General features: G+C 32.7%; 5 protein-coding genes and 1 non-coding gene across 10 annotated transcripts; 4 read left to right on the top strand and 2 right to left on the bottom strand.

The window, feature by feature from the left end:
• Positions 1-63966: 63966 nt before the first annotated feature.
• On the bottom strand, positions 63967-74846 carry LOC110992628. The gene is made up of 6 exons (XM_045629607.1): positions 74557-74846; positions 69715-69875; positions 69416-69511; positions 65648-65812; positions 65069-65242; positions 63967-64858 (listed from the first exon to the last, which is right to left on the bottom strand). The coding sequence occupies exons 1-6, from the start codon at positions 74795-74797 to the stop codon at positions 64679-64681; spliced, it is 1017 nt and encodes a 338-aa protein (XP_045485563.1). The 5' UTR covers positions 74798-74846; the 3' UTR covers positions 63967-64678.
• Positions 74847-121374: 46528 nt separating this feature from the next.
• On the top strand, positions 121375-129627 carry LOC110992614 (gustatory and odorant receptor 22). Its single transcript, XM_022258497.2, has 9 exons — positions 121375-121471; positions 121815-121964; positions 123374-123472; positions 123608-123780; positions 124082-124281; positions 125561-125706; positions 126810-127006; positions 129009-129170; positions 129478-129627. The coding sequence occupies exons 1-9, from the start codon at positions 121375-121377 to the stop codon at positions 129625-129627; spliced, it is 1374 nt and encodes a 457-aa protein (XP_022114189.2).
• A 10538-nt stretch (positions 129628-140165) lies between these two features.
• On the top strand, positions 140166-287320 carry LOC110992585 (Kv channel-interacting protein 4). Of its 4 annotated transcripts, none has more exons than XM_045629357.1 (6): positions 140166-140312; positions 187394-187429; positions 276036-276230; positions 283385-283458; positions 284071-284283; positions 285228-287320. In XM_045629357.1, the coding sequence occupies exons 1-6, from the start codon at positions 140294-140296 to the stop codon at positions 285336-285338; spliced, it is 648 nt and encodes a 215-aa protein (XP_045485313.1). In that variant the 5' UTR covers positions 140166-140293; the 3' UTR covers positions 285339-287320. The 4 variants fall into 4 exon arrangements, with proteins under 4 accessions (XP_045485313.1, XP_045485314.1, XP_045485311.1 ...); XM_045629358.1 differs by lacking the exon at positions 140166-140312 and adding an exon at positions 167518-167597; XM_045629355.1 differs by lacking the exons at positions 140166-140312; positions 187394-187429 and adding an exon at positions 196285-196680.
• Positions 157366-157438, bottom strand: Trnav-aac. Its single transcript has one exon. It is a non-coding gene; the product is annotated as a tRNA-Val (tRNA).
• On the top strand, positions 261107-265716 carry LOC123689429. Of its 2 annotated transcripts, none has more exons than XM_045629354.1 (2): positions 261107-262919; positions 265390-265716. In XM_045629354.1, exon 1 carries the CDS (start codon positions 261160-261162, stop codon positions 262483-262485), a length of 1326 nt encoding a protein of 441 aa, XP_045485310.1. In that variant the 5' UTR covers positions 261107-261159; the 3' UTR covers positions 262486-262919; positions 265390-265716. The 2 variants fall into 2 exon arrangements, with proteins under 2 accessions (XP_045485310.1, XP_045485309.1); XM_045629353.1 differs by lacking the exon at positions 265390-265716 and adding an exon at positions 265067-265349.
• On the top strand, positions 281415-283151 carry LOC110992608 (small ubiquitin-related modifier 3). The gene is made up of 3 exons (XM_022258490.1): positions 281415-281576; positions 281722-281838; positions 282605-283151. Exons 1-3 carry the CDS (start codon positions 281559-281561, stop codon positions 282740-282742), a joined length of 273 nt encoding a protein of 90 aa, XP_022114182.1. The 5' UTR covers positions 281415-281558; the 3' UTR covers positions 282743-283151.
• Positions 287321-288358: the final 1038 nt, after the last annotated feature.

The following is a 288358-nucleotide window of genomic DNA, read 5'->3' as shown; positions in this document are numbered from 1 at the left end:
GGCTGGACCTATGCCCACGCTTATTTACTCATACAGGTTCCCCAATAATTATGCTTATGTAGGTGTAGATGTGCGCATATAATAATATGTGGCTATAGCAAAAATAATTGACAATCCCATGGCCATCCATGGCAATGGCGCCGCGTGGTATTACGATCTAGGTAAGCCCACTAATTATATATATGTATGTATATATATATGTGTGTGTGTAGTATATACCAATGAGGTTACAACCTTTCAGGTTTCTTTATCTGTTTCGTGATCATATCTTATAGGCTAGTAGCAGCCTTCTGTGCCTAACAGACCGTCGACGTTTTGGGTCTAACGATGTTTTCTTTTACCATATCCAGTGTTAAATACGCTGATAGAAAGTAGCCGGGAATCTAGTCTATAACCCCATGAGAATCGCATGAAGCCACTTGACCGACACTGCTCAATACCACGAATTAAGTTTTTGATAAAAAAACGTCAGTTTATATTTCTGACATCGACAGGATGACAATAAAAAACACAAGAATAAGGATAATTAGACATTTCATAGTACATAAAAATAGTCAGTCTTAAATGTTCATTTATTTTACAATAAAGATAATAATTATGTACTTTATAGCATCGTAATACATAATTAACTTTAATTAATTGACCTATTCCGTTAAGTGCTTGTTCCTATTCGTATATAACACCATTTATATACTTTAATGGCCAGAAAGCTCTATAAACATATAAGCTCTCGTCTATGTATATTTTCTGTTAATGCGTAAGCGAAGACAGGTTCTAGTTTTTGGTTTTAAGTGCTGTTATTTGATGACAAACTAAAATCTAGAAGTCAGTCAAAGGGTAGTAAAAAATGATGATTGAATAATAATTTTAAAAAATACCGTCATCAATATCACTAACCGAGGATAAAGGTACAATTTTCTCATTTCTCTTAATTTATTATTATACTCCGTTTTTAAATGTAAGCATAAATAAAATAAAGAATGCCATATCTCTATCATTCTGCACATAAAAAACTACTTAAAATATACTTACTGTGAATATACTAACATAGTATTATGGTTTAAAGCTTCGGTATGTAGTATCTTATCTTACGTAAATAAGATATGCAACCGCCAAAGTATGAATAATGATTTCATATAACCACACGGTGACGTTTATAATGACGTTATGAAATACCGCCAACCCCACGCCATGAATCAGAAATAGGCGCCAAAAATAGTTTGTCTATGGTTCACACACGGATATGACGTACAAGGATTAGTTTAAATTAGTAGAATGTCTTTCTACTAATGTTAATACTCGGTGGAAGTCTTGCCAGTGACATACGACCTCCAATTGTTTAAAGAAAGTAGTCCTCAAAGGCAGGTAACGCACCCAATAAATTGGGAGTCCATTGGCTGCAATTACTGCTCTTTTTGGGCGTAGGTCCATAGGCTCGTTAGTCCTCCTATACAATAAGAAAACCAGTGTTTGTACTTATATACACGCGTCAGAATTTATATTGTTTGGCGTAACTAGATATATATATTTTTTATTTTTATCTTTCGACCAACTAAACCAACAATAGAAAAAGGTATTTAATACTTTAAAAGTTTTATTATAACCCATTATCTAGTTTAATAATATTTATTTAAATATCACTAAAAATATGACTACATAATTAAAGAAATTGACATTTTTTATTTTAAAATGTTGACTATGCTATTCAGGGTGTCGGTTTTTTTGTGATCTTTTGCGCGCGCATCGCAAAAATTTACTCATATCATTTTTCCCTAACACAAAAACAAGTATAACATCAAAAATAAGTAAATAAAAATGTGTTGGTTTTTGCTTCTTCAAATAGATGTCGGAATGTGTTTCAACTCTACTGTATGTAGTTATCACAAAACATGTTGTGATGCTCTGGAAACGGATGTAGAAGTCAATTGATAACTTCTTTCAATAAAATAAATTAATGAAATATGAAATATTGTAAATTAAAATAGTCTTGTAATTTATCTGCTGCAAAAAATTAAAACTCAAATATTGTATCAATAGTTTTGTTTTAGTTTGATCGTTACGAACAGATTCATACACTACACATAATCTCATAAATTGGAAACGTGTCAGACATTGTGCACCTCCTAGTACAAAAATTGTAATCAAAACTCTTTGGTCATTTGGTCTTTGGTCAGTTTTTCATTCTGAGCATAGTTATTTTTTATACAGAAAGTTTAATTCGTAATTCAAATGAGAATAAATTGTATTAATTAATACGTATTTCATAATGGTGTGTCATAATATATCGGCAACTGCTTGCGATAGTGTCGACTTACGCCTTGCAGCTTCCGTTTAAAGGTGCCAGACGTCGCCCACGTCGATGCCTGACCTGCATCGCTGCTACGCAGACTACTGGGCGACTATTTGTTTTATAGTGTTTATTGTGTCCTTAAAATCCCTTGTGTGGTTAGTAAAAAATACTTCGAGCTTTTAACAGTGAAATACTTTATCGTCCTATTTATTTAATTCACCTAAAATCAATGCATTTGAATCCGGGATAACTGAATTCTCTTCGAGAATTCTATATCCGCAGTTCACGATTGTTCGCTTAAAGTGAATATTTTGTATGCGCATGAATGAGGGGACGGTCTGTGCTTTCGATTTGTCCGCGAGATGAATGGACCATAACCTCGCCATAACTACATATACGGGTTATTACTTATTGCGGAAACGAGCAAACGACTGCGAGGGTGCTAAAATCTAAATAGATTTTATAAAAAGAGGTGCAATGAGATGTCATATTAGAAAAATGGGTTTCACATATATATTGGATGTGAGAAACAAATTGAAAAAAGTCGACAATTCTATCGTCTGCAGCTCTTCTTCGTAGTCTTCATTACCTTAGTGTTGCCTGTGCCGGTCTTGCTTTAACAATATTCTATCAGCTTGTCTCAGGCCATGAGCGATGTTGAGAATTATCTCATCATCGCTATCAATCCTCCTGCTATCACTTCTCCCTACCATTTTGTCGAGACTATTCGGTTCTCTGGCAAAATGGCACTAGTAGGAAACCGTTTGGGTTTTGGCCTGTACTTTTAAAATTCGAATATCTTCCCATTGAGATTGAAAGTGATTTGGAAGCTGATTGTTTTAATGTATTTTAATACTGTACTATTAACATGCATTTAAGCAATTAAATAAAAAAAATATTTAAAAATTTAATTTAAAATGTACAGTTGATATGTTTTGGCACTTCCAAGCTGCTTTTAAGCAAATTTTTATAATCTTTGTTGTTTTGTCTTCCTGTATGTACTCCAAATTTTCTTGACAATTGTTTTCTTCTTTTTAGTTGTATTATAGTTTTATAAAAAAGTCTTGGCCGTGGACCAATTTAAGGACTTATACTTCCTAATTAATGAAAAAAATAATTATAATCACTATTAAGTTAATGATTTAAGAATTAATTATTATATTTTATTTTAAATAAGATGATTAGATAACAAATTAGATGTGGGTTTTAAATTTAATGGCGGTACAAAAAAGACTTTTTTAAAGAAGTCTAAAAATCTTAAAGCATTTTGTGCAGTAAGAAAATATCATTCATTAATAAATAAATAAGATCAATTATAAGCCCTATTGTTTATTTTCATTGAAAACCTTGGCCTACTGGATTTTCCATCGTGCAAATATTCTGATAATGACATAGATTTTTGATGCAGGAAAAACATGGACTTTGGTACAACACTATATATTTCATATTCCTTAGACTTTAAATGTTGATAGGGTGTCAAATGTTAACTTACTTGCTCAACGAAACAAAAACAAAATGCAAATGAGAAATCTGTGGTCCGTATAGGGTTTTATAAGAAGAATTAAGTAGATATTTTTAGTGACTGATACGAATGTATGGTATATACTTGACAACGACAATTTCCTCCGGGTTCGTGAATAACCCAACCCGTACGTAGGCCGATGCAGTCAGCCTACGAGCGATGCCAATCTCTGGCCCCCGCTGTGTTGAGCAAGAGCCCTCTGTATTTCAATACTATCACTGGGTATTGTCACTGTTCGATCTTAATTTTACCTACTCCTTCCGCTTTGAAATACAAAATTGCGGGTATAACTTGAAATCATAGTTTACAATTACCAGATGCGTATTATTTTTATTAAGTATTATTTAATTGAAATTGTAAAAATGATTTTTTTATTTCAATTTGCCTCATTTTTAACGACGCGTTCTTTGTAGTTTATAGACTAATATCAAAGAAATTAAGGAATTTGGAGTCTAAACGAACTGTTTTTGATCTTTGGGGTTGATGAATCATTTATTTTATTTTCTATATGCCCTTAGCCAAGCCAAGTTTTATTTACTATAAATGCATTTGAAAGGGTAGAATACAATAGCGAAAATCTTAAGGCTCAAGTTTAAGAAATATAAAAGTAAATAATGTGTAATATATACATAACTGAAGAGTCACAATTCTATTAACGCCATATAAGGTAATCATCGCTATCAAATATTTGGTTTGATTCGCAAATCGTCGCACGCGATGCGCGGCATGCTTCCATTTGCGTCATACTTTTGACGCTACAAGGTGTGAACCCGCCGCGCCGGCCGGTTTCAAGCCACCAATTTTTTACTTCTAGGAATTTTCAGTCTCGAAGTGATATGGGTGGGGTAATGTTGATAAATATTGTACGTCAGCAAGGCGGATACCGAATTTTTCTTAGTAATATTGTAAATAGATTGAACACTTAATATAATAATTGCGAAGGTTGGTTGGCTTTGTACTTTATACTTTTACTAAAATATAGTTTAGCGATTGAAACAATGTTGGACTAGTGGCTTCAGCGACTGTTACTGAGGTCATAGCTTCAATCCCCGGCTATGCTCTAATGGTCTTTCTTATATGTGCGCATTTAAGGCCCTATTCCATCACGCATTGTTTAATCTTGTGTCAGTGTCTCGGGGTGGACTGCGTTGCGTAGAGAAGAGGAGCACTGCGGCGCGTTAGCTCGTAATAACAATTAGTTCTGTAAAACATTAAATTAATGTAATTTTGTATATTTTTTTTCTAAAATGGATTATATATCGTTTTAAATTCAAAATCATGTTTTATATAAATTTTCGTCATAAAATGAATTCAAAGTGTCAAAAATAGGCTATGTTTGGATTTTTTTCTATTGAGCGAAATTATTTAAATCGTGTATCGATCCTCAATACATGAACTACTCAACTCCACCATATATTTTTTCCATTTGCCATACTTTAAGAAAAGATGACCAAAATGGAAAAGAACAATGCACTTTCTTGGATTTTGGCGACGGGATAGGTAAGGACCGGGAATAGGACCTTAATCGTCCAAAAAGGAAAACAGCGTGAGGAAGGCTGCATAAACCAGACTCAAAAATCTGAGGACCAAATAAAAGCGCCACTGATTTATTTTTCACAGAAGAGTAAAATCACAGTAATAATTTTGATACAATTCGTCTACTTTATTTTGCTTAACAAGAATTCATTCACCAACTTAAACACTATTTGCAGAACGTGAATAACATATTGATTATCGCATTGATATGAACTGCATACAACTACTCATCATTGACGTGTGTTTACACTGAATTTGTTAAGGGGATTTACTACCGACGTAATAGATAGCTAGACGTATAGATGATAAATCTAAACATTTTCTATTCAATCACTTTAACCCATCATTTGTTGTTGGATCCAGGATTTTCGCAATATCTTGTATTCCACCAGTTGCTTCTGCTACTCTTTCATGGTTAGCCTGCAGCAGGCATACAGTAAAACTAGTTGTATAACAGTATTATATATACGAATTGTTGTTTTTCTAATTAGAAGTTTAAAATATTAAGATTTTGTTAAGGGCTGCTCTATATGGTATTCTAGTTAATTAATTTATTATTATTATTGATTCCTTCCCTATTTATATAAAATGTACATATTTAGTTTTGTTTTAATGCGAATAATTATTTTACCAAATAAATTATATTACCAAAGTCGTAATTAATGAACGATGAACATTGACACAGGTGATCGACATCCTGTTTTGCATGTTAAGATTTGCCGATGTTTGCCTCCAGCATTCGAGCATATGTTTTAATGCACGTTGAATGAAAATCCTTAAATATTAAAATCCATATGCCTTATATATATTAAAGTAATCTCAGTGTAGTAGCTTTTTTAAGCGAATCAATTATTAGATAGAAATATTCGATTTTAGAATCATATTGTGCGATGTTGGTTTTATGTCTCCTAAGGCATATAAGGTAATATTGATATAGTTTGTATCACATAAAATATTATAAAACCAGTAATAGGTTATGTAGTAAATTACGTTGGGTGAGGTCAGTTATTTAAAAAAAATTAACTAGAAGGAGACACTGTTATATTATACCATGGAAGTCGTAAATTAGATAAGAATAGCATATCGTGATAAAATGCTTTCTGCTGAATCATTGTTTATTGCGAAGTATATCGCGACTTGGAACGTTATAGTTTTTAATTAAGTCAATAGTTTTTTGATGATTGATTAACTTTTCTATAAAAAGCAATCCTCTACGGCGATTCGTATGCGAGCCGTATTTCGACTCGAATTTAGTGCAGACGGCTGTATGATTTGCAATCGCTACTTACATCGCATGTGTATTCGACACAGGCGTTATACGAAAATTTAAAAAGTAACTTTCTTATATAACAACGTTTTAGGACGTGTAGTATGTATTACAATGCCATTTCAGTGATCAATCGTCTAGCCGACGAAACTTAGCACGCTCCAGCTTACTTATATGGCGATGTTTTAAGTTCATTGACTTGAATCCAAAGTGGAGTCCGTGAGCATTATGTCACCGAAGCTTATATCTAGCCATATTGTTTATCAGTCGCCAAAACCAGTAACAATGTGTATTGAGAAACTTTGTTAACGAATAGTATTAAGAACTGGATTTGGAGCTTAATAACCATTAACTTAATACCTAGCCTAAATTATCTAGAAAATATTACAAAAAAAAAACTAGTGGACCCGGTAGACGTTGTTCTTGGTAGCTAGTAGCTGGCATGATGCTTTCGATATTTTAAAAATATTGTGTTTTAAGTTAAATCTTTTTGACATTGTCACATTCGAAACATTCACATTTTGAGTCAATTAATTTTGGCCTACAAAAGTATTCAATTAATTCTACTTAAAATTGACAGGACACAATGTGACAGTCAATAAAAAACTCAACGACTTTTATAAATCTAAATATTATCTATAATAAGCTGTAAAAAGTCAAGTGACGTGTAGCAGTGGGGTATACTGGACTAAACTGGTTTTCAGGCTATATAAGCACGGCGCGCTGTATGGTCGGGCGCACTTCTTCGACGCTCGCACTAGATATAGGACGTTACTATTGTTGTTGAAATTGTGGTTAATTTCGTGTAATTTAATTTGGTTATTTTTAGTAATTTTATTTGTTAATTTCTAACTTCAGTAGTGGGATTCGTTCTCATTTCTGATTAGTTTAAATTAACGCCCACGTGGTTTTATTTTAGTCAGTTTGAAACGCGAGTGTTATACGTTTAATAAAAATAATGGAGGGTAGGCGGTGAACACGTAAAAAAATGACGGTGTGCCCGTCTCTGGGCTTGAAGAAACGTTACAGTCGATATTAAACCGTCAACCGACGCAAGCGACTGAGCTATGTCCACCAGTGGTGTCACCACAACAGTGCTCAGCAACACCACCGCGAGGGGATCGGCCCTTTGCACCGACATGCGCAACACCATCGGATTTGCTGCTTTCTTCCTTAAGTGACACTCGTTACCACCTGGTACTGACGGTTCGCACAATGGTACTGAGAACGCTCCGGTGCCAAGTTCAAGCAGCGCATGCGAGTCAAGCACTGATCTGGTACTTAATCAGGTGACCGACAAACTAGTAAGTGCGTTGAGCACAATTCTGGTAAGATCTAACTCCATTTATATTTCTAATTTTGATCCGTCTTTCAAATATTTCGATATATGGTGTGAGCAGGAAGACTGCGCGGTTGTCTAATTATTGGGATGACCGTGAGTGTGTATCTCTGATTGGATACTGTTTGAAAGGGGATGCTAAAGTGTGGCTAAATGAGTGGCTTAGTAATGATCATACTTGAGAGAATTTAAATAGCTTTTTCCGTAGCGAGTAGACTTAGCAAATATTTTATTCGACGTAATGACAACAGACTCTGATAGTTATCTCACGTATTGCGTGTTGTACGAGGAATGAGTGAAGAGTTAATTGTCGCAGTAGTTATTTGGGGTATTAAGGACCCACAAGTTCGCGCCGCCGCGACTAGTGCTAATTTATCATCGGTAGGCTTAGTTAAAATCCTCTCATTTTATACCAAGGCCCTAGAACCGCGCTCTATAATACAAAATCACGTTAAAAGGCCAAATTTGCGAGATAATTCCCGAAAACGAGATAATTTTCAGTCTAATATTAACTGTTTTTCATCTGGGGAAATTGGTCATATACAAATTTTGTGTCCTAAAAAAAAAACTAAGTATGGAACCGCACCAGAGACCCAATCTACAAACAATTCAAGTTTAGATAAAAGGCAGTTTTCTAATATCAAAATTATTTGCACATTTTGAAAGAATGTAGGACATAAAACGGAGGACTGTTTTGTTCGACAGCGTTCCGAGTCGAGCGGTAGGCTAAATTAGTTATAGTTTACCGCCCTTATAAAATGTCGTATGATGAAAAATTACGCGTTAGAGATATCATAAAAGATGTGTTGAATCAATAAATAATTAGAGATAGAGATTTGTAAAGAAAAAAAAGCGATTCAGATAGGCTTTGTGTCGACTTTAAACTTAAAACTCAAAGGCAGTTGGAATACCCGCTTCCGTTAATTGAGGACCATATTGATTGGCTAGATAAAGCTACCTATTATATTTGCCTTGATATGGCTACTGGCTTTCACCAGATAAAATTAAATAAAAAACATCGACACCACTCCGAGATTCGTAACACCTGAGGGTCACTATGAGTACATAAAGATGCCATAAGAATTAGGCAATGCACAGGTTGTATATCAACGAATTATATCAAATACGTTACGATTTTACATAGATTCAGGCAGAGCCCTTGTGTGTTGTAATTGTGTATATGACGTATTATTACCTAGTAAAACAATAGAAGAGGGTTTAGGTACATTACATGATGTGTCAGAGATGGGGGTAAGGGTAAGGGACCCAGACAGGCTTTTCCATTAATTTAAAAAAAAATGTAACTTTCAGACTACGGAGATCGAGTATCTATGCCGAGTCATTAGCAATGGTCAAGATATGAAGACATCGTGCATTGCGAGGTTGACTCGCAAGGGTGTGCATTTCAACGGCGGCGATTTTGTATTTGTGCCAAGCTGTTGGTAAGCTAGACTCCTGTATGCGCGGACCATATGTGGTTTTAGCGACGTTGTCGCAGGACAGATATGAACTAAAATTAGTCGCTGGTTCTTATGGTAAAGCTGCCGCGGAATACATGTTGCCCTGGCGCGGGGAATGGACCCCTGATGTGTGTGCCGCATTCTTTGAGAGTAAGTAATTTTTACTTGCCTTTTCAAAACTTATGTATGTTGATAAATGTTTGTGAGAACTGTAATTTTATTAGGACTGCTTATCATATAGGTAGTACCTATTTTGGTAAAGACCTGCGGGAGTCTTGTGTGATAGTAATGGAGTCGCTCTTACTATCAAAAGCAATGGAGTCGCTCTTGCTTAGTGTGATGTACAGTAATGGAGTCACTCTTACTGTTAAAGCAATGGAGTCGCTCTTGCTTAGTGTGATGTACAGTAATGGAGTCACTCTTACTGTTGATAGCAATGGAGACGCTCTTGCTATGTAAAAAAAAAAAAGAACTAATGTTGTGTCGAGAGTAATGGATGCGCTCTTACTTTCGATGAAGTTATGTTAATTTAACGTTATAATAACAAAAATGATGTAATTTTTAGGTGGCGCTGATGATGACGATAGTCCTTCACCACAACCACAGCACGTGATACAAGAGTCATCAGCAGGTCAAGTTTCAACATGCCAACCTGCCTATCATCACACGGGCGAGGACGCACCGTCGTCAGGAGAGGCCGAATAAGCTGTAAAAAGTCAAGTGACGTGTAGCAGTGGGGTATACTGGACTAAACTGGTTTTCAGGCTATATAAGCACGGCGCGCTGTATGGTCGGGCGCACTTCTTCGACGCTCGCACTAGATATAGGACGTTACTATTGTTGTTGAAATTGTGGTTAATTTCGTGTAATTTAATTTGGTTATTTTTAGTAATTTTATTTGTTAATTTCTAACTCTATAATATATTTGACAGCAATACATTTATATTAATATGCCTATATTTTACCTGTAAACCTTCCCTGAACTTCCTCAAATATCCAGATCAAAATTAGTCCAGCCATCCTTGAGTTTTAGCGGGATAAACAAACAGAAATTCATTTTTACAACATGAGAAAGAATACTTGAAGATGTGTAAGCCTCCAATATGGATGGATCTCATGTCTCTATCACCTTCACAGATTATTTATACAAACATTAATTGATAACACTGCTTTGCGAACCCTAGACTTCAAGTTGAACTCACATAAGAGACTTGAACTAAGGCGCAGACATATCTAAACCTTTTTTTTTTCAATTGCATAATTTTAATATTTTCATCTGTAATTCTCACATTTTTAGTATTGAACAATATTAAATAAAATTATCAACACAACGAATATTGACTCGGAACAAACAAGCTGTTAAAAATACGCAATTTAATATTTCCTGAATTTGTTTAACCCAGTTTAGTAACAACTTAAACCATGTAACAAAACAATATATTAAAATATTAAGTTTGAATTTATAAATTCTACTTCTTAGAAGTTTATTTCGTATATCGTTTGTTCGGTATGACGCTTTACGCATAATGCTACCAACATCTTCTTCAGTCACACTCTTAATTTCTGAAGGTTGTGTTAGTGGCCAACTTCCTCCACACTCCCCTGTCGTCGACAAGCCTCTTCATCTGGGTGATGGTAAGACGTGCGAGGGACTTTACTTGAACGGTCCAGTCAGTAGGGGTTCGGCCTCGGTCTGGTTCCTTCCATTCTGCTTAATGAGTTTTTTAAAACTTTATGGATCTCCAAATCTTTTTATATGCATTTGTCGCGCTCCTAAACAAGACTGCCATGGTTACATTGATACAAACCACAGCGATTTTCTAATATAACAGTTTGTGATATATTATAATTTTATAAAATAAAAAAAATCTCTGGTGTTACATGTCCAAAAAACATGTCAGGATGCGTTGGTAACAAAGTGTAGAAAGACGAGACGAATCGATCTAACACTGCTCTTATGTTTTACATTATACTTTAATTGATAAAACCTAAACAATATAAACTTTTTTTACTTTTATTATATTTGTATGTCTAGTAAATTGTTGCTTCTATATAAAGCTACGCCTGTTATTACCGAAACCAATTACAAAACAATTTCCAAACACAGTTATTCTATATTCAAAATTAATTTATCAAACAATCTCCCTATTCTCACGCTTAACCACAATTTATTACAATATTTGCATGGTGACATTTCTAGTATTGCTGACATAAATACATGATGCTTTCGGAATTCTAGCAATAGGTTATCTATATACAAAGGTACTGTTTGTACATTGGTATTCCTAATGTAAAATTAACTAATTAAAATATTATTTCTTATTCATTTTCTGGTGCCACTTGATTGCTGTTTACGACTTGAATTGAAAAGTTCTTCTTAACCACGTCTTCTTCTTTCTACCTGCTCGTCTCTTCCTATGAATTCTGCCCATCATTATAAGCGTATTTAACAGTCTGCAAAAATTTGAAAGAGATCCACGTAATAGGAAACGTGCGACGGTATCACATTTCAAAATCTTCGATATTTCGGTTCGTACGTTCTTTAAATGAAATATTAAAAAATATTTTTTTAAATTAAAAACTTATAAAGTTAGTTGTTTATACTTCACTTTGGGGTTTTATAAAAGTCATGAAGATTCATATTCACTCAAAACGTTTTAATAATTAACTGAAACCTGAAATACTATTTAAGATTTAAGAAAGAAGAATATTGTATTTTAATAGCAATGTGTTGCGAAAACAAAGCCGGGGCCGCAGATAGTCTGTAATAAATTTCTCGAACCGTGTAAATTATTGAAAGATTTTATCAAATTGATCAACATAATTACTATTTAAATTAATAATAAACTATAATTCATAAATCTGTAATCATAAAACACACATCTACAACTAAAATGAGCATTTGTTAGCTTAGTGGTTAACCAAGCAATTGACGGTCATACGTTTGAACCCCGATAGTTTTCTCTTTATGTGCGCAATTAACACGTCGTGTGAAAAGATATTGAGAGGCAAGAACATTTTGCAGAAATCGTCGTAGGTCTGAATACTTACCTAAAGTAAAATACAAATGTATGTCTAAAGGGTACGACTTAATACGTTTACCCACTCCGTTGGCTCTGCAACTCATAATTTGTCTGGGTCTCCGAAACGAGATTCTTCCACCGTTCTCTTGCGCCACTCTTGTACACTTGTACCATCAGTTGACTTTGAGCTGCAGCAGGTCCTCCTCCACTGTGCCAAGTCAATAAATATAAAATACCTGTTGAAACTAAGATCAAATGAATGAAATAAATTTATATTTTTAACTGTTTTTATTTAGTTAAAACTAGTTTATTTTAAACCACATATGTAGAAATTTGGTTTCAATAGGACTTTTAGTATTATAGTTGAATTTATGATTACAGTATACAACTTGCTTTCTATACATAGCTATAGGTTATAATTCAAATTTAAAATTTAGTATAAATTTTAATTCAACTTCAATTGTAATTCATTCAAAATATTTATTGATTTATTAGTAATCTTACAGCTAACTTACATACTATAAAACAAAACTTAGACAATATTAAAACACAAAACAGATTACTTAAATAAACCGTGTTTATATGAAACAGAAAATAAGTAGATCAGTACATTAATAAATAAAAAAAAACAAAGAAAACTGAAATTGAACATTGAAAGCAACAAATAATAACATTAAACAAACAATAAACAAAACAAATAAAATTAAAATATATCCGCCTCCTCAAATGCTTCCTCACATCCTCCATCCTCTTTGGAGAATTGGAAAATATCAATATCCTCGTAATCATATACTTTTAAATATGTAAAATTGTACGTTTATAAATGAAGTGCACATAGTCTATGGTTTCCGTCAGGTTTTATTTTATCTGCGAGTCGTCAAGGCTATGTTTGACTTTAACTCAAACAGACATGTGACACCGGGCCAAAGGGCCGTCCTACGACCCTATGCACATTGACTGGTGCACTGACCCTAATTGGAAAATTGATTTTAGCTCAATTGCATTCTAGCTTACTAGGTAGTCTTGTACGATTTAGTCATATTGCTTTATAATTTCTAATTTCTACAATTATGTATCTCGCTTTCACGTCATTCTTCAGTTCGTCATTCTTCATTCGTCAGTTCTTAAATCGTATAAATTCAAATGGAAAAACGTTTCTTCGCGTCACATGGGGGGAGGGGGTTCAAAAATCTCCAAAAATTGCGTGACGTAGTACTTGAACGCTCCTAAAGCTAGAATATATTTATTATAGTACATAAAAATTATAATATAGAAAATATTTATTATTATTTATTTATAACAGCTTGCCATCGCTCGGCACACTGATATATTAGCAGAAGAAAAATAAAATATTTATTGTCAAGATTGCCAAGATATAAAAATATAAACCAAATAAATAAATTATAAAACCAGAAGAAAATCGATTTCAAAGTGTGATTTGTAGTTAAAATCTTAAAAGAAACCTCAAGTAAGTGCATCCGATTGGACTAGTGTGAACTTATTCGTATTTTGTATGCTTGTTTACGACTGTGAAACTTTATTTTATAACCATGAGTCCGGTTAATAAGAAATACCTCTTACCTAGGTGCTATTTAACAGATAGTTATAGAGAAAGATGACTATTGGCCATAGTGTGCCTTGTAATTTGTAAGACCCGTTGACTTGTGGCGAACGGCGTCGACAAAGATTTGTTGATGTCAGCCGATACTGTTTATATAAGAGAGTGGCTTTGTTAAGTATTCATAGACTGTATATGTGCATACAGCTTTAGTCGTTTACGTAATGTGTCTAAGACGTTGCAATTAATAACTGGTTGAAAATATTAGGCTGTGATTCTAATAAAATAAATGTGAATATTATTATAGACTCGAATAACAAATAATTCATCATATTAAAGTACACACGGCAGAGATTGGCACAATGCAGAGAAGAATGGCGGGATTAGAAGGAGGCTTTTGCCAAACAGGCGCACAGATTTTAAAATATCTAAAATAATTTATTATAATTGTAGGGCCACTCAAATTCTGGAATACTGTACATTTAGTATTACTGTAATTATATATATCATTAAGTTTTATGTTATGAATGATTCATAATATAAAACTAAATGATTTAAACACATTATTGGATGATCGACTTAAGGTCTAAGATATTTCCCGCTAACATTCATGGTGTATTCCAATAAAATTCGTGTTGCGAAACATGTCACTCATTGATAACTTCTATCCTTCCTTTAACGGGTTCCTATTTTATATAATATAAATAACTTTAATTCTTGTAGTGCATCCAATCAAAGTTATGCGATGGCTACTTGAATATTGGGTGCCGCGCTTCTGAAAAACGACTTGGTGCTTTGACCAAACCATTGCCTACGACGTTCGTTAAGGTCTCTTTCCCCTTTGTTTTGAATGATTAGTTAAAGGAGCTCGTTTCTTTTGGTGTTACGTAAGACGTGTCTGAAAAATCAAATTCCTTTTATTCGTCATAAGCACTTCTTAGTTCTTATGACGAAAAAACTTCCAGCACATTTGCAGTAGCAACATGCGTCTGTAAACTCTTGAATCCTCGACCACCAGATTTTTGATACATTGTCCGTCAGCATTCAAGATTCTATGCCAAGATCATAAATAACTGAATACATAATTCTCAACAAATAATATATTATTATTTTTGTCTGAGTCTCATCCATTAGCAATTAGATGAGTCAAATGTTCTTGATTCGATATCAGAAGTGTTGCTCGTTCAGAAAATATTTTATTAACCCTTTTGTACTGTATTGAAATTTTTGCACCGTGTTTTGTGAAAATATGGTTTTTATTGATCTCTTTTTTATAAAAACATTATCTTATTACATTGTACCACTTACTGCCATGTACCAATTTTTTTTCATAATCTGGACCATCCACCTTGAGCCAGTTTAATACTATGTTGCTACACATTTCGGGTCCTCTTGTCATGTACGCTGCCCATATTCACGTAAGTTTATTTATTTACATTTTAAATCTACTAACTTAGTTATTGTTCGTTGTGATTTAGTAAAGCTGAATCTATTCATATATATATATATATTTCGGATAAGTATCTGGTATATATAAATTAAACTAATATAATATACGATAGGAAGTGCTTCATTTGGTACAAATTAAATAATTTTGACAATGTTATTTATGAATGAAAATGATACCACCGAAATCATTTTTTGATGATGAGGAGATTTACTCCTTTTTTAGTAGCAAAAATGTTGGACTAATTCAAAATTATAAGCCGCAGCGAACTTTTTACTTTCGGATTCCATTCTATCATCATCCTTTGATCTCAATCGGTAGTTATAATTTCATTTCTTAAATTGCAAATTCTTCATCAATGTCTCATTCTTATTATACAATATCAAATTCTGATTTTAAAATTTACTTTAGGCATGTCACATTTTCTGTTGTAGAAGTTATTACAATACATTTAAAAACCGTTCTAACTTTTTACGTATTGAAAGACGGTGAATGTATGGTAGTAAAACACATTCTAAAAATGGCGCTTTAATCTTTTTTTAGGTCTGGGCCTCATATTTAGCAGTGGATGATCGGTGATCAGCCTGTAGTGCCAGACACAAAAGCGGCAACTTTTTGGCAAGTTGGTTTGCGATGCTTTCCTTCATCGTTCGAGCGAAAATTAATTGCTCACATAGACGCACACCATTGGTGTCCATTGGTGCACATCCGGACCTCAAACCCACAATGAGAGTCACACGTTGAAAGCCTCTAGGCCACCACTGCTCACACAATACCACAAACTTATTTGACTGGTAATTATTTTATTGATATCTTTTTATTAATGTTTATATTCATACTTTTTAGAGCTGCTTTTTAGAACTGCTTCAAGAAAAAGAAAGTATGGCCGTGCACCGTGCATTACAGTGCCCCCAGGTCAATCTTTATGTTTTAATTTCAAATTTAGGGTTACGTTGTGGACAGCTAATATTTGTACAATTTTCGAAAGCGAAAATTTATAATTAATTTTTACATTAAATAATTTACATTATTCGATTAAATTGCAGTACACGCTTTTGTCCTCATTATGATTAATAGTATCAACTTGAAATGGGTTCTACCGAAATCAAAGTTGCAGTGTATTTATTTAACATTTTTAATTTATTTGAAATGGCAACGCACTTGTGAACCTTCTGGTAATGTGAGTGTCCATGAGCGGCGGTACCACTTGCCAGGTGAGCCTCCTACCCGTTTGCCTACCATTACATTAAAAAAATGTTCCTTCACGTATGATAACTATAGAAAGGATAAACTTCGTAACGCTATTTTTTACTTAAACTAAAAATGCAAAAATATAAAAACATTTCGAAAGTATTCTGAAAGAAAATGACTACTTTCTTTACAAGTACCGCTCTCCTAATTAACCAATTAAACATAATAATCGTATTTATATAACCACTACGTAAATATAGCATCCCATAATAAGGCTGTGTTGCCAACATTAATAAATAGTAATTTTCAACGACAAGTCAATTACATGAGACATAAACACCTAGGCTTTGAAATTCAATTGAAATAGTAGTTTTATTTCTGGGCTTTACGTATTTGAGTTAGTTTTGATCTATTTTGAATCAGAATTTTTAAGACTTTAAACTTAAACAGAAATTAAGTTCTGTTTTTAATAAATATTTTTTTATTCACGGTCGGATTAAAATTAAATACATATGTGATAGCACCACCTGTGGAATACGAAATTCTCTAGGTTGGCAGACCCTGTGTTATACATTCAATCTACAGTAGAAATAAGGTCTATTAAGATAAAAATAAGTTTAGTTAACTTTATTCTTGGTCAGTCAGAGCTTACTATATAGTACTATATAGCATAGGATTCGTCTTTGAGCCCTCCCTCTCTCGTTCTGTCTCCTGTACTCCACTTATATTCCATATCTCGTCACTGCCGATATTTTTTTAATAATACAAGGATCACAGAGCAACGAGTACTGCGGATACTCCACCAATAGTAAGAAAAGTAAACGATGACCTATATAAATGTAAAAATCCACAAAAGTTAAGAAATATTAAGCAATTATTATTGCTCGTAAAAATATTTCGCCTAATAAAATTAATATTGCGACAGCCAGCGATAATTAGTAGAAAAATGTGCAAATTTCATAAAGCCAAGTCACCGATGCCTTATTAGCGATATATCAACACGCTTCGCCTTTGATAGATATGTAATTATGGATATTATTTAAATTGCTTGACAAATTATACGTCAGGACCCAATTGACTCGCTCACTTGTCGGTTATGTTTCCACTCGCGTTTCTGGTATCGTTGAAATACTGTAAATATCTCTTAACTAAATATATATACAGAGATGTTACTATGCAGCTTCCGATATATCTGATTTTACTGTTGAAAATATGCATTGAGATTAATGTTTTTATGAATATTCTGAAATCATGTGCATAATCAAAAGGAAGGAAGGCCTATTTATTTTTTATTTATTTATTTGGAAACAAAACAGATACATCTTTACAATAAAAATAAAACATAAAATAAACACATTGGATGTATCCACAATAGGTTTCACTAATATAACTATATGATACAAACAAAACAAAACATGACAACGACACATATACATGGAAGAGTTAGGACATTAACAGTTGTTTTATTTATTTTTTTAATAAAGCAGTAGAGGAGTGCGAAAAAGAAAACATGAAAGAAATCGGAAAACAGCCCACGAAATGGACAGTAAAAACTCAAGCTTTAAGTTGCAGCAGTTCTATATAAATAAATCTGCAGTGAGGTCCACGCCTTGGAAACACGGCTTGTCAATTAGTTGAATACCAAAGGAAAATATGGCCTTTAAGTAAAATTACAAACTTATTATACTTATTTTCTCATGTAGCCAGTTACTGTAATTTTTCATGATGTGAATAATTTTTTATCTCCTAATTATTATGTAAAATAAATTATTCAAAAATTTACTAATAAGACCGCATATTTAGGTTAGTTTCATAATAAAGCCCTCGTGGTTTTCCAAAAAGGGCTATTAATTAGTATTTTCATTCATAATAAACAAAAACTAATAATTTTTAAGTTAAAAATTATTACCGAACTAAAAACTAGTGATAGATGCATTCATAATATTCCTTTTACACATTTACTGTCCGCAAAGCGAGTTGTGAGCCTGCGGTAGGCTTTATCAAGGCGATAATTCGATTTATATTTACTGCTTCATCATTGCAAGTGATATATCTTGCTCTTGTTATGAATAAATAACTTATCTCGTGAGATATTTACTGTGGACTTGAATGTCAAGAACGTTTGATAAATCTTAGTTCAGAACTTGATGATATAACGTGAATGGATATTTTCTATAGGAAAATTTTTAGTCATGAATAACTTAAGGTAAATTACTTTCCACATATTAATAACTATTTTAGAAATTACAAATTTAATGTGAAAATTGAAGTAGTATTTAGCCTCGAAAATTAAAACTCAGTTTTGAAACCTTACACGGTTCTCAACTCAAATTCAAAAACAAAACATTTAACGTCAACAGAGAAATAGAGAAGTCAAGAAACTCTCCGCCAATTTTTTTTAATTACCAAGTTTTGAGTCATACAAATTGTTTGAACTGTAGCAAATCAATCCCAAGGATTAGGATCATTTAAATAACCATCAAATGTTAAATATAAAAAGGTTTATTGATTAGTTTACATTTAAGCAGAGTTTTGACGTTATTCAGTGATAATTCTCTAATTTCGCTTGGGAGTTTATTATAAAAACGAATACCATTGAATAATTAAATAGGCTGTTATTGCAAAATATTGGTTATATAATATATATTATATAATTGACTCCGTACATTATATAGGCGTGTGCCAAATATGCTAAAACAATTTTTTATTGGATAAATATATCTAATACTACTGCTCTATTTCCATTAGCATACAATCATGAACTGTCGGTTTCGATTGATGATATTACATCATAGCTGACGTCATCAGGTTGGCATTTCGATACATGATTGCTAACTTCAGGGCCCTTTATTAACTTAATAAATATAGGGTAATGATTTGTGAGTTATTTGGTTAATTTTTTATCGTTTTGGTTTAGTTCATGATTAATATGAATGTGTGGAATTTCCGTAACGAAATCGATTAAGAGGACTTAGAAGGAACGCCTTGTCTGCGTATTTTTGCTTGGTTTAAAGAACACAGACAGTTGTACAATACACTTGCTAGCCTTCTATAAGGGTCCGTAGGTTGTATCAATTAACCTCAGTGGAGCTTTCGGCTCGTTTTCTTTTCCGACAAATGCTGTAAATAATGTAAATAAAAAATGAATAATGAGAGGGAAACTTTATCTGCTAAGTATTTTACTCGCAATTTTATTGTTTTCTTTATATATACAACAAATTATATATCGTACAAATTCTTGAAAGGATTTCTGGCAATGTGAGTGTCCATGGGCGGCGGTATCATTTATCATCAGGTAAAACTCCTGCCCCTTTACCTCATATTTCATAAAAAAATATTTAAATACGTACTTTTAGAATACAAGTACGGAGAGATGTTTTGTCTTCGACTCTGTGGTTTGTTTCATCGTATTGATGATAATTCCAATGTTATTCAGAGGCTCGAAGTTTGATGCAAAACAATTATATCGATATGGACGGCGACGAAGACTACCTATGTCATTAAGTAAATTCAGTGCAAAAAATAAAATTGTATGAGATTGTTGGATTTTCCTACTAAAAATAAATCATAAACTAAAATAGAATTTCACCACTTTGGACTATTTTTATGATTATCGATAGGAAAGTGGCTGAATGATTTTTTTAACATAGGTTCCGAAAAAAAGTTATAAAAAAATATTTATTATAAAATATCTGTGTCATAGTTTTGTATTAAATTATGTTGTGACTAATGTTTATATTACTTAAACTTTACTTTACTTGTTTCTAATTAAGTTGTGTATTATTCATTACATAAACAGCAAAGCTTAGGAACAAACGAGACGAAATTGACATTGTTTAAATCAAAGACGTTTTACCTAAGGTATTAGTTTAATACTTAGCATTTAATAATTATAGTACAAAAGATCAAAATTATAATTAGAGATCAAATAAATAAATCTTTCACATAATACCTACTTGATCAATGATATGCTAATAACATTTAGTTTCTAAATTAAGTACTATTGACCTGGCGTTTGTTAAATAAATTATTGAATTAAATTTCGCTATCATTAATCAGAAGCACGACTTGTGACTTCATATTCAATTAATTAATACTCTGTGATAGAAATGGCTTTGTCTGTATAGACGAAAAAATATCTAAACTTCTGTCTAAACAGAACATACACATATTTGAAATTACTTTAAAGTATGAATATTATGTGAAAAATATAAATAAATCCTGTTCTATAAATAAAACAGTTAGATATAAAAATATATTTTGATCTCGTTTTTTATGTTACTTAACGTTAGGCTTTAGACCTAGTGTAGCAGTGTTGGCCTAGTGGCTTCAGCGTGCAACTGTCATCCCTAAGGCCGTAGGTTTGATCCCCGGCTGTCCACTAATAGACTTTCTATGTGCGCAATTAACATCAGCTCAAACTGTGAAGGAAAACAACATGAGGAAACCGATATGTCTTCGACCCGAAAAGTCGACGTTCACTCACGATGATCACTGAAGGCTGATCACCGCTTGCCTATTAGATTTAAAAATGTTCATGAAACATACTCAGAATCTGAGGTCAAGACCTAAAGAGGTTGACGTGCCACTGTTTTTTTATTAGACCTAATAGTGATGTAAAAATTAAATAAATCGCTATTATTATAGGAAGAACTGTAACAGGCTTCTAAGATCTTAATAAGGTCTAAGCTTTCGCCTTATTAATACAATTGCGACATTAAGTGTATTGATCCTTGTTGCTCTTATCAATTTCAGTTCAAGCTCGTAATTAAGCCAAACGTGTCTTAGACAATCAGCCATTAATTGTGTCGAAATGATTTATTTACGTAGCTGTTAAAATTGTCACTATGCGTGCAATTAATTAGGGATTTGCACACTTTATGTGATGAATATACAGGGCTTGGAGTCACCAGTGAATACGTTTATGCAATCGAAAGCCAAAGGTCAAGAAAGAAGAATTGCTTTCTGATTAGTTTAAATTTTAGCTATTTAAATTATACAAACCATATGAGTCAAATCTGCTTTTGTAATGTCACAGACAAATTATCTTTTAGTAATATCAAAGCTTTAGACGTAGAAACATTAATAGTATAATCTGTTAATATTTATGGTATACTAATTCATAGTTTACAGACGTAATAGTTACTTTTGAGAAATAAATAATTTTGGCTTCGTTATTGCAGTATTAAGCTTCTACGATATTTTGCATATGTATTCGATGCCATCGGAGATTTGAATCAAATGATATGTATCCAGTAAAATATAATTAAAGCGCGAAGTTTACTTATGTTTTACAAAGCTTTCCCTATTTAAAATAAGCCGAAAAATATAAGTGATAGATGCCTTAGATTATGTCCTAAAACAGAAGTGGCAATAGGCGGAGCAAGGTAAATGTGGACTATTTTATGTTTTAAAGAAGAATGTGAAATGTACCTAAGAAAAAAGGAGATGAGGGTGCCCTAAAAAGCTATGGGTAGCGTTGAAGAAAGCTAAAAGGGGCCTGTACACGTGAAGGGGTTCCGATCGCCGGTACTGAAGTAGCTAGATATATAGGATAACAAGAAAACATGTATGAAAGAAATAAAATTTTTAAATTTAAACGGGCTTTTATTATTAATCCAATTCTTATATACTTTCGTATTTTACATAGGATGTTATCATTTTAAATATTAGCAGCAAAAGAATTGTAAAAAATTATAAAACTGATAATATTACACGCATGATGACGTTAGGTTAGGTTTTTTTTTCACGTACCGTTTGTGATCAGGTTAGGTAAAGTTAAGTTAAAGCTGAAATAGTACCTCCTTTCATTCATATCACAAATCATTAAGTTATTTTAATTTATTTCAGTGGTATTAATGAGCACGCGCCACCACATGATTGCATACACCATTGCCGTGTGATGAAAATATGTAGAAAAAAAATTGGCGTTTTGAGATGCATCCGGGATTCGACAAATTCACCCAAAAAACTACGACTTAGCGTCATTCTTTTGTTTATTTGCTGCTTACGAATTTCTTTTGTTACAAGTAAACAAAGAAAGTACATAATTTTAAGGCTTCTAATTTGTGTAGGTTTATCGTAACGGGAAGTTATACATAATTGTTTGAACAAGACATTGTAAGTGTTTCAAGTGCGTATTGGCTTTCACTTCAAGATAATTGAAAAATACCAATTGATTATAAATTTTCGAATGTAAATATTACATGACATTTTGATTACCTTTTATGGCGATTATAGTTGTATTAATTTAGGTATGATAAAAATAACAAGCTTAAGTATGGAACTCGGATTTCTTTATCTGTTTCTTGATAATTTGTCAATCTAGTAGGCACGTAGATGATCAGCCTCCTGTACCTGATACACGTCGTCGACTCTTTCGATTTTTCCTTCACCGTTGGAGCTGAATGCATATAGAAAAAAAGTCCAATGGTGCATCTCCGTTGATTGAACCTACTACCTTAGCTGAACCTTGCCACAGTGCAGCTGACACGTGATAATCGTTGGTCACACCAGCGGGCCACCATGCCGATGACAACCAGCTGGTTTAGGTTTTAAGGTTACCAATGGGCTATAAAGTTATTACTGCGGTTCTCGTAGGATGCTTGCCAATAATGTTAACTTATCAGTGCAGTAGCATATTGCATAATAAATTTTATTTAGATGCTTAATGTCAAGCTAAATTTGCAGCTGTTGTGGTATTCTTACATATATCAACTACTACTGTATTGTATATGTTATAAGCGGGTTTATTTTTAAAATACGACGTGCGACGGAATCACTTAACACCAAGTGAGTCTTCTGCCCGTTCGCTTGTTCTAGAAAAAATATGTTAAAATGTGTATTTATTTATTGACACTTTTTTGCAGCAAAATCGAATCAAATCAAATCATAATCAATTACGTAACACAGTCTACACTTATGAACGTCAAAAATAAATACATTTTAAATGAATCCAATTTGTCAAGGCATAGCAAATTTAGTTATTACTAAATTGCCATAAGAATATTAAACTCTTTAAACTTATTAGTTTAAAGAGTTTAATATTCTTATATGTACAAACCCTTCCTGTTAACTTAGTACTCTTTATGCAAAGAAAATTTCTTCGTTATTTTATATTTTAATAGTTCTATTTTCTAGTAATGAGATCATTATTTGTTCAAAGCACATAACACAGTTAAGACCACCCATATCCGCTCACCTTATCAGCTCCAACTAGAGCTCTAACAAATACATCTCGTTTATTTGAAGAAATAAACAATTTCATTACAAAACAAAGCAATAGACTTTCTATGAATGAAAGCGCGTGGGACGTTATCCTGACATCGTCTTTCACACGCCTACAAATAAAATTCGACTCTAAATACTATACACTATAGTTCACATTTCACTGATGTCACATTAAGATTCAATCTTCAGACAAAAATAGGCTTTAGGATGAGTAAATAGAACATCAAATGGTCTATAAATACGCGTATGAAAGGAAATTATTAACAATATCATAGCAAACAGGTGGCAACGCTTTAGTGGGTTTTGCTCAATGTAATTGCTCACTACTGGGATATTGTCACGATATAGCAGAAGCTCTATGAGTTATTGAAGAAAACTATTCGCCTACGAATCTTAACTAGGTTAGATTAGATTTTCAGCTCTAAGGTTATGTGTGTAAGGTGTATTTTTAATAATTATATTTAATTAAAGAAATGTTGCAGGGATTATAGTATGAATGGAGCCATATTGGGACGTGGGATGATATTGTCGGATGTATTTTATAAAGTGACTTACTTTGCGAGCCAGTTATATTATGGTAATTGAAGTTAATTCGCGGTTCCAAAGATTTCAACGCGTGTGCACTTGGCCATTATTTCACTTTTATCTAATGATAATTATAAACCTCTGTAATATCTAAATAAAACTTAGGATTGGTAACTGACTGGACTTTCTTGTATTATAAACTAAGACTCTAAAGACGTTTAAAAGCGATCATGCATATACATAAACAAAAATTATCGTTGCAACTATGCAACTTACTAAAGAAAGACTTTATGTTTTAAAATAGGTAAATTTTTTCATTGAATTATTTGTAATAATAAATTGTGTATAGGTAATGTATTTATTTGGCTAATTTTCTTACTAAAACTAAAGTGAAATTAACATTTCATTGTAAGAGAGACTTTGTACTAAACAATTTTTTTTTAAATATAATTGTTTGAAAATAACATTAGAACAACTATTTACTCGATTAAGTTAAAAAAGCAAATGAACATCTGACCCTCAAATTCAAAACATCTATAAAATAATTATTAGTAGTGTTAATAGAAAGTTACTTTCTAATAATATAGAAAAAAATATTTATTTCCTTCGTGTAACAAACTACAGTAATTGGTTTAATAATTAACTCGTGAGTTTCGTGCTTAATAGCACTTTATCTCGCACATTTCGAAATGTCATCGGCTAAGGATTTGAACCTACTAATAGAAATATTTTATTTTAGTAGATAAGTTAACAGTACAGTAATGTATCACTCACATTGAAATTGTATTAAAATTCAATGTGATTCAGTGCGAAGTTTAGGGGTGGAACACGTAGAAAGATAGTAGCCGATTCTCAGACTTACTGAACATGCATAAAAATATTCATAAGAATCGGTTGAGCCGTTTCGGGGGTATGAATAAACATTGTGACACATGAATTTTATATATTAGATTATGGATGTATGTAGGTAATAAGCTATTTACAATTGACTAACTCCTCGTCAAACAAAATGTTTAATAGATTAATAATAGTCTGAACATTTAAAATGAATAAAATCAACACCCAGACATTTTATAACAGGAAGTCCTACATTTATCAAGTAAAGAAAAACTACTATAAACATCGATTACTCACAATATGTATTTATTGTCAATGCGTGCGAGGACCACCACTATTTGCAACAAAGAATACTATTGTATCATAAAATGTTGGGAAATAAAATTTTATGAGCTACAAAATCTGTCAGGACTAAATGTAACATTATCTGTTGCTATATTTATGTTAAAGCATTTAACCTGCCTAAGTTTTAATCTTTAAAATACCAACGAAATATCGCCTATGCCAAATTGTAAAATAAATAACATTTACCAATATTGTCCTGTCTTATGTTTTACGACTTGAGTTGTAATATATTAATAATGTAAAAAGAAATTTGTACAACTTTCCTTTGGCTAAATCAAACATTTTTAGTGTTAATCACCTATGGAAGAATTTAGTTGTACTATTGACATTCATTAGTCTCGCGACCTTATGCCTATGTTTGTCACGTGCCTAAAAATACATGTTTGTGGACAAGGAGATTGGCATAAGCAGTGTCATTAAGTAAATAAGCAGACTGCCACTGCTCATGCCGTTGCTTAGCAATTGTTGCGATTAAACCGGAAGCACTCACTGGTATAATTGTAGGTGTATTTAGGACAAAACTCTAGCGACATAAGCAAAAACTTTAACACCAAGGTTAAAGTGTTATTAGACTTTCCATTGAAAAAGCTTCTTCTCTTTTGTGGCCTTCATTACTAAAGGTATACTGTGAGTCTTATGAAACGAGTAGCACCTCTTCCACAATCACAATACTCGTCTAACGTTACGATGATTTTATTCAACTATCAACACGCCGAATACCCTGGATTTGGTGGTAATGGCGCCACGCTTGGCCGAGATACGCTTAGAAGGACCGTACTTGGCGTTATATAAACGTTTAAAATACACATTTGTGCATTCACTTAATAAAATATGTGAGAATCGATATTGTTACACAAAGAGATTACTCATTGTCGATAAAATAAATTACTGTTTTATGATAATTTACACTTCCCTATACTGTTTAAAGTGTTATATATTATTTTATGCATTGATAAAGGCTTTATTGGTTGACATTATTACTGCATTGCGTGCGATAACAATTTTTAGATTTACAGATAAGAATAAATATTACTTACGAAAATTATTAATACAATTTAATTGTTGTACTAATTCAGAGATTAGATAATCTATACAATGAGCGTAATACTATGTTTATATTCTAGAGATACAACTAGTTAAATTTATGTTATATATTTTAACCTTATTATTAAACAATAGGGTTATATAGACTTTATTTTAATTATTTCTAAATATGTAGCCTAGATTTACATAGTAGAAAAACTTTACATTGAAGCCAGGATCTTAATAATTCAGGGAGTTGCAAAGCACTGAGGCTGGCCTTTACAGACAATAACGGGCGTTAACTACATCTATAAATGGCCAGATTAAAGCCACGTACGAGAGCTAATCTACATAAGTATATGCAATCCAATTCTACTCGGCATTGCAAATTATATAAATATCAAATGTATGTGACACACAATTTCACGGTGAAGGGCGAATGCAATAAAATCGGAAATATGTTTATCGACGCACTATACTCTGGTGTATGTATATGTTTTTAGGAGGCTTATTGACTAAACGGTTAAACATTCTATTGGTGTAAATAAACACTTTCATTAACGGAGAAGAATACATGACTGTATATTTTTTAGCAGCTGTGTTGGCATCGCATTGAACGTGCGAAAGACCCCAAAAACGAACGCGTGTGTCAGGCACAGATAGGCTGTTCACCTACTTGCCTATTAATAAAAATAGAAGAATACAAAACTTATATAGAAATTTTAGGCTCAGATCTTCAAGATTGATTTATATAAACTCTTTAGTCGTTGTTAACAATGAAAGATATTACTTTTCTGTCTCATCGATTCAAAAATAACCTAATAAGTATACTATTAGTTATAGTTATATATTTTTATATTTAAGTTATTTATTATAGTTCTTAAGTTAGTTAAGTATTTATTTACCTTTAATATACACAATCCCCAGGGGATATATACCATATATAAGCGATTTCTTCAAGGCAACCCTAGTGCGGAATAATTAAAATGGAAAAATTAAATTAAACCAACTGGGGGTAAAGTACAAGATAATAATAAAAAATACATGTAACACTAGAAATACTAAGCATAACTAATAGCTTTTATTTAAAAAAGCTGTACTTAAAACGATAAAACGCCAGTTTCTAAACCGACTTAACGCTGTGGGAATCTTATGTTTCTCGTATTAGACAGTTATATTTGTTTATTAGTTTTTGAAATTGCGACGAACTTGCTTACCGGATAGACCACGTATGAATGTCTATTTTACAGACTGTATGAAAGGTGTTAAGTATTTAATAGTCATATAATGTTTACGTCTTTGTGGCAAAGGAAATTGTTGTAAATTCTATATAACATTTAAAATTTTGGCTCTGTCATTGCCATTACTCCTTTTACAAGTGAGCATTAGGTACTACTTATTTTATTACTGGAAATTGTGTCATGTCGAAATTTATAAAAATACTTATTAACTCTTATGAGTGGTATACATAATTTTATAGATTAGTATGTAATTAATTATTACAATATCAACAAGGATATTTTTTTTTAAACTGACTGTGTATCATTTGCACAATTAAAAAAACATATAACTGTATAAACACCAATATAAACGAAATGGTAACTTTTAAATTTATAATATTAGAATGAGGGTTGTCGTAATAAAATTATCGAGCACGACAATAAATTTATCATTTATGTTTACTAAATATTTTTACTGGCATTGTCGGAGCATTTAAACGTTCTGAAACCAATGTTGGTTAATGTTAACAAGATTCAAACACGTTAAACCCAAATACATGCATATCTTCGTAACTGGATTCCATTTAGGTACTTCTGAATATATTTGAGCTTTTCGTTTCGATTTTTTGCCACTGCACAATATCAGAACCCTCAAAATGCGAGAACGCATAAGATCATCTTTTAGGTATATAATTTTCGTTGGTACATAGAACAAAAAATAATTATCGATAGCAGTTGATGTTAGCCCCAGAAGTACTCTTCCAAACACTGTTCCCAAGATATGCTGTCCCAAATCGTTAAGCAGTATTTCAATGAAAATACAATGCACTAGCGGTTTCAGTCTCTGGTTTCAGTCAGAATCGTAGTAATTTAGAAAACATATGAGTGAACGATATTACCAGGCTATCAAACTCTTTAGCATTGATAAAGTCTTCCATGATCCGATTCACATGACACTTTCTTTTGGGAAATCATATAAAGAAGGAGTATGTTCCTCCCGCAAAGGCAGTCAATGCAGCCAAATATGGGTGTCCATGGTCAGCGATGATTTTTAATAAAAACTAATAAGTCGCTATTAAGAATTATTCACATATAAGTGAAAAAAAAATATTTCTGTAGAGAAGAATCAAAGTGTTATTTAATAGAAGGCATCTTAATTTATAACTAATAAATTTAGAAAAATTACTTTAATGTTATGCAAGTAAGATTTAATTGATTCATTTTAGTTCATTATAAGCCAATGCATTTCTGATCTCGATACAGCGATGCGTCATGAAAGTCTCGTGAGAGGGCACCGTTAGCGATTCGTAATAATTCGATAATTAACGGGAAATGTAACGGGTCGGAGGGCAGATAAGATGCATATTGTTCACATCTTAATATGGTGTCCGTGACCGAAATACATTTAATGTGAATTAGGCTTTATTTTTGTAATGATTTCACAAATGACACAATTATTTGAGTTCCTATGTCTCATTACAAGCTGAAGCAATTCCGACTTATACACAAATTGGACGCTTTTCCTCCACAGTTCGCTTTTCAAGTAATTTACGAATCGATAAGTTATAGATCTGTCTGCGTCTTTGTCTATGCTCACATATTTCTAAATCTACTAATGCAACCTACTATTCAGTGGTCCTCCATTCAACGCTGGGGAATCAAAAGTGTTTTCAGGTTGAAAACTATTTGTTGAACGAAAATAAAAAGTCGACGGAGATTTCATATTAAGTATTGTTACTTAAACAAGCTATTTTAATTTTTGTCAAAATGTCGCTGTTTTTTAACAATAATAAAAAAGAATGTGACATCAAAAATGTTTTTTTAATTGGAATGGCAAACTATCTATATATGTCTATGTCATAAGCTATGGTTTCGGTGTGGTTTCTAAATAAATACTAAGAATATTGTAATTATTTAATATAATTCGTTGCAATATTTGGCAAAGGCACTTAGCACTTTCCTGCTACCTATTTGAATATAGAATTTTGAATTTCGCTTTTACGTATGTATACTGTAGTCTGCAGGCGTTCTACACCCAATAAAACATCTACTTGCTGCGTGGGTGGAGTCATACGTGTCGCAACTTGTATTAGTACAGTCAGCAAGTTTGCTATTTAATAAATATATTCCACTATAATCTCTTGTTAGTTGCAATATAATTTTAGTATTAAATATGTTTATATTGTTAGATAAATTCATCACATTATACTAGAATTTTTAACACACATTTTATCTCATGAAGATCATATACCCTACTAGTGATATCTAAAATTGGTTCAGTCTATATCTTCCCCTAGCGCACCTGTTACAAGGAGAGTGTGAGTGATAGTAAGAATTATGACTAAGTGTCACCAGTGCGTTTGCGATCCGCTGCGAGGTTTTTTGCCTTCCTTGCCGACTACAACCAGCTTTTTCAGCTTATTGTTCATATGACAGTACAAAATATGAGCATTTTAATTATTTAAACAAATGTATACACAGTATTCGTGGATTAATATTTTAACATTTACGTTTAAGTTTAACCATACAAACGTTGTGTAAAAGAAAATACGTGGCGATTAAAAAGAGTGGCGGAGAGTTTATTGCCAGTTCTTCTCTTCCGTTCTACGCCCTTCATTCAGAACTGGCAGTTAATGTAAACTTAGAAGCATTCAATTTTTCATTCATTGGCTATTTAGAAGTTCCCTGGCCCTTAACTCTGATAAAACCAAATTCATAACCTTCGAAATTACGAAGCGTAAAATCCCTTCTAATCTTGAACTTGTGTCACATGCTGGATCATGTTTAACCAAAGTGCAATGCGGATGTCCAAAACTTACCTCCACAAGTACCTTGAAATACTTAGGTGTCATGCTAGATAGCAACCTGAATTTTCAAGCTCATATTGATCTATTGACCGGTAGAATTAGAAAATTGATTTATATATTCAAAATTTTGAGGCACATTGCTAATCACACATTAATAAAAACCGTCTACTTATCACTATGTCAATCCATTCTGGGCTATTGTATATCTTCATGGGGTGGCTCCGCAAAAACACAACTTCTGAAGGTAGAAAGAGCTCAAAGAGCTATTCTCAAGGTAAGCGCTTTCCTTCCGTTCATGTATCCCACGGCAGAGACTTACAAACATTGGAAGGTTCTCACTGTTCGTCAAATCTTCATTCTTGCCACAATACTACGCAAACACTCACTTCTCAAATATGACCCACACCTCAATGATAATAAGCGTAGAAAAAATGCACTGTGCCATACAAAACCCTTTCGCACAAGCTTTGCTCAAAAATTCTTCTGTTTTTTGGGTGATTACTTATATAACAAGGTAAACACTTCTCTCTCCATATATCCCCTAACAAAAAATGAGTGCAAGAAGACGGTTACACTGTGGCTATTAGACTTAAACTATGAGGTTACCGAGAAAATGCTTATCATAACTAAATAGTTGAGCATAAAGTTTGACACAAATTTTATGTAAATTTTAGTTAATAATTATTTGGAGTATAATTGTGCAATATTTTTACGTCAATTATTCAGAACACACACATACACAGACACACATACACAAACACACACGCATACACCATGTGGTTTCCTTATAATTAATATAATTGTCTATTCTTTACATATAATCATTTTGTCGATTCGAAGAAGTGGAGGCCTGATGACCTGTAACTCAGGTGCACAACCTTTAGCAGGCATCAGTCTCACTTAAGCAATAGCAGTGATCCAAATAAGAATGACAATTATTGTATATGTTTTTATATGTTTTTGTTTTTGTGAGAAAATAAATAAATATATTATTATTATTATTATTATTATTCAATTTATCTATTTTGACGTTCATAAGTGTACATTATGTTACCTACATGAGTAAATGATTTTTGAATTTGAACTTATATTTCGTTTTTTAATGCATGCATGAAGTGTAAGTCAATTCGTATTAAACATTAAATGATTCAAATAAACGATAAAACTTTGCAGTAGCAGCATAGTTGCTAATCGTACTCTGGGAATAATGTATTGAATAAGTTTTGCTCATAGTAACAGTTAGAACAGTATGCTAAAAGTTTCCATACTCTCACATATAAGCCAACAGAATTCTAATAGTTAATTCTCAGTTAATTAATCTAAGTGCACGCGAGAGAAAGGACAAAGCAAGCGAAGGTGACCTCAAGACCGAAAAGAAGTCTCACTCTACTCCATCAAAGTGACTTTAAGTCAGTCAAGTAAGGTAACTTAATGAGTATAAGTTACTTAATCGTATAAGTATATATTAAGTTCCATTACGACCAAGATCACTTTTAAATTTATGGGTTAGCGCCATAATAAGCGCCTTAGATCCTCCGTGTTGCAGTTTATTAGATTACATCGCCTAACGTTAAGCAACATAAAAATTAAGTTGAAGAACTATTTTTATATTCATTTGTCGCGCTTCTAAACCCTACTCCTTTAACACATACAAACCAATGTGGTTTTCAAATGGTAACAAATCATGATATAGATTATATTATAATTGCCACCGCGAACTTCTTTTCTCCTTAATGGCTAGCCTACTTTTTAATACCAACATGGAACATTTTGCTATACTACCCCGAAGACTGTTCGGTTTTCCGGAATGAAAATTTTTTTGGTTTTTCTCTGATTTTCCTCTTAGAGTTCAAGTAATAACTAATAAGTTTTTAACTAAGAAAGAAATATTGTATGCTGTACCATAATAAATAAATAAAAATTGTCTAAAAAATAAAAAAATATATATGTTTGGTGTGGCCTTATCACCTAGGGGTTTGAAAGATAGAGATAAGAAAGAGAGAGATAGTAAGTGAATTTCAGACATACTGATTATGCATTAAAAAATCATAAGAATCGATCGAGCCGTTTCGGAGGAGTATGGGAACGAACATTGTGACACGAGAATCTCATATATATATAGAGATAAATACTAAAGCTTTTTTCTCCACCTATATATAGTACTCAAGATATTTCTTGGAAACCGACGTCTAACATCCAAAATCGTCACCTTTCAAATGAGAAAATATCTAACTTAGAAATATCAAGACTTCTAGAAATATTAAGACAGGAGGTCGTTTATTAATAACAAACGCTAAGAAGTATTTAATTAATTAATATAAGAAAGTCGTAAACATAGACTTTCTATTTAATAACAATATCAATAGGATAAGTGTACAAATGACCACTTCTTTGCATCATTAAGTGTGCTAATTAGCTTTCGCTCGCGAGATGATGTCATGCGTCGGATCGGACTGTCGTTAACTCCTAATTCGAATCTATTTGTAATTAATTAATGACATCCGAAAAGCTTACAAGTTGATATTAGTTTGTATCGTAAATAAAAAATCGTCTACAGTATCTATAGTAGGAAATAAATATATATAAAAAAAGAATGTGTGCCGGATTGGAAAAATTTAATTTATATATTTTTGGTAGGTATTAGATGTCTCTACAGTAGTGGATCTTAGTATAAAAACTAAATTATATTTGAATTGGATTTATTGTTAAGACTAAACTATTGTAATACTATAAATCCAACAAATAATCGTTGCCATATGTTGGAACTATTAAGAGATAATAATATAAAATTGTTCCTCAACCGTATTAAAACCTGTGAGAGTAGTGTTGACCTAGTGGTTTCAGTGTGGGACTCTCATCCGTGAGGTTGTGGGTTCGATTCCCGGCTGTGCACCAATGGACTTTCTTTCGATGAACGAATATATAATTTTCTTAATCGGTGAAGGAAAATATTATGAGGAAACCGGCTCAAATTAAACCCAAAAAGACGACGACGTTGGTCAGTCACAGGATCACCTACTTGCCTATTTTAGATTGACAATCAGGAAACAAGTTCAAAAATTTGAGGCCCATACCAAAAAATGTAGTACTGATTATCATTTTTATTAAAAACTTGGCAATTTCAATTAGCGTAAATCCGGTATAAAATAATATTGAGTTGAACCGTTTAGGAGTGTCAAACCGTTACATTACAAAAAGGTAGCCTAAATATGCATCAATGATTTCGCATAACTCATTATCCAAATACAGACACAACGCTCCGTATTTCAAACGGAAAAATCTAAAGCTCCGATATAAATTTCGCACACAGGCAATAAATCGTTTTCGTTTTGTTTCTATATCAAAAATACTTCCCAAATATCTTAGGACTATACATATAATTAAGTAGAAGCCGACGGAATATTTATCCATGATTATCATCGTCTAAGAGCAGTATGGCCTATCTGTAGTATTCAAAACGAAATGGTTTACAGAATACAATATTTGCCTAAAAACTTTCAAAATAGTTAATATTATTAATGTAATAAATTGGTTGGTAGTTGCCGGCTTTTTAAGAATTGTTATACGATTTTCGTGATAATTTACCGTGGGTGAAGTCACTGGTAACAATTTAAATGCCAATAATATGCAAAATAATGAATGTTTGACTTTTGACGATTTCACTTCAAAGACACCGATGTTTTTGTTAGCTCGGGTTCCGAGGCTAGAATAGGGATTATGTCACATTTGAAGAAGGTTGTTGATGAATTAACATAATTAGGTTTTGTTACCTGGTACAGTTTTATCGATTAAGTTTTTGCTACCTAAAGGTATGAATATATTTTTTTCATTTTTATATTGTATTACAACTCGATTTTAATGGTAACACGATAAACAACATAGCATTTTTTTGAGGCTATAGAATAAAATTGCCCTATTAAATACAAATATAATACAAATTTGCTATTCAAAATCTATTTTGATGAACTCATCTTCTATTGAGTGTCTTATCTATAAAGCGGAGTGACAAATTATATACGAAGACTTATAGAATGTGTTTCACCTTTTATTTTTATTCACTGCTCTCTCTGTCTGCAGCAGAGTGCGTTGTACTGACAACCTGTGATATTCTATCAGTTCAAAATTGTAGACTGAAATACAATTCACACACAATACCTTTTTTGTTTTAAAGTAACCGGAGGCAAACGGGCATGATGATCATTTGATGTGATGTGATACCGCTCATGGACATTTTAATTCGCTCATGGACATTCAAGAAAAGAGCGTACACTTTAAGAATTGGTACGCTCTTTTCTTGAATTAATCTAAGTAATTTGTTTGGAAATACTTCAGTGAGGAGCTGGTTCCACATTCCACACAACTGTATTAAAAACGCTCAGTATGGTGGTCAATCTGGTACGATGGACGTAGAGGTCATACGGATGGTATTTTGTATTCTGCCTTGCCGTCCGATGATGAAACTCAGCTTCAGGTATCAGTCCAAACAACTCCTCTGACCCCTCCTCCCGCCTTTTTAGATAATGCTTGGAGAAACGTCAAGGCATTCGTGTATATATCATAAACAATTATGGCACAGATACTAATAATGTCGTCCACCACCCACATGTGACCTAATGACATTGTTCATTATTTTCGTTATTGCTCGTTACAATCTGCAAAACGTAATTAATTCCCACACTTACTTTCACATTTTGCAATAGTACCGGTCATTGACCTGGCTGCCTACTTTGATCGTTTGCTAGGACAAATATGATTTGAGGAAAATATGACATTGATTTGACATTGACCAAGTGGCTATTTTCGTACATTTATAAGCGAAATAATTCTATGAAAAAACTCCCTTGTTCGGTATATTAGTGCTTTTTCTAAAGTTTTAAAAGCTTCGTAATTTTTCGTACTTCCACAAATCCCACCTAACGTGCAGTGTCTGTAAACTATTTATAAACGTAGAATAAAGTATGGAGTTACATCTTCTTTACATTAATTACATTTGCTGTTACATTTATCACGCTGAAAAAGTTTCACCGGAGATTGTAGCTCGAACTTCCTAGTTTTCTGCTGCTTTTTTTTATAGAACAGGGGGCAAACGGGCAGGAGGCTCACCTGATGTTAAGTTATACTGCTTATATACTATGTTTATTACGACAAAGAAAATAAAGATATTTTAGAATAATAAACAGTTTTAATGTTTGAAAATACAAGTTAAAGTCAATGTTAAAGTTACATGTCTATATGTTTATTATTATTTTTAAATAAAGGGTAGACAGATACACGCTTTAACACCACAGTAAACAAATTAAAACTAAAAAGTAAGTTAATTTACATTCATATTAATTGTGCTAAAACATAATTCAGAAACGTATTGTATTACAAAATTTTCCCCTCGTCGACCTACTTCGGCCCTTAAAAAATAATAACCTGGCTGTACAGCAAAATAAGCATCGCCCACCTTATCCTGTAGGATGTGCCTAATTGCCCCAATTACGACTCCAATTTTACCCGCACCCCACGTCCCTTTGAATACAATACATCTTGACATTTCCATTTCAATGACAATTGTGACAATTCGATTGCATAATGTCAGACAGTACGGTACAGTACTTTGGAGCATAAATTAAAAATGTCAAACTGACATTTTTATTACAGAGTGACATAAGAGAGAGACAAAACATTTAGGTTAGGTTAGGTATTTAAGACTCGGAGTGTTAATAAGTTAGATATTATAAATCAACTTGATAAAACTGTATACACCATGTTCGTTCCTAAGTACATTGTGTATACATGTGTATACAGTATATTGTTTTAGTTTTTAATGTTATAAGAGGCTCAGCTGATGCTCAATAATACCAACGCCCATGGACACTCGCACTGCCCTTTCCTAAGTGGAATTGTTTCATTTGTAATTTTAAAATTTAGATGAACATTTGTTTCAGAAATTATGTTTTCTCCATCCAAGCAAAGAATGCATAAAACAATTATTTAAACGATCGCTATAGAATTCAAAAAAGGAATCCATAAACAAAAGACAAGACGAACAATCCTAACGCTTTAAAGTATCGAACTCTCATCATAAATTTAATATCATTATACATAATTTAGCACAGCCATCGCGATTGAATTCTTCATACATTTTTCAACCTTTCAAAATACTTCGGCATGCGATAGTCATTATACAGGCATGCATAAAATTAAACGTGTTTAACTTACCTACAGCACACTTAATAACGTATAAAAAGCGATCATGATCAAAATTGCGAACCTGGCACGACACATTCAGAGTCGTAAATGGAGAAATAATTGATTCTAATGATCGCGCAAGTCATTTTAAAGTGCATCCAATATGCATGCGTAAGATGTTGATGTGTCAGTAATAATGCAACAAAAAATGGGACCAAATAACATTTCATATGTTTTCCGTATGAGATTGCGAGAATAACGGACTTGTAATCTTAGCTTCATGTTTAATGGTATCGGTCCTTTAATACTCAAATGTTGCGTAGTTTAGTATAACTTGTTATACATTTCACCGAGGCATTTTTTATAGTACATATATTATACATGTGTTATTCAATAACACGATGATGATGATTATCAATATTTTTTTATGTAAAATATACAATACTCTTATTAACGTATTGAAGGAAAGTTAGATTATACATAAGTGGTAGTTGTATATAAGATTCTTTTTTCTTTTATTACTAAATCATTTTAATATTTTTATTTTTAAATATAAGGGACACGATAATCTCAATCCCAGAGGGCACACGATTACGCTGCCGGCGAAATATTTAATAAAACTTATAGAAATTTGGCAACTTACATAGTGATTAGTTAAAGTAAGTTATACCTGAATTCACCCTTTCCCACGACTTATTAACGCTTAATTTATCTGTAATTTGAAAGGTTCATTCATGGCGACCACAGATTATAATCTTCCATTCCTTGCGGTCGCTCGCATCATATCGTCTGTCAAAACGAAAAACATTTGTTTAACCTTTGAAGTAGGCGAACGTGCAGACACGTACTTTGACCACAAATCTCTGTTAGAATATAATAAAATATTCGGTAACCTTTTTGGAATTCAAACGCCGGTTTAAAATAACAATGCTTTTGATGAGTCGATTTCTGACTGAGCTTTTACAAAATAAGATGTATTAAGCGCAAATTTCGGGAGAAGTATTTTCATAAGAATCATTTTAATTATAACTCAGGAAAATCCAATAGGATGTGGCCTCACTGAATGTTAGTATCTAATTCCAGTTCGGGAGTACGTCGCCGGCTTTTTTTTACAGGCCAATTAGTTTATAAATGTTTTGATGGGGACCTGAATATTACGTGGCAAAAAATGCCTTTTAAGGTTAGTTATATAACTAAGACCTATTTATTTTCTGTAAAATGTACCTATCGTGAAACAATATATCTTTTTCAAAACTAAAGTAGGTACATAAATCTGTAATATATTTCATTCATAAAATTTGTCGATTAAATATCCATGGTTGTCACATGTATAACCAATAGAGTATTGTGTCGAAGTCAACGCTTATAAATTAGATGCGCAAGCGCCCACGGGCGACGATCAACAAAACCACACGGCAAATATCAGCCCTATAATCTAAATAAGCAATTTTGACTGTACGACTTTTGTCAGTCAGTTATAACAGTATTTCCACTGTTGAGTATTTATTGTTGTAAACTAATAATTTCATCTAGTTAGCTTTTCTGTGTGACTTTCAATGTATTAATTATTTGAATATGAAGTGCACAGAAGACTTCTGGAAAAAGCTAGCTCAGCTTAGTTAGCCAGGACTTTACTAAAAACTGACCTAATGAGAGTAGTGCGGAAACTAAGTTTCCAACTATTAAGTATTACGTATTTAAATAGATTCAACGTATATACTTTAATTTCTGCCTCTATTAAGAAATTGTTAATTCCTTTTGAACGAATCACTTGTTAAGTTCGTTTAGAGAAACAAACAAAGTCAAAACAACTTTACGATATAAAATACAAATATATAAGATATACTATGCTTAAACAAATTAACACCTTATAAAGGACTTATAATTTTAATGAATGTACGTAACAAATACGTTTATTCGTCAGAATTATAAGCTCTTAATAAAGGTTTAATTGTAGTATGATATTTTAATAACTGATACTATTAAAATAATCGATTTCAAAATCGTAAGCATGTATAAATATCGTAAGGTGTAAAGTACATTCACAGACGCCGCAGCACCCGCTAGGCGCCTTTCGGTAACCGAAATGTAGTCTTTTTGGGCTGATCTCGTCTTTTTACAGTCTTTTGGGGGTCTACAAGCGTTCTTTTTTAATGATTCGGTGTTAACCTTCGCGTGGAACGAGTAACAGGGTGCCGATTGAAGATAAGGGGTTTTTTTAGTTCACGGTTAGGTTGGCTAGAAATTCTGTGAATGTGCCGACATTAAGGAAGAGATGGCCTATATATAGGACGTATAGTAGAATATAAATGATTGAATGTTTATTACACTATTTATATTTTTTAAATATCTACTATATATATGACTTAGTTTACTTTCAATAGAGCTGATGAATAATGTTCAGACAACATTTGGTGATATCTTCAGAGACAATCTATGACAACCAATCAAAAACATTTTTGAACGCTTAGACGGCTTAACGTTATAGTAGTAGGATAATAATAATTTATTTGCAAAAATATAGTTTAATAATTAATAGAAAAGAAATAGTCATATCGTTGTAGTCAATTCTTATATTATTTTATCACTATATCATCACATTATTAGAATATATTATAACGTTATCAAATTAATATTTATTATAACAGAATTTTAGAATTTTTAAAATCTCTAGTTGGATGATCTTTGAATCTCTGAATATAAAAGATTAAGTAGAATTTAATGGCAGATTAATAAGAGGACTAAGTGTTCGTGCTTATTATTTCAATATACCATTGGTAAAATTTAAATATTACTGATTTATTATAGGAATTAACAAAAAACAACATCTTACACTAAACCATACAGATTAAAATTGACAAAGATTTTTATGAAACTGATGTTTTTCCTGACACATATATAAGTACTCATTTACCAAAAAAACTGTTGTTTTAAAATTAATTACGCAGGGTACGAAAAATGTGCTTTACGATTCTTAAGTACATTGATGTATGGTGATTGCAATTAGTTGACGGTTATGCTAGGTTTGTATCCCGAGTCGGATTGTTTTTGATATCCTGTTGGAAGGTACAGGCTTGTTTACATAATGAGTAATACTACAGACGCAAGCCCATTATTTTATCATGAACTTCATAAAGTGTCTAAATGTCTGTGATTCTGTGTTGTTACTAAATGTAGTTTTCAGATCCTAATGATAATAACATTTCTGATATAATCTATTCAATAGGTAGCTTGTATAATATATTATTATATAGTGACCAAAGTTTACTATGTTTTTAATACAAAATTAAAGGATATGATATATATAGATCTGAAATGTAATGTTTAAAAATAATTATCATTAAAGTCACAAAGTATAATTGTGTGGCGCCATCTATTTATAAATTTGAAAAACTAATTGATCCATTTGATTATAATATATACATAATGCACTAAAATTAATAAATAAGTCATATTATTAATAAAGAGATATGTATCTCAAAGACCATCCATGATAATAGTATAAAAAATATTGATTATTTATTTAGTTTTGCTACTTGCCGGTAGATGACACTATACTCTTTACCATTATAAATGATTAGTATGATCACAGGCTATAAGATCATCTATGGACGTTTTAAAACAATAATAAAGTCCCGAATAAAGCTATAGAAAAAAATCTGTAAAACAATTATGGCCGCTGGATATGTATGTATAACGAGCAACCATATACTTAAAAGTTTAAACAGACTTAAATTTATGACCCTTCATCGGTGCGAGAGCCTAATTTGACGGCCTCTTTTATCTCAAAGCATGGGATTATAAACGATTCGTTAGATTATGACGTTTGGAGGCTTATTATTGAAAGTGAGATTTTGTTATCGATTACATAGTTTTAATAGTTCATTAGAAATCGAATAACAATGTTAATATTATGATGTGGTTAAATTTATGTATGATTGCAACTGTTTTATTTTATCTTAAATTTAAAATAAAAAATAAAAGGCTTAAAATTAAAAGGGGAACGCGAATATAATAAGTACCTGCTTGTATAAACGGTAATATCAAACTAAAAAAAAATCCTATCGAGTTGGCTTTGAGTAACATATTTCTGCTTATTTGCAATGCGCTAAACAAACAAATAAAGTGTTAATTCGAATCGAATTAGTTCACAATTCGACAACGGTGTGTCACTTATTAGGATATTTAGCGCCACCAATTGTGGCTTTTAGGCGCCATTTAATTAAAACAAGGAAGGAAAATTGTGCTTCACCGCAACAAAACGTCTATCGACAGATAATTAAGTTTGGATATTAGACACGTTTTGATTGCGGTTTTACTTTGATCTCACGTTAAACTTTAAGTATTAAAAATGCTTTTTGAGTAAAATTACTGTCTCCAGTTTGTGTGTCCACCAATTATTTTAGATTTATATCTACGATAGAATAAATAAATAAAAATAACATAAACTGATAAAAGACTTTAGTTGGTAATTATAAAATTCATTCATTCATTCTCTTTACTAGAGGGTGAAAAAAGTTGGTTTTTTGATGTAAAGATAAAGCCCACGTTTAAGCGTGCGTCTTAAGGCTTAGATTTAAGCCTGGATCATTCATTTTTCATTCAGTCTGTGCAATGGATTTACCCGTATTGAGATGGACAACGATGTCATAAAACTAATATATACTTATGATAAAACAGACGCAGAAATGGGTCAGTCCAGTCTAGAATCTACTGTAAAATGACAAATTTTTCAATAATAAATTTTGGTACAAATTCGTTATATGGTAAGAGTAGCGTGGCGTTAAGTAAAAGGATATAGTAGTCAAACTATTTAGTAATCAAAACATTTATATATTCGTTCGACTAGACTAATATTTTAGTCTCCGAACTCATACAATGTTAACTAATGTATAAACAACTGACCAACGGAAGCTATGTTTAATATAACGCATCTTTCCTTTGTTAATGTCAAAATAAAAACATAAACTGTACGGTTATTACCGCAGTGTTATAAAATCTGGAAAAAGATCAAAAAGATAACATTACTTTCGCACAATATAACTTAATTCTTAATCACACCAGCGGTTCGTCAAAGCCACAAGATGAAGCGATAAAAACTATCAAAAAATAACAGTTTGCAAAACTAACCACTCTGTTATAGATAACCATCTGTACCAACCCTCAATGGTAGCAGTAACTGGACAGTTTCTGAACGTATCTACACAAAGGTGTTTAATCTGTTAAAGTAGCCGACTGCAAATAATCATTCTTAACAATTGTTGGAGCAAACAAAGTGTGGGCCTTATTATGTTCGTACAAAGGGGTTTTCGCTTGTGTATTTTGTTGGTAAATGGCATTTGCAACGCCTTGACGCTTCTGAGTCGCACACATAATGTGCGCACTGATGCAAATAAAACGTTAGATGATTCATTGAAGTCTTTCTTAATTTTTTGGGTTACCACGTCCGGTCTAGTTAGGTTGTTATATTTTATGTGCGATATGTTCGCTGGATTATAGTTTGACCTAATTTTATAAGAAAAGGGTAAATAGCAATAGGTAGGTGAAATACAAATTTATTTTTATTGTAATTTAGGTTTTCGATTACCGATCGTGTTAGTTAAGCATATACACACACAGATGAAATTATAGACAGTTTTATATTTCGACTATAGGAAGGTGAACTATCAGTATTAGTTCTGGTATAAACATAACTGAATCAAAGATTGCTTGTGCGTAGTCAAAGCAATGAGGTGGCTTAGCAAAAATAAATTGAAATCGTTTAATTCAAGTTGAAATATGAAAGCAAAATAATACATAACAATACAGGACCGACATTCCGCACGCAAAGTAACACCATATCCTTGGGAATGTTGCGCTCTCCCATCGAAATATTTCAAAACTCGATCACTATCTCGGCGACTACGCTGCGACTTATTGAATAAGACGTGAAAAATGATGAGCGCGACGCAAAGGCTCTGCCGACATCGAACCTCTCTTTTTTCAAGTGGGTTTTCAACCCGTGAAAAAGGATGGCGAATTTAGGGAACAAAGGCGGTGTGATGTGACAGAAGTTGGGTGCCTCCGCTCGGTGAGGTCTGGCCAGCAGGGGGCTATTCGCTTCACGATTTTTCGTCTCACCCGTGGTGCGATCTCTCACGGGTTTTGTTGTCACGTAATTATCTAATTTATTGCACACAGCAACTGTATAAGTTATCTAGTAACAGCACTCAGTGGGAATCCTTCAGAGGGCGGATTGTTTGCTTTACATGGAGGTCTATTCCCGAAATTGAGACATTAGCGGCATCTATTTCGCCCCATCGCTCAACAGCGGTATCTTTATTAGTCATTCCACATTTTTTCAAAATAAACTAGAATAACCCTTATTAGTTTCAACAGCTATTCAATTAGTAGGTTATTACGGAAGTCAAATTTATTGTAAAGGATTAAAATGGCATACATTAATTCTCATAAATGTGTTAACCTACAGATCATTAGGTTAAGCTCGTATGAGACAAAGCAAGGGTCTCCGTGAGATAGTTAATATCAGTGTGTCGGAACATCAAGCGAGACATTGTCGAAACCAGTCTGAAACGACGCCTAATTTACGACCAACCAGTCCTACAACGCGTTAACTATATTATGTTGTACGGCAGAAGTATTTTGTTAATAGTGCTATCCGTCATAAGCCATTTAAATTTATAAGGCCAGCTTTTATATCTCAGGCTGACTCATAGGCCACCTACTTTAGGTATTAAAACATTTAAATCAAAGTACGTAAATTAGAATTTTGTAACTCAAATTAACATTGTGCTAAACTTAATTTTATTTTGACACTTTTTATCACCGCATTCGGCAACGGCGAACAAAGTGGTAAAAACTTAAAAAGCTATAAAACGAACAGACGATTACAGTAGAATAATATATTATCATAAATATCTGACATCTTGACGGTACACAAAACACCCGCTCAAACTAAATCTCGAGTTATGTATTTCAATGATATGATGGTGCGATGTGAAAGGTTTACTAATGCGCAATTTCATACTTTAGTGGCAATAAAAGCGGGGAGCAGTATCGTAAACAAGCCAGCTCTTGTGGCGATAATGGAACGAATAATTGGGCGTAAAAGGAGAACTTGTGGGATGGGGTTAGATATTTAGGGAAGAGCTATTGGTCGTCCAAAAGAAGGGAAACATAAATAATGTTACCCTTTGTTTATACTCAAGTGTTTGTGTATTTGTGTTCTCCGTCATGATTTACAAATTTAATCGTATTTTAAAAGGGTTATTAAGATAAAACATTAAGGCCTTTTAAGCGTTAATATTGTAATAAGTACATTACAGAATAGTTAATTGAGTTAATAATTATAGCAACGACACAGAAATCCAAAATGAATTTCATCACAAAATAAAAATGCATATAAAACATTTCGTTAGTTAATTTACATTAAATAATCGACAGAATTAGGTGAACAAATCTTAAAAGAATGTCCGTCCCGTGCGCGAGCATTCTTACGATGATTATCGCCCGTGATAAATGGACAATGTCAAAATTTATTTGTGTGCTCTTGAACTCCACTATTGTCTCAATGAATACTTTTTTATTGTCATAATATTATAAAGACCGTCGTTTGACAAGTAGCGGTGGGATTACGAGCGTCGCTATATCGCGTACTCATAAATTGATTTTTATGTGTTTTTTATGGCTGTACCAAATCGATTTTAAATTTTTAGTAACCTAGCGTTTTCATATGTTAATATTCATATTATAGGCTAAAGATATTATGTTTTCTATTTCGTGAACCATTTGTGCATATTTCTGAAGGGAAACATAAAGGTTATAGCAGTGTTTTATTATAATTTATAGACGAACTTTTGCGTACGTGACGCGCGATCTGAACGAAGACAAGATTTTTAATTTCTCACAAAAGAAGTTAAAATGAACATAATCTTTTTATAACTTTTATCTTTGTCGAATACAAATGGTATGTTCCGATTGTGCTATAATATATTTAGTTTAAATTGGTTTTATGAGACCAAATGTTTGGACAAGGGTAATTTGATATTTTGAAACGATGCGCTTTTGTTTCGAATTTTATGATAAACGAAGTATGCGGAACGACTGCTAAGTGTTGATTAATTTAATGTAGGTATTAATTTGATAAATGTGTTTTTCACGATCGTAGATTTTATAACTTTATAACGTGGTTTAATGCATGTAGGATGTGATATATACATATATGTTGATACATTTTACAATATTTCCTTTGTTGTAAATTTCATTGAACGATACCCTTTGAATAGTTTAAAGTCAAAAATATTCAAAATATTCAAATAGTCATTTATATTAATCATGAAATGATATTATAATTATTATATGATAAATATTTTGATTTAATATGGATGTTGTCCCAAATAGGTAGGTCCCAATAAAGAATTTCCAAGACTGTGCATTTCCTACGCTCAGTGTTTCTTTAAACATCAAGAGAAAATAATTATACTAGTTATTTTCTTCTAAAAATGTAATAAACCACGCTGCATAAAAGATTTCGTTAACATAAAAACACCATATTAAAATAAGCACCTGTCTACGCGCATGCCCAACCACCTGGCCGCATCCCATGTGTCACCAACATCTGCAATTATACCTTGATTGTGCGATTAATATTGTGAATACAGTAATCATCATATTTTTGATCAAATCAAGCCAATCTATAGTTGATAGGTATACAATTGATAGTATACATTTATTTTATTTACTATAGAGATACTATGTGACTGAGAGGAAGTGTTTGATAATGTGTTTATAGGCATAAAAATCATATTAATTTAATCTAAAAAATCATGGTAATTGGATTCATAATTGATTTAATATCTCTATAGTACAGACAGATTTCTTCATTATTTTATTTATTAAAGGTGCGAATTGGGCTAAGACAATTATTGTAGCGGCAATATTTTTTTCTGTGCCTGTAAACTCAAACATATCTTTCTTAACTTATTAACCCTGATAGCATTATGTTATGGTGGAAGTAAGGTAACTTGAAAAAGTGATTTTTAAGCGAGCGTTGAAGTCTTTTACCTGCAAGCTACGCTCGTAGTAAGCTGCGCTACGAGATTACACATTATACTTATTTGTATTATAAATGCATTTAAAATTAAAACTAAATATATTGATCAATATGATGTTTTGACAAAAAGTTGATTTAATGAGTTTTGTATTTTCACTTAATTTTTATTTCGTAAAATTAATCATTTTAGAAAGAGATGCCAGATTAACAACAAGAATAAACGCTTAAAATTATAATAAATCATATTCAAGGACCTATAAAATCATTATATTTAAAAAACAATTATTATGCCACCAACGAGCCTCCGCAGCTATTCCAAAGCTACAGGCCTCCACACACAGCCCATAAACAATACCAGAATCACGCACATTTAACGCACACATAAGCACAATTTGACATCTAAATTATTGCTACGTTTGAGCCTACCCCCTGCACCAACAAATCGCCTCCGATGGGCAGATGAACAAGCGTAACAATGGAAACGCAAATAATGCATCAGATAAAAGAATTTTCAAAACAAACTCAAAATACTAAACCGTTTGACACGAGCATCCGCTCGGGCGCAAAAAAGACTAGCGAAACAAATCTCAAATTGGACTCTATGACAATATTTTGAGGGGCGATTTCGTGGTGGCGCCGGGTCCCTTTGATCCGGCGATAGATCTCAATAGCGGTGATTAAAGGCGCCTGTGATTTTCGTTGAATGCATTTTTTTCCACTGCCTTCATCGTACAAAATAAACGGCACACAACCTTAAGAATATACAATTATTGGGCTTTGAATGGCTTCAGAGGGGGTGAAGTGCTCATAAATTGTTATTTTTTTCCGATCGGACGTTGGACATGTCTTAAAAATCATGATTTCCGACGGTGGGCTTATTGAAAGGTGTCAAGGGAGGTGTTTCGTTGTGTCATGTTGTTGCTAACCATCCATTTGTTAATTACACGCTCCTTGCCCCATTGATGTTTGAAAGCCTGAAATTTGAAAAATGTGGCTAACGACTGGGGTTGGGATTTTATTTTGTTTTGACTAGAAATTTAACAGTGCACTACAGAAATGCCAAATCAAATATCCATATCATTACGGTTGTATTGAAATAAAAAATGTAATAATGTAATATTTTTCATAATTTATGAATGTTACACATTGTTATTTACTAAAAAGGCAGTTATTATATATTTGTTGATGATAAAAAAGCCGTGTTTTTTTATTTTATTTTATTTGGACATAGACATAACATTTACTAATAAAACAACACACATAATAATAATCATAGAAAAAAAAATAAAAAAAAGGATGAGCGATAACATTTTTTTTAAAGTACAAGTTATGTTTCAGATAAAGCTGAATCACTATACAAATTTTAAAATTCTTTTAAATTTAAGCTAAAAAAATATACAATTAAAGGAGAGCTGTAAAGTAAATCTAATAAAAGAAATCAAAAACTTAGACTACAAAGGACAATATAATTGTTTATAGATATTGAGTACACATAATTCATCAAACCTTTTGTTTCTCATAAACTGTCTAAAACTAAGTCCAAGTGAGCTGTTCATTGAGGCGTTAATAGAAGTGCTGACGCTCATTATGTTCTCGAGGATCGTAAATTTGTCCCTTCAAGGCCATCACTAACAAAAGACAAGCCAAGTGTCGTTCTAAAGTCGATTTTACAAGAGGCAGTCTCAAACCGCGTGTGGGCCAACGATGTCATAATGAGGACCTATCTTGACTCCTTTTTGTTCCACACTCGACCTTTTGATTCCGGTTTTCAAATATAGAACGTAAACCATAAAGGTCATGTCCAGAACGTTTAAAATCAAGGTTTGACCGCCATGACCTATGGTTAGGTAACTATGACTGACCTAGTCAACCTATAAAGGCATTATTTTTTATGTGAAAAGGAAGTCAGTTTTATAATAGCAAAAAATTTAATAACCGTATTTAATAACGCCTTGTTACGTTTCAATCGCTACAAGTACAAAATAGGTTGTTTAAATAATGTAATTATATTAAAAATAATTTTTTTTTGTTTTTTATAAGAGATTCAATAGTTCGATGCAGACAAAGTATTTATTTTTCGTGGCCCATATATAACTATTACTACTTTACATAATTTATAAGAAGTGAAAACAAGCCTGTTACACGCCCAAGAAGGGCTGAAATCGTAGTCTATGGACACTTATTCTAGTGGATGCGTTTCTGGCCTTTAAAACAGCAAAGGTAATGTCCATATAATTCTACCCCGATCATTCTCAATAGGTCACCACTGTATGAATGGGTGGTATCGTCCGCGTCGGGGGCTCTTTACAACACGCGTTTTGTCCGGAATGCTGTTACAAAAACCTCTCACCGATACACACAAAGATAGACCATTTATTTCTTATACGAAAAATTAAACAAGGGAAAATCAACCTAAGCATAACGCAATAAGGACTGTATATCAATTATTTGACTCTTTAAAACTTTGTCTTAGTGGTATAACAAATAAAATTATTGAAACTCGGTCAGGAGCCGAGTGAAGTTTGTTTTAAGGCTTTGTTAATTATGTCCGATTAATTCAGAAACGGCTCGTCTGACGCGATGCAAATATCCTTTTTTAGTTTTGTGCTTCAACTGATAATTATAAACCGCCTCTGACAGTTGGTTATATTCATTTATTCTTCACTTTGTTTAATATAAATATGTTGTTAACGAGTTAAGCAAAAATCTATAAATAAAAATAAAAAAAAATCGCAACTTTTTGTATTTTTTTTATTCTTGTCTTACTTATAATTGGGTGTGAGACATATAATATTCATTGGTTCATTGATCACTTTTGTTGGCAAGTAGACATTATATTTCCGACACTATTTTGGTTACGCGGACTAGACCAAAAGAAGGTTTACTTTTCATGCCTTAAGTTGTATTGAAATAATTTTCCATTGATCAACACTAGAAAAACTTATAAATTAGATCACAAGAATTCCCAAGAATTTAATTTTAACTATGAGTAAATAACATCGCAAAACAATAATTGAATATTAAAATAAGATCTTAAAATGCCTCATGTAAGCAATAGTATTTTTTACTATGCACAGTATAAATGAACAGTGACATACTGAAAGAGCTAGAGTTCCAACGGGCGAAATCTAGGATGTGAGTCACATAACCACTAACACTGTATATACTATATAAAGCACCTAATTTCATTATATTATATATATATGTGTGTGTGTGTGTATGTGTATATGTTTATTAATTCATCTATTTATATGTATTTATAAGTACTTCCGAATCAATTTGACTTGGGTTCGTCCAGAAGAGCACACCAAAAGCCCGGCAACGCACTTGCGAGGCTTCTGTCAATGTGAGTGTCCATATGCATGACTTAAAATCAAATGAGCCTCCTGTCCATTTACCCCTTGTAAAAAAAACAAAAATGGATATTATTAAAAATCTATCTAGTTATTCAACGGAATGAATTATCTAAATTTACTGAACCAAGATTGGTTGGTGGCGGTTCCTGTCATAAAACTAAGTGTGATTTATATTATTTCACCTTTTGTTGTCCCTCATTCACACGTAGAAAATTAATATCACCATTTGGAGATCCGTATCCGAGTGTTTAACTGTTATAATTTCATTAAAGTTACATTTGGTAATTATTTAATGCGATGGTTTATTGACTGAAAGCTTATATCCTAAAAATAAATTATATGGATGTATTGTTAATGTCCGTTAATTAGAAGAGACATTACGCTAGAAATTTTGCGTTGCTTAAAAAGCTCATCTGTAGCAAAACACGCGATATAAACCCGCATGACTCTAAAACATTTTCTAAGCAACATCGTCATATTAGTCATATATTAAGAATATTCTGCCTAAATAACCTGCATGTTGAGCATTAACTTGTACACGAGTATACAAAACAGCCGAATTAGGTATTACTTAGTTCTTTTTTTTTTTTTTTTCTTTTTTTTGCTTTCATAAATTTTAGATCCTTTTTGTTTTTATAATATTTTGTAATATTTATTCCATATTTAAATTAATTGTTTTTTGTAATATAATTTATCTTAGTGCGATGGTGATAAATAGATCAGTGAATAAGAAAGTGTTAGTTCTACAAAGACGGTGAGTAACTAACTAACCTAACCTAACTTAGGTAGCCCCCGTAACTGGAGCATTTTTCTTTTAATATCTTGTTCATCTACTTGATAAAATAAAAATCAAATTAAAATTAAACGAACAAAATATCAATAATACGGAATCTAACTTTCCGCCACGCGCTTAGCCAATCGATATAATATTTCTTATAGCTATTGTGAAGCGTTCGCCCAACCGGCGCCGGCGCATCCGATTATGTTATTGTTAAAGGACCAAATTCTTTTATTTGACCTACACGATGCCGTGAGGAATTTCGTGTTTTGCGGTGCGACGAATGTAAACTTTTATTTGTTCATATGTTATAGATCTAGCGATAACGCCATCTCTGACCAATTATCCGCTCAAGAGGATGTTGGACTTAATTTTTTTGTAACGACCCTAACAAGAACATTCGGAAATGTAAATTGTCATTAGTATAAACAAATGTTCATAATGTTTAGGACGTTAACAAGAACGTGTATTTAGTTATGAGAGAAATTGATTCATATATGAATTCGTGTTGAGAAGGAAACTGCTGTAAGGAAAATGCATGTCCGGGGCCGAAATATCGATGTTTTTCACTAGCAACAAAAGGCAGGTCTTATGTCTTTACTTTTTACGAACCTCTGCTTAGTTACAGCTTATGAACTCCCCTAAATATTCATATACAATGTAATATATATTTTTTTAACAGCAAAGAAACAAATGATGTACGTTTATGTATGTTTTGTAAATCTACTAATTTTACACTGCATTACCCAAGGGTTACTGTTTGTAACTCGATATACTTCTTACTGCAAATATAGTTCATTAAATTGTCGGTATTTATCTTCCCTAACAAAGAATACATCATATTAAAATATCAATTTACCTTCCGGTTCCATTTGTTACTTTATATCATTAGAAAATACGCAAGCTAAGTCAAAATTCGGCGGCAAAGCGATTTATGTTTTTGTAGTTTGATTATTAATTACTATAAGCAAAAATTTTAGGTTAGAAATTTTAGGAGAGAAAATGAGAGCGTTAAGAACATTTCGTGTTATATCGTATCCAACTGGTATAACATTTCATGTTGAATACTACTACATTAAGTCCCAAACTGCTATCGTAAGAAGAGGAAGTAATGACAAAGCTACAAAAGGAATGCTTAGAGGGTTGGACTATGTAGAACGGATGAAAGAGCAGCGGCTAACTAGTAGAATATAAAAGGCTAAGGATATAGCGTGAATGCTACCAACGGGGACCTGGGAGAGCAGAGAGTAGAGAGAGTAGAGCTCAGATGCATGAAGCGAGACAGATATGTCAAGACCGTAACAAGTGGAGATCCGTGGTTTCTCGTAGTCTGCCCTTTCGGGAAAAAGAGATATAATAAAAGAGATATAAATAAAATAAATATGTGAGGCTTTAATTTGGTATATTTTCCATAATAAATAAAATGAGCATTGTTTTTTTAAAACTTTAATTATGACGAAAAATTTTACGACAAAAAGTGCGATAATTGGACCACCGTGTCAAATGTGTGAAATGGACACAAACAAAAGATATGAAACGTAGAAATAGCACACGGCAGCCTAACAAAACAACTAACCGGCAATAAATAAATATGAAAGAGAAAACAAAAATGTTGTCATAAAACACACATTCACACGGCCACAGATTATCTTAAAATTAGCGCGGACAAAACAAACTTTAGTCTATGGGAAAGGGCATTCTGTAGCTTTTTTTCCTAAAAAAGATGCTGTCCATGACACTTTTAACGAACAAACGTCTATTGTTTGTGGATTGGAATATTTAAAAAAAGAACATCTAATCCTCAGCTTAAAATACTGATTTCAACTTCTGTGCCTTTCCTTATCTTTTAACAAGTGTTTTTGTGAAATACTTAACAAGTTTGTAGATAACAGGTATCATGTTGAAAGAAACCTCAATAAGGATTGCTAATATATTATCATTGACGCTTTTTTGTCGCATTTAAATGTTTTGTGTTCAAATAAGCATTTGATCAGCTGATAACGTTCTGTGTTTTACATACATTTTAAATTCGTAAAAACTTTAAGATAAATTTGACCCGATGGGTGTTTTAAATGTTTATATCTTTATTACTTTAATTATTTTAGTAAATGGGACCAGTGTTGGTCTAGTGGCTTCATCGTGTGATTTTCATCCATGAGGTCGTAGGCTCGATCCCCGGTTAAGCCCAAATAGATTTTCGTGCGCTAGAACGGTGAATAACATTGCGATAAAACTGGCTTGGCTTAGACTCAAAAAGTCGCATGCACCATTAAGTCTACAAATGATCATGAAACAGAAATGTGAGGTCCAGACCAAAAAGGTTATAGCGCCATTGACCTTTTTTAATTTAACACATTTAAATGGATCGCATCAGTCTGTATAGTAGGTGTGTATATATATACTACGCAGTGAAGAAAGTTTTTAAATTGATATTTCAATAACCTATGAGATTGTGTACAAACATTATTGGATTGTTGCTGGGTTAAATTTCTAGCGATACAATAAATTATTATGGAAATAAAAATTCTGTTTTTAATTTAGAAATATCAAATATATTCAAATATAAACTTTCCACAAACAACATTAAACAGGTTTTAACTAATTTGATTGTTATTGTAAAAGGAATGATTTTAAAGTAATTAAAACAACTTATATAAACAGAAAACTTAAGAAATAATTAGCAGCCTTATCAAAAACCATACTGTTTCAACCATAATAGGTATAATTCCTACAGAAATTTTGGAGAAATTAAAAAAAATCCTGTAGCCACACGATGATTTTAAGTTATTGAATGGAAAGCCTTTTATAAGGAAAATAGTTGGAGTAATTACGATTTATTTAGTGAGAGCAGCAGGTGAGCACAATGAATCAGCGTATGATTCATCGTGCGACGATTTCAATTGTAATCGCAATAATAGTATAGCATTATTTTAGCGATGCCGAATTTTTTCTCAAGGATATATGAACTTCCATTTCCAGCGTAGACTCAAAATGGAGTAGGTATGTTTTTGTTCCATCGATTATTTTACATTTTAGCAAATAGGTGATGTACTTGTCACCCCCTCCATAGAAAGAAAGATATTATCACTATTCATTTGGCTTAAATAATTAAAGTTGAAAAAAGTTTGGACTAGGCTTGAAATGACTGTATCTGTTCCATGATTTTGGAACTAAGCTAAGGTATATACTGTATCCTAGACAGTTTTACAGATATCAAATCTATATATATATACTATTTATTTTTCTAAATGGCAAGGTCATCTCTGTAACCTGGCACGCGCCTTTATTATCTCTGAGGCATGCTGGTTTTCTAGCCATGTTATATTACACTGAACGTGCGAGTACACATGGAACATAGAAATAAAAGTCCATTGGTGCCAGGCCGTGAACCGCAGGCCGTAGGAGTACGCAAGCTCAAAGACCAACAATGATCTCAAATGCAGTGTACATTAAGCACTATACAAACCACAAAATGAAAATGAGACCATAAGATACATGTCATATTTCTTATAGTAGGGGAGCCCAAGAGGGGATTTCGGGATTTACTCAAGCGCGGCAGATTAATATACAGGGGGATACCTTGTACCCGGTTAAGTACCTCCACCAAATATGAGGCTCATATATAAGGCCGCCCGTCAAGGATACAGGATCAGATTAGTAAAAAAAAATTGATCATCAGACATTCTCGAGCGCGTCAGATTAAGGTAGTGTGAGTTAATCACATCCTAAAAAGTGTATATTCCACTAATCTGACAATTTGAGAGTGACGTAAAGAGAGGGGAGGGCAGCAAAGTTGTAAAAAAAAAACGTCATCTTGACATTCTCGAGCGTAGCTAATTTTTTTTTTATTTTGAATGAAATAATTCAAGAATATTGAAAAATATATAATCTGACGATTTCCGCAAGCCGAAATAACAAAATTTCGTCGATAAAGTTCGTGCGATAAACGCGTGCAGCTGCGTGATGCCTACATTTCCTTCTCCGCGTTTCCCTCAAAATTAGATTTCATGTGAATTTGAACCGATTCGGACCGATAGATTTTGAGAAATTTTGAAAAATCTAAAAAAATAACAATTTGTTTTTTTGAAAGTGTTTTTTTGCAATAACTTTTAAACGGCTTTGTCCATCAACTTCAAAAAACTAATCCACCTTTAAGCTTGAAAAACGACGTCGATCGCCACCAAACTGGTCAAAATCGGTTGATTCGTTCGAGAGATATCGTGAACGAAAGAAAACCGAAAAAAGTGTTTCTATCGCATAACTTTGACATTTCATATAGGATTATCGTTTTTGATGAAATTAAATAATTAGAGCTTAAAAAATGCGTCGATCACCGTCAACCGCGGGAAAATTGCTTGATCCATTCAAAAGTTATTGGGGTTTGAAAATTTCAAAAATAGTGTTCTATGAAACTTCTATCAGACTTTCGAGCTGGGAGAACTCAAACGCATAGAAATATTATTTCTTTGAACTCAGCGAGCTCATAAGTACAATTTTAAGCGCCCAGGAATGGAATTGCAGGGATGGCCTTTAGGGTGAACCGTTTTTCTAATATTTTTTTTGTCAGATCAGGCAAATCCCTCTAGATAATCGTCAGATTATGAGACAGTACGTTTAGAATATAAATCTGAACCATATATATCTTAATCTGACGCGCTCGAGTATTTCAAAATGGCGATTTTTTTTTGCACATTATAATAATGGCTGCGAGTTTGCGTCTGATCGAAATCGTCAGATTATTGAATGAGAGCTTTTTTTTTGGTGCACTTAACACCCCCTTAGAAAACCTGACGCGCTCGATTAAATTTTTTTTTTTTTCATTTTTAACCCTTACGTACAACCACCCCCATCATGCAAATGATCAGATTAACATACGTACATTATTAAAAATACGTAGGACATTGATGCTATCAATATCTGACGCGCTCGAGTATGTCCATGCAACAGTTTTTTTTTACATATTTAAACATCTATAGCCGCTTTCCCCACCGATGAAAAGGTATATATCATATAACATTTTTTTCTTCTTATCATCTAAGCTTTGCAACCCAATAGGTCTCCACGACGCTCGAGTAAATCCCCATTTAGCATCGTGGGCTCCCCTACCATTACGACATTTTCGCTTTAAGATTAGAAGGCCAATCAATTTAATTAAGTCGATCGGGTCATTGATCAAACAACAAGTATATGTGTGCGGACATTACGTTGAAAGGAAAAGTTTAAAAACGACATTACCATAGTGTGTTCGATGTTAAGAGGCTTTTACATGGGTATTGGTTTTCTATGTTATCGGAAGATAACTACTATTTAAAAAACGATAGACAAAACTGTTAAGATATAAGCATATGGGCAACAATATGTTTAAGCGAACTCGCACACACTACGTACAATCAACACATAGGTATATTAATAACATAAGAAGAAACAGGTTAATAGTACTTTATATATTGTCCATTTAATTAGAGTTTTGCATTTTATGATTATTATAAATATAATTTGCGATAGTAAAATTTTATAAAATTTAACTCCCTTATTAAAGAGTATAAAGCATAATCACCCTCTTTTAACTAAACTATCTGTCAATGTCAATTAAATTTAGTTTAAGCTGTTAAAAAAATATTAAGTTAAAACGGTAGAACAAGATTTATGAACGGTTAGTGTACAGGGACCGTAATTCTTGTAATACAACGTAATTAAAATCAAGTTATCTAGACTTTTCTATCGCTTGTTTACATAAATCTTATTAACTTAAAATTAAGGTTATTAGTACAGTTTTAATTTACGTATAGAAAATATACGTAACAAAACATTATTAATAATACACACATTTTACTGTTATAGAACTTCATACACACACGTACAAACCCTCACTTTCACACCATCGTACAGTAAAGTCCACTGAGTTATTACGTATTTAATCATTTTCTTAAATCTTTAAACCTATAATTTATATGTATTCCATCTTAGGCTATATGTATAATTGTTTTTTGTTGTGTATAATTTATGTTATCGAAAAGTAGGTATACGGAATAAATAAATATATCAACAGAAAAGCGCTATATATAATGAAAGTTTATGAGTAGTCATTTAAGAATAATTATTAAATATCGTGAGGAAACCAGGATGGCTTAGACCTAAAAAAGTCGACGAAGTGTGTCAGGCACCGATGGATGAACACCTACTTGCCACAAAACAAATAAAAGAGAAACGTGAAGCCCAGACCTCATAGGTTGTAGCACCACTGTTATTTTGTTGTAATACAACGGGAATAGAAATCTGCCGAAAAAGACTTGGGGTTAAGTTTATTATGCCATAATCTGGAATTAAATAGAATACACTTTCTATTTGGAAATAATGGTTTATAATAATTTAGCAAAATCATTCAAAGCGATAACTAAGATTCATAAAATCAACTAAATATTTATTTAGGAAAAAAAAAATTCTATTACTACTAGATTTTTTGAGTGAAACGTAATAATTAATATTTATTTAATAATTTAATTTTAAAAGTGATCTAATATAATATAAGAATTAACTATGACGATATAATTGATAATATAATGCAATATGTAACGACTATGAAAATTCTACCTTTAGACATTATGTGTGGCAGAATATGCGCAGTTTACCACCATAATATTTTTGTACCATATTCTTGCAAATGAATAAATTATTATTATAATAATTAAACTAGACTACAATCTCTTAATTTAAAAACGTACTATAAGCCACAAATAGCTACATTACTACACAAATAGATACATTGTTTATCTTTATCATGCTCATGGCAGATAATTTGGAAATTATTATTTAAAAATGATTATTAATGAGTTATTTTTAATTTAATTTAATCTTACAAGTAATGCCTTGTTATTCGTCTCAAACAGCGGCGTTTAATTTAATTATAGCATGAGCGACAGATTAATATCGTGAAAAAAGTTGGACGTGTCTTCGGAAGTCAATCGCAGCGCCGGCGACGTGACACGCCTCGCCAATCGGCTGATGACGTGAAAGATTTTGAATGATGTATGTAGGGTTGACAGGATACACGAAAATGGAGACATCAAAAATCCAAATGGCTTTTATTTATAAAGGTAATAACACTGTACTTGCCTGTACAATATATAGAACGGAAGAGAAGAACTAAACTAAACTCTTATTATCAAATATAATTACAATATGATTCTCATCACGTCTTAAAAAAATTAATTATTATTATTAATAAGAATATTTTTCATTTATTCTCTGGATCTAGCGCATGCTACAAAATTGTGTAAGCAATCCTTAATTAATAATTTAAACATTACTTCGTTGATTTTGGGATTGGTAGAAAACATATACATATGTGCTTATAATGGTATGTTTATGCTTAATCTCTTTTACCGCAGCTATTATAAAGCTCTCTTTTTTTTGGCACTTCACCTGATTATGTATAATATGAAAAATGTATATAATGAAGAGAAATAATTTATTGAGCCATATATCAAGTTGAAACCAAATATAAGAGATGATTAAGCTTCTACTTGACAGCCCTATTTGTAGAGACAATGACTTTTTATTAGTATCGAAGTATTAATTATTATCCTCTTCATCATTTACTGTGTTGGTTTCCGCTTGTTCCGCCAACTCATTTATTATCTATACTTTTATTTAGGTATATAAACTGCTAAAAAGAAAAGTGTGAGGTGACAATTATTTATTGAACCCAAAATAACATATAAATCATACATTTTTATAATTACCTATTTCTTGAAGTTTACAGTTATAAAGTGAACAATAACTTAAATATGTAGAAAATTTTAAAACCATAAGGTTTTTTAAGCTAAATCAATTTTATGTCGTAAAGGTATTGTAACACACACACAAATATACATTATTCTTAACCTACTGTCAAATAAAATTTTAAAAGTATATTCCTGTGTACTTCTAACGCTGTCAATTTTCTCAGTGTATTACGATACTTATGGAATGTATGTATTTATGTAAAAAAATCTATTCCAAGTCTATTTTTAAGTTATGACTAAACTTGACTTGAGAGCAACGTTCAACACTAAAACGAACAGTATGTGTGTGACAGTTATATGCTTGGTGTTTACTGTAAGATTTGTGATCATATATGACAGTGACTCACTAGAGAAATTAGCGACACTTATGCAAGGGATATCAACCTTTTTACATGGAGTATGAAATGAATCATAACCCCTCATGTCATTAGGCCGTGAGAAGGTTGTATCAATAAGAATGCATCCACATCCGGTTGACCTGAAAATCTGGAAATAATGCATTTTGGGCAAGCCTAAGTTATGCGTGTTTTTACAATTATATATTATTTAATAATATTTAAATTACCCTAATTGGGCTACAATCTAATTCCTAATATACAATGATTTGGTGTTAATAACTACAAAACTATTCATTAAACTCTCAGATAATAATTATGAATTAAATTGACAGTTGACAGTTAACCGGAACATCATTCATCATTGACAGAAGCGGATAACATTTTTGTTTGAATAATGAAAAAACATTTTTTTTAATTTTCCACTTTATTGTTACATATACTGTTGTTCAATAAGGATTTAATGTTTTGGGTAATTATTTTAATAATTGAAAAGTAAAATATTATGTCAAATTTCGTGTAAATACAATATTTATATTAAAGCCATAATAATGAGAAATTTTGGTGTTAATTCTATAAATGGGGCTAAAAAAATGTTTTTCTTGGTTCTTTACTATATTATTTTAGTTGTTACTGATATAAATAATAAGGCTATCAATTATAATACATATTTGAAATCATTTTTTACTCTAGTTTTAATTAAAATTTACATATTTCATTAGTTCTAAACTCCTGAAGAAAGGCACGCGCCGAACTTCCTGTCATAGTTTTGAGAGCGTTCTCGCAATGATACGGCCTAAGTCAATAGAGATAAAACGGCGTATACGTCTTTTTACGCGAGTAACTACAAGGACTTACCTCTTACAGCTCGTGTACGACCTTACGAGACAATAAGGTAATTCCAAATTCACCACTCGGCTAATGCGTCACTTGCGCATTAAGTACAATAATTATTACACAGTAAAAATACTATAAGGAATTTAATAATTGATAGACACATGCAATGATAACGAAAGCTTTTGTTTTAAAATACTTAACGTATATCGTGACATATACATACATACACTTTTATTTTTTATTTTGACATATGAATCAAACTGTGTACAATTTCATCTGAAAACAGAAGATTATTAATACTATTATTGATTATTGATTGAATCTCTTTTTTCAAATTTGAAAGTATAGCTGGAAACAATTGTTACATGGCTTATGCCTACTGGGGCGCTGGGGCTACTTGGGGAGACCTCGATTCCGATTTCTACAAACTTTCAAAGGCCTATTCCAGCCGTTCTTTAAATTATTGATTTCGTTATACATTTATATATTTTTTTTATTTATTTAAATTTCGTTACCATAACACGTATATAGGTAACTTGCTGCAATTATTTACACGTAAGTAAATATGGGAATTAGATTATTTTTTTATTTATTCAGAGGGAAATCAGTCCTGGCTAAAGCACTGTTTTAGCAATGAAATCCAGGGACTAACCACCACTAAGCCACGGTGGAGGCGATGTATATTTTTTTACTAGTTTCAATTACATTTAACTTTTTTACAGGACCCAACCAGTTCCTGAACGAAAAATGCGTCGTCGCCGTTCTTGTTCGCTGCAAGATGTAACTGACCCTTCCGGTATTATTTAATTACAGGGAGAAAAACCTTAGCTAGACCACTCGTAATTAATGTTAAAGTAAAATTAAATTAAGTGAGAGTTAGTTGTAATTATAAGATAAACGTCTGTAATGTTCCTGTCGTTACGACGGTCGGCGACGGTTACAATGTTTATGGTCCTTGTTTTTATGTTTAACTAGGATTGGACACGACTCCTTAACATAGACGAGACTTACCGCTAAGTATGACTGCTTAAGAAAAAGAACTAAGGTAACATATGTTAACATTTCATGACGAATAGCGCTATCTGACAGTCGTGAAACGCAAAAATACAGAAATATAATTTCTTTGCCTATATTTTATTTTTGAATGAATATTACATTTACTATGTGAGAGAATAATCTGTTAAACTCAAGTAGTAAATATTTGTCTAAAGGGCTTGCAAAGCACACAGATAATGTCAAACAAGGATTGTTGTCAGTCGTTCTTCGTTTGTATGTTTGTCTGTTCGGTCACGGCAGACATGCGGTTTCACAGGTCAAGTACAGTCTTAATCACGATTCTATTTGATTTTAAATACGTAAGCGCCGCGGGATTTTTCATGACGCTTATTGTAAAAGTATTTATTGCAGATCCGTTTTAGCGAATATTATATTATGACTCTGCGGAATTTTAAAGTCCCGAAACATATGTAATTTTTCCATTTGTTTTGACCAATTTTCTTTATAGATTAAAGAACTATTAAAAAGAAAACGAGTATTGTTTCAGAGTTTTGTTGACCTACTGTTGTATGCACAAATGCATATTAAAGGAAAGATTATGGTATTAATTCTAACCTACATTCCAACCCCGGTTTTTCACAAATTTAGTCTCTATGTTCGCAATTAACACTTTATATGGTAACGAATATTGTCAGGCATGTTTTAGAACCGTTAATTGACGTGTTAGACATATATGACTGAAGGAAAAAATATTTAAAAAAAAATTGAAGTGTTGAAGAGCGGAAAAATTCCAGGCTGGTGGAAGGTTGTTGTGGAACGTACGGAAGTGGACCGGCATTACATGCGTCGAGGAAACATTTGGATTAGCGTAAGATACCTAGCAATTCAAGTTGTTAACAACCAACCTTTAGCAATATAGTGGCACTAACAGACGAAGAGTTTAAGCTTAAAATAACACTTTTTATTAATCAAATCTAATCAATTATATGAATAAGAACTCGACAGTTCAGTAAAATACATATAATATTTTTATTAAAGATACCAGGAAATAAATGGCATCCCGAACCGAATTAAATGCGATCGTCACGTGCGGTCATTACCATAACCTGTTTTTTTCGTGACACAACGTGTGTGAGCACTGCCCTGTAAATAATAAATCTAATAAATAAAACACAGGAACGTGAGCGAGATAAAGAGTTCATGAGCGCTGGAGCCCTAAACGTCATTGAGCTGCGCCGACGAGTCATTAAACGAATGTGAAAATATTTTAAGCGCTGTAAGGCTTTAGGGGTTGCTCGTAAATTAGTTAAGGAGAGATGATGGGCATAAAGATTTCTTAGACAGATACGTAAAAGTATTTGTTTTTATGATTTATGTAGATATTGCTTGCGTCATGACAGAAAAACGCTATTAAAAAGTACAGATGTAGGAAGTGACTAAATTTTATGTTCTATAAAGTGAAAAAAAAGCGCGCCTTAAATGTGGGCCTCAGATTTCTGTATCTGTTTTATGGTCATTTTTAAATCTAACAGGCAAGTAGTTGATCATCCGCCAGTGCCTGACAGACCCCGCCAGGTTTCCAGGTTTAAGGCAAGCCGATATCCTCACGCAGTTTTTCTTATCCGTTTGAGTGAATGTTAAATGCGCATATATAGAAAAAGAGTCCATTGCCTAGCCGGGGATCGAACATAAGATCTCAGGAATGACGATATGTACAAACTTATACTATTTATAGATTTAACTATCTACTGGATTGGCTCGCAATTCGAAATTCAAACATTTTTTAACCCTGCTTTAATTTCAAATCATTTGTTTTACTACTGACAGAACTCTCTGAAAAAGCTACTACGTTAAACTAAATGCAAGCGCATATTATATGATTGTAATTGTTTACAGCAAAGAATCAACAGTTAATCAAAAACACGTTCCCTTCTTACGACCATTGAAAATCATATAAACCCGCTATCATATCACTGAATTATTACTTCTCTCCTAAATACGTCAAATATATAGGTATGTTTATTATTGGCTCCCGGGTACCGGAAGGAAAAATAGACAATTCTATTTGTTTTCGTTCACACTCGCCTTGGAATAGATTTGTGTAGGCGTAATATCCTCTCTCTAACAACTACAATAAAGATATTAAAAATAAAATAATTAATTATCCATAACGATGTTTATTTATCTAAACTTGTCGTTGAATTGAGTAGCGGCAAATCATGACTAATTGTAATAACTAGCAAATTAAAAAGGCTTAAAACAACTAAGTATCGAATTTAGATATTGAATTTATATAATTAGAAATCATCATAATAAGAACTTTATTCATGGCAAATAGGTTGCGACAAAATGCTAATATCGCTAGTTACTACACTACGGAATCCCTGTTTTGGGTAACCAAATAACAATTAGTGAGTGGTACATGGTACATGTTCCTGTTTCTCGCCTGCTCATCATTTCCCCTCCCAATTTCATTGAAATATTGACAAATTTTGAGTGTTATTAGGAATACAGCCTGGAATTGAATGGGCAAACTATTGCAAGCTGTTCGGATATATATTGTTAGTTGTAAGATGTAGGAATTTAAGTTTAATTTTTTAATGTTTGTATGTAGGTTAGTTGGTGTGGGTAATATAATGGAATTATATCGCATTAGTTGTAACTGTTAAGATAGGAAAATTTACTGGAAATAAATAAATAAATATTTTAAAATTCGAATATATGGGTGGTAAGCTATTTTTTTTGTATACCAAGGAGGTCAACCATAATGGTATTTTTCGTGTGATCTAATTTACAAACCAAACTTTGCACCCCTCAAACTCCCGGCGACAACCTGCTACTACTAACTCATTAAATAAATACACGGCATCTTTTGATCATTAAGGCAATCATACATGAAATGTATACGTAGTTTTTTTATTTTATTTAATAACACTATAAGCTTATTACAGATTATGATATAAATACAGAAAAAACAATGAACAGTAGTTCACAATATTCACAAAAAGACTAACTCTTTCCTATAGTATACGAACTGACACAAAGCAGACCTTTTGTCATTTTAATCTTGCCTCATAAATTTGTTTTGTACCTGCTCCAGCATCACCCTATACTTTCTTTCATGAGGTGCCCTAATTAATTGTACAAGGGGAAAACTTGTGATGTGGACTGCCTTATAGGAGAATCCAACATTTCTAAATGGCTTACATATTTGAAATTTACATACAACATTTAAATTTAACTAAAAAATTTGTTTAACTTACCAAAAATAATTTAATATAATTACCCTTTAATATAAGCTATTTAGTTAAAAGGGATCATCAATATATCAAGTTAATAAAACGCAAAATAATTTCATAAAAAAAGTGTAAAAGATATATTTTTGCAAGTTGTAAACAGTAAAATTATTAATAAAATAAACCAAATTACCACAAAGGTTTTTAAGTTTTTAATGGAAGTTATTTTAAAAATCCTTACGATTTTTCCTTATTTCTGGGTGATTTGTGTATAGTAAGCTTTATGGTCACGTACGAACGATAATTATGAATGAACGACATTTCTTGGCTTTTTATTTTTGTTCGTTCGTTCGTTCAGAGGGACACAGGGAACGTAAATATTCATTGGCGTGTGAATATCTTGTGTAAATAATGAGACTCGCAGGAACACCCTATTGGAAGAAAAAAGGTTTTAAGATATTCAAATGGAATCTAGATTAAGAGAAAATTTGAAAAGTGTCGGTTGCGGCAATGAGATGAATTTTCACTGCCTTTGTAATTTGTTTTTGTTTAATTATAGTTAGGTACCACTGGAATAATTTTAGATTCTGTTAAACGATTTATAGCAATGATTTTGTATCTTTAAAATAACATTATTCTCTTGTACCTATTTTTATTTTTTGATTCATAAGACCTATTAAATGTTGTTCAATTTTGGCCTTGGATTTCGATATTAAAACACTTCGTTTTCACCACATGTTTGTATATAGGTTATAATAATATTTTTTAGGATCAAATAAAAAGAAATAATAAATGTAATAATTTAATATCACAAACATAGCCGTTTGCGCAGTCATAAATACTATTTGAACTATACAAATAATGATTAAGTCATAAATACACTGGCTCTATACTTTACAATATAATTAGCTGCATTAAAGCTAGTCATCGTTATGTAACAGCGATATAAATAGTTAACAAAGAATTCGAGTAAAACTAAAAGGAAACTAGAATTAAAAATGTACAAATTAAATTATTTCTGCTTCAATCGTTCCCTCGATAACATTCATATCAAAACACTCAGATGAAACAATCAAATAATAATTTACTAGCACGCAAGTTTGGTGGAATGAGAGTCTCTTATACTACAAAATTTCTAAATTGAAACTATGAATTGTACGAAATAAATAAACTTGACTAGCGGAAAATTTAGAATTAAGCTGCCTCCTTAATAAATAATTTAAACTCAACTATTTACATACAGGAACTGTTTCGCTGTTTCGCTCTGGACCGAAATGGCAATATAATGGCAAAATAATTCACTACTATTGATGGTGCAGAGATTCTCGGCTGAAATTGTTAACTACATTTAAAAGCACCATCGGTTAAGTAGACAGCCCGAGTATAATACAAAAATGGGGCAGACGTGAACGAGTTACACATACTGAGTACTTCTATACAGACATCGTAACACTTATCACCACGGAAATACTGTTATATGTAACTCATTCCGCTCTATTGTAAATCATCAATCAGTCTTCTGCGAGTCTACAACGTACATCTTCTTGAAGACATCAGAAAGGTAGTCTAAGTAGTTAAGTGTGTCCCTGTATACTAGAAATGCGTAGAGAACCTTGTCGTTCTTGAAATCGGGAAGTTCCGAGTCTAGGAGTGGAGCTACTTCGAGGCTACGAGACCTCATTACATCCTGGAACAAAAGAGAAAATTCATTAATAAAGTACGCGATAATAATAGCTATAACTTCAGCTATAAAGACGCAACTTGGGAAGTTGAACTTATTTTAATAAATGTTTTTATTACATTTATTATTATTATTTTATTGATGTCATTTACGTAATTGGCATATATTTTATACTGTAATGATAAAAGAAGATTCACAAAATCGTCTGATACTTACACTAAATAAGCATAGAACAGCCCGAGCATTGTGCATGGTCTTGGTGATGTTCTGTTTGAGTTCAGCATCAGACCTGATGTCATCATTCAAGCCTTCAGTGCTTACGAGATACAGTCCAGCGACTACCATCTTCAGACCCCTGTACATTGACGGCAGATGACTGTCAATATTATTCTGTAAGAAAACATATAATGTTAAACACGTTGACAAGAATTAATCATAATGAAGATGCTATATGGAATCGCGTCGATCACATTGCGCTCAATTCCCTCCGCGGTTTCAAAACCTTTATCAATCCAATTTCGAAGATTGTCGAACGATCCACATTGCGAAACCATTGTGTTCTCACGTAAACTATAGTCGGCTGACAACAATGAGTGCCACCGACGATGCCGGTTCTTTGAAATCGATTGAAAAACACATACGGATGCACGTTTTTGGCATCAGCGAATTCGCCGCCTTTCGTTTATAAAACAATCAAATCGTATTTGTTAAGTAACTACCAGTCATTATCTGAATTGCTTGATACTTTATTATACCAGTAATATTATAAAAGCATAGCTCATGAGTTATACATACCATTAGATTGTCCAGGTATTCATCACTGACACCCTTGTAACGGAGATTTCCTTGCGGGAGACCGTCTTTAACTTCTTGATTTAACCAGCTGTAGCCCTTGAGCCAATCGGTGCCACTCCAGGTGCTGAGTAAATCTTCATATGTTGAGAAACTATGAAGCTTTACCTAGAACAATAAATATATAATAATTAATACTTTGTTCTACGTACAGCGTTCTTAAAAACTATTGTCCTCCGCCCACAGATATATTAACTACAGAAATTACTCTACGTGGAATCATTATTCGTTTATAGTGTCCACAATCTTCCTTGTAAATGCTATTACGTATTTAGCAAGCGTTTAAACGCTACTACTCTTAAAGCCACCAATTTCACTTCTTCGTGTGTGACAGTAGTGTGTCCATACTTTATAACCTTAAATAGTCATGAATATGTTCAGAAAAGAGGTCCAAAATGATACTAAAAGTATGGTACCCTCGTGAATCAACATGGTTCTTTGAATGACAAAAATAGAGACTAGTTCGTACGCGTTGATTGACTTCAATGGAAAAGAAGATTGAGGGAACGATAAGATTTCCTCCAGTATATAAGGCACACAAATTGTCCTGGTTATTAGTACTTGAGGATATTTCGACGTGCCACGTAAGTCAATTATTTATCCTATTATTTAATATAATTAATACTACTATTTAGTTTTCTATCTCTCTTAAAACTGAAAAGAAACTTGTTTTGACTCAATCCTGAATGCATATTTACTGTATGTAATATGTAATATTCAGTAGCATATAAGGAAAATTTTGAACAAAATATTTTGATAAGTATTATCATGGGTCAGCCAAGGTCGTGTGAAAGATGAGATCGAAACAGGAGGTCTGTCCACTACCGCCGACATGTCACGTAATAAAACCGTTTCAACATTAAAATTTGACACTACGATCCCAATATACGTGACTAACAAATGTTTATCAAATTTAAACCATATACCAACTCGATAGAGTACAATTTGCGCCAGCGAGGGAAGCAGATGCAACATTTATTTTAAAGTGTCCCTTACAATATTTGGCGATTACGGTAAAATATTACATAACAATAACATTGATTAAGCGCATACAAATCGTTACTAAAATTATTATTGAGAAAGATTTTATCTATATTGAATATTTTGAAAGAGAATTTTAATTACAACACAGATATGCATTATGTGAATAGCCAAATATTAAATAAAAATGTTTTGTTCAATTAATTGCCGCGTACTGTATAATGAAAATAATTTAAAATTAAATTTCAAGTAATTATCATAAGAGGAATGTGTCGTGTTGACAATTATGTACCTACTTGAGCACTAAGTTTAGACGCAGGTGTTCGTCCGGTAGATATTAAAGCCTTGGACGATTGTTATATATCATATGTGTATACTGGAATAATTTTCATTTCGAAATGTCTAAAAATTTTTATTCATATATAATGATTTTGAAGATATTTAATCATATATTGACCTATTTATATTAATGTATGGTAAATAAAAGTAGTTCGTAATTTAAATATTGAAGTTCTCAATAAATTTTGTTATGTTTATTCAAAAGTAAATATCATTGAATACTCGGAGACGAAGAGGCACCTGCATGCAATAATGCAATCACAGGTCCCGTGGGTGGGATCTAAGAAATTCGACGACTTAGCATCCGGATAGCTAGCTCGAAACATCGGAAGCTTATCAAATAAACAAGCACTCACACAAGCGCACCACATCGCTTACACTCGTTCGCACACGTCTCCACCGCCGCAGACAGCCTGTCGCCTGTGTGAACAACGCTATCGCACTAAGTATGTACATATTGTATGTAATGTCATGTATAATTCAATGTTTATGTATCAAACGTAACGAGTCGATAAGCGTAAAAGAACGCGGCACTCGCCTCTATCATTTTTCATTACATTTTTAAAGCAAAGGTTTCGGCTATCTTGATGAATATCTGAGCAATTCAACCGTCAAAATATGATGCGATAATTTGACACCGGCGTAGTCTAAAAACACGAATGCTGTGGCACATTCACACGGTGGCCAGTGCGGAGTCACACAGTACCGGTAGGGTTCGTTGAATTTGTTATTGCGTTCTCGGTAAAGCACGGCCAGTTATTTATAAGGAATGAGCTGACGACGGATAACTCGAGTAATTTGGATATTGTGCTTTGTATCACACGGTATTTTTTTTCAACGCGTCTTTATTTACAATATGCTTACATTACTATTCAAAATTGCCATTATTAACCTAGATTAGTACTTAAAATACCTTAACCCGCAAGATACGATATACTAATAATGTCCAAATACTACATACTAACGTCCTTGTAGCACGACTATAGGTTCGCTATAGCGAAGTGTCAATACCAATAAATGATACATTACCAACGAATGACCGACATTATGGGGAGAGACAGAAAAAAATCGTCGAGCAGGTGTGTCGTGCAATACTAATGCGCAATCAGTATTCGGTGCGTATGCGCATCGTCCTGTAGTTCGTTCCGGCTACTGTGCGTCGATAATGTCATTTTACGATGGAGAGGCAGCAGTGAGCGGACAGGACGTCGCCGTCGTTACGACCGGCGAGCCTATTACAAATGCTACCATACCTCATACGCGAACGTCACTCAACACAGCTGGCCTACACGAATGGATATTCATTCATTGTTCCCTTTCCATTGACCGTCCGACACTCGATCATTCTCAGTTAATACCAATTGTTATCGAAATGTACACCGAACGTTGTGACAACGAATGCCACGCGTGTCGCCGTGGTAGAAGGTCATCCATAAATGATTCGTGGCGCGACGACATCACATTACCGCTCATTGCTCGGGCCACCTTACTTCCGATTCGGAAATATAATATTCTCGGGATTATAATGATTGAATTGTCCCATTGGGATTCTTATTACTCAACGTGCGGTCGTAAAAATTCCTGAATGCAAATTCGATCGGCATCGGGTCCGAGCGTGAATGTAATATGTAATTTTTTGGGTGTTAACGTAATTGGGGGGTTTAAAACGCGTTCAAAATTGAGGTCTGCCGATGTGGTGATTTGGCATAAAATAAACGCAGTACAAAATTATAATTAAAAGGGAGGAAGCGGCAGCGGACGTACAGAGGCGAAACCGGCGGCGCCCGCGCTGATGCAATCTCTTCCACGCCATCCGATGTGGTGAGAAAATGGCGCTAAAAACGTGCACGCCAAGGATGGCTAATGACTGAAATTTTGCGAGTAGCTTTTAGTACGAGATTTCCACTAACATCCACAGAATTATGTTATCGAATATGCAATATACACAAAGAAATAAATAATTGAGCCCTTAAGGTACGTGCGATGTCCTTAGTTCGGTTTTATAGGTATTGGCCGGTCGCAGGCTGCGTCCGTTGATTTAGCGCTACGCGGCGGGAATATCGATGCGATTACTACGCTGCAATTGTCTCTTTACTCGCCCAACACCGTCAATGAAAGCAATTATTTCAAATATTTTGCTCTATCCACAAATATTATCTATTTTTAATTCGTGGCAAATTTTGTTTCAAATTGTTTCTTATATGTAGCCTTTAATTTCATGTATACACTTGTGCGCATGAACGCGATAAACTATAAAAGTTATATACAGGTTTCACTAATAATATATGTAATTCTTACCATATATAAGTATTGTAGTATCTTAAATCAAAATACATGAAAACGGATAAAGATAGTTAATTTAATATGTTAGTCAAGTATGTAGGTACTTACAAATTTATCTTTGTACTCCGATGCCGCATTAAGGGCGTTCCTCGCTTGAATCTCTACTTCTTTAGCTAGTTTTGCTGAGTATTTTAACGATTTGCTCTGAAAATTAAAACGTATATCGTTATTTCCTAAATTAAGTATTCTTAATCATAAAAAAGCAATTCAAATATACTTAACACCAGATAATATATTAATCAATTATAACTTAATTTAAAATTCAATTCATTTGTTAATTCCAAAATAAAATGTATTAGTCAGGTTTATTAATTATGATAATAGAGCCTACGTTCAAGGGTACTTACATCAGAGCCATAATCACAAGGGTTTCCCCAAATGTGATTCTCCTGGGAGGATGACCTACGTTGTCTGTCCATAATTCGATAATGGGGTGCCGCTGTCGACTGCGGTGAGAGCCCTCCCACCAGAAGAACAAGGCAAACTGCTGCGCAGACGTTGACGTATCCTGCAAATGAATAACACGTTAATAAAAATGTTACTACAGACAAGACTAATGTTTCTGATTTTTAGCAGCCATAGAATGTCAGGCAAGAGGAGACTCCCAATATCAACATCAACAACTTAATAGGTAACGATATAATTCTACATATCAAGTACATTCATACATTAATTAGTAATATTCAGTTTTCTCCTAACAAAAATATATATGGACTAACAATTTTTAAAAGTATTAATTTTAAAATAGTAATAGCTCTTCAATAAATGCACCGAAATAATTTTCAGATAACCGAAGTAAATGTTATTTAGTCGTATCAAGTATCTAAGGGTCACTGAGAATTGAGGACACAGGGACAACTCCTCTGAACACTCTCCATGGTAAAGTCTACCCTATACCGTGGTAGGCACTATCACGTGACAGACGATGACATTAATTGATTACCCGAAATTCAGTTGCATCTTGTCAATGAAATTAAAAAGCTTGTTGTGTATGCGGCGCGCACACTACTGTATCGATTATGGTAATCGTTGAACATCCGATGAATAAATACATCGCGGCCCAGAGGTAGGCAGCCTTTGCTAATTGTCCGGTGAACTTGCGTGAATCATTAATACGGCAAATTTAACGGTGTCGTGGATATATTTACAGAACCCTTTTCAAAAGTATAACACAATATCAAATAAAACAATATAATTAACCTTCATGGGGGATAAATTATCGCAAAATACAATTACCTAGATCATAATCGTCCGTTTCGGCGTTACTCACTGATGGCCCCTTATTTACTCTTACTGTTTTGACTCAGTGTGTGAATCACATGTGTTATGTCTACTTTAGTGACTAACGTTATAGGATTTTACGCCATTTCATTGAAGCTACAATGTTTAGATTTAGACAATGAGATGTTAAAAACACATCTGATTTTACACACAAACTCCACCTAAAATGGCCAACGAATTGCCGATCGTGTAAAGTTGTGAGACTTTTTATTTTTACCTCTCGTTAGCGAGTTCTGTGGCGATTTTGTTGCTTAGCCCGCGGCTCCAGCGGCGGCCAAATAAAAGAAAATTATAGTTATAAGCTGCACCGCTTATTATTTAACTAAGCTCTGAACGGAACTCGATTATCACACGCCCCTTGGGACGAAAGGAAATCGCGATATGTTCCATTTCATTTCGCTTTTTTAATGATGGCGTAAATAAGGCTGTGAGAGCGCTAACTAGTTAGATGCGATTTAGTTGTAGACTATACTACTTAATTGATGCAATAACAAGGCTGGTACAAAAGACGACCGCAAAGGTGGAGCCGGGCAATAATGATCATGTCAAAAGGAAGGTCCGACACACAACACGCGTTAAACACACGATCATAACATTTTATTAGTGCGCCGGTCAAAAGCAAGCAACCGCAGCTCACCGACAAAAGTTCAACCAAAAAAACTAACAGGTCAGCTCGTAAAAAGATGTAGAGCCGCCGATCGTAACGTCATATAATTTTTTGGAGCCTTCAATCAACAAAATGTTAAAATAATTCACATCTAATCTCTTTTTAATAATCGCAATCTAAATGCAAACATCTTTAGTATGCGTCCTTCCGTCGATGCAATTTTTTCGCGTCAAAACATCGAAAAATTTTCGAGACCGAATTACAAGATTCCGAAAGTATCTCATTTAAAGGATCAGTAATTACTATGTTAAAAAATATAAATGGACAATGAGGAGACTCGATCGAATTCCTTAGCCCATTGACGATCTGACCGACCATAAACCGTGGATACCTACACGTAGGTAATACACAGGTTATAAGGGGGCATAAAAAAGTAGAGACCGCGTCGGAGGTCGGCTCGACTACCCGAGAAACAAAGAATTCGTTTATTTTTTAACAGCTCGCTCGTACACAAAAGGAGGCTGTGCGGCACGAAAAAGGACCCAAACGAGAGCACCTTGTTAACCTTTTTAAAAAGAAATCGCGCGCTGCTAACTAGAATTTCGACTCCAAAACCGAGAAAAGTACGCGCTATTCCGTTTGGCCAGGCTTCATGGTAGGCGCCTTCGAGTGATTATGTAAATAAAGAGGAGATATATGCGACAATCTATGTCTAACTCATTAGTTCTCCGATTGGGATCGATTTTACGGGCTATTAATAGAGACACGTTAGTTGAACAAAGAAAATCATTAAATGAACATTAAATTGGGTGTTTTAAATTGAGAACGTATACTTCATTTTGTTCGAAATGCTTAACAACCGAAGTGGTCGTAAAATTTGACTGCGCATAATAAGACAAATTATCGCAGAGTAGCGCGTGGCGCGATAACTTATCTTACGGTATTTGTATTCACAATTAACCGAACGAAACTCGACGACATATAACAAGAAATTCAATTATAAATCTGTTTAATTTAAGCTTACTAAAGCAAGTATTAATGTCGACCCTTATTTTGACAAACCCAGTAACCAAACCAAAACAGAAAAAGGTCATAAAACGTCATAAATTTACACCGCAATACTTCATTGTACTAACCATAAATCACTTAGATATTACAACTATCTTTTTTGTATTTACTTCGCAAAAAGAACAAAGCTACACTAAACAATAAAAAAAGGTAATAAAATATTAAGAAGCAGCCGATACTATGTTTCAAATAAAATCTGAAACTATGCAGAGGCTATATGACATTATCAACGATGATTGAAATGGCTTCCTCAGCAGCCTGAGCTAAGTTCGCCAATAGCGAAGTCCCATTAACAAATTAAATACCCAAACAAATGAAGTGTTCGACGAGAGCTTAAAAGCATAGTACAAGACTTGTTTCCCATGAAAGAAAGCGTAATAGTCTCTTGTATCTATGTCTCCAAGGTATGTGTGACGGGCAATTATAATCGTGATGATTCCAGCTCCCTGGAATAACTGTCTCTAATTGTGCGGGTAAATGAAGAGGGTTTAGTTTGAAAATGTTGTTAATGACGAAAAGGATTGCAGCTATAACGAGTTGGACATAATTCATGAAATTGAGCGGACCGCCATTAAACTATAAACATGGACTTTTTCCTGTCTTTACAGAGATTTTTCTTTTTATCGCCGCATTGTTACGTTTCAAATCATCCATCTTGTGACTTCATACCTTTAATTAAAAAGATTTACTTGGTGTGATTTATAGAAACATCTAACTAAAACTATTACTAATAAACTATTAATACTAAAAATTTTATTCATTTTCATTAAGGCTTTTAGCCGGTTCAATAATCGCTGAGTGCATTTTCTCAATTTACTTCATAATATATTAATTTCTGTAGTTTCTTCTGCAAAATTATCGGTATGGGTGCCGGCCTACTGTACAATGATTAGTGTTATGTTGTATAATAATAAAAATAATATTTTGTAGTATATACTTTACGTTTGTTTTACTAAAATTCTAGACAATATAATATTTCTAAAATAAATAAAGAAAAGTAAAGTCTACTTTTATAGATTAAAATAATTTAAGAACAAAACCTTAGGTGAATTACCTTAACATGATTCTTACGGATGTCTTGGGTTTTTTGTGTCTAGTCAGAGATATCGCAAAAATATACTTCCGGGAAAATGTATACTAATTACATATACTTATATAGCATAAGATGAAAATTTGTAATACATTAAATATCAGAAACGCGGATGTGACCCAAATACTACAATTAGAAGCGGATCTATGATAATGTTTATATATATTATATTGTCAAATCGATAAAACCATTTTCTTAATCAATTGTATTGTTTTTCTTTAATGATATATAGTCAGTCGCTAATATCCATATGATTTAAATGGACTGATAATAAAACTAATACAAATGCAAATTTATAAATATTTTAAATACCGAATGAGTTACGTACAAAATATTTAACATTCTGAATTTAAAAGATGTCTTTCTAAATTTCAAAATGACTTCGTCAAATATGCTCATGTATCGCAAATTACGCATTTTATAGCATGACACTTTATCATTTCTTGGCCCTATATAGAGTCGTGGACTGCAGTGGGTACTAATTACGAAACAGCCCCTCACTGCTCACATAACTGTACGGCTGCTAAAGGATTGAAACATTTAGACAGAAATGTTATTCCGGTAACAGTCCATTTAATTAGTTTAAGTCTAGTTCAATTAACATTGTAGAGCTAGATTTGTATGCCCAAACACCTGTTAGCCGGATATTTATGTCATAAATATAGCAATGATATCTAATACAATGTATAATTGCTGAGATAAGGATTGCTTCCGTGGGATGTCCCCATATTGTTTACATTATAGGATTAAATATCCTCACGTCAAGCCAAGGTCCAAATATGTTATATACCGATATATATATTTGATAACAATTAATTTAGCTTTCGTTTACTTAATATTTGATTAAAAATTAAATTTTATTTTAGATAAATTTAAATTCCCAAAAAGCTTTACGTATCGTAAATAAAACTTTATTCACATTGAAAACTTATTAATCCACATATACAATATGCGTTGATAATTAAGTGACTATATTTTTTTTTAATAAGACTTTGCTATGTACTTCAATCTTGACCATAATAAAAAAAATCCTACTAACACTGCGTTGCTATAGCAACGTATATGAGAAATGGGAAAATTCCAGATATTAAAAAGCTTTTCGAAATAAAATTCCCAACAGATATAAAGAAAGAAAAGGCTTACTGCTTTTGGCAACGCGCGATCTGTAGGTTCGACATCTGTCCACTAATTCACTATCACAGTCACTATATTGGTTTCTGGTCCTAAAACATCGTTCACAACTTGAGGGCCTATGTACATTGCCCAGGTACGCAGGGAGCTTAGGGCTGCCACAACAGCTGTCAGACACATCCATCTTTAATCTAATTATCACAGTGCCGGCTTGTCTGAATGTCGCGAAGTGCGGGATACTAATGTAATCCATAACAATTGATCGCCTTTGACATCCCCAAAATTGATGTCACGCGCGTCGTGTCAGGTGAGCGACTAAATGAAATGGTCTGATGGCGCGAATGATAAAGCCTAGCTGAGTGCTGAGCATGTGACTTTAGCAGTGGGGCGCGCGTGCGGGAGAGCGAATGGCGGCAAGGGAACCTCGAGTAGGCCCGCGACGACCAATGGTGGTTAAGGCGGGTCTCGATCCCACCCAGTCGATTACCTGTATGTAGTTTAGGGTCTGGGCCCTCGGAGGGTTGAAAATTTTCGCGCTATATTACTTTTCCGTTACACAAATATATAAACGTAATCGTTTTATCCGCGAAAGTAAAGACCTTGGTCGCTTTTTGGCGTGATTCATCTTAACTTGGTGTAATATTTATGAAATAAAAATTATGTTTTGAGGAAAATTATTACTGTAAAATATTCGAATCTATTATTGCATACGTAAAATATTTTTTTCATTAGATAGTTTTATTAAATTTAAGATGACCAAACTTCCGAATTGATTCATTGCCAATTATGAATCTCAATAATTTAGTGGCATCTGTTAAAACTTCAGTTATTTCACTTCAGTTTGAGTCATATTCCTTTTGAATTACTCATTCAAATTTTTCAGTTGAGTCAGAATCCCACGGATTTCATAATACATCTCTATAATACTTTCTCTGACAACATTTGTGAAACATTATTCAAGAAAAATTACACAACAATTAAACATCATTTTCAGATTGTTAAATACTTATTTCACAAAACTTTAATTCAAAAAATTACTATTCATCCAGTAGTTTTACTATTTAATTTTAGTTTTGTTTAATAATTTATAAAATTTTTAATTCTTTCTATAGTTCACTAATGCCCGAGATTTTCCGACGAAATGCTTTGATAAAACATATTTTCAATTAACTATATTTAAAAAACACGAGTATATTTTAAACAGAAAATATATTAAGTACTATTACTTGTTACTTTATAAGTGTCACAGTCACAGTACTTTTAGAAATGTCCTTTCCATCAAAGAAAAATACTGCCGGGTTAATAATAAAACCGCAACGCCTATAAACACATCATTTAACATTAATATACATCGTCATCTTAGACGCGATACAAACTATATCACGTTTCTGCATAAATTTACAAATACGTAGATAAATGAAACAAATAAATTTCCATCTTTAATCATTAGCAATGAATCGTTTAATTTTCCGTGGTCGATAGACCGCCGATAGCCGGATATGGCTTTATTTTTCCCCAGACCAGTCATTTCCCTTATAAAAATTAACCAAATCAATGAACTTGACTCATAGTTATAAAAAAACATAATTGTTCATGTAATTAACTCATTATACGCGCGTAGTCTAGACTTGTACATAATATATTTACTATATATACTTATTGTAAGATGTCTATATATGTGCATGTGCCTGTTTTTGTAGATTATTAACAATGTCAGTACTTTCGGGGTAAGAAATACCACAGTATAAAAAGTTAATGAATAAACCAGTGGTGCTAATAATAATTTGTAAATTTTTGAATGTGCCATACACCGTCTACGTTTTGGGTCAAAATTCAAGCCAATTTTCAAAAAAATACGCACATGGAAAGTCCATTGGTGCACAGCCAGATCTCGAACCTCTGGGATGCGAGTTGCACTCTATTTCAACATGACTCTTATTAAGAAAATCGTTTTCGAAAAAGAAAAGTAACTATGAAATTTCTATAAAAAGTTAGGAAGCGTTCTACAAGATTTTAGCATAGTTTAAATAGAACTCATAAACAAACTGCACGGAAATTCAAAAAACAGTTATTAATACAGTAAAAAAGTTGGATAATTGAACAGTTATAAATATTGAAAATTTAATAAATCAAATAACTCATTAGTTAATTAACAGATGACCCGGTGCAATTGGAAGATAATATTCTCTATGATCGTTACTAAATGGTCATTTAAGAAAGGTCTATTGAAATTACTACAGGTAGCACACCATTTGTTAATTATTACAAGATTACACTTGACATTAGACACTTGTTCCGTTAAGTTGATTGTTATTAATGGTACTTAGTCAAATAAGTGCAAATATGAAATATTAATAGCATTGTTGTTGCTTAGCCGTAATTCAGACCACCAAGCCTCAATTTTGTGTAAACCCTATTCTTAAATTACATTAGACAAGGTAAGTTAGTTCCTAATAAAAAAAATCAAAACATTTGAATCCCGGATGCTTACGTCACTTTTCAGTTCCATGAACCCGTCACGCCATTACACCTGTGTCTATATCAGCGTGGAGTTTCCTGTCGATAATACTTCATTCACAATTATAAGTAGCTTACTAATTTTATCCAGAAGGATGAATTACTATATTCTTATCAGGTTACTGAGAATTAAGGTGATAAGAATCACACATCGTAGTGATTTAGTGCACCTTGGTTTTATGGAAAATGTGGAATACACAGTTCTATTAGAATAACAGTATTCGGTCTTTCCCGAATCAATTTAACAAAGGGCCTTTCAAAGAGCGTACAAATTCTTAAAAGGCCGGCAACACGAGCGCTCTAGTGCTGAGAGTATCACTTAACATTAGGTGAGCCTCCAAACAGTTTGCTTTGACTAACGAAACATTTTATATTTTCATTCCTTACATTTGCATGCATATTTAATTAAAATTAAGTTATGAATCTAATCCCGGTCTTATCAACGTAATTAAAATAAAGCAATACCTAAACTACCGGTGCCACAGACTTTGCATTATCAGCAAAATTAGTGGCTACTTAGTTGAAACTAAATTGATAACGATATCCTATTTCCGTCGACACGCTGTCTAGCTAAAGAATAAACTATATAATGCTTAGGTCTATAAAATTTGTAATATTTGTCGATATGAAATTTGTCATGTGATAACAACATTAAAAACATACCTTTTATAAATTGATAAACGACTCAACCATGATCGCTTCAGTAACCATGGAGGTTTACATAATTAGACGCGTATTTTTTGACAGATAATTTTATGCAACATATGGAATTTTACCATAAATAAAAACAAATATTAATTTAATCTTCGTTTTGTTTTGATGCCGAAATACGTTAATATTAAGATATTATACAATCGTATGAAAAAAACCTATATCAATATACATCAATATTTATTTAGTTATAATCTATTAACACTTTGTGAAATTAGCACTTTGCGAAAATATAAAATCTGTTACCCAAGACGTCATAGTAGTTTCCTTCATACACCCAAATATTTGTATATCTTACGAGGCAGACCAGGCCAAATAGATTGCGACTCTAAAAAAACTTTACTAAGTATGAATGAATTGACGTAATGGTCAATAATACTAACTCGAAGTAAACTGTAATGTGTGACGTAGGCTAAAGGCTTTTCCTTAGAAGGCTCTATTTATAGAAACGTTTCCATTACAGGATGTTTAAAATGACGTCAGAGGGGGCGGATACTATACATTTAATTTTCATTTATAAATAAAATATAACGGAATCTTTTTAGTTAAACTAATCTCACTAAATTAAAAAAAGCACAAATAATAACACAATCTTTAAGTTATTGATATTTAACCTTTGATTAAAAAGTTGCCATAAAACTTTCAAATCAGGAAAAATCAAAATATAAAACATCCATCGGCCAAATCAAGTATTTCCAAACCAATCCGACTTAGGGTCCTTCAAGAAACAGACTACTAATTCTTAAAATGCCAGCGACGCATTTGCGAGCCTTCTGTCAATGGGCGGCACTTAACATCAGGTGAGTCTCCCATCTGCCTCATGTTACATAAAAACAATCAGGTTGACGTACGAAATAAAAGCTGTTCCCCAAAAGACAAGACAAGAGTTCACCAGATTGACACTGTGCAGACAGTTCATGACTGATATTAATTAGCCCGTTCGCACGACACGAGTCATACAATGTTTTAATGATGATTATTCATGTCTTACAATCATTTATTTGATTGTTAAGCAATTGTGGTATCATCGTGACCATAACGTAAAATTATGAATTTGTCACTCGTTAACTATACGAGTTTTATAAAGTACACTGCGATCTGGAACGAAATAATGAACAACGCGAACAGTTGAATCAATATACTCGTGTTTCCTATCTATCTCTTTAATCGGCAGCTCATGTCTGAGCATCGTGATTAGCAACGATGCTATTTTTTGCACCGGTATTTGTCCAGCAGTGTATAGGTTTGATGATGATGAACCTTTCACTTTCTTTTTTCTTCTGTATTACCATACGTTCAGTTACCATACGATCAGTTTCTCCCAATTCTCATCACATGTGCGCATTGTATGGCTGAAAACGATTCGCTGTATACGTAATTATAAACAATTTCATATGAATCGCCTGCTGTCGAATCAGCTCTAGAAATCAATATTTATTGCTACATATGGGTAATTTAATAAGGTTCTTGATGGATATTGGCCTTCTTCTTTAAAGATTCGTGAGAAGTGTAAAATTAGGAGAAGAGACTTCTCGTTTGTTAACGAACTAAATTAACTATTAAGGACGATTTAACAATAGCTGCGTTTATCATCTTAACGTAAAATGTGTAATAGAAGGAAAACATTTAAAGATGCTTTTGGATTACTAATTTTCGAATTGTAATGGTGATAATGCAACTACGTAGTGATTCCCTGTATGGGGTGACAATTATGGTGTAAATATTAAAAGAAAATTTTCCTTATACTCGTATTCGAAACATCTTGCTATTATAGGGAATAAAAGTTAGTACAAAAACATCGTCCTTATTATTAACGCATAGTATACGTATTGTATAAATTTTAATTAACAAACATAAAATTGTTAATCTATTTTAAATACTGGTTATATAAAGGATCGGGGTGGGTCTGCTGCCAAATGAAATCGTATTTTTCCTAAGATTAAAAGATCACTCTCTATTTAAACAAGTCTTTAAACTTTCAAACAAGTACAAATCATGTCCGAAAAAGTCCCGTGGGAAAACAAAGGCGACGATTACTTAATTACATTTTGCCGATATAATCCTCTTATTACATCGCTGTCCCACTAATATATCTATTATCTCAAGATGACTCACAATTTTAAAATGTTTTACAGTCCATAAATTTTACAAAAAGCAAGGACTGTTTTTACGTATATTATATTTATATGACGATACACAGTTAACGCAGTTTGAGCCTTGTGATAATCCAGAAGTGTTTTTAAATGTTCGTCAGAGCTCAACTGTATACTCTATATATCCTACTTGCTATATGAACATACCGAGAGTACTGACTACAAATTAAAAATCAACGTAGTTATTTGACACAGAATAGATAAAATTTTGGGAAAGATTATTACTGTTTATTGAATTGGTATTAAACTAATGTAAGCAAGATTAAACGACCAATCAACACGAATAAATTAAATTATTATACTGTAAACCGCTTTTGATATTAACCTCACATTTTGAATATCTTAGACTTTAATGTAATAAATTTAAAACAACAGAGATCATAAATAGTAATAAATCTTTTTATAACTCCAAGATTTGTCACAAGAAATAAATTGTTAACGAGATAGGTATCATTTGATATGCATAGGTAATTATTTTTTGTAAACAATTGGGTTTTTACCCGGATCAAAGTAGTGAATGTAATTAAAATAATTCGTTCAGCTATTGATAAAAACTGACCGGATTGAAGTTCAAAGTATACCTTTTTGTAATTTAACTTAGAGTAATATTGTTTATTTTTTTTAAGGAACTTCAGGACTTAAATACGAGTATATGATACTATTTAGGTTCTAATCTGTTATTTATTTAATTTATTTATTTACATTTAAGCAAAAACAAATAATACATAGAATGGTATGCACTGGGCGATCTTATCGCTAACAAGGGATCACTTCCAGGCAACCCGAGTATGGGAAAAATCTAAAAAAAGAAATATGACGAGGAAAGTGTATCATCAAATCTTATATAAAAAATAAGGATCCTTAATCTAAAACAATACAAAAAAATAATAACAAAAAAGTAAAACGCTAGCACCGCGGATTCATGAATGGAGATGCAATACAGAAGAAAAGGAAATAATAGAACTACAAGAGTCATGATTGAGTAGGATAGGATATGGTTCAGAAATGTTTATGCAGAGAAGTTTTAAAAGATATGAAGGAGACCCAGTGGGAAGAGAAGCCAATCTTTTATTTGTTACTCTAGAAAATTTTGTAGACATAATTAGATTATTTAAAGACAGTTCAATAAAGCCTTTACTGACAAGAATATTGTCTAACTTAAATTACTAATATTATCCTAAGCCTATTATCCTAAATCATTACTTAACGAACCTTGTAATCAAGTATTTGCATGAGAAATTATGAAAAGGTTGGTTAAAGGAATAATTATAATTTTAATAACATTTGCATATACGTTGTTGATGATCTCAACTATATAACGACTAAGAATATATGAATTAATTTAAATTGCAACAATTAGTTAATATTTTTTTATAAAAAAATCAGTGGCGCTACAACCATTTAAGATCTAGGCCTCAGATTTCTGTATCTGTTTCATGATCATTTGTCAATCTAATAGGCAAGTAGATGATCAGGCTCCTGTGCCTGACACACGCCGTCTACTTTTTGGGTCTAAGGCAAGCCAGTCTCCTCGCGATGTATTCTTCCACCGTTCGAGCGAATGTTAAATGCGCACAGAGACAGAAAGTCCATTGGTGTATAGCTGAGAATCGAACCTACTACGTCAGTGTGGCACACTGAAGCCACGAGCCTAAACCTGTTCTTTCAGATTTTTTATACTAGATTTATATAAATGTACAAAATTAATTTGACGTTTCACGTGTTTCGTAATTAGCTATAAAACTATAGCTTCTCATTTAGAGCCTATTTCACAATGTCCGGATAAGTTCCAAATAAGCTATTTGTTACTTATTGGTAGGATAAATAGTATTTTTGCGTTTCACGACTGTCAGATAGCGCTATACGTCATGAAATTCGAAGTATCTTATTTGGAACTTTTATCTTTCGAATAATTTATGTGTTGCATAGCTATTTGGCACTTTATCCATACATTGTGAAACAGGCCCTTAATGTTTTAGGTTGTATATGTGTGTATGTTTGAAAATCTGTGGTTTTTTAATTTCATAAACGGTTTATCGTGCTACCCAAAGAAAAGGGGGCCCTTATTACACGATGATTGTGGTGATGGTTATTATAATATACCTATATAAAATTATATTATTTATTTAAGCGCGTTATAATATTACCAGCTACAGTTCTTATTGCGCCAATTATTAGCGATGTTTTGTATTGTATTGTGTAATAATATCGTATGTGTAGGTATCCTTAATGGGCGGATTATTTGCTATCGTTAATTTCTTTAAGAATCCCTACACAGCACCGTTTGCGACAAGATACTCATAATTGTTCAATTTACCTCATACAAATACGAATTATCTACTTAAGTCGCCAATGTTTCGGTTTTTATATAGCCATCATACTAATTATGAGGATATTGATATTTTCCACATCACCAAAGAGGATGTGAGGAAATATTTGAAGAGTCGGCAGCAGTAATGATCTACTTTTGAAATATTATGTATTAATTGTCGTTTGTTCATATTTCAGTATTCTTTTATTTTGTCTATTATGTTTTCTGTTTCATACATATTGTTTATCTATATAATATATGTTGGATATGTATATTGGCTAAGTTTTTAATTTTATAATATGTATGTTAGCTGTCACTAAACAGTCAATGTCACTTAAAGCAATTAAACGAAAACGTATGAATCATAGTTAAGCGCAAATATTTGGGTTTATTTTCGTCACAAAAGGCCTGTTCATCGGTTAACAGTTCCAATTCTAGTATACATGGCAGCAATTTCGCTTGACATATAAATTTAAAAATCCATAAAAATCCCATTTAAGTTTCGCAAACTGTTTATTGGCGATTGTAAAACCCGACTTCTGTACGAGAGCGGCACCTTTGTCAGCGCCTTGTTTTGTTTACCGTAAACAAAACTAAAACAATTGAACAACTTTCACTACATTATATATGACGTAATAAATTGATATATCCTTTGTCCATATTGTCTTTTTTCAAAACTCAATTCTGTCCCATTGTCTTACTAACGGTAGTGCACCGCTTTGAGGAGGTCTATAAAAATCGGTACAAAAACTAGCGTGCGACTGAACGGGTCGTTTTCACTGTCGTATTGTTGGTTACCGGTCGGGCTCAATATTGTCCTTTCGTGAGCACAATTGAGTTTGAACAAGTCTGGACCGTGAAATTCGTTTTTTTATGTACCAATAGATCTATCATGGCCGTTTGTGATAAATTGCACGTCAACAATACGCCCCCGGGCGGTGCGCGGCTTTTGAATAAACATATTTAGTATTAGTTTGTTAAAATTTGATACGGTTTAGAGAACCAATCAATTAAATTAAAGCGTTTAATGGATTCGTAATATAGTATTTTTTATCACATTTTAATTTAAGTTAGAGGCGAAGATTGCTAAAGTTAAATAAAATATGAGAAATAAAATTTTAAAGAATCTTAAAAAATAATGAATTACAACGATATATAAAATGTGTTCTATTTTTAAACAAGGATACCGTAAATATATTGTTAAGATTAGTTCTGTAAGATGACATTACGTCTGCGATTTGGAAACTCCGCTATGACCATCTTCAAAATTTCAAAGAAACACAATGAATATTTAGTCACATATGAATGAATGTGTCATGTGTGGCTAAGAAACATATTCATATCGATTTTCTATATTTTAAAATTATTATGATACCTACAGTAAAATCCCAAATAAAAATTAAGTAAAAGAGGAATAATACTAAAATTGTGTTTTCAGTTGAAGAAAACACGTACACGTGGTATGAACAGTTGTCACGTGACCTTTGTCGCAAATAACTCTCGCTGATAAAGTGGAGGAATTATCAGCCTGATTACCATGACTGGCTGATACATTGGTATAAGAAAATAATTATGAAAAAAAAATGAGTCCAAAATTTTCGTGACGTCATAATATTTTTTTGCGATTAAAAACAAACATTAAGATTTACAATTGCTTACATGTTTTATCTACAGCTATTTTTTCGGACTTAATAATTATAAAACTTTTCAGATGCCTGACATGTTCGAAAAAATTAGCATGGCCATATATGGACAATTAACAGTGACTCATAATGAACACCAGACACAGGTTCCAGGAGCGTGAGTATGACGTATCTTGACTCACGTAAATTTAATGATGGTTTAGCCCTATATATATATAGCCCTCAACGTTACAGGAACCACCATGACGTCGGACAAATGATTAGGGAATCATTAAAATTCTAGTTAATCTTGATTTGTATGTTTGAGCAAGATATAAATTATTGAAGAACTGAATAATGTAATATATATTTTATTAAATGTTTATTTGTAGAATAAAACCATTATTTTTTAGAAGGCAAAGGGGCAGGAGACTCATCTGATGTTAATTGATACCACCGCCCATGGACACTAACATTGCCAGAGTGCAATGCTAACATTTTAAGAAGTGGTACGCTCTTTTGGAGGACCATGAGTCGAATTGGTTCGGAAATACTTCAGTGGGACGCCGGTTTCACATAGTGGTGGTACGCGGCTAAATCTGCATTAAGAAACGCTCATCTGTGGAACGACGGGCGTCGAGGTGGCAATAACTTTCGTTATTATAAGAGTACTAAATATTATATCTTTTTAATTCTAAAAATATAGTATTCTTCGTAACACGATATTTTTTATAATAAAAGCAAATTGTTAAGTTTTTGCTTGATAAACGTCTCTATTTCCCACTGCAACATTGTAGACTAGTTATTATAAATACACCAGTTGCATCTATATCATATACGTTAATATAAAAAGCTTTCTATACAAGTCTGATCAGGAGGTCTACTACGAGTTTTCATCGAATTTACGAAACTAGTTTATGGCACGACTACACGCTCTATATCTACATATAGATATAACATAATATTCGGGGGTCAAAAGGGGCCTTGAATACGATAGCAACTCAAGTATGTATAATGATGTTATTTTATTTATATTCATTGGTTTCATATACAACAAAATTATATGTATCAGCCCCAACTGTCACTACAGAGTGATCTGTCAGAACTACTGACTACAGAGATGCAGCCGATTTATAAAAATGTAATGTAAAAATACAATTAAGACTCTAACCTTTTTTTATTAACATAAAAAGCTGATATTATATTACAGCAAAATTACACATTAAAAAGCTTAAAACTGTCCACATTTAAAAATAAGTTAGATACAATATTATCAAAAAACCCACTGTATTGTTACTGTGTAAACTCAATTGCCGAGATAATTGATCACTGATGTAAATAAAAATTTACATAATATAAATAAGGGGCACATATTACTATAGAAAGACAAAAAACACGTGAAGTGAGCGCCTATACGATAACAACTCATACTATACGCGTAGAGAACGTGAAACAAGCTCATACGAGCACGTCTAGCGGGCGCTTTGTATCATGTAATTAAAGCTTTAAGTTAATTTATCTGACTCTTTTACAAGCATTTCCTTGTCCTCATAGATATTATTAACGTTTTTATAATATTATTGATCGGCTGAAGCGGGTACCGTTCGCTATTGAAGTACTGTTATCGAAATCGAAATCACTAAAGTCAGATTTTCCTTGCATTTATTAAAACTTTAGCTAAGTAAGTCTAATGTATGAATTACAAAAGTAGACCGTATTTAATTGTATTTGTATTACAATAATGTTTAGTGGTGGTAAATATTAATTTAAGGTCATAAATTATTATAAAAGTAATTTTTATTTAGGTTTTTATCATGAAATAGTGTTTGAAAATTTCCTAGAGATTTTTGCTTGAAAGTGTGAGACTCTGTCGTCAGATTTTAACCAAGACCTAAGTATCGGAGGCTATACAGGATTGATACAGGATATGTTATATAAATATACGTTTTTATATGCCATTTTTGTTTTATTCATCTGCGTATCATAGCTTCTTATCCATATGGAAGCTTTTGTTGGATAGCCGATGTCCATACAACTATACTAACAACTGCTTTAATTCCGACTAATAATTTTTTCAATAGGCGACAATTATAGAAAAAACAAGCAAATTTGGGTTTTAGGTCGTCGGAGCAATCCACATAAACCCAATAGTGACAGTTATACATACTAACATTTAAATTGCGGTTATTAAACAAGATATAACAGCATAATTTCTTGTGAAATGCCGAAACAATTTCATCATTATCTTGGAAAATTAGTGACATTAGCTCACTGGACTTCCGGCCTTAACACATTTGCAAAACGGTGTAGGTTTCTATACGTATGTCTGAGATTTACGGCCTTGCTTGATGGAAAAGCTTTGGGAAGGAATTGGCGGTATTCGCCAACGATGGCAAGGAAACGGCATTACAAGGTCTGCAGCGATCCAACTGGGTGGGCACTGTGCGGTTGGGCCCTACTGGCGTTTTTGTGTTCCATTTTCGAAATTAAAATAACTAACTTAATAAGCTCGTTACGGGAGTATCACGTGCCAAATTTCATACGATTTTTTTTTTAATATAAATTAATGTTTAAGTTTTAGTTCTTTGGTTGGGGAAAATAAGTTATTAAAACAAAATATCCAAAATCTAGCCATTTTTCATTTAATTTTTTAAACTATTGTTGTAACGAAAAAAATGTATTCATATAATAAATATATTAAAGATAATAGATTTTATTTGATTTTTAAATATATAATTCATTATTAAAATTAAGATTTCCACTTCTACCTGGCCTAAATTTATCTAGTCGCACCATGTGGCGTCTGCCTGGCCTGCTTGACCAATCAAAAGATGGAAAAATACTCTAGACGGCCTTTTACGTTTTATTTACTAATTTATAAGTACAAGTTTGATTTTGTATTCCGAATTCAGTGTTAATATAAAGATAAAATAGACGCTTTATGTTTAAATTATAATAAAATATTATTTACATAAATTACCTGAAATTTCTTTACTTTTACTTCTTTTCTTCGATGCGACCATTCGTTCAACATGATGACAATACAATCACTTCGTTTTCGATATGTTGAAGTGAAAAACCCGTACACAACTTTCCCAAAATAAATTTATAACACATGATAGATTACCATGACCTCGTTTAAATAAATTTCATCAAAAACACGAAAAATATTCAAAAAACCTATTCGAAATTTCACTCACTATACGATGACAAGGTCGTCAGTCAACTGTCAGTGCTAACGTTCACAGGTAATAAGAGCATAGCCAACGAGTTTGAAAATAAACAAAAGAGGTTTTAGTCCATACTTTAATGACTTATAATTATTGTAGGTATGTATAAACATAAAAAGGCAAACATTTTATTTCTGAAATTTTAAGATGAAACTTTTTAAGGCAATTTAGACCGTCTATGGGCCTTAATAAAAAAATGTTTTTTTTCTTTTCTATTTATTAAATAAATCCCGATCCTGATAGAAAATTATTTTGAAAATATATTGAAATTGTCACAAATATGTTTCTGCCTGGTAGCCACTTTTAAAATGTTATTAATAAAAAATAATTAGGTGTATTTAAAAACATAAGAACTGTCATTCAAAATCACTTACCAGTTTATGAAAATTCATTAAAATCGGTTTAACGGTTTTCAAAGCGTATAAACAAACTGAGTAAATTTCGGATGGTACGATTGGATCAAATTCGCTCACCTTAATCGCTGCAGCCAATCGGATCTGTAAAAAAAGAAAAAAATAATCAAAATGGAAGCAGTTTTTATTTGAGAAACGAAACTTATGATTAGTCTGGATTTGATAATTTAATATTAATTTCGATGCCTCGGGCGGGATGCAATTGTATTCGTGACCTAGATATTAACAAATACTAGTCAAAGGACTTTTCAATTTCTTGTATCCAAAATACATTTAGTAAGACTCCAATTCCTCTGAATTTAAACTGGCTAAACATTACGATGTCGAAATTACAACCTGTCATAACTCAGACGATTCCATGAGTACATGAGAAGGTCATGACAAATTTCTCGTTCGATTCCACTCAAAACGGCTGGCAGCCACCGACAACCTTTAAACGTATTAAGGGAATTATTGTTTTTCAATATTAACGAAGTCTGTCTATAAGATGGCGTGTGGGTAATCCACGTAAACATGGTTAAGATTTGCCAAGAACACGTCGTATATTCTAACAAACACGAACTTCTGAAACTTAACTTTACTATTTCCATAGAGATTTCTTTGCTATATTATATACTATATACTGGTACTTGAATTTACGTGTTTAAAAATACAATTATTTTAATTTTTTAAATTAATAGGCTTTATAGGCTATTATAATTAGTCTTTTTAATAATTCAAACAATTAGTATATAATTGTTTGAAATCAAGTGTTGAAAGAAGACTAAACTTTTGGTAGTGAATTAATTTTACTTCAAACACAGTTGTTTTTCATTTTATTTATAAAGTGTCTTCTTGATGAACCAATTTAAATCTGTTTTACATACTTTTAATAGTTGAACCCGGATATCCGGTTCATTGTAGCTGATAAATCATTGCAAAGTTATTAAGTCACCTACAGTTATTTCATTATTTCATAATATGATAAAAAGTCCAATCAAGAATAGCAAAATTGGTTCTATGTATTAATTTTTTCTTATGTTTGTTCGGAAATTCCCTTCATCTTAAAACTGTCAAAGTGAAAATAAGCCGCAAATCGGTCTTTTCAATAAGAAAGTTTATATTTATAGACAAATAAAAAACTTCGTAAAAAGTTAACAGCATTCTATCTGTAGGTAGGTACCAACTTACAGTTTATAGCGAGCATTATAAGGATCCGAAATATCGTTCATAATTTTATTTTTTATAGAACAGGGGGCAAACGCACAGGAGACCCAACTGATGTTAAGTAATAATATAGTGCCTATCGACACTCAATACCAGAGGGGACGTTAGGAATTTATACCCTCTCTTGAAGGACCCTAAGACGAATTGGTTCGGAAAAACTGCATTTATATGGAGTTACAATTAATTTAATTATATAAACTGATAACAATTTTACCAGATTTGGATATAACTGTGAACGTTGCAAGTAAGATTTGAAAAAATCTAAAACATTAATTTTAAATTAAGGCACTATCTCTGCACGAATTGCTGTGTCCAGTGTCTGGGGGTGGACTACGGTGCACAGTGGAGACCTTAGACCTGGAGCACTGAGGCGCGCCCTTAATAACAATTAGTTATGTTAAACAATAAATTTAAGTAATTGTGTCATTATTTTTTTTTGAAATACATTACTTGGCTTGCAAATTAATACATCGTGTATTAATTTGTAGCTATGTTTGGATGTTTTTCTGTTAATTGAATCGTGTATAGATCTTGCAAAATGGATATATAAACTACTCAATTCCACCATATATTTTTTCCTTTCGCCCTACTTTAAGCAACGATCACAAAAATGGAAACAAACAATGTAATTTTTAGGAGTTTGGCGATCAGTTAATAGTGTTCGCTCTTAATTCGCGCGTAGGTACCTTCTCGCCAAATGGTCACTGCTATTTTGTTTCCTATTCGATATTCATAATAAAAACAACTACAAAAGATGGATTGACGTCAAACAGAGCAATGATCCGAGGATAAAAAAGGGGCTAAGTGTTTTAATTTTTTTGAATTTTAAAGTTACGTTTAGTCTATTTATAGACGAAATATAAGTAACGCTATAATAATAGTTTAAAACTGTGTGAATGAAACGTTGATTTAGTTAAATACTAAAAATATAGATAAACTTCCCATTATTGAATTAAAATCTTTTTCAGTCATATTTTCGCAAAGATATGTAAATAATATTTTATGTAATAATATATGTTTTAATTATTAAAAATTGTGTAAATGAAACTTAATATTTTTACTAATACTAATTACCAAATCTTTTTCAGCATTCACAAAGTTTTATACCTATATGACTTTTGTATATGACTGTTTTAAATATAAAAAAAATGCAATAATTTCACACTGAACGTGCTCTTATTTTCGATTACGACTAACATTAAGAAAGTTGTTAGTGTTTTATTATGAAGTATTACATACTACCACTGGTGGTTGTATGTACAATGTCCATATTTACATTACGATAGAGAGTCGAAGAGGCTGAACAATTCAGACTATAATATATTAAGATAATGTGATTTATTTACGTGTTTTGATTTTCAAGTACAGATTGGACGAAATTATCTAATCTATTAATTTAATTACGAATATTACAACATAATGTAAGCATTTTGTGAATTAAGATCAGTGACCAAAAACTATTAAATTTAGGTAGATACCAATACATACAACCTTTAAAGTCTAGGCCTCAGATTTCTATTTCTGTTCTGTGATCATTTCTAATGAGTAATAAACCTTTTGTGCCTCACATACACCGACTTTATCTAAGACATACCGGTTTCCTCACGATGTTTTCCTTCACTGTACGACCGAGTGTTATTGCGCACATAGGCAGAATGTCTACTGTTGTACAGCCGGGGATCAAACCCGGGGATGTTAAAATGTTATGCTTAAACCACTAGGCCAACACTGGTTTTCTTACTTATTATATTTAACTGTAATTAGCAACTATCTACTTATAATGTCTACAAACAATCAAGAGCAAAAAAGTTGATTGACTATATCAGGCTGTTTGGGTGCTTGACACGGAACTGTATCTAGTGAACCATAGACATTGCTGTAGGCTTATTTATTTATAAGAATATTTACATGCCCTTCATACATGTGGAGATATACTATGGATGGATTTAGACATCAAAAGATGTGTCCTAAGGTATAATAAACAGTCGTCTGCTAGTTGCCATAGTTACCAAACCGTTTGAAAATGATATGTAAAATGAATAAAAGCTAATTTGGGGATAAGTAAGCCAAAGATGTTTGGTAAAAGTTATATTTGATTGTACGGAACTCCTCAGAAGAAGCAGCAGCCATTTTGCTGGTCACTTCCTATTCCGGCTATTGTTGTGCGTCCTGTCACAAATATGCACACGCGCATACTAATCGAACACTTTTACCCGCGACTTCGCACGTCATAAATGAGAGTAATTTGAAAAAGCAGAAAACTTTTCGATTAGGGAGACATTAAGGATTTAAGTTCGTTACTGCAGATCAGCTTACTGGTACAATGTTTTTAAAAGGTACCTGTGAGACTGGGACAAATAATTTAAAAATACTATATTAATATTTATATAAAGGAGAGAACGGAACTTACATCATACTAGGCCCATTGTCAACCTCACCTGCTGGCACGAAGGTGAATCCTAGTATCGTGGTTCTTACTCCTTGATAACGGACATTAAAACGGACATTGCTCTGGTGACCGACCAGTAGACCACACATCAAATCCGGCAACGGATCAATAGAGGCTACATTGACTTTGTGAGGAAATAATCCCTTAAATGTCTGGCTGAAGGCAACAGGAAACCAATGCTCAATGTTTGACTTTAGTAGTCAGTAATCATGAAAATGCCTCATGAACATGATTCAATAGACTGACGGCCAATCAAGTAATGGGAAGGCAACTTAGCCATTATTATTTGACGACTTACACTTCATTTATTTCAATGAAGACAAAAATAATGCGGGGATTAAGATGTTTCCTTTATACAAATTTTCCGTAATATACAAATTTTGGAGTTAATTTTAAAACCATCTTATAAGGCTGTGCGTTCAACTTCCAACTAATGATTAATTTGGTAAGATATTTAGTACTTAAGTTTTTTTTCTTTTTATTCTATATTTAGATTATTTATATGAATGAGCCTTTTAGTAGAAAAAATACCGTCAGATTCTTATACTACATACTATATTATATACAGTTCGTTTATTGTGCTTACTTTATACCGCAGTAGACATTTAACAGAAGTATTGGCCTAATGCTTGATTGTTCCCGAGTCCATAAGTTTGGACTACAGCTGTGTCGCAATAGACGTCTATGTGCGCTTTTAAAACTCAGTGGTACGAAAATGAAAAACGTCGTGAGGAATCTTTAGACCCAAATACGACGACGTGTGTCAGACTGTTCACCAACTTGTCTTTTAGAAAAACTAGTGATAATAAATAGATACATTAATCTGAAGCCCTGGCCAAGGCCTGATATTGCCATTACTAAATAAATATAAGTTTGTATAGTATTTTTCTAAAAATTACTAGAGTATCCTTAACTTACAAAGGCTATATTTATTTTTAGATATCAAAAAAAAACCAGCCGCACGATGACTGGACAGGAGGCTAATAATATACTTAGATAAAAAATCCAATATTAAACACAATTTATTCCACTATCAATGAATTACGTATCAATGAGTGACCTTGAACGAGATGTCTCTATACCTGCGCAGAGCAATGACCTCAGCGGGATAACGATCGTCGATTAATTATCAGTATTAGTTGTATGTATTGTTCAACTTTGCAAGGTGCTATTTTAGGCTAATTTGATAGAATATTACGCCCCTGATTAAGTTAAAAGTTTTAACATTTATACTTTCACCACAATTAACATGGAAAGTGTTAAAGGTAAAGAAAACCTTTCCTTGTTGTGTCATGCAATACATTAGTCACAAATAAAATTTCTATACTTTATTGACCTTTATCTTCTTATTTAGCGTCTATTTGTTATAGGCATTGAAGGATACTGTCATTGTCAAGTAACGCATCATATCTGTCATTAAAATGTGTAAAAATTATACTATTAAACGTGTTAAACTATTCAACTTTCGTCCTAATTAGCTTGATTAGGCGTCGGTGACATTCTAATTGGTAACATACAAGTGCGATCGGAAATGACGCAATGTCAAGATTCCGCGCAGATCCGCAATCGAAATCCGTTTAAAGTGCGTACTACTGAGCCTTCACCTAAATAATATTTTACAAGTATAAACTTGTAAGATACATATCAATATTATTTATTGAAACTTATATATAACAATCATAACAGTATTTATAATTTTCTTAACCTACATAGTAATAATAAAAATAAAAAACAAATTTAAAAAGTTTGCTACCTTTAACGCTAGCAATACATGTCACTAATATTCAAAATAAACATTTTGATTGTATTGTGTTTCATAAACTGTTTTATTTAATGTTAATTTATACAAATCACAAAAGTCTCAAAAATTGTTGAATTATTTTAAATAAGTGAATATTAGATATGCTTATTTAAACAAAAGTCAAGGTCATTACAGAGGGAAGGGGGCAGATAAATTATATAATAGCTTTCTTTTTTAATAATTAATTTGTCAGAATTAATTTTTATTCCTTAATATATCTTATTAATTATTATGCTATTTCTACTGAGTAACTACGTGAATCTGTGCCCTAAATAATTGATTATACCGTTGAGATAAAAGTCATCGGATGCCTAAATATTTTGCAATATATGACAAACATTTGTCATAACCATTTAGTCGTTGTGAACGTGACTTCGAGATCGTAAGAGCGTTTTCACATTATCCGATCCGATATCGGTGTAGGACCCAATAACCGATATCCGATTAGCCGACACCATATGCTATTTTCACATATTTCCGACAAAATCGTTCCGATACGGCCATTTGCTCTATAAGCTTAGTGCGGGCAGGTTATCATGTCGGACTATAATAGAAAACTTTATTTGCTGTATCTATTATATTTGAGACGCAAAAAAAGATCTGTTCACAGACAGTATTGGATACATCCCATCGTGGAAGCTAGATATTCAGAGGGAGCTTTTTATACTCTTTTTAGCAAGCTACAAAAAGCACCTAGCAAGTTTTTTAATTACTTTCGTATGAGTGAATCCACATTCAATTATTTGCTAATTCATCTCATTATATCGTATTTATATTATATATTATATCGTATTTAAATGAAGACGACGCCATGATGACTACCAAACTGTAAACAATGGCCGCCACGCATCGGGGTCTACGCACACAGAGACAATTTAGATACACGTATAGCACACATACAAACATTATCGCCCGACGGCTCACAGGTGTCCGATAGTGCCGCCAGCATATCGGTGTCGGCTCCGATATCCGATATCGGGCCGGACAATATGAAAGACAGGTACATATTTCATACATTTTACTTTCCCCGATATCGGATCGGCGTCCGACACCGATATCGGATCGGGTAATGTGAAAACGCTCTAAAGAGGTTTAGATGATGTAAAATTTTAACGAAATCTGTGATAAGTTTTACGTATTTAGTCATCGTATGAGTATTAACTTACACATTACATTTTTTTGCACAGAAGGCCGATCACTTCGTTATCCTTTTTTTTAAACAGGCAAGTGGCTGATGTTGAGAGACCATGGAGACTTTCAATGCGAGAAGACTCGCCAGTTTGTTGCAGGTCTTTTAAGAATTGGTAGGCTCTTTTCTTGAAAGTGCCTAAGTTGAATTGCAAAATACTTTATGGTTCTACATAGTGACGGTGCGTGGCTTAGTTTCTTATAAGAAAATAACCAAAAGTTTGAAATGTAGTAGTACTTCCGATTTAGGTATTAAGCATACCGATCCGCCAAGTTTTTGCTGTTGTTTGAATACTAAAATAACAGTAAATAGTAAATAATTTTACACGGCTTTCCTTGATGTATAAGTTTATGATTTCAATTATTAATAATAAAGTGTTTAATAACCGAACAATATATCCGTAAAAATCCTTACTTAATCCATTTTACTTACTAAAGAGCCCGCTGCTGTGTGGCACCAAAAGAAATCTCTCATAATATTTCAATAAAACACATAAATAATATTCAATTTAATTTAGAATTTTATTGCTATTAAAATTTCTGTTTACTAAATCAACTTACAGCATAAATAATGAACAGATAAACTTTATCTCGTGCCACAAATATACGCTAACATTGACATTAGAATTCTATGAAATAATTTGCATAAATTATAATCCAGATCATATCAACACTGAGTCACAATGTGTATTGTATCTCGCCAATTTTCGAAGCACTTTCTCTGTGATTCACCAGAATTTTGGGCATACCTGACAAATATCACACAGTTATGAAATGGTTATGCTCTACAGAATTTCCACAGGACCTTGTACCCAAAAAGAGAACGCGTATTAAGCGTAATCAAGACTTGTTTTAGAAAAAAACTTAACTGCTTGATATTTGACTTTTACCCACACACTCCTAGTGTTTGGCTCCCAGTGGATATAAAAAGCGAGTGCAAGGCATACTGGAGGAAAATGCATGAGGCCTACATCCAAATGGTAAAATTAAAGATGATGATGATGATAAAAAAATATTTCTCAACTGCATAAACTTTTAATCAAAGAACTTAAAATAAAATAAAAATAAAATACGTTTATTTTGGAACATAAGATCTTCTAGGTATCACTTATTCCACGTCAATCAATTCGAACTTGTAGGCATCCCTACACATCGGCAAAGACAGAGGGTGTAGGCCGAGAGAAAAAGCCGGCGTAAAAAACTCTCGGTACTCTTTTAAAAAAGCAAATCATCAAACAATATTTAAAACAAATATATCAAATTAATTAGAGGCAGCCTGCCCAGCACTAGTCCCAGGCCCTTTTATCAACTAGATAATCAATAACTTTATAGTAAGCCTTTTTACACAGCTTTTCTTTAATACATTTCTTAAATTTATTAAAAGGCAGAGATAAAAGAGCCTCTGGGATTTTATTAAAGAAGAGTATCCCTTGGATCGCACTATTGAATCGCCTTGTTAGAACTACCAAGAAGAACCGCAAAGGACTTTCAATATCTTCTATCTATATAATAAGCGGATAGCAATATAGTCCTACACATAATATGATTACAAAATACGATTAAAAAAGGCATAGATATATACATAATTACTAACAAAACAAACAGTACTTAACTACTTACTTTTTTGTAACTTACTTACTTTTTTTTCTTTTAAAGAACAAGGTACGTTGTAAAAAATAAAAAAAATGTAATTATATTAATACTTAGAAGAAAAATATTAATAATAAATATAATCTCAATACCTAAACATTAGCAGTGTATGTAAAGGAGTCTTGTGTAAAAGTATATACTAAGTAAATGAAAATTAAAAATAATTATAAACAAATAGGCAAATAAATATTTTTTGGGTGGATGAAAAACTAGATTTCGTTTGATTTTTGAATCTGATGCAAAGCGATTCTCATTGTGAACACTCAAGCCAGAGGCTTTTTTATTAAATACATACCTACATACTTTAAAAGCCACAGTTTTTTTTAAAAACCTATAGTAATCATGTAATTATTTTTTATATTCGTTTACAATCATAAAGCAATTAGTATGGATCCGGAATCGGGCTTTAATAAGTGCAATCATAACAAGTGTTCTGATTGACAGCTTATATTTGATGATTTCATCATCATGAGATCAGAGCATAGAATTTGACGATGGACTCCGTCATGGTATTATGAATAACTATTTAAAAAATACACGTAAAATCCTAGTATGTTCCTGGTAAACAATATATGTCAAAGGCTATAACAAGAATGTGGTACACCTATTTGGTGGTCGATAAAAAATCGGTATTACCACCGTGAGTCAGTCGAAGATTTTGCGGTCAGGGTCTTATCTCAAAGACAAACGTGATTCAATTGACGTCTGCAGCCGGAAAAGCATACTTTCACGCGTGCGTATTTGCATAAAGCTAATGTAATTCTCCAAACAACAAATTAAACTACACGAAAATTATTATACTACATACAATTGAAAACAAACTACAAAATTTAATATATGCATTTTATATTATATATAATTAATAAAGTTACTTACAATCTAGCCTATACTACATTACGGCTAATAAGTAATATTATGTTGTTGACTTAATTTTTTTACAAAACTAAGATAATATTCATTAGCATTGTCCTAGTTTTATTTATTATGTGTCCGAGAGTCTTGCAGTTATATTCGCTTCAGAGTTTATTAACACGAAAGTAGTTCTTAGGCGTATTAAAATTAAAATAAATCAATGGCGCTACAACCTCTTTAGATCTTGGCCTCAAATTTCTGAATCTGTTTCATGATCATTTTTAAATCTAATAGGTGATCAGCATCCAGTGCTTGACACACGTCATCGACTTTTGTGTCAAAGACATGCCGATTTTCTCACGATGTTTTCCTTCACCGTTCGAGCAAATACTAAATGCGCACATAGAAAGAAAGTCCATTGCACCGCCGGGATCGAATCTACGACCTCAGTTATGAGAGTCACACGCTGAAGCCACTAGGCCAACACTGCTCATCAAGCATCTTATTCCTGTTAATATAATATTTGCAGTTAATCCAATTTTTTTGTAAGGTATATACAATACACTGTATAAACTAATAATTTTCAGAACCCTGACAAAATACTACATAATATATATTTTATTGTTATATGTTTATATTCCAATATTAAATTAATTATCCTATTTTTTATACATAATTGTGTGTTGAATATAAATAGTTTACCTTAAGGAAAAGAGGGAGATGTTAATATTGATGACTGACTCGGCTGGATGATCTATTATTTATTAATATTACATCTCTTATTGTGATAAATTGTTTAAACCTAGTTTCCCGATATATTGTAATTCCTATTAATTATGATTAGGGTAAATTCAAATTTTTCAATAGTTTTCCTACTTTCGAGTTAATTAAGGATGAAAAGATGTTGAGACTGTTTTTAAACTAGAAACATGAGTGTTATACAACTCAAACAATGTTATAAGTATAGCTAATTGTATAAATATTGACACGTCTTACTCATGACCTCACCTGGTAGGTTCGCGTGGTATTTGTTGATAAGACTAATAATAGACTTGATCACTTGCTTCAGTTATCCGTTTATGTCACGCCTATTTGAAAACGGTCGCCTTCTAAATAGTTCTAATATAATTACTATTCTTTTGATATGGTAATTAAACTACTAGACTGTAGGTAATAATCCACTTATACTTCAAAATAATTCCAATTGACATGGATATTTTTTAGTTTAGAATAATAACTGCATCTGAGTTTCTTCGACATCCGAAATTCGATCCGTATCACCTCCACGTCCCTCATAGCAGAACAGAGCGTTTTTTGAAGCGGTTACCAATTCGATATAGTATTCTTCAAGAAAACAGCATACCAAAAAAGGTCCGGCAACGCACTCGCGCCCTTTGGCAATGTGAGTGCCTATGGGCAGTAGTATCATTTAGCAACCTACTGCCCTTTACAACTTATAAACATAAAAAAATATTTTCTTGATGTGTTAGCTGCTATGCTATTATGATTTGATATATCTTTTAACTTTTTGTATCAAACTGTTAATTTATTTAAAAAAAATTCTATTATATTTATATAAAAAGATTTTGTAAAACTTGAATCTTGAAAAACTATATTATAAATTAAATCAGTAATTTTGGTAAGAAACGGTAAATTATTTTCACATACTTTTTAAATTTTTACATACTTTTTAATTTTTTACACACTTTTTAAATTTTTTTACGTACACTTTAAATTTTTTCAATAATTTTTAAAATTTTACATACTGAACGATTTGATCTAACTGGAATAGTACCGGAGTAAGACCACATTACATTCAGAAAAAACGAACAATGATATCCGCTTTCAATTTCGCCCGTGAAGCGATTTTACGCTCATTCAGTGCTTCAGATGAATGAATGAATCATTATTGACTCAAAGTAAACGGACATAGAGTATCCGTAGTCTATGGGAGAAACCTGCGGCTAAATGGTCACGCCTGTACATTGTGGTACAATCAGCAAAATTTATTTCTTGTCGAATATTCCATTTTTAAATTTTTTTAAGTCTTTGTTTTCAACTGCCATCTGGATTATTAAATAACAGCAGTCATTAATTTTTGAATTTCGAATAATGAACAAACACTATACTTAGTTTTGGTAAACTACATTTTAATAGAAAAAAATGGTTTATTTTTAATTAATTCATATAAAATTGGTATTACATAATAATTCTTAGGTCCTTCTAACTATACGCTACGCTCTTCTAATAGATGTCTATTGGAAATTCCATCCCACAGCTCTTCCTTCTTAGGTAATTCATTTTGGATTTCCGCCATTAGGCTGTGGAATAAGCTGCCTGAGTCTATACGATTGGCTTCCTCCCTATCGTCTTTTAAAACCCTTCTATACAAATATTTCCTAACCTTATCCTATCCTGATCAATCGTGACCTGTGTAATTCTTGAATCTCCTGTTCGTTTTGTAAATTCTCTATTTTCTTAAATTTGTAAGATTAGTTTTAGTTAGTTATTATAATATATATAGTTGCTAATAGATTAAGGATCTATATTTTAATATAAATTTATTTTGTTTTTTATATTACTTCTGCACTTCTTGCACCCATCATTTTTCTTTATTTATTTCTATTCTTACTAGGGTTGCCTGGAAGAGATCGCTTGTTAGCGATAAGGCCGCCCGTTGCATCCCTTGTAATTTATATATACTGTGTTATTTGTATTTCTTTAGCAACGAAGTGTAAATAAATAAATAAATAAATAAATAAATAAGCCTGCCGGTTCGAACTAAGGAACTCTGCAAACAGATGACAACAAAACATTGAATTAGGTTAGGTAATAAGAGCAAAGATTCGTTTGTACTTGCTTTCTTATTTAGTTTTATGAAGCATTTGCTGATAGTACGTTCATCTGATGACTGAGCAGAATTCGAATTCATTGTTTAAATTTTGGTAAAACCATGCCCTATTTAGATGTACGGAATTTTCCGATCAAAGACCTGTCGTTTTGAAAATTTTACTTAATTATATACCTATATATTAGCATAATCGCATGAACAATGACAGATGGATAGAGGAGGAGGTGAAAAAGGCCACCAGAGAAAAGAAAACTACGTCAGCCCATCGTGCAAGAGGGCGATCTTAGAGGAGATAGATAGAGATGGAGCAAATTGTAGGAGGATACAATTTTTGTACATTGTATTTCGTAAAGATGGATGAATATTTCAAGGAATAAATGGGGCTTAGTGATTATTACTAATTATATACTTCATTGACAGTTTTTATATTTTTATTTTTATAAGAATTGTTAGTCATAGCACGTTAGAACCTTCTCACTTGTGTCTAAATGTTAAGAATTGGTTAAAGATACTGCGATCTTAAGTAAAAAGCAGTAACAATTATAATAATAAATAAATAAATATTGAATAAGTTATTTATTTTAATCACGAACGTAGTGTTTATTCAATTCGCTCCATAGAGAAGTCGGTAACTGTATACAGTAATGGAGCCTTAGTACAGAGTTGGAAAAATCCAGGTTTTCTGTTAACTGAGACACGTAAAACACAGTGGAAAATTGAAATACAGTCATTGAAAAATGATTCCATGACATATAATACGATTTTACGCTCATGACTAATTCATTCATAATTTCCATTCAACAACTGAAAGTGCACGGAAAAACCTCTCTTACAAAAGATTCCAGAGTACATTATGACCTTAATTATATCCGGTACTACGTTTTTAACAGTTTCCATTTATTAATTGAACATATCATAATATAGAGGAAAGTTTAAGATACAACCACGTCATAAAAATAATTGTTTCTCTCTGTTTATATAATTGATAACGTCATAAGGTAATCTAAAGTTCTTATCTACCAGAACGTACTTCTTAGGTCATTACAGTTTTAGCCTAGGGCCTTATCCCTGAGGTCGAAGGTTCGAACACCGGCTATTCAACCATGGACTTTCTATGTGCATTTAACAATCGCACGAACGGAGAAGAAAAACATCTTAAGGAAACCGGCTTGCTTTAGACCCAAAAAGTCGGCGTGTATGTACAGAATATGGTAAATTTAACACAGTGATTAATTACAAAATCAATATAAAAGTACAAACAAGTGTCATTAATTATTTTTTATGATTTATTTGAATATATTATGTTATAATTCATTCGTTATATAAGACCATATGTTAACATCATTATCATAATAATATGTAAATATATCTTAATAAATAATTGACAAGAACGGTTTCAGTTTTTCTTTACAATTTCTATCTCTAAACATTTTACTTCCATGAATTTATACGTTTTTGAAATCGTGTTGCCACGGTCATGGTAAATCCCAGTTTGCGATCACAACCTGACTTTCGTAATCAATGACGCCAATATGATATCACGATTCACAGTAAAGTAAAAAGTTTGTTCATATTTCCACTTAAGACCTTTTCCGTCCTTGAACTTTGATTGCGTTGACATTGTATCTTCCTTTCCCAACAGAATTTCCTTATAACAATCTATACCATTGTTATTTCATACACAGAGTCATTTCTGTAACTATAATTAATAAAGTAATTTGATTAAGTAACGACTGAGAATTACTTATTTGGTACCGATTAGATTTATAAAGATTAATATAGTTTTAGTACGGTTAATGTTTTTATTTACACACCGATTAGGGCCAAATTCGTATACGAGTCAACTATACGAATTTGAGCAAATATTTTAAAAAGTGTCTTGTAGCAATAACGATAGGTTTTTCAGGAGTATGTTGGTTTATTAAAGGCTATACTAATACTGGTTAGATTATGAAGAGTTTAAACCTTATGGATGCTGTTAATTGACATAAATATCAAAACTTAATAGTTTAACGTATTTTTTTTTAAATGAAGCAAGTTTCAGATTTCGTTCCGTATGACTAAAAACGAGCAAATAAAAATGACATAACCAATGTCATAATAGTATTTTATAATACGTTCGCACTGACCTTCGAGGCGTGACGTCAGACTACGTAAACGACGCGATGTTGCGACGTATCGCGACGCAACAGCCGCCACCTTTCATAGAATCATGAACGACGTCACTGTTATTACTTGTATGGGATTTTACCAGATTGCACGAAAATCGATAACGTCATTTGATACTTAGAACCTGACGATAGAACCTTAGGGTTCAGATCCTGGTTAATGGACGGAATTTACAGTTTAACTCTTGAAGTACTGTTTGAAACCGTACTTTAATTGGACCAGTACCTCAGAATCAAAGTCCATAAGTTAACAATAGCTAATGAAGTACAGTGTAGTGAAAGCTCATTAGTTATTATTTTAATTTTAATCATAATATATGTATTATGTATATAAAAACAAATTGTACTTAAAGTAAAAAAAAATAAAAACATGCTTAATTAACTTTTGTGAAGTGATACCAGATCTTAAAATCTATTAAAATAGTAAGTTACTGTTAAACGAAATAATGTATTATAACTGACCTCGGATACAGTAATTATCATGGTTATTTAAGCACTGGGCGACATCTATTGAGATTTTTTAGAATGGCCTATAACCGCCATCTAGTATTGGATAGATTCAACTACGCAACCCAATATTTCAAGGAACAGATAAATATGTTTTGATACTTTAATTTATAAATTTAATGCAAATACTACATTTAAGAAGAACTAATTATAGTGAAAACATTTAACATTTTCTATTTTTCCCCAATACATTCTAAAATTTGATTTTTCAAGCGACATCTTACGGCGAATAGAAGCAACAATTTAACTAAGATTTGCGCGATACTGTTACGATTTCACTAAATTTGGTATGCAGTTAGAAAAGTTATTACTCTTCTATTTTTATATTTTTTCTAAAAACAAATGTTTTTGTTGACATTCCATTTAAAAAGAATTTGAAAAAAATGGTACAATTGTAGTTCCTAAAACTAACTGCACGTTACCTCTGAACAATTTCACGGGAGTTGATCAAGGACTAGTAAAAACTTACCAGCAGGGTATTTCTCTGAAATCATTTATGCTCCGGTGTGATGAACTCTGTTACTTGCCTCAAATCTATGACGTAGTAATGCAATTTTGAAAGCAATTAAATATATTATTAAAAAAGAAATTATGATTTTTTTTAGTAACAGCGGATTTAAAAATAATTTAGGAACACATAAAAACACACATTATAAAAATAATTCGCAAAAATATTAAAGAGTGTAAGATACTCTATGCTTTCCAAATACATTTAATTGGTGAAAGAATAAAATAATTATTCAAAGACCCGTAGAGCACGGAGCACTGAAGGCATGTCTCGTGCGACGCATAGTACTGCGGTTCTTTTATGCCTATATTTTATATGTGATACAAAAATCTCAATTTTGTAGTTATCGCTATAGGTTACAGAACTTCTTTTTTAGCTGGCCTCTATAATGATAGGTGAGCAGACGAGTGCGTAGGATTAGGAATGCCGGTTTTTTCCAAGGTTCTAAGTTTTAAAAAACGTGAACATCAGAAAATATATTTATATTGACAATTATTTCTAATAAAAAAATAGTGGTATAATTAAAGAAAAAAACAATAATAGTGTAAGTAAAGGAGTCTAAGAAGATTTTCGTGTAAAGGTATATTGTAAAAAAAAAAACTTTCGCTGTCTCCGCTATTTTTCTAATTATTATAGTTCTTTCTACTACGGATCATGTAAGCTTGCACCTAATATGTAAAATATTGCATTGTCTAGGTACGTTTTAATGAAACATAACTTCTTTAGGGCAGTTTTTAGTTGCGAGCGTTTTGAAAGTGTGAGTGTCCACTTAGACCCCTGATATATTTATAAATATATACCAAGGGTACGATTAAAACAAAAAATTTGGCTTAGTTATTTAGAAAAGTTCAATATGGATAATTTGCCCTCCTCCTTCCAATAATGCAGAACATTTAATCTACTAACTTAACAATACTATATCGATCGATTTTACATCTATATTCATTAACATTATTATAGCATTAGAGGTTATTACACTTTTAACCTTGATACAGACATGCAACAGCGTTTGTCTCATAATATTTTACGCAATGTGGATCCGAGCATCGAGTGCGTTGCGCATGATTGCTTTCCGTGTATTTACCGTTACCGCCTCTGAAGCGCGGCAAACATGGTCTAGGTTCAAATCCCAGTAAGAAGTTTCTGGGTTATGGTGCGATTTTTTATTTTTATTCGTGTATAAACAGTTTAAAAATGTTTATATTATATATATAGGTTTCCGAGCCAATTACCTAAATCGTGGTGTTACGCACAGAGAGTATAGCTAGACGCAGGCACTCTCTGCAACTCTGATTAGCATAGCATGGCGTTTACTTAGCATAAATATGATTTATTTTTTTAGGATAAATTATTTTTAATTTAGGATAAAATTTAAGTTAAAGGTGAATGATAATAAAGAGTACACTATATTTTAACATTATTTAAAGAATCCGAGGAATCGTAAATATGCAATATGATGCCAATTATAATTGAATTTCTCATTGTGAGTGAGTCAAAATAAATCTATATGATATTATTCACAAATAACATCTGGGTAGTCCCAATATTGCTACCTATCTAACTACAAATCCATAATATTCCCACGATCTCGGTTTTTTAACACGCAATAATCAAAGTACTTTTAGAACAATTTACATAATCTGTATTTTCCGATATCGGTTGCAATTGTACGCGAATTAGGTATTGTTCTTATTAATATGAAAATATCCAGAATACTGCATAGATGTAAAACTATATTTATTCATTTATTTTATTAAAGTTCACAATGCTATACTAGTATGCTGCCAGCTATATTTTCTAAAAACATAATATTTAAATTAAACATTGTTGTTACAAAAAACTTTAACTACTAACCCAAAGACTTAAAGCCTTAATCTTATAGCCTTGCACCAAAGTTTCCAATCTCACAGCTGATGCGGTGATAATGTCCGACTACAGATCATTTGATACCGATAGGACCTAACTATTAGGTACAAGTTAGATAGAACTAAACTAAAAACTATTTTCCGTTCTCTTCTACTTTTAAAGCGAAAACAAATACGATAAATTTAATTTAATTGATCAATTTACCCATGAATTTATTTATTTATTACATTAATATATTTTGGTACAGAAACAGAAACACATTGATTAAATACATACAGTTATTACACAGTAAACAACATTTGAAATCCTAAAGTCCAATTACATCAGCACACAGCAATTTAGTGGCATTAAATACAGTAGACCGTATACAATATACATATATTAAACTAAATGACAAAAAAAATAATAATGACATTACATTTATATCGCGCTATACGATTTCTACTAGAAATTCAATAAATTTAAACGTTTGTTTCCTGCTAATGGGTGTAGTTCATCCGTAATGAAATTGTAACTGATAGTCTGATGATTGGAGCAATTATAAATTTGGTTCATCAAATTATTTCTTAATTTATACGATAAATTGTATTTTTTGTAAATGTTCATCACTCAACGAATAATATACAGTGGAAAATGGTGCTAACATTGGAGGTACACTGCCGGGAGTAAAATTTTAAATTTATTTTAGTTTTCTTACTATACATTTTTCATTATTATACTTATAACTATGATTTTTTTATATTTATAACCTTATATCAGAATACAAAATATATATATTATAGGTATTTTTTTTTGTTAATCTACGATATCTGATTCTGTGTGCCCACGGGTAAAGGCCTTCCCCATATTCCTCCATTTTTCCTTATTGTATATAAATCTCGTCCAGGTCTTTCCAGCCATTTCCATGATTTCGTCGACCCATCTTTTAAATTGCGTACCTCGGTTTCTTTTTATAGCCTCTTGGTTGCCATAGTGTTACAATTTTACTCCATTTATGTGCTCCTCTCATAGTATGTCCATGCAGTTTTAGAATGTTATAAATAATGTATAGTTGTGTGTTATTTATTTTTATTTATTATTAAAAAACACTCTCCAAAGATGTTTCAATCAAGACTAATGTTTTTCTTGAAAGTATTGGAGAGAAGTCATTAGATGTACATTTAAAAGAACTTCTAAAATTTTAATTGCTGTTCCTAATTGTACAAATTTATGTTTGTGATTGTTCCAGATTTTTACTATGTATGTGTGTCTCTTAAAGTATTTGCGAACCAATCCCATTTATTGTCCTACAAGAAAATAGCGTTTATATCAGTTGAGCCTTCTGCTCGTTTGCCCGCTTAAAAACCTTTTTTTTGCACATATTAACCAGTAGTTGTTTATTGGAACAGATGTTCAACAGCGTAGTCTAATATGAAAATCTATTCCTGAACTTGATACTAAGAAGTTGTCTGGAAAATCTGGCATTTGATAATTCATAGTCGGGAAATGTTTGTGGGCGGCGTATTGGCCTTTCTATGTAAATCTGTATCGGCGTCAATATAAAACGACCGTTATTACTTCTTCTTATAAAAGTGGTAAACATGGTAACAAATCTAAGCCTACATATGTCTATTTAGTTATTAAACTTGAATCACTATTTTTATATACAGTTTTCGAGTAAAATGTTTGGAAGTACATTGTCGCTAACAAGGAAAAAATAAGGATTATTAAGAATATTCATAACGCTAAATCACTTGCATGAACCACACACACACTCTCACAAACATTCACACTTTCACACCATCACACAGCCCAGTATTACGTATTTAATATTTTTTACAGTTGCAGCGGTGACAATCTAGTATTATAACTAACGGGTGACGTTAATAATAATGACTCAAGTGAAAGTACATTCGCATTGTTCTCTGTTTTCTTACTCTCAATAAATTCTCTGCATAAATTATACTTCACATTCCAGGCATACAAGTCAATCCTACAATAGCTCAAATGGTGTGTATCTTCGGTGTTGAGGTTATAAAAAAGTGTCTCTTACAATCATAATTGAGATGTCGTTAGTCTTTCTACAATTGTATGTAAATAGTGAGTAAGTTAGCCTTGAAGTCAGATTATGCATTTTATTTGAAAACGTGACCACGTGGAATTCACATGTGCACATAAAACCAGTATAAATAAGTCTATAACACTAAAAATATAACACACTGGTCATAAGTCGTCTTAAAATAAATCAAGGCTACTAACCTCTTCCGTAACGACGAACTTGTTGTCAAAACGTGGTCAACTCAAAAGTTCACGGGCCACTATTAAATGTCCGGTTTTCAGCACGTCATATACCTAGCGTTATCACAATAACACTAACATACACCACGAAATTTCACGTCTATCGTTATAGCTCGATAGGTAAATAATAAACGCGAAATGCAGAGCCTCCCAAACCGGTATTATCTGTATTATAGACACATTGTGTTATATTGCGTAATACGGGCGATGATTGAAACTTTCGATTCATCTGAACAACGGCGCTAGTTTGGTTTATTTTAGTCTGCCTATATTGTTTCTAGCACACCATAGCTCGCGCGAGCCGCTACTGAACGCTAAAACATGGTGTGTACTGTGATTGGATAGCCTTGATACTTTATTTAAGCCTTTGTTGCTGCTAAAACAAATCGATAATTTACCTACTATCACCGTGACTACAACATTATAATTGTATTCTTTGAAGTTTAAAATAATGTGTATTACTTTATAATTATCTTTGTTAGGATTGTTCATAATGTCTTCCAAATAATAATACAAAATTTGATATTGTATAATTACGTTACTTTAACATCCTCATAAAATATGGTTAAACAACGTGTGCGTGAGCCACACCCATTTGTCATTCGATGTTTAATTTCAAATTGTATTCTGCTTCCTGATTTGAATTCAATTATAGCGGTTCGTATTTCACAGCATCTTTTATTTGTATTTTTAGGTTTGTATCAAAACTTGAAGATCACAGTATTTGAAATCATGCCAGTGATTGGTTGTACATAATTCATATTTAAATAACATCGGAACACACTTGTTAAAACCATCAATTTAGTTCTATTTAATTTTTATTTAGAACTAAGAAAAATTTATTTATGTAAATGTATTAAGTAGTTAAAGGCACCCTATAGCAACGGAATGTTATCAAACAATAATGTCATTTATCATTAGCATCGTAAAAGTATCAAGTAATCTCGGTCGCATTATCTTCTTTGAAGATAGAGCAGATACCCTACAAGGCTACATACAAGGTTGAAATCATGTAAAATAGCTAATGTATACAAACAGTATTTGTGTGTTGTATTCACACTGTGTTGAGTCTAATTGACGTTCGAATCAACAATTGGAATGTCAATTAAAAAAGATGACATATTTTATTATGAGTGATCTAAGATTGCTATTTGGCGGGCTTAAAACTATTATCCGTAGCTTTATATTAATATAACGAATGCTATGTTTATTTAGGCTTGAAATAAAATTTATGTTAGTATAATTGATTCTCATAAAACACAAATATTTAAACACAAATTTGAAATTTATGTTCCTATTGTTTGTAAAAAAATCTATTTTAATAAATCATGAATATTGTATTCTTTGTGTTTTTGTGCTCATTGTTTAATAGTCCCTGTTAAGAGATTGCATCGGATTCATAATAAAATTGTGATGAATACACGGTGGACATTTTCTGTCGACTCGGTGAAAGATATCCTTGGAGGATATCTTTCACCGAGTCGTTTTAGAAACATTGGTATGTTATTTGCTTTGTTATTATATATGCGTATTTACAGTCTATATTCGATCCATGCGACTTCAACAAGGGACCGGCCGTGTGGTGTGCCGCGATATTTCTGTCTGCTGTGATTGTGAAGAGAGTGAGGAAGTTGCTAGTTGGTTAGCGTTGCGCCTTCTTAAGTTCTTATATTTTAACACTTGTATATCCTTGTAACGTGTGATTATTGAGGGCAAAAGTGAAAAAAAATCAACCTGCCTTGCAAAAAATTACAATTTAAATTTTCGTAGACCTAACACACAGTCGAGAATAGATTTGTTTTATTAGCTGATGTAAATTATAAACGGTAGAAAATTGTTGATCAGTGACTATATATTATCCCTGCCTATCCTACTGGTGTTATATGTATTTCCAATAAAAAAAATGTTTTTGATAATTTTAAATGGGTGGGTGCTGCTGCAGAGGTTCTATTCATATTTGTGCTGCAGACCCGGGCTGTTCTAGGTATTTTTTATTGTGTGTCTCCGAGAGAATCGGTACGAAATAAGTTTAAGGAACTAAGTATTATGACACTATCCGGTCAGTATATTCCTGAAGCCTTGTATACAACAAGGTACAAGTACAAAAAATGTAAACGATTTTAAAACAAATGGTAAAATTCACCAGCATAATACGCGAAATAGAACTAATTTGAGTGTACGACCAACAGGCTCCAGAAGATAAACCGCTCCTTATACGGAAATTGTATTCTTTTTACAACAAACTTCCAAGCGAAATTAGAGAATTATCACTAAATAAATTGAAAGCACTCGTTAAAAGTAAATTAATCAATAAAGCCTTTTATAAATTTGATGAATATTTACATGATCTTAATCGGTGGGATTGATTTGCTTCAATTCAAACAATTTGTATGACTGAAAACTTATCGATTAAAAAGAGTGGCGGGAAATTTCTTGCCAGTTCTTCTCTTCGCGTTCTGCCCGCTCTACGCCCTTGACTTGCGAACTATAATTAACTAATTAGTAAATGTAAATTTACAATTAATTTTGAAGACGTTCATAAGTGTACTGGTTTACCTATATGAAAAAAGATATTTTGAGTTTGAGTTGTAGAGCCACTGATTTTTTTTAAATTATAGTTTTATATTTGTAAAGATTAGTTAAATTGAATGTATATAGTACGAATATGTATTTTCAAACATTGAATAATAAACTAAATGAAACGATTTTGTTACTTTACTATTTTGTTATTTTTTATGTCATAGGATGCCCATGTACACAAAGACTAACAGAAGGATCGCGTGTGCGTTGACGGTCATTTAAGAATAAAATTAGAGTCATAACTTTCCACGTACATTCAGAGAAGGATAACGATGTATTCGATAACTAGATGTTATGTTGTAAGCACTTTTTAAAGATTGACAGAGAAAATCACGCAGTATAAAGCTATTTGATTCTAACACATCTAATGTAGGACAAAAGAAGTAAAAAACGTACATGGAGTTTGCCTTGAATCAACGTTTGAATTATGATGCAATAAATCAACTAATTCCAATATGATTTCACTACATTTGTTACTGTGTAGTTAAATACCGCAATCTAAATTCATTCAGTTAAGATTTTTTCATAGCTTCTAGAACTCCTTTCGAACAACTTAAACAAGTACCTAAAATAATACATGAAATATTAACGAAATTTTGTAGTAAGCTTTCATATTCTAGAGCTCGTTTGCCGCCCCCCAAGTACTTTGTTATAGTGTAAATTGCGTAATTTCAGAAAATTGAAATTGAATTGTTTGATTGAAAATATTCTAGGACATTACAATTGTCATGTGCGTGTAGATCTGTCGCTGCTTACAGGAAAACCTGACCGAAAGTGATTCCGAATTCATTAATATTTTTTTACGGCGCGAACTCACATTTTCCGTAGCACAACGAATATTTAAAGAATACAAAGATGTCAGGATTGGAAGCGCCTCGATATCCCACCTCGATATACCTCGATATCGATGATAGCTTTCTTATGTTTTTTTATGCAACAGTCTCACAATCAGTGCATTCATTTAGAAGCTACACAACAGATACGCTGACCGCTAAAATTGCATGAATACGGATAATCAATTACAATGAATGAATTACTTATTATGAAAGAAATTTTCTACATTGTTTTACAATAGTAAACTTCATTATTACTTAATACTGAATTTTTAATGAACTTTCTCGAGGAGATTTAATACTATTGACCGATTTCTTAATATCAATTTATATATTATTAATCATATACCTACTGACATAATTGATGTCACTTCTTAAGAATAAGTTCAAGACTAAGATAATTGTTTTATCATTTCTCCGCCTCATTAATTTAATGTACAATCTTTTATCTTTATGGATTCTAAAAATATGAAAAATAATGTAATATAGTTAGGCGTTAATCGATATAATAAGACGAAACCTTTACCCGCATTTTCTATAAAGAAACTACGAACTTACTGTATTTTCTTCGTGATTTCTGTGTTAGATAGGTTCACGGACGCACATAAGGGTTTTAATTTATAAAAATCTAAATAAAAGTAGTTAACGATAAATCGATTTCACATATTTCTCTTTAAAAACTATGACATTTACAAGCCTATAATTATTAGCACGGCAGGACGCTTATCTTCATGCGCGTGACCTAACTGAACTGGGTCATCTAATATTGCTTTAGGGTTATCGCCGAATACTATTACAACGCTATAAGGAGTGCCTTAAGAACTAGGTGGCTGGTTAAAAAAAATTGAGAGCCCTTTTATTTAGTAACACAATCCAAATGGAACCTATTGCCCACTGAAGTATTTCCGAACCAATTCGACTTAGCGTCCTTCAAGTAAAAAATCGGCACGGCAGTATCATCGTTTTTTCATAACAGTTTTTTAAACCCCTATAAGTTCGTTGTGGATATAACTGAATTTTAACCGTAAGTAGTTCTGAGATCCATGTCCATATCCATATATCCAAATCCAAGTTAGTTTATTCAGTTCCTACCGAAGAAGTCTTAAGTAATTTCCATACTAAAAGTTATGTGAGCTTTCTGTACTGTTTCAAACACAAACACAAATACACGACATACGGCAGCCCTAGCTTTAGTAAATAATATTTAATAGCTCAAACAGCTACAAGCATTTAAAATGCACAAGTGGCGAAGCACGTGCCCCAATTGTTAGACAAAATTTAATTTATATTATCATTTCGTCACGAAGGATTCGAAAGCGGGTGCGATGAAAGGAATTACGGGAATCGTAGAAATTAACTTCATACAAGGATAGGTTCCAGGGAATAAGGCTGCATCTGTGGTTCCAAGAAGCACCTTCGCTTTCAGCCAAGGCGTCACTCTGTCTGTGGTCTTTGTGAACTCCACGGCTATTAGTGAAAGTGAATTACCTTTTTAGATCACGTACAATTTGATTAATGATTCGAGTTTCAATTTAAATATAACAGTCAATTCCATGAAAGCAGGTTGTTGACTTGAGGCTAGCCACCTGTTTGGTTTTTTACTGTTAAACGATGGATCTTATGCTATTGAGATTGGGGTAGGTAATTAACCTTTTGTTTGTTTTTATAAATATACGTCACGTATGTCTGTTTATCATTTAAAATACAAATGAGACGTGTGTAATACACTATCGGTAATAGGAAGCGAATATATTTTTTATATTTAAGTCTATCACGCACAAGCAGTATAAACCTGTAAGATACCTATTACTGTGTGTGCCCTTTTTTGGCAGATGTCTCCACAAATCCCGCCATTCCTGTCTGCAGTGTGCCACTCTCTGTAATGTATGCTGTTTCCTTGGTTTGGTAAAGTGTCTAATAATATTAATAACATGTTCAAATTGTAATTGAGTCATCGTAGTACATTTTAACCTAAGATATACATAATAGGTTTTTTTATTTATTTTTGAAGCAAAATAGTATTTTGAACAATTTTAAATTATACAAAATATTGCAACATTAAATAAATATTCTCAACAAATGTTACATTCCTCTGATGCGTGATCGGGTAAATTATACAAAACAGATAATAAGGACAATTTTCAAAATAACATTCCTGGATCGTAGGTTGTCATTTGTGGACAAATTACTAAGTAATTTGCCGCCGGCTCCTGATTTAAGCCCTATAAGACAGGGTAAGGCTTTTATTCCCAGGAAAAAGTTCTGATGTTTTATATATTGCTAAATATTTTATGTGTAGTGAAAAATGTTTGGAAGGTATTGAAATGGTAAAGTTTTGGACTGGATTTCTCAATTTTCAATTGAGTTTTTGTCGGAGTCGTTCTCTGTCTTCATCCCGAGGTTCTAGTGTCAAAATACTTGCCTTTAAAATCATTCATGGATTACAAGTCTTTAAAACAAAACCATGATGTAATACATATATACGTGTGTGTTAGTGGTTGCCTGGAAGAGATCGCTCGAAAGCGATAAGGCCGCCAGTCTCCCTCCTTTTCATTTATTTATATCAATTGTATTATGTTTCTGCAACTCAGTGTTAATAAGTAGATAAATAAATATATATGTAGTGAGGTAAATATTTAAAAATTTTTCCATAAAAAACTTTATCTTAATATTTGTAACTGTTTTTAAATACGAAAATTTTGTTTAACGGATGACAAATTACGTACATAAAGGGACATATATAATGATTATGTGTTAAGCATATGAGGCAAATAAGTTAAATGAGGTATAATTTGACGAAACGCAGCGCTTGGGGGGATAATTTTGCATATTATTATGCGCGAGCGCATTGGTTGATGGAAAGGGGCGGCACTTTTAACTATGGCGTCGCCAGATGAAAATATTTAAATAAAATTCAGAGTAATGTAGTTTTTTTTGTCATTACGAATGTATTGTATTATTTTTAAATTAACAACGCCTAGGAGGTTCCAAATCAATGTAAATCAAATTCAAGTAATGTATTAAATACATTATATAAATTCGTCAAATATATTTTTTGTATAGTCTACGTTTAGAGAAGGATTGTAAATAAAATGTTGAAGTACCGTGTATTTTATCTAAGAGTAAGTAAGTACCTATAACCCTTACACACACTTAGACATAGCACAGTCCAACAAGTACTCAAATTATTAACACATTGTCTTTTTTAGTACATAATGTTCTCGTGTATAGTGTAATTTTCATATTTTTATTCAGTGCATTTTCAATAAATAAATATTAAAAACACTTGACGCAAAATTAATTAATTAATCAATTAATTATTCTAACTGCATTCTTATAAATTTGTTAATTTGTGTTTTCGCTGCGATTAATTATTATGAATAAGCATCAAAATGTATTTATGAATACAAAATAAAATGAATCAAGTGAATAAAATGATATCTAATAGAACTTGCTTGTCTGGTGCTTTAACTTTGCCTCCGAAACGATGTGAATATTATTAATACAAAAGTTGACCAACATCATATGAATAATAATGAATATCTTTATCTTTGAGATAAAGAAATTATATTTAGTAAATATACATTAATCCAATCTATGTGAGACTTAATATAAGTAACTAAAATAATTATCCTGGAAACTATTTCGAAGGCTTTAATAGCATTATTATATATGAATAACTAATTTTGTGATATCAAGCACTCTAGTGTTGAGTAGCCAGATCACTATAAAAAATTTCGTTTTGCTTTGAGGTGGTGTTATCTATGTAGATTAAAATTGTTGTAATAGTTCGTTTATAGTCCGATAGATGGCAGTTAAAACTGTTGTAATAGTTCGTTTATGGTTCGATAGATGGCGCTGTTTTAAATACAACGACAATTTCTATGACAGTTACCTAAAAAAAATTAGCTTTATTGTTGAGCTTGTCTTTATTTAGAGTTTTTATTAAAGAGGAATATACAAAAAATAATTTTCTACAGTAAAATATGTCTTCATTGCCACCGGTAACAGTTGAAGATTAAGACTTGTTGATTAATTTCGCGTTTGCTAAATATTATATTGGCTTATGATAGTCAATTACTGGAATTTTTGAGCCATATTATTCGCTATTAAAAGGAAGTGAGTTTAATTCTGTTCAATTTTAAGTTACGTATACTGCGCGACCAAATGCTGGAAAAATATTACGTTATAGTGCGTTTAAACCTTCAGAAAACCAACTTGTACTAACCACGAACCAACAGGAGTAGCTTTGTAATTTACTTAATCTATTTTCTTTTTAATTTTTTTTTCTGCTGCCCCTACTTTCTTAAATTTTCATTGTACCTGCGAGCCTAGTTATGTCAGAGCAAAAGTTCCAAGGAACAACAAAATACATACATCATTTTTTATGTTACTATACTTCCGGCCCTGTGGAGTAATTGAAAAACTAATTACTTATATTTTAAAACAAATTTATAATGTGGCATAAATGAAATTATGTTTACATTAGAGTTTAATTTTCCCGTTCTAGAAACTCCATCACCTAAATTTCTTCAAGCACTTAAACAACTCGTAACAACTTTGTTCAACTTTAATGCAGTGAACAATAAACGGTATCGAAACTTATAACTCACAATATGTGTTCCGAGCGTGAACTTTCCAAGTTATTATTTTGCAATTTTGTATTCTTACAATATTAATTTGTTGCAAAACTACCTCTTCCAATATTCAGTAACAGATATCGGTCACGCATGGCAAACACAAAACGACTTAAACGAGAAATGTGGCCTTGAGCGCATGGGGAAAGCTTACCTGCCGACCTAGGTACTGCTGGATTTACTGAGTGGTTGAGGACCTGCTGCGTCTTAAAGCCAGCATTTGGTGGAGGGGGCAGAGGACGAAGGGGACGAGAGGGAGCGCTGGAATTTTCTCAGTTTGCAGGGCAAGTAATGGTTGCAAGCGCCTTCAAACATTTTGAAAAAAAAAGATTTGCGCAATTACAAGAGTGACGGCTAGTTCTTCTATCTCTATTTACCTACTTACTAACAGCTTAATAAATTTCCAAGGTTAAATAATTATTCGACGGGCCAATACTAAAATAATTGGGCCTCCTTTGAAATTCCTCTCATAATACATTCATGAACTAGTATTGAATTAGTTCGTAAAGTGATTGAGAGTCACACGAATGAACAACTACGCCAGTACTTTGGTGCATTAATTCCACTGCACTATGGCTGCATTTGAAAAAAACTTAACAATTTAGCTTTAGATTAACAACATATTAAATTACCATCTAGCATAATTAAATTGATAGCGTAAATGCTCCAATCTAAGCATTATAATCTTAAGTTTTCGTTTTCTCTCGAAATCCCAGGCATCCAATAATTTTTTGTTTTGTGTATTATTATATCTTCGTGTGTGTTATGTTTTGTAGAAATGAGTATTATAATATTATAAACGCAAGTATTTTGCAATTAAACTTTTTTTTTAAACACCGGTACAAATCAGATTTATATCTCTCAATACGGATCAGGGCGGCAGTGTTGCCAACAAACAAAATCACAATAACCAAAATCTATTTACACTTAGAACAAGTATTACATTGTTTCCTAAATTGTACTTATTTTTTCTTGTATCAGTGTGACTTAGCTAGAAGCTGTTTTATTGTGAGTGGCATTAACCGCCGCCCATGGGTATTGGTTTAAGCGGGAGCGTTGCCGGCCTTAGAGAAAGTGTACACTCTTTCTTTAAACAGTTGGAGGTATTTCCCAGAGAAGACCCCCACCGTTAGTCAAGTTAATACGGCTTGATCGGTGTTGAAATAAGGCAGGAGAAATCAACTCGAAGAACTCTTCCGAACACATTTTGTACAATAAAAATATAGCGAATGAAACACAATACTACGCCTTTTTCAAAACTACATCTCTAGATAAAATTATATTCATGATTAAGTTCTACGAGATTTTCTACGCTATTTTTTGTTAACCTAAAATGTAAACCTACTTAAATTTATTATTTTAGCCACAAGCATGTTCGCGGTTCGTTACGTTATCCGCGTCTTTGTGCCACGTAAGGGACGTATGAATTATTCAAAACCTCTCAACAACCTTTTTTTTTGTCAAACTGGAAAAACAGTTCTCACAGAAAAATAATACGTAAAGTGCATTTTTATTCAAATTCTTAGCATATAAAGTTACTCAGTTTTTATTTTATCATCGGTTCGCCGTGCGTACTGCAACGCATTGCATCTGTCGATAACTGAGTTTCATGATATTGCATAGATTTTATTGCGGGGTTTGAGCGCGGCAACCAAATCAAGAAATTCCGCAACAAAAATAAACCTAACACATGATGACGTAATATAGGTACGGCCAATACGCTTCAGAACGAGACAAAACGCATACTGTATCTCACATCGGTCTGGCGTGATCGGTGACGTAGCGCAGGTAAGTTAAAGTGGGACAAAACACATATTGCGTATTCATATCTCTCTGATGAGATCGGTTACGTAGTGTAAGCGCGACCGGAGCAGCCGGTTCGCGTTAGAGTGAGACAGACTGAGCACTGACAGTTGAGTCTGATAGTGCTACCAGTGGTAGATTGAAATAGTATCAAAGAAAAAATAAATATTACATAAAAAAATTACATAAGTTGATAAATAAGCTTTAGCGCGAAAGTCCACGACGTTTAAAAAGTTAAAATAGTAAAGTACCTACTATGAAAAAAATTATATTCTCAAATAAATACAAATATCAGACTAACTAAAATATTTCAAAGGTAAACATTTGAACATGAAAATTATCATATTCTAAATAATATTCCAGCTCTCGAATGTTCCAAGCGATAATTACTAGCTTTGATAACATTCTGTGAATTTTCGTAGTAATTTGAGTCGTCGCTTGTAATTAAGGGTTCGTTATTAAAAACTAGTCTATAGTGCACAATTCTACTAATTAATGCTTCGTGTCTAGGAATAAGTAAATCTAAATAGACTACAAATCAACTAGAGATTCAGTAATTCTCAATTGTTAAGTGCACGTGATCGTTGTGCTTTAATATTGAATATTAATAAAATAACAATCCACTATCCATAGAAGTATCTCCTAATTTATTAGACTTAGGTTTCTTTAGCGTACCAATTCTTACAAGGCTAAGAACTCCCCATATAAAATTTATTACTTTGATTTTGTTCTTTGATATGGTTTCCTGTTTTAATAAAAAACTGCATCGGATTGAATTTCTAAATCAATACAGTACACAATAGTAATATTGGTTAGTATTGATAGTAAAATATTGTTCGGTTCGGTAAAAGATGTGAATTTCTCGATAAAAGTCCCCTGAGATTTCTTCTTACCTAATATGAGATATTTAGTCAGTTTTCCCGAGATAATTCGATACTTGGGAACGATCCCAACCAATCCGCATATAATAATAGGATAAGGTACTGTAAACATATATTAGTTATATAATTGTGAAAAAAATTATCAATGTCAAATATAGATTGCAGGTCTATATAAATATAGGATCATTAAAAAAATTGCGACTGGCATTCTGATAATGTGAATGTCCATGGGCAACATGAGCTTCCTGTTCATTTGCCTCCATTATCAAAAATAACAACATTTTGTTTGTTATCTATAAAAGTACCAAAGATAAGCGCAAAGTTTTATTTCTTAAATCCAGTTTTAATTATCCTAGAACTATTTAATTAAAGAATATGGAAAGTGAGGAGAGCGAAAGGAAAAATAATTTCATAAAACTAAGAAAAGCTCTATAAGAAACCAAGATGCCAGGCGCACTGCGCTCAGAGTCTGCTTATACTAATATCTGGGAAATTGAGTCTGGAATTTCATTACGTTTACGCAATTAATTAATATAATTTAATTGCTTGTATATAACTGAAATATACAATAAGATGTTTATATTTGTTATGAGCTGTTCTAGGCTTTGTTCGACTCTCGTGCATAAAAATTAAATATTATGTTATATACGCTGATTGGCTGTATTAGTTACCTATCAAGTTTCTTAACAGAGGAGCAATAGGTAAACTGTTTTTATGTAATTAATCAAAGTGTGTACCATTGATATATATACATTTGCCATGTTGTAGATAGTTCAATATCACATTAGTGTTGAACTTCTTACCTTGCAAGAATTTATCCAAGTTTCGAATAAATGGTAATATGGTAGCAGTCTGTTCTGCAGTTTATAAAGTTGTCGTAAAGCAGCAGTGGTCTAGAGCGATTAACCAACCTTGGTTGCTTAGCAGCTAGCTTTTCATCATGGTTTGCAGTTGCTGACAATATACATCTAACGTGGTCAGATTTAAGAAAGTTATAGTGAACGATCCCGACACTAGTCCACCAAACGCTCACAAGTAACTTTTTCGGACTCAATTTTCGCTAGGGGCACGATTTGGCTGGTTTAACTGGGTTTAGCCATTGCAAGGTGCGCTTGCGATTATCGTACAGGATTCACTTTTCATCAGAGGTAAATTCCAATCAAAGTTCCTTCATTAGTGTGCTGATTGGGTAATGTAACAAATTGTTGCTTGCCTTCAATTATTTGTGAGGTATTTACGAAAATTTGAATTTGGAATTTCTAACCATAGACGATATATTTGAGGTCAAAGTGGCCAGTACGACAAAATGACAATAAGTTCATATGTCCCTAATATTGTTCCTGTATGGGCCAAAAGTAGGTTTTATGTAATTCATGTTTTTGTGTAGCAAGGTTTTTCACCATATTGTATAATTTATTTTCTATAAATTATTATAAAGCGTAAAGCTTAACGTACACAGAGTACCATAAATAAACGAAATAAAGCTAAATCCGTAATAAAATATTTCCAGTTGGCTTAGCAACACATTGTGACGCCAGGTTGATCCGCTTACAAATTTGTTTTGCTGTACGAAGAACAAAAGGGTCTTAAATTAAAATCAGACGTTGATAATGTTATTTTAAATTAGAAAATAAAGAAAACATGTATGAGAAAATTGTTTTATATATATCAAGGAATATTGTACACTTCAAAATATACTCTTTAATTTACAAAACTATTTTACTTAGCCGATACTCAAAGAAAACAATGAGGATAATAATATCATTACTTTCTATTTTCACTTAGCTTTTTCAAGTTATAATAACCAAAGCCAGTGGTTAGTGTCTAACACGAAAGAAGACACTCTAGACTCCAATATTGCTTATTTAGAATGGATTCTGTTTTGACTACAAAGCCTCCTATTAAGCCAGAGAATACTTAATATAATATGTTTAGTAAAATTCGATTGGCACCATGACCAATTTTGTTTCTTTTTTTGTGATAGTAGGTACACGAGCACGACGCTGACCTGTTAAGTAATAACAGTGGGCAATGGACATGGATACTCACATTGCCTGAAGGTTCGCAAGGGTGTTGACGGCCTTTCGAGAATCAATACGCCATTTTTAAAGGACCCTAAGTCGAATTGGTTTGGAAATATCATATAAATGGTTCGGGTTCAGTGGGCAGTTGGTGATACATAGGTGTGGTGCGCGGAAAAAACTGCCTTAAAAACGCTCAGTTGTGAAACTACGGGTTTGTCTTCTGCCTTGACGTCCGATTATGAAACGCTGCTGTTGCTCAATACCAACTACCAACAATTATATACCGAATTACCGAACTAAAAACCAACCATTAAATGAAAAGATTAATCTAATTATATAGTAATAATGTAATTTTATATTTTGAATCGGCCATTCTCTTATATATGAGATATAACAATCACATAAATAGCCACAGCTGCAGTAGTACATAAATCACAAGGCTCACTCTGACACGTGTTAGCCCGCTTACATCTCAGTACATTCACGGAAATGACAGGGAATCTGGTAATATGTGTGTCCAATGTGAATTGAAGTGGTTTGTGTATTGTTTTGTATTTATAAAGATAAATATTACAAAATATACTTAAATTATAAAGGGGATCTAAAGAAGTTAAAAAGGCCTTGAAATCGAAAGAAAAGAAATTCACACAAGATAATAGTATCCAGTAGTTACATGGTTTACTCGGAAAGCGTGCAAAATAACATTTTTTTAGCTATTTATTCTGCTTAAGATAAACGTTGACAGCCCTTTCAGAGTAAATAATGTATGCTTTGGAATGTAGTCATTAATATTATAATATATAAATCATATTCTTGTGTAGTATCTATATGCTTAAATAGTCCTGTGACCGGTGACTGATTAAGCGCCCAAAGACCAGGATTTATCTGCGCCGACTTTATAGCTAAAAAATTACCGAAATTACAAAATATATTTTAATTAACATGGAACTCACAACTTAGATCTTCACAAGAAGATACATACATACATACGTTAGTCTTTTATACTAACAACGTGCTGGCGATATAAATAAATAACAAAGTAGGCGCCCGTCTTGCTAAAGCAATCCTCAATAATGTAGTAATATGGTTCAAGTCAACAACTCACTTAGGTCGCTATTAACTGTTTTAGAAACTCGTCATTAGTATGAAGTATGAATTAATGACCGGCGACTTGGTGGCGTCATTTGTTTCGTTAAGAGGTGTCGTAGCACAGGGAAAGTATTGGAGGTATATGTGTTGTGGACTTAAATGAACAACAATGCTTTGTTTCTTTATAGTATAAATAGCGTACGTCTGTTTTATTGTTCTTTCATGATGGTAATCAAACTTCCGTCTCTTTGAATTCGTAACAAATTTTCCCCAAATAGTGTCAAAGTATGGAAGCAGTAGAACATATTCATATAAATAATTTGTGCCCAGGCAGAATTCGCATGACATCAATAACAGCACTTTTCTTAAAGGATATAAAGCCATTTTCACTAATTAATTTGACGTGTAAATTAGCTTATTTAATGAAATCATTAACATTTAAATAATTGACAATTCTATTCAATACTTGCTGAATCTGTGAAAATATAATTACGCAAAGCATAATATGATCATTGTAGTCCACTACAAAAATATTATTAGGATTACTCTACAGTTTTTTTTAGCAAGACATAAGTAGCATTAGGGTGGAAAGGTTATGATTGATTATGCTATTTTGTTATTTGAGCTGCTATACCGTTATTCACATTTGAAGTGTGCGCTCGTAGCCATTTGAATTTCATATTGAAAAGTAATCGATTACAATATGAACGATTCACGGAACTTTAAAATGAATCCAATTCGTATCGAACAAATCAGAAAATTCGATGCATACAAAGAATTTAATGGAAAAGCTGTAAAAGGTAGATCAATCATGCGATATTTGTGGGACTATTGTTCATTAAAAACATTTTAATTTATATACTTTTATGTACCCTATTAGGGTAAGTTTATCGTCAGTAAATTGCCTAAGTAAATATCCAAAGATCGACAAATTGTAGGAACCGATAGTTAATCTCCCACTTGCTTAGGACGAAAAACCTATCATCGTAACTTTGATGAAGGAAGTGTATCTCACATTATTAAATGATAAGATGTAAAGTTTATGGCCAAAATACTAAGCAAAATAAAAAAAAGCAAAAATCAATAGCAATCTTTTAGTATACAAATTTTATTTAAAATAAATGTGTAATTATTTGAATTTAGAATACGATGCCAAGGAGGTGTATGGACCCCAAATTACAGATAAAGATGGCGAACTTTTGGACAAACATGACAGTTTCTATATAACCACTAAAAGCCTCTTGGTCTTGTTTCAAATAATGGGAGTTATGCCGATTATGAGAGTAGCTAAACGTAAGTGTATTGTTTAATCAAAAAGTAATTACCGTCAAAACGGTATAAAAATTAATCTATAACTATACAGATATACTAAAACTTTTCATGTTTTTCAACTTTTATTTTGAATTTGGAACACGAATATTATTTTAAATACATTTCACATATTTCTTCGTGTTCATTATCAAATTCGCTCAAATGGGGTGTTCGAATAAATCAGTGATCGCCTTGCACAAAGTGGGTGTGGAGCCATCATCAGCCGTCAAGCTCGACATCAGCCACACGTTGGTTACCTCAACCATTGAAGTCTAACTTCAAATTATGGTCAGTTTTAGAGGACATGGCCTGCTATAAGCAACACGACGATATGAGCCTCTTAAAAATCTTAAATCGAAATTTATTATGGAAAGAGTTCGTAAATCCATAGATTCGTGGCCAAACAGATTATAAGGTCTGTTTAATAGCCATTTTCCGAGACTTTAATAAATATGTAGGTATTAATTTTAATAATGTTATATTAATTGGTTAAAAAATGCATTTTCATTTGTAACAGAACTTTTGGCTGGACTAGGTATGAGCCGAAGGATTTGTATTGCATACAATCGATACTAATTGATTTTCAAAATTGTTACAAGCGAGTCTAGAACTAAAAAGTTGTCTAAAAGAATTCTTATTTAACAAAATTCGGGAAAATGGCATTACTTTAACCATCTGTTTCGCAAAAGGCCGTTTTCGAATCTTTAGACACCATTCAGAGGCTTAATGTTGAAACTTCGGGTCTAAAGCGCTTAAAACTTAGAAAATAACAACACAATATAGACTTAATATATTCCACGTATTGCTTAATGTCAGTCAAGATTAAAACTTTCTCATTTGAAAATTATTTAAGTTATATCAAAGCTTAGACTGAGCTTTTTACTTAATTTGGATATTAATTTGCATTAAATTTAATAAAGAGCAAGTGGGTTTTCTTTTTAATGAAGATAATCTACTCTTCTAAAATCTGTAAAGTTTTAAAACTAGTTAATTAGTTTTAAGTTATAATGTAGATTTACAATGTTTTTTCATGTGCGTTGAATCATAAAGCAAATTATAATATATTATACAATTATATATTATGTTTGTAATTAATATTATTTCTGATATCGTGTTTTAAATTAAAAAGTTCTGTACTTTGGTACAGTGAATCTCCTTCTAACACGGTTCAATAAGGCGTTATATGAGCTCATACAAGATCGTTATGCCAGTATACGCTTAAAACGCGTTTTCTATGACGCGAAACCACCGTGTTATAGAAGAAATTAGTTTATTTAGTTATTTAAGTTAAGAACTCCTTTAACAACAATAGTTGGTTCTATTAAACATTTATACGAACTAGATAAAATGTATGTAAAATTGAATTCAGTACATTGAACAAATATTTCCAGACGCGCAAACAACGAAGCGGACTACATTTAACTGGATATCAAAATCTACTCTCTGGGCTTACCTTGTTTGGTGTTTGGAAAGCATCATTGTGATAAGAGGTTTATATTTAACATTTGTATCTCAATGTATATAGTTACTGTTTACTAGTTACTTTGAAAAATGACAAGATTCTGTAGTGTTTTAAACCTCCTTCCTAATTGTAATTGGTATTTACAAATAAATATTTATTGCAGTGGGCAAAGACCGGTTTGCAAACTTCCAACAGAACTCCAATAAGAGATTCGATGAAGTGATATACAATATTATTTTCCTAAGTATTCTGATACCACATTTTCTGATACCAGTGGCTTCTTGGCGTCATGGACCTCAAGTGGCTATATTTAAGAATATGTGGACACATTATCAGGTCGTTTTGGGTCATTACGTAACTTTTCATATATTCTAAAGTACCACATACTCACTTTTTTATACACACAAGTTTTTAAGCTACCTTACTTTTTTTACAAAATTTGGATTATTTACATATTAAAAACTATTATATTTTTATAATAAAGCTTAATTATTTCAAATTTTAATTTAAGATATTTAATTAACATAAGACAGAGACAAGACATAAGAAAAATAAGACTTGTACACGAGAAATAGAATAGTAATTATGTAAAATACTTATAAAAAGAGATATTTGAATGTGCATCTATGAATTTCAGTTGAAGTATCTCAAAATAACTGGAACACCGATAATATTTCCGAACCTCCACTCTCTGACGTGGGGCTTGTGTGTTTTCTCTTGGGCCCTCAGTTTCGCCGTAATACTATCACAGCATTATTTACAAGACGACTTTGAATTGTGGCATTCGCTCGCTTACTATCATATTATTGCTATGCTGGATGGATTCTGTTCTCTATGGTTTGTATTTTCCTGTTTCTTTATAATTAGAATTTCATTTTCAACAAAAGTTGTCAACCACTCTTATTGTATCTTCGAGAAGCTTCTTAGTTTTATCCACTGAAGTTAGGAAATCATAGATTAAAATACAGAAGAAATGTTTGCATTGTTCATGAGTCTGTGTTGATGTGGCCCTTTAAGAATGCATACATAAAAAAATAGTTTTCTTTAAAAAAAAATCGCTGTATCGATGTTGACTTTTTAGATAAGGCAAGCCGATTTCCTAGCATTCCTTCTTAATCCTTCACCGTTCGAGCGAAGTTTAAATGCGTACATAGAAATTCTATTAGTGCACGGCCGGGGACACAAACCTATGATCTCAGAGATGAGAGTCGTACGCTGAAGCTGCTAGACCAACTATTTTTTTTATTAAAATAAATATCCTTTGTCATATTGTTTCAATTTTAACTAAATCATGCATACAAATAAAGCCTTATAAAAAACCTAATTGAATTTTAACTTCAATATCTTTTTATTTTATTTTAACAATATCAATCTACGCGTTATCAAAGTGTCCTTAGATTAAGGATCAGCAGCTGGCTCTAATCGATCTAAGCTTACGCCATCAGTGAAACAGGGCTCCTTAATGACCTATTTGTGTTAATCGCAATTTCGCAAGTTTTCCTGACAATTATTATTCTAAACTTTATTTTCTATGAATCAAAAATTTCTGTAGAAATGATTATTTTTCACAAGTAATCTTGTGGCTAAGTTACATGTTTTTTGCTTAATTTTCTTATTTAAGTTAGGATTCTTAGGCTACCAAAATGTTTTACACTTATACCCAAACTTCACTAACTCAAAAGATTAGCTTTGATCACATCCAATTCTCGAATCGTCTGCTTTGTTTTTTCGCATCGGCTTCCTTTAGCTTTGCGTAGAGAACCAAAATTTTCTAAGCATTGTGTACCACATATATCATAACCAGAAGAATTGTTTGGACTAATTACCTTATCGCCTGGTGTAGAACGATCTCGCACTAGCACCAGCTACCGAAGAGCTGCAGGTGATTCGGAACCAATACGACTTAGGAGTCTTTAAAAGAAGACCAACCTTTAACGGTTGACAACACACACGCACGCCTGGCGGTTGTACAATGAAATTTATTTAAAGTTTAAAGATAAAATAACGTTAAGTTTTAAGCGTCTTCTTCCCGTTGTATCAAGAACATAGCAAAATACAAATTTATAGTCATTTAACGTAATTTATTTATTGTTCATATATTGTTTCCTATTTTTAGGTATATAAACTGTAATGCATTTGGAACAGCGTCAAAAGGTTTAGCAACAAACTTGCATAAGGCGCTTGAGGCGGAAGATCCGGCCCTGAAACTTGCTCAGTACCGCCATCTGTGGGTGGATTTGTCACACATGATGCAACAGTTGGGTCAGTATTTAACTTATAACTATTTTATATAATTTCTTAACGATATTTGGTACTGTTCGCGCTAAATCGGTGTCAAAGTAGGATGACAATTGTCGATTTGAATTTGACGCACGAACCGGAGATGATGGTGGTGTTCCGGACTGAATATACCGTATGGTTTGGAGTGAGACACGCCACCGTTGATTGTGCTAGTTTTAGTATTATCGATTATTGGATACCTCTTTTTTATACTCTACCAGACTCAGGCTATATAGTATGTTTTACTCTAAGTGTTTATATAAGTAATAACTATTCTATTTATATTAATATAATATAATAGTTATAACATTATGCCAGTTTAACGTTAAATGTAGGAAAACTATATGCGAGAAAAAATAAAGAAACAGATCAAAAGATATCCTTTTGATGTGCTCATATTTTTTATTCCAAAACTGATGTCTTCCTCTCACAAAACTTATCTTATTACCCACCCACTTCACAAGAGCTTGGAAAACTATTAGTGTAGAGACGACTGGAATATTTTCAACTTGGCCGACTTATTTCTCTTCACCCGTGACATTTGTTTAAATATGGAATTTTTTCCAAATGAACAGGACACAGCCATAAAACATGTTTATGTTTATGACTTACGTGCTTTGATTTGATTAAAACCTTTTTGAACCCACTGAAAAAGATAATTATTTTAGACCAACACAGCATTTTATTGCTGTAATAAATACAGGGATACGATGAAATTGTATTTTGGAATCATGCCTTCATTTGTTAGCGATTTTGTTTGAAATTTATTTCAATTAAAACATTTTGAACAATGTATCTGTCCTTATATTTTATTAGTTTGTTAAGTTGGGTTTAGCGATTCAGTCATTATAATAAACACCACTATAACTTTAGCAGTGAGCTACAAAGGCGTGCATATCTAACAGCTGTTTTATAACCCAAGGTTTGGAACTTTTAGATGCGACAATTAGTACCTATAATAGGAGCATGAATACCATTTTGTCGCCCCAGAGGAATCGAACTTTTACCCATTAGTTTAATGTTGCCATATCCAAGACGAACATAAAGGAAATAGGCCTTCTAAAATATGACGCAATTGTCCCCAGGAAGGGCGTATTCCAACATGTACGGTATTTATTGCATGGTCATCTTCTTCACGACTACTATATCCTTATATGGCTCGCTCTCTGAAATATTAGAACATGGGCTTAGTTATAAAGAAATGGGCCTCTTCGTTATTGTTGGGTATTGCATGACCCTACTCTTTATCATATGTAACGAAGCTTATCATGCCACGAGAAAGGTAAGATAATTTATTTACTACAATTAAACCATAAAAAAACCTCGTTATATGTCTCTACCATTCCCCATTGGGCGATGAACATCACACAGATACAATTAAATCAAGAATGAATACTATAAAAAGTAGGTTTTTGTCTTGATGCAAGTTACTACTCGCAGATGCCATAATCATTATAAATTGATTTTATAGTCGTATTAATCAATGATTTCCTTAGTTAAAAGTTTTATGGATTAAGTTTCTACTATAAGGAAACCCATAGAACCATGGCCCATATTATAAAGTCTTATAAAAAGTAAGTATTCCTTCTTTAAAAATAAGAAACAAAATTTTTTAAATATTCTATCGTCAGGCTCAGTAATATGTCTGTGTGATGCAGATAAACTTTAAACAAGGAGTATGTTTTTCTTAGACGCAATTTATTCAATTTCAATTTGATTTAAAAAATGCTTTAATGCTTATCGTAAATGAATAGCTCTTTTCACAAAAAGGCAACCGCATGATGGGAATGTATATTGGAATGAACTTTTATAGTGATTGGAAAATGAAAATATTATTTTTCAATTTATTACTCGTGTTTCTTTAATGCTATTTACATGAATAGCTCTCAAGTATTTTATATATTGTTTGAAATAAAGTATTTTCAACATTGATACATATGTAATATACGTAATTGTTGTTTGACTGAATTTTAGAAACGTGTGTTTCATTAATATGTAATTTATATTATTTAAATCCTAGATGTTTTTTGTGCATAACGAAAACATCTCTACTGGGTTTCAAATGAAATACAATTAAATTGTTATACGCCGTAATGATAATAGGTATATGTAATTTAAGTCACTGTGACCACGCATGCTGTAAAGCACGCTAAACGTCGGTTAAATTTAAAATATTGTTTAAATAATTATAAGTTTATAATAATACATAACTTCAATCCGTTAAAAAAGTGTTTTTCTTTAAAGGACTATTTAATCTAGTTATTCAATCTACTTCAAAAATCTCAGAGGATATATTATATTCACAATAAGTGTAATTGTTTTAGTTTTTAAATCACTTTACGATCTTTAAAAACACTTACTCCATAGAAACTACAGCGCAAAATAAAATGTCAATACTTCTAAACCGAAGTGCACTAGCTTCGTGGAAATTATTTTCTACTAGCTGACCTGGCAAACGTCGTCTTGCCAAACTACTACCTTTAACTCAGCGCCATCTGTTAGAATTGTATCAAATAATAAACAAATGTTAATGTTATCGTAATTTTAGTAAGGATGCCTATTTTTTTGAAAATGAAATATAGCCTATGTCACTCAGGAATGATGTAGCTTTCCAACAGTGAAAGAATTTTTCAAATCTGCCAAGTAGTTTCGGAGCCTATTCAATTCATACAAACAAACAAACAAAAAATCAAACCTTTCCTCTTTATAATATTAGTATAGACAAAACAGAGATCAGGGATTAAGTAAGACATAAGAAAATCTATAGTCTTTGGTGACAGCTTTCCTAAATTAAACATTTTTAACAGTTTTACGCAATTTATATAAGTTGCACGTCATAGACTGGATCTTATATAAATAATAATCGCTTATAATAAATAAGCTTTTTTTGTATTTTTTTTACATTTTACGAAAAATAAAAAACACAAACATTTATAAAAACCGGGGACGGACGGGCAGGAGACTGAGGTAGTACTGCCGCCACCCATGGATACTTACATTGTCAGAAGGCTCACAAGTGCGTTGCCAACCTTTGAATTGGTACGGACTTTTTTAAAGGAAAAGACTTACCTGAATTACCATGAACGGCCTGTCCTTGTAAATTATAATTATTATAAATATTGGAGTGTCTGTGCGTATGTATGTTATAATGTGTGTTTGGGAGATGTGTAATTATTTACACAATAAATGTTTGTTTAATTTTTTATTTAAAAATTACTATAATTGTTATTGGTTATTATTATTAAACTACGTGCTGTGGTGAGGCATAATTACCTGTCCATTAGGTCGGTCTGGAATTCCAAGTTCGCTTGCTGAACGTAAATCTAGGTGCCATCGATCGAAACGCCCAACGCGAGGTTGAAATGTTCCTAGTCGCCATTGCCAAGAATCCTCCTATAATGAACTTGGATGGCTTCACTAATATTAACAGGGAGTTATTTACTGCGGTTAGTGTATTCATTATTATCGAAGTTCATAATAGATTACTTTGATTACTCTTTAAGAACGGACCACTTACGTTGCTCAATCAATTGGTTTTAATCGTTGAGCTTGAAGATTCTCAAACGAAAGTGTTTAGAAGATTTTAGCTATACTTATACTATAAAGGGGAATCTATTAATCTTGGTGTTTGCGGTGAAAAATTTACAATTACATTGTTACCATAAAAAACTAAGGGAAATCAATATTTAGCATCAGTTATTTATTATTAACTTGCAGTCATATTTCAATAATACAGTTTTTTTTTTATTTCAGAATATTTCTTTTATGTCGACATACTTGATAGTGTTGATGCAATTCAAGCTAACTCTTTTAAGACAGGGAACCAGGAAAATGCTAAAAGCTATTACCAGAGCGTTTTTCAACGCCACTACTCCTGGTACTGACATGGAAGATGACGAGTAAAAAAATTTTTTTGCCACAATAATACCACTTAACTAACTAATACTCACTCTATGTAAAAGTAATTTTTAACTAATAAAACTTAGTTAAAAAGTTATTTCGTTTTATTTATTAAAAATAACAACAAGGACTGCTATGATTCATGTGCATTTTTTCATTTTTCATGTGTTGTTTTTTTAAATCTTGCCCTGATCTGTGTTTGCATAAGTTTTCGTCGCTTTATTTTGTTTAATGACTATAATGTCTTATGCATTTTTGCACTTCTTATTAATTGCATTTCTTTGTCTCACAGTGTTTGCCTGGAAGGGATCACTCGAAAACGAAAGGAGTTGACCTCAAATAAATTTTGTTCCAATTAGACCACCTAAACTTACACTTTTGGATGTTAAATAAAATATAAAAATGATTCTCGTTGCCCCTTCTATAGTTTCGTGTGGAAAAAAATGGACAAAAAACACCACACTTACTCTTTTAAAATAGGTTACATAATATTTTTTTACATTTATTAAATAATTATATATGAAAACAACTGTACTCCTAGAAAAAAACTAAAATAGGCTCAAAGTATTACTTATAAATTAAACAATGCTGCCTCCATTTCATTTAATTACGTCAATTATATTAATGCAACCTAGTGTTAATAAAAAAAAAGATCCTTGCTTTAGTTCCCCTTTAATAAAGTAAAATTTCTAGGTGTGGGACGCTGACAGAATGATACACAAAAGAGAGGGAAGGTGAGAAGCTTCTCGAAGTAAAATTGTGCGTTTATCGGCTATTACTTATCGCTTATACCAGCTACTCAGTGACAATCCTTCCCAGAAATAATCTCATCATCATTGAAAATATATTGTTCACGATTATTTTCAGGCATATATAAGGAGGAAAAAACACGACCAGTTTCAGGTGCGATTGCAAGAGATTGACATTGAAGAGAAGTGCAAATAGTGAAGACAAGTGATTATGTACTGTGAAAGTGTAAATTGCTAGAATTGAACTATTTTGTGGAGTGTGTTTTTCCGCGTAACTTTTGTTCTTGATGCAATTATTTTAAAATTATAATTAAAAATAAACCTTTGAAGATATTTCCGGTGCTTATTATCCATTCTCATACCTAGTATGTTGACGATTAGGAACAAAGGAATACTAGATGATTACTCCGATATTGCTAGTTATAACATAATAAACCTGTATGCCTATGATTTTAACAATTTAAATGCCATTTCGGTCCAGCATAATGAAACAGCAAACTGGATGGCTATGTTTAATGTTTTAACAACACCACGTTGTAGTGCAAAACACTGTTGCAATAAATATATATGACTCGAGCAAACTCTTAGATATATAATTTTAATATCGAAGGCCGATAAACACGTAAGAAGAGACTAATTCCATAAAGGCTAAGTGATTTTCTAGTTCCTACTATTCGGAAAGTGAAATTACATTTAAATTAACAATTAACGGGCTAGGCAAGTAATGAAACGTCATCGATCCAAGTCATTTTCCTAGCTGTTTGATCAACTGGCTGAACATCTTTCAGGCCGCTAGTTAAACGGCGCCGTTTAGTTAAATGGCTAGGATTTTAATTGAAATTGTGGGCTGTGATATATTGTGTGATAATATTCAAAGATTCTTATATATGTATATAAGAATCTTTGAATAACAAGCCACGAATATTTTTTCTACAACCTGTTTAGAGGTGCGTTCTAACCAAAGTAGTAATAATATTATTAATAAAGGGTTTACTAGTTTTGGTAAAAACAACAGCTAAATTTTATATTGGAGAATGTTAAGCTTTTATTTTAATTGTTGAATATGCTTCCTACTAAAGGATTGATTTGAAACGCAGTCTATTGTAATGCAAGGTGGGTCGGCCTCTACGCTTGGCGTAGAAGTGCTACGCTAGCGAAGTGGATAAACTTTCGAGTTCTCTTTAATGGCTTAAAATAATTCTCTTACAAAAACTTTTGTTATTGCTAAATAATTTTTTACTCAAACTTACCTCTCCTTGCAAGAGTCAATTATAATCATAACCGGAGACTGTTAATATATTTTAAAAGATATTAAAAAAACTCTTCTTATACTTCGTTCTTAAGTTCATTATATGACTTTAGTACTAAGCAAAGCAGGAGGCTCATCTGATGTTAAGTGATACAGTCTCCCAAGGATGCTGGCAACCCTGTATATGTATTTTAAAATACCAGGTGAAACCTCCATGGCGATGGCACTTAGATTTTACGCGATGCTAGTGTTAATGCGTGTCGTACTTTAAGCACAAATCAGCGTTGGATAATATATAATATATAATACCGACTCAACCGAGCCAACCATAAAACTTTCGTATGCCAGATAAAATTAATCAATATATAGATATTTATATATTAACATCATGATGTTATTTAAAAACAGGTAGTTTAAATTTGGTAAACAAAATTTTGGAAATGTAGAAGTAAAGCGAAGAAAAATGCATTTTCATTCAAAATCCTAAAATTTATAGATTTGTTTGTCTTACTGGCAAAGGTAGTAAAATTTTATACGAATGAATATAGCATTGTCATAGAGGCACTTTGTCTAGGAATAATACTTATTTTTCTTCAAAAATACTTTGTTTATCGTGAAATAAAATAAATTTTGAATTTTCATCATCAGCATGAAGAAAAATGTTTGCCAATGTTTTAATATGCTGTATCTAAGTTCTATTGCCAATGATATGGAAAGCATAACTATCTTTAAATTAATCCTTATCAAGTTCTATTGCCAATGATAATGAAAGCATAACTATCTAAAATTAAATTTCAGCAGTATTGGCTTAGTGGCTTCAGCGTGCCATCCTTGAGGTCGTAGGTTCGATTCCCAGCTGTGCACCCATGGACTTACTATGTGCGAATTCGCTTGGTGTAGGAAAACATAGTGAGGATACCGACTTGCCTTAAACCCAAAAGTTGACACCGTATGGCAGGCAGAGGCCTACTTAGCCTATTAGACTGACAGTTGATCATGAAACAGATACAGAAATCTGAGGCCCAGACTTAATGTTGTAGTGCCATTGATTTATTTCATTTTAATCATATTACTCACCATTATACTAGTCAGTCAGTATTGAAGCAAAATTATATAAAAATATACACATTACACACTCATACCAGATGAGAAATAATGCACAGGTAAATTAAATACCAGCCAAAAAATTCTTTCGATATTTATAATTACTGCCAAGATTCAGAATTAGTTTTAAAAACATTTTACCTAAATATTTAATAACAAACTTACTACGTTTCATTGAAATGTTTCTCTCAAATAACTTAGGTCTTAGAGCAATATTTGAAATTATTTCAGTTCATTGCATTCTAGATAAAAATCGAAATGTATTCTTAGGTATAACGGTATTATGTTGATTATATTCGGGATAAGATTATCGTGTTTGTCCGTCTGGACTCGAAGTTAAATTACATTAGAATGTTATTGAACCAATTTTTGAATAAATTGATTTAGTTTTTTGTTTTCTTCAAAATGTTTAAATGTTTGTTTTTTTTTAAATAACTATTTAAAAAAGTAAGAAGTAAAGTAAATGAAATATATTTTTCCCTTAATTTAAATAAGTAGAAACTTTAAGGCTTTTAACTGCTAGTTAATTGATTATTTTAATAATTACCAATTTTACTCTCTTACTCGTAGATACTTACCCGGAAAAGGCAACTATAAAAACAAAAAAACTCCTTAATTAGTATTAACATATACCTTCTTAAAATGAAAACAATTCCCTGGCTTATGAATATGCTAAACATATGACAATATTCACCTAAATGTTAATATGAAATTTCATATGTCAAGAATAAGTAACAGCTTTTGCGAAATAATCTGGGCAATAACTCAGCCTGAACGTGAAGATGTGTGCCACGATCACTTGTTGCTATGGTAACCGTCTCGTCTTAATATCACAACTAATGCACGGCATTGTTATTCTGGTTGTGAAACAGAGTAATTACCTCATATGGTAAAATAATATTAGTTATTTATTTCTTGTAATATTATTCATCTTTACAAAAGGTTCACACACTTAATAAAAATAACAGTAATAACAGATTTCTTATCTAGTACAACATATGGACTTATTAATTGGTCTGAAATAAATAATTTTATTTTATTTTATTATTATAAGCCTCCTCCAACCATCCATCTCTCTATACCTTGAGCATTTCTCTCCCATGTGTTCAAACTCTTTACGCTCGACAGCGATAAGTGCGAGAGGTTGGCTCTTTAAAATTGAAATATGTGCATATATATATTTAATAATAATCAGTGGCACTACAACCTCTTTAGGTCTTGGCCTCAGATTTCTGAATCTGTTTCATGATCAATTTTTAAATCTAATAGGCAAGTAGGTGATCAGCCTCCAGTGCCTGACACACGTTATCGACTTTTTGGGTCTAAGACATGTCGGTTTCCTCACGATGTCTTCACCGTTGGAGCAAATGTTAAATGTGCACATAGAAAGTAAGTCCATTAGTGCACAGCCCGGGATCGAACCTACGACCACAGGTATATTATTTATAGTTATGAATTTTAAAATAACATCAAAAAGAGAGAAGGTTTATATACATTCTCTTCTTCATTGTCTTTGTCTATAATGTAGATTATTGGAAAATATATTTCTTAAATTTATAACACTCATTTGAAATCTATTTGCGTACAACAACTTACCTACTTACAACTTACCTTAATAAGTTTGAGTAACTTATTAAGGTAAGTTGTAGTTTTCTTTAAGGAAAACGTAGTTATTCTGAAATATCCTCGCGTATGATATTCTGATAACTTAAATAAGCTAGCCAATAAGCGCGTGTAATCCAACAGTCTAAGTAACTTTAGCACGTTCCAGAAACTTGGTAACAAACCTAGATTACTCCCGTAGTTGTACAAACTTCACAACAAAATCGATATCTGTTGTTCATTTGTGTACAATTCAAGCTCGTATACGGATATTTTCACATATTGTAATTAGTACTAGTACTATGTAGTATGCTTCATTAAAAAAAAAATATGTTCATTATGGAACATAAGATACAGGTATCACTTATTCCACGTCATTTGTTTGAAATTCAATCAAATTTAAATCTGTCGGCATCCCTTATTGATTATTTATTTTCGCTGTTAAATTTATTATCATCATAATTAATTTTTAATAATAAAAGGCACATTGAGTTTTATTTACATATATTTACGATAGACACGCCATTGTATCGTGCAGCCCGGACAGAGAATTACCACTATTTATAAGTTGACATGTTTAAACTATCGCGGGATATGGATTATTTAGAATATCCATAGCGCTAAATAAATGTTGTAGTTGATCGATCTAATTGTCATTTATCTTGGCAAATAAACGATTTATTATTATTATTATAAACTACATCATGAGCATACTCCACATCACACAGATCACACATCACAGTCGAAGTAGGTATAACCGTATTTCATAATTTTAATTAACTTTTTACCTTCTTTAGGATTACGAAATAAATATTATCTTTTTTCTATCATAATATATATCAGAGTTAGCTGCTGCTGTTCACCTATCCTTTTTACCCATACGTGTGATAGTACATAAATAACTTAGTTACGTCAATTTTTACGTTTATTCTCTAAATCTCAAAGGAATACTAAAGTGATAAGGCTTATATATTAATCGCCATTTGAGGTACGTTTATAAATGAAACTGATTAAATAATAAAAAAATAGTTTAGAATGAACTATTGACTAGTCTAGAATTTCCAAAAACAAAAAAAATATAGTTCTAACACTTTTATTGTTATGTAAGTTAGCAATTTACGAGTTCTCTGCTCTGTCCTTTGGGAAGCTTAATTAGTGATATACATCCAACTCTTAAAGAGCAATAATGTTATTTGTACTCCTCCGCAGCTCAGCCACTATTTAAGAAGAGTGAGAAACCTGAAAAATATATCATAACTTAAGTCCTCGCTTAATTACAAAACCTTTGTTATGTTTCGTATGAGTATCTTAAATCTTTGTTTATCTTCTTATTTGCCATAAACCCGTCGTAATAACAGCTTGCGAGCAATTTGTCCCCAAAGTAAACACTCCGTGGGCATCGCCTCATGCTGTCGTCAAGAAATTCAATTAATTCAGGTAACTCCGTTGCATGTCCTTGCCTTAAGACATATATCTACGCTCCATGCTAAACTAAACTCTATCTATATGATAATAGGATGTTAATTGCGATGAAGGTTATAATATGATTGTTGATGTGACACTACCTACAGGCATGACTATACAAACACGTGGAATACTTCGCTATGATTTGCATACCAATGTTATTGGTATATAAATATGTTATTGAACGGCTCTTTCTAACGGATAACCTGCTTTGAAATCCCTAATAAATGTAAGAACATATACTATTACAGGCAAGCAAACAGGTAGGCAGCTCATCTGACGTTAGGGGATACAATGGACACTCTTGTTGCCAAGGCTCGAACGACCGTTGCCGGCTTTTAAAAAATTGTTACGCTCTCTTTAAAAGGACCTTGGAGGCAGCTGGTTCCACATATTGGTGACGGCCTAAACTGCTTTAAAACAACGTTCAATTGTGGAACGACGGCCGTCGAGGTGATTCCGGTGAAATTTTGTATCCTCCCTTACCTCCGGCGATGAAACTCAGCTGGAATGCTGAACACGCTCCATTGTAGAAGATGCAGACAAACTCCGTCGTAAACGATTCGAATCACTCATAGTTTACATATATATTCATTGATACGATATAGTGGACGGAGCATGAAACATTTCTTCTTTTCTTCGTCCTTAAATTGCGATGTGTGTGACTGATATCATTGCAGACATCATATTTGTGTTATGTATGGAAGGCATTAACAAATTACAACTAGCCGCACCTTCCTTCGGTCGAACAAAAGCCATTATATAAAAGTTACGAAGTAGTGTATTACCCTGAGATAACCGTCCCTTACCTACTAAACTTTAAAACCTTCATCACACGTGGTGATCAATCATACTGCCATAACATTTCCCGACGATTTGTACGTTCTTATCTACATACTTTTAATATTGGAACAAAAAAGATATTCATTGAGATACAGAATTTTATTTTTACATTCCGTTGAAATATTAAAGTAAAAAAGATATTTGATTGATTAGAGATTTATGGTTTGAATACTTAATATTGTATGTCAATTATTTTATAAAAATCGTTAAAGCGTGCTTACATTAGCGTAAAAACGTCTATTAACGTAAACTACAGAACGGAATTAAAGACATGTGAACGGATAGTTTTATTTAAGTAATATTATATAATATACTAGCTACCCCTGCGAACTTTTTTTAATTTTTTTAGTAAATTTTAGGTATATACTAAAATGGTGGTATATAGGTAACATTTGCTGACTGCTCGGTTTTCCGGAATAAAAACTTTTTAGGTTGTTCTGTAAATTTTTCTCTATATTAACCTCAGAATTCGTGTCATACATTTTTAAGTAACATATAAAAAATAGGTGTAAATTGTAGAGGTGTTGAAAATTAAGGTTTGTACTTAGTTCTATAGTGTAAAAAATGTCTAAAAAATATATTGCTGGGATGGACACCTTTTATCGCTTAGGGGTTTTAAAGATAGATATTACTATCTATCGGTTACCCGATTTTTAGACCTACTGAATATGCATAATAAGTTTCATAAGAATCAGTCGAGCCGTTTCGGAGGAGTATGCGAAGAGAGATTGTGACACGAGAATTTTATATATACACTAGCTGACCTGGCAAACGTCGTCTTGCCAAACTACTACCTTTAACTCAGCGCCATCTGTTAGAATTGTATCAAATAATAAACAAATGTTAATGTTATCGTAATTTTAGTAAGGATGCCTATTTTTTGAAAATGAAATATAGCCTATGTCACTCAGGAATGATGTAGCTTTCCAACAGTGAAAGAATTTTTCAAATCTGCCAAGTAGTTTCGGAGCCTATTCAATTCATACAAACAAACAAACAAAAAATCAAACCTTTCCTCTTTATAATATTAGTATAGATTACTACTTTCTTAAACAAAATTTTCATTGAAACGTATCCATGTCGTAGGGTCATGGCTCATGAAGACTAAAGAAACTTACATACACTTGGGCACTGATTTTCGTTTGGAAAGTTTATACATATTAGCGGATTGAACTGTCTTTCGCAATATGTGTACTTTAGTGGTTTCTACAACAACGACAACACAAAATCGATGCCAATTCCATTTACGTTCTGCAATTTCATAGAGCAAATACGTTTAAACTTGGTTGAGATGTTAGTGTACAAAACAGGTAAACATTTAGTTGTGCGAAATACCTTTATATTATATATTAATAATCAATCATACTACATTAACTAAACATCCTTGCTGATCAACATAAAAACGTTATTTATGAGGTCCTGAATTCAGAGAGCTGCAACATTGTTTTCTTCAAAGAAACATCAACTTCTTCTTGCCTATATAGTAAAATACGACATCAAAATCTTTGGAACCCATTGATTTACTTCAAAACCAATGTGACTTAAGTTTTTTCAAGGAAAGATCGTACCGATTCTAACGAACGTAGTTTATTTCCACAATCGTTACTCGGCATACGAATACGTACTGTATTTTTAAGAAACACAAGAGACGAAGAAGGCCCCAAAAAATAACATTTTCGAAATCACTGTACGTCTCTGTGTATGTGTTTTATATTTTTTCAGTCTAACCAGCATATTTCAATTAAGATTCCAGTAGGAAAATTCCTTCAAGGAAGGTTCATATTGTAAATATAATAAAAAAATTTGACAGCGTCTTAAAATATGATAGGTACGCTAAAATAAGGCTCATCATACCACCATATCAATCTCGAAGGTCACCTAAGCGACGTCGAAATTCATTCCCCCATTTCCTGACATCACTTAATTGATGGGCCGCGCCTGTACATTACTACGTTTTTTCCGACCATCGATTATTCGGCCCTTTCTTGTGACCCTTTTAATAGCTTTTATAGGCTCTTGAAGGTTTATTGCAGTTTCATATGGAGGTTTTTGGATCTCTCATTCACAATTTATTCGTGACAAATCTAATAAGTCACTGAATTGAACGGTTTTTTTTCGATGCCTGCTAATATGTAATCTACTAATCTAATTTTAATAAATAAGTAATTCATATTGTAAGTTAAATCTTTCTGAACCAATTTGACTTAGGCTGCTTCAAGAAAAGAACGTAGAATTTTTTAAAAGGCTGGCAACGCACTCGCTAGCCCTGTCGCATTGAGAGTGTCTATGGGCACTTAACATCAGGTGAGCCTCCTTTCCGTTTGCCCGCTGCGCTATAAAAAACATATATATTTAGTATAATTGGTTAACAATTAATTTCGATTCAGACAGTTCTTATTCTAACTGGAATGTTGTTGTGTGAATATGTTTTGTGCATGAAATTCAGCACTGGCAGTTTGCTAATAATTAACACAGTTTATCGAAGTCGAATAATACTAATATATTAATAAAATAACACAGGTTATAGAACTTAAAAGGGATGTACAAAAATGTATATTTAAGACCAGAAAGTTAATATAGGTAATATTTGTTTGTTTGTTAATAAAATACCAAACTATAAATAAGAAAGAGTAGTATCCCAACAGAGTATATTTATAGTTCTCTATCCTCAATCAAATACAATTACGTTAATAGAATTGGACCAGATTATCTCGCTGCCATTGTTCTTTGAAGATACAGGTGAACAATAGACATTGACAAATGAAAATGTTGCGTCCTTGAACCACTCCAGGACGTCTCCTTGACAATAACTCGTAATAGAGGGATAACGAAATATGTAAGATTGTTATATCTGTAAAGGCAAACAAATTTAAGCCGTGAAACTCTCTATCGCATTTATGTATGTCAGTATTTTCAAGAATTCTCAATGAAGCGTTTGAATTTCAACCATGCACCAAATTTTTGTGAGCGTCAAAAACTCATACTTGATGCGGCGAGGGAAAGCATTCTGCGAAAACCACAATGTTTAAGAGCCAAATATCAACGGCGTACCTTAGGTACTGAATGGAACATCAGGAAAATATTTAAAAATCATACAGAAATCGGAAAGACCAGTATTTCTACTGGTTAACAAGAGTTAAAGATATTGTAGTAGCATATTTTTTATCAGTTTCGGTTATTTGTGAATATATAAGTATATGCTTAATGGCATTGCGATTTAAAAAACTTAATTAATTCCTCTTTGCCTGTAGAAGTAATGAAACCATTTCATCCGAACCAATGCTTACAGGATTTTGTTAAAAGACAAACCCCTTAATTTGCACAAGAACATATCAACAAAAGCACTCGCAAAACGTAAATTGACGGGAACACAAAACATATCAACATCGTTTTATCAGGAAATAACTGGAGCTATTATTGTATATACGTTAAACTAGGTTGTACGGCTCCACTCGTCTAGGGCGGCGGCCGATCTGAGGGTGGGTGTATCATAGCAACGACAGCATCCCTGCCAGTGTGGTGCTGCCCACTGTCCCAGGCGCACGTGTCACGGGTTTGTGCTAGGTGTAACTTGACGTGACGTATTTTAAAATGTTCATATTGTTCATCCTGCTGACAGTGTATCTTATAACATTGTGTCATTAGACGTGGATGTTGAATGTGTTTTTGGATCGTTGGTGAGTTGCGTTATTAGTCTTTTTGGAATTATGACAGTTTATTTTGCAAGTAAAAGAGATTATGTGACGACAAATTAATGGATAATACAAAACCATGGCATACATATATAGAATATGTATTTTTCCGTCTCGTTTCGAGGCTAGTGTTAAATTATGCATTATTTTATTAAAAGAGAAAAGATTAGTTATGTCTACAATACGCGAAGTTACTCAAAGCCAAGTGCCTACTTATTATAACTGGGCATTGAAGTATATCGAAAACCAATAAAGGGATCTCATTACGATTCAAAAACTTATTCCATAGTAATTACAAAGTTTTCCATTGTACGAAGAGAGGGTGACTTGGCAGGGATTTGTTTTGTGCCGGCACTGGAGTGTAAATTTAATGACTTCCTTGCAAAACGTTCTTAGACCAGTTATGTATGTAATTCAGTGTTTTCACGAAGAACAAGCTTTTCATTGATGACTTTTTATTTCATATAAGTTGGTTTTATGTTGTTAATCTTACCCATTAATTTTTACTATTGACTAGATCTAATAGTATAATCTAACTAACGCATTTACATTCTCGATTATTTTTCATAGCAATCAACTATTATTATAATTATGAAAACTGTTAAATATTGATTTTCGTATGGGGTTCAAGATGGCTGCATGCTGAGTGAAAGAGGTATGTTTTAAGTACTAGTATTACTAAAACTAAATCGTTACTATATTTTGAATACGTCAACAACTTTGACTTAACAAATCACAGACGACAACAAACAGATGCTACTCTTGCATGCACTTACAGAATCGCAGAGGTGGCACTCAACAATGATCAAAGGTTCTCAGTCTTTGATTCTAGATGAAACCATCTTTGTTCGTCATCTTAAATTCAAATAGTGCTACTTATATATCAAGATTATCCTTTTATTTTTAGATTTTTTTGGGATATGATTACCGTGAAAATCAATAATTCAAATAAGACATTTAAAATTGTAAATTACAATTTAAATAAAACCTGATTTAATTTGTATTTAAATGAAAAACGTAACCCATTTATGAAAAGTAAATCGGCCTAGTTTACTCTGATATTAAAACACTTATTTGTTTTATTATATTAAATTTGACAGTGTAATAAGACCCAATGTCTTTGATTAAGGACTGGCGGTTTCATACATATATATACATAGTTTGTATAAGAAACTAAAAATATTCTTACTGAGAGGAATTAATATTAGCGTTTCTTTAATTAAATCATTTACATTTAAATAAACTTTATTCCTTAGATTATTCCGAAGAAAAATGACATTAGATTTTTTTGTGTAGTTTTGCGTTGTGTATGATGGAAAAAAATAAAAAAAAAAGAAACAACAATTATTTTGTTTAATGTTTTTATAAAATGTATCTTGTAAAAGAAAAAACTTGAATTTCCGTTGACACAGTCCTTTTAAATTTCCAAAACCAGTACGTAAGCATCAAAGTAAAAGCAATTTGCAAACTCTCGCGTTCCTGCAATCCATCATTGAATTACATATTATGTTGTAAATTCCTTCTAATATTTCGAGACTCGATATTAAAGACTCGACAACCCCTCAAAATTGATGACGTCGCAAATGTCCAACCAAATTTCCTTAAGATTTTCCCGAGATTCAAGATTAACCCGCAAAAACAAATTTTAAGGAACCTTTGAACATGTTGTTCACGTAATTTAATTTATAGTTGTTTCTTGGTAGAATAAATTATTTTATTATTAATAGCTTTTACCCGGGAGTCTATGCTCGAAAAATCTCTTTTTTAGAGTCAGTGTCCACGGAGAGTCCGACTAGACTAGAATAGAGACCATCACTGCCATTAAGCATTTGAAGTATCGTTGAAATGATGTAAAAAAATCACATTTAAATACGATTCATTTAATAGTGAACCCAAATTGCTATTGCACTCTAAAATAATGTAGTAAAGTTTATCTAGCATAATAAACTATATGAAACGTAAATAGAAGGAAATTTAAAAAAAGGAAATTAAATTAATTTGATAGCAGTTTAAAAAATAATATATGTGTGCCATTACCGAAAAATAAACCACATTGCGTTAGCAAAATCCAATCCCAAAGACAACATAACCATACTATCTATAATAAAATCTTGTCATTAAATTATACAAGTTACGACAACAAATTTTCAGGAATAACGATTAAGGTAACGAATTCCGCTACGCGCGCTATAAGTGCTAAAGTTAATTTATTTTTGTATACGCAATTCCATCTTACGCCAGCCATTCGCTGACTCAAGACGCTTTCAGTCCATTCGCACGCGCCCTATCTCCTCCCTCCGCACATAACCTTTAAACGCTAATATGTGTTTCAAGTATTTAACATTTCAAAAGGCCGTGAAACAAACGAAATAGCTTAGATCATTTGTACTTAGAGAGTGCTTAATGTTCTCCATCTTATTTATTTCGTAATCCTACAGCTAAACAAATTTTTTTTATAATTATAAACACTACAATATAGCCAATGGTGGAATACAGAATATGTATTTACAAAAAGGTTCAAAAATTTACAAAAACTGCCTAAATAAGTAATACCTAATTTGGCTATGTGAAAGTAAGTTCTTCGTAATAGTTATTATTTTATTATTATAAATTATTAATTGGTTTAGAATTTGTTTTATGTCCCGCTCTAATGTGTATTGGCCGCGCCTATATTACGTCATCGTGTGTTAGGTTTTTATTTTCGTTACAGGATTTTTTTAGTCACTGCGCTCAAAGCCCGCGTTTTAATCTATGCAATAGCTTAACATAGCCATAATTAGAATTAATGTAAACAAAATTAAAGTATGTTGGTTTAGTTTTTAGGTGGTTTATTACACAAAAAGTGAGTTGAAAAACCATCACATTGGAATACGAGATATATGGTTTAGTAAGTGCTTGTGTCTCTATACAATCTCCTGCGTTTACGGCCAAACTCAATAGAAATTCTTTTCTTATTACCTTTTTTATGTAAAAAATCTAAGCTATAAATAATCTGACTACATCTAACATTTTTAATAAAATAGGTGAACCTTAAACTGAACACTTTGTCTAGAAATGCCTACGAATATTGTGAGGAAGTGTATACAGTAACGTTGAGTGCGAAACCTCCTACAAACTTGTACGACACCCTTGAGGTCCTCCGAAACCTTATCTACCCTTGGGATGAAATGCACCATTAAGAATTAAGGTATAAGATCAATTAACGAATTTGGTTTTCGAGTTTACAAAATCATTAAAAGGCGTTTTTCATTACTATAATTTATGAACTACAACGAGAGATAAAGTTTTAATGAAATCCATAGTTAGTACAGTTTTTAATTAAATTTCTAAACATTTTTGGTACAACTCGCACTTTTAGCATAAAATTAGACTTCAGAAAGAGTGGGTTAAATATTTACAGCCAAAAGTATGATTTTTATGAAATATATTATTTTGAAGAATAATGTAAAATCAATTGTTACAATATTTATCAATATCATAATATAGTAATCTGCTGCATATGTTTCTCTCATGGCGGCGTACCATGAGCTTTAGAGTGTGATTCTCATACTGAGATTATAGGTTCGATACCTGGCTAAGTACTAATGGACTTTCTTTCTATATGTGCATTTAACCTTCGCTCAAACGGTCAAGGATTACTACGTGTGGTCACCGACTTGCCTTAGACCGAAGAAGTGAACGGCGTGTGTCAGGCACAGGAGGCTGATTCCTTACTTGTTATTATTTTACATTTGTATTTACAGATGATTATGAAACAGAAACTGTAATGTGACGCCATGTTGTATAAAGTAAATAGTCCTCTGAATTGTCTGCTCTGATCAACCCTTTGTGCATCTTTAAGTCTAAAACAGGCTGGTTTCTAAATATTTTATTTCAATTAACGAGCAAGTGCTAATTGCAGACGGAAAAAATCTAGCAATTCGAAATTACGCTTTGATTGTTGAGAATCATACGCTTAGCCACTGAGTTACAGGCAACACTGCTTTTATATCTCATATGAGAATATGTCGTCAACATCAATAAAGTTTAATATAGAATTCCTTTTGAAGTATGCTCTTTCATTCGATGCTATATTATCATGTACTGGATATGAAAAGAAATAGTGCAATTTGTGTGTATATTAGACGCCTCTATCTCTCTCTAGAGACCGCTAAGAGCTGGATTATCTAATACGAGCTGATGTAGCTTGTGTCTTTGTTTGAACACATAAGAATATTAGTTTAGAAATATTAGAAATAAAGTTTTTTTTCGTAATAGTGCTTAACGTATGATGACACAATTAAATATACTAAATACTCTGCAACATAACATTTAATTGATGTACAAATAAAATAAAATGTTCTCCTCATTAAAATCGTTCTATCTTAACTAACAAATGTGCCTTTGAATTAATTATAATACTATGAACTAGATAAGATAATAGGTCGTTATAATGGCGTATTAATTTATGTAGACTAAATCTTTTCAATAATTTAATATAAATACTGAATTTAAAGAGATTTCATTACCAGTATTGAAATATCAAGGAAGGCAGATAGACTACAATATTTACTTATATACTATTAAATTAAATATGGATGAAAAACAAATAAAAGGCGGGTAAAATTTACTTTCAATATAATCCCCACAGGAACGATTAGCGTTATATTTTGCGGAGTGCGCACCACGTGATTTGCATATCATCCTCATCCAACGAGCCTTCATTTGAATAATTGTTTAATTCCATTTGTTGTGAGATTGCATTCACCCGGGCACTGAACTCAATTTCTAACAAATTTTGTTTGTCATTAAAGTGTTATTAGTCAAAAAGCCCCGTAGAGATTTACTTTAGTAGTAATGAGATTAACTCCTATTGAGCTGTCTTCCTTCTCTTTCTACTAAGCTGACATGATTTAGAGTTTGCAACGTCATACATATGGCATTTAATAGTTCTGTCTGTGATTATGGATTTAAGAAAAATTCTATATTTAGTAACTTTAATGAGAGCTTGAGATTTGTATTGGGCTAGTGGCTTAAACAAGCAACGCCAACCCTAATAAACAATGTTTCTATGTGGTAAATTAACCTCTGGTGAAGGCAAGCATCGTATGGAAACGGGCGTGCCTCAAATCCAAAAATTGACGACATGTGTCAGGTACAGATTACAGGTTCACCTACTTGTGTCCAACAAAAATGATTAAAGAAACCAATACATTTAAACTTAAGTGAATTGATGCTCACATTAAAATCTCTTTAATGGCACCAAAAATCCGAATTCTCTCCGCATATTCTATGAGCACTCGTAAATCCAATTTCCCTCGAAATCTACGATGCAATCGTGCATAATTCCACCACTCAGTGCCGTGTGAATTGTTCAAAGACTTGGCAAAAGGCTCAAGTGGCTAAAGTTATAATGCGCACCTGCCAAAAGGGTTAAACAGGTGGAGAAAATGCCTTCAATTCTCGAACAAATAAAGGCACATTCACCATATAAAAATTATTTCTTAAGAATTTTTTCTAGTATTCTTAAAATATTTTAAGAACTATTTTTCATATGCCCCAGTCGCTAATATAATTTTATGTTTCCTTTGAAACTTCTAACTTTTCTTTCTTTTAACCGGGCTTTTTCACAAACTTTACTCAAATACACGCTCTTTAAGTGGTTGAGTAAGTTTCTTGAGCCAACAATAATATGTTTCAAGCTACTTTAAATTTGTAAACTCTGGAAATTACGACGTTTTTAAAGACGTAAGTGTATTTTTTATTCTAATCAAAAAATATTTTTATAAAAAACCTAAAAAAAGATATATGATAGAATGGTTGCATTTTTCAAAAGAAAATTTTAATTGTATTTGTTAGATAGATATTTTGTATGGATATAGAGAAGGGGGTAAATGGAAATCATAATTTAACTGATCAAGTTACATTTATTTGTACGCATAAATACGCTTGCACTTCAAGCTCTAAATGGAACGCTTCAGAGGTAACGACGCGCCGCCAGGTAACGCAGCATGAGTCATATTTTTTCGTGCGTGCAGCCAGCTCCATCGAATTATAAGGCGTTATCATGACAAAAAAGTACTAATTTATTAGTTTTATAAAGTCAACCGTACGATATTAAAAGTCGACTTCAACTTTCACAATCATGCACTGAATGTTTTAATGATCCAGCGCAGCATTTTACTGACTCAATAATACTTAGCTGCGATATACAAGCGTACATGAAGCGGTATGGAGAGATACAACATTTAACAGGAATGCTCCTATATGGTAAAATAATAAAACAGTTTCAACGATAGTAAAATAAAGGTGAAAATGCCTGTTTAACTCTCAACTTTCAACCGCTGAATATTTTTATCGAAATAGTCGATTCTTAAACCTGAAATTGCTTACAATTTTCTTAAACATCAGTTCGTACATTTTAAATTATAAAAAAAACAAAGTTGCTAGCATTGAGAGTTGCTAGATTACCACCACTACACTACTTAATTCCGCCCGTTTGTTCTGTTCACTGTTCTATAAAATAACCTAAAATATAATCTTTATTCAAAAGGTTCAGAGAATGTTGTAGTATTAACTGAGAATAATTATTAAAATCCCGTTTTATAATTGAGATGCGTTTATGCCTAAGTGGAATCAAGGCGCAGAATGAACAGAAATTCCACATCAAACATAGACAACAGCACACCGATGGTAGCGTAGGTTTCTGGAAATATCTGTCAAGTGCGAGTTATTCAAATAATAGCGGGTGACGGTTCGCGCGGGGACGAGTCTCTACTTGACTCGAGAGTTTATTATGAACCCAGCGGAATGTATGTGACGTTATTGAATTGTATTTTTATTACATAACGTTTAATCTGCTTCTAGATGGCTTATTAAAATAATACATGTAGACTTTTCAGTACATTTAAACTTAAACACCTATGATAACCATTTCTTCTTAGAACTCTGTTTTGAGTCACATAAGTCGACATTTAATTTACCACTTTTGGGTAGGAAATAGCTATACATATATAATACATTATTGATAAATAAAATAGTGTAATAATTATTACTTTTTAAGTCACAAATATGATTTGTATCATGGATCACGTTATATTCTACATGGATTTGTTACCGATTATCATAAGTTGCTGCTTGAATGCTTCACAGCATTTTACTCGTATCATTTCTCTCACAATAGTTACTTGTCTTTGACGACATATAAGTATTTTATTGAAAACGTGACATGACATTTATTTTTTCAAATAATGACTTGGGTTGAATGCTTTTTAAACCCCGAGAACCCATCTTAAGGTCACGTGGAGGGCTGAGGTGTTTAAGTGGATAGGGTCTCACTACCCATCGGAATAGTAAGGGGCATGGACTATAGGCCTAGCTTGACCATGGTGGTGGCCGGCGTAAGCACATTTTCACTTTATTAAAAAATACATTGTAATTGTGAAGTAATTGTTTGAATCTATGTAATAGATTTTTGGGTTTATTTATATTAGTATTGGTTTAGTCATACCTTATTTAAATACGCTAATTAAAGCTCATTTCATCATTAAATTCTATGAATTATCATCTCAAAGATTCCCTTTGTGAGCGAACATAACAAAATTCCTTTGTGCATAGAACATGTCTCGTTGCATGTAAATGCAGAATAATCATTTTATGAATGTCATTAATATATAAACTTTCAGCGATATATATATGATATATAGTCTAAAATGTGTTAGTTAATGTATAGTTTATTTCAGGTATTAATGAGTATATTTTTTATAATTTATACATTATCTATAAATATCTACTAATAAGTGTCTACTACGCAATTCATGGCCCATTTTTGTGGCTTTTCAGTGAATAGTAGCTATCTTCTTTGTGAAAGTAACAATACGTTTCCATCTAAATTATGTTTTAGTTCTATTCATTTCTGGTTAAACCAGGAAAATTAAATTATTTTTTCCGTTTTACTAAAACAAGACAATAATTATCCTACGATTTTAACGCCTAATACATATATTATTTATAGCAATGAGAATATCACTTAAAGGTTTTAATGGAAAACTAATGTTCATTTCTATTCCGCCCACCGCTCTTGAATCAAAGATACTAAGCGGAACATGCTAGAGGCAAAGAGCGCTTGTTTGTGAAATTAAACTCTTCTAGCGATAGTAATTAGATTAACCACAATCCAATTGGATTTCATATTGGATGGTGAGTTGATGAGAGTAGAATCAGATTACGAAGATTAGTACAGCTCTTACTATTTGCTTCAGGATTTCGTGAGGCTTAAATGTAGATAGGTCTATGTATATTGTATATACTCTACAAGGGCTCACATATATAATTTATTTTGGTACTTATCGTAAGCAGTAAGTAGTTGATCAACTTTGTGTGAAACAAATACAGAAATATGTCTACCTAGAACTTAAAGTTTTAATAACATTCTTAAAGGCTCAATTACCCACAGACTTTCTTAAATGAAATACTGTGACACCGCGTTTGATAAATCATTGTTTAATTAACCATTACATTAGTATTTTTCCACTACAAATGTAATTATAGATTTAACGACTAAAATATCTAAATAAAACTATTTTTCATTTAAAAAAAACTGGGTCTAAAACAGTTTTGTTTTATCCAATTGAGATTTTACAGTGTAAATTGTAAAAAATATCATACGGTCTATTGTGAATGATTTTTTTGTTTATATTGTATACAATGTTGTGTTGATAACTACAATTAAGCAAAAATAAATATCAATAGGAAATCAATAACCAGTAACACTAAATTAACGAAATATAATACTAACTCAATGTTTTATATATGATACATGACGTCGTCTATTAAGTAAACTCATTGTTATCGAGTAGACTATTGTACGAAACGAAGCAATGTACGTCCAATTTCCCTACCACTCCGTATCTTGCTAACAAGCCCGAGTTAGGTCTAGAACAAAATTCAATATCTACAAGTTTTCAGTTGTGACTACAGATGCGAACTAAAACGTCTGTTACAAAGCAACTGCGAACAACTTTGTTCGTTGTACGATATTAGGTTTTGAAGTGAAGGCTAGATTCAGATGGACGCTCAGGAGAGCCAGATAGGTCTTGACTTTGAACGATCCTACGTTTGTGTATAATTTTGTTTAGCATTTTTCAAGACAGTCTTACCTTTAAGAAAAATATATTCTGTTTAGAGACGCAATGTTATTAATTAAGCCAGGACCAATAATAATTACAATTACAGTACACATGAATTACTCGCTTAATCTCTCATTCTTTCTTTTCTTTAATTATTTTGTGGGTTTTTTATTTCAGAGTTTTCTTAGTAATCAATGTTATGCCTATCTCTGAATTATTAATTGTATTTTAATCGAGGTTTCGTTTTTATTCTCGTGGCATTACGCACTTTGTCGGCCAGAAATAGTAAAACAAATACATACACAAAACATTCTAATTTATAACGTAATAATACTAGCTTTTTATTTCTGATACTTTTACACTTAAATACATTTCAATTTCATTATTGTTCGATATTAGTATTTTTATACATTAACAAACAAATAATACTTTTTGTGTCAAATTAAGTAGTTTATATTTATTTTAGACTTTTAGAATCTACGCATTATGAAGATTACTGTGGTAAGCTTCCTCACGTTAATTTTAATGATAATAACGTAACTTATTAGATATTTTAGTTGGGGAAAGAAAAATTTTCCACAGCGCAGAACAATCAATCAACGTCGACAAAGGAATTGTACGGAAGAGCAAAAATATTACTAACAAATGTCCGTTGTAACGTTCTTACTTGGATGAATTGAATTTTTTCCTTCGTTATGAATTGTTACAATTTGTATTTTATAAAATCGGACTTAGTTTTAACAATTTTTCTTTTACTCAAATTAACAATTAATACACGTTTGACTATAGTTATAAGATTTCCGCAAAAAAGGGTTAATTTGCTTATTACTTTATTTAAATAAGTCAAATAAAGTTTTTATAAAGTACTTACGCGCTCATAAAACATCTTAATTATTAAGTCTTTAGCTTGTAATGCACTTCATGCCGCGAGGGACCGCCTCAAGTTACTCCTTAGAACTTTTTATTAATTAACATCGTAAGAAAAATCTAAATAATTTTTTTGTATTCCATCTGGTACTTATCTGATTGATTCATGTTGGTCATCTCTCTTGGGTAATGTATTAGACACTACAAAAATGTATTTTATTACCTTGAGTTACATTGTCTTTTATTTATTAATATTATTTTAAACGACCAAAACATTAAATTTGCATTAAAAATATTTCACATGTAAGCGACAATAGCGTTGTTCATTGTCAAATATTAATTGGAACAAATTAACTAGTGTTAATATTTGTCATCTATATTTTATTGATTTAAAAGGCAAAACTTTCTTTACAATTAGTAAAAAAAATCTCTCTTTCTTCAATCGGTAGCTCATCTCAGAACGTCAAGGAAACATCTGGAGCAGAAAATTTGTTTCCGCCGGCTTCTACACAGTTCTCGTATAACAGTTTATAGTTTTGATGACAATCCTTTAACTTGATCGGTCCATATAGTTGATGATCGATTACTCCAAGTCGCCGAAACATAATCGAAAACGAAACTCAGAGTACATATTGTTTTACATACATTATAATCACAAACGATTATGTAATTACACCATTAAAATGGATGACCTGATGATGCAACTTTTGACAATATATTAATTACTAATTAAGGCTTATAAGGCGTTGAATTTTGAATTTGAATATAGTACGGACACAACCGTGAGTAGAAGCAGGCATTAACTGCGTAATTCCAAGTCACGATGGCGCTAAGTTTTCATCAGAGTCTCCTGTTTTGTATCTTCTAATTTTATTTATTGTTCTGCTGTAACTTTGAATTTATTCTTGTACCACCCCGTCATAAAAACGTCGTCCTAAATTACTGCTACATAGAAGATAAAAAAGAACACAGATCTATCATTTATCAAATGAAAATTGTGAAGAAGTATTTCAAACAAATTAATAGAAATAATTAAAAGTGCTTCAGTAATTTTAAAGTAAATATTTTCTAATAGTTCATCGTAGTCATTGCATATGATTATTACGGTACAGTCATAACAATATAATATTATAAACCGTTATGATTTGTGTATTGTAAAATTACAACTCCAATTGGAAGTAAGGTACCTAATGGAGCATGTAATTTGTTGTTATTATAATTATAACTATACTATAGAGCCAGTACTTAGGGGCCTTCAAAAGAAGAGCGTAAGCGAGCTAGCCTCGCTAGTGTTAAGGTGTCCATGGGCGGCATAAAGAACTTGACTACGACCAGCCTGCTCAAAACAAGTGTGTGCTCAAGTCAATCGTGTGACTCTCAAAGCAGAATTCGTGAGGTTTTAAACGCCCTATTATTACTATATAGTATTAAATAATAAACTTTAATATGATGATTCTATTTTAATAATGTTCAAATTCATATTTGTACTATTCATATTGATACTATTTTAACAATGTTCAAATTATATATATTAGATCGGCGAATTGCGAGTTGTTTGTATGGGAGTGGGAAGCAAGTGAAGTTCGCTGACATTTTTTCCGAGTTAAAAAAAATAAACATCTTAATTACGAAGCCTGTTGATAGTTAAGAAAATTAGTCTTCCCTGGGGTGATATTGCAGCTCTATATTTTAAAGTCTCGGCTGCTCAGAGCGGTATCGTAGACCGCTAAATTGAATAAGACTTAACAGAATAATAAACCTTAAACTGGCGAGACAGGCAATAAAATCTATTTTATCTTAAGTTTACATAAGTTAAGATCAATTTATATTTAATTGTTTATTTGAGAAGGTAGTTTTTTTTCTTACTACAACGCCACCCTGTTGTGTTCGATATGTGAACGTCAGATGAACCGATTTTGCTGGTCTTACTCGATCGCTCCACTTTTTTTTCTTTAACCATAACCAAAATCCTAATTTCTCCAAGCATTACTGTAGCGGATGATTGGTTTGGATTTTTATTGCAGAACTACAACTATATTTATAGATAGCTAAACTACAGCATTAACACATTGCAACCGCAAATCTATTTTTAATTCTGGTAAAAAGTAACTGTTTCAAAAATAGAACACTATGTAATCAACATATCCGTTTTAATGAGCGCAATTTCCGTTAATAGCAATTATAGTCACTAATCGGAAATACAGAATACTTATTAGAGTAAAGCGTTGGCTCTCGTATCTCCACTATTGTCTGGCTCCTGGCACTCGGCCAAGAGATGCGTAGCCAATATCATCTCTTGCGACCTTTTTAATTAATTCCAGTAATTTACATACACCAATTCCATTTCGCTTTAATATGGGTTCGTTGAACTTTTACATAACTTTACGTAACTAATAACAATCAACTATAAAATGATGACATTGAAGCCCTTGATAAATTGGATTATCATCTATAAATTTAAAGATATATTTTTAACGGTAATTTTTGGATATAATATTGGAATAAAATTTTACTAACATTAATATCACATAAATGTATGTATACTTGGAGTCGAGATTTAATGCAGTTACTCGAGAGCTTGTCCGTGACAGAACGTGAGTGGACTCTACACATAAAACTATTTTCCGCTTGTTGGCTATCACTTCGAAAAGCTTGGTTAAATTAATAATTAAAGCTCGTTTTTACCCATTTAAAAAGTAGATTATCTTCATATAGTTTATGTAGTGCTTTAAGCGCGAGTAAACCTGAGGCCCTGTCTTCTAAGAATCCTCCTACTGAGCAGTTTATTGCTTGCATAACCTTTTTCTGAATGTCCAAAAAATTTATGAGGCATTGGTAAAAGTGTCTAAAGACCAACTTTTACCTGTCATCATTGCGTCCAGTTCAGGGAAGCCTAAATATATTCAGAGCATCTATTCTGTTTCTTTCAGGTGTTCGTATTGTCCAGGATTCAGAAATTTGAATTACCAGTCTTAACCAATTTTTTCTTTGATTTTAAGGCCATATTCCGGTCCTTCCATAAACACAACAGTTTCGTGATTGCGTCTTTGGTCGTCCAGGTTTTTTGGATGTTGCTTCCCCTTCTCATTCCTATTCCTTATAGCCGTATTATTCCAAAAATCTTTCCAATAAACAATTTAAATGGCAATCCTATTGGATATAAAAACGATAATGATATTTCTAAAGAAAGGACGCATTGTTCAACATTGTAAACAAAATTTGTCCGTAATGTTGGAGACGTGCGAACTAAAACCGCGGTTGTCATGGCAAGGTGCCAAGTAGTCTTGTCGAGTGACATTGGAAGCAAACATTAGCTACACTCGGTTTTAGGATTTGCCAAGCTTCAATTCAATACCAAATGTTCGTCTGAATGTCTTGAGAACGTTCTGTTTGCGCCATATTTTAGAATCAAAGCGTTTCTCAATGTTTAACTTGGTACAATATATTCTGGTTAAGCCAAGATAAAGTGTGGTAAAGTAAAATAATAGCTAATACCGGCTTTATTACTCATAGTATTTACCGTCACAGTCCTATTGGTTGAGTAAAATACAGCATCACTTCACATAAAACTTTCAACAGTTCTTGCTACTAATATTTTTATCTGTACTTTGATTGATTGATTTATTTTATTTTTTAAGTTTTCGTTGCATTATATACAACAGGTTACATGCAGGCGGCCGTATTGCTAACAAGGGATTCGAGGAAACCTTAGTAAAGAAACTAAAATCTAACAAATCATCTAATAATCTAGTAATCTTTAAGTTCATGAATCACAATTCAAAATGCAATAAGAAAATACATGAATTACAAAAGTCAGGACTGATCAGGATTGGATTTGGTTAAGAAGTGTTTACGCAGACTTTAAACTATCAATTTTTTTTGACTCTAAATCGTGAGGACCTACCTCAGGTGAGGTAGGTCCTCACGATTTAGAGTCAAAAAAAATCGTAGTGAGTGATGGGTTTTCGAAGCATGCTAACCTAGAAACTCTGTATGTCTGCAATAAGGACGTTAAGGACACGGCAACGCTCATCTTACAGAAATATAAAGAAAATAATATTCATGCAGGCGTTCGTCAGCATCAGTGACCATGCTCTCTCTTTACAATAGAATTTGTAATAAATCAAAACGTTCACTTTTAATTCAATATATAAATAGAGGCTCATAGAAACAATAAACAACTATTCTATTAAGCCTATAGCATAGTTTACGTCAGCTATAAATTACGGAAGCTCGTACTTTGCACAAGAAACATTCACACTAACCAATTTTTACCTTTATGGAACCTTCTGGTGTAATTTATTGGCATGATAGTAAAAATGTCGAAGATAACATTTCGCTTTTCAGTTAAAGGTATTTTTTACGTACCAAGGATTTCAATTCGAATTGTTAAATATCAAGATTTATATTTTATCCTTTGATAATTAAACAATGTGTAAAATGGATCAAGGAATTAACTGGTAAATGGAATGAGCTATATACTGCAGCTTATTCATTGATTTTTATGTTCTAAAACAACGTATGCATAAAATAATACAAGAAAATATGATATCAGAAATATTACACACATACATATCATTTATATAAAAACATAAGCAGGATAGCAAGAGAAAACATGAAACAAGCAACCACATAATAAAAAATGTATAATAATAACTTAAACTAAATAGAAACTTTAGCATAATAAACAATGGTACGGTAAGTTGAAAGATTGTCGTAAAATATATCAATATTTCATTCCATTCAGTGGACCATTAAAAGTAACAGATAAGCGAGCCGTAGGTACGTATAGAAGATTTCCAGCAACATTAGGATATATTTATTTATTTCGTAATCCTACAGGTAACAAAAAGTATGTATAACAAACAATTACACTAAAAATATAGCTAGAGCGGGAACATAATTTTTGCCTACGGAAAGGGTCAAACATTTACAAAAGGGAACAAACAATAAAAAATATTCAATACTTTTAATAATTACTTTATTTACTTTTAATACAATGAGTGATATCAAATTGGGCTGTGTTGTGTGATGGTGTAAAAGTGAAGGTATATACGTAACGAAAAATTATAAAGAAAGAAAAATGGTGTCTACAATATACGGCTGTAGTTCTTTCAGAATATTTAACATTTAGTTATTCCGACAGCTATAGCTTCGTGACCTTAGTTCTTGAGTGGTTATTACGCATAGAAAAAAAAGAGATACACAATATGCATTACATTTTCTTAAAAAGCACAATTTACGCGCGTGTCCAACCACTGTATACAAGTCCATGTTTATAACTGACTAAATCTGAGCGCCGCATCTGGACGCCATAGGAATGAAATCGCGCTTTCAGGACAGCTTCTGAAGGTCTCATCAGAACCAATTTCTATACACGCAAGGACAACACTACAGAGTAAAACTTTCACGATAACACTTAACTGTTAATTTCCTTTGTTACATTCAGTATTACTACCACGCAACAACGGGAAGGAGTATCTGGCCTCTCGGGGCTGCGAAGATTGGATTAAGTACTAAGTGTGTGTTAATCTGCCCCTTACGTAATATAAGAAAGTTGAAAAGACTATTAAACGCTTTCTTGTTCTAAAATAGAAAGGAATTATACGTATTCATAGACCGACTAACTTTTTAACTGTCTAGAAACTTCGTTTACATAATTTTTTATAATCGTGATTTAATCGAAGGGGTAACCAGAAAAAATACTTTTTAAATACCTGTGTGTGTAACGCAGGTCTATCTAATTTAAAAAATGTTAAGTACAGATTTCTAATAATCAAAACCAAGTATAAAGTCAGATGAGGCTCTTGCCCGTTTGCCTCCTCAAAAGCCTGATGTATAATCTTACATTATTTATTATATATATTTTTAATGCAATTTATATAAAAAAGTAAATTATTACATTAATTTACTTTGTTATTATTTGTTTACGATTAAACAATTATATTAACCAAGTAATTAACGTTCAAACGCTGTCACTTGCAGCCGTTTATTCGGTAGCAAGTAATAATAGTAATAAATATTCATAAGCGAGGAAGAGGAAAATCAATATGCGTTCATTAGTAGCCGGCTTTGCGACGTCTTGCCATTTACATCTGAATCCCGGTCTTATATTCTTTGTCTTGGCATTTAGGTGCTTTGTTCGAATTAATAGGCTTATAAATATATAAAAAATATATTATATTTTAATAATACCGAGGAAAATAAACAAAACAAGTACACTTGTATACGCATCAAGGCCTAAATGGATATGGATAGGTCATATCTCTTGGCACGTTATAAAAGATGAACACTGGAAAGAACAGAATGGACTGGACCTCCTGGAAATGTATATTGGATAAAAGATGGACATATGATGTAATAGCGGGAAAAAATTGATGAATGTTGCTCAAGAAAAGGAGAAATGGAAAAATATGGTGAAGGATTTTACTAATTTTTAGAACTTATATTAACACCACTGATATTTATATCATGAAATGTAAGCTAAACAATTGTTGTAGAAATAGATAATTAAAGAATTGAATTGAATTGCTACGTCCATGGTGAAACTCGTTAACCCAATTGTAAATAGTGGCAGAGATGGGGCTTCGTTATGAAATGATAATCGTAGCCTATCATAGCTTTGTTGATAAGTAACCCTAAAACAAAAATCATAATAAATCTTTTACTGAATATTTTCTCGCATTAGGTTCATTTTCACATGTAACAAGATTTCTAGATTTGTCGCTAATTCACAAAAACAAACGTCAAATTAATGCAATGTACTGTAATTACATTAAATGTAATGCTACATTAGGTTATCAAAGACTTCTAAAATTGAAATTCAGTGTTACCCACGTATTTCAATAACCTTTTTTAACCCATAAAACGCGACTTATAAAATTTTCTCCACTCGACGTTTCGAAACCTTTCAAATCAAATTGTAAGCGATACGATAAGCGAGGGTAAGTTAAATAAACTTTTATCATAGTCTTTATCAAACTAAGACATGATTTCAAATTTAAGATGAACAAAATATTAAACAATAATATTGTGAAAAAAATGTATAAAAAAGAAACCAAAATTGTTTCCGCCCGGGATCGAACCGGGGGCCTTCTGCGTGTTAGGCAGATGTGATAACCGCTACACCACGGAAACGATATATGTTAAGCTGTAATAAAGAAACTTAAAGACACCCGTCTTAATTATCGAGGTCACGAGCTGATTAAAAAACTTGATAAACTGGTATTGTCTGACCACTTATAAAGATACGATCATATTTAAACGACTTTATAATTATTGAAATATTACGAAGAATTTAAATAGATTACAGCAGGTTTCCTTCTGTAAAACATCAGTTCAAACGCGTTAAATTATAACTTGTATTTGAAATTCTAAAACATTACTAATATTTCATCTTCCGAGTATAAAAATTGTTTTAATTCGATATTGTAAAAATATAACCTAACCAATTCAAATATAATTTTCGCTGATCAAAACGTGATTTATTTATTATAGATATATCTCGTAAGTTTTGTCGATATGTTTCGACAAATACTTTATAGCTGTTTAGTATACTATATAGTTGTTATACGTTTGATAGTAGCGTGCATAACAGACAGTATTTTAAGCGCATTAAAATGCCTTTTATTTGCAGATTCCTTAGTAATTAATTACTGTTTAGATAAATATGTTATGCTTAGTAGTATGCGTCAAACGAGCATCTTGCATTGACTAAAATCTAACTAAAATCTTCTTTCAATACATTCAAATCGAAGCTTAGTGAATGTTTAACAAAATTACTTTTAATTTTTATTCATATGTCTTTGGTTACTTATCAGATTATTGCACGTACGGCTATCGTTTTATTGTGATGGTTATAAAAACGACTACAATGCAATGTGTACCTAAAGTATTATTCTCATATAAGTGACATTTTTGTCTTTTTGAGAAATAAAGTCTAATTACTTGTCGTTGTAATAAACCTATGTTTAATACAACTTGAATCTGTATACATATTTTACTTGGTACTTTGTCAATAACATTTCTTCTTAGCTTACAATACGTACTAAATCAATAGTCTTACATTAAAAAAATGATAGATGCACTAAATGGTAAGTCCCGGTCATTCGATTTATCGCCCAAGGAATTATTCAAGCCACAACCTAGAAAGGCCGTTTTATCGAATTCATTTAGGCTTTATGTAGGGACGTGTGGAAGTGTGCCGAGGAGATAGCGTTAATAACGGCTATTCTTTTGATATATTGCAACTAGGGATTTTCCCTGAATCTCTCCTATTCAGAAAGCTTTGTGTTCTGTGTAAAATCTATGAATGCGTTTTTAATCAAAATCGTTCATGATGTTACCGTTTTTTTGTTATCTTTGTTGAACTGAGATTTATTCTTTAAAACTTGTGTTGCAACAATTTAAAAATTAAGAACTGTCGTCCATCTAAGAAGCTATGAGGAACGACATCAAGGCATCAAAATACTACTTGTTCCTTGTGACTTTATCCTTCTATGTAGGTAAGGTCAGAAAACTTTTGGAAACTAGTGGGTAATAGACCTGATTCTACTCACAAACATTTTGAATAAAATATTTTAGACGACATGGTTCTTATATGAGCTTTATTGATTGAAATAGTCTATAATTACATAAAGTCCATAAAACCAACTAAAATATACTAGTCAAGAGAAGCTAAGCATGTCTTTCTAATATCGAAAACATTTTCGATTGTAATTGGAAGACACTACTAGTGTATAACGGCGAATTTAGTAAATCACATGGAAGACATTATTATATTAACTAAAAACCTTTTAAGATATGCACTACATAACAAAATATAATAACATCGTAAAGACAGAAACAAAATTGAATCATGTGCTACGCAGTCATTTAAAGTCCAAGGGAAAAGCAAATATAATAATGATCATTGTTCGAGCCTTTTAATAATATAGGCGCGGTACATAAAGGTTTATGAAGGTCTGAAGGAAAAGGCGTAGCGGTTGGTCTTAATTCGAGCATGTACTCAGAATATTGGTGAAAAGACAATTATACAAATGGGACAACTTTGTTAACAATTATTTTATTTGATCTTCAATTTCTAGCTTCTACATTATCGCTTGATTATCCCAAATGCATTTATTATACATTATTTATGTTTTATTATTATCTTAATAATAAAAATGTGTATAAAATATATAATGTAAAATGTATCTGAATAAAGGCTATTATTATTATTTATATTTTATATGTCTGGGCCTCAGATATCTGTTATCTGTTCCATAATCATAGCACTTGAAAGAAACTCCAGTGCTCAGTCAAATATCAAACCTACGATCTCAGTAATGAGAGTCTGATGTTGAATTCAGGCCATTAGTTCACTTAATTATAAATTACAATAGCCATGTATTAGGTAAGTTGAGAATATAATTGTATAAAATTTAGACTACACTATAGTGTTCACATGGTCTGACTAAAATTTACATAACATATAATTTTATAAACAACGACTGATTTAATTCAGGCCTGGACAATAGTTTTCCGGTAAAGTACTCACAAAAGGCGCGCCATATCGTCGCCACACCCATGCAGAAAGCTTTTTTAATCAGTCATGGTATAGTCTGTGGGATTGAACTAAATTACACACGTTCCTGGAATTACAATTTTTCATTAAGCTGGATATGATGCGGGCATTCTTTTTAATTATATATTAATTATTATATACACTTTAACGATGTATATATTTAAGCTGACGTTTTGTCTGTGTAAAATATATGGCTATTGTAAAAAGCAAGTTAGAGCAAGGTCTGTGGATTACTGTGGTTTTAGATTCTTTATAGATTCTTTATTATTAGACAAACTAAATTCCATAGACAAAACCGATTTAGTACATCTTTGGATGTTTTTTATACTTTTTATTTATATCAAATTTTTAATTACTTATTAACGCAGTTATGTTTTGCGTACTATCCTCAAAATAATATTATATTGATATGTTTACACATTAATATAGTCCGCAAAATATATCAAAGTATAACAGTTTTGTATTAGCTATTCGAGTAATAAAAGTAAATTAATTAATAAAGAAGTCGAACGCACGCAAAGTAATTGATCACGTTTTGCCATAAATGTAGTGAAACATACATTTCATTACATCGATGGTCCCCTTGGGAATCTATCTAATGAAAATATAATCTAACCTTTATAAATTTGTAATCATTATTAGTGAGAGGAAACTATATTAATAAGGTCTTCAAACACATTATTAGCAATCTCTTTAGTCACAAATAACAAGAATGAAGAAAAGTCAAGCGTTGTCTAGAAAAGCAAAAAAAGCTGTCTTTTGAAAAGCTAATACATGTTGCAAGCATAGTACAGTTCATTAAATTGAAAAGGAAAGATAAGATTTTCGTTTGGTTTTTGTAAGATAAATTGTTTTGTTTAATATTTATATTATCTCTTCGTGTATGGTATGTTTGCTTGTCAAATTTAATAACTACATTACAGCAACTTAAATTGATTCTACCCTCATTTAGTTCAATAAACAATAAAAAACAATAAAAGTCTATTGGGAAACGTAATGTTTTTTTATTTTTAAATTTTTTTTTTCAATCCTGACATACACTTTTATGGCAACACTAAGTAAATAAATCTTAATTTTCAAAAATACTTTTTAAAACATAACCCAAAATAGCCTCACAGATCACAGGTCCACTCAGTGTAAAATATTCAAAAACATGAACTTGCGATTTTCTAAGTACAAAGTCATTTCCATTTATTATACCCGGCTATGTATTATACATAAAATTTTAATGAAATTCATTTTGTCTCCACTTTTTGAAGGGCTATTAAGAAATCTTAGTGGTTATTTCTAAATGACGTCGGCAACTTCGTTTAACCAGTAGGTTTTAAACAAAAGCAGCGGAATTACACGTAAAAGGTCGGATTTGGTAAATTCTTAATTCAAATTCATTATTCACTCGATTCAGTTCATTGATAGGACGTCTTAAAATTTGATTTCAAAAATGTATGCTTAAGCTCTAAATTTATTTTTAATTACTAAATCTTTAGTGCATAATTAATTATATAAGTCATAAAGAGGATTATGTTTCAGCTTAGGTTTTAGTATAAAGATACAACACCGCTATGTAAAGTGTTATGAGTAAACGAGCAACAAAGCCTGTATATTTTTACATAAAGCCAAAATATTCGACCGACTCCTCGTTGGTCTACATCATTATGCAAGGCACTGTCATATATTCAAGGCAGTTTTCATTCTCCCAAATAGCTTTATAAAATTTTCAAAAAATAGCCGTTTAATCGTAATGATCATTTCTTTACTAAAAGTAAAACTTTAAAACTTGACTAAAAACAAAAATTAATTAAAATTTCTTCAAGACAAATCGACAATAAATAAATTTATAGAAAAAAACTTTTTAGGTTGATATGAAATTGTCCCACTTATACAACAAACAAACAAACAAACAAAACAAAAATATCTTCATTCATATAGGTAAACAAGTACACTTTTGAACGTCAAAAAAACTAAAATAATTGTGAATTTACATTGACTGCCAGTTCTCAAATCAAGGGCGTAGAACGAAAGAGAAGAACTGGCAAAAACTAAATCTTTTTAACAGAACATTAAAATTAATTGGTTTTTCTAGAACTGCATTGGCAGGCTTCAGCGTGCGACTCTTATCCGTGAGGTCGTAGGTCTGACCTCAGCTGTACACAAATGATCTGTTTGTCTACGTCAAGGAAAAAATACCGAGGAAACCGGGACGACTTAAATATAATAGTAGACGGCGTGTCAGAAAAAGAAGCTACCTATTTATTTTTTAGGATTTTCAGCAAGGCGAGACGGTACTTCACTCCGGGCCACCGCTTGCAACAAAGCGCAAATTCGGCACCACATGGAATAGTGTTCTGTTGAGTTTCATTATCAGACGTCATGGCAAAATACAAAATACGTCTGTCGTTCCACAACTGAGCTATTTCTAAGGCAGATTTTGCCGCGCACCACCACTGTGTGGAAGTATTTCCGAACCAATTTGACTTAGGTTCCTTCAAGACAAGAGCGTATTGATTCTCGAAAGGCCAATATTTTTGTTGTTATATTCATTCTATGTGTGTATCCATATCCATTGTCCACTGTAATTAATTAACAGGTCAGCCTCTTGCCCGTTTGCCTACTATTACAAAAAAAATAGGAAAAGTAAATAATTACGAAACAGATCCAGAAATTGGATACCCAGAGACTTCAGCGGGTTGTAGCGCCTGTTTTTTTAGTGTTCATGTTTGTGTTTCCTCCGTAGCATTTTCGGCATATCTATTCGTGTAATTTGTTGAGCTAACTTTAATCTTTTACGGTATTAATCATTGTACACAAACAACGTAAAAGAACCTTATAGACATTTTTTGGATTAAGTTAAGGTTCCTTTGACCTTTAAATAACGTCGTGTGGGTGTGTAACTTTTGACATTACAATTTCATTTAATAAACCTCAAAGTAATAGAGATGTATATAATAAATTCAGAGACGTTACAAACAGCGGTAATTATCCGCACTATGATTAAATACTATAAATGTCTTAAGAATAGTTATTCGTATAATTCTGTGTATAGTGAAGGAACACTTCGTTAAAAACAGTGAACAGTATGTTTTGCAGTATTTATCTGCAAAAAAAAATATTCAAGTGAATGTCACAAGTGGTTCGACTAATTGTGCCACAATGTATTTGTTAATAAAGGCTGCACCTTTTTCATATAATTAATTGAAAATCTTTTATTTCAACAGCATACAAAGTATATACAATTTTCTTAACCTACATTATGTTAATAATTAAAAATGAATTAATAAACTTCCTGTAGCAGTGTGCCTTTAACAGTGAATTATTTAATTAATTATTTTGATTATTATATATTTACATTAGTAAGCGTGATCGGTATTTTGATTTCCAAAACATTTCCATATAAAGCAATTCACAATAAAAATAATGCCCAGTACATTAGCTTTTAATTCTAAAACCCTATATGATATATTACAGCGAATACTTAGATAATTACCATATTTAATAATAAATTATGACACCCTCCGCAATTATCCTTCAAAAATTTGCTTTAGTGAAGAACTCGGGGGTAAAATTAAATATTCTTGGACGTAATTAAAATAAATTGTTTCATCTAGTAACCCATAAAACTGTATTGTACATAGTGACATAAATAATGACTACAATTGGATTACTGTCTAATTGGAATTCATAAGAAATATTTGTGTAACAAAACATGTAGGACATTACCACAATCTTTCATAACAAAGCAGAATTATTTCGCATATTTGTCTAACATTTATTGATAGATTTAAAAAAAATGTATAATATAAGAAATTCGTGTGGGCGGGCTAAAAAGAAGATAAGCCGACTAATTGATATTGAAAGCAGGAAAAGACTGGCAGACTATTGGCAAAGACAGAGATAACTCGAACATGTTAGGCCTATACCCGAGAGAGGTTCAAATCCGCAGACGACAACTTACTACTGACATGTGTAATTACTACAAGAATTGAAATGGAAATTATAAATTGCTAGTAGCAGATGGTTTGTCTAAGAAAAATCTTCACTTTTTGCGCTACATATTACGGTAGCAGTATATTCTACGTTCTAATTTTACGTATACGTATACGTTACTGTCTGACCAAACTATATACGTATAAACTTCAATCCTTATAGTGTTAAACTAGCCAGTAGCCCCGGGCTATATATTGGCTACTATAAATCGCAACGTATCAGAATAAAACTTGCGCAAACTGCATCAAATGTTATGTATATGTGAACACAAAAACGGATAAGAATTTTACTATAGAAGAAACCAAAAACCTCGCACATAATGTTTCCTCATTTTTCGTACATGCTACAGAAATATTCTACGTAAAATATCTTTAAAACATTATATATTTTTATGATTACATCTATAACACACATTCAGTGGTTATGTATCAAATGAAGGGAATAAGAAGTGCGTATGGACTTTAAGAACTTTTCAGATAGGCTTTAGAGTTCCATTTCGCTTTAGTCATCAAAGTTCGTCAATGACCTTAAATTTGCAATTTAACTGCGGCAAGTGAGGCGATCAATCACCCTCATACGCTCGTTTACGTCACATAACATGAGGTGTTCACATACAGAGTGAGGCCTGACGAATACGTGATAATTTTAACCAGGAGGAAATCAAATTTAATAGACTATATAGGGGCAGATGTGATTAGTTTCCTTTATAAATAAATAAAATCTCCCCATTGTATCGGATGTTCGTACAAACGGCGTCAACCGGAATCGTTTTTTATGATGTCGAGTTCTCATTATTGTTTTATTTTATACATTGGTATGTATGAGGGAGGCTCATCTGATGTTAAGTGATACCACTAAAGACACTCACATTGCCAGATCCTTACTACTATTAGTATTGTATTGTTGAAATTGAAAGGTTATATTAAAATTACTCTTTTTCATTTTTTTTGTTAGTATAATGGTATTTAGTGCACTGTTCGACTAGTAACTTCAGCGTGCAACTCTCATCTCTGAGGTCGTACGTTCGATCCCAGGCTGTGTACCAGTGGACTATGTTTCTGTGTGCGCATATAACAATCGCTCGACGATGAAGGAAAACATCGTCAGGTACAGTTGTTCCACTGATTTATTTTATTTTAATGGTAAAGAGAAAACACCAATATTATATTGTACAATAATATAAAAGCCGTCATACGGCTATACCAACTATATCATTCTGCATAAAAAAAAACACTTTAAATAGATCAAATAAAAAAGAATCCAATGTTATCAAAACGTCGACAGCAATTAATGGTTTTTTCATTCTGACATCTTGAATCTTATCTTTCGAGTTTAAAATCGAATTATTCTTTGTTTTATCTGCAAAGACGCCATTTTGGGCTAGTTCCATTAATACAAGTTAACTGCCGACTGTGGTTCTAATGTGATTAATGTTGACTTTCTCTTGCCAATTTCATTGTTCGAAGTTTCTTTGTAGACAAATTTTCGATTACATTTCACGTCATTTACATCACTAGGGTTAATTAAATAAAAACATGGAAATGCAGAGGTCCTGAGCTTAATTGACTGTGAGAAATAAGTCGCGGGTTTATCAAGTGTGCTGACAATGAAATATGTATCACGAAATAAATAATAAACAATAAATAATTCTTATTCATGACCACAAACTTTATTTAAACATTAATAACTACAGTTTATAACATGTTAAGTTACAATTTTTTTAAACCGATACAGTAAATATTTATGTACAGTGGAATTCATTCAATCTCCCGAAGAGATGTATTGGTGCCTCGCAAATAAGATTTATTTTGAATTCAGACAGATTTAAACTTGGCGAGTCCATATGAAAAAAGCTATGTAATTTCAGAATTTATTTCTTTTTTTTTGAGTGACGTTCCAGAACACAGGCCTCAATATTGCGGACACTTCCCACAATTTTTTGCCGGTTCAACTTTGGCTGGTTTTGTATTAGTAAACTTTACTATAGATACTCGTAATAACAATGTAACAAACTTTTTTTCTGTTTTAGTTATATGGTACGCTAATTGATGTACAACCATTTTAGGCATGGGCTCCACATTTCTGAATCTATTTCATGATCTGATTTGCCGTATAGGCAAGCAGGTGCTCAGCCTATTGACACGTGTGCTTGACGCCGTCGACTATTTGAGTCTAAGACAAGCTGGTTTCCTCACGATCCTCGCCATCCGAGCGAATGTTAATGCGCACATAGGGAGAAAGTAAATTGGTGCACAGCCGGGGATCGAACCTATGACCTTACGGTTTAGAGTCGCACATGCTGCTGAACCCTGAGATATCCAAGAAATTATAAGTTATTTGGCTATTATTGTCCAATTATCTGGCTAACTAAACTCAATTTCAATGACAATATAATGTACAAAAAATAATAGTTAAATTGTGGTGAAGTGGGTGTTAGATATAAATGTCGATATTCTAGCTTTATCAAATATCACGACGTTTCTTCTACAAATTTTATTTCTAGACTCATTTATAATACAAGAATCATTAATAAAAATAATGAATAGTCTCATTATAAAAATAAATCTCATATTTTTATAACATTCTAATTTAAATTGTATTAATTAGAAACTACTTGAATAAAAAAACGACAACATACTTCTTTTGAAGCGAAAATATTTTTTTCTTTACTTATGGAACCTGAAATCGAACAAACTGGTAGAAGGCATGGCGAAGTCAAAATATAAGATGACCATAAACCGATTGCTAAATAGTTAATGTTACTTACTGTTTTATTTATTATTATTCCTAATTTTACTTAAGTTCGTGTATAATACAAGGACACGCTGTGCTTTTAAATGCACTGAGGAATCCAAACACCGCTTAACATCAAAAGGCAATAATATTTTTCCTAGAATAACCACAAAAATATATTTTAACGACTAACTAGGCTAGAAATAACTTGTGATCAACTAAGCTAACCTAAAAATAAAAGCCTATTAATTATTAAACAGTGTTTTTTATCATTGTTTAGAGTTTGAGAGTGGTTAAGTTATATTTGAATAACTATTTATAAACACTTATTAAACCCTTGTATGCCACGCCCCATATCCGAGAACTATATTGAAATCGAAGTAAGGTATTAGTGGTGGAAACTTAGTTAAATCCTTTAATGACGATTGCCGAGCGCCGATAAATCCGGATTAAGGATTTCTTTGTTGGATGAAGTTTTCCATCTGCTCTTAATTTATTGCTTTACGACACTGATTGACTGAGTACATTTACTTTATCGAGTTACTGAAAGGTGGAGTCCTACTTTGAGTTTAAGAACATATTAATTTGTTGACAGCTGCGTGCAATTTTTTCAACTTTCTTTAACTCTATTGAAACTATTAAAGAGAAATATTTTTACAGATAAATATTTAATCAGTGTATGAGCTTCTTTTATTGATATTTAAGGCTTTTTTTCACAAAACCCAAAAAACAATTTGGACAGAATTTTAGTTTTCATAAGCAGTAACAGCAGTCCATCGTACAATACACAAATAATATAGTGTATTCTGGACAAAAATCAAATACAGTATTTACGTATCGGATGCCAAACGTAATAAACAAGCGAGTCGGAAACGATATATCCCGATTTTTATTTCGTTTCTTCGTTTACTTCGGCATTCATCAGTTGGTTCTGTATCGATCCGGGTCAAGTCACTGTCGAATAATTATAATCGAGGTTTGACGGTCCTTGTTGGAGTGCTTTGTCAACTTCCGGTACGTCTTGTTCTATTTTTAAACCGTTTTTATAGTCTGTAATTTAAATATTCGTTATGTTTCTAAATTTATGTTTTATATGTTGTGTCAGTGGTTCTATGACGATATAATAATATATATAAATAACACATACATATACACCCGGTACGTCTTATCAAATTGATTATGTAAACACTAATGACATATATATATTATATATATATATATATATATATATACATGGAATCATTTTCAATCTTAAAATTCATAGATATTTTAATATCTTTCCAATATCGTATAATATACGTTTCACGTTATGGTCATAACGCTCAAAGTAGTTTAAAATAAGACATTACACTTTTTATTGCGAAAATATCGAGTTATAAACCGCGAATTATTACAATGAAAGACTACTCTTACAAGTTATAACCGATACTTTTTACGACATTCCGAATAATGTCTTGTAATAAGTACTTTTATATACGTTTACTTGATGTACTTTTAACATCATAAGTTTTATGTTTTTATTACATTATTATAATCTTATTGTAGACACGTGTTTCAATAATATTAGTTTTGTTTACAGTTACACAAAATACATATAATAGCAAACAAATACACCGAGAACATAGCCACAGATGGAAATCATGATACATTATATAACAAAAAGATTTACAAAAGGGAACAAACAAACAAAGTATTTAATACAATTAACTAACTGATTAAATTTAATTAATTAAGCCTAAATTGGTTGTGTTGCGTAATGGTGTAAAGTGTGGGTGTGTATGTGCTTATGATGTAGATGATTTCAGCAACCAACTTAATCTTAGTGGATATTTTATTTAATTAAAAATTTATCGAATAAATACTATACTTTCAGAAATGAATCTACTTTTAAAAGTCATGAACTCTTGACCTATCAGCTGCTCTTTAGAGATTTAATACACTTGAAGTGAAGAAGATTTAATACCTAGTGTGCAGTATGTTTTATCAATTGTATTATTAAATGCCTATAATTTACCGTCGACAAAAAGTACTGACTCCAAAACCATGTTTTATAGACAGATACCAGTTGATAGACGTCATCAGTCATATATTAAAACATTTTTTTTTTAGAACATGGGACAAACGGGATGTAGGCTCATCTGATTTTAAAGTTGTTGATGAAGTTATACCGGTAAAATGTATGTCCATGGACAATTGGTACGCTCTTTTATTGAAGGACATAGTTGTAATTACCATTGTTGACCGCTGACATGAGTCTTACTCATTCAAGTTTGACCAGATACGTCCTACCAAATACCAAACGAATCCAACAATAGCAGGTTAGCATTAACCAATATATTTTTCGAATCGTATTCATCTGTCTACAGAAGGCTGTTAAATATGTGTACGCATCTAACTGTAATAAAATGTTTAGTATTTCAGTATTTAACAAATACACGAGCTTTTTACTCTACAGAGTTATTTTTGAAGATATAAAAAATCAGTCAAGCGTGATTGGGGAGCGGTGCGTCAGGCGGTCCTATTTATTGAAAGGCTTTTTTGTCCACTGCCTGAACACTGTATATTTACGCTTCACAATGCCTCTTTTTTCATACACCATATATAAAGTTACACATATGTGAAATGTTTTCAATTATATTGATTTATAAATCGCGTTCTGATTTCCTCTTTCACGTTCTATTTTTCAATTCTACATAACTACTACCATACCATTACCACATCTAATGCATATTTTATAGTATTTATTACAAGCTATATATTCTAAACGTATTTAGACAATTATGGCGAACATACATTTTACAAAATATCACAATAATACAATAAAATTTATACTTCGAATTTTAGTTTTTTACTATTTTTTATGTATATTATATTCGCAAAGACATCGAATAATATAAATATCTATTTTATTGCTATCTGTTTAATTCTATTTCATAAGTAGTTCGTATTGGGTCTTAGACGCATCGCATTCCATCGCATGTCATCATGTGCATTGTCCAAATATTAAGTACTCACATAAATACGTCACATGCTGACACTGCTAATTGGCCAACTCAAATTCATTTGAAGTGACCATGCAAAAAGACTGAAACAAAGCAGAAATCAATAAAACGTTAACTTTATAATTAATGAGTTGAAGCATACAGTAATAATGGTCTGAAAGCGTTCATTATACACACAATAAATTAAATATTCAGAGTTTAATTAATTAATTGTCTACAGTTCGGCATTTCGGATTCCTTCTCTGATAATGGTCAGTTAAAATACAATAAAACAAAATGAGTACAGGGTATTCATTTAAACTACAAACAAATAATGCACCACAGAATTAATTATATCATAAATATTAAAGTTGATGCCTGGTAGATAGAATTGGTGGTGTTTAACTCGCTCAATGCCTAAGTATCGCAATGCAGCGAGGAAATGATTCCATCGTTAAAGTTAGGATCATTCAAGAAAAGAGCTTACTAATTCTTAAAAGGCCGGCAACACACTCGCGAGCTCTCTGGCATTGAGAGTGTCCATGGGCGTTACACGGGGACAAAAATTTGTTTTAATTTTCTATTTATTATTATTGTCGGTATGTAGTGTTATTCTATTACCCTATAAATGGACCTTATTTGACTTTCCCAAAGCCTTAAACAACAAAGTTTTAAAAAATCCAAATTGTTAGATAACACAAGAAAACAATTTGTAAACCAAGAACGTTCTATACACGGCAATCAACGTCTGTGTCTATCTTTCTCCACTACCCTCAACCTTTTATATGACTTACTGAATTACACACATATTTCTTGGCCTGACCTGTACATCTATTATGTAAGCTCATGATATCGTAAGTTATATAATTTCAACATACGTTATATTTATTACGTATTTAATGAACGTTACTAGCGAACTATGGAATCGACTTGCCTGAGAGATACGACGTTCAATTACTCAAAGAGTATGAGCTCCTTCAAAGGTCGACAACGCACCCACTAAACTGGTTCGTTTGCCCTCGTATAAAAAATTATGTATGATGTGTAAAAGATCGACTTGGCGTAAATATTAATTGATTTAAATCTTTATTACATACAGCAAATTAAAATGTATTTAATTATTTAATACTTCATTGCAAAAATTTGTAAAAATTATAATAATTAAATAAATAGGAGGTCAACGGGGCCTTGTCGCTTTCGAGGTATTTTTAAAGAAAAATAAAATAAAATAATGGAAATAGGTACCGCGTTACTAACCAAAAAGTCAATCATATTAAACAACACACCTGCACACAAACGCAAACTATTTAAAAAAATATTCTAGTTTATTGACAGTACAATCTTAATACATACTATACGTGATAGACGTTTTCAGTAACTGACTCTATGCCATGCATAAAAAGCTAAAATGTTTAAATTTAAAATAGCATTTTACTTTTAATAAATGATATTCTGTCTGCCACGCCACCTCACGTTGGCATATGGGATTAACATCGAGCTGCGAGAAATTTGATTTACGTGTACTAAAAGTAGATTTTTAAATAGAACAACAGAAGAATTCATTCATGAATCTTAAACCTTCTTGCGTTATGATTCAGACACTACTGAAAGCGTACCCACTTTGGGAACAGCTTCACTTTGGGAAAGCAGATGTAGGCCCAATTACGCCATGTTATGCAAGAATTTTATTTGGCTCTGTTTGCAACGATGTTTGGCGTATTCGCTACAATGAAGGATTTTATAAGATCCTTGACGACGCCAACATCATCCACTTTTTAAAATGCAACTGGCTCATGTGGTTGGAAATGTGCACAGAATGGTGGACTACAGAAACCCAAGGTCCTTACTGAACTCACAATCTGGTTGATGGCAAGAGGAAACCCAGTATACGGAAAGAATAGATGTTGGTGAGATACAAGCTTTACGGCGTTAAGTTGATGTTTAGAAATTTAATAGATTACCGAATATAAAGCTCTTTCTTATATTTAAGTAAATCGCTTTATTTTCTCTAAAATGTAAGGAGAAAGATCTGGAGAAAAGTCCTAAATAAATATATATTACGAAGTGTATATATTAAAATTTAAGTACTAAGCGATTATCATAAATATCCAGTGAAAGAATGTTAAGAGGATAAAGAAAAATTTATTATATCTTTTGTTTTAAAATTATGACAATTTATGAACTCTGTTATCACTTGAACGTGTTCAACGTTTAGAAACTTGGCAATTTACATTAATTACAAAGTTTTAAACTATGTAAAGTAGCTGATTGGGGGACGAATTATTATCGTTAAGTACCAGGGTGAACCACATGAATTTTAACATCACTATAAAATAAATATTAGTTAAAACACAACTAATATTTCGATCAACCGTCAACGATTATACTGTGACCAAGACTTCGAAAGGTTGATTATTTCATCAAAATACCTGTACCAAAATATCCACAGAACTATGACAGACTAAGGTTGTATCAACACAATGCCGTACACATTGTACAAAGCACTAAAGCTCCATTATACTCGAAATATAATGTTTAATCATTATGGATATACAATAATCGGAGACAAAGCAAGAGGCTAGATTCAATTTAATATTAACGGCAGTTTCGTATAAATTGTGAATATATTTAGTTCATGTATGAATTTATTTCACATAAGCATATTATACAATATAAGGTTGAATACTAAACATTTCTCTTGCTTTACAGCAGTCGCGATCAGCAAGACACTTTAGAGATAGCATCTTTGAAAAAAGTGGTGCTACAACCTTATTAGGTCTGGGCCTCAGATTTCTGTATCTGTTACATGATCATTTGTCAATCCAATAGGCAAATAGGTGATAACTTTCTGTGCACACGGTGTCAAATTTTTGGGTCAAATACAGGTGGGTTTCCTTACGATGTTTTCCTTCACCATTTGAGCAGTTACATGCACACGTAGACAAAATGTCCACTGCTCCACAGCAGGGGTTCGAACCTACGACCTCAGGGATGAGGGTCGCACGTTAAAGCCACCAGGCTCAACACTACTTTAATGTATATTTTAATGTTATTAAAATATCTAGCTAGTAGTTGCATTTTTTTATGATACCACCAAAACACACTTTTACCTACTTAAATTATGATATTTTAATATCAAATTGTAATAATTACATGACTTGAATAAGTTAATGCTATATGCTCAGTATAAAATTGAGATAACTAGTTAAAAGTAAATTTTATAAAAAAACACTCGTTAAAAATAAATGTTACTATATTAAGATTTAAAACACATTTCTTTTTTCTCATATTTCATTTATTACTCACAGCCGTAAACATTAATTCAAGCAAAAGATCTCCACCGAGCCTTTAATTTACATATATTTCCGATTCAAAAAGTAGTTTAATTGGAATATTCCGTATTTGAAACTGGCCAGATTTGCTCGGAAATATCGATTACAAATATGCATCAGTTAACGTTACGATTTATTAACATATGTGGTTTTTAATTAACGTATTTTGACGGCCAACATTCTAAAATGTTAATTCTTTGGCCGTATATTTCTGGCAACTGGTTTCATAACGTATTTACGACGAGCCACTCTTCGATCTTGATCCCTGCTTGTCTCTCTGCATCTTCTATCGCATTTACAATGGAGTGTGTTGAGAGGAGTTGGTCAGATTATTACCTGCAGCTGTTTCATCATCGGACGTCAAGTCAGATTACGAAATTCCACCTGTATCACCTCGAAGTTCGTCGTTCCACAACAAGGGTGGTTCAAGGGAAAATGAAAATCCATTTCTCCTTTTTTCTACAGTCGGGATCTGCATTTCTGAACGTCGTATTAGAGGCGCCACTTAACTTCCTTCACTTTCCCCTATCTTCGGCAAGCCTCTGTACCTGGGTAATAATGGTAAGACCAGTAAGAGCCTTTATTTGATCTATCCAACGAGTTGGGGATCAGCCTCGAGGTCTGACTGATCCTCTCTTCTTGTCACAATTATATCTTCTGAACAAAAAACTCAGAATGCGTTACAAAGTTTCCAAAGATTTGGTACATTCCAAACATTGGGTACATTTGTTTCCTTAGCTGTCCAAAGAATAGACATAGACATGGAACCTAATTACTCAGTAACCAAGCCTTTATCAAATCATCATATACGTGATTTAACGAGGAATTCAGAGAGGTTATATTAATTTAAGTTTTTAACTTAATGCGAAAGACAATCACGACGAGCTTAGAGCAGCCGACTTTAGCTAAACTTTAATCCTCGCTGAAGGCTGAAACTGGTTCTATTGAAGGTTTCATAATGGCTTTCTGTATACTTAAAGTCTTTAACTTTGATGAATTCCTGAATGAAATATGTTAGGTATGCAGATACAGAATCCCTTAGTACTTGTTTATTAAATTATGGACTAGTTTGTAAAATATTAACTTGGACATTTATGGTTTATTAACTAAGTAAGTTATATAAATACAATGAATACATAATAATAAAAAAACTTAATTTTATCAGTAACATCCAAAAATCTTTCATTTATATATAGATTTCTAAAAGTACTTCTTTAAAAATCTAAGAATTATTTTTATTAGAAATAACCAAACATAAATTGTTGAACTCTTACACAATTAAAACGTTAATATTTGTTTAAATTCTCAAAACAAAATGTTACAAATGTGACATATAAACAATTTGCTACATTTCCCACTAGACATCACTTCGTTACATACGACACTATCGCATGAACATATACGAATTTTAAAGGTACTCATTACTACTGCTCACAGAACTGTGAAACCGTGTTATAATGAAAGGCACCAACGAAATGAGAGACGTGCAAAAGAAAAGAAATAGATGAAAACCCGAGTATTTCTATTTCATATATCATTTCGCTGCTTTAGACATTTTAGCTGCGGAAAAATGAACATTTCACTACGTAGACATTTTTTGTGACACCAAGTAACGTTTTAATGAGAATGATTTTCACACTCTTTTGCTGTCATCTTTACGAATATAGAGTCAATGCTTAAACCCAGAAGCATTAACTAAATACTTCACTGTTATCATATTATATTTTGAAAGCGGTATTGGATGTGTATTTGACATATTCTCTTCAATGATGAACTTTATTATATCTTTGAAGACGCTAAGTTTAAGAAATAAAATGCTCAAATCGACCCCCATTCGGTGCAATGATGTACATCGAATGGGGGTCGATTGAAGCCGCAAGTTCCTTACTAAGCTCTGAACCTGGTAGCAAAAGAAAACCAGAGACCGAGGCTGTGTTTGTGGGATTGAGTTGTCACCTCGAAACAATAGGTGTTCAAAATTGGGCGCAAGAAGCACAAAGTAGATTGCGATGGCGAAATATACTTGAGGAGGCTATGGCCCAATCGGAGCTGTATAGCCATTGATGATGATGATGATGATTGGCTTAGTAACTATGCATGCAACTGAACTTCATTTCATATGCACCCATTTTTCTGTGCACTATAAAATAACTTTGACCGAAATTATTTTTGTGTACTTTTGTGGGTTGTGTGATTGAACAAGATATTCTCCCGTTGTAAACAATGTCTAAATTAGACAATACTCACTAGGTGTGGTCTGTTTGAATTCATATTTTGATGTAAAGGTGTACTAAGATACCTATTATATTTATACAATCAGTAATATTCCAGATGTGCAAATGCAAGGCTAAATATAATCAACACCTCGTGCCCCATCGTGGAATTTTCACGCCAAAATATGAATTATAAGAGAACGTAATTGTTTATGTAGATTTAAACCTTTCTTATATTATTAGAATTCATTCATGAATACAGAATTAAACTTTCACACGGGGTTCAAGCATAATAATAAACTTAAGTACTTCCAGAGCAAAACACTTTAAAATGCAAAGCTGAATCTCCTTAATTAAATTAAAGTATACATTTTATATGGAGTGACTCTCAGATAATCAATTTTCATAGATAGCAAATTTTTATTGAAAAATATTGTTCACATAAAAGATATGAAAATTTAATATAATATATAGATTTTTTTATGTATACGTATTTATCAGAGTACTGTTCTTACCTTTGGGCAGAAGTTCCCTAGTCCCGGATGATTCTTTTTGAACAGCTTGATCCCTTGGCTCTTGGCAGTGGTGACTGGTCGTACTTGAATTCGTGTATGCGGTGATATTAGTTGTTTCTACTACGTATTTGCGTGTTGTTCTCAAAAGTAAGTAAGTGCGTGCTCCTATTTCACTATGCCTCCTGCTGAACAAATCTTTGTTTTTAATTTATTACTCAAGATGTCATATGGAACATGGTATATGAATAATGATATTTTGTTTGTTTGTTTGGCGTTGCCGAAAAGACTTCTATATTTTGTAAAGAATAGACTCAACCGTTATTAGTATATAATTATTTTCGCATCATATAAAACAAGTTCACATTTTATACAAGTTATTAGTATATTTCCACTATAAAACCCTTATAAAACTAATCTAGCATTCTAATAGATCTGAAAATCAATTTTGTTTTTTTGTTACATAAAATCAGTTAAATATGTAAAAGTAAAATCGTTTAAAGTTCGTGAAACACTGAATAAATAAAACGACAGGAGAACCTTTTTAAGGTTCGTTGAAAGCACTTCGAATAAAGTTAAAAATTTCTTTTCTTGATTTTATTTGATTTTTGATTTTAATTTTCTATGTTAATATTTATTATTTTATATATACAAAAACTAGATTCGTATAAATCAACAAACTCGTAGATTTGGATCACATAATGTTGTTAATATTCTAGTAATATCACTATAGTTCGAAATATCTTTTTGAAGTAAAAATATGGCGTCGGAGTCTCGGAAACACTTGAACGCCACTACATACGCTAACTTGGCGGTTTGCCGAAGCGCCTTTGTGACTAAATGATACCAATTTTCAGGCACATTTGTCAAGTGAGATCCAATAGTTAGATAGTTGCATTATTGGATTTTATCGACAATTTCGTATCGTATTTTTGAACCGAGATTTATCGTATATCCGTTTGTATTGTTGCTGTAATGTTCCGTGCGCTTTTAAATCATATTTTATTGGCTTCATGTGAAGCTTAAATAGTGTGATGTATGGTGGTTAAAAATGGAAAGGCATTTTTGATGTCACTGATTTTTTATATCAGCAGGCAGCATAGAAATATTTAAATTAAGATTAAAAGACCGTCTATTGAGTGATCCCGGTAATCTACGAAAATGAAAGTCTACCCAAGTTCTACCTGGTGGTCCACCACGTGATAAATTGTATCTTTAGCAGTGCTCTCATACTTATTAATATCTATTATAAGAATAAATGCCTTTAAACCTAAATATGACTTGGACACTTCTCTTCGTTTCCCCTAATGCATGCAGCGCTGTTCAAGTATTTAGATCGAAAAGAAATATATGCATCGAGTTAAGTTTGGGGGCTATTGTTGGACGGATGTTCAAATGTATGTTAAATTAAGCTCTTTGTTTAAAGCTGGGTATCAGCTGGCTTTAATCGTTTAAAACATGAGCTTATAACTAACATACAATTAGGGGTAGGGCTAAGGGTTTTAATTTAAGGGTTCATAAATCTAAGTGACACTTCTGTTACCTATTAAGAATATAAGTGTAGTAGATTGGACATTATCGCAAACAAGCGATAATGTCATAGTACAATTTATGAGTGTGGAAAAACAAAGGGCTCATTTTGTCTAGTTAGTGAAGATTGCTAACATTTGGTTTACTACTAAACAAAAATATATGCATATATAACGTAACTAATAGGTAATAACGTAACTGTCAGCAGCTTAATAAGATATAATTAGGTTCAATTAGCTCGGTCAACTTTTGTATAACTATAAACTCTGCTAAACAAGCTTAGTATATGCAAATAATAAGTATTGCGATATATATAAATGTATTTCGTTTCCCTTATAATGATGTCACTATAAGGACCATGTCTAAGGCACAAAGGACTGCTGACCTACAAGTCTATTAAGAATATTTCGGGTTTCATCCTGAAATTTTATTAGATCTTTTGTTGTGATTGATATAATAAATAAGTGTGCTTAAAAAAGGGATTTTTTTTAAATATTCATTATACTTTTCTAAGAACAAGGTTTATGCTATATTTGGCGATATAACGTATGATGACAAATAAACATTTCTTAGTATATAAGAATTATGATTGACATAGATATGTGAAGTCCAGTGGTTTCAGGACCACTGTTTATTTTAATAACAAATATTCTAACAACTCTTTAGAATTTTTTAGCGTCAAAATATATATATATGATATTTTTATTGGCACTGTTGCTATTTTGAGTATTTAATTTGTCAATTTATGCTTTATAATTTTTGATAGCTTTTTACAATATGTAAAATAATTAAATATAACGTCAAAAAAATTGTTGTTCCATCCGTTTTCCTTTTAGAGAACTTCCTTTATTCAGCTGTCCAAAGTTTTAACTTCAAAGTGAATTCGATAGTGTTCTTGTAAGATAACAAGTTGAGTTGTGTCTTCCTTCCTCTTGTTTCGATTACGACTAGTATTTATTACTAGTTGTCAACTATGTACCTCTTCCTAAATTCCTTCCTTCTCGCTGGCAACTCAATAATAAAGTCATCAAGTTGGACTCGACTAACACCTGGCATCCTCTCTGCTAATCAAAAGGTGAATAACCACTAAACCACTCCTCGGGTGTAGCCTACCTTATCGCATAAGGAGGGTCTCAAAGACGTTTTCAAATTCTACTAGGGCTATCGCTTTCTACCGAAGTAAAATTCTTCGCAAAATTTACAAATTTTCCGGCTAAATGCAATAAAACTTAGCAAGTATAATTTTTTTTACAGGCAAACGGCCAGAAGGTTCACCTGGTATTAAGTGGTATACCCATGAGATACTCTCTGGCCTTTTAAGAATTAGCACGCTCTTTTCTTGCTCCACAATATACTTAAATGTACAGTGGCAATACATAAAGTTTATTTATATGTGAGAACGAGAGTCTAAGAAATTATTACTAATTATTCATTATTCAATAGTCACATAATGCATGTTGTAACATCAATTCGACCTACCTGCACTTTTGTAAATAATATTGTACATATTGTTAGAAACTGATAAATTTATTGTATTTAGCTTATTTTCAAATAATTTCATAAGTACTAATCAATAAAAACTAACATAATCTATATTTTCTCGCGTAGTGAATGTAATTCTTTGAGAAATAAAGTATGTTAGAAGCAAATACTGCCGATCAGGTCGATACCTTTACCTACGACCTAATTTCAAATGCACGTATTTAGACTTTTTCCATCTAACGCAATGGTATGACCATTGCGTTAGATCAATGAAGCCCAAGTAAAATTAAAATTAACAGGCACAAGTTTTAAGTTTGAAGTACGTACACATTGATAAATTATAGTAGCCCATATAAGTTTTTCAATACCTTATCCTAAAGAGAATTTGGTGAAAGTACTGAGTGAAGGGGATGGGGATTTTCAAAAGTTAGATTGAAGTCGGGCACTTGAGAAGGCGATTGATGATAAAGGCCGAGCGGGCTATTTCCACTCAACATATCACAAAGTATGGAAAGAAAAGAATTTAAAAAGATTTTGGTTTGGCAGTTAAATTTAAAATGCTTTTTTTCTGTGACTATCTTTTTCTTATCCAATTCAATGACATATTGTGACCTCTCATGTGACAACATCGTCAGGAAAGTCTAAGGATCTTCTTTTCTCTCTCTTGCCTTTTAAAGATTAAAGAAGTTATCAAAACAAACAAATTTTGATTAGACTTTTCCCCATATTAGAAAAACTTTCCCGCTATCTACACACACTATTAGCAAACTATATAGGTAATTTACTTAAAAGAAGCCTATTATTGTGACGGCTCTACAACAAAACACTAGTAGTTTTATTTATCAAAGCAGGAATATTTTATATTTTTGGCGGATTTCAAAGTCTCTCTAATATAAATGCGATATATCAAGCCTTTTAAACCAAGGTAAATCAATAGAATCAGTTTGTTTCTGTTTTCCCCTCCCGTATATCATCCACGAGCGGCCAGTGTTACAATATATCTTCCATTCTATTTACCCGTTTCCACAGTTGAATAATGCTTACCATTTTGATATCAACGAAATATTGCAGTGTCCTATTTTTTATTATACCTTTGCTTCTATGTGCTTTTAACTAATATAAGGATTTAAGATAGCATACGACATTTTTGCGTTATATAAGAACCTGAACTTAACAATGGCATCAGATTGTATCCGTATTTAATTAATCCTACTTAGTTTCTTCTCTTTTTGATTCTGTGAAGTTCCGGTTTCTTCATGTCGTTTGCTTACTAATCGGCTACTAATCATACAGATTGTACAAATCACGAAGACGCGCCCCTCCAATTTTTGTTTGAGGGGATTGCGGGGTACGGGGAGTTTGTTCCGAGCGTCAGTTGCGAACCGTCAGAGAGCATCTGTCACTTAAACCATGACACTCGCTCCTGATAAGACTATTCACTTTAGTCGGCATGATGACACTCAACATTGACAGAAGCTTGCACAGTGCACACATATACTATTAACGGTTTGGAAGAATAGTGGGGCGCGTCTTCGTGGATTGCACTATCTGTAACTGAAAAAAGCAATTACGCACACAAAAAAATCAGTTCGGAGAGTTTAAACCACTACCATATATTTATTTTTAAAAACGATATATGTTTCGTAAAACTCTTATTTATTGAAAGTATATATTATATTTAAATAGAGTAGGGTTATAAAATATTCTTACTTATGCTACGCTCGGTCAAGTATTACGATGACGGAAATTTTCATTTTCATTTGCTATTTGCTATTGAATTAGCTCTAAATAGGTAGACTTCAAATTAGGGTCCACGGTATAATTATTTATGGGACAAGGTATACGTTTGACTTTGGTGCGTTATTGAAGCAAAAATCTTAGTTCGTATATAAATTTGCTGTGATATTATTTTCAACACTTTTAGTAGCTACCAATTTTCCATCTCTTGTTAATCTCATAATGGAATCAGTTTAACTTGATAAAAAAGCATTATTAAAACTTAAATAAATGAATAAAGTACAGAGGCTTAATAATTACAAAAATCCTTTTAATATTCAATCGAATATAGTTTAGAATTTTTGCTTTGCTTGTTGGGTTTCGATATTATAGTTCTCCTTGATCTTTTCCATATAGTTCTCTTTAAAGTCGATTAGTTCATCTTGCTATGCCCATTACATAGACTTAACATACATGTAAAAGATACTTTCGAATCAATTAATATTCGTTATTTTTATACGCTTTAAAAAGATTTTCGTGGTTATAAAACAATTTTAAATCGCTAGTTGTTAGAGAAAACATTGTTAGAACTATCTCTAAACAACTAGAGAGAATTTAAAAACTTTAACTGTGAGAAAATAAAAGTATTCAGACTAAGTTTCAGTTATGCCTTGTAAAGAAAATGAACCTCGTATCGTAAATACTCATCTGTTTCACAATATAACGCGTTCGATATATATAAATATTTCGGTAGCAGCTGAGATCGGTTCACGACATTGTTTTAGGAATTCAATACTAACAATATTTCCATAATTAATTACCATTATAGTAAACAATATTTTAATTTAAAAAAATCGTGTGGCACTCGGGGACTGCAGTCAACGTAGCATTATTGTATCGTATTAGTAATTACTGTTAAGATAGAAAAATGTAGTGAAATTAATAAATAAATAAAAAAAAATATTTATACACTTATGCAATTATAATTATTTATTTATGCAGTATTTTTTCTTTGATATTTACTTAATCTACCACTCAATACAACGAAATACATTATCTGCTTGTTTATAATAGAGTGGTAACGCTATTAGACCCAGACTAACACGTCTACATAGTCAGTCTCACTCTGACGCGTAGCGGCAGCACCAGCCGCGCTTACGTCACCGATCTCTTCAGAGAGATGTGAATACTCAGTATGCGTTCTGTCCCACTCTAACTCTCACATCACATCACATCAGACCGATGACCGTCTCGGCCGCACCTATTCTATTCGTCTTCGTGTGTTTTACCCGCTCTACGCCCTTGACTTGCGAACTGGTGGTAAATGTAAATTTACTATTAATTTAATTTGTTTTTCTTGACGTTCATAAGTGTACATGTTTACCTAAATGAATAAAGATATTTTGATTTGATTTGGTTTATTTTCGTTATGGAATTTCTTAATTCAGTCGCCGCGCTCAGAGCCCACGATATAATCAATTCAATAGCTTAACGATTTTATTATGTTTTAATAAGTTGTGTCTCCAATTTCATTTAAGCGAAACATCGCACACTAGTCTTTCATGACAACGAAGTACATTATCTGCCTGTTAATCGCTGCTGAGCATTCATGAAACTTTAATACGAGATCAAAGTAATCACAGAGAATAATTATTGCAAATTTACTAAGGCATGGAGATGAGAGAGGTTTCCTTTGCTCAATTATCGCACAATGTTTGGTACTGAGATGCTACGTATATTTTGATTAGGTATGCTATTAATAATCCAGTGGCGCTAAAATCCTATGTAGCTTTCAGATTGTTTTCTTTGATAATTTTATGACGACGATTTTTAGGTGTGAGCCCAGTTTCGCCGCAATATTCCTTCAAGTAGGAGCAAGTATTAATTAATGGTGCACATGGAAAGAAAATTCCACTGATGAAATGCTTTGATATTTCTACTACGACTTATTATTGAAAAAGGAGTTACACAAGAATATCTAAACTTATGTTTCCGTTATTAAATACACTTTATGAGTCACATGTTTTATGTAATGAACTAAATTTATGATGACTTAGATTCTTATATGGTTTAAGTGAAACTAAGCTTTATGTATATATATTTATTTATTTCGGAACTGTTGCTACAGAGTTGGCGAGGTAATTGTATAGACTCAATAAAAGCTGCTAAAGCACGAGAGTTTTTAAACAGAATAACAATGTTCTTTAGAAACAAAGCTCACACGAGATACTTAAAAGTTTACTTCAAAAAATATAAAACTGAAATAAACTATGATATAAAGCAAGTTCTCATATTCTCACCTAAACCACCTACAATATTGCTTATAAAATGTATTATTCAGGGATCTTAAACAAAATCATTACACAATTTTCAACTGTGATTACGTCTACTATTTTCTTATAATTATTATAGCTTTCCTTTAATTTAGTAAGCTTGTCATACAAATCAACTTAGAAAACAGTTATCACATTTCAAATCACTAATAGAGTATTGAGTAAATTTTCCTTTCTCTGTAATCCTACAGTCACTACCAGAAACTACCACTTCTTACCAAAACTAGTCTTCTGTAGTGGCAACAGATAAGCCATTGGCACGCTTATCTGTTGATTTTTATCTTTCAGTGGGTAGGTCTGGCTCTTACAACTTAATTACTAACATTGATGAAAATATTGATATATTTTACGATAATCTTCCAATTTACCGTATCATTGTTTATCACGCTCTTAATGAGGTTTAAGTTTCTATTTAGTGTTAGTTATGAGTTTTCGTTTGTAGTTTTTTGTTTAATCTTTCTTTTACGAGCTTGCATAAAATAAAATATAAATAAATCATTGGCGCTACAACCTCTTTAGGTCTAGGCCTCAGATTTCTGAAGCTTTTTCATGATCCTTTTTCAATCTAATAGGCAAGTTGTCCTGTGCCTGATACAGAACGTCGACTTTTGGGTCTAAGTTATGTCGGTTTCCTCACAATGTTTTCCTTCAACGTTCGTGCGAATAATAAATGTGAACATAGAAAGAATGTCCATTGGTGCACAGCCGGGATCGAACCTACCACTTCAGGGATGAAAGTCGCACGCTGAAGTCACTTGGCCGCCACTAATAGCTTGCTTATGTTCTAATACAGTTGATATGTATGAGTGTAAAATTGTTGATGTCTTAGCATCTTGTATAACATTGTTAACAACAATATAAACAGATAAATATTGTTTTACTGGACTCAAAATTATTCCAGTATAACTAATCCTGACTACAAAAAGATTTAAACAGAAATAAGTAGTACTAAATCATACTAATCACCAATCCCATTTTGCTAATGATAACATCCTTATACCTCAAACGACAATATAGACAAGGAATGATATAAAAACAGCTTAAAAAAATGTCGACACGTTATAAAAAATTTCACTTTTACGCAGATTTGTACTTAAACAATAATAAACGTATTATTTCCACCACATTCTAAAAGAGTAAATGCGTTTGGTGACATTTTACTGAGACGTCGCCTTTCAACTGAAATGTATTATCTTGAGTAATGTATCCTACATGCATGATCTTGTGTTGACTGCCCACAATACATAACTTTTCAACTTCAAAAAATGTCTGCTGTTACTAAAGATACATTTTTCCTTGAGCTTGGTCATCATACTTCGAATCTTCTAAACTTTATTGTTGGAATTTATGTACTTTATTAATTTTATATGAAATTAACAATAAATAATATAAAATTAAAATATTATTAGATACGGATGTTAACAATGAAAAAAATAGTGGTGCTACATTTTTAAAAGGTGTCAAAGGTGTCACCTCAAATTTCTAAAGCATTTGTAATTTTAAATCCTGTTTATGACACGTCGTCGACTTTTTGTGTCTAATACGAGCCGGTTTGCTCACGATGTTTTCTTACGCCGTCGAGGGAATGTTAAATGCGCACATTAAAAGATGCGCCATTATTGTACTGCTGGGGATCGAACCTACAACCTCAGGGATGAGTGGTGCATACCACTAGGCTAACACTGTTCTGTTTGCGGATGTAACCAATTTTTTTTTAAGTTACACTTTCTTTTGGCTTGTTAGGGAAACATGAATGGTTTTTTGTGACGCACACACCGTCACAAAAAAACTGACACTCTGTAGTTAGCTATAGTCTACATTTTAGTTTTTTATATTAAAATAAACTTTATTTAACTATACAATTAATAAAGTTTATTTAAATATCAAAGACTATATATAATAAAACATACAAAAGTATTAAATACCTTTTTTCTATTAGTAGTGTCTTTTTTTCTACGTAAACTTTTTAAACATCACTTTTACCCATTTCTACCATAGTTTACTTTATTCTTCGTTACACTCACGCAATTATAGAATTTGTTCGTGTAATTAATTATTGTCTTTGTTATCTTTGAATTAATTGAGAAAACCCGAAAGGGTCTGTGATAATAAGGCGATAAAACGACCGTACTAACTAGTTTCTTTTCTAAAGTTTATTACTGACTACGTTCTGTTTAATCAGAATTTCTTTATTTAAAATGTTCTCTATGAAATAACTACCTCTTTTGTTAAATTTTAAATGAAAGTCTCCGATTAATCTGGTATCAGACAAAACATCCAAAACAAATTATTAGAACTGTAGCCCATTCTAACTTCAATTTTTTTGTTTCAAGATACCTTATTATATAGAAACATATCTGAGTGTTCCTTATTTATACTTATACCATAAAACAAAATAAATAAATAACTCGCTTCCAGGGAAGGCCCTCATGTCAATCTAAAAGACAAGGAAGTGATAAGCCTTCTATGCCTGACACACGCCATCGACTTTAGGATCTACGACAAGCCGGTTTCGTAGTAGTCTGTATTTCTGTAATAAAAAAATAAATATATATCAACATTTCATGTAGTCGTAGTATGAAGAATGGCTAAATGGGCTCAGTATGCTAAGAGCTAAAGAACAAAGATGTGGTTTGTTTTTATTTTAATACGGCCTTAACGAGGTCGCCACTAGAAGGACTAGGCGACACCATTGTACATACTTGACATGTACTATTTAACGAAACATGAAACATTTCAAAACTAAACTGGACAAAATATTTGAACACAAAGCTTTCCAGTTATAGAGAGTTTTTAGGATGGATCAGGACATTTCGGTATGTTTCTAGTGAACTTCATGCATTGTAGCATAATAAGCAATGAAAATCGTAGATGTAAAGCCTCGTAATTTCTTGCAAAAGAACACATTTAACTTAATCTTATCGTATATATTTTTTAAGAAAACTAAATTATGTTATTTATTTTCCTATTTTCAAATGTATTTCCTAAATCTTTAGCAATAGCCTACCGCAGGTGAGGATCCAAGGGATTCCAGTATCTCAGTTTCTCAGTTTTGTTTCAGTTGCATCCAGCTAAAGCTAGCCGTTTTAATAATATCATCCGCCCATCTCGGGCCTGTGAACCGGGTCACCGTTCCGATCACAAATCGTAATTATGATGTAATAATTGAGGCAATAGGCAACAATATGGTAATATGCAACGAGGGCGGAACGTGGTGAAGCGCATTACATCTGCCCCTTCTCTTACCACAACTACATAGCGATAACGATCGCTCTGTCAAGAGTGTACCGGATAAGAAGAAGAATTGAAGAAGAATTGTGAATTACTTTACGTCAAGTATTTAAATCAAATCTCAATTTCATTTGTGGAAAGGCATTTTTATAAATGTAAAAGAATATACAAATATCACATTTCATAAAAGTAATATATTGGATCAGGTTTTATTATATAAAAAGGTCAGCCAATTATGATGAATCTTATAATCTAGAACCAAACAAAATCGTACTGTGAATGTGTGGAAGTTGCATGGATCTGGTGGCTGCGCCTTTCTTAACTAAAGTATCTGATTATTATCCTGGTGTTTGAGAGCAAAAACCAAATAAAATAAAAATATCATCTTCAACATTATAAGTATATTATCTACTATAGGACTTTGTCAAGTTCTCACGTTCACACTCTCAGTCTAAAACAAAACCTAGGTATATGAGCCTAACGGAACCATTGACGAGTTTGAAGTACCCTTCCTAATTTTCTCCAAAACATGAGGGTACTTCTGCCAACGGTTGCCAACGTTACTCGCATTCCTAAAACGTACTAATGATATAACAATGTACTCGAGAAATATTCACGTTTTATAAAACGTTTCGCATATATTATTAAGATTTTTTATTTAAGAATTAATATGTCATGTCTTTCACCTTCAAAACACGTGTATTTTCTTTCTATTAATTACTCACCAATATTCCTTGTTGGGGTTTTTCTGGCGCGTATATAAATAGTTTTGTCGACACGGGAACACGCGGCATAATATAACTGACCATGGGAAAACATACAACAACAACATTTTTAAGATGCTACAAACAATTAGCGACTGTGATTGAAGCATTTGTTTTAAATTATATTAATTTTTAGTACATCCTCTTTGACGATATTTGTAGCACATTTTGTAGGCTACATCTAAATAGTTTGAATTGGGCTTTTCGCAGAAAATATGCTATAACAACAGTCTGGATTCCTCAATTAAATTTTCTTATTTTTCTCCAACCTTCTGACAATAATAAACACAACATAAAAAGAATAAGCGAAATCGGTCCAACTGTTCACGCGTGATGCCTTGTCCAAGGCAGTCATTTGTATATATATAAATATATATATATTACACTATAAAAAGAAAAATGTACCTACTTAAACTGAATAAAGACCATTTTATTTATTTATTATATATAGATACTCAAGGAAGCATCATCTATCATGTAAAATGATTTGCATAGCTCGTCACAATTGTCTGAAAATCAAATAGATGTAAAAACACCAACAGTAACAAAAAAAAATCGTGGTTCAAAGGCAGGCAACCATCCACTACAAATGCGTGTCCATGATTGATTTTTGCAGTTTGCCTCCTATTATATAAAAAAACGTGCATACATATTATGCGTGTCTTATACTCAAAACCCTATATTATATAATGGTATATAAATTTTCACATTTTCAGATCAAAACCTTGAGATGAGCTACAAAAATTTGGATTGTAAGTAGCATTTAGCTTTTGACAACTTTTCTTAAAAAAATACTAACAAATTTCTCTACTGAGGATTTTTTTGTACATTACATACAATGTCTCTTCAACTTTAGACTAATAAATAGTTTCCTAACAAAGATATTTAATAAAAGTAAGTGTCCACTATTCAGGGTAAGCCGGTTTTTGTGTTCTATTCCTTCACTTACCACTGTTTATCACATAAGACTAAAGTACATAAACACTAATTCAAATGGTTCCTCTAAGAATATATAATCGCGGAGCTTAGAAGTTCCTCTAAGCGCTTCCACGTGGTTTGTAATCTTGGAGTGTGTATCGAGTATTTATTTACACTTCATTGCACAAATAACACACATTTAATCTGTTCCATGTGTAAACAAATTTAAGGATCTACAAGAAGTATATGTATGACGTATATTATACTTTTGATTTACAATTGTTTGTTATTATTTTGTGTATTTGTGACTAAATTCGGCAAATGCAGTTATTTACTGTTATTATTTATTATAAATTTAATTTAAAGTGATTTCAAAAATAAAATAGAATTGATATACTATGCTTTTATTTAAAATAGGTCATATTATGGGTGACAGTAGGCGGGTAAAACAGTGTTGGCATAGTGGCTTCAACGGCCGACTAACCTCTGAGTTCGTAAGTTCGAACCACGGCTGTGCACTAATCGACGTATAACATTCGCTCAAACAGTAAAGGAAAACATCGCGATGATACCGGATTGTCTTTTAAGACAATTGGGGTTTACCCAAAAAGTCGACGGCGTGTGTCAGCCACAGGCGGCTGATCACGTGCCTATTAGTTACAACTAATGATTATGAAACAGATTCAGAAATCTGAGGCACAGATCTTAAAAGGTTAAATCGTCACTGATTTAATATAATTTATCTTTTATTATAGGCATTGTTTTTAAGTTCACCAAATTAAATTTTTATTTATGAGCTCATTTATAATAAAAATTGCAATTAAATTTTGCGTCATACAATATTAATGAAAATTGCATTTTAACTGCGAAATAAATAACAAACATTTCCAAATAGCACCTTATAAATTATATTGCAATTAACACCAAGTTCGCATGAAAATGAAAAATTTCCAAACCGTTTTAATTAACCACTGAATGGAGGCTATATTTTTAAAAGGTTTTTATTTGCTGTTCAAGTGGTTCATATTTACTAAACGATTATCATTTTAAACACATCATCATTATCGGATCGATATTTGAATTATTAGTATTCTCTTCAAGCAGGCTCATCAATGAATTATAAGACCAGTAGCGATCTTTAATTGTAAAAGAAAGATAAGATACTATAAAGTAATTTTCATTAATTTATTTTTGATTGAGTTACCAATTATAATTAAACTTCACAAACAACGAAAACTTATTTATTTTTATAGAACCGGGTGCAAACGGGCAGCCCCCTATTTACACTAACAATACAAGAGGGCTCGTGAGTGCGTAGTCGGCTTTTAAAGAATTGGTAGGCTCTCTCTTGAAGAATCCTACGTCGAATTGGTGCGGAAATACTTCAGTGAGCAGTTGGGTCCTGACATATAATAATATATTGTATCACTTGTTGACACAATACAATATACTGCACTAATACTTTAATAACATTACGATCTTTTCAAGGTTGGTAAGGCACAACTAAACCTTCTGCTGCTGCATCGAGTTGCTTGTTATTAAGTAGGTGCTTATTTACTAAGTTTAAAAGAAATGTGTAAGCATATACATTTATATATTTTATGTTTTGTATAATAGGGTGGGCAGACACAACTTTAAGAAAAGTGTTATGAACAGATTCAGATGCTCATCATTAATTGAATTGGAGCTAAGTGAACCACTTTCCTTTGTCGAGTTAATGTTAAATACGCTGATACAAAGAAAAAGTAGATGTGGTTGCTAGCGTTCGACTACTCTATCTGGTTTTGGGGAAGATTCAGGCCCATTTCGTAATACGAATATTTCATCCTGTTTTAGTATTTATTTTCCTCAAGTTATAATTTTTTTTTTGTAATTATAGAAAGAATCACATGAAACTTTTAGAATTTGATGGAAACAGATCATTTTTAATGTTTTCATAATTTGAATTCTCAACCCTCACATTAAGGATGAGCAAATATCATTAACTTTACAGTAATGAAAAGATAATAAATTCATACAATAAATCCTGTGCAAACAGAGTACTTAGTTCAAATATAACTTGGAATTTTCAATGTTAAACAAAATATGACTTTATCACAATATTTCTTTTAATGTACCAACATATTTATATTTCTCGTAAAGCTAAACGTAGAAAATAGTTGAGTTGTGTATAGAAAATAGAAAAAAGTAACGATAACGAATATTATTTTTAATCAAGTAAGAAGTTTATATTTAAAAACAATACATATTTTATTTTTTTCAGATACAGATATTTTTTTTAATGGGTTAGTTAAGATTCTGACGCAGGTACTCTGTTGTTTATGCGCCCTTATAATCTATCCGTTGCGTAGTATAAATCTATTTGCCGCTAAAATTGCGAGTAGGAGAAGAATTTGCACTAAAATTAGTTATTATTATTAACGCCTGAGATACGACTTACAGCAGTAAGAATATAATATTATTTTTTATGCTGGTAAGATGTCAAAAGATATTTCAAGCCAGAATTAATATGTGACCACCATGTATGTACATAATAATCTACAAAATATCTGCTGCATTTTGTTTTATACCACCTATATTATTTTAGTATATGTATAGTAGTTTTTATTGTTTTGTTTGTTAAATTTCTAGGACTTCACGTTTAATATAAATGAAATAATGTAAAAGAGTAAGTATGGAGTATCTCTCTTCTAACCTACGTTTTAGTAGAAAGAGATTCTAATACTAACCTACGATTTTAAAAGGGGCCACTATAGTCCCTTTTTTAAATATTCTTAACTTAATATTTTGGCTTACAAAAGTGCCACTTTAACAGCCTTAATTGAAGTAAATGATCTGGCTTTGGTGGCAAATAACAATGCTTAAAATTAAATAAAAATGGTAGGGATTTACGCGATCTGTCATTGGCATTTTACACACTCTAATGTAAATATATTTATTTAATAAATAAAAAAATAGCGGTGTTGACTTAGTGGCTTTAGCGTGTTACTTCATCCCTGAGGTCGTAGATTCGATCCGCGGCTGTGCACACTAGGACTTTATTTCTTTAACACTCGCTCGAACAGTTAAGGAAAACATCGTGAGCAAACCGAAGCTTGTCTTAGACCCAAAAGATGACGGCGTGTGTCAGGCACAGAAGCATGATCATCTACTTGCCTATTATATTGATAAATAATCTTTAAACTGATACAGAAATCTGAGGCTCAAACCTAGGTTGTAGCGTCACTGACTTCTTTATTTAAATCTATATATAACCAATTTTTATATTTGCTCTCTTAACTTAGTATCAAAAATATAAAAAAAACATTTTCTTTACGTTCAAACATGCACTTTCACGAAAAAGTAAATTCCATTATTAAAGTCTATTTGTTTTCATATAAAGAGCTCAAACGTTTCTAGTGTTTGAATTATCTATTTCACTTGCAGTAATGTTAATAAATTTAAATATACATATATTGTACATGTAGTCTACGTTTGTTTTACATTAACATTCATTATTCCCTATTTATTTAAGAGTCAAATATTTCTCGAGAGCGCTGAACGTAAGTTTCTTCAAAATATTTTCATATGAAATGTTTATATATAATCTACAGATTCAGATTCTCGAAATACATTTTTTTTATTACACAATATTTAAGCTTTCTCCTTTTTTGTTGAAGCAATATAAATCTAAATCTATGAGACCGGTCGATATTGTAATTTGTTAAATTGTGTTACAACACTTAAAAGATGGTCAAACACATTGTCAAAAAGCTGCCAATCACCATTAAAGAAATAAACGGCTCAGATTCTTAATTCCACCTTTGTTTTTATTAACTTTGGTGTAGAGACTCTTGAGACGTGGGATTCAAATGCACAGGCTCTATTTAAAGATTTAAGTTGGTGCCTGGACCCTTTCCTCGCTTAACCAATAAGTACAACAGCGAGAAAATGCCAGGATTAACGGTACACTGCCACAGGGACTAAATATTTTTGTTTCAACTTTCTATATTTTTTTAAATTTATTATTCGTATATCTAAGGAAACCGCACTGTAGAAGCTGGAACAGTATCCCCGATTTAAGTGTCTTATAGGCGCCCATGTGCACTTAATGAAGTTTAAGCATTTTTAAGATTTCAAAGCAAAAGTCAGCTAAATCAACAAATGAACAAATTTTAAATTTTAAAAGAATACCAAATATAAAGTATTACAGAAATTTATCTCTGTATATACGTGATTCGACAACTAATCTATATGAATGTTAGCTTCTATCTGTATTTGATGAAAAAACAAAAGCACTATTCTGCCACTCCAGTCGCTCTTGAGTCGCAATTGTTTGTTTGGGATCGAGCGTCGTGATTAGCATAGAAAACAACTTCTCTTCATTGCTATTCCGCCCCGGTGTACTCTATACTTTCACATAAACACACTTTCAAATCAATAGCAAACTTTTATTAGGTTTGAAAGGTTAGTCCCTTTTTACTTATGAACAATACAATACTTAAAATGAAAACTTATAATAAAACCACTCGTTTTCCGTTATCAATTAGTGTTTTACGTATTTTATTGCAGAGCAAACAGTTAATTCATAACTTCCAAAGTCTGCTTCCAAATACAGTTAAGCAATAGATTATGAAATTTCATATATACATATTTTTTATTTCGGGCAATATAATTTTATATACTAAAAATTAATATATATAAAAGGTTTATACCACTTCGTGGTGGGAACCTTTCTCGAACAGTTACCACGCCTTAATGAGTGTGATAACTATAATTTATCTTATCTTTTATCCTACAATATACGGAGCAAATTGTCCTTAGATTTACAAAAGAGGATGGCAATTTAGTAGATGGACAGATTATATTAAACAGACGGTGGTATATGGCAGTGCAGACAGGAATGGCGGGATTTGAAGGAGGCCTTTGCCAAAAAACGGCATCATCACATCTAAAAAAATGAGATGATAAAAATATAAATGAGTTTAAAATTAAAATAGTTTAGTTTCTGAAATACAAGCCTATTACCATATTAGTTTATGATGTAATACATTGTAGTTATATAATTTTGGTTAAAATAATTCGGGAAATAACAAATATGTCTGATGAAAAATGGAAACCTTACAAAAGCTTTGGTAATTCCGTATAACGCCAAAACCTCGTCATTAGCATTGTCAGCCGGAAATTAAATCGTCAACCATTCACTTTAAATTATCTCATAACTCTACGACACTGTTTAGAAGCGTCAATATATTTCAAGGAAGTGGTCATCAAACGTTCATTTTGCAAGTTATTACGAAGCTTCCCTTCTGTACCTTGCACTGACAGTGACGCATGGTCTAATTCCCACCACCAAAGCATTTTATTCTTTATGAGACCTCGATACCCTAGCGGCTTAAGGTTTATAGTCGTGTGGTGTTAAAAAGAATTGTCTGAGTGCGAATGTCTCGGAGGACCCATTGTTCCTGTATGGAATAAAACAACGACTCGCAGTTCTGCGTAATCTTATCCTACGAAAATATGCATACATTTTCTACTATTGTTTTTATTATAAAACTGTAGATTTATCCAGATTTTTGTTGCCTGTTTTTGATAGTAAACATAATATTTTTGAAGTGAAACTTCTTTAGAATCGATGTGATTTCAAACCAGATGCAAGGGAAAAAGCGACAGTAAAAAGAGATAGAAAAAAAATGAGATAGGAGGCATTATACAGCCTCTTTTTACTGACGCTTTTTCATTTAATCGAATTTCGAACTTTCGTTGTTTTAGTTTTTGTCAAATTAAAGATGATGATATATAGATGAAGATAAGAAAATATACCGTTTTTAATAAAAAGTTTAATACATTTAGAAAGTAAAACATGTTTGTTTTATATATGATTAATTATACAAACTTTGTTTTTGAAGGTTTCACTTCTACCACGTGTGAATTGCACATATTTTTTTTTAGTATGTAATTCATCTGAAAAGGTGTGTGTTCGATTAGGCCAACAGATTTTTTGGTTAAAATTTGTTTTAGTTTTATCCAAAAACACATTATGCGTTTCATTTGCATGGGCCCCGCCAATGTTCAATTCTAATGCAAATGTAGACCAAACAACAAAGACTCTTTAACTGCGATCATTCAATATAACATAGATTTTATTTTATTCTAAAGCAAATAAATAAAAATGTATCCTACATATCGTTTCATATTTTATTTTAAGAATCATATTTACTTTAAATTTTCTTTAAAAATTACTAAAAAGCTGTACTGCAAAATAACACTTTTCCTCACTAACAAACATATTTTGTTGCAGATTTTTCCAGCTTTATCTTGCCGCATGCACTGACAGTAACAATGGTTGTCGCGCACTAACTATAACCATAAGCTAACCATAGTGAATTCGTGCTGTGTAAACGTGTGTTAACAATCGTGATCATATGAGTGAACGATGCTAGTGATGTGCTTACGTTAAGCAGGCGAGCTGTTTCGATTAACGCTGGACGCGATAAGCCACGGCGTCTTCGTTGGAGGAACGAGCGGGTGCGGGTGAGGCGGAGGCTTCGCCCGCGCCCGACGCGGAGGCTCCTGTGCGCCGGCGCCGACCGCGGCCCCTATATCGCCGCCTCTTCCAGTATGTCCGCACCGCATGGACCGGCGTCAAGTTCGCATTAGGTAATATTCAAGTATAGTGTTGTGATACTCATTTAATCAGTAATATTTCAGCGTGGACGTGAAGTACACAAAATACACAATTGAAACGTCTCCTTTCATTAAGCTCGTGTAGGCTAAACCAATATAAAAAGGGAGTAAAGAGAATTATTTTATAAATATTAAGATATTTATTTTATTGTATTATCAGTATTTCAAATATTTTTTTAAGTTTCGAGTCAAATCACAATATACTAAGAATTTATTATTAGCTTTTCGTTTGACTAACATCTTGAATTATCTATGAGCTCAATAAATCATTGTTCACACCCCAATTCTATCGAATATTGACAATGTATTTTAAACTAATTTAAATTCACCATTATTTTTAATCGACTCAACATTTTCGCGATAAGAAATCTTTGTTCCCGTAGCAAAAGTTTTTGAACAACAAAACAGTAAATTAGGATACTTCAAAATTAAGTTAGGTGACTCGTTTACAAGTTGAGCGTTCTCAAAATATATTTTGTTTTAACAAGGTCAAGGTATATTGCTTTTGTTTCTTAAGGGAAATAACAAGCCTTCAAGTTTAAAATTCTAGAAAAACGCTACTTTAAAATATACTTATAAACAAGTATTTAAATACCTGACCTAGTGTTTTCTATTGTAAAAATAAGTTTGCCCATTTGCTTTGTCATTTGAAGAAAGCAAATTAGCCTTTGTTGAATTTTTGTACAATTTTAAATATAGCATTTAGAATTGTACAAATTTAAAATGATTTTTGATTTCACAATTCACTGAATTAAATTTAAATTACAAGTTGGTGGAAATAGCAATAATAAAACAGTTGTCCTCAAAAAGAAAATTTTACTACAACCAACAAACCACACCAAAATTCCTGAATCAAATAAAGCGATAAAAGTCCTACTTTAATAACAAAATAACAATTATTTAAAAATTGCCAAGTCTAAAACCCTTAGTTATTTCCGCGTAATCGTGTTTACAACGTTTCTAGAAGTATGTTTGCAATATCACTACATAGTATAAAACAAAGTCGCTTTCTCTGTCCCTATGTCCTTTGTATGCTTAAATCTTTGAATCTGGATGTTGATGCTTTTTAATAGATAGAGTGATTCAAGAGAAAGGTTTATATGTATAATAACATCCATTAAATAGTGGAGAAGTACTGTTATTTTTGAGGTTTCTAATGTGATGTCGTAAATAATTACATTTTTTCCACTTACATTGCAAACGGAGGCTGAACCCTACAAGTTTTATCAAAATAATGTACTAAGTATTGTACACATTGAAAAGGTCTACAGAAAAGTCCGTGATGGTATATGTCTATCTCTTATGGATAACCCACATTTTTATATACAACGTTCACAGATTTTCTGTAGTGTATTTAGTATCAGCATTGCACCCGTGCGAAGCCGGGGCGGGTCGCTAGTTCTTTATAAATGTTAAACAAAAAAGAATGTGTGTGCTTATGTACACGCGTTGGGAATAATACTTCTTTGGCGTATGAAAAAAATGTAACTAAAATGCAGTGGTGATTAACGATAAATATTATAATTAATTACAAATATTGTATTTAAATAAAGAAATTATTGGTAAATACTATCACCGTCGTGATATGAAATTGATTTAAAAACACCAAAATAATATTTATTTGTTCACACTGTTTAATTGTACTGTTACGAAACACGTGTTCTAAATATAAAAATACTAGAATATACAACTTGAACATAGTTATCGATTTGCCACAATACCAACTAGACCTAACTTTACGAAGTCGAATTTAGATGTTGGTGTACGCGTGCATCGTAAAAATTCACTCTCATCCTTTTTCTCCATCACGCCAAAAGAAGTATAACTTCAATAGATGATAGTATTATGAAAAATATAAAAATATGCAACATACTTAATATACGATATAGCATTTTGTTCTCGGCAAGTCCACTTATCTACATTTAGTTTATATTTAAGAGCGCCCTAGAAGTCTACAGTTGAAACACAGCCAAGTGTCGTCTAGACTTGTGTTGGGAATTATTAGCGTCATGGCACTACTCAGTACCGCATAGTATTGTGTACATAAAACACAAAGTTATTTCTCTACGTGTTTCGTTGTAAATTTAGGTGAAATTCCTCGCGATTCATTTGAAACACGGAGGTGAAAGAGCCAAAAGAAGTTTCAAAACGTGAATTTCAACTCGAAAAATGTAACCAATCACATCACTCATATCGCGAAATCAAATACGTTAAGTGGGAATGGGCTCGAAGAAAGTGGATTTTTAAATAAAAATGACTTTATTGAAAGGCAAAAAGACTGAAAGTGACAAAGGAAATGTGAAAAAAAGCGTAAGGTTTGCGAAGGCCGCGACCCATCAAAAGATTCCGTTCGGGGAACGCTTTGTGAATTTTTACCGCTTCTTGTGGAACCTCACTGCCACCGTGAATATAGTGCAACGTAAGTTCAATCTTCATCTGTTTTAATCAATGTACTTCGCTTTGATTCAAAAGTTAATAACTTTCTAGGCAAAACAAGTTCTTTTGTTATAAAATTAAATGATATTCAAGCCAAAAAATAAATACATTATTTAAAAAACACGAATTATTGTTTGAATTGGGGTTAGTATCTCAGCCTGAGAGAAAGCTACCTTTATGTTGGTAGCCTGGTCTCCTGGTAACGGTGAGAGTTTGTGTGTCTACAAAATGAAACAGATATAAAACCCACTGTTAGTTCCAGCATAATATTATAATTAATTTAAGTATTATAGAAATTAACCACTCCTGCAATACTTCCTTGGTCTTTTACCGTTTAATAAATTTGTGCAACAAAAATACACAATCTCGGTCGGTAGATGAGTTTTCGGTCCGTGAACGTTCAACTTTGTCAAACAAACTCTTCACTAGCTAATGAAATTTCTCATGTGTGCTCTATCGATTACTCTAATGGACGGTTTGAGCTGAAAATTTAATTTATCGACCAAAACCTCTCAATATGATTGAAATAAGCCTATAAATAGAAATGATTTTTTCAATGATAACTAATAATTTATGATAGTAATTTACTGGTTAACATAATATATGCGTGTATTACAAGTGACTGGCACTGGTTTCCGTTAAAATACCTATTTCGGGAAGCAGATTTTTTTACTTCAAAAATGTATTTGATATCTGATGAATACGACTGTTAACTATCATTTATCTTTAAAATATTATTTTCATAATAATTTATCGTCGACACTTAAAAACTTTACAGTTATTTTCGCGAACGCGCTCTTATGACGAAAATAGCATGAAACGTAAACGTATGAAAATACGTAGTTAAACTAAATCTCAATTTAACGCTATCAAAACCTTTTCATGAATTATTGTTATAATAATAATTTAACTCTTTATATACATTTTGTTAGGTAAATAACCCTTTAGGTTAGATAGATAGTTCTATCCAACGTGAAATTAGAATCCTCTACTAGTCTAAACCCGGACTGACCGGCGTTAAAGTCCCAGTGGCTGATGTCAAAATGTTGTTTTGCGTGGAACACTTTGATAGCGCAATTCAGGAGAAATGACGTCATCATACTAATTGTAGATATCGTTACAGATCTTTTAATAAATCATAAATTTTCTAATTAGATCGAATAAGCTATATAACAGGTACTATAGTACCTGTTATAATAAAGCGAAATGATAGATACACCTATACAGATAACACTATCAAAAGCCTATTTAATCGTTGCAATAAATGTACCTACATTTCATTACGAACCTTCGAGCGTCGCATAAAGACAAGAGACCAATAAATTCGTGGGTCATGTCATATAACCTAGACTGAGTCGTAAACTTGAAACTCGCCGGGGACAACGATAATTTATCACATACCAAGGTCAATACGTAAAATTTATTTGGACTTTACAAAAACTATCAACGGATGTTGTATATCTGGAATATAATAAAAATGTAATTTTTATAAATTTAATGCTAATAAATCATCACCAATTTATGCATAACCATGCATAAATTGGTGATGATTTATTTGACTGAATGTTTAAAATGAGGCAGAGGGCGTCCACAGCCTCGTAATTCACCTCGCTCTTTTTATCTGCCCATCTGCAACTGTACGACCAGGTTCGCCTGGGTTGGCCATGCTTCCGCTTTCCTTACGGGTTCGATAATTACGAATTATTAAAGTGCAGTATTTAACTCATTAATAGTCTCTCCTTGTATCGGTTACCTACTGACCGATATCCGCAGGTGATTAACAGATTCTATGGATTCTTTTACATAATAAAGTCGATAATAACAAGGTTATTACTAGTTCAAACAATGCATTATGTACCGTAATTTATAAGGCTTGTTCGGTTAATTACGCTATCAGTAGCTGCCATGAATGATAAGAGATGCTTCCAATTAGCTACGTCTCAATTATACGGTCCAGTTTAATTGAGTCCGGAGCGAATACATAACTCCTTGAGGAGTTGAGAAATTGCTTGGAATAGCACAGAATTCTGAGATTTCTTCTTAGATTTTTTACTGCATCTTAATAAGTCAGACGGGCTTGGGTCGAGCTGCAATCTTTTTCAATGAAAGAATTCGTGGTTTTGTTTTTCAAATCTGTCTTACTATGTCTAAAAATGATGTTTTACGAGACGATAGTAAGGAAAATCGTTTAAAGTTATACGTAACTTGCTAGGCTAGGCTGTATTGTAGGTTATACCAGGAAATACTGCACAAAAATTACTTGCCCTCATTAGTAAAGTGAAAAACTCACTTCAAATCCAAAAACGCAAATGACGTTCCAAGGTGTATCGGATAAACAATTGACTATTTTGGGTTATTAGGTACACTGGCCCGCGCCCCCACGGAAGCTATGGAATGACATGTACTATTAAACGCCTATATTGCGGTTTGTGTTATTTATAATAATGTAGTGGAAACAAAGTTATACAATAGCAATGATATGAGATACATAGGTGTGGTCTCATCAAATGTACAAAGCTAAACACAGCTTTCAGCCCGTGAGTGGACATTTCCTGTCAGCGCTGACCTTTCACGTGCTTTTACGGTGTTTCGAATTAGTTACGAGCCGAATATACAATAGACAAAAATTTATAATTACTATTTTCTTCAGAGGGAGTTAATTAAATTTAGTAATTAATTAAAAAAACAAACCTGTGATTAGTATGTGAGAGTAAGGCTTTATTCAGCTCGTAAAATCCATTTTGCAACCTTTTTTTTGAGGTATATTGTTACATTGACCCTTTTTCGCACTCCACTACTGCTTTGTTTAAGAATAAAATAAAGCAACTCTTAATGTCTTAACTTAATATTACTTTTATGTGTGTTGTTGTCATGTATTATTTTTTGTATCATATATAAGTGTAACCTGTTGTAGATGCATCCAGTGTGTTTGTATTTGTTTTATTTTTGACTGTGTTTTTATTAAGGATGTCTCTGTTTGGTTTCCCAATAAATAAATAAATAAATAAATAAATAAATAAATATTATGTGGTATGACATAACAATGTTTTTAGTAAAAGAATCGCTATCAACTTGAAACTAGCTTTACTCGCTAAATCTATATATTATGTATGAGTATGTATTATATTGTAATATTTTATAGGATTCTCTTGATTTTATTAAATTAACTCTCGTTTAGCAAAAATTAAACAATAATATAAAAAAAAAATTGGCGAATATTTAAATGATCCTACTCCTTGATTGATTTGATAATTCAAACAATTTGTATGACTCAAAATTTGCCCATTAAAATGAGTGAGATAAACAACTAAAATTAATACACATCCAAACGATACATTTCATAACAAACAAATATAGCAAGTTCTTCGGCTAGTAGTACCGTTTAAAGAAGAAATGTGTGTATTAACTCTGTGTCACAAAAAGCTTTTAAATATCGTAACTATTAAAATTTGATTATTTCATTCGCCTAATGGGTTTGCTCAATAAAAGTCGAGAATATTATTGTTATTCTTATGCTTAGTATTTAAATTATTATGACCGTACCCGAGTCGTGGCATAGGTAATAATTTGTGAATTTAAGAACAGTTAATGCTTTAGCAGAAATTATGAAATTGCTTTTGTGCATAATAGTCTAGATTTATGGATATTAAAAATGTTTCTTCCACATTCTATACATGTCAATTACTTTTTTTCAATCACCTATACTGAGACAGGGAATGATCCACATAAACGCATTAATTATTTTGTAATATCCCATCGTAGGTGCAGTATACATTCTATTGTACAATAAGAACAAAAACTATTAAAAATAAACGCAAGGGCTGTACGGTCATTATCAGATAATAATAGACAGGTGTTAAAGTTTGACTGTATTGTTTTGACCGAACCAAGAAATTTCGTAACGAAAATAAAAAAACATATGTGCAATTCACACATGGTAGAAGTGAAACCTTCAAAAACATTTTTTTTATTATTAATCATATATAAATTAATCATTTTCCATTATCTAAATGTGTGTGTTCTTTTAAAACAGTATATTTTAATGATAAATTTTAATTTATAAGTTTAATATAAATTTTTAATTTGGGAAAAACTAAAACATCGAAAGTTTGAAATTCGATCAAATGAAAAAGCGGCAGTAAAGAGAGGCTGTATAATGCCTGCTATCTCATTTTCTCCCACGTTAAATCATATGATGAATTGATGTTTCTGTCTCTCTTTACCGCTGCATCCGGTTTGAAATCACGACGATTCGAAAGAAGTTTATCTATCTCATTTTCTCCCACGTTAAATCATATGAATTAATGTTTCTGTCTCTTTTTACTGTCGCTTTTTCGTTGCATCTTTATCAAATATAATATAATAATGATAGCATAAGTTAACAAAAACTGCTAAGCAATAGCTTTACCGCGGCAGTCCCCGAGCGCCACACGTTTTTTATGTCATTACCGTTCCAGTGGCCTTTGAGCTCGCCTTATGTTATATTTTTTCAATGTGCAGATTGAATGATAGCTAACAGATGTTGCTTGTATTAATCGTAACAGTTTATGTTCTATTAAGAATTATCAGTCAATTGAAGAGGAGTGTGTTTGGAGACTGCGTATTAAAATCTATACGTAAATTCATTAAAATTGCTTAGTGACAGAGTACCCATTATGTGCGGTTAAAATTCATGTTTAAATTAATATTTATTTATTTCATATGGTAAACGACAAATACAAGATATATTATACAAAATTAAATACTATAAATATATGTAGAAGAGACCTTCGAAAAAAAATCCATAGAAAAAATACTGTAAAAGTAAGTGTAATACAAAAATACCGCATCAATTATTTTTGTATATAAAATACTGTATTGAATGACGTGATTAATACTTTATGTTTAAAACTATATGAGACAGTCTATATTCATTAACAAAGTGATATTTGTTAATAAATTTATCAACAATATAAACAATCAATTTTGAGTAATATATTAAATCGAGAACATTATACTTTATCAATAAATGAAATGTCATGTTTATCATTTATTAATCCAATCAAATTATAGTTGACATTAATATATTTAACTTCAATATAAATTATGTAGACATAGGTATGTAGTAATAAAAACAGGCTTAAAAGAGGACAGAGAGGCGGACAGTTTATTACCAGTTCTTCTTTTACGCCTTTAATTTGAAAACTAGCAGTAGATGATGTAAAATTCGAAGCATTTAGTATTTAATATGTATGTCTTTTTGACGTTCATAAGTGTACATTGCGTTACCTATGTAAATGAACAAATGATTATAATTTGATTGTATTATATACTAAGCCTTCTTTTTCTCCACCAAAGCCACGTACTCTTCTGTCGGTAGCTCATTTCTTAGTGTCGTGGTCAGCAAGAAAACATCTGGAGCGGACAAGCGTCCGATAACAGTGTACAGTTTTGAGGACGATGGTTTTTCACTCGGTCTAAATGGTTGGTCAACGGGTACGTGATCTTTTGTCTTCTGGGTTACCAACCACGATCATTTTCTCCAAGTTCTTTCGAATCCTTATTAGAAATAAAATGACCGAAGAGTTACCGGTTAAATAAAGGCAATATTCCGAATCTAGCCTAGACTAGATACATACGCAATACTGTCAATGTCAACTGTCAAATAAAAACAGTTTTAGCTGGAACTAAACAACATTATCGGCTGCCATAAAAAATGCTACAATTACCGTATTTACAGCATGAGAATGTTTCAGCAACCACGTTTAATTAGTGTAACTTCATTGTTCAAACTTTTAGTAGTCATAAAATTGCGTAGTTCTCTCGGACTTGGGCGAAGAGTGGAACAAAATCTATCTACGTTCTAATTATTCGTTTATCAAATGTGTATTACCAGAGGCTAAAAATTAAACCGGCTCTTAGAAGCATTTGTGATGTTGTGCTATCGTCGCCTGCTTCGTATAATATGCTAAATCCAAGAAGGTCTCCAGAGAGAAGATTCAAATGCTGAAAAAATTTGCTTGTACTAAATCCAAGGTAAAATACGTGTTGATTGAAGAAAAAAATGTGAACGGGTATTGGAACTGCAAAAAAGTAGCTGCATCTGGCACAGAACAAGACACGCATAATGAGACTAATGGTCGACCTCCAGTAATGGAGAGGCACCAAAAAAAGAAGAAGTGACTAACAATCTTGAAGTCCTTCGAGTTCCCCAATCTCAAATAAATAGATTTTGCTTGGTATGTGCGCAATTTGAACGTTAAAGAAATATGGAGAGAGACCAATGTCAAACTATATTGCGCATAGGCGATGAGACCTTGGGAAAACGGATCATGGTTGGTAACACGAGCGACTAAAGATCATGTCACCCTTTAACAACCAGATGGACTAATCGATTGAAAGACTCATCATCCTGTACACTGTTTTAAGAGAGGCGCTGGAAGGAAGCAAAAAAAATTGCCCGTTGCAGAAGATTCCTCGCTGACTAAGATGTTCACACATGAGCTACCGACTCAAGAGAGAGCACTAAACTAACCAAATGTATTCTGTCTTTGTTTTCGTCTAAGCGTTAATTTGTTTTCAGATAATTTTACTCATATCATAAACAAATTTTATAAACGGCCCGATACATTTTAAATCAACGGTCATGGTCGTAATATAAACATTTGATACCTTAACATTCTACACGTTGGAATTAAGGAAATCCTGGTTCTAACATTTTGAACTCGCGTAAATATCTTCAAAATTGATCATTAGATAATCAAAGATGGATCATAGAAGTAGTCGAGCTGATATATAATATATTTTTTCCCTTTAGCAGTATTACCGTCGGAGGTCGTGTACTAATATTATTTTAGTGTAATCTTTATATATTAATATATACTATTTGGGTTATTAGATTTTTTTTCAGATATCAATTTATTAACAAATACAACAATATATTAACAAAAACAAATTAATTTATGTAAAAATTACGCTTCAAAAATCTATAGTAATAATAATTTTAAAGCTTAGCTTAAAAGCTTATTTAGTAGGCAATTTACATCGTAGATTCTATATTGACATTATATCGGAGAACAACAACAAACCTATTAAATCAAAATTTTAATATTTTTCGACTGCACGCCTCTCTCTGTTCTCTTTGATCACTTTCCGCGTGTGAACTGACGTTTACTGATATGCATTTACCAGTTTATTCCCGTCTTCCCATACAAAAGGTATTCCGTACGATTAATGAGTTATCTGTGATGTCTGTGAATATTGACATGGAAAACTTTTCGTTCAGGAAGAATTTCCGCAGGCGTACATTAAATACACTAAAGTCCGCTGTCAGTGCGCTGAAACAAATTGCAAGTGAGTTAACTTGGCATGAAAATTCATAACTATTATGTTTTAGTTATTTTAGCACATTATATTTCGCGTAGTATTTTCGGGATTTTGATAGCTTTGAATCCTTTAACTAATGTTCTTTCTTAAAACTTTAGCAAACATTTAAGTAAAGAAAAAATAAAATACAAAATATCGATTTCAAAGTCCCAGGGCAGCTATTGATATCCAGATCTTGTTTATCAGAAACCTCAATCTGAATATCGGTGAGTTTTGTCCAAAACGCGTTCTTCTAAAAGGAAAAATGTAACTTATATTGTACTTCCGATGGTCCAATTCAGTCCCGGCTTTGCACTAGTAATATTCGCACTATAAAACTGTAGTACATCTCATAATTTTGCAGTCTATAGTTTCCGCAGCGTACGCCGTAACAAGGGTTTTTAGTCAAATTTTTTCACACCTTTATCCCGAACTTTTTTGATTCTATATTCATGTATAATTCTAATGGTGAAATATTTTTCTCAAACCGGTACAGTGATTTAGAGCCAATTCAAATCAAACAATAAAATCTTTCTTCTTTATTTTTTTTAGCAATAGCTAAAAAAATAAAGAAGAAAGATTTAGAGCTATAATATATATAAATATATATGTATATTGTAGCTTATTGGATAGATGCTATCGCGATTGACGTAACACAGATGCGTTAGAGTGGGACAGAACGCATACTGCGTATTCACACCTCTCTGACGAGATCGGTGACGTAATGAGAGCGCGGCCGGTGCAGCTGGTACGCGTTAGAGTAAGACAAACTAACACGCTGGAGGTGGTAGATTGAATTAATATGAAAGAAAAAAACACTGCATAAATAAAAAAAAAGATTATTATTTGCATACGTTTGATAAAAAATGTTATTGCAATAGCTTTACCGCGGTAGTCCCCGAGTGCCACAGGTTTTTTAAATTTATTTATCAGTGGTGATATAAAATATAAAGTCTTAGATACGTTTAACAAAACTGTATACAAACATGTCTTAATGTATTGTGGAATATCACATTGTCAAAATTAACTGCGTATAATTTGCGCTCTCATTCAAAGAACGCGACGTCAGTTAAATGAAGCGTGTTTTAGGCTATTGTTCAAATCCTGCAGACGACTTGTCACCTGCAAACAATTTTCACTTTAAGTAAATCGTGCAATTAATGTTTTCACTTTAGTATTTTCTCGCTGAGACACCGCATAAAATAACTTTAAATGATCCGTATCAATTTGTTGCCTATTGAATGAAATACATATTTGATTAATGTATTATATTATGTATTTGACAAAAGACGTTTGGACCGTTTTGACGTTGCCTTTTCAAACTATCTTCGCAAACTAATTCGCTGTTTTGCTAATGATTTTCTTTTCTACTTTAAGTACAAAATTTCTTTTATTTCTACTTTTTTCGGTGACACGGTAGCGAAACGTAGAATAAAATTAAAAGTGTATAAATTTATAATAATATATAACTTCAATCCGTTCAAAAAGTGTTTTCTTTAAATGTGTAAAAGTTATGTTAGTAAAATACAATACAAACTTAATAAATAAATAAATCTTATCAACCAAAGAAATATCTTGCCCTCCGATTAAATCACTTAAGTCAAATCAAAACAATGTAATGGTTTAATGTGTTACAAATTATATTATATACACACAACAGGTCTATCTAAATTCACTAAAGCTATTAATAAGTTTTATTTTCAAGGAAACATTTTTTCCATATTTTATACAATTTTGATTACCAATTATTGACGTATCAATAAAATAATTAACTGAATAATTTAAGACTGATACACAATTAAATCGACTTAAACAAACCCCCGGTTTTGATTTAAGTCAGCAACCCGAAACTTTGCTAAACAAATACTGTCGCACAATACAAACGCTATGATTAAGTTATAAATAATGTCATGACTCAAAATTACATAAATATTCATGGAATTCTCGACTTTCTCTGCAGACATAAATGCGACAGTCATTTTTTCTCAAGGCTGACACGACCTTATACATGGTAAAAGAGAATGTTTCTTGTACATCTTACATCTAATCTGTATTAGGCGCCAACGGGTAGCTGACCACCACTTCTCCAGCTATCAAAAATGTTTGCATGGTAACTGAGAGTCTCTCCCATTCCTTATTCTATGGTTTGAGCTGAAGTTCTAAGGACTTCCACATTGAAAAGTAAATATTGAAAACTCTTAGATAAAATAATTAATATGTTTATTTATGATACAAACGAATTCAACTTTAATTATAGCCTACTTTTCAATTACTTAATTCCACACATTTAATTTCAAATGAAACCAAAATGAAAGCTAGTATTTTAATGAAATAAGGGAAGTTTAATAACCGCTTAGCGCAAGCTAATTCCAAGTCTTTAAGGCTTAGCGCCGAAAACCACATTGAGTTCTTTAAATTAAGTGGTTTTAGCAGATTGTAATGCTTTAACTCGAGAAAATTTTATAACACAATTCATTTTACATTTTAAACTATTCATTGTTTGAAAATGCATGTATGAAATGGTTATCGCAGCTTTACATCGACGTTTCTTTTATTTATTAAAATCTGCAAGTACGTAAGTACTTACGTAGTAAGAGGCAAGTACAGACCCAAGAACAAAGCATAAAATTTTTGGCTCTCAAACATCACACATGTTAAAATTAGGGCAATCAGATACTTAAAATATGTTAGAAAGGATATACGTATGAAAAGAACTTGAGAATTTAAAATAGCGCAGCGCTAATCAGATCTAGCAACTGCCTCACAATCGCAAATCCCACAATAATATAATAATCATTATATATATATCTTTATTTTTAGAGAATAACCAAGTTGTTAATAGCCGAAAAGGTACAACACCTCAATATACCACCTTCCTAGAAGTTATAGATGTGCAATTCTTTCTAGGGGAAGGTGATTAAATTTTTAAAGACAACGTGCTTCATAAAATTAATATGACATTTGCATGCCGATTGATATTTTGGCGGATTGTGCGGATTTTATAAGTTATTAAATGTATATTAATTCGACGAGAAGCTAACCTCAAGCGTTCTCTTGCATTGATAAAGCTTAATTTTTATGTTTCCAAGGTCATTGATCCTATATTATGCACACCGCTGCTTTATTAAAATAAATTGTTGGTTCCATATATAGTTGCATTAAAATGAAGCACTTTGTACTTCATTGTAACCCCTTTATTGCCTATTAGTTAGGTTAATAAAAGCAGATCCATCAACTATACGCTTTTACCAAGCTATTCTGCCACAAAGTATCTCTAGAGCTTAAATGCAGGATTTCTATTGAATCGAATCGAATTGAATTAAAAATCTAAAATTGAATTTTAGATTTCAATGGGGAATTTTTGCTTTTTTTTAATGATCACAATTACCAAACCTGATAATAAAATTAATAGTAAAAATTTGTGTGTTTTCTCTAGGCTTTATAATCTTTAATGACTATACATCAATCTTAAACTACAATCATTATGTTTGGTGGTGAAAAGACAGAAAATATATTAGTTTGTATTCGACCTTTCTGTTGTCGCGCAAAACTGTTTAACAAAACTAATTACATGTTTCCAAACGTGCGGCTAACCAAAACTTTTACACAAATTAAACTGAAAGTACATTAATAAACTTGGTATTATGATATTTTACTGTATTTCTAATTAATGATTAATTATATATCATAGTAATGATTCAATGATGCTGAAACACAATAGGGTCTTCTGAGTTACAAGCCTATTTAACACATGTTGGTTTTCAGATCATATTCTCTAAACCGAAAAAAATGGTAACCACTAAACCATTGCCAAATAACATTATGCATCTCAAATATTTTTGTTATTTCATTTTAATGTTAACATTGATAAGAGAAATTAAATCTCTTCAAAATTAATGTTTTTAATTAAGTACGAATTACTTGGAAGGGTTAATCTCATGTGAGAGGTCCAGGGCTTGCTTTTTAAATTGCAAAATTAACATTCTATGTTGTTGTTTGCTTCAATGCTTTTAAAATTAAAACACCGTGTAAATGGCTAAATTATTGCTAAACTGTTATTGGTGGTATAGTATAGAATGGAGCTCAGTCTACTTAAATCAGACGAATAAAAATCACATACAAAACAAAGTGCTGCTAAATCAGAAATAAGAAGAAGTAACATACTTCTTCAAAAATTACCATAGAACGTTTTTGTACGGAAAGCTGAAATCGTCGTTTTCAATGCTTCATATAAATAAGAGCATATAATTTACTTCCCCATATGGAGAAAGGGTTCGTTTGTTGAGTAAATATGTTTATCTGCTATTTAGGGAATGTTATATAAATCTTCTCCATACTAATACTACGGTAATACAAATGAAATAAATTGTGATAGCGAGTATATATTCAGGCGTGCGTGGCATCGGTTATTATCACTAATACCGCCATTTTTTTATATAATGTCTATGTATTTTTAGTTTAATTCTGTAGTTTAAAGTTTTCCTTGAAGGGTGTACATGTATGTAGTGTGAACTCAGTCTTCGTACTTAAACGCCTTTTTGGTTCCGTGGGCGTGGCTAATTAAAACAGCCTAACTTAGAAGCTTAGAAGTTCGTTGAGAAGCCACAATCACACATTTCAGGACCACGTGGGTAACTGATTTCTCTACGCTGGAACAGGCTCTGCACAAGGGACAATTTTCAATTTGATAGTCAAAGAACACATTTTATGTCTAACAATTTAATTAATGTGTGATTAAATTTATATTATAATCAGGCTCTTTTTTGTACATTCTATACATAGACTTCTTCCACAACTGAGCGTTTTTCAAGGCAGATTTAGCCGCGTACCACCACTTTGTGGAACCAGCTGCCCACTGAAGTATTTCCGAACCAATTTGACTTAGAGTTTAAGAAAAGAGTGTACCAATTCTTAAAAAGCCACCTGGCATTGAGAATGTCCATGGGCGGCGTCACTTAGCATCAGATGAGCCTTCTGCCCTTTTTCCCCTGTGTTCTATATAAAAAAGATAGAAACACGAATATTACTTTTTCGGTCGCCTATAAGATATAATTAGTAATTAATTGGATATATTATAAGTGATGTATTTAAATATGTATACAATGTATGTGACGCCAAAGGAAAAGGGTATGGCGGCTGACGAAGGTCCAATAATTTTCTTATGGGAGTGAAGTCTATAACTATCGTCCCTTTTGCCTTGTCAAGAACTTTCAGCCCGCTTCACTAGCTTAGTCCATTTATGAGCTCCATACTGGGATATGAGACAAACATGTTTTACGTGTTACGTTTTTGTGATCCTCATGTGTCCTTTAATCCTTACGTACGTTATACAGTTAAATTGTTAGTATATTTTACAGCGATATTTGTTAGCATATTCATGAGCAGATCTCAGGTTCGAATTCCGACAAATACCAAAAGAAAAATAAATCTATCGAAAAATAGTTACATGGCATGCAAACACTTCAATGACGCAGGTGAGCTCTTAAATCTCAGCCCCACATAACCTGATTTGAAAGAGATAGTTTGAAGGTATCCATGGGCGTTTTGTACCCTATTATATAAAAAAAAACCATATACGTTTTTAATATAGTGTTTTTGTGCACTATAATACTCCCATAAAACTGCGAAAGAATGTCTAAAGATCAGCCGTTGATCTTTTTCATTTCTACCCTAAAATTTATTCAAATATTTGCACAAAAGTATAACATAAATTTTTATAAAAAAAATACAATTCTATCATCTTTTGTTTGAACTTTATAGAAACGAAAGGATAAGTATTTTTTCCAACAAACTAACTCTAAATGCCCTAATAAAAATAAGCGTTTTTCTGCCTTTGAGATCCCTCAACAGCAAATTATATTCTCGTAAATATTGGAAAAACGTACCCAACTATCTTCCAGGTCGGTGAAGTTTGTGGGGTTTTCATGCTTCAGTTCTTTTTTTAACAAAACGCTTACAATGGGACCCGCTAATATTATATTCTACATTCTGAGGAATAAAAAGGGGTTGTATGTAGACAAATTAAATTTTGCTTGTGCTCCATATTGTTATACTATAGTTTCGTTTTGGTACGTTTTTGACTCTGCATTGTCAATTGTTCTGAAGTTAATTGTGTCTGATAACAGCAATACTTTTTTAAATAAAATAAAAATAGTTCAAAAATAGAAAAATATATTTCATTCACAAAATATACACATATACCGGCAATACATGTATTGATTGGTTAGCCAATCACCCACCGCCGACACTCGCAGATATACTCAGGCCCGCACGGTATAATACGTTTAAATCGTGTTCGTTTGATAACACCCGTGCGGTAACCTAAGTAACCTCGGTGCGGCTTTGTATACCGGTGGGGTTTGACTGCGTACTCGTTTGTCAAGACGGCTCGTCGTAACGCTGGTACCGCCTCGACCCACGCACCCCTGCTAGTGCGTAATTGTAGGTGTTGTCTTGAAATGAAACTGCGCCTTGTTCTTATTTCTTGCTACGCCGATTATTCTTGGATCACAGCTCGTTGTCACGGGATAGAGGAAAGAGCCCGAGTCTCTACGCGCGTCTGCACCGAGACTGCGCGTGTGCACCGTGTCAAGTCTGAACCGCGACTGCCTCGAGACTCGCCCGCGCCGAGCTTAAGTACTCCACGAGTATACCGCGACGAGAGCTACGCTTATATACATTTGCGCCGGTATACCGCGTCGAGAGCTGTGACCCTTTTATTCGGCGAAGTATTCTATTTATTTATTTAATATATTTACATTCATAACTGAACCATATTTCTCACTTAAATCTGTATACATAATTTGTCTAACTTATAACTCTTAACAGTCGCACTTAATTTCTATTTATAGAGTTACAATTTCCAAACCTAACTTATAATATATTTATATTTCTATTTATGAGTCGCCAACATTCTCCCCCTCGTGCGCAGCACCGTCGTTTCTGCACGGCGACTTCGCAGGCACCAAGATCACGATCCTCGACGATGGTCTTCGTAACACTCCACCTTTGGTCGCGACGTCCACGATTCTGGTTCTTCCGTCGGGCCCGGGGTACGTGGTTTCGATAATTCCCCTCGGCCAAGTGCATCGTGGTAGAGTGCGATCCACGATAAGAACCACGTCGCCTCGCTGCAGCTGCTCGCCTTCCCGTCGGCCTGTCATTTTTCTGGGCAGTAGCGTGGGCAAGTACTCCCGTAGCCATCTCCTCCAAAAATGATCAGAGAGTCGTTGGACGGTCTTCCAATCTTCTTTGCCCACCAGCTTGGCATCGGGAAAATGCCCTATGCGCGCAGCTCCACTGGATCGCCCAATAAGAAAGTGATTTGGTGTTAGCGCCTCTTCTTCCGAATTGTCGGCTAAGTTGGTTATTGGCCTGGAATTAACCATGTGTTCGGCTTCCAACAACAGCGTATGCAGTACCTCCTCTCGTGGAATGCGCTCCTTTAATGTAACGTCTAGCGCCACCTTAATTGAGCGCACCAATCGTTCCCAAGCTCCACCCATATTCGGTGCGCCAGGCGGAATAAATTTCCACTGTACGCCAACCTTTTCTGCTTCCGTGACGACTTCCTCTTTTTTAAGTTCCGCGATGGCGGTTTGGATTTCTTTATTAGCTTTAACGAAGTTTGTTCCATTGTCGGAATAAATTACTTTTGGCATCCCTCTTCGTGCTGCGAATCTCCTTAACGCCATTATTGTAGAGTCTGTCGTGAGGCTGGGCACTATCTCGATGTGTACTGCCCTTGTGGTCAGGCAGGTAAATAAAGCTCCCCATCGCTTTTCTCTCCGCCTCCCAATCGCCACAAGCATTGGACCGAAGTAGTCCACACCTGTACACGTAAAAGCGGGCTCACCATGTCTCAGCCTTTCTTGAGGTAAGTTGCCCGCTGGCTGCTCCGATGGTTTACCTTTCCTCAGCTTGCAATGTTGACAGTTTTGTTGTATACTACGCAGCACTGATCTCAAGCCCAACATCCAATATTTTTGGCGGATTTCATTCATTACCGTAGCTTGATTACCATGGTTGTATTTCTCGTGGTAATGTTTAATTATTAATCTACCAATGACGCTCCTGCCATCTAGTACAATGGGTGTTAAGTAGTCATTATCGATGCCCTCTACTGTTTTTGCTCTCCCTTGTAGTCTTATAAGTTTATTTTTTATAGTGACGTCTAGCCTTTTCAATTGGCTTTGATTCTCCGTCTTTCGCCCTTGCATAAGATTTTTAATATCTTGTTTAAAGCTGTTTTGCTGACACTGGGCGATCAGAACCTCCTCCGCTCTTAATAGGTGTATCTCACCGATCGGAAGGAATTGCCTCTTTTTTGCACTTTTATTGCAGCACTCATGCTTCGACAGCTTCTTTTCTTTGCAAAGATTGATGAATTGTAGTACTCTGGCAGTCGATCTCCACAATCTTGTCCACGATGAAAAGTTTTCAGGAACCGGAGTAATTTCACTGTGGCGAAGTATATTCACCTGCTCCGTCGTTTTGTCTTCCTCGCTTTTTTCTTTTTTAAAATTTCGCGGAGCTGGCCACTTTTCTTCGTCTTTTGACAGAAAGTCTGGACCCTTGAACCACCTATGTTCCGCGTTAAATTCTTCCGGTGGACTTCTAGTTGCATCATCAGCAGGATTATGCGCTGTCGGCACCCATCTCCAGTCCTGTGGTTTTGTAAGATCCTCTATCTCCGCAATTCGATGAGCTACGAAGGTCTTAAATGTTCTGGGATCTGCCTTTATCCACGAAAGTACAACACTTGAATCCGTCCAAAAGGTTTTCCTTGTAACATGCAGATCGAGTTCTCTGGCCACTGAGTCTGCAAGTCTAGCTCCTAACAACGCTGCCTGCAGTTCAAGTCTCGGCATGGAAATTGGTTTTAGAGGCGTCACTCTCGACTTGGCTGCGACGAGATTTATCAAGTATTTTCCGTTACCTCTAGTTCGCCAGTATACTGCGGCTGCATACGCTGTCTCACTCGCGTCTGTGAAAGTATGCAGCTCCCCCTCAGTGCAAAATGGTGACATGCATCGCGGTAGGCGGATGTCTTTTAGTTTACCGACATGCTCTAGGTAGCTCTTCCAAGCTTTGGTGTCGTCTTCAGTGATTTGGTCATCCCATCCGACACCACTGCGCCATATCTTTTGAATGAGCTTCTTTCCTTGAATGAGAATGGGTGAAAGCAGTCCGAGTGGGTCGAAGGTAGACATCACAGCTCCCGTGACTTCTCGTTTTGTTGGAGTCTGCATGCCTCGTGCTATCTCGTCAGGGATTCTTCTAAATTGGCTTCTAAATCCAAGACAATCCTCTGATGTCAGCCATCTCAGTCCCAAGGTCTTCTCTTCGTTTTCACCTAGGTGCACTTCCTGTTCGCCACCGGCTTCTACGATCTCTTTTTTATTCGACGCCCATCCTCGTAGCTCGAAGTGCGCGTTCTTGTGGATCAAGTCAACTTGCTGCATTACTCGTTTGCAATCGTCAACACTGTGAAAGCTTTGCAGATAGTCATCCATATAGTGATTCCGCTCTATTGCTTGCGCAGCTTCGGGATATTTATGTGAGAAGGCCTTTGCGTTCTTGTTTTTTATATAAATCGCGGTGCAAGGTGACGATGCGGCTCCAAAAATCACTGATGACATTCTGTATTCCTTCACTTGCTCTTCCTTGTCTTTCCGCCATAGGAACCTAAGACTGTCTCTATCTTCTTCCGATATTTTCACCTGCAGAAACATTTCTTTTATATCAGCCGCTATCGCTACAGGGCCTTGGCGGAATCGCAGTAGCACTCCAAATATTGACTGTAGTAAGTCCGGTCCGGACAGCAATACATCGTTAAGGCTCACTCCGTTGTATTTTGCCGCAGCGTCGAAGACAATTCTCAGCTTCTTTTTAAGAGGGTGAACCACTGGGAAATGAGGCAGGTACCATTTTTTGTTGGATCTGCAGTCGACTGGTGCTTCTTCAGCGTAGTTGCTTTTCAAAAGATTTTCAATCTGCGCACTATATTCATTTTTCAACTTAGCGTCCTTACGCAGCTTTTTTTCTATGCCTTGAAATCTGTTGAGAGCTGCTGTGTAATTGTTTGGAAGTTGTAAGTCTTCACTTTTCCACAACAGACCGACCTCGTACCTGCCATCTTCCAATTGTCGACTGGTTCTTTCCAATATTTCTAGTGCTCGCTGTTCTATATCCGTTGACGGCTTCTTCGGCTGAACTCCTAAAGACTCAATATTAAAGTGTTCCCTCACCAGCTGATCTATTTTATCTTCGACGACGCTTGCGTGTGCACATGTGTTCACGTAATTGATCGGAGACACGCCGTTGCTATCGAAGCCATGGATAACCCATCCTAACTTTGTTCTTGACGCCACCGGCTGCCCTGGCTTTCCGCGTCGTATCTGTAACGAGACAATATATTCCCAATTGTCTTGGCCAATGAGCAGCTTCGGCGCCTCAGCTTCGTAGCACACGTCCTGCAGTAAACCCCGCAAGTGATGGTACTTCTTAAGTCGGGTTTTATCGATGAGTTGTGGGGTTAATTTCAGCTCTTTAATAGTTCTTGTCCGCTTGAGTGTGCTCTTCTCGCATTGTCTAATCCCTTTTACTTTGATGTCTACAATCATTGATTCGTGATTTTTCATTTGTCCTCCACCGATAGTTTCTATATTTAAGGTTTCGCGAGGACCCTTAATGCCGATGCTAGCAGCCACATTTTCGTCGAGCAGTGTCACCGTTGAGCCTTCATCTAGCAGCGCCAGTACCTGTTTGCTCCCAGTCGGTCCGTAGATCTCCACCTTAAGCATCTTTAAAATAGCTTTTGGTGTACTAATAGTATTGACCGTCGCTGTCTTGGTCGCTGCCTCTTCATGACATTGTTCGCTCTCCGATGTCACATGTAACAAGCTATGATGCCATCTTCGGCACAACTTGCACGGTGGTCTTCGGCATGTTTCTTTCCGATGCTTTCCAACGAGGCACTTGAAGCAAACCTTAAGCCTCTTAACCATTTCCCATCTATCGTTGACTGCTGCATTCAGAAATCTTTGGCAGTCTTTGAGCTTATGGTTGCCTTCACAAACTGGGCACTTGATTTCTTGTGGTCTACTCTTTTCAGCAATATTAAAAGTAGCCTGTTTCACCGGTCTTCTTATCGTTGCGCTCGGTTGTACTCTTTTGCTGTCTTCGAGTACCGCGAATGCGCCGCATTTATCCGCGTCTAAATTGAGGAAGTCGCTTATTGTTTGAATATCTGAGAACGATTCCTCTTCCCTCGCAGCCGTGTAGTCGTACCATCTGAACCTCAGAATCGCAGGCATCTTCTCTATGATAATTTTCACAATTTCCGGTGAGTAGAGATATTGCGGTCTCTTCAATCCTTTTATGGCGGCTACACTGTTGTTTATTTGGCTTGCGAAAACGCATATGTCTCTGGGATTCTCCGTCGTTCTGTGCAGCGCTTTTAATTTCTCAAGTTCGCCTAGCACCAGTGCGTCGGGTCTACCAAATCTTCGGCGTAAAGCGTTAATTACTTCTTCTGGCTTCGCTTCTGAGTACAAGAGGCTCTTAATACTCTCTCTCGCTGTGCCTTTAATCGCCTTACGCAGCCGCGCCATGTTCTGAACGTCCGAGAACATGGGAGATGTATCTTCGTATACGACTCGGAACGCCGTCCATTCGGAGCTGTCCCCTTCAAATATTGGCAGCTCTTGAATGTATTTCGGTTGCGGCATTACATGGTTCGTCATGACTTCCTTTATTGCGTCGGCTATTGCTCGAATGTCGCTCTTTGTTTCTATATCTTCTGGCCTTTGTGCCGATGAGCGCATCCAGTTTGCTACCTTTTCTTCATGGTCATCATTGACGTCTTCTATAACGGAGTCTTCTTCTTCCGTTTCTGCTTCTAATCGTAATCTGGCCAGGTGTGTTGCTGCCTGCGCTTTCCGCAGCTCGCAACGAGCCAACTCTTCTCTGGCCTCGGCTAGTCTTCTTGAGCTGGCTTTTGATACGGCTCTCGATGCGGCCCGCCGGGTATAACCCGCTGGTGTCAGAGTCAATGCTTGCTCTGAATGGCTGGCTGCGCTCGTTGACGTGGACTGCTCGATCGTTTTCTCTTCGCCTGTGGTCTGAACTTCGGACCTAGTGGCGGAGGTAACAGTCAACGTCGATTCTCCTCGCTGCATCCCGTTCTGTGATCTTGTGATTGGCATTTTCTTCTCGCAATATTCACTTCTTGATTCACTCCACTATTGCTGCAGGATCCGGCTTTCGAAGGACCACTATTGATTGGTTAGCCAATCACCCACCGCCGACACTCGCAGATATACTCAGGCCCGCACGGTATAATACGTTTAAATCGTGTTCGTTTGATAACACCCGTGCGGTAACCTAAGTAACCTCGGTGCGGCTTTGTATACCGGTGGGGTTTGACTGCGTACTCGTTTGTCAAGACGGCTCGTCGTAACGCTGGTACCGCCTCGACCCACGCACCCCTGCTAGTGCGTAATTGTAGGTGTTGTCTTGAAATGAAACTGCGCCTTGTTCTTATTTCTTGCTACGCCGATTATTCTTGGATCACAGCTCGTTGTCACGGGATAGAGGAAAGAGCCCGAGTCTCTACGCGCGTCTGCACCGTGTCAAGTCTGAACCGAGACTGCGCGTGTGCACCGTGTCAAGTCTGAACCGCGACTGCCTCGAGACTCGCCCGCGCCGAGCTTAAGTACTCCACGAGTATACCGCGACGAGAGCTACGCTTATATACATTTGCGCCGGTATACCGCGTCGAGAGCTGTGACCCTTTTATTCGGCGAAGTATTCTATTTATTTATTTAATATATTTACATTCATAACTGAACCATATTTCTCACTTAAATCTGTATACATAATTTGTCTAACTTATAACTCTTAACAGTCGCACTTAATTTCTATTTATAGAGTTACAATTTCCAAACCTAACTTATAATATATTTATATTTCTATTTATGAGTCGCCAACAACATGGATCTAATGATAAGAAGCTAAAACTATAAACTAAACATGATTCCTGTATCTCACAACTTATTGAACTTTTACATTCAATCATAATTCGCTCTAAATTTCGAACTTGAATATGTCTTAGCCAGATTTGTTTATAACATCTGTCAAAATGATCAAAAACTTTTGTGACACACGATTTTGATCAGGCTTCTCAAAATTCTCCTTCGTTATAAAAACTCATAGCATTCTGAAATATCTAAAGTGACGTTCATACGATCATATTAAATCCTTTAAATGCTTTTAGCATAGGCTATGATTCTGTGGACAGCCGGTCTTTGTAGGCACTCTATACGTATATAGTATGAAGTATACAAGGCATAACTTGTGGCTATATACTATAACAATAAGATAATTATTTAGCTAAAATTAACACGCACGTTATACGTAGTACCCACTTCCAATTATAAAGCTTGTTACTTCGTAAAGGCGATTCGTGACGAGATCGCATCAACGCTCACTTCGTATTCGCAAAGCTGGAACCAATTTAACACGGAGCAGAACGGGCTTTGGACGACAGCAATTTTCGGACACCTATCACTTGTTTTTTAAAATGGCCATTTCAATCGTGAAAAACCTTGATACATGACTGTGCACTTTTCGTAACGATTACGACATCCGAAATCAGTCTGATTCATGCGGGTAAACAATGTTTTTGCTTGTTTTCGAACATTGGTTTTAGGAAAATGAATTTGGAGTTTTTAGCCTAATTTACTTTGTGATATATGAAAGTGTACATATACTAATGTCGCATATTGTCTAACTTTATATTTAAAAATAAATATATGTGTATATATATGAACAATATAAACTCAAGATTATTTCGTGATTTCTACAAATAATTTATATATATTTGGCTTATTTCGAAGCAAAATTTGTTACGATTTGGCGGAAAAAATAATATTCGTTGTTAAAGAAAATTAATAAATACCACACATATTAATAACATCCACTTGTAGTCTATCAAAGTTGTTTAAAAACAAAAATAAACGATCTTACGCGGTCAATTTTATACGGTACAAGCTAGTCTTGTGTTCTATTTCAATTAACTATGTCCAAAAACTTCTTAATTCCATATATTTCGAACTAATGAAAACAATGCAATGAGCTAAATCAATATCTTATAAAATGTCATCTACGATACAGTGAATTGTTTTTCTCAATATTTCAATTTCCCAGGTTAAACCGTGAATATAGGTTAGCAAGGGTCGCAGAGGTCGTAATCCACGTTTTCAGTAAGTGCCGAATGACAAATCAGCCGCTGAAAATAACCACCCCGCAACCGTTATTTTGGCTTCGATCAATCGCAATAAATTGGGACGTGAAAAAGATTACATATTGTAATAGCGTCGGTTGAGATCCTAGTATAAATCTATTAATTTCACTGGACGTCAAGAATATATTGGAAAGTATACCAATTGCGCTTCAACCTTATCAGATATAGTTAGATTTCTGTACCTGCACCGTGCTCGTGAATAGGCAAGTGATCAACCTTCTGAGCCTGACACACCGTCAACTAATTGGGTCTAAGGCCGGTCTCACGATGGTTTCCTTTATCGTTCGAGCGAGTGTTAAATTCGCGCTTAGAAAGAGAGTCTAGTCTAGTCCAGAGTCCATCGAAACTGCGACCCTAGGGAGGAGATAATAATGATCAAGCCACACTGATATAGCCTTTCCCCTTTTAAGGAATTTAACAAAAATATAAATTACCAGTTGTATGTATGTTTTGCTATGGTGCAGAGCTGTTTTCTGAAACAGGATTTTTTATTTAATTTACTAATTTCTACGCATTATTAAATCAACTTTTACAGAATTAGTGTTACAACTGAAATAAGAACAACTAAATAATATGTACACCATAATTCTTTATAACGAACAAATGATATTAAAATAAAAAAATGTTATGATTAAAACGAGGTTTAAATCAGTTATTATGAAAGAAATACGATTGTAAATAAATGATATGATTATACTATGTCACAACAATAATCGTTAAATTGTTAGAATGTATCGCCCAGAGCAGAGATGCTTATATCGAGAGATCGTTATCAATGATTACTTAAAAATTCCCCAAAATCTATTTTTCGTATAAGTACGCACTCGGGCATAATTCGCTAATAAGGCGATGGAGTGAATTTGCTAAAATTTATTTTATAATAGAAGGTTGTGTCAGCAAATGCCTTTGATAATGTGTAAATGTCCTCAATGGAAATTTCCTCTAAGGGAGGATGAAGTGCTCTCGAAAACTGATGACGTGTAAAGGCTGATAGCCCGTCGGGGTTTCATTTAAATGCCACGCCACATCTAGCTAAGCCGTTCGCGGGTTTCAAGGACACTTTTCCTTACTTTATTTAGGTTTTCACAACGTTTATTAACAATTAGGCATAATATTGTTTTGTCAGATCGAATAGAAAATGCCGTAGATTTTTTCAATGGTTTATTTTTTGATAAATCAATGAGGAATGTATATACACAAATTATTCTCAGAAATATACTAATTACACACACAAAATACAGTCACTAATTACTTTATTTACTTACGCACACTTAACACAGTACTTTATATACAGTAACGGTTATATACAGTATCGGTGGCCTTTTAATTATTGGTACGCTCTTTTCTTGAAGTCTTCTGTTTCGAGAATTACTATTCTATTCAAATACACTTACAAAATAATATATGTAACCGAATAGAGTAAATATATTTTGCAAATGTTCCCAAGACTTGGCAATTAAACAAAACTAATGATTATTCCGACGTCGTTATATCTGTCTTTGCTATTCCATCTGTGAAGTGTTCAATTTGTCTATGCATCAATATTTATCTTGAGAGCCGAGTGAAGCATAGGGCGGAAATGTTATATAATTTATGTTCTATCGTAACATTTGAATTCATAACGATAATTCTTTGTATTAATTTTAAATAACATTATTTTCTATCTTATAGATATAAATAAAATAAATCAGTGGTGCTACAACCTCTTTAGGTATTGGCTCTCCTGGTCTCTTATGATCATTTTTAAATCTAATAGGCAAGTAGGTGATCAGCCTCCAGTGCCTGACACACGTCGTCGCCTTTTGGGTTTAAGACATGTCAGTTTCTCGATGTTTTCCTTCACCGATCGAGCAAATGTTAAATGCACACATATAAAGAAAGTCCATTGGTGCACAGCCAGGATGGAGCCTACGACCTCAAGTATGAGAGTCGCACGCTGAAGCCACTAGGCCAACACTGCTCTTATACATATATCATAGACATTTAAGCATACAGTGTTTATAGTGATATAATGATAATAATAATAACCATTTATTTCCAATATTTACAAAGTTTGAATATTGTAAACTGTATAGTTTACATATGTTTTTACCATGGTTTTTTTGTATCCTAACTTCCTTCCGCCTCCATCTTTTTCCGAATATCTCTATGACTTTCTTTCTCTATTCAATTCCTACTACCGCTTCTATTTCTACTATCAACCTTATTTTTAGGGCGCCCTCTGCTCTTTCTTTCCCTTGGTCTTTTCCACGTAGGTCCGTTTTAGGATGTAATGTAAGTCAAATAGTTCAATAGCTGGCTGAAAACATTGCTTTATAGATCAAACATATTGAGATTTATCTTAATCTCGTGGTAATAAACAAAACACACTCGGAGCGCTAAATGGTTGGATAAATGGCGCTAAACTATGGTATAATCATTATAGCAACGATTAAAGGTCAAATGCAAAAGGGCATGGCATTTGACACATTAGATCATTATGCATTATTTAGACTTTCTGACAAATTGACGATAATGTAATTGCCGTTTTGTGTGGCAGTATATACGAGCTTTAGATTGTACCAACATAACATTTTTGTACCATATTCTTGCAAATAAATTATTATTATAAATAACTTTTCTTAACTGGCTTTTAATCGTTTTCGACGTTTTAACACGCAACACCGAGAACACACACTGACCAAACTGACAGATGACGGTTATGACAATCAAGAATGATTAATGAATAATTCTTTATTGTCATTATAAAAATTACCGTTGGAAGAGATTAGTCTCACTAGTTTTCCGCAATATGGCGAGGTTTTATATAAGAAGTTGAGATTGTAAGATGGATTTCACGCATATAAAGCTATTAAGCACTCTCACTCGGTCGCCAAGTCAGTCTCATCGCATACATATTTAATGAGGGGTCTCTATGTGATTCAACCAAAACGTAACGAAAATGTTATAACATTATGTTTGAAGATCAAATTGGGACTAAGTGAATGTTGTGACAGATTTCCATCAACATACGTTGCCTTGTGTCGTTAAGAATAGAATCGAAATAAATAATCTATGAAAATACTCAAGCCTTCGAAAAAATTGGGCGGTATCTTGTACACGTCTTAAATAAAAAAAAACATCTAATTGTAAGCCTAAACATTTTCGAATCCACTTGGACGCACACAAATTCGATCCAATCTGTCCAGCCGTTAAGAAGAAATTTAATCACAAACACAGGCACACCATATATATATGTACAACATACATATAGAATTTGCTTATTAATATCGAAACGAACTTAACTTTGAAACCTAACATGTTTGCAACTCAAAAAAAACCAACCAATTATGTTACGTTTACAAAGTTCGAACACAAATTAAAACAGAAAAATATTCGAATTTTGAATAACACACTGGATAAGCTTTTAATCAGAGGTAAAAAATACTAAAACGTTTAACCAATAAACCAGCAAACGCACTCAAAAATTTTTCACCTAAAATTCGGTGCCGAAAATCGCCGCTTTTGTTCATCGTTACACCTGTTTTTAATTACTCTCAAATATGTCGATGGACCACTGAAACACTCCACTCGCCATTACGTTGCAAAATTACTGTGGGCTGTGAAAATGGAACACGAATTCCTTAAAAATACAAAAAAGTACTATAGTTTTGCAATTTTTGTCACATAGGAAAAAACTTAATGAACTGAATAATTTAGAGATTTAGCATAATAAAACCTACAAATTATATCTTACTAAAAGGCATTTTACTTACGTTTGTACGTACTTACGATCTCCTTCTTTTAATACTCCAGCGAATAGGCTATCTTGCTCTTACAACTTACTAACACTGCAACTTACACAATATTTTACAATAACTACCTTGTTTGGATAATATTATATTTTATTGTTGAGTGTTATGTCCTAAATAATTTATGTGTGTGTGTGTAAAATTTGTGATGTCATAATTTCTTCACATAATTTTATGAATACACGTTGTTTTAGAACTTAAACATAAATAAAATTAATTAATGTACCTACAATTCATTTAAAAAGCATACAAAATATCTGTTATACATATACTGTTAGACATGGCTATTTTTTAATTACTCAAGTAATTTATAGAGTTAACAATACAAAAACTCTATTACTTAGATTTCCTAGAATGTATTAGCTAGAATACTGCTTGCTACGAGTCGTTGTATTTGCTTCCTTTAATAGTAAAATATATAATATATACCAGTGTTAATAATGCGCGAAAATACACATTTGATACCTGGTTCAAACCCCGAGACGCATTTGTGAATCACTTATTTAATAAGCTTACGCTGATAGCATTTGGTTGTTAATAATGAAAATTGTATTGTTGTCTAAAACCAATTTATTAAGCCACTCGCAGGGTTCGATATAATATCTACCTTGATTGATTGTGATATTCATCAATATTTCTTTTCAATGTGAAGACATGATCATATATCAAGCTAGCCGTTACGTGCTCATAAATTCATGTCTCCTGTTTGGAGAAAATGTGAATTTTCCTGAACACATAAGGCGTTTCCGAACCGGGTATTTCTATTTATAAACCAAGGTATATATAACTAAACAGAACGATAAATATATGAAAGTATAGTAGCTTCTTATGCAGGTATATTTCAGTTTCTGTTGTCATGAACAGTTTTATAAACCTAATTCATAGATATCTTAAACTCATATAAACACTAGTTATGAAAAATATTCCAATTAGTACCATTAATAAAACTTTGTCTGATGCAATTTAACTGATAATACGCCGCCAAAATTGTGTCCTTGTATGCTGGAATGGAATCTAGAATCTAGATTTGCAAGAAACGATATCAAATTAAAATGAATTATTAATAATAAGTTTTGGTCCATTCCTACTTTGTAGGTAGATTTTATTTCATTTAGAATATTATTAAGTTATTTATTGTTTCATTACTCAATCAAACTCTGTGAAGAAATCACCTACAACCTACCCATAGGTGATTTCTTCCAGGCAACTCAATAGTCCGTTTCCTCTTATAACTGGAACAATTTTAACGTCGGGTATCAAACCCAGAGCGTCCTTAACTAAACAATGCTTTTCATTTCTATGAAATTACAGTTCAGAGGTTTCGTAGCGTCGGTAAAATAAAAGGTTCGTGTTACGTTTAAAGGATTTTCAAAACGAATGTAAATTGTGGATGACATCTTTACGTCCATGTTTGATTGTCTATGGTCGCTATTAATTATTAGTGGCCCCAGAAAACTTCATCAAAGCCCAGATATATTTTTAAAAGCTCCCGACCCGTTCGGTTTTCACCCTCATAAAATGTAAACACTCGTAATCACAAATACACAGAAATTCACTTTTAAGAAATGTTACCCTTACACAAACAATCGCGTATATTTTCTATTTACATAGAGATGTTTGCGTAGCCGATATGAAATGTGGTCGTGTGTGGTGGCACTAGCGAGTAGCAATTTTCTCAAGAAAATAGGCAGCGAACGTGAAGAACGAACTAATATTTACGTAATGTGAGTTTTATAGGCTATTACACAGGTTATCGCTCGTTAAATGAATAACGTCATTCCTTATTGAAAGCGAAATACATTAAATTTAGTAGCGTATTATCTTAGACCCAATGGCGTTTTAATAATAAGGTCAGAGCATGTTGCTTAGGAAGCTTTACGTTTCTACTCATTACTTACTAGTAAAATTTAATTCAATGCCAACGTATGACCGTCCTGGCTTCGCACGGGTATATATTTATTTTTTAACATTTTAGCATAAACGTATAGTAAATTCGGACATACCTAAATAACCATGTATTTAGCAATAGTGTATATCGCTTGCTCCCTTTGTGTACGGGATTGATGAAAACAAAATGATAACAGAATAAATCACATCAACAGGTGATTTTTAAGAAACATTTTACTTTGCTTTAGAATATATATCTATAGTTTAAAGAAATTTAAATCTGTCCAGTACCTTAAGCCAATTCGTTACAAACACACTAACATACAAATCTTTTCTCATTAAAATATTAGTATAGAAGTACATGTCTTCGTAATCCTTCGTCGAATCCTCGGCATATTCTGGCCAGAGGGAATCTCTAATCACCAACTATGCCTACCAATTGACAGGAAGTATAACTGCCGAAAGTGGAAGTGTTTGAGCCATATGCTGTGGAGGGATTCAAGTCACATTACCAAGCAAGGTCTCGGAATTTTCAAGGCATAAGGAAACATGACCACCCAAAACAAACCAGTCAAGGAAGCATCTGGAATGTCATGGAGCGAAGTTAAAACAGTGGCCCCTAGACGTGCATGATCTGGGGAACAAAGGACCTTATGTCATATCTGAAAATTGAGCCATTTACATATGCGAATATGTATTTATACCTACAATTTTAAACTTGAAATGTTTTTATAACCATTTTGTTGTTATAACCATTCGTAGGTATTTACATAACAAATATTATAATAATTCTCTATGACTTGTGTTCCATAAACAAAATATACATAGACTTTTAGACTAGACGATTACAAAATACACAACAAGTCAACTTTTGCCGCTGCTGTGCCATTCCGAGTAATGTAAGAGTGTTTTAATTAGTTTTGTGAAGGGCTCTTACGCAAAAGGACGCGAGGATTGAGGGGTATCATAATTTATAATTAGACTACAAATTTTAAACATATTTTAACATTGAGAGCTTTGTTTATACTTTATTGAAGTCGCACTTCAGAATAAACGAATCTCAAGAATAAAGTTTAATTTTTGAACGAAACACTATGGCGTATATCCAAAACTTTTTCAATAATTTCCTCTATATCGTTATGTTATCAATTCACCTTCATATTACGAGAAACAAATGAGGATCTTTTAGAAATTGTTTTGTCAACTTAAATCTTATTCATTAACCATGTTAATCTGTCACATGTACGCTATAAAAATGCAGATAATTTACGATTTGATTTAAAACTAAAAGGTAAGTTTCTTTTGAAATTCGAATGCACGACGAAACAAATTACTGACCTAAGATTAACAAGTTAGAATTAAAGTACGATTTCTTTAAAATATAATCAATTTGATTATGCTTATTGATTGGTTATTACTTCCGTATTTTTAATTAATAGTTTAATTTACTTTGGATATAATATACAAATTTATATTTTTGCACTAATTTTGTATAGTATAGTTATGTTGTAAGATTTATATTATACAGGTTTTATAATTAACAATATTGCACCTTGCTCTCAGCACAACGCCAATTTCGGTGTTTTTCTTTGACGAGGCTTACATGTATAACCACTAACTGCCTGATTTTTCCCAGGTCTCACAACGCAGTCAGAAAGTAAGGCACTTTGGTCTAAGCATGATGTAGACTCATTCAATCATAAAGTTCTACATGTCTGTGAAAACACCACATTTAGTTTTTGTTAAACAACGAATTTAGTTCATATTTATTAAAATTACCATAGCAACTTAACATTTGCATTGATCTCTTTAACATAACACCTCATTTTCCAAAAGAAAAAGTCAAAGGTTTATCTTATTGATCCCCTTAAAAATATGCATAGATAATGCATCCCAGTCTTAAAAATAATCTTGACGCATTTTCTATTTCGTCCATACATAAGAAACAAGTGACTAGTCACCTTGTAAATTACAATAATATTTTAAAGAGTTCAATTTTTAATTGCTATGGTAATTATCTTTACTATCACATTCATAGAAATTGTCTTATCCAGCATAAAAACAAAACAGCATCACTTGAATGCCTTAGACAAATTAAATCTCTATAGTTGCCAATAGCCTACTCTATTACTGGGCTAAAAGTTTTAATTTCATCCATTTCAAACTAAGCATGTCAGTATTATTCTACAATAGAATGACTCTTATAGATTTAGGATTGATACATAATAATATTTTTGTAGAACTTAGATAATTAAGATTGAATACTTATGTCACACAAAAGAATTGTGTGATTTTGAGTGGTAGATGTTGGAAAATGATTATTTCCAACGACGTTTTCTGTAGAAAAATCTCACTAAATACCAATATTTTGGACGTGGAACTTATTAGTAAAATTAAAATACTGCATAATACAATAATGCAGATACGGTAAGTGAGAAATGATTATCTATGATACAAAATACAAAACTTACATATAGAATGTAGTGTAGTTATTATATAGTTTTGATTTAATAGAAAATGTATGTAAAAATTATCGTTTACAAATGGCCTTATTATAGTTAATTGTATTGTTTATATTTCAACGCGTATAACATAAACATTGATGGCCCTTGAGGTTTCCCTGATCTACCACCAAGATACCAAGCTTAAAGGCTACTGGGAAAACGTCATTAGGCTTTTTCTTGAAAGGAATTTTAGAGCGTCCAAAAAACAGTTTTTTGTACTAGAATTCCAGTTTACAAAGTATGAGCTTAAAGAACTTAATTTTGTAATGTATTAAACGTTTCAAGAAAACGTAAACAGTTATATCGCCGAAGCTAAGTCTGATACTTAACAGAGCCACTTGGATAAATGAGAGTCGAATTTCATTGAATTACAAAATACTCAGGTGCTATATTCTCTACCAGTGAGGCTCGATTTTCTTTCACTCTACATCCAAACAAATTAAATTAAAGCGCGATTGTGAACATCTGTTTTATCTTCTTGTTTATATTCCTCCTTCGAGTTCGACTATATTACACAAAGCAAATTCCGTATATTCTAAAATAGCTATTATGTGATACCAGATAGATGCCTCAATTTCGAAAAAAAAACTCGCAGAATGCTGCGAATTATCAATGGATAATTCAAATTCAAACTGAGTTTAACACCTTTGTGTAGGACGGTTCTGTAAACAGTAATAACCGAATTCGGTATATTTACAGAATGCGCGGGCTGAAGTCTGTCTGACCTTTGTTTCTGTTGAAAATAAAACAAACCTTTGCCTAGATTATTGGCTGTCTGTAGTTACAGAATCTTGGAATATTTGAATAAAAATATGAAGCGGGTTTACCAAATACACTATAGTACTAAAAGAATATTTTCATCTAAAAATTGATACGGGACTGACAATTTTCTCGCATAACAAAGCTTCTGTCAGATTTGATGTTTCTATCTTGGGCAGCTTAACCCCTTTTTGATGATATTAATATTTAATAAACTTAATCCTCCCAACTCTTTTTAAATAGATTTCGTTACAAAACAATTGTATGTTGTATATAAGTTTTACATTCAATTGAAATATATTTCGGAAATTTTAAGCAATTCATTTTACCTACATTTTTTTGTAAATTGTCTCAACACAAACACACCATTTAACATTACGATCTAGCCAAACATTAGACTAATAAGTAATTCAAATCTAACCTATTTCACTAAAAAGGTATTTAACATCCAACACAACTTACAATCTGTATTAAGAGAAAGGATTTGTTCTTGTGTACTATTTTTCCAGATACCACTGTTTAGCACTTAGACTTATGTGCACTTAAACTAATTCGAATGTACATAGTTGATCAGATGTATGGGATGATATTCATCAATGTTTTAAAGATCACATTAAATCAATAATTCTCTTTGATTACCAAACACAAAATCTTTAACTTATTATATAGTTACGTTTTATCATAAAAATATGAGTAACGTTAACTTCTGGACAAATTGTAGCCTCAATATTTGAGGTAAGAATGGAATATTTTTCATCCAATAATACCGTTTAATATTCATCGATGTGAACGGAGGCGCACTTGTAACGAAATTGTTATATTTCTTAACGATTCTACCCTGCTTCTTGCATTCCCGATTAGCACAACAAAATATTTTTCCCAAGTATTTTTATAACGTTTCTAATAAAACCAAAAATACCACCCTACATAAAACCGTTGGCTTTAGATGATTCTTTGATTTTTATGTAATCAACACTTTGTGTTTGAGTACGAGCAAGTTATTGCGGTCCAAGAAAGAAAAATCCAAGGTTCTTACAATTGAAACCCAGTTAAGTGCACAAACACACTTTAATCACTAGACCTAGGATTTTTTATTATATTAATACACTGAAAATTATCAGAAACTGATAAGTCGCAAAACAGATTCCGCTTGTCGACCCACATTTTTCCTAAACAAAAAAAGAAAGGACTTGGTATTGAATATAGCAGATTTTCAATATTTCTCTTTCATAGTGAAAAGTAAAAACAATAAAAAATCCTATTATTCAGCGGTAGAAAGGCAGATAAATGAGGGTCCGAGCTCCCGGCTGCCTGCGTTCCAACATTTACCATCATTTTTATGCAGAAACTGTTATCTCGAGGGCGTGATAGATATCGTGGGAATGGAACAATTTATTTTGTAAACAGACGTACAAATAGCAGGATTTCATTGTTATGCATAGTTTACATCAGTACTATTTAACATTTGTTTGATATCGCACAATACATAATTGCATATGCATTAATTCGCACCAACATTTTGGATTTTAGATTTCTCTCTTAGACTGTGAACTGAGACGGAGCACTTATCAATAGAGTTCTGTTGCATATAGACTTTAATAGATTTGTAAGATATAATTTCAGTGTTCAAACAAACAATTTATTAAATATAAATTTTAAGAAGCTGGAATGTTTGAATCCTTTTTTTATCTAGTTTAACTTCTAAAGCGTTGACTTCAGTTAACTGAACTTATTGTTTAACGTCACTTAATGAATATAATTAAACAAAGTTAAATAAATAGATAATAATATACTAATAATATTATTTTTGTTTACAATCAGATACTGAATCATTTCTTACATAATAAAAGACGGAAGCACAAGTAGATACGAACACTATTTTAGTGGTATAACACAGTGAAACCATTGTTTCAATAACAGATAATAAATTTAATTAAAAAATTAATACGAATCAAACCAAGTACCTACACTCCAATACCCTCATCACTTTATCACTCAGCACAGCCGAATTAGGCATAACGTGTTTACTTTTTTTTATATTTGTAAATATTTGAACTTTTTCGTGTATATTGTTCCATCTTTGGCTATATATTTAGTTTAATTGTAATTTTTTGTATTTAATTTATGTGATATTACGAAAAAAATAAATAAAACTCAGTCACCTCGTTGCTCAGATAAGGATTAATTAATTCAACAATAGTTCAATCAACCTTTAAAACCCTCCCTTCGTGTTCTATTAACATAACTTTTAAATGGAAACGACGAAAGTGGAAAATTACAGAATTGAAAAAACCATCTAATTTGCAAGTTAAAACCTTTTCAATTCTTAACGTTTTGCTCTTTTTTGTTTGCTCGCAACGGGATTAATCATTTTCCTATAAAGTTGCAGTTAATATATGCAAACATATTTCTAGATTTGATTTCTTTAATTTTATAACACAGATAAAGCAGAAGACTAGTGTTTTTATGCCCATAAGGCGATGTGATTGCAGCTTTATTGTATATGTACCTACTATTGTCATAAATAAAATATACTACTTATTATAGTAAGTATTTTTTTAAGTTATGCATATACATTACTTTACAAGCATAATAGACGTCGGAACACATTAAAAAAAAGTTAAGGATGCCGGTCACATTGCCTGAGTTTGTGATGACAATAATGTCAAAAAGGACTTGGATTGGAACCATTGGAAATAAAAAAGAGAGGAAGCCCAGAAACTTCAGAAGATGCAATAAAAGGGGATAGTGGGGAAAGATTGGAAAATGGTGGCGAGGATGAGAGATAAATGAAAGAATTTGGAGATCTTCACTTTGTCGGAGGTCGTGTTATATTAATCTCGATTAGAGGCTTTTTTTTATTATCGGTGTAGATCATGACTACAAACAACGAAATATCACCAAACCATATTTAACTCGACATTTTTTTAGATTGTTGTAGATCCACTACTACCGCTAGACCAATGAGTATACCCAAATCCTTTTCATCTATTAATCTATTGGTGAGTTAAATGGTATGGAAATGAAGTTGTTTTCGAGTTAACCTCAAACAGCAGGTTGTCTTTTACACATACAAATACATAACAAAAGTTTCAAAGCATTCCTCATAACAACAAAAAATGAGATGAGACCGCAAACTTGATAACGAATATTAGAATTTTCCATTACAATCTGGTGTAATAAACTCCGAGTGAATGTTCTTCAGACAAGTTTGCCAAGTACAATTCTAAAGAATATCATTTTAAGAAATGTATTTTACACTTACGTTTTTATTCTGTAAATAGCTTAAAAGTTGTGCATTGTATCGCGTTGCTTTCCGTTATTTTTACTTTGTGAACTCCCATTTTATTTATCATTTGATTCAAATTTCCGAACCAATTTGATTTAGGGTGCTTCAAGAAACGAGCGTACCAATTTTTTAAAGGCGGGCAGCGCGCTTGCGAGCCTTCTGACAGTGCGAAAGTCTATGGGTGGCTGTATCACTTAGCTGTATGAGCCTCCTGCCCGTCTGCCTCCTGTAACATGAAAAAGGTACTGCGTAAAGGTGTGGTAAATCAGCCACCAATGAATAGAGATAGAAAGTTTTAATAACGCTGTGAAAGCCCCATCTAGGGCATCTAGATTCTATGTTTCCTTCGTAGTAATAATTATAATTGCTACAAGTCTGCTAAGGTGTCTTGATTAGATCTCTTCGAAAAATTAATTAATTTGAAATAGACAACGGGCATTGCTTTATAAATACTAAAACGAAAGTTCGTCCTTTTTGCTAATAAATCTATTCCTAAAGAGATTAAACTCGACTATTTTACTAAGAAAATATTGTTAAGTAGTTTTCTTTCGTTATTTCTCTGGAATTTCTCGTCATTTCTAGAAAACTTAGTAAAAGCCAGTCATAACTCTACGTTTTAATACACTTCTTGGAAATATGGCAAAGAAAATGAAGCCTTCTAACTTATAAAACTTAAGTAGAAATATTTAATAACGATCTCAACTTGACTATTGCATATTAAAATACTACATAAAGCTGAAACGCCACGTTCTATTTATTAATTCGTTCATTCATCGCATTTTAATTTGAAGGGGATTCAAGGAGTGTTTCTGATGTCTACGTAAAGAGACTCCAAAATCGAGAGAAGGAATTCGATAGATCTGACAAGTACAAGTGTATCATGATTCAAAATAAAATCTACAGTCTGTTTAAATAGTGACACTTTATTGATGGCATCTGGTTAAACCGTAAGAGATTGAAATTGGGTACTTAAAAAAAATTCAATGAACCTTAAGCAATTGATAGAGATAGTGTAGATTAGAATTCAAAACAGTAGCAAATATTAGAGCCGCCATACAAATGGAAATTTGGTGTTTCTAGCGCCATGGAGCTGAAAATTGATCTGTGGATTGGATCTGTGCATGTATATGCAGTAAACAGATTTAATTGAAAATTTGTTACGACCTCTGGTCTTCATTTTCCATGGAATATCCAATAATAATGATGTGTGTATGGAAACTGTATAATGTAGTTAAACTTAAGTTTAAGACCTTTATAGGCGAAGGTAGAATTATTTAAATCTAAATTAATTTAACTCGCAATGGGCCGAGTTTATGTCTAAGTGTGGAAACTGAGTCCACCAACCATACCATCGGTTTTTTTTTTATACGCCAGGGGGCAAACGGGCAGGAGGCTCACCTGATGTTAAGTGATATCGCCGCCCATGGACACTCCCAATGCCAGAGGGCTCGCGAGTGCGTTGCCGGCCTTACGAACGTCCAATAATAACAATAAAAACTTGGCGATTGAAAAGAGTGGCGGAAAGTTTCTTGCCAGTTCTTCTTACCCGCTCTACGCCCTTGACTTGCGAACTGGTGGTAAATGTAAATTTACGATTAATTTAATTTGTTTTTCTTGACGTTCATAAGTGTACATTTTTACCTAAATGAATAAAGATATTTTGATTGATTGATTGATTGATAATATAAACAGGTTGTATATGTTTGAATCTCTGTCTTCCATATATGTCATTTAAGAAATATTTAGTATATCAATGTTAGGTAAATAATTTTTAATAAGTATTGGTATCTCTTATACCAAAACAATGGAAACGCGTAAAAACAAATACTTTGAACATCATTACAGACCAGAGATTTCTTGTTCTTTCGAACTATGAAGATAATTAAAGTTTTAATGAGATTTCTGCAAACTAACAGCTGTAACCATCCTTAAGAATAAAAATATTGCGGCCTTTGAAAGTAGATTTTCCTTAAGATCAACAGGAAACTTTATACCGCGTTGGAAAACCAAAGAACTCTCAATTTTTAGGTCAGCAAATTATTTAGAGAAGATTAATATTTTATAATTTACGCATTTTAGATTGTTTAACTAAGCAGTTCAATGTTAAGGTCGCACTTCCTACACTTCTAGAACGTTCTTATATTATTAGACTTCTAGAAAATCTATCTATAAGAAATATTATGTGTGTTTATGATAAATACATAAAGACGGGATCTTTAGACACTACTTATGCTAATTTTATTTTGGAAATCTTTTGACTTCAACTAGAAAACGAAATATTGATGCTCTTTTCAGAGTAGTTAAAGTTGTTATCAATTCGCGAATACAATTTTAATCTATTGTCACAACGCTAACTTTTAGTTATCTGAAACAGCTCGTATTTAAATAAAACATTCATCACAGCTTTTATTCAGACCAAAATGACAAACGGGTATGTGAATTTGAACTTTCAATTCATTTAATGCCAAAGGTCGTCTATGGAATAATGTTTTATACCGTTGTATACTTAAAATTCTACCTACTTCTAAATATTTAAGTTTCTTCGACTACGTGAAGTATATTTAAACTTACGCCTTAGGTGTTACAATTCATAGCATTATTACCATGCACGCCCGAAATAACATGACTCATTGTCATGTTCCGCCTGAGCCGACCGCTGTACCGCTTGCACAAGCGATACGGTGGTACAAGCGATAGAGGCACAATCAGACGAAGAGTTTGGCTCGTGAGGTTTCTATCTAAGCTATTATTAGCACGTTGCTGCTGTGCTTACGTAATATTCTAGAACTCGGTATTCTGACAGTACTAAATTTGTATATCTTTGAAGCAGTTATGACTGTAAAGAAGCATCCAAAATTATTTAAAACATATAAAGAAACTTGCTCGTATATACCGAGGGATCCAACACGGCTGAGGGTGCCTGCATGTTGCACCACGCTATATTCCAAAAATTGTTACGCCATGACTATTTCATCACCTTCCTAGAAGTTATAGATCGCTGCCATGTAATGTTTTCAAGGGGAAGGTGATTAGGTTTTTAAAGGCAAGGTGCTTTTATAGCGTGGGCGAGTATTTGGATCATAAGTTTGACACCATTTCTTATTAACTTAACTTTCCTACTATTACGACATTATGTTGCATAATAAAATTAATGACATTTGCATGCCGATTTATATATGGCGGATTGTGCGGATTAATATAAATAATGCATCTAATTGTGTAATCTTAGCAAATAAACGATTTCATTTCATTTCAATAATTCAATTCAATTAAATTTATAAAAGTGTGAAATTTTTCAACAATATTTCCTCATGATAAAATTATCTAGCGGAAACCGATTTTATAGACAACCAAATTTTTTGATTACCTATTACATAAAAAAATGAAAGGTTTACTTTAAGTTCTTATGATTGTAGACAAGATCTGGCGATAACCGCCGAAATTTTTCTAGTCGCCAGTATTATATTAACCATAAAGTTTGTATGAAACTGTGCTTCTTGTGAAAACTCGAAGTTATTAATTATATTAGTAATAAAATATTAATAATGTATATTGAAATAAAATTCTTAAAAGGATTTAATTTACAAAATATAATTATTATACAGTACTTCAAATTTTGAGCCATGTGAAAAATATCTTTGTCATCTGTTAAGTTAGTTTTGCTTACATGTATAGTCGCGTAAAAAACATGTTTTATTTCATTAATTATACAACACATGACTGTGTGTGTAATTAATAAGTTACATTAAGGCCCTTAAACGTAGTCAAAGAAACGTTATAAAAACTAAACTTCAAAAGAGTCACATACATATTTTCAATGTATTTTATTCAACATCGATAGGTGGAGTATCACCAAAATACTGTACGTGCCTGGAATATTTTACCCCGGGGTAATAAGATTAACATGATGCGGTGCCACTTGAATATAATACATATTGCTTAATGCTTTTGTACTGATATTGCAAACGATATTTTTATTGTTTTAGTAGGGATGCCCTTCATCATGAAATATAGTTTAGAATTATTGTAGCCCCACGTTATTAGCCGAAAAATGTTCCTTCTTCAGATCAAAAAAATAATAAGCTATCATGTTTGGGTATTCGGAAACGATTTTGATACAAGGGAGTCTTATTTAGTCCCAAGTCACGAACCTGAATCTTAACCATGTCCACTTTTTTACTAGTTTGTGTGATTTTAGTTTAGAGAATTTCATCTCTCAACACGGTTTCAGGATGTGTTTTTGATTTGGTTTCAGGATGTGTGTTTGGATTTCTATAACCTTTTTTTTGCGGGTAGATGTAAACGTAATTTTATTTTATTTATAATGTAAGATTGAAGTTTATAATGTCTAAGTGCCTGATAATCTCTGGTTCTTTTTTACTTTCCTTGTTCACTATACACAAGTAAAACAAAAAAACCTGTCAAATATCTTGCATTTCTCTCAAAACCGGTATAGCTGAATTTAATAAGAACTTATAGTATGCTATTGCTACTACTGCCCCGAACATCCCAACATCAAGATGAGCCCTGAAGGTTTCTGTTTTCACACTATTATGCAAACTTCTTTCCAAAATCCATAATCCTAAATCGAGCTCTTGGCTAAGTTTCATGAACTAGAGAAGATTCTGTTGTTTCGTGGAGTTGATGCCCTCATCAATCATGTTCCCTAACAAAGAAGATCTTCCAATAAGCCATTGCCACCACGCTCGTGTCTGGTATCAGTGGAATCATAGACAAGCATATATAGTCTATGTATTCTTTCACACACATTCTGTTTATTATTTGTTTCTGTGATTAAAATAGCTGACTTCAAACATTACTTTTATAATAGTAATTATCACCATGACTACTTATAATAATATAAAATCGAATTATAACATTGATTTCGCCTTTTGCTATTGATGGTAAGATTCCTAAATTTTGTAAACGTTCTTGACATTCATTAGCATGCCCTAAGGCGCATCTTTAAAACTGAATAAACTAATTTTGATTGATTGATTGAATAAAACTAAATTCTATCACTCTCTTCCTATGCAAGGTATCAGTTAGAACTCCTTACCTCTTGAGATCAGACGAGTTCTTATTTATTTTTCCATACTAGGGTTATCTGATGCTTGCAATAAGGCCTAGTACGTTATGTAACCTGTGATTTTATATGTATCTTTAAGGTACCAAAGAGTTAATATACCTGTTTTATGTTAATAATTCTCTCATTAGCCATTGATGGCTATATAAAATTTCGTTTTATAACTTACATAATGTAAGTAAACTGAAATCTTAAATTTTTTACGGGTATTTTAAGAAAATAAAACTCCTAAGTTCTAAAAATGACATTATATAATTTATTTTGGTACTAAGATTGAAAGAATAACTTTTAAGTAAGTCAGTAGGTACGAGAAAAATAAATTTTATTTACATTAAGCTACATTAAGCGTTAAGGAAATTGTTTTTTAACACAACCGCAAAGTTGGGAAGAAGGGATTCGTTTCCCAAGAGATTATGTTTGTGCTGGAATAATATACCTAATCTTTTTCAACATTTTACCGTAAAATCAATCAGATCATAAATTGCAGAATTATCGACTTTAACAATATCTTATAACTTAAATTAATATACAATATACCTTGTTAGGTCCGGGCCTCAGATTTATGTATCTGTTTCACGATCATTTGTTTATATAATAGGTAATCGGCCTTCTGTGCCTGACGCACGCCCTTGAGTTTTTGGGTCTAAGGCAAGCCGGTTTCCTCACGTTTTCATGTTTTACTTCACCGTTCGAGGGAGTGTTAAATGCGCACATAGAAAGAAATTTCATTTGTGCACAGCCGGGGATCGAACTTATTTCAGGTTTAGGATTATCTCAGGGATAAGAGTCGCATGTTGAAGCCACTAGGGCAACACTGCTCAATAGCGGTATAGTCATGCTTTGACGTGCATGGTAACGTCACAACAAAGAATCCTTTTTTACAACAGATGATACGAAACTATTGATGCTCATTACCAAAAAAAATTGAACAAAACCTCTTGATTTAGTAAAGTTTTGTCAAAGTGCAAATTAACTTTAGTTCTAGTGTTAAATAGTGATTCTTATGATTTTAAAATTAAGTAATTATGTAATTATATAATAGCCAATTATGTGTTATATAAGAATAAACTTGTCTTGTATTTGAATTATTATTGTTGTCGATAACAAGCGTCGGCTACCTGTTATGTATCAATACATTACGACGTCATTTTTATTTACAAGTGAACCGTCTCATTACATATAATTTAATTTAATTGTTACAAAATTATACTATCACTGGTTTTATTTGTTTTTTGTCGTTGTCGTACGTTAAGATAACTTTATTAAGCAAATTACATCTGACTATAAAATATAGATAAGCATCAGATTGAACTACAATTTACCGATCGACACTTATAGTACATAAAATGCTCAAAGGCTGAAATTGGTTTTGAATTCACTTCATTAGTTTTCTATAGAGCTGAAAGGGTCAATCAATTGGTATTTTATTACACGTGTTATTTAATGTAATCTTTGTGACTTTCTAAATACAGAAATATGGTAAAAATTATTCAGCAATTTGTTACATGTTAACTTTACTTGTCTCATATCAAAAAAAAACACTTGTCTCATAATTATATAAGATATGATTTTTAATTACATTAGTATATCTTTATGCATATCCCAGTATATGTTACAAAACTAAACAAGTGGTATCAAATTATTTTTTTTTATTTCTCCTTCCCCCATCTACAATCAGCTTCTTTGCTTTTGTAAAATTTTATGGCTTTGATAACATGATTTTAAGGCAAGTAAGGAAAGCAAAGTGTGGCAAGCCTCGCCCTTGTCAGCCAAAACTCGCAGTCCGCCGATTCCAAGTGGCCTGAAGCTAGAGGGTTGACGTGTTGCTGAAGTCTCTTCGGTTGATCTTTTATTATCTTCCTCTACAGTGGTAATACCTACCATATCACGGCGCACCGCTCCTATTTCGCAGTGTTTTGTTTTGTACTGAAACTGTGTTTGTGTGTCACCTCGTCACGTCTTAACTGATGTCTATCACATATACTGCCTTACACAGTGAATTATTATTAAACAAATTAAAAGTATAATATTATGCCAGCAACAATTTTGTTTTCATAAACGTTGCGTAAGTAGACAAAATTCTGAGCGAGGTAATAAAAGGATTGCTTAATTAATTAAACGCTCTACTGAACAACGTGTCTGCTCTGACGGTGACTTTAATTAATAGGCTTTAATTAAAGGCATATTTTGTGTCATTAATATGTAAAGGTAAATTAAATCTTTGGCCATATACGATAAATAATCGAAGAACGATGCGTAAAAATTGTTTACTAAGTACTAATATTTACATACATTTTAAAATGTTTCAAAAAATAGAATATGTTCTAGATTTTTCTTAAAATGATCTTTTTGCAGAAAAGAAAGTTACTGCTTCGTTAGAAATACATATCAAGCTCTCGGATGCGATGAAAACTTCATACTTACGAGAAGAGCAACTTTTACTGTGCTTGTTTTATAGTATTTTCAAGTATTAAAAGCTAACGTATTAAATATAATACATTTGTTAGGATATAAATAAAATAGGTTACTCTACTGAACTGTACTGTGACTCGTGTCTTATATAGAAGTGGAAATTGAAGATGCACACTTCAGAAACCAAGTTCGTTTATTTTACATCACACTTGAGTGATTAGCTACGCCTAAACGTAGCACATGCTACGAATGACGAAAGATGATACTCAATTTTAAATACTCAATTTAAAATGGCTGTTGCGCAAGTCATCGTTAAAGGAAAATAAATATCTAAGGCCAGTTGTCTGGTGTTGCTTAACAATGTGACAACACATACATTGATATTTATGTGGAGTTCGAACGTGCGTGCGTAGGTTTAAAAATGTATCATTAGGGTTGAAAAAATTGCAATCAGAGGATACACTAACAATGGGCATGTAGGTGGTCAACCATCTGTGCCTGACACACGCCGACGACTTTTTGTATCTAAGGCAAACCGGTTTCTTCAAGATGTTTTCCTCCACCGTTCAGATAGTCCATTAGTGTACAGCCGAGGATCGACCCTACGACCTTAGGGATGAGAGTAACACGAAGAAGGCACTGGGCCTTCTCTAATGCTCCTTCTTAATGCTCTTTACACTTATTTTAATGACATTTTATACGCGGTGGTGCTTTGTTAATTAAACAAATATCACCAAAAGTGCTTCTTTATTGATTTACGATTCCTCTAATAAATGTAATTTGGAATTGCGAAGGGTACTTGCATTAATCAAAATTGCTTTTCTGGGAATGATTGTTTGATGCGATAAGTGATAAAGGGTAATTCTAGAGGTCCATTTTCCTTATAATAAATACTTATTGATGTGGAAAGAAGGGTAAAGGTCTCCTGTAGCTAATCAATGTTACTTCGTTATATTGAACATTTTATGGAAAACCTAATATATGTGTATACATTTTCTATAAGAAGTGAATACAAAGTATATAATGGTTCTTACGATGTACCGCTAATACAGGTCATGTATAAATGAAATTTATTACGCGTAGAGAAAGTCTCTTGGACTTATAACTTTTTTGTGTAAAAGGCTTCTTATTCATGTATGTTACTGAAATACTTGCGATATATTATAAAGTTTAAACGATTGCGTAAAACATTACTAGAAAAAAAAATTGTTTAGTTTTGGGTACTCGTAATATCTATTAAGACAAAGGTGAAAGTTGATGGAACTTTACTAAATATTCTTAACTACAAAAATATTCTACTTTTTATAGGACCGTCAATGGCACACGAAGTCATTATTTTTTGACTATATACTAGGCTATGTCATATTTACTAACACAATTTTCAATAATGGCAACCCACAACTTTTGACGCAGTTGACCCATTAGATTCACTGTGAATGCCGATAAAAGTGTGGCTTATGTATGTTTGAAGGAAATCCGACATAATTAGCAAATCATTTTTACACTGTTTTTTGTCTCCACGCTATAACAGAACAATACTTTCAATGTCTGAAGTCGAGTAAATAAATTGCCCTTGCCTACGTGAACCTATTGATTTCCATGTTGTTCTCATGTTAAGGAAATGCGTCTATTTCTTACGTTCGCCAGATGGTACACGCTTCACGGAACAAAGAAAATATTACGGCAGTTTACCTACAGAATATCCGAAGAGAATTCCATAAAAAATACATTTTTTGGAATCGCAAACATTGTGTTTCTTTTATCTTCTAGTTGAAGGTTTTAATATGAAAATGCTGAAGTGGCCACAAATTAATTCATTCGTCGATGCCCAAGTTGAGTATACTTTTATTTATTACACGGTATAAATATTTCTAATGAAAGATATAGATATGTAATGTACTTTATTTATTTAGTAATCATGATAAAAACAAATCATATGAGTATGAACTAACGATCCTATGAGTATGTGCAACTGAACTTTAGATTAGATTGTTACCTATAATTTTATTCTGTTTTGTCGCATTAGTCATAACTGTTAAGATGAAATTATAATGGATTAAATGAAAAAATAATAAATTAAATTCTAAAATTGCGAGATTCGTAAAATTAAGGATATACAAAACATTCATCTCTTATTGTTAACAAAAAAGTTGTTATATAATTTACAAAAAATAGAGTTCACTGTATCTTCAGCTTAATAGAGAAGAGATGGGCTGACAATGAAATTGAGTGAATATAGAAAGTGCCACTTAATCACGAACTGCTCGGAAACAAGGAAGAATGCACGAAATTCCTAAAAAGATATATCTGATAAAATATTACACACGTCTTAAACAATTTAGTTCGTATTTTTATAAATAGTATATGAAATTTAACCAATTGAAGTTATTTTTTAGTTAAAGTAAACTATATACTTATTTTACGACAATATGTAGATGTTCCATGTTGGTATATAGAAAAAAGGTGGGCTAAATAAAATAACATTTAAGAGAAATGAAGTTCGCGAGGACAGCTAGTGTTATTATAAAATAAAGAATTATTATAAAGTAAAAGTATTTAAAGAAGTATTATTAAAATACAAAGTAATAAGTAATACCTATTCTAGCTTTCTATTTCTTGAATATATTAATAGCTTTTACAAAATATGAAAATACAGTGATACAGGAAATTTGTTATATTATAAGACACATACTATCCTAACAATAATTGTAAATATATCGAACGATAATTAAAACTAGTAATGCGGACACTTTGTCTTTAATAATGTAAACAATATACCAGGACGCCATAAATATTTCAGATGTAAAAAAAATAATGATAATATTATTATGATATCTCAGATCCATTCTGAGCATTAATAAACTTGACTTGCATTTATGTGCAATAATATTTTGTAAATAGATCCAAAAATTTAATTGAACACAACAATAGTTTAACGACGACCTTTAAATTTGGCATTAGATTTCTGTATCTGTTTCGGGATAATAATTTATTTAATATTAATGGGCAAGTCATTATCAAGTCGCACACACAAGTCACATACATAGAATATCGCCTTTTTTATAGAACATATGATAAACTGGTAGTTCACCAGATGTTAAGTGATACCACCGCCCGTAGACACTCAATGCCAGAGTTGCGTTGTCGGCCTTTAAGTATTGGTACGTACTTTTCTTGCTGCACAATGATTGAACTACATAACGCTAACAGACTTTTAAATATTAATACAGCCGTTATATTTAATAATAAACTTAGACTTAAGAATAGATTATTGAGGTTTAACGTTTCTAAAAACAAATGAACGGTCTTTATACAAACTAATCCAAACATACCAATAGGCTTTATCTAGATTTGTAGAGCCTGAGCGCAATAAGCTTACGAGTCTACCTTAGCCAACTAGATTTATTGTAAGAATTTTCTATTTCGTTTCTATTTAACGAAAGCATTTTGTTTCATCTTGAGAAAATAGTGCTTTGAATAAAATGTTTACCTTTTTCAAGTTAATAAGTAGAATTTTCTCGTAGAATAAATTTACAATAATATAAATAACCCTTTCTTTTACGCTTATACAGGATAAAACTTATTATTTGTTTTAAACGCAATATAACTATTATCTATACTGGATAAGCTGGATCTGTCACAAGGTCGCCATCATCATCCAATAACAATTATGCGTTGGGTTCTTAATTATGTAATAAAAAATGATTTACTAAACAATTGTTGCTAAGGCCACTTTGTGTAGTCGAAGTATGTAAAAACGCGTTTGTTAAAAATATTTTAACAAACGCGTTTTTAAATTAACGGGGTATCAGACACAAAATTACATTTTTATTTCTTGTTATTCTACTTTTTTATTTCTAGGATAATGAGCAAATAAATTCGTGTATTCAATAAATATTTTGCCATTCAAAGTTTCCCATTGGTGTTGAACAGACAATGGACAATCGAAGTTAGCCGACGATAAAGCAAGCTGGATGGTTCCAAGCCGACTACATCCGACTGTGGAATAGATACGTAATTATTTTTTTAATTTTTAAGTTATACGTAAATTAAAGCATATAACATAATTTTAAAAGTGGTAGCCGATATATAATATGTTACTAGCGGACCCGACAAACGTTATCCTGCATGATATTTCACTATTAGGATTCAGATATTAGGATATTTAACAAAATATGAAAGTAGTGACTGTGCAGAGCCATCTGCCGGGTTCATTTGTGTATCTTAACCATCCAGGGCTCCACCCAATGTAAAAAAAAATCAAATCAGTCCAGCCGTTTAAGAGGAGTTCAGTGACATACATACGTACGAGTTATATATATGTAAGCTATCTAATCTTTTAAGTTAGATTAAATTACTCACTCGCTGTGTGATTGAGTTGATTTTTTTTTCAGTTTTCACCAACCCTTTCCTAGAGAGAGTACTTTACGCTTTAGCCATATGGGTTGGCACGACCGAGGCAGAACCGTCTTTCTCGAGCAATTGTCGATAAGTACCGGAGAAAACTTATGTCTGCCGTCCTGAATCTGAGCGTTATCAAGGCAGTTTTTGCCACGAATTAGGGACCTTTAGGATTCCTGCGATTCTTAAAAGGCCTGCAATGCAGTTGCGACTCTTCTGGCAATGTGAGTGCTCATGGGCGGTGGTTCATGTCTTCGCAACGTCAGGGAGTGGACAGGTATTGCGAGGGCGGAGGGGTTGCTGCATCTGGCGCAGGATAAGACGCGGTTCAGAGAACTGACGGCCAACCTCCAGTAATGGAGTGGCACTTGAAGAAGAAGAGAGATGGGCGGTGGTATGACTTAATATGAGGTAAGCCTGCCTGCTTGTTGGCCTCCTATTACATAAAAAAAGGAGTCTTAGCTTTTTAGCATACGAAATAATTCAAAATTAAATCATAAATTTGGAATTATATTTCTATTGATGCCGTAATTATGAGGGCAGCTATATAACGTAATTAGGGTCATCCCTTGGTCATCCATGTTATTAGGGTTGACGCGTATCAACTCTGATAAAGGCATAAAAATTAAATTATCTTGGGGTGAAACAAAAAAGATAGGAAGGAGATTTAATTTAAAAAAAATATGCTAATAAGTTAAATTATGGCATTGGATTTATAAGAATTTTAAAATCATTAAATAGCAATTATGTGTATATGGTTTTAAAAACATTATTTAACTTTGTGTTTTTTGAAAGAAAAATTTATATACAGTTAATTTGTTTGCACAAACTATTCATGTCAGTTATACAACACAAAAAAAAAACAAGAAACAGAATACTAAAACTATCGCGGAATACGGAGTATTAAGAATGTCCATAGCGCTGAATCACCTGCATCATGAGCACTCTCCACGTACACACCCCTATATACACACAATTTAACACCATCTCCATTTTATGTACATATTATCAATTCCATTTTTGGCAAAATTTTCAGTATAATTGGTTTTTGTTTTGGGTACAAAGGTCAGTAAGATAATGTAATTACATAATAGTACTTTAAACATACCTAAAAAAATCACTTTAAATTTATCTCATTGACATAGATCGACGTTTCGACTCGTGGTTTATTGCCATATAGTTGACATATATGATACTATGATTAACTCGAATCTGTTGGAACATATATATGTGTTGTAGAGTGGAAAGGGTTGTAAAATTAAAACACTATAAAATGGATACTTATTTATTTATTTGGAAACAAAACAGATGATGACGATGTTGATGACGTTGATGAGTAGACAAGCTTTAAAGTGGTTCTTCTCGATTCTTCTTTTAAGTGTTAATAAAATCATAAAATTACGTCGCACACATCACACCCACATTCAGTCCAGTACAATGTCCTATTTAAAGTTATTGATTATCTAGTTGATAAAAGGGCCTGGGACTAGTGCTGGGCAGGCTGCCTCTAATTAATTTGATATATTTGTTTTAAATATTGTTTGATGATTTGCTTTTTTAAAAGAGTACCGAGAGTTTTTTACGCCGGCTTTTTCTCTCGGCCTACACCCTCTGTCATTGCCGATGTGTAGGGATGCCTACAAGTTCGAATTGATTGACGTGGAATAAGTGATACCTAGAAGATCTTATGTTCCAAAATAAACGTATTTTTTTTTTTTTTTTTAAAGGGAATCTAGACTTCCCACTATGCATGTTACGGCTTCCGCGGACGCGCCTTACCAGAGACAGCTCGGTTGCGCATCGTTTTATGGATAGACTCTAGTCTATTACGTAAAGTATGAAGTAAAGGTAATTATTTGAAGTTGTTTTCAGAAAGAAGGTAATAACGCTCTTAATAAAACCACGTAAAAATTCCATATATACAATTTGCATGACAAATACGAAATTGTGAACATGAATTCGTTCAATTTGCACACCGGCTGCAATTTATACGTACGTAGCAACACGCGATCATCGCTTCGATGAACGAACAACTCGCCCGATAACAGATGCATTTTATAACTCTTAAAAACAAAATGTCAATAATACTGGCATTTCGAAAAAATTTTAAATCACCAATGCAGGTGTGTAATGTCAGAAAATTTATAAATAACATATGCATTCACGATTGATTGATATTAAACGTTAGGTTTGTAATATTGTGAATATGTTATTTTAATTTTTATAACCTTCAAGTATTTAGTGTGTGTAATGTATATATTCAAAACTGTGTATTTTTTGGTTGAAACTGTAAACACATATTACTCAAAACTTTTCTGTTTAAGAAGCAATTGTTTGGAAAATATAAATATTTTTCTTAATCGCATTTTTTGGCACGATATGTTTGTTGACACGTTTGAATCAAATTTATTTTGTGTTATCTTTGATCATATCTATCACTGTACAGTATTGTTGTAGGATTTTTTTAAATAGGTGTAAGATTTTGTATAGAAATAGAACAAAATTTTCAATACATCACTTTTGGATAGAATTGTACACTAATGAAAGTGAAATAGGTGTTATATATTTGAATCACTTGCTTGGTGTTGGAAAAGCACTAAAAAACTTGTAATTTATATAAAAGCTTTATACATTATATAAAAGGAATATAACAAAAGCCACTTTATCCAATCTAGTACCTTTATTTAGTAATACAAAGCCGTTTAAATCGTTCAACCAGGGATCGCTCGATTTTACAATAGTAAATCAAGATGGCGGCGGTATTTCAAACCCGTTTTCGAAATTCGAATTTCAACGCTACCCTACTTCCGATTCCTGTCCACATTGTCCGAATCGAATATGAATTAGCATTTTACGGATGTGGCTTTCCATGTTCAGTGTAACAAATAATTGGCGCTAAATGTGCAGGTTTTTTGTGCACAATACCTTATTTCCACTATTTTACTATATAATATAATAAAAGAAAATAAGAAGAAATATTACTAAGGCATATATGAACCGTGTATTCATTTTATTCAGGATTATCTAATATTTTTAAATTGAAGTACGTATAATAATTGTATTTTTATATTTATAAATACAAAAAAAATATTTTATAATTTAAATCATTCTCGACTCCACTTGAATTTTAGGAGTTCAATGACGAACTCCTAAATGGCTTAGAAGATTTATATATATACCAGCTCTTTATTTGTGGTATAGATAAATAACCAGCGCCATCTGCCGGGCGCATTTATAAATCTAAACAATATATTGAGCCACCCGCATACAAATAAATCATTCAAATCGGTACAGCCGTTTAAGAGGAGTGCGTTTGTATACGCGTATAGTATAATTAAATAAATATAAACAAATGATTAAAAAATAGCCGTAGCCGAGAACGGCCGATTGATTTTTATAATTAAACACTTTCTTGAAATTATTGAGAGAGTACATGATGAGAGCCTTAGAAGGCAGACAGTCACAGAATACGTTTTAATCAATCAGATTGAAATTCATTTAAAATTCAGTAAAAGTATTTAGATTAACTCTCCCGAATCACGAGACCTCAATAAACTTGTACCCCGTAACGTGCTAAATCTGCCTCGTACGTGCCCCAAAAATAGATTCACCCCTTTGGTCACTGTTATTCAAAAGCTAGCTTTTATTTGCCACATAATATCTGAAAATTCTTAGGTAAAAATCATGGAATAACAATTCCAAGAAGTAAGTAAGAAGTAATGTATACTTATACTTGAATGGCGTGGGCGTCAAATTATAAGGGGTATTAACTTAGCGAACCCAAGAGTTCCTAGAATAGACATTTTCTGATGTCTAGGTCGAGGTAGGATCAATATTCGTATATTATTTGTTTTTTTTTTGCTTTCTTATAGTATTTGTTAAATTATTAATTTGTCTTTTACGCGAGTGAAGATAAAGAAAATACACTTTAATAATTATATAATCATTAAAAGTCATTTTAACATGTTGAGTCTTCTAAATAATAAAAACGTGGGATAGGTCTCTTTCTGTCACAGTACGTTTAGGCTTTGGTGATGAGAGATAGATGAATGTCGTTAATAATTAAATAATTTATTCTCCGGAAACATACAAACTTAGGCACTTGTACCAAAATAAATGTTAATAATATATATGGGCGTGCGTTTAATTTCGCAAAATATGTATGTATTAAAAAATCACAATACTGTCCTAATTAAAAATCTAAATCAACAAAAATGAATACACGAAATAAAATCCCAACTTATACCCAAAAAATATATAAAGAAGCTAAAGAATTACATAATTAAAACCATTCTAAACCAAAACCGTTTTTAATTTGATTGCCTCTCTGATTCCAACTTAGGATTCCTACATATAAAGGCTGTAGTGGCGGGTAGACCTGAATAAAACATGCTGCAATGTGCACACGTTTGTGACAAAAGACAGCGATGAGGTTGTTGAATAATTTTGCGGCTCCGTTTGTAAAGGATCTCATAGACAATATTGGGCATTCATACTACATTGTATAAGCGTCTACGCACGGCCATAAAGTCAGTAGCAATATCAGGACAATGGTGGTAGTGGCAGTAGCATACGAACGAGGGTACGATTTGCCTAGGGAGCTATCTAGGGTGCTCCCCAACACATCCCCGATATTGCGCCTGATTTTAGGGCCGTGTAACGCTCTAAGACTTAAAAGGTGATGAATACTTTTATACATACGCCATTAATTTATTTATATACTAATAAAGAACCTGTTAGGTCCGGCTCCCAGATTTCTGCATCTGTTCCATGATCATTTCTAATAGGCAACTAGGTGATCAACCCTATGTCTGACACACACCGTCGACTTTTGGTGTAAGGCGTGCCGGTTTTACTCACATGTATGCCATCACAATACAAGCGAGTGTTAAATGTTTACATAGACAAAAAGTCTGGTTGGTGCACGTCGGTCTTAGGTTTGAACACTAGGGATTAAGGTTAAAGCCACTAAGCCAACACTACTTGCTGCGAATTCTTGCTGTGCTTTTAGTTTGCGGGTTCGATTACAAACAAATAACCAAAAAAATACTAGCTTTAGAAATACTATATACTCAATTATACAATTTTTATTCATTAATATATTTTTAGATACTGTTTTTTGACTATTACTTGAATAGTCTATCTATCTAAGAATAATTCGAAATGTAAAAAAAATTAATTTTAATTATATGGCTGTACCACAACTGTATGCGTAATCGTTGAATGGAGAGACGTCTTGAAAGTTTCAAAGTCCCTCTAAATCAAAATACTTGGGCTATTTAGAAACTATAACTGAACAATGAAAATCGACTGGATGTCAAAGTTCGCAATAGGACGCGGCGAGAGATGCGTTGAACAATGGCTTTGTTAAAACAATAATGGTTTATCAAGAATTTCAAATTTGGAACAAGGAATACCTTTTTAAATTGTTATAATATACGCAATATATATTCATATATTTTTGATCACACAAAATGTTATTATACAAAAGGTTAGAGTACTATCTACTTATTTGTTGCATAGAACACAGCACATGTGTGACATAAATTCGTATAAGCACCACTAAACATAGCTTTGTAATTTAAAACCGCTGCTGTCAGCGATGTAATTGTTTGTACGTAGTGTTCATGTTGTTAGTATACTTGTTATTTATAAAGAGCATAATTTAGTTGAACGGGGAAAACTAACATTATGCGAATTAAACCTTTGTGATATTTTCCGCATAAATTTCAGAGTCAAAATTTGATCGAACTTACAACCTTGGAGATGAGTGCCGCACGTTGAATTAAATATTGTTGTCAAAGGAAAGGGCAATACCACGTCCCTAGATGAGATGACTTTATATCTAATCCGGGCTGGATTAGATTGGACTTTGAAGTTTCCAAATCTTGCAGGGTTGATTATGGGAATCTTCCTTAGCTAACCCATCATCATCATCAATTATCTGAAGCCTTACCTCTCAAATGTAGGCCTCAAATGAAGGGTATAATTAATAACAATCTACGAACCTACTACTTAACCTGTTAAATATTGAGAAACATATTTGCTGCTATTAATCGAGTGATAGGGTTCTAAAGATAACAGTTTCGTCAACATCTTTACTGGTCAAAGTACAAGTTTACATAATTCAATTTCGCTCGACCCTTGGATAATGCGAAATAGGATTGAATTTTCCATTGGCGGCCATTTTGAATCACGGGGACCGTGTTCACAAATTCAAATCGATGCCGCAGACTTTTAAATGGGATTGGGGCTTAGCCGTATTATCTTAACTGACTGACAGAGCAGATTTCAATCTGATCAATTAATTCCTTAGGTTTCTCGTCTTTAGATTTTTATTGAATATCCCATAATAGTGTCTTTTATAATAAATATCTATAATTCAATGCTTACTAATACTTAACTTATAATTGGTTAACGTTTTTAATAGCGAAATTTGTTATTGGATCAGTTGTTTTTTTTTTATAAATAAACAATAAAAGCACTTTTGACTAAATTGTAGTTTGTTGTAATTCTTATCTTCATATTTTTTGGTTAAAAATATTTTATTTTAAAATAATCATATTTAGAATTCTTAATAACTAACAGCATTTTTACAAATTGACGATAAGATTCTATTTTATATTTCAAATAAAAAGAAGAAGGAAGGGTTCTAAGCCCAAGTGATGTTAAAAAAAACACAATTATATTATTGTTCCGCTGTTTCTCGGCATGATTAGATTGATTAATATCAATATTTATACACAATATTTTCTTAATTATTATTATTATTTCATTTATCGTTAATATTACATATCATCAAACTGCGCTGCAAGTTGTGGTCAGCGAGAAACTATTGAAATGTCAAGTTCTGTAAATAATGTGACAACAAAAAAGAAGCTCTTTTTTCTCTTGTCAGATGTTCGAACCTGTTTATTAATTACATTATTTCGTAATAGGTAATCCATATTCTGTCTGTCCCACGCTATTATTTTTGGGGACTAAGGCATGCCTATTTCTCCATGATGTTCTGCGTACACGCCGTGATAAGTCGGGTGATGAGTACAATGCACGACCTCAAGCCAAAGGTCATCATTGCTTATAAATTATAAAATACAGCCTTAAAATACCTACCCTGTGTCAAAGATATCATTAACCTTTAAACATAATAAATTACCACAAATCAGTTTATTTCTAGATGATTAAGATCTCTCAAACTTTAAATGGTAAAAGTTTTCGTGCTTCTAAAGTATTACACAGCGGTCACAGGTGGTTCATAATAAAACAGCTTATTTCACAATTTTATCACTTATAGATTGTATAAACGGGCAGTATTGCCTGATCATACTCAGTTAATCTGAATTAGTTCACGCGTATGCTTTTTAAAATAGCTATCCCTTTCACAGTTTACGTATGTTTTATTAGCCTGGAAGAGGGCAGAGATGGCTCAAAATCGCCAGTTACCCTGTGTTTATTAAATTATTTTAATTTTACTGTATACTTGTAACGGAGTGTTAATACATAAATAAATAATAAATAAGCAAAATGATTTGTACGATAAATGTTAGTTGTACATAATATATCTTTTAACAGTATTTCAACAAGTGAAATCTAATAAAGCTATTATGTACTAACAACTTGCAATTGTAGAACTGCACGTTCTTAGAAACAATTAAAGAAATCTCTAACTTCGCTTAAGTAGCAACCTCGAATTCAGTTGCTCTGGAGTTTCTTTATAGTTTGCCGAATTAAGTTTCCTTTGTGAAATGTTCGTAATAGTGGCTAATTTTCGAGTCGTAGACGTCTTTAACTGCAAGTTGCACTTCCACGTTTTTTACTTGAACATCTGGAAAAATTTAACATGGGACCAACTTATCTCTGTGTCTTTTTCCTTTTTGAACTGACTGACTGTTTTTTCGAGTCTTCACATACTTTTTTATTACAGCATATCAAAAAAGAATCTAAAAAAAAATAAAGGCCGGCAACACAGATTTTTTTTAAATTTAATGTATATTTCTTTTTGACGTTTATAAGTGTACATTATGTTACCTACATTAATAAATTATATATGAATTTGAATTTGACACAAACACAGAGCCTTTTAGAATGGTGAGAGTCTATAGGCGGTATCACACAATATCAGATAAGCTTCCTTTCTGTCTGTTCTATAAAAAAAGCATTTTTTTTCTTTCTTCAGTTAACGCGACTTCTAAAGAAAAATTCAAATGTCTTACACCAAACACATTTATATAATATCTGTGTACTCTTTTTTGGCAGTAGCCCCTTTTGAATCAGTAATGCTGAACTGTGTCACTCTCTACCATGTACCAGCAACTTTATCCTTAATATGTATATTCATTGTAATATTTAAGTGTAAATTAGTGTTTTAAAATTTTACTTACATCCATTAACACATTGTAACTTGCACCGTATAAGTGCTTGCCTCATACAAGCGTTAATTGCCCTGCTCAAGTTATTATAAACATTAGAACGACTTAGAGAATATATTCGAAATAAGTTTCTCATTTATATACTAAGTAACTATATATTTCAAACATCCGATAGCACAAAATGGCAATTAACCGGAGACAAGATTTAACAGAAAAGATTTGTATTTTTTAATGATTGCAATGAGTAGAATACCATATTAACCTGAGTAACCTAACGTACTGATATGATGCCCAATGTACAATAAACAAAAAAGAGGATAACAATAAGGTGGATAAATCAACTTAAGGAAACAACAACTGGTATATGGCAATGCAGACAGGAATGGCGGGATTTAAAGAACGCTTCTACCAAAAACAGGCACACAGATACCTGAAAAGAATGAGATAGAAATATAAATGTGTTTAAGTGTAAAGGTATCAGAAATAAATAGGTATTATTATTATTACACTATGTAACTCAGGCTATATTTGTTTATAGAACATTAAAAAATATACTGGCCCTGTTAAGGTGCAATACGTTAAATAGATTTTGGCTATAAATTGCTTATTTGCATACATTAATTGAAAATCCTTCATGATCTCGCCAGTAGTTGTTTATTTTACACCCCGAGGCTCATGCTTATGTCTCAGTTACTAAGTAATTTGCCACAAGTTGCCTGAAGGCTAACGCTACAACGCTATACCACGAAGGCGTCTGTAAATTGGATTGTAGTAACAAGGAACTCGTCAGGATTTCTATACATAGCAAAAACATTTACATAGAATTAAAAACATTCATAATGAGTTAAAACCTTTTATACATTACTTATAGTTATAGCAGTGGATGTTTTCATTATAGGACGCATAAACTGTACAAAATTTGTAACTTGTTGTTCAAGACAGTTGGACCAAACTTACAATACATGATGAATTTCATACTCATCAACTCTTCTATTTATTTATGTGGTTAAATTATGTATACCAAAAAACGAGTATGCTAAAGATGGAATATATGAATATATAAAATATACAAAACGGTTTAACATTTACAAAACTTAATAGAAAGGTCAAAGGATTAATCAAAAATATTATACACATAGTTGTCTGATGGTGTGAAAGTGAAGGTAGTGTATAAACTACCCACATACATGTGGGACATGATCATGATGCATATTATTGAGCGCTATGGATATTCTTAATACTCCTTTAAGCATATTTCGCAGTAGCTTAAACAAGTCAAGGCTTAAATTGTGTTGAATGTCCGGGCTGCACGATACACAACTGAGCTTTCCATAGTTAGTGTTGATGAGAGGATCGTGAAACAAGTCTGGTTGTAGTTAATTACTTCGTATAAGCAACGTCATATAAACAGTGCATATATGACTTATACACAGATTGTTTTTATCAGTTTCAAATTACAGTAAAACTTACTGAACTAACACATTAGTACCGTAGGTTAAAGGCCCAATTTAATTTGATCAAGATTAATCAAAGTCATCCAAAACCCCAAACATCTAAATAAATCTCGGTGATATGGCCAGTAATAAATCTGCTCAATTTGCCCGCCGCGTCTGGGGACAAACCACAAATGGTGTCGAGTTACTTATATGTTAGATAGGGCAATGACCTCATCTTTTATTTTAAGGACTATATGGAGTAATTTTATTTATTTATTTATTCCCTACTTTTACAGTAGAAAACTTATTAATATAAAAATTAAAATACAACATAGTATAACCAAGTCATGTAAAAAATGTCCAGATAATCAAACATTACAGGAAACGAAAAAAATGTTTCATTTCGTCAATTTTCGTTAAAATAATATTATGTACGTTTGTTTTGGGTGGTAAGTAAAAATTCATCATTTATCAGTCATTTATTAATAATAAAAATAAGTCCTTACTTCACTAATTCACGAGTTAAATGACTTAAGAGACTTAAGAATAAAAAAAAATGTGTGCGTATACCAGTGTATACAAGTGAGAAGTAAAACTTTTTTACAACCTTATTTTTCGAAAAATGATTTACTATATAATAATATAAATAAATAAACCAATACATACAACTTTACACAAGTTAAAGATAAATTAGATAAAGTTTAATGGCTTTTAAACTATAAGCCTAAAACATATCAGTAGGTATCATAAACATGAATACACATAATACAATATTTGATTTTACCTTATTACTTATTACTAAGAATATTCTAGAATTTCATTAATTAATAGAATTATTACTATCACTGTCATCGTTCTTACATATTTTTGTTATTAATTTCGAATCTCTTGAATCAACCGTGGTAGGGACCTGAAAAAGATGGCGTGTATCGGAAAAATGGGACGCGTAACCGAAAAATGTGACGAGAATTTTTATCCAACGGCGATAAAGAAGTTTCACTACAAAATTAAATGGTTTTTTGATAAACTCCATTCTATAGTGACGTTTTAGCTAATTTATAAATAATGCAATTCTTATGAATTCACACCGTGAGCGACTACAAATATGGATGATGAATGGATTGTCTTCATAGGGTTTGGTTACTGGGATGCAGATAAGAGATCGATCAATTGTGGATTAATTATTGACTCTTAGTCACTCGAGGCTCTGCAAGCAATTCCGACCTCTTCCACGCCTGCTGTGATTATTTGTGCACACGCATCCCATCTCTCCAACGATGCCAATTGTTGGAAGCAAACTGTTTCCTAACCTAACCCTTACTTGTTAAATCATTGTTTTAAATGTCCTAACACATAAAAATATGTATTACGCTACGTTAGATAAATGCTCAGTGTTCTATTAATTTATTCGTGATGAATATTTTATTATAGGGTTAATTAAAACGTCAACAATATGGTAGCAAAATTCAGCCCGATCCTAAAATTGTCTTTATTTAGAGGTTTCAATGATATAAAATAAAAAATATTACTCATTATTACACATTATATTCGATGTGCCCTCACCTACAATTCGCCGACATAAACAAACTAAGAAAAATAGTAGACGTATAGTTAATATAATTGGAATAATATTTAAAAATTAAATATGTGACTTATAGTTTTGGTACTACTTTGTCACTTATATAGGCTATAAAGAAAAAACACAGACAGTAAATCTAAGATAAACCAATATCCAATATCACTTGTTGCTACAATAAGTCCCAACCCCGTGACGTCATTACAGCTCATTTACATTTCATAAGCGCGCGATCGTACCGATTTACATAATAGATACCTTTAGTGATTGTGAATTGTTCTCGTTTAGCCATTTTGCTAATTATCACTCTATTGGAAATATTTGTATGCAAATGGTTTCATTATGATGTATTAAAAACCTTAGTTATGTATTATTGTAGTATTTACATGATAAATGTGCTGTTTTAACTAAAGTACTAAGCTGTCCCATTTCGTCACAGCGATAACACATTCGGAGGGAACGAAAGGGTACTTAAATAAAAGTACAAATACAGTGTTTTAGTTTTTTAAATTTAGTTTCATGAACAGGAAGAAAGTTTATGTGTATGCTTGGAAATATATCTTATATAGGTCTGAGAGAGTAGTTTGAGGTAAACGTATTGTACTACTGACTAATTTTATGCAAGAGTTATGGAATATTCGTAATATCTCTTTCATTAGCTAACTTCCATTGAGTTATTTATTTATTTATTTTGGAAATTATATACTATAATATTTCCGACACGCTTTAATAAATCATTAGCAATTTTAATTTCCAACACACAAATCAGTATATACAATTTTCCAACATAGTAATAATAATAATTAACAGTTAATAATAATAATAAATATAAAATTACAACAAATGTAAAAATAAGTTTGTTTAATTAATTATTAATGCCTGTTCAAATGATATTCACATTAATTATGGAATATATACCTTGATGTACCAGTAGATTTCATATATCATTGTTTCTCATCAATACTACCGTACCATATGGATTATAATACCCCAATATAAAAATATAATAAAAACAGTGTTGGCCTAGACATTTCAACATGCGGCTCTCTTTGCTGAGGTCGTAGGATCGACTTTCTGTCTAACTTCACGCAGAAGTTAACTAGGCACCTCACAAAGTATCATTATCGCTAAATCAGGTGCCAAGTTGATTAGTGTGTGTAGTATGTGCGCATTTAACACAAACTCGTTTGTTTAAACAACGCGAGGAAACAGGCATGCCCTAGAGCCCAAAATCCGGTGTGTGTCAGTCACAGAAGGTTGATCACCAATCAATTATCACAGAGCATAAATCTGACGCCCAGGCCTAGCTTGTAGTAGTGCCATTGGTATATATGTTATATAAGAAATAGAAATATATGAATATAAATTATCAACCAGAATTAAAGCTGTCAGTCTATCCAAAGCTGTCATAACTGTCAGCTGACAGATACATGCCATGCATAGAACAACCAAAACCGCTCATTACTAAACGATAATGTACATTTCATTATCCAACGAATCATACTGATTATCGATAAAGCCAACAGATTTTGAGCGTCAGTTTGACGGGACTAGTTTAATCCTCTTTCCAAATTTATAATCTATCTTCTCTTGTTGGTACTCTGTTGTTTTTGAAGCTTTATTTTATAGGTAGGAGGATATTGTATGCGATTTATTTTCCGGTATTTAAGTCGAATTAAAACTGGATTCCTATATTTTTAAGGTATCTGTTAAAAATGTCTATGTTAAGTTTAAAGTAGAATAGTATCTTAGTTTTTAATTATCGAATTACTTAATTTTACTCTTAACTGGCAATATTTTATCATCATTTAGTTCATGGTACATTGTGATATATGCAATTTTTTGGTGTAAGTAAAAAAAGTAACTACCAATTTACTTGCCAGTGTTCTCGGTAGATCAATCGATCGTAGAAGAAATGAACTTATAGTCAAACATGGATTAACTAAATTCAAAATACAAATGCCTAACAATATGGTTTGTATGTGTATACGGTAAAAATTATTTTTATTATTCATAAAAAAGAACATTTTAAACAGTATTTAACTAACTAAGAATAATATGCTTCAAGTAATACGTTTTGTGTGTGAGTTTAATTAAGGTTACCATTATTACATGAACAACGGAATCTTCAGAGTTCCGACACACACGCCATTTCGCACCTGTCCAGCCAGACTTAACCACAGGAAATTGAATCCCATTCTAGTTACGGATAACAATGCACTTTAACTGGACTTGTGCACAAATAACACTCCTTAATGAAAGATTTTTTCTTTTTATGTTCGTAAATGATTTAGTTTCAAAAGCTTTGGACCGGGAAATATGGACTAAATAAAATGGAAACTGAATAAATTGTTCTTCGTATATTAATTATATATCATTACTAAATCTAAAGACAATAATTTTAATGAAATCTTAATGAAGACCGATTGATAAAATTAACAAACAGGTGCCGGGATTGAAATAACTTGCGTCCTTTGCATACACGTTGAGTGTCATTTACATTTCATTGTATAATACTTTGAATGTGCTACACAATTGCAATAATATAAATATAAGCAACTTTTGATATAGCTTAAATTATGATTTTATTATAAGTAATAAACCCATAAACATTAACAAAACAATTTTGATTTATAAATAAATCATAAATTACTTACGTTGCTTCATACTACTATATTATTGGAATTGTGTAGCACATTCTACCAGTAATAACTATTGAACTGTATGCACTGTTAATACTTTTACAACAGCCATATATGGATTATGATTATTTTAAGAAATTAAGTACAATTTAAGAATGATATCTAAATATTGATATATTATATTATACTATTGATATAAAATAAGCGTCAACAAATCACAAATTGCCCTGTCATTAAATAGAGTATCCCATAAGTTATTAAGAGTAGGTATTAGGTTCTTCACCCTTTCTTACTGAGTTTTTTTCTCTTTGTTTCTTTCTCGAATATGCTGCTTGTTTTATCTATATATACTACACAAGTAATCAATACGCGTCTGGTTTATTCGCTTGCGGTTAATTTTGCTGTACACAAAAGTAAATATTGACGCATCGTGATCGTTACTCTGAACACGGGAAAACTATTTGGTATATAAATATGAAGCAAAGTCAAACCTGTGTTGTTTTTCAATTATCTCTGATCTCGAACGTTCGATCGTTTAATATGTATTTGTTGCATACTGATATGCTTAACTATTCATAGCTTCATAACAAACCGTTTTCATTTTAAGATTGTATGTAATTGCAATTTAATAAAAATACTTATAATAAAGTTTCACTCCTGACATATTCTGTAATTTGTACGTACGTACTTTTTCCGTATTTGTCGGTAAAATTGTATGTAGGGCATATACCTCCTTATAGTTTAAAAACTTTATAAATTGTATTGTACTATATGTATACTTATGTATAGACTAGCTGACCTGGCAAACGTCGTCTTGCCAAACTACTACTTTTAACTCAGCGCCATCTGTTAGAATTGTATCAAATAATAAACAAATGTTAATGTTATCGTAATTTTAGTAAGGATGCCTATTTTTTTGAAAATGAAATATAGCCTATGTCACTCAGGAATGATGTAGCTTTCCAACAGTGAAAGAATTTTTCAAATCTGCCAAGTAGTTTCGGAGCCTATTCAATTCATACAAACAAACAAACAAAAAATCAAACCTTTCCTCTTTATAATATTAGTATAGAAAAGACATTCTCATACAGTTCAAAGTTTGCCGAAATACCGGTTAACTAGAATATGCAGTTTACACCCGCTTTTGAGTTAGCGGTTAGAACTTATGTGGTCGCTAGCATTCTCATGCTTTGTATGTTAAGCTTGTCCACTTATAAAGCAAGAATTTTAACTTTGCTTTTTTAACTTTAACTATACTTTTAGAACTGTTTTAACAAAGTTTAAAAATTCTTTACGTATCACATTTCAAAATTTCCACTAGTTTTTATTGTAAACACATAACTGTCGTTTACAAACTAATCAAACTAAATAATATTATAAAAGAAGAAAAGTCAACTGTTTCTATGACCACACATCCTACTCTCTCTCTATAAGAAAAGTCAATGAAATTGGTTTTAGGGCACAAAATCGTGGTCATCAAAAAAAATCCTATGACTTAATTACTAACATAATAATTGAGATTTGTTTTATTCCATACAAAATACAAACACGTATAAGAAACAAGACATTAGAAGTAAGGAATAAAATGTTAAATTTTATTTAATTTTACCCAAATGAATTATTAAAAAGAAATCATAATAAATTAATTATTATAAATTGTCAAAATTACTACACGTTACCGTTCTTTAGAATAAGGCTTTTCAGTAGTATTAAGTATAAACATTATGACAACACATAAAGAAAGATATAATCTCTTGGCACGTATCGAAATAGTAAACACAGAGCAAACAAAGTGAAAACTATCAGGTGGCTCCTCAACGGTTTTATCGCTGGCCCAGATTCAAACTAATAAATCTTAACTGGAACCGAGTAGTGAATTAAATTGACCAATGAAATTCCTGTTCACAATCCTACCTCTCCAGGATATACAAATATAGTTTTGTTAAACCTATCACTTCATTTTTATATTGTAATAAATATTCTTTTAACAGTTTAGCTATTTCTCATATCTATGAGAAATAGCTAAACAAATAAAAAAATAATAAATATCTATTTCAATACTTACAGACCTTCATGACAGTCAACAATGTCACATTAAAGTAGAGAGTTCAAAGGTTCACTTAATGATTTACTAATCGGACGATTAACTGAGTGCGTTGCTCTGCCATTGTAGAAAGACAGAACAATCATTATTTTTAGATAATAAAAAGGATATTAGTATGATTCCCTGTGTCGTGGGCAGCTGGTCCTTTTGACATGTTAACTTCATATTGGTACTAGACAATGATTTCTGTCGTTTAAGATTCAAATTCAAATTAATCATTTATTCATGTTGGTAACATAATGTACACTTATGAACGCCAAAAAAAGAAATTTAATGTATTAAAATGCTTCTAATTTTACATTTACTGCCAGTTCTCAAATCAAGGGCGTAGAGCGGAAGAGAAAAACTGGCAATAAACTCTCAGCAAAACTTATTTTTTTATTAATGTTTGTTCTTTTTTTGATGATTGTTAGTAGTAGTATGTGAGTGAGTTTTGAAACGTGGGTGAAATATTGTTCTTATGAAAGAATAGAATATTTAATGGATAATTATAAGAACAGATATTTATTTAGTTCCCTAATATACTTATTTACAAAGTAGATAGAGAATCAGTTAGCAATAAAGCTGTGTATTTACGCTAGCTTGAAGCCAATAAAAGTGTATTTCGCTGCCAAACAACTGATTACCTACAAGTTATTTTATTTGGGCGATGGCAACAATCGAAATCAAACGTTGGTAGTTGGTAAATATTTGCACGTTATTTGAACAACACTTTTCAATTCTGATTAAACTGAGGTTTATCGAATAGTTGATAGTGATTAATTGTATGTTTACGATTTATTATCATAAACTATTACTAATTATTGTGAAATATTAAATTTAACGGCCAAGGTTCACATGCTATTATTCAATTTCATTTTTAATTATAACATATGTATTTATTATATGCGGAAAACACATTGGCCTACCGGCTTAGATGATTCTTTTTTGGCGCAATTAACACTGGCTCATACGGTAAAGGAAAATATCGTATCGCTTTTAACCGTTCAAGAAGTTTTATTTAAAGTTTAGACTATTTTAAAACATAAAGCCGTTTAATTTAATTTCATTACAAATGTGAATCAGTGAAGCGTATATTCACACCGGATTATCGAAAGTGCCTTTGTGAACGATAGTGCTGCATTACTGAGCTAGAAATTAATTTCAAGAGATTTTTCCAATTATATTTCAATAGATCGTTATTTCGACTGTTTTATGAAAATATAGATTCAATTTTCTTAAACAAAAACTTAAATACCATAACGTAGTATTGACGATTAAGAACTGTTTTCTTCTTTTAAGTTAACTAATAAGGTTTTAACATAATCGACCATTTCAGCCGTGGTTTGACTCTGGATTCGTATTATGTAATAAAATAAAAATAGTCTTTATTCGAGTACTACAAGGATTTCATTAAGTTTATGTTATATTTAATATTCACTTCCGAATGAATGAAGGACTCCATCGAATTCTTCTCTCTTATATTGTTTTGTCTCTCATCTTCGCTACTATTTTCTCTCGCAATCTTTCCCCGCTATCTCTTTTGTTTTATCTTCCCAGATTTCCTCAGTGGGCGTCCTCTCTTTATAAGCTCATGTTATTTAATATTCAAACTATTATTATGACTTATAAGCTATATAATGTGGAGACATATTTCATCATCCGTTTCTTTTGACAAGCTTTGACGTCTATCCTCAGAATGAGGTCTGAAACATTCCCATTGTTTGATTTAGAACGCCGGTTTCCTCACGACGCGTAAGCGGGCGTAACTGAAGCAGTTTTTTGGAAATATATTTTATAAATAGTCACACACATTTTATAGATACTTCACATGAAAAGTTTTTGTGGATTTCTAGGCTTTATGAAATGTTTATATGGCACCGCAAACTTTAGGCTATAACGTCTCATCACGCGATCGCGTGACTTATCGTGTCTCTAGACAATATTTGCTGGGTTTGGTTATGAGTACTCAAATTATGGTATTTACTTATTAACACCGGGAGTTTATTGGTATGCGTGGCAAACGGGCAGGAGGCTCATCTGATGTTTTGTGATATCGTGAACACTCACATTGCCAGAATGCTAAGCGTAAGGTGAGTCTCCAGCCTTTCAAGAACTGGTACCAGTTTGTAAAAGAGCGTTCTTTTCTTGAAGGACCCTAAGTCGAAATACTACAGTTCCACATAGTGGTGGCAAAAACTGCCTTAAACAACGTTTAGAACGACGGACGTCGAGGTGATACGGATTGTAATTTATATTCCTCCTTGGCGGTCGATGATGAACTCAGAAAGATTCATTATTAAATTACTAACACCAATTGATTTTTTTATTTATTATTGTTTTACAGAAAGGAAGTATATTGTTTGCAATAATAAACAGATGCGAGTCAAGCTGAACAGAAAATCAGAAATAAAGAATAATTATCAATGGTTATATTTATTTTATTTGGTCGCCGCCATTTTCATATGTAATTTATGTTATATATGTGCTTCTCCTAATTTTGTGGTTCAATAAGATAACATTCGCGTCCGTAACGCTGTCGTGAGCGGATGTGTGTCATTTTAAGTCGAGGGCAATGGCCTCCAGTGTTGTAAAATGTAAAAGTTGTAATATAGTGATATGTGAGCTGTTAGCATTTATACAAAACAAGGTAGATGTGATGGACGAAGAAAGCCTGGTGAGATTGTGTACATCATCATTCTCGGCTGGTGACATCGAAGCAGCAAAGAACTTATTATTTGACTCGATTACGACAACACAAAGAAATGTGACAAGAAAACGAAGTGGCAAATCCCAACGAGATCTCTACGATGTCATATCTGTTTTCAAACAGACTGATCCCGAGTTCGTACCCATATTTGTAGCAAAAGATTTGCAAAAACTTCCACCGGTTACTTTTGACCACATAGATGCGACGAGATTATTAAAGGACATTTTAATTCTGCAGAACGAGCTTAGAAACATTAAGAATTCATACGTAACGGAAACACAGTTCAAGGAGCTACAATGTGAAATAAAGAATCTAAAGCAAGCATCAATCGTTAATAATTTTGATTTTAACGTTAATCGAAAAAGAGGAGGTGTTTACTTATTAGATAGTGAATGCTTAGATAGTGGACACATGGGACTACCTCCAATTTCAAATAAATCTCCAAATTCGGCGCCAGCGGCTGAGAGTTTCGAATTTGAATCGAGTGCGCCTGCGCGCATAGTATCGCCGTCTCCCTCACCATCTAGGGAGCGAGTGAAACAACAAAACCCGATCATTGACGCAACAGACCGAGTGCAGCGATCGGATTCACTCGTTGTGACAGCTGGAACAGAACAAGTCGACACTAGGAGAGTGAGCGAGATGAAAGATAAACAAAACGAAATTGGATTGTCTACTATGTCAACGCAATCCGCGTCAAGGTCGTGCGCAGAGGTTGTTAAAGTAAACAAAACTTCGTGCAATAAATGTGATATGCCTACTCAGGAAGACCAATGGCTCCTAGTGCAGAAAAAACGATTAAGAAACCGCTTTATAGGTGCAAAAGGAAAAGCAACGACATTACCAGATGTGAAGTTTAAAGCTGCCGACCTCAAAATTCCGCTTTTCGTAAACAAAGTTCATAAGGAGACTAGCGAGGGTGATATAATTGAGTACATAAAGCAAAAAACAAATGTGTCTGTTTTAATTAAAAAGATAAACATGAAGGTTGATAAGCACTATGACTCGTATAAAATATTTGTACCAGAAAATAAATTAGGATTATTTTTGGACGATACGACGTGGCCGGAAGGCATTCAATTTCGTAGATTTGTTTACTTAAATAGAAGTAATTATTATTCTAAGAGTAATTATAAGAAAAGTGATGAGGTGACACAGAATGACAAGACCAGGCATAACCAAGTTGTTTAATGGATTCAAGTGGAAAAAATAAGCTGAAATTCATAAGTTTCAACTGTAAATCTGTGACTCGGTCGGTGGACGGCATCAGGGATTTGTGTCAAAACGCGGATGTAGTGGCACTGCAAGAAACCTGGTTGATGCCACATGATATTCCGTTCCTGGGCAGTATTCACGAAGATTTTGAATACACGGGAAAGTCTGCAGTGGATACTAGTGCGGGTATTGTGCGAGGTAGGCCGTATGGTGGTGTCGCTATTCTCTGGCGTAAAAGCTTATGTTCATCTGTGTCAGTGATTCAGTGTAAAAGCGATCGTCTAGCGGCCATAAAATTAGTGTTACCTGAGCATTCGCTTCTAGTGTTTTCGGTATATATGCCTACGGACTCGGCTGAAAATCTTATTGAGTATACCGAATGCCTAGGTGAGATTGCTGCTATTGTGGAGGTATGTAATATTGACTCTGTATTTGCTTTGGGCGATTATAATGCTCATCCTGGTGAACGTTTTGGTTTGGAACTTGATGATTTTTGTTTAGAACAAAAGTGGCGATGTGCAGATTTAGAGCTGCTAGGTCGTGATTCTAACAACTACACATATGTAAGTGATGTACATGGCACAACAAGGTGGTTAGATCACTGTGTGGTGTCAGAGGTTGCGCGGAAGGCTGTAAAAAGTGTTAAAATTTGTTATGACATTTATTGGTCTGACCATATCCCATTTGAAATTCATTGTGACATTAATGTATTAGGTTCTAAAATGATGAGCAATATAGAAACCTATAATCATATTAAGTGGGGCGATAGAAACCCCCAACAAACAGCTTGTTATAAAGAATATTGTAATAGTAAATTAAGAGATCTTGACTTCCCGATTGAGTTAAGAGAATGCAGTGACAAATTTTGTGACAATTCTGAGCATTTAAAAATTATTGACAATTTATATGACAAAATTATTAGTATATTATTGGAGTCATCAAAACTTAGTTACAACATTCGGTCCAATAAGAAACATGTGATAGGATGGAATAAGCACGTTAGACAGGCTCATATGCAGGCTCGGTTAAGTTTTCAAAATTGGGACTTACAAGGTAAGCCCAAGGTTGGTCCAGTCTATGAAACAATGTTGGCAACAAGAAAAGAGTTTAAAAGTAAGTTAAAATGGTGTCAGAATAATAAAGAACAGATAAAGATGGATATCATAGCATCACATCATTCTAATAAAAATTTTGCAAAATTTTGGAAAGAAGCTAATAAATTTAATCTTAAGCCGGGCTTGCCTGTGAGCGTGGGAGGTGTTAGTGATCCTAAACAGATTGCAGAACTTTTTAGAGGTCATTTCAAAGTAGAGTCCACGCTGAAATCATTTAAGGAACTGTCATACTCTAGAGATTGCACTAATAAGCCTCAAGTCCTCTTCACTAGTAGTCAGGTCGATGCTGCAGTGAAAGGTATGGCACGTGGCAGGTCGCCGGGCCATGACTCTCTTAGCATTGAACATCTACAGCATGCGGGTGTTCATTTGCCTCGAGTGCTTTCCATGCTTTTCAACTTCTGTCTGCGGCACACATATTTACCTAGTAGTATGATGAGAACTTTGGTGGTGCCAATTGTAAAAAATCGTACGGGTGATATGTCCGATATCAATAATTACAGACCCATTTCATTGGCCACCATTGTTGCTCGGGTGCTGGATAGTGTGCTGGACAAACACCTTAATAAACATCTTTGTCTCCATGATGCGCAGTTTGGCTTTAAGACAGGACTTTCCACTGAAACAGCTGTGCTTTGTCTTAAGCACACTGTCAGGTATTATACAGACAGGAAAACACCTGTTTATGCATGTTTCCTTGACCTGTCCAAGGCCTTCGACCTAGTGTCTTATGGAAAGCTATGGCAGAAGCTGTACGAAGACACAACTTTACCTTGTGAGCTTATAGAATTGTTTAAGTTTTGGTATGGGTCTCAAGAAAATGTTGTGCGGTGGGCAGGATCACTATCACAAACATACAGAATGGAGTGTGGAGTAAGACAGGGGGGGATAACGTCAACAAAGCTCTTCAATCTGTATATGGACAGGCTGATTGGTGAGCTCAATGACTCCATGGTAGGATGCTCTATAGATGGGATGATCATCAACAATATAAGCTACGCTGATGATATGGTGTTGTTGAGCCCATCAATCAGTGCCCTAAGAAAACTTTTGAGCATTTGTGAGCGTTATGCGGAGGCCCATGGTCTCAGATACAACGCTGCTAAGAGTGAGTTGCTTATATTTAAGGCGGGAACTAAACAGCACCAACAAATACCGCCTGTCTCTCTTGGAGGCAGAGTACTCAAAGTAGTTTCTAGTTTTAAGTATCTGGGACACTGGGTCACTGATTCACTGAGTGACGATATGGATGTTGAAAGGGAGCGAAGGGCGCTGGCTGTCAGGAGTAACATGTTGATTCGTAGGTTTGCTAAATGCTCTAAAAATGTCAAGCTTACACTATTTAGGGCCTATTGCCAGAGCTTTTACACATGCAGCTTGTGGACCGACTATACTCAACGGGCATTCAGCGCTCTTCGCATACAGTATAATAATGCTTTCAGGATGCTGCTGGGGCTGCCGCGTTTTTGTAGCGCATCAGGCATGTTTGCGGAAGCGCGAATAGATGATTTTCCATCTATAATTCGTAAACGAGTGGCGTCTCTGATGTGCCGTGTGCGTGGCAGTGTGAGCAGCATTCTGCAAGTTGTCGCTCAAAGAATGGACGGTTCGATTCTCAAGCATTGGATCTCATCTCATGTTATGGCGTCGAACCGCTGTGCTAAGTAGTTTTAATTTATAATTAAAATATGGGATATGGTTGAACATAAATTTTTAATTAATTAATTAATTAAAATAAAAATAGAAATTGTTATAATCTGTGTAGGATGGCTGGTGTATAGTGCATCCAACCTAATGGAAGCATCTTCGACAAGTCTTATGATTGGCTGTCCCGAAAGCACCAGTGGTTACGCCTCACTGATGCGTGGGGTTCGTGCGAGTACCAACAATATCCTGATGGTTATAGCAAATAAGCCTGAATGTGCTGTTTTGAGACACTGGGTTCATATACATGCCCGTGTGCTGGGTGTCTCAAATCAACGTAGACTAATGAACTAAATGTTTTTAATAATTTTACTAACATAGTTATAAGTCTTATAAGTTTTACTATACTAACAACATATGGACTAGTTGATTGGTCTGAAATAAATGATTTTATTATTATTATTATTATTATTATTATTATAATTGATTTCTTATTCAATTACTACTATGTATGAAGTGTGATAGTATCAATAACCTATAGTATAGTGTGTTCAATCACAAACTAACCCACATCTCGATAGATTGGCTATTGTTCAAACTCTGAAGGATATATTATTCTAAACTATGAATTCCACTCCAATCTATGTGAAGGGTCCCTAAACCCTTTGTTCGAAAACCGTTCGATAAAACTTGCCCTGAAAAGAATTTTCTAGAAGGCCCGATATCTAAAAAGCCGTAAAGCATTCGTTTTCCTAATCCAATCTTAGGTATAAGGGGTATTGATAGATTTTCAGATTGGTAGCATTGTTTGATAACAAAAACTGGTTTTTCGTTAAAGTTTTTTATATCTGAATTATTTGTTAAACTAAAAATATACCTATCTATGCATGCTATGATGTCATGATGTCAAACACAACAAGTGAAATATCAATTTTGAAGCATGTATTTTACTAGGATATTGTACCTTGGATTAAGTATTAATAATTTTCCGTTAATTCAAAACACAGCAGTTAAATAAATATTATTAATAACACACACAATCGTGTACAAAATGTGTCTGAGGATTATAACTAGAAGAGTTTTGTCACGGTGGATTCTCACCAGCGTGGCCACCCACAATTTCCTTCCCCAGCTGACTTTTTAATGGGGTTATCTCAAAGAAATATTTTATGATACCTCTTACACTTAATTTTGAGCTATTGAAGACTAAAATAACGACAGTAAGAGAGCCATCACGGAAGACATCACGAGGCGACGGTGTAATATTCCGTACATAAAATGCGCACTCATACTTTATAACTTACTGCTAAACTTACTAATTATAATATTACAAATACAATTTGTTTTTATTAATATTTAAAGTTTGAAATCACCGCTGTACGACAAAAAAATAATAGATAAAATGTTAATAGGTATTTAACTATTTGCTTATATTATTGATAACTAAGTGTTTATTTAAGAATTTTCTGAGATTCAAAGAGAAGAGAGAATTTTCAATGGTTCTACGAGTTGAGAAAAAAATATAAAAACTAACAATTCCCTGAAAATACGATGAACTCCGTTTCCGGTTAGCCTCAGGGCAAAACCAAAGCATTTGAAAAAGTATTTCAAAAATATTGGGTCATTATAGATCTTTATCAAAAGCACATCCGTTGCACTCAGGAAATTGTTCTCGCGTCTCTGAACTACATAAATAATGATATTGTAACGAGTATATGCATTTTTACAATGCCTATGTTTGAACCACACGTTCGCTGTTTGAATACTTCATTTTAAAATAATGGATTTTATATCCTAGCTTTAAGTGCTTGACAAAGCGTACTATTGAGTCTCGTTTTAGTATTTCCATATTATAAATGTAACCGGTTTTATTAGTTATGTAATTAATTTTAACGCACACGAAAGCTACTTGAATAGAGACCCTGGCTGACCAAGACCAAGATCGTGACCGTGCCTCACCTTTGATATTAAGTGACAACATTCTTAATTAATTCTTAGTATATTTATAAGACTGGGTTATTGGTTCGTGGACTCAGTTTCCGCAGTTAGTCTCAGAAGCACAAAAATCTCCTGGGCACTTCGCAGGCTTTACTGATTTCTGTACGTTAGTTAGCCACAGACTCCTACTTCCAGGAATACGTGGGTGACTGATTCCTCTATGCTGAACCGCTTCATATGTGGCTGTCTGTCGAGCGAAGGACAACATAGTTTATAAAGGCATAGTGTATAAACAGCTGCCCGTAATTGTATCTATCATTATCATTGTTTTGAAATTAATTCTCTTGAGGCTTGGAAGGCGCTTTGTCATGAGTAGGTTCACTGCTAGCAGAGCCAGTTTGGACTCCTTGCAGAAGATTTACCTTATAAATAGTATCACCTAACGGTGATAACAGTAACGAGATAAAAAACACCAAACCATTTTTTGTAATACATAAAACTTATAATGAAATTTATGTTATACTGCTTAAAAACGAGACTAGAAATGTCAGTAAAAAGGAAATTATATAACACGTGTGTTCTACCGTGTCTAATGTATGGATGCCAAACTTAGCTTAGACTAGCAAGAACAATCAGAAACAGTTTGCCAATGGGTACTTGGAATGGGGTATATGTACATAATACGCTCAACGTGACATGACAGATGGACGACAGCAAAAATAAGGAAAAGGCCGATACGATGTATTAACAAACAAATATAAATTTATAAACTTAAATGGGCATATCATGAGGTCGAAAAAAGAAAAAATGGACGCAAGAAGTCATAGACTGGTATACCAGAGATTGGAGAAGGAAAAAGGGCGTCAAATAAAGAGATGGGAAGACGATCTGCCGGAAGGATGGAGAAGATGAGCTCGTAAAAGAGACGAGTGGAAACAACAGAGGGAGATTTAATTGTAAGAAAATATAAATAAATAAATAAATCTCTTAGGTTAAACCTTTGTAACTATGCAATAGATGAAAGAGAATAAATTTAATATTTTATTATTATTATTAGTACTAGTGACCCAGGATAAAATTATATTAAATATCCTCTTACAGCGGATTATGAGAGAGTGAAACCTGATTTTAAGGAAAACCCACTAAGACTGATGGGCATCCCTTGCAAGCTTAATAAGGGTCTTAGGACAATCTGGGTAAAAATATGGACATTACCGTCTGAATAGTATAATAACGTTATCAGTTGTCATAGTAAAATAGGTATATTACCTATAGAGAATATAATATTAGACATTATCGGAAATAAGAATATTGTATAACAATCTACGAAATGCTAAAGGCTCATTTCTTACTCTTAAACCTGACATTTTATAATTTATTTGCTACAAGTTTAAGATGCTGTAACATACACTTTTTATTATTAACGAATATATATATATATATATGTAACTTAACTAACGTGTTAGTTCAAATTATTATCACTAGTCATGTGTACTTTTACAATCTTAATCTTACTTGAAGCTGCCTAGCCTCAACATACGTTTGTATCTGCCCAACTTCGATTTTGTCAAGCCTCGGAGTAATCGGATAAGGCAAAGTGTTGACGTAAACGCTAGGAGCAACACCAACCAGATTTGCCACAACTTCACACTGGTTTTCTAGGATTCAGTACTATTGATAAAATAGATTGAAACTTTTTCGAAGCTTTGAACGTGCAAGTAACGTATGCCAGTTTTTATTTTACCTTTTAATTAATTTATGTGTACTTTTTGAGGAGATTTATTTACTCTTTATATTCTGTAGCTTATAGCTGTGTATAAACTTGTACTAAATGTCTTGTAAAACTGAAGTACTAAATGTTTACATGAACATGTTTTTATTTATTTATTAATAAAAAGCGATTAGTTGAATTATAAACATCCTCCCTCTAACGGGGTTTTGTAGAGGGAGGAAGTACGTTCTCAATTTTATCTCTGACATATGAGGACAGCAATAAAGTTATGACATAAATGTCGTAGCTCAAGACGCAGAACTTAGCGGGACGTAGTGATCATGTATGAGTGACCTACAGCAGGATAGACAGTAATGGCTATGGAGCAACTAATCGATTTAAAATCTCTCTACACATTTGCCCTAAATTTTTACATTAGATTCTAAAACACGTCTCTCACTGTAACAAATGCGTCGGCTGGGATTCGCTAGACGATGCTCCAAACTTATCTGTCAGTATTGGAAATATTATCGGAAAAGTGACTGAAACCTGTTTCCGTGACAATTTAGAACTAAACTATCTCCAAACATAAGTCCTGCCCCACACGCATTAAATCGTCTTTACAAGCTAATATATAATATCAACAATTATATCCGCCAATATACAACCAAAATCGTTGTTAAGAATGTAACACGTTTAGATGTTTGATATTATCTGTATTTCATATAATACAGTCCACTCACTGCGAATACTTCCGCACTACCAGCAAAAAGCAATTTCCTGTCGTCAGTGCCAATGTGGTGTGACGTCATGTTATCGGTCCCAATATGGCGTGAATCAATACATAGGGATATTTAAGACCTACACACAATTAGTAAGTATTAGAATATTGACTACTGTACCCCTTACCTTGACAGACAACTAACGTGAAAAATTGATTTCTAAATTAGAAGAAAAGCATTCCTTCATTAAAAATAAGAATAATAATATTAAATTGTTGTGCGAATTAGGCTTTTCCTGGATCCGTACATCGGATAATCAACACAAAAGATACAATTGATATATTCCCAAATACGTTCCCATATTTTATATTTACGAAAAATTAATAAAGTACAACGTTTCGTTCCACACAAAATATTAATCAGCAGCTTATATGTAGATTAAAATATTGTGGCTGTCGACGATTCATCGAAATATTGATATTATCTCTGCTAATTAATGTCTGCGCTCCATTTGCAGCGTTTATAAATCAATTCATCACGGAATTATTAACACAAAGTTATTAATTCCATAAAATTGTATGTATTTGTAAGTTAAAAATAACTTAAACCGAGGATTCTAAGTAAGCTTCTATTAACTGGCTCGTCTTCAAACATGTTGTCCTATCCGATGTCCTCCGATTGCATTTGTTTTAAACGATGTTAAGTTTTATTACATCCTCTTTGACGATATTTGCAGTACATACATTCTGCCAATGTTATGTCAGACGCCATAATTAAAACATATTTTAATATTTAAAAAATGACTAATTTGGTAAACAATGTTGTTCCATAATAAATTAAAACAAAAGAAAAACTGGCAACTCTGCGAAGCCTACTAAGTTCTTGATCGCGAACACCTGCTGGGTTTGGATTTATTTTCATACAAATATTTCATACCTTTATTCAGTTAAAGACGCAATGCGACAAACGTGCTCAGAGTTCAGACTGTCCAGGCGAAAATATGCGTGTCATATTGTCTGATTATGAAAATAGCCACCTTGCGCCGCTTACGCCACGAGCCTGGTAATATTTGAAATATAATATTACCAGGCTCGTAATTTTTCGTTTATTTTCAAAGAAAGGGGTACAGTCAGATTAATTATTTAAAAAAAACGCACTATCAGTCATATAATAGACAAGATAATATCAAATTAATTTTCATAATAATAGGAGCGATTAAGTTATTTATAATTGTAGTCAAAACTACGGTCTAAATACTCACCCATGCTAGGAGCAAGATAGAAGGGAAAAAATCTTTGTTAATTTATTATTAAGCCTACAAACACTACCGATCAACTGAGCTATAAACAGTGTTTTTTATAAATATTATATATATTATAACATATTTTTAAATTAACATATATATTCAAAATATAAATTATACAAACTTATCTCTGATACATGCCAGAACACTTATTTGCATTAATAAACCCAAACTAGACTACACGTGGAGCTTCAGTGAATTCTTATTCAGAATGTTATCCACGTAGCATCCAAACGTTAAACCGAAGTATAAGAACTGAATCAGTTAGGTGAATCTGATCGAAGTATCGCTGGTATTTAGTATTCATGGTAGATATCCAAGGCTACGCACGTTCACCGCACTCCTGAAAGTGTCACACCCGAGAATTCCTGAAACAGTGTGAATATGTAATTGAGTTACGGCCATTTGCTGTGAGATTATGAAGGCGAAACGTATCTACAATAACACGAAATCGAATCGTATGTAACCCAACACATGAATAAAATAATACATCTAAACTTGATTTCCAACAAGTTTAATATAAAAGAGTAAGTAAATATTGAAGTATTATTTTTTTATGTTTAGTTTTTTTGTATAATTTTATATTCTAGATAAAATAAAAATGCACTTCTTCGTAGTCTACATTACTGAAAATGTCTTGAAAAGCCCTAACCGATACCGACTTGCTACTTCCACACTATTCTCAGTGCATTACATTCTACATACAAGGCGAAATTACATTAAAACTAAATAGGCTATTCATTTACAAAGGACAACATATTTAAATAACATAACGAAATATCAAATATGGTATTTGTGGTAAGTCATAAGTGCCAACAGCACTATGAAATGTAGGTGAGCATACTGCAAATGGCCAACTCGCATAATTTTACTACGTAAACGGAATATGAACGAAATTCCGGGAAAATCTCAGCGTGCAACAATTATATTATTTGTTAGGGCCTATAGTAGATAGTTCTTGTATTTTTTATTATGTAATTTAGTTTTTCCTAATAAATTTCATGTTCGTTTCTGTTTCATCTGTAAATTTTATTCACTTATTGTTCTCTCTTGTCAATATAGGGCCATGGGACTATTTTTAGAAATAAATAAATAAATGTTGTCTGATATTTGATATTTTCTTGTAACATTTGTTTACCATAACTGTCATATATTTTAAAAGATGTAACATACTGGAGATTAGGATTATATATGTGGTGATCTTTAATAAATTATAACGAATTAACTCAAATTTTTAATTATCTTATTTGTTGTGTTTGTATGTTATGTCTCACCACAAACGCACCCAGTCAATAGTATCACGCCATGGTAAATTACCAATCTGCAAAGACCGGACTGACTCAAAGTCTATTCGTTTCTTTTACTGTACTCTTTAAAACATTAGTGGTTCTTTAATATATTTTGTCCAAAAAACTGTTGTTTTTATTCAATTTACATTGTGAAAGGATAAATCTACTGTCCAAAGCAAACATTCAAATGAGACAGCCCGTCACCCCGGCGAATTGTGACGTGATTTGAATAATAAATATTTGTATTTATACAAATTATACCTTTACATTTCAAAGCTCTCCGTTCTTTTGATTTATATGTACTCTTTGAAATGTATAATCACAATATTGTATTTATCTAAAATACTTCACGATTAATCTCCAATTTTTATGTTAAATCTTTAACCGTTAAATTTTATTTTAACAAATCTAAAACTGGGTATATTTGAATCAACTATTCATCACACCTGAACAAAACTAGAAAATTGGATAGACAATAGAGGCAAAGATACGTGGAATGCCAAAATAAAGAACAATTTGGTAAAGCCTCACATTCCTTCGTACGGCCTTCATTAAACAGCCTACCTTTACTTTGGGAATGCAATAAATTTCCCGTTATCAGCCCTCACTGTTGGGGAAAGGGAACGAATCGGCTGCCAGCAATTAGTTGAAATACCAATTAAAATGAATTCGTCGTGAAAACCGTAACTTTTCAAAGGAGTCGACACATTTCGCCAAATAATAGGTATTAAGCTCCTTCGAGCATTTAGTTATTCTATTTTAATGGGTTGGACATAATTTATGAAGCAATTTTCTGTGTTTATTGAGGTACGTTGTTCGATGGAAAACTTTTTTACACGAACACTTCTAAGAAGGAAATTCTAGTTTGAAGATTTCGATAGGTTTCAACGCAGTTAGTTAAAAATATACCTAATTTGTTTACAGAGCTCGGCTGAATTTTTTGCTATCCCAATGAACTAATTATCATTTTCGATGTACTGTTTTTTTTTTCCCTTTCTTGGCCTGCACGGTTTGTGCGTCAGCCATGTACAAAAGTTAGGAAGTGCATATTGGATAGGAAATTAGTACGGAATTTGGAAAAGGATCAGATAAATTTTATTATAAGTACGTATATACATAAAACATAGGTTATAAATTATAACCTGTGTTTGTATTGTTATGAAAAATGAAACTGGCTAAAATTTTATATACATCAATATTTATATTAGATAAAAGGACAGAAATAGAAGTAGGAAAAGGAATATTTATGGATAAAAGCGAGGAAATAAAAGCGGAACGGTCATGTCTATTACAGGCAAAAAATCCCCAACGTCATTGCCACACTCACATGTGTCGTCAGGCAAAAGGTTAAGCCTTGCCAAATGCAAAGGTATGCATGCATGGCCCAGCCTCATACGTATAAGGGTTGAAGTAATATGTTTACCAAGCGTCAAAGTAGAAAACCATGGTTTAGGAGGTATATCCCCCTGAATCATGTTCGATGTACTATTAATAAAACTTTTTATTTTTCAAAACCAGCCAGTATTTGTTTTGTATAGATAACATTTCCACAGCATATCGAAAGAGAAAAAATTCTAGGAATAGTTATATAAAGCGCTTTTAAACTTTAAACTCTTTTGTGTGTTATTGATTTTTTTAGTTCACATATCTATTATAAATAATAATGCACGATGCTGACAAGCGGATCTGTGGTCAACCAGCGATAATTATAGCGCGTTAATTACAAAAGTATTGTTAGTTTGCTGTTTTAAATTATAATTGAAACCTGCTGAAAAATAGAATATTAATAAAAAATTCTGCTTAGTTATAACTAATATTATTTTTTACTTGTACTAGAGCAAACGAACAAAGCCTTTACTAACACGTGAAAACTGAGGCTATTCCACTTCTTCACATCTAGTGAGAAGATTCAACAGGACAAAACCAGATTAGATTCAGTGAATTAATATGAATGCACGTTAGTCTTGAGTCCTAAATCCAGTATCCAGTGATGAGTGAATTAGAAATAGTACACGAGAAGAGAGTGTCTTCCCCGTAATAGTGTAAGTAGTGTTATTGGACACTTTCTTATGTAAAATATCCAGCTTATTACTAAAAAAAGAGTGTGTGTACTTATGAACACGGGTTAGAAGTTATAAGCGTTATGAAATTGATTGAATAAAATCTCCAAAATAATAATAATATTTATTTATTGACACTGTTTAAGTGTACTGTTACGAAACACGTTTTCTTAATATAAAAGTACTAGAATATACAACTTGAACATAGTTATCTATTTTCATGCCACTTAGAACTAACTTTACGATGTTCAATTCAGGTCTCGGTGTGCGCGCGCATCGTAAAAATTCAGTCTCATCAATTTTCTCCATCGCGCCAAAAGATAGATTCAATAATATTTTATTTATTGAATACAACCAATTATATTATACAGAATATTGAAACAAAAATCGAAATAATATCGTTGCTTAGAAAAATGTTATAAAACACATTCCACGTAGTATAATCTGATTTTGTAAGACAGATTATGCAACACCTACCTCATATAACTTATAATTGATACAAAATTTTTCCATAAAGTCAAAAATGAGAATAGATATCCCGCTCTACGTCTATCGACAATAAGAAGTTCAGAGTTATACAGAAGTTTAGTAGCCGGTAATTTGCGCACACTGTCAGTGAATAAAAGTTTGTTTGAATACTTCTTAGTTGTTTATAATATAGTTCAGAAGCTGGTTCTGGTTTCTTTTGTTAATATTTTATATTGCCTGCTATCATATTACTGCCAAAATGTTGATCCATTTTTGTTGGATTTCCACTTAGCAGGGTGTAACGATTTTTAGGCAATTAATCAAAGTAAAAGTAAACTGACTAAAGTTATAGATTACATTAAATGAAACGTCCGATTTCAGTCGTCGTTCTTTGTAAAATCAGCAGAGGCCTGGAACCCTCGGCCCCCTCCCATCTTCTCTGCGCAGTATGATATGGATTCGTTCAAGCGGCGATTCAACAGGCATCTCCTGGACAGACGTGCTCTCCATCATTTGGGAATGGCCCAAACGTCTGGTCCAGTAATGTATAAAAAATTTACCTGTGGTTTTTCATCAAATATGAATTTTGGGTGAATTAGACTAATTAAGATTCTGACTGGAATACAAGTTGACCTGTTCGGAAATTGGCAGATATTAATAAAGTTCATGATAAAGAAACTTTGCTTGGGGTAAAACACTCAAGTAATATAAATGATAGAAGTTCTGAAGCCTTTATCATAATTGTGTCATTACCGTCGATTTCAACGCAATATATGTTGAACAAACAGAAATGGTTTCTTACAACCCCATTGTTCATTTCTATTGTTAAGATATAAAGCATCCTTCATCCATAAAACAGCAACCGTATCTAAGCATAGAGGAACGCTTTCATCTCAATGCTTTTAAGACGTCACTCCTGATTTTTACGACTCCCATAAAGATGTTTCCAATAAAATAGTTTCTCTTATATATGTTACGATACGAGATAATAGACCTTTCCTTTCTCAAGTCTTTAATAAATAGGATATAAAAAACGTGAGTTTTCCCACAAAAAAACTATTGTTAGTTTAGTAATTTAAAGTTCAAAAGTTAAGCAATTCAAAATATACATGGATGATCTTTTTTATTAAAAGATAAAAGACCTTTGTCGTTTAGCGGAATTCTCTTTTATTACCCAGTTTAAAAAAACAATTATGTTTACTAAATCATTTTTTAAGTCTGGGTTTTTATGTTTAAAGAATACATGTTCCTATAACCAAATCAATTTTTATTCCAGATTCAGAATTTGAAGACTTGGGTGAGCAGCTCCCGCGATATCGTCCTGACTCAATCGCATCTTTGCGGCGGCTAACAAGGTTCACAGAACCAGAGCTAAAGAGACTTTATAGAGGGTTCAAAGCAGAATGTCCAACCGGTGTCGTCCGAGAAGAAACCTTCAAACTTATATACTCCCAGTTCTTTCCACAAGGAGGTAAGTGATCATTCTACAAAAACATATGAAGAAATTATCTAAATTTCAGGCTTGACACCTAAAGAATATGTTATTCCGATCATTTAGATTCCTCTCAAAAATCTAGAGTAAATAACACAGATTGTCTTTAACAAATTGAATTTTTCAGACAGCATTTGTCACAACAAAAACATGTTTCATCATCGGATATCGAAGAAGAAATTTTACCCGTTAAGCGTTATAAGGCATTTTTTTCCGTACACCACCTCTATGTGGAACCAGCTGCCCACTGAAGTATTTCCGTACCAATTCAACTTAGGGTCCAAAAAAATATGCCTATGTCTACAATGGATGGTATCACTTAACAGACAAATTTTCCACTTCCTTGAATTGTCGATATTTGACACTGGCCTGATGCACTAGAGTGGTTAGATCAGTCCGGGGAAAAACATAAAAAAATCATCTTTCTAAACGTTTGTTTCCGTTCCGTCCATTTTTATGTTCGGAAACGAAAATAAAAAAAAATTGGTAAAAAAACTTTTTAAGTTAAATTGTTTTATGTTAAACATACATTGCAATGTTTAAGATAAATGTACTAAAAACCAAAAAATAATAAAATAGATACAGTCGTGGGAATTATAAACATATGCATAGACTAGACCTAGAGATAAAACCGTGGGGAATTTCCATGAGCAAGAAAATAGTAAGTAATTTCCTCACCGTCTGCGGGCCAACTGCCTATTTTAACGACGAATTAAACGATTCTTCTATCGCACATTAAGTCGATAATTTGTAGGCAATTGACGTGCCCCAATAAAAATAGGTAATTTTTATTTTCTAGTTTTTAGTTTTTATTTCGCATTCTGTTTAATTCATTTAGTGCTTCATTATTGCAAGGTTTTTTGCCCGTTATTTATAGTATATTGTATTCTGCTTGTTGAGCCCTTTCATTTGATACCCATATTGATGGGATTGATAAAACCTACGTTATCCGCCATTTTGTAGCGGCTGCCATGTTGGATTTCAATTTTTTTAAATGGTATATTGTATTCTGCTTGTTGAGCCCTTTCATTTGATACTCATATTGATGGGATTAATAAAACATAAATTATCCGCCATTTTGTAGCGGCGACCATCTTGAATTTATAATGATAATGAATAAACATAATTGTATTGTCACCAAAATCCAAAGTGTATACAAAATTTCAGATTAATCGATTGACAGGAAGAGGGTGAAATTTGAATTACTAAATTTGACCCAAGAAAAAAGAATAAAACAAACGGCGTGAGCTAAATAAAACCGTTTAAAAAATGGTTCCAACTGCTCACAATTTAATCTCAAGTATGACATACGCCATCTTGTTTAGAGTGTAAGAAACGTTAACATTTACCACGCGAATCTGTCACCGCAGTGACTTATTGCTTCATATATTTTAGTTACGGATCGCAAAAAATAAATAAGTACAAAAATCCCATTGGTTCTATTCTTATCATAGGTGATAAAAAATATATTCAGATTTATATAATGTTTTGAACCTTTTCTGGCTTGGATTTCGAACCAGATAACCCAGGCATTACTTTTCAAAACCACTTGTTACCATTGGGTTCTTTTGTGAACTCTACATAAATAAATTTGAAAATTAGTTTCCTTAAAAATCTCCTAATCATTTTGGTTTTGTTTCATATCAAAGAGGCCTTTGAAAATTACATTGCACTATACCTAGAGTTTAACTCAATTGAAATATTGAATACGTTATATATAAACGTATTTGCAAACCATTTAAATTAATTTATTGTTTTGTAATGATTAAAAGTCGTATATAAAAAGATAATCTATTATATTGTAATAATTTTCTGATTTTATCTCATACTGTTATATTTTTTTAAAAATTGCGCCTGACAACAGTTATTAGGCTACAGCTGTAAATATTTTTAACTTTTTTTAGGGCGCAGAAAATACCTACACTATTTGAAAGAAACTGTTTTTTCTTCATTAATTAATTTGGCCGTAACTTACTTAACATAAAAAAATATGCATTATTATTCAGTTGTGTTAAGAAGCAAGCCACACAATTATTGTCACTCCATCTGAAGTGTCAGTGTCCGTTGGGGCACATATTATGGGGCCCCTTTGTTGTGTCATAAGTGATAAATTAATGTAAAAAAATAAAATCAAATAGAAGACTATATTATGCATTAATTAATTCAATATTATATATAATCTTAACTCACATTGACAATTTGAGATTATTTCCTCGTGTTCAATCCTTATTTCGCTGTTATTTTTACAAATGAATAAAATATAATATATATTCTATTAAATAATTAATTAAATTAATAGTATGTACATAAAGTAAACAGCAGAATATTACGAAATCGTAATCTAAATCAGCTCAACCAACTTATCTATTCGCCATGTCACTTTATAAAGGGCATAGGCATAACAAAGAGGCATAAGAAAGAAAGATTTCATAACACCAAAGACGGCTAAAGTCATCCTAGAGAGACGGGAACTAAAGGAAAATGGTATTCGCTCGCTAGAAGATCAGCAACGGTATGCAGATTTAAGCCGTCTGGTTCAACTTTACTGTCGGAAAGACTATGAACATCACATCAACGAAATCTGTCTCGAAATCGAACAGCACTCTTTGAAAAACGAATCCAGATATCTTTTTCAAAAAGTAAAAGAACTGACTCGTAAGCCAAGAACGTGTGCTATCGAAGGTACAGATGGGCGTCTAATTACAGATGTGGCTCAAGTGTTGGACCGCTGGAAGAACTACTGCGCGGAACTATATGACGCTGAAGGGATTAGCAAGAGCAGCTCATGGGCAACAGAAGAGCCTGATATTCTACCATCTGAAATTGAGCATGCCATCAAAGCTCTCAAGTGCAACAAATCGCCAGGTAAAGATGGTGTGACAGCCGAAATATTAAAAAACCTAGGTCACCGAGGTACAAAGGCTATAATCGAGATCTGCAACACCATCTGGCGGTCTGGAAGGTGGCCAAATGACTGGACAGAATCGGTGTTTATACCTCTGCACAAGAAAGGCTCTTCTAAAGTCTGTGGGAATTACAGAACTATAGCATTGATATCTAATGCGAGTAAGATCCTTCTCCATGTAATTAACCGACGTCTTAATTACTACCTTAGCCGACAAATACCTGAGGAGCAGGCAGGCTTCGTTAGAGGCAAAGGAACGCGGGAACAAATCCTTAACATTCGCCAAATCATTGAAAAGAGTAGGGAATTCAACACTCCCGTGATCTTATGCTTTGTTGACTATACAAAAGCCTTTGACTATGTGCAATGGGATAAACTATGGAGGGTTCTACTTGAGATGGGAGTTCCTGAACACCTCGTAGCTTTAATACAGAATTTGTACATAGAAAACCGTTCCTTCATCAGGATGGGCACTGAATACTCCAATATGTTCCAAACAAAAAAAGGTGTGAGACAGGGCTGCATTCTGTCACCCGCACTATTTAACATATATGGAGAGTACATTATTCGGAAGACAATGGAAAATTGGGAGAAGGGTTTTGCAGTAGGCGGAAAGAGAATAGCAAACCTACGATATGCTGATGACACGGTTCTTCTGGCAACATCCATGGAAGATATGGAAGAACTGTTCCAAAGACTCGAGTCAGAAAGCACAAACATAGGCCTCGCAGTGAACAGAACAAAAACTAAACTGATGTTAGTGGATCGAGCCAGTAAGCTTCCACGTGTCACTTGTAACATTCCTGGAATTAATATCGTAGACCGCTTTATATATCTTGGAACCCAGATCTCCAACGACGGCAGCTCTGTCCCCGAAATAAAAAGGCGAATCGGCATGGCTAAGGATGCCATGACACGTTTAGGCAACATCTGGAAGAAAAGAGGAATTGGCATCAAAACTAAAATAAGACTGATACGGGCTCTGGTTTTCCCTATCTTCCTGTATGGAGTAGAAACGTGGACCATCCTGTCTCGAGAACGACAAAGAATCGATGCCTTTGAGATGTGGTGCTGGCGGCGAATGCTCAGAATACCGTGGACTGCGAAGCGCACCAACACATCAATCCTGACCCAACTTCGCATACGAACTCGCTTGTCTACCGTATGCCTACAGCGAATCGTATCGTATTTCGGCCACACAATGCGCAAAGGCGATGAGAACTTGGAGAAGCTGATCGTGGTTGGTAACAGAAGGCAAAAGATCACGTGGCCGTTCACCAACCAGATGGACCGATCAAGTGAAAGACTCATCGTCTTCAAAGCTATACAATGTTATAAGAGAAGCGCTGGACAGAAACCGGTGGAAGCAGATAGTCCGCGCTAAATGTTTCGTTGCTGACCACGACGCTCAGAAATGAGCTGCCGACTAAAGAGAGAGAGGCATAACAATATCAAAATATGAGATATTATAAGCAATTATGAAAAATACGACATACATGAATAAAGCTATTTGCGCAATTTTAAAATAATAAAAATCTTAATAAAAAAAGGGTAGTTAAAAAGGTTACCTATATTCGTTATCGAAAAAGATCTCGAAACAATAAATTAATTTAAGTGGTATACAGATTAAAAATGTAATATTTATGTATTACATAATGTTAAACAGTCTAATTTCCCAGTCTAATAACTGTAGTGTTCCTGAGGTTGAAAGATAATATAATAAAATATTTACTCGTTTAAGCTTTTTTCTAAGCCCATCCATCCAGAAGAAAATCTTAAAATAAAAAACCGATTATTTTGTATCGATAGAGCACAGATAAGCTATACACAATCGGTAAATAGCACAACACTGACCTCTACGTGGCAAGAGTGATAGCACATCACTAGAAATGGCGTCAATTTTTAAATATCAGGTTGGCATTACTTCTTTAGGATACGGAAATTCAATTATAATCTTTTATTAATTTATACTCCTAAAGTAGATAGTTTTTAATGATTTCATAGACCATAAGCTCTAAAAATATATTATAAATTATTAAATACATAATTTAACACAACTTAAAATTTTAAACAGCATTAGTATATTATATTTTTCTAAGATACAATCAAATTACGTGGTGTTAAAAGAATATTATGCGTATTATATAAAATTTTACGATATAATTCATCTTAATACCGTAAAACATAGTGAACAGCGCAGTAGCGCGGCAAATTGCGCCGTTGGTTTCGCGCATTTATGTTGGTAGCCCTGCTTTTCAAGCCGCTGTGAACAGTGGACGCCATTTTCGTTTTTCATTTCTCTAACGTGCCGCGAGTGTAGTGATATTGATTTAGTTTTTGTTCAATATTGTGCTTTAAATTTACTTCTGATTTTTATACAAGTGGTTTACTTAGTTTTTAAAATGGCAGATGAAAAAAAGGTAAGAAGTGTCTTAAGTTTTTGTAGTTTGGCCATCTGAAGCTTTGTTCATGATCAGATATGGCGTTCAGTTGCAATGTGGTCAACTGATAGTTTTACTAGTTTTCCGGCACGTAATAACTACATATTTTCCCATTTAATTTCAGGGTGAGAGCGAGCACATCAACCTTAAAGTTTTGGGGCAAGATAATGCGATTGTTCAATTCAAAATAAAAAAACACACGCCACTAAGAAAGCTCATGAACGCGTATTGTGACCGTGCTGTAAGTACTGTTTTATTTAGTGAAAAAATCAAACATTTAGATTAAGACAGTGCTCTTTTAATCAATTGATAACAATATTTTATTCGCGTACACAATTTATTTGTTTTCCGAGCAACCGGCAGAATTGATGGGAATAGTTGAGGTTAAACCGGGGAATACACAATGACACATAAACAGGGCGTTCTCATTATCTTCTTTGTAGATGCTTACTAATAAAGCCTTTATTTGGCATGGCCTTTGCAATCATTTGTTTAAGGTCATATAACTTGAGCTTAAGCAGAATATGCCACCTATTTTGCCATTGCTAACCATAACAAAATTTCTAAAAATATATATCTAATGTAAAGTATACAATTTTTTATTAGATGGCTTACCCTTTATTCTTCTACAAATTATTAAGCCGCCTGTTATAAATTGAAATTCTAAATGTATGGTTTGAAAAGCAGTTGTTGGGTTTTCTTAACACCTGTGTCCTCAGTTTGTTAAATTTACTTTGATTTCTAGTCTAAATTACTATTTGCTTTTATTGAATTGTATGCTGATTTGAATTTATTTATGTGAAGCAATATTTTGGTCAATCTTTACATAATAACTATATATATATACAATAACATGTTTCATTTTTAAGATTCACTCATACATGCAAGAGTGAAAATTCCATAGTTAAAATAGTAATGCCCATAACATATTTTTAAATGTAAGGTTCATGGTGTAGTGGTTGATAAATGTAATTTTTTATAAGTAATTAATACTGTTTTCTTTTTAGGGACTCTCAATGCAAGTTGTCAGATTTCGATTTGACGGACAACCAATTAATGAAAATGACACACCTACATCACTAGAAATGGAAGAAGGGGATACAATAGAAGTATACCAACAGCAAACGGGCGGAGTATTAGTGTAAATTGTTGTTTAAGGAACTGTCCAGCTCAGTGGGAAATAGAGGGTCTACCCTTTTTAAAAACCTAATTTAAGTTAATATTAATAACATATTTTTAATAGTATTGAGACTTGAAGCTTTTCATTGTTCATTCCATCTTTGACAGTACTAAAAAATGTCATATTTTTTATTATTTCATAATTAAAAACGAGAAGCTATTCACAATAATTTGTGAAGTTACCTAGCAATCATTTGGTTTACCAAAATGTGTAAAAAATTATTAAAAATGTATGTTATGTATTACAGTTATTGTAAGCTATACCAGCATTATGAGACCTAACATTGTAATATATTTCTTATGTGAATCAAAAACTCTGTTCTAAAAAACAAGATGTATGTATGTACCTTTGAAATAAAATAAATTCAAAATAGAGTTCTTTATTTTTTCTTATTACTGCAATATGGCCCTAAATTAGTATTTGGTGTACCTATATTTTTATCTGTGAAATTCACTTTTATTTCTTGCTTAAGAAACTGGGTTAACATTGAGTAGAATATGGACGGCTGTGAGTCATTATGTAAAATTTTTGGTCGACTCATGATGGATGCACTAAAAAAGTACTAAAATTAAAACATTATAGTAATATTAGGTCTCATGATTTTCAGCTAATACTGCTCAATATGCACATTACGTATTCAACACATTGGACCAAGATAGGAGTGGACTGCTCAGTTTTGAGGTAAGGATACTATATGAGCTGAGGCTATACAATTTGCTCACGGAGGAATTCCTTGTTTTAGAAACGTCCTTTCATATATATATTATAACCAGTCGTAGGTACTCTCTCCAACAGTGAAGTTGCTTTTTTTCCAATTGAATTTATTTGTTCCATAGTAATTAATTTTGTTTTAAAAGAGGTCAGTCTGTTGACAAAATAATAAATATAAACTAAGTACATATGATAGACGACTTTTCGTTAAAAATAGCGTGCTATGTAAATATAATTAAAATTTTACACTAACGGAGTGGCAAGACTTACCTAACTTTGGCATTTCGTGGGTCGCGAGATAAAAATGGTAGAGTAACGGTGATGTAGGATAACAATAAAATCCTCTATTACTTAAAGCACCCCGATGACACAGGAACCGTAAAGATTTCATGAGCAACAAAGACACCAGGCGGTTAAAGAGTTGTGGCTGACCCAAGGATGGTGTTCTAGGTTGAAATTTCAATAGTTATTTATACTCACTCGGCTGGTGCAACGACCCAGAGATTCTTGGCCTTCAAGTGAATTATACAGCATATAATTTTAATATAAGCCTATTTTTTAAAGTTTCATAAAATTCTTCAGGAATTTGTTACTGGTTTATCGGTGCTATCGAGAGGAACAATAGAAGAGAAGCTGCAGTGGACATTTTCGCTTTATGATATCAACGGAGATGGGTATATAACGAAGGAGGAAATGACTGAAATAGTAACTGCAATTTATGATCTTATGGGCAAGATCGTGGAACCAATGATAGACGACGATGCCATTCGAGAAAAAGTCGAAAGATTGTTTCAAGTAAGTTTTTTTATTGTTTAACATAGTCTGTGTTAGTATGTAACGGCAAAGTGAAAGTATATTTATTTTAAAAAGACGAAAAAAATTAACTATCACTTAATGTAGTTTCGATTCAGTGTTTTTATATTATCACTTTTAAAGCGCCTGATAAAATTTCATACCACAAAATGTTCTACAGCTCCGTAGTTTTATCTATTACTAGTGACCCGCCCCAGCTTCGCACGGGTGCAATGCTGATGAAAAGCAGGTTTTTAATATGTATTGTTATTTCCGTCGCTGGAAAGGCGCGATTACGCGTTCGATCGCTGCTAAATAAGCTTTAATGGGCTGTATAGATCTATATTAAATGAACAATGTATTCAAGACTTTAATGTATTGACTTTGTTTTATACTATGTAGTGATAAGCGCAGTATACAAAGCTACAGGTGTGTCAAAGAGCGATGGAACGATGTATGATAGGGAAAACAAGAAGAGACAAAATAAAGAATACAGTATTAAGGAAAATAACTAAGGTAACAGATGTTACAACAACGATCAAGAAGCTAAAGTGGAAATGGGTAGGACACATCGCAAGAGGTACAGAAAAGTGGAGCAAAAAACTGCTTAACTGGTGCCCAAGGTACAGCAAGCGCAAAAGAGGGAGACAACTGAGAAGGTGGATTGACCACATTAAAGAAACGGCAGGTGGTACATGGCAGAGAGTGGCACAGTGTAGAGAGGAATGGCGGGATTTGGAGGAGGCCTTTGCCAAAAAAGGGCACACAGATGCACCTGAATTAGATTAAAATGAAAATTTGTTTAAATGTATAAAATATGTAATGTAGATTATCTGAATAAAGGCTATTATTATTATTATTATTATGTAGTGATAAGGTAAATATGCTACAAAGTGTAACTTATCGACGATTACAGTTAGAAATTTAATAAGAAAATCTGTTTTCAGAAAATGGACTTAAATCGAGACGGGGTCCTCACACTTGACGAATTCTTGGACTGCTGTTTACGCGACGAAGATATAATTCGCTCAATGGGAGTGTTTGACAGCAACTTCTGACGCCCTGCCTCAAGGCGCCCGAGACGCCGTGCATGCTAAACCGTAATATTAATAGGCCCGTTTTTTATTTATTGATTACGAGTTCTATAAAATCTCAGGAAGTAAAGTCAACGTGTCGTAGTTAGTACCGAATATAGTGAATTAATGTATTCCCTTAATTTCGATGTCGTAATGAATGTAAGTAGTTTTATGAAAATTATATTGAAAAATATTTTTGTAACAATAAAGTAGAATTAATGTCGTGAAATGTTCATGTTTTCCAAATAAATTCTTCTTTCGAACTATTCACTTTTAATATCTAGGAAAAATTGTCTCTCGTAGTTTATCATTCTATTATAGGCCATCTTTAAGAGAGCTTATCATAAGAATCTTAACATTACATATGATATTTAAAGATGTCAAAACGCTTTTTGGATTTCTACGACCATGTATTTATTTCTTATATAGATACTTCCCTCATTACTGTTTCTAGCTTACCTCGCTCTTTTAAATTATTCCGGCCATTTTTTCGTAGATAATATGAAATAAAGATTTTTCTATATATATATATTGTATTGTTATATGTCTACGAATTGTCTTGTTTGGAGTAAATAGTCTCACGCATCGCACGTACAGCAACGTATTAGCTTCCAATAGTTCGGTGTAGTTCTGTCAATATCCGTAGCCTTGAATTCGTATCCTTTGGATCACGCGAAAATAAATAATTATTGTGATCGCTATCGGAAGTTGCAGAGTAATCACAAGCCCATGACTTTATTATGTAAATTTGATTAATAATAAACTTGAATTCAAAACGACAAAAATCATTTGTGTGTTATAAATTAGAAATGAGGTAGGTGATGCCAGATAGGGTCAAGTTATTTTATTGTGAACGCACACACAAATAACATAACGAGAATTTAATTAATGTAATTATGTATTAATAAGGACACTGTCATTTCTCGTGTATAATCTGAAATAATTTGAACTCAAGAAAAAACAATCGTTCAGCGCTCCCCAGGAGTATTTTTAGTCAACATGTAATTATCGTTATACATACCTTTGAATAAATTGTCTATAGAAATATAAAATTTACCATCTACTCGTGCCCTAGGTAATAAATGGTGGAATCTGCAATTATTGTAAATACTCGGGTGTAAATATTTGATCTAGACGTAAATGTATATTTTCATAGTGGGTGTTAAAAGGAACCAAATAAATAGAGAAACATAAACAATGTTATAAAATACTTAAATATAAACATGTAATTTTTATGTAGTTAGGTGTGAGACAAGTAATTGTGACCGATAAAAACACTTCACCACCCACTCGGCTGATTTGTAGATAATTATCTTCATTCCTATATCGCAGTTGGTACCATCCTTCTATTTTATTCAGATTTGTTTGTCACTTATTCTATAAATAAACCTTCCGATGGTCGAGCTTAAAATATCGTCTTCCCAAAGTAAACTACTTATTTGCAATCAATGTATCTGCAAAGAAAGCCCGTTCCTAGTTATTTTGTTGCATTATGGTATTTATATGACTAGAATAAAAACAAGTCTTATGATAAATTAAAATATAAAGTTGGTCCTAAGGAATTATGCTATTTAAAATTATAGTCGTCTATAGTTCAAAAGTAATAAATGTAAATAGAATATGTACGTTGTAATTCCATACCTATTATTCGTGCCAAAAAACTATTAATTTTTGCGTGAAAATATGATTTAATAGTAATTGTAATAGCAATTGTGAAAAATGTTCGTTCAAAATGGGAGTTCGTATGGCCTATTGTTCGTTAATGTCCAAACACATTATTCGTATATTCCTAATAGTTTAGTACTAATCGCTTTAAGAACATTGTCATTGTAATTAATACAAATTTTATAAAATAATTTAGAAGAAACATATCACGACTAAAATTGTTCTAAGTCTTACCGAACACAAGTAGCACGCTGATGGATTTGTAACAACGTCCTATTCGTTATTAAAAAATAGACATTCTTGGGGTTCTTGGGTATTTTGTGATGTTAAGGAATTGCTTTTTCTATTGAAATACTTCTTGCTAAATTACTTGAAAATAATATTGCCTGATATATGAAACATTGAAGACGAAACACGATTTCTCTTCGATATTATAACATGCGTTATTTAATAATAAATTATGGTTGGCTGTTTTAATTAAACAATTTATTGAATACATTTCACCTAGATAGAACCCTCCACTTAAATAAATAATTAGTATACGAAATCCTAAAAGCTGAAGTGTCGTTATAACTTTTATTATTAATGTCGTTCCGGTAAATTCGAAATATCCAATAGTAAAAAGCATAGATTTACTTTGAGAAAACCATCATAATCGTTTCTTAGCCGCGTTGCGCCGCTTTCGTTTAGGGCCCATTTACAGGAGCGGCACGATGCCGACGGCAGAGCAAGTACTAGTAAAGTAAGAGCTCTGGCGACATCTGTCGACATAATATCTAAATCGGAGCTCTACGGCAGCCATCATCGACTCTTTGTAAAGAAGCCAGTAAGCAGTTGCAATAAGAAATTTTGAAGAAACACTGTTATAGCTTTTACTCCGACGCGACTTCGACAAAAACGAAAAAGCACGCGTACATTGTGATTTCAAGAAATATTAATGAATAGAGAACAACATGGACTTTGTTTTACATACATCCGCCGACCCTCTGTTTTGTATTGTACTCTGGTAGTCTATAATTCCAAATATTTTTCTATGCTGCCACAATAAGCATTTCAACAGCAATACTTGCGAAACGTGCCCGGGCGCACTCCTAAACTATTTGCAGTCAAGTGACAAAATGGCGGACAAAGCACACTACAAACAACTGCAAACATAATATATAGAGCGACAACTACCGCCAATGCGTTCACGGCCGCTGCATACAGGTGTCAGCCTTTACCGTTGACATCGTACCGCTCGTGTCTATGAGCCCTTAGAAGACCCATAAGTGGGTTTATTTATTAGGTTTTTTTAAACTTTAAATGTGACTGAATGTAAGTAAACAGCAATCGGCAAT

The sequence above is a fragment of the Pieris rapae genome, chromosome 9, assembly GCF_905147795.1.
Source record: "Pieris rapae chromosome 9, ilPieRapa1.1, whole genome shotgun sequence".
Classification (NCBI taxonomy): domain Eukaryota; kingdom Metazoa; phylum Arthropoda; class Insecta; order Lepidoptera; family Pieridae; genus Pieris; species Pieris rapae.
The sequence above is the reverse complement of the archived record's forward strand: the minus strand, read 5'-3'. Positions and strand labels throughout refer to the sequence as shown.

Bases quoted from the DNA above. Each gene is read 5' to 3' on its own strand.
- LOC110992628 (XM_045629607.1), bottom strand. From the start codon at position 74,797: ATGGATTACATTAGTATCCCGCACTTCGCGACATTCAGACAAGCCGGC. The intron at 69,876-74,556 runs GTAAGCCTTTTC...ATTCATTTGCAG, and splicing joins ATCGCGCGTTGCCAAAAGCA to GATACGTCAACGTCTGCGCA. The intron at 65,813-69,415 runs GTAAGTACCTAC...TTATTGTTCTAG, and splicing joins CGGAGTACAAAGATAAATTT to GTAAAGCTTCATAGTTTCTC.
- LOC110992614 (XM_022258497.2), top strand. From the start codon at position 121,375: ATGAACGATTCACGGAACTTTAAAATGAATCCAATTCGTATCGAACAA. The intron at 127,007-129,008 runs GTAAGATAATTT...CCTGTCCATTAG, and splicing joins CTTATCATGCCACGAGAAAG to GTCGGTCTGGAATTCCAAGT. The intron at 129,171-129,477 runs GTTAGTGTATTC...TTTTTATTTCAG, and splicing joins ACAGGGAGTTATTTACTGCG to AATATTTCTTTTATGTCGAC.
- LOC110992585 (XM_045629355.1), top strand. From the start codon at position 196,515: ATGACTTTATTGAAAGGCAAAAAGACTGAAAGTGACAAAGGAAATGTG. The intron at 196,681-276,035 runs GTAAGTTCAATC...TTTTTATTCCAG, and splicing joins CACCGTGAATATAGTGCAAC to ATTCAGAATTTGAAGACTTG. The intron at 276,231-283,384 runs GTAAGTGATCAT...CATGATTTTCAG, and splicing joins CCAGTTCTTTCCACAAGGAG to CTAATACTGCTCAATATGCA.
- LOC123689429 (XM_045629354.1), top strand. From the start codon at position 261,160: ATGGCCTCCAGTGTTGTAAAATGTAAAAGTTGTAATATAGTGATATGT.
- LOC110992608 (XM_022258490.1), top strand. The intron at 281,839-282,604 runs GTAAGTACTGTT...TTTTCTTTTTAG, and splicing joins ACGCGTATTGTGACCGTGCT to GGACTCTCAATGCAAGTTGT.